Consider the following 284229-nt stretch of genomic DNA (forward strand, 5'->3'; position numbering starts at 1 on the left):
ACAAATGAACCATAAGGACAACTCTCCAAAATGGAAATAAAATATAAGGTTTGTTAAAGCCTAGAGAAAAACAGATGGTTACTTCATGTTTGCATTGCCCTACATCTCTTGATTACATTGCCACACCATCTCTGCTGATTAAGCTCATAAATTGAGGGTGTATTTTCTTCGGAGATAAGTTACCAATTTCATTCCTTTAGCTTATAACAGTGAAGTACTTTTTGTGTTGGCAAAAATGTCTCACTTGCAGACCTTCAGACCAAAGCCTTTCTTTCTTCTTACAGACTCATACAAGGCTTGTCCACTTATGCTCGCCCAGCACTGTGCATCAAAGTGCCCTGGGTCTGCCCCTGCTCTCATCACCCTTTCTCACCCCCTCAAATAGGGGCCCCAGATATTCATACTTTATGTGATGAACCTCGCATCGGGTAAGGATTAGCAAAGCTCAAGGACTCTCAGACCTGCACGACCAAAGCTAAATTTTAAATGCCATCACAAAAAAAACCCCACAAAACAATAACAAACAACGAACAAACCCCACCAACCCACAAGCCTTATGGAAAATTCTAGGCATTCTAGGCACAAAGGAGACAAATTTAAATAAAGTATAGAGTTTGCTTTTGCTGAATATGGGGTGTTTATGCACAAATACGAGAGGTTCTTTTTTTCTACTGAAACCTACACTGAGGCTGTCAGATAATAAATCAGTTAACTTTTGTTATCTTCCTGAAATAATTTAAGACAAATAATGAAAATAATCAGAAACAATGTAAGTAACAGGGCTTGTGATATAAAACAATACTGCAATTTCATGGCTTCTTTTGAAGCCTATATTTAGAAGGTATTGAATACACTTCAGATATATTTGCCCAGACCTTTTTATGTGATTCTGTTTTAATACCAAATTACTATTGCTTGAATCTAATACCCAGAGAAGACCATGACCCAGCATTTAAAAGTAGTTCATAAATATCTCTGCATATTTAATCTAGCATTTGTAATTAATAATACAGTAATTCTAAATTAACAGTCTGTCATGTAAACATGTGGACTAGTATGGTTGGCTAGAGCCACAGACTGGGAATGGAACATGGCTTTTCCTGTGGAAATCATCTGCTCATCACTGGCTCATTTTATAGGTATTTCCAATGTCCTTGAAACTTATCCAACATAAGTCAATAAGAGATTTATCATTAACTTCAGCAGAGCAGGATTTGCATTTTTATACTCTTCTTAGCCTATCTGGGAGAAACAGTCAGCATGAATAATGCAACTAGAACTGAGTATTTTACACAGATGGTCACACAGGGAGTATGTAATGGCACTGAAGTCTCCCTGGTTTCATATCTATTAATGTATTTATTTGGTTCTCTTAGCAGGTTGAAACTGTCCTTTAAAAACAAAAGTAAAATCAATGATAGCCTTATCACAGCATTTCTTTTTACTCTCTCCCTTGTCCTACACCATCACAATGCCACAGCACCAGCCAAAATATGATATAAATTTAATTGTTGACTTATAAACTTTCTAATTGCCTGGTGTGTATGTAATCTCTCAATGAATTCCCATGACAAAAGAATCTGGTGACGTGGAGCAGCAGGGAGTGTGGCAGGAGGCAGCAGCTAGGATGAAACTCTCCATGAAACCTGCCAAACAGCACACTTTCCCTTGTACCTTGGGGCTTTGGACATCAAACACAGTTGCCTGGCAGACTGATCAGTAACATCTGCCTCATAGCATAAGAGAGACAAAGAAAAGCTGTGTCATTGCACTGTAAATATGACAGTTACTGTTACTATAGATGTTCATGAGGGTGGAGAGAAGAAAAAGTAAATAAATGAGTCAGATGTGTAAAGGACAATATTTGATAGGCTTGCCACAAGGAAAAAAAAAACATATGTAAGTTTGTCCTTGTTGTTGCCTCTGCTTAAGGCATTGTTAGCCCTGAGGAATAGAAGAGACACAAATACCAGTCCATTCATAGTGTCCTGGCTGCAGAACACAGTTAAGCTCCCAAGGAGCCAAACAATTCCTTCCCAAGGTCCAACCTAGCAGTTTATAAATCCAAGAGGTTAACAGTGATACAAACCAGACAGCTACTCAAAAAAAAAACTTGTATATCTCTCTAGAGCACTCTCTCCACTATCTCAGTAACTTTTCTCCAACCATGAGCCAGCTCTCACACATCCAAGATTAGTCAATGAAGGATAAGTTCAGAAGTTCAGAAGACAAATAATGTGTTGGAGGCAAAAAGAAAGCTTTATGACTCCTGAAGGTGACTGCAGCTTTAACTAGAAATACTGGCTTACAACAGAACTACAGGTAATGGGAGCATCCTGAAAGCACAAGCAAATAACTCTGCCTTCCTCTGAAAGAGTGTCTCTCATGCATGGAGAATCAGAGCAAGAAATTCAAACACCAGCAATATCCTGCCTAAGGTAACCTCTCCTGACAATCCACAAAATATTTTTAAAGCACATCTTGTAGAACTATTTATTCTCCCTTAAAAGTTCTGAGATTTAATCACTGTCTAAGGAATAAGGTGCTAAAACCCAGCATCTGACATCCCCAGTGCAATTCTTTTTAGCTGTTGCTTCTAGGCATCAGCTACTGCTATAATCTTGGCAGAAAGGTAAAAAAGATCCTCAGTGTTACATATCTTCACTATGTGCAAGTGTCTATCCAAGAAGTCAGTTCTTCAGTGAACATCAGCTTCAGACCCTCATCTTTGTAATCCTAGCATGCTTAACAGCTCGTGGAGGTCTCCCCTTCAATCACTGTAGTTTATCACTTATTTTGGCTTCAGCAGCACAGGGATGATTCAGATTCAGATAGGCGGGCCTTGTATTTATTTGTCTGAAGAAAAAAATTCAGTTCCTCCCCAACATTACCTGTCCATATATTGTATAGATACAAAACATCAATATAGCTCTCTTTAGGCAATCTTATAGTCAGTGTTAGATTAGAAATACCACCTCAAATTAACTCACCAGAGAACTGTATCATTTGTTTTAGTGAAAAGTGACTTTCAGTGCCTGGTTCTACAGTACTTTAAAGCACTGTATTTCTTCTGCCCTAGGATTTACTGAATTATAAATTACTAGATATTATAGGGTGTATTTGCAACTGATAATCAGCACTGACTTCCTGATCTAAAACTAGTCTGAGAAGTTCTCTCTGTCTTCTGGAAAATTCAATGGTAGTCAGAGAATGAAAATTCCAGAAATCTCAGAAGAGCCAAAGACCTATGTGACAGTATCGAGTACCTGCAGTCAGTCAAACTGCTATTAGTAGTACTTAGTAACAATAGTCCTAATAAATCTGAAAATAACACAAACATGTTGTCAGCTTGTCTTCAATTTCTTTGGCACCAAAGACAGCCAAGGTAGCATTTTTCAAGCCACTAGTTTGTAAAGAGGCATGCATTGTGATACAATCATCTTATTTTGCAGATTAACATATTTTGACAGTGTCCTTCAAAATGGAATTTTTCCCTGAATATTTTGCTACAATTATTTCTCAATGTCATTTAATGACAATTGTTGCGATCAGCTTATGTTTTTCACAGTTGCACATTATTTTTTATTTTCTCCAGAGCCAGGAACTTTGACAGTACACAAGAATATGAGGTTCCATTAAAATAAAAGAGATACTGTAAGTCTCCAGCATTGCAGAACTGAGAAATGTGAAAAAGGGAGAGACAAAAAAAATCTGAAAATATTCTAAATAAAAATAACAGTAGATGCACTTATGTTCTTAATTCTCACTAACTCTGAAAACAAATTTCCTTGATTTCAGTGGCACAAAATCTATCATCTCTATGTTTTTGAATAAGCAAGGCTGTCAACATTGTTTGCATAAAATACAGAGTTTTTAATAAGAAATATGCATGAGACATTATATGTTGTATAGTTCATCATATTTAGCCAACAGGATAAATGCTGAAAAACATCGATGTTGTTTTCAAGTTCTAACCCCTATTACTAAGTCTGATTCCAAATTATATTGATTGTCTGGGACTTTACCAGCACCTATGCAGTCTTTAAAAAGATTCTAAAAATCAGATTGAAGAAAAATAAAATAGAAATGTTTCAGTTTCCCTTTTCTCAGTTTTGTTAGAAGTTGGAATCACAAATATGGTTACAGACAGAAAAGAAAAAAATACAGGACTGTAACATCTGTGTTTATTTAATGTCAGTAACTTAATGGTGTCAACTGGAGAACATAAAGATGTCTTCTTTAACTTTCAATATTAGAGACAGACCAGGGATATGAAATAATCTTTTCCCATATTTTAAATTATTTTTACAATACTTCTACTATCTAGGCTTAGAGGACAATAATGTAAATTATTATTAATATAGTTGTATAGTATACATATATAGCAGCTGTATACATAGATATAGTATTCATGTATAGAAGCTGCATAGCAGCTATATTGACTTTTCAGAACTGATCTTTTTTTCTTTCTCTTTTACTACGAAAGAACATTGAGAAAGATTTTGCAAACACTATCCTTTGGAACCAGCAACTGATAAGCAACAAGCCTATAAACCAACATAAAAACATGTGGGTCATGTGATGCATGATCCTGATAGTAGAGCACGATAATATAGCCATTCCCATGGGTTATTGAGAGTTCAGGTTCCTGCCATAATTTAGTTGCCGGCACAGATTAGAATGAAATTACACTGCAAAGCACTGACTGTTCTCACCAGAAGTTATCACTCTAGTAAGAGGAACACTACAGACAAGGATAAGGAAAGTGGAATTGCATCATATTACCAACAGCTTGGGTGGTGGCCCCATCTTCCTACTGATCTATTATGTTGCCACTACCAGAAGATGAAGCTAAATATGTGATGTGTCATAAACATCTAGCTCAATTAAGAAAGTCTTCTTCCTGTTAACTCTTTCCCAACGCATATATACATTTTGATGTGAATATTTTTTATCCACCTAACTTGTATACTACAAAAATAAATAGTAGGAAGTCTTTCCTATTAACTACTGTTTTCTTTCTCTAAAGGACTTTGCTTCCAGAGTGACAGGACACATTCACCTTTTCAGCGTACTGATTTGCCTCTTTTACACACTCAGCAGGATACATCTCTGTCAAGAGACAAATGTAAGCTATCCTTAATGGACAAACATCTGTTCTGCTTATCTTTACAAAGGTAAATGGCTTGAATGTGTAATAATTTATGTCCTGGATATATATTTCAGTTTTCTTAACCTCTTTCTATTAAACATTACACATGTTTATACTATGTGCCGGGATGGAGTTATGAGATATTCAAGCTAGTGCACACTTGATCCTGTAAATCCAGATGGCAGCGGAACATTGTGCAGTTATATAAGTACATGTCCTGGGTCAGTACAACTGTATTCTTTTGGACACAGCACCTGCAGTGATGTGGCTTTCTGGCTTGGATAAGTTTGTGCAGACACAGCTCACCATGCATTCCATTTTCAGTTCTATCACTGACTCATACTGGACCAGTGGATTCTCTTGCCTCCCCTCCTTTGGTTCTACATATATAAACTTCTAAAAACTTACCTAAATGTAATGCTAAAATCAAATACAAGAACAGCTTTTTTATTAAATTGACTGAATCTTGATGTCAGGTACATGCTGGAAATATCAGAAAAATTCTGAAGGTGCATTTTCCACAGACCCATAAAAATAACAGACATAAACATGAATGAAAACTAAAGTTTCCCCTTTCCAAATAAAGATAAAAATGATGAATTTTCATGTCACCATTTGGAGGTCTTTAACTGACACGACTTTTGTTTGCCTTCCTGAGCTGGGTAATAGAGACAGAACAAAAGCATTAAAGGTACACATGATCCATCAACTTACGTGTTTCGGCTTCTCTCATCATGGGTGGTCCAGCCAGGGTAGATCAAGACTCAGAAGTTGCTGGTGCCATGAAAAAAAAAGAAGCAAGTATTGTTCAAGTTCCTTGCTTAAAAGGAATCATTTCCCATTTTCTCATCTCAAGGGATTGCCTTTGTAGCTGTAGCAGGGGAGCATTTCATTGCTCTCACTTTTGTGTATCATTTATCTTGAGATGTCAGATGTTGTCAGGTGCATTTTCAAAGGCACAAGACACAGAACATGGTGAAGCATCATTACTGAAAGAACATGATCTTACCCAGATATTGTGGAAATTGAAGTACATGATTGTTGCTGATGCAAAGGTCATGTCCTAACCTCTTACTTTACTTTATATTATGATAAGGTTTTTTCCACTTCTTGCTTTTGCTTTCTTTCCCTTTTTAAAATTTCCTTCATCTCCTTTTCTTAGATCTCACTTTCCAGTCTCTGGTTTTTTATTTAAACACTCATTGCACCCTCTGATGATTACCTTGGTGTTTAGTCATGAATGCATGATTTCCCTTTTGCTGCCATTAGTGTGAGTAAATTCCCATTCTCCCAGCAATTCTGTGTGGAAATAAAATGATCATTAATAATTTTAGAGCTCCTAGGCTCAGGATAATGGCACTGCCTAAAAGAATAGTGGAGGTAAGAACTGCAGCAGTTTTCCAGTATTGTTCTAGAGTAGACAAACTTCTTGACTTGTCTTTAATTTATGAATTGTCATCTTAGTGTTTCAAATGAGGAAAAACTATAACATTTCCACCTACTTTGTATTGCATCTTCGTAAAAATTTCTACACCAGACATGCTAAAATATTTTGGTCAATTTGATGCTGCTATCACTTTTTATCACAGCTGACATTGTCATTCTTGTGCCCACAGCTAACCCACTGACACTGTGTATGTGTTAGCTCTTGGGCATTCCCCAGCTTTGGATCCACCACATACAAATTCAGGAGCCACGTGGAAATGGGAGAAACCAGTGGAGCAGCTAAGAGCTTTCTTTCATTTGAGTTAATATTTTAGCTGTATTTATGTTGATCCTTAGAACAACGGGGTCTTCTGAAAGAATCTGTTAAAAACCAGAAGAAAGCAATGTAGTAAAATTGAATTTTCAGTTACTTTTTCTTCAAAAAAAATAAAAGAATCTTACCTAATTGTACTATCTGCTTGACCACATGAAATCAAACCTCTGAAAGGGCAAATAATTTCAGAATTATTTATGGATATTAATTTTCTCCTGACAGAAATAATACCTTACGTAACAGAGAAGAGCTATAAAAGCAGACTAAATTACTAGCAAACATTCTTTATCACTTTGACTAAGTAATTAAAAATTAACTTATTGCAGAGAAATCCTTTGTGGGAGAGTGGAGTATCTGCCTTCCTTCTTTGTGGCCTGTGGTGTGAAAGCACATTCATCATCAAGGGACACTGTCACAGTGCTGTTCTGCTCCAGTGGTTTCTGGTTGCAGAGCAATCTCTCAGAGCTCCAAGCTGGGTGTATCATTCCTGGGTCAAGCCATCTTGAAGTGAGTGAGACACAGTAAATATGGAACCCACACTCTGAAGAAGCAGCACACAGTTCTTTACTGCTGGCCTGTATTAGAGATGATTGCAATCTGACAGGATATATTTATTCATACCAAAAACAAAAGCTGGGGGTTTTTTCCCGATAAAGGTAGAAATGCAGATACTTCATTAGTTCTGTCCATGGATATGGTTTTTTTTAGTTAGTTGAGTTGTCAGCAGTAGTGTAATGTTTTAGTCCTCTGCACTGACATTTCTAATCATAGAAGGTTGGAAAAGATCTCTATGGTCATTGAGTCCAGGCATCAACCTAACACTGCAGGTCTGTCAGTTCCCATGTCCCTAAGTGCCACATCTACTTGTCTTTTGAACACTCCAGGGATGGTGATTCGACCACTTCCCTGGAGAACCTGTTCCAATGCTTGACCATCCTTTCAGTGAAGAATTTTTTCCTAATGCTCAGTCTAAACCTCCAACAATATAACTTGAAGCTGTTTCCACTTGTCACTTGGGAGAAGAGACCAACCCTCACCTTGCTAAAACCCCCTTTCAGGTAACTGTAGAACGCAGTAAGATCTCACCTGAGTCTCCTTTACTCCAGGTTAAACAACTCCAGCTTCTTCAGCCACTCATCCTTACATTATTAATCTTATGAAAATATATTCTTTGATGTTTATCTTTGTATACTTTCAAGACTAATCAAAAAGATATTTAATCTGTGAAAAATCTCTTTTTAGCTAGGGAGCAGCTAACAAGCAAGCTCTAAGTGATGTCCAGGTTTTAGAGAGACAAATTAGTTGTTGGTAGAACTGCCTTGTCAAGGTTTAGGGCTTGACATATTTCAATGATCTCAGACCTATATGGAGGTTAACAAAGCTTGGGAATAAGGATGTACCACTGATAGTGGACAGAAGGAATGTAGAATTTATAGGCCACAAGGACATCTGGCAGAACCCCCAAGACAAGGAAGAAACTAATAAAGACAGCTCAGCGACTGTGCTGAACCAGCCCCAGCTGGGTACAAGGTAATTGGCAGTAAATTGTGACCACTGACTGATGGCCACTCACCCAAAAGATTATGTGGGCTAATCAGCATTAAAAGTGAGAGACTCATTAATCAATAGATGAAAGACTACTGATTATTAAGGGAACTATGTAATTTGTGGACAATGGACCTTAATGCCTTTGTTTGCTAAAATGGATAAACAATGAAAAGTTTTGGTAGTTGTCATGCTGGCTTTGTGCGCTTGCCACCCAGCACCCCCTTCTGTGCAGAACTGTAAATACATCAAAGACCTTGTGTGTGGACTGGCCTCTTGAACACCGGGTGAAAAAAAACCCTTTTTTGGGACAATTAGACTTTTGTTCCAAATCTCTCAGCAGCTTTGCCGCCCTCCTTTGGACAAGCTCCAGCCCCTCAACGTCGTTCTCGTCGTGAGGGGCTCAAAATTGGACACAGGGTTCGAGGTGTGGCCTCACGAGTGTACAGGGGCTGGCTACATTTTGTCTGACACGATGCCGTTGGCCTTCTTGGCCACCTGGACACGCTGGCTCGCTGTCAGCCAGCACCCCCGGGTCCTTTTCCACATGGCTGCTTTCCAGCCACTGTCCCAAATCCGTGGCATTGCTGCGACCCAAGTGCAGGACCCGGATGTTCAGGCCAGGGCCCAAAGGCGAGGAGAGGAAGTGCCACGGGCTTTGGGGGAGGAACCAGCGCGCTCCTCACTGAGGCGGCCTCCGCGGAGATCGCCGCCCGCCGAAGGGGAGGCGGAACCCTGGGGGCGGCGCCGGTCGTCAGCCGGCGCCCTTTCGCCGAGGCCTTCCGCCGTCCCGCCGTTACCCCGGCAACGGCGCCGCCGGCCCAACGTGAAGCCCGGGCCCGGCCGCAAGATGGTGAGGGATGGCGGGGCGGTGAGGGATGGTAGATGGTGAGGGATCGCAGGATGGTGAGGGGCGGGAAGGGATCGCGGGATGGTGAGGGGCGGTGGGGCGGTGAGGGATCGCAGGATGGTGAGGGGCAGTGGGGCGATGAGGGATCGCAGGATGATGAGGGGCGGCGGGCGGTGAGGGATCGCAGGATGATGAGGGGCGGCGGGGCGGTGAGGGATGGTAGGATGGTGAAGGATCGCAGGATGGTGAGGGGCGGCGGGGCGGTGAGGGATGGTAGGATGGCGAGGCGCGGCGGGACAGGGGACGCGGCGGAGAAGGCACCGCCGAGGGAGAGCCCGCTCTGAGCCGGCTCCTCTTTGCTCTCTGCTCAGATGCTCTCTCGGGCCAAGCCGGCCGTGGGGGGTACCCCGCCGCCGGGAGACAGACGGAGGAAGAAAGGGAAGGAGGTGCCACAGTTGGAAGAGCTCTTGTCCCAGAGGGACTTCACCGGCGCGATCGCCTTGCTGGAGGTGACGGGAGAGCGGTATCGTCGCTGTGCCCTCAGGGCTGCGGGGCGAGAGCATCCCTTCCCCTGCCTTGTGACCCTCTCGCCCCCTTGGGCCCTGCAGCGGCATCTGTTGCTCCCCGCTTCACAGAGCCGGGTTTGGCCTGTGAGGGCTGCCTGCTGCTGCCCTTGGAAATGTGAAAGCAGCTCCATCCCAGCAGCATCCACAGCTGTCAAACTGTCCGTGATATATGATAGCCTAGTATTGCTTTGGTTATCTGTGGGGCTTTAGAAACTCTGGCAGCTGACAAAATTCTTATATTCTTTATTCCCTGCAAAGTTTAAACAGCACGTAGCGGAGGAGGAGGAGGAGGATGGCAACCTTTGGATTGGATACTGTGCGTTTCATTTGGGTGACTACAAGAGAGCTCTGGAGGTAAGGTGGGGAAATCCTGCTTCCCGAGGTTGGAAACTGGGATGTTGTGATAAAATAAGGACAGCAGGAGGAAGATGGTCTGTAATAGGGAAAAGCCCTACTAGCCAGTTAAGGTACAAATGTACAGTAATGAGGCAGATGCTCTGGGAAGCAGTTTGGATTGGGGGAAAATATGGTATTTTGCCTATGAAAATAGAACTTGTTAAATATTATGTACTGACTTATTTCATACTAGGGTCAGTAGCCTAATTTGTTCTGTTGAATGTCATTGTTCATGTCCTAAATCCATCATTCCCTTTTTGCAGCTAGGTTTCCACAGTTTCATTTCTGAGGTTTAATAATATTTCTATCTTCATTGTGTAGCTTATCTGTGATAAGTATGAAAAAATTCTTTCTTTAGAGGTTGATGCCCCTGACTATTTAATGTACTTTATTGGTCTTCTTTGCATTTTCTTGTATTAGGTAATTCAATTAAATGAGGTGGTCTTTTTTTCTAAAAGCTTTACGTCACTAAAATATATGGTAATTGTTCAAATATGTACATTTTAATGTTTACCTCTTACAGTTCTGTTGTGTCCCTTCACTGTGAAGTGTAACCGAAGTATAGCTGGTTTTGCAGTCTGTGAACTTGCTTTCCCCAGAATCAATATTAAAAACAGATGTTAAAGTATTAACAAAAGATAATAAAAAGAAAAGAAATAGATTATAGAACAATGATGATATTTTCTCTCTTAGATAAATGGTCACATGCACAAGATGCATACATGAGCTGAAAACTCTAAAGCTTCTAAGTAAGAAAGGCACAAGGCACTCTGCCCTTTAAAAATTGATGAGAAAAACATCTGTTAGAGTTATTAGAAACGCTCAGTGAATCAAATGGATGGTAAACACAGTATAGAAGTAGTGCAGGACATCACAGTAAATTAATATTCATGTTTAGACTTGTGGAATTTAGATACTATGAATACAACAATCAGTAGCTGTAGTTAATTTACATCCATGTATTAGGTGTTAATAGGCAGTGCAAGTTTAAAAAAAGAAAAATGTTCATATACAGACGGAAAATAACTTGGAATTTCTTTGAAATAAGAAACAGTTTGAAAATAAATTTGAAATAAATTCTGTTTTTTAAATACCCAGTAGATGCTTTTATAGCCAGAGTAGATTTTACATGTTCCCTTCAACGAAAAGGCAGCTGCTTTTTTTTTTAAATTTTCCTAATTAGTTTTTGCATGTGGTGTTTGATTCACCACTAGGTGATGCTCTTGATTCGGTATTTTAAACACTGCAACATAGCCTTCTTTTTCCTGGTTATCTGCCCAAGAAGGGACAATAAAAGGTTTGTATGAGCGATTTGTAGTTTGATTGATTGTGTATGTTTTAAGTGAGAGATCACAGGGCTTGTCTTCCCGGATTTAATGATGGTTTTTTGCACAGTGATAAGTCCTGATAGCTTTGCAATTTTGTGGTGACATGTGGGAAATGAGCCTGTGCATCTCAACATAGTTTCTCTGGGGACAGAACACTCTAGTTTTAATTTCTAAGACTGTAGGTCTCATTCCACCGCGGAGGCTGAACTGCCTTTTAGTTATCAAATTCCATGTTGAAGTGTAAAATGCTGCTATCTCATCTGCTATGTTCCAGAGGTGTTGTTGCTGTATTCTCAAGGACAAATTCCTTGATAATCTACATCCTTGAGATCTTGGAGCACTCTTTGGGGAGTGCCAAAAGCACTGTAGATAAAATACTATGGGTCAAAGATTCTGCTGAATTATCCAGAATGACATTGCATATAACCTAAATGATTTACACTGCTATGTGTTCCTGCAAGTGACAACACTTAGTGTGTGTCACTGTATAGCAGTTCATGGTCCATGTACCTGATGAGGGTCTTCAGAAATCACACTGTTCCATGCTTTTATTAATGATGATACTTTCTTAGTGAGCCAGGCATGTTGGTTGCATAGCAACTTTTGGAGAAGCTTGGGAATTGTGATGAGGTGTCCATCATGCACCACCAGGAGAAACAGGGAATAAGTGAAAAACACACAGATGTCCATTCCAGCTCCAGGAATATCTTCAGAGAGAATGACAGCAAAATCTCTGTCACATTCATGTGAGAGAATTCACATTCTCTTATCACAGGCACACCAACAACCGTTAAGTGTCCTCTAGGTAGGGCACTAACCTCAGCCTCACTGGGGTCATACTTTCCCCTTCTTAACAGCAGATGCCTTTCTCAAAGGTTATGCCACTGCCACTGGTCTGGTAGGGATCATCCCTACTGCTGTAGCCCAGTTTACAAATGCTATTGCAATAGGCTTGACTCTTCAGCAGTGATGGTGCAGTTCTTCCTGAGGGACTGACTATCTTCCTTCATGGACAAACTTATTTTTTACTGAGTAGCTTGTGTCTTCCTGGCATCATATGGCAACCAGAGAATTCGTAGTATATGGTGACATCTAATTGGTTTTCTGGAATCTTCCATATCTAGTGTCCATAATGGGAAAAAAATCATCTGTCTTTCTGCAGCAGCTGCCATTTGTTCATGGCTCAAATCTTAAATCTTCTGAAAAATTTCCCAGTGTCACCCAGGTACCAGAACTAGAGCATCAGGCCAATTATTCTGTTTCTGAGCTGCCTGGTCTTATAAATTGAATCAGCCGGGGCCTTAAGAAAGTGATGGTTTACTAAATTTTTAAATATCTGTATCTACATCTATACCTATACGTATATTTAAAAAAATTTATGAGACAAATTGGCATGGGCAGGTGCTTTTCTTGGTTGGATTCAAGAACAAGTTTCACAGTTGCAGTCTGTACCCTCTGCTTCTAGGCACACATGGTGCAGCTGCTGGACATGCTAATGCCATTTTGGTTCATCGGTGCACACATGAGAGCAAAGAATGATCCCTGGGCCAAAGCCTTCAATGCATTGTTTCTGTCAAAATCCTACAACCAGCCAGCAACAGTCTCTCCAATCTGCCACCTGGCAGAGAAGTAGGAGCAGTTCCACCACTTTATTGATCAGGACCTCCTGCCAGCTTGGCTCAGAATAATTTTAGTCGAATCCTAAGTCATGGAAGGACCAGGGCTGTACTAGGGTAATTGTTCATCCATGGACAGTGTCTGGTCATGCTTGAGTAATTCTGTGAGAAGTGTGAGAATACAGGTACACTCCAGTTCCTGATAGCTGAAGACAAAGTAAAAACTGGGTTTTTTTAGCTCTGGGAGTTCTCTAGGCGTCTCTATGATGTCTGTAGCCAGGTTACAATAAGTATCTCTTTGACCACATGTCGAGCAGCCATATATGTTGGCTTGTTTATTGGCTCTTCAGCATCTGTGTTAATGGGCTTGAAGAATCCAGACATGTAATAAGGGCATTAAGCTGGCCCTCCACATGGTCAGTACATGTCCATAGTTGTGGACAATTGACCTGGCAGCCTGCTTTTGAGGAAAACTGCATGTGTCTAGTGATAGAGGTATGAGGAGGAGGACAGTAAAATAGCAAGGAGTTGTTAATGCTGCTGGATGGCAAAAGCATGCCACAGGTTGACTCTTAGGACAGGTTTGAGAGTATTTAGTTTGTTTGGGTTTGTTGGTTTATTTAGAAAGTAGGGGAGAAAGTTCTTGTGAAGTAGTCTTTGAGAGACTGATGTTGAATGGCTTTCAGTGAGAAAAGGGGCAACAGCACATAGTCCAGACACATGGCCCAGAACTACAGGGTAAGGAGCACTAATAGTCCTAATTTTTATTTTATATTTCCGTAGATTCACATTGGTACTGGTAGAACACTCTTTATATATTGCTTACTTTGAAGGGCCAGGCCATAACATGACTTGTGTTTGTGCACTTTGTCTTTTCTGATTAATCTGCCTGAAGCCCTAGTCAGGAGAGACCTTTGGGTGCATTTAATCTGAATGAATTTTGAAAGATTCCAGATGGTCCCAATAAACAGCAGTGGCCTATATCTCAGAGCTCCTTGACAGGCCAACATCAAGATTAAACTGGCCTCAGAAAAGTTGGCCTCTATGTAAATGTTTTATTTTTAAAAATATTAGTCATTATTATGATGATGTTTATGATATTTATATTTATTTATTGTAAATATTGTTGGACAGCTAGTCCCTGAAATACTAGCAAGACTGAGCTGGCTTTTAAGGTGCTCCTTACGAGTTTCTTCTCTGTTTCAGAGTGCAGTTTACTTTTATTTGGCAACAAAAAAAAATTAATTCTTTATGCTTGCAAGCTCAAAACTTTATTGTTATCAGCATGTTTGTGTTCCTGGGATTTTCTGTCCTTTGGGCATGGCTTATTTTATCTCATTATGTATATATATCTCTGTCCTTTTCCCCAGAGGTAAGAAGTCTCCCACCCACAGAGGCTCAATCTGCTAAACTCTCCCTAGGGAGAGGGAGCTTCCATTTCATGTTTGGGGAACAAGTAGAGAGTCAAGAGGCTGTTTTGCTGGGAGGGATGAGTGGCTTGCAGTGATCTGGAGTACATGGATGACATTCCTTCAGCAGGTCTGATGAGAACCTTGCATGACCATGCTTTGCCTTATGCTTCATGCCTCCATGGCTGGATGAAGAGTAGGAGCACCAGCAGCAGGCACTTCCGTTGGGATGGTCCTTCCTAGGAATCTATCAGAACAGTGACACAGGAAAAAAATGGCATTTAGGGAACTCCATGCCTCTGTTTTTAGTACCTGTTGTTACTCTGAGAAAAGATGCTTATCTTCAGGAGTATAATTGTTTAGTGGCTGCAAAGTTTTTTTTGTTTAAAAGAAGTAGATTGAAAGATTGATCTGTTAAGTTTTGCTGTTTCACAAATAAGAAGAAATGAAGAAGTTTGTGTGGCAGAATTAAAGGATGTGTAATCAATGTGGATGTGTAAGAAATATCAGAATATGCTATCAAGAGCCTTTCTATATCTGTTGGCTGTAAATCTTAAAATGGGAAATGGTAAAGTTAGCAACAGGTTATTAATATTTACTACAAATTACTAATCTTCATCCATAAGGAGATCTTGAATTTGCCCAATACCAATTTTTAGGCTTGCATTTTAATGCAGTGGTCTCCAAGCAATTTTGCTGTACCCCTATTAGTAAAAAAATTTTGAGTACACATCCCCAATGTATATACACACATCTATACATTTATAAATTATATACATGTACCAGTGTACTAATATGTAATTATAAAACATAGACAAAAATAGGAACTAAAAAAAGGATGTGATAAAATTAAATACAATTTAAAATACTTATTTTAGTTATTAGTAGTACAAAAAATTTTTCTTCCTGCACTTGATGTTATTATATTACATAACCTCAGACTTAACACACACTTCCACAGGTTTAATATACACTAAGACACTACCTACAGGTTTACAAAAACACATTTAACACTTGCACCAGTAAGTATTCACAAAGAGATTTCCCTGATGATTATGGCTCCCAGGCTTTGACTGGAGGAGAACTTAAGAAAGCAACAGAAGTTGATTATATTGATGCTTTTATAGCTTACTTATATTGGGGCTTATATATGTAAATAATATTTTTATTATAATATATTTACAATATAAATATGTTTTATATCTCTGTAACGTCAATATTGACAGAAATCTTGCTTATATGTGATGATTTATAGCACTGCTTGTCCCTGTGGTCCGTTATATTGTTGTAAACAAAAAGGTGGGGACATAGCTTAAAATAACAGTTTTGTTGTAAGGACTGCAGTGAACTTCAGAATAAATTGTTTAACGATACATTGTAAAATTGTGGAAGAAAGAATTATATTTAATACAAGTATGCGCTATTACACATTTTTTTAAAATCAGCCCTCTCTTCTGTTACAGGAATATGAGGCTTTAACCAAGCAAGCAACTTGCAAACCAGATGTTTGGGTGAACCTTGCCTGTACCTACTTCTTTCTGGGGATGTACACGCAAGCAGAACAAGCAGCCTTGAAAGGTGAGATGTGTTGCTCTGTTATTGGTTTGAACACTTAAAGTAATTTCCAGAAAAGGATGCAATCAAGGATACTTTAGAGCAAAGTTTTTTGGGTTTGGGGTTTTGTTTGGGGGTTACTTAATTTTAACTTTCATTTAATGGGAGAATTATGATGCAGTTTCCTTCCTAAAAATACCTTGGGCGTGTGGAGCAGCTGGAACTAAAGGAAGCATCTGGAAAATAATTTATCTTATTAATTTCTAAATGCAAAACCCAGCATATGCCAACCAGCAACAAAAGGTTACTTTTCTTTTGACTGATTCTGTGTCCCTGAGCCAGTGCAGATGAAACAAATTAAGCCTGTGAAATCATAAAAAAATAAGCATCTGAGAGAGCTAAGCATTCTCCCTGATGAAGACAAGAGGTCTGTTTATGTAGTTTGAGTGACTTAGTAGGTGGTCTCGTTGCCTTGTAAGTCTGATGTTTGGTATCTGGTTCTTCCAGGTACAGAGTTCAATAGTCACATTATTACAATTCTACTTAAATCTGAACATGCATGGGTTCATTTAAAGAGGAGGAATGAAAATTAGATTCCAGGGCAATTTTTACTGCCTAAAAATGTTTCTGTAGTTTCATTTTGTTGCCCATCACTTTTTATGTATCTTAGTGATTTAGATTGTTTTCTATAACCATAGTATCTCAGTGCTTTTTAAGTAAAATTAGTAGTAGTGATATCCCACTCAACTTCTGACCTGCCTTCTTAGGATAAAACTCTTATTGAAGGATGGGTTTTCTCTGTTCTTTCATTAGTCTTCTTGTCTTGGACTGCAAAATAGAGTAGGAAGAAAATAGTAGTGTACTTTCTTCTGCTGTGGAAGAATGTCTTCCAAAAGGATAGCTTTGGATCATTTAAAAAAAATAATTAGGTTCTCATATCCCTTTAAAATCCTTGAAAAGATCATGCTGAGCTTGAATCCCACAACTAGAAAAAAAAATGTTTTTTTTATTTTCAATTGTAAAAAAACCTCATGCAGAGCTTTGTGTTTTGCATTGTTCCAGAGGTGTGTAAATTTCTAATATTCACAAGTAATTTAATCTTTAATGTACCACAAATTTGAGCTTTGGAGATTGCAACCTAGAACTTGAAGTTAATCTAAAAGTAAATGGGCAATAGAGCTTTGAGGTGTCACTGTGACCTAAAGCATGGGGGAAGCAAGGAGCTGCATCCTGTACCAGTTGGAGCCATTGTCGTCCGCTTCACATCTTGTGAGTTACAGCAATCCGTTCTAGAGATGACATATACACAGCTGGCATGCACACTTATTAACTGTGAGCTGGAGGAGAGGGAAGGTTGGTGTCATGCCCCTTCAGATTAGTTAGTAAATAGAATGGTGAGTGGCAGAGCAAGGGGTGCAGTTAGTGGTACTTGGGTGCTGGAGGCAAGGGTGGGAATATTAAGAAAGCAAGAGCTGAGGGAGGGAACAGAAAATAATGGAGTGGTCACATTAGTTCAGTTCCTGATCAATTCTTGATTTTACATAATTGTTTAAGAAGGACAGCATGCCAGTTCTTATAATGAGGTGCCAGACCTTTGTTGTAGTACTGTAATCCTGGTGATTTCTGGCTACTTAAGCTTGGTGGGGAAGCAGTCACAGCTGAGGATTTGTAATACTTGTCCTTTCTCCACTTGTAAGCTTGTAAGTGTGGTATATTCCCCTTTCAATCTTTCTTATATTGAGTTTAAAGCTTTTTATTTTTAAGTCAGATCCTCTTTTAGGTTTTTTTAACAATTTGGGATTGCATCAGTGGTGGCTGTTTGCAATATAGTGTTGACAGCTGAGGCCATATTGTCTTGTGCTCTCTTCCACAGTTTTGCAAAGACCTTGAAGAAAAATAAAAATACTTCCTTTGAAGAGGAAAAGTCTTTAGAAGAACACCATTTATCTAATATTGCCTTGAATATCACTGAAAAAATGATAGGTAGTGTTAATATTAGACTCTTTACCATTGCTATTTTGGGATTATTTTGCCTGAATTCTTGTGTAGTGCGTGCTGTTTATTGCTGCAGTTATGCTAAACCCATGAAAGTAGCATACTGCTAAAACAAATTCAGGAGAACTAATTTAGTTTCAGCTATAGTTCTAAATTTCTACAGTGACAGAATATCTGTGTGAAAGGGAGTATAAATATCAGCTAGCTTTCTGGAATAGATTTTCCACACAAACATGTAAATATCCTGAAATCAAATCATGTTCGTTCTTGCCATATACTATTGTTGCTTAAGGAAATTGTTGTTAACCATCATTCCATTAACGAGGAAAAATTAGCAGGATACGTAAAATTTAGGAACAATCATTAAAAGCCATGAGGTAATTAATGTATTCATACAGATACATAGTCCACAATCTCTTGTGGAGCAAGGTTTTATCTTTATTTTATAATAGACATGAATTGATCTCTTAGCTTGTTGTTGTTTAATTCAAACTTCATGGAATAGAGGGGATGGGGAGGTCATTAAGGACAGCCAGCACAGCTTCACCAAGGGCAAGTTCTGCCTGACCAACTTAGTGGCTTTCTATGATGGAGTGACTCCATCAGTGGGCAAGGGAAGAGCTATTGATGTAATTTATCTGGACTTCCGTAAAGCTTTTGACACGGTTCTTCACAACATTCTTCTCTCACAATTGTATAGATAGGAATTTGATGGGTAGACTGTTAGGTGGATTAGGAATTGGTCAGACAGTCAGATCCAGAGGGTAGTAATCAACAGCTCAGAGTCCCAGTGGGCATTAGTGACCAGTGATGTCCCTCAGGGGTCTGCATTGGCACCAGAGTTATTTAATGTCTTCATTAATGACACAGGTGAAGGGATCAAGTGCACCTTCAGCAGGTTTGCAAATAACACCAAGCTGAGTGGTGCTCTTCACGCACCTGAAGGATGGGATGCCAGCCATAGGGATCTGGACAGGCTTGAGAGGTCGATCTGTGAGAACCTCAAGAAGTTCAGCACGACCGAGTGCAAGGTGCTGCACCTGGGTTGGGGCAACCCCTGGTATCAACACCAGCTGGGGCATGAAGGGATCAAGGGCAGCCTTGCCAAGAAGGATTTGGGAGTGCAGGTGGACGAGCAGCTGGACACGACTCAGCAATGGCACTCACAGCACAGAAAGCCAATTGTATCCTGGGCTGCATCCAAAGAGCATGGGCAGAGGATGAAGGAGGGGATTCTGCCCCTTTGCTCTGCCTGGGTGAGACCCCACCTGTAGTGCTGCATCCAGCTCTGGAGTCCCCAGCACAGGAATGACATGGACCTACTGGAGCAAGTCCAAAGTAGGCCACCAAAATGATGAGAAGGATGGAGCACCTTTCCTACAAGGAAAGGCAAAGAGAATTGGATTTTTCAGCTTGGAGAAGAAAAGAGTTCAGGGAGACCACATTGAGGCTTTCCAGTACCTAGACAGAACTTAAAAGAGAGCTGAATAAGGACCATTATTAACACAAGCATCTAGTGATAGGACAAGGAGGAATGGCTTTTATGAAATGAATGAAAGAGAGTAGGTTTAGATTAGATACAAGGAAGAAATTCTTTGCTGTGAAGGTCGTTGCCTAGAGAAGTTCTATCCCTGGAAATGTTCAAAGCCAAGCTGAACAAGGCCTTGAGCAAGGTGTTTATGGCTACAGCAGGGGTTGGAATTAGAAATCTTTAAGGTCCCTTCCATCTAAGCCATTCTATGATCCTCTCAGGAAAGAATAAGACTGAATGTAAAAAGTCATATAAAAAAGAATTACTGCAAATATAACCTAAGAAGTAGAACAAAAAGGCAATAAAGAAAAAACCCTCCTTGAAGGTTTTTCATTATAATTGTATTTTACCTCCTCTAGGCTTTCTTCCAAAATCCTTTCAGGTATTTCCAGCTTCTCCTTTTCCCCTGTTGTCTGCTCACATTGCAGTTACTAATGTTCCTAGTTCTGAGGTGAAGGTAGAGTTACTTCCAAGTCAGCTACTGTTATTTTGTAGTCATCCCATAGTGAAGCTGTCAAGTGATGCTTTGCTGCCTCCTTTTGCATCTGTGTTCTCATGCATTGGCTGAACATATGTTTTCTGTGCTCTGAGTAGTCAATCTTGTCTTGAGAGAATGAGGCTTAAACTATTGATCTTGATTAAGAATATAATAATAACAACAAATTATTACTTTTTCATTATACAAACTAATACTCTTATGTTGCATTTATAGTTCTTTGCTTTGCAAAGGCCCAAGAACAGAAACTCAGCCTGGCACACTTGGACTGTGATCCTCACAACTGATCCGAGTGTTTAGAAGTCAGCATATGCTTTCAGAAGCTGTTGGCTTGCACTAAGAAAGAAACTAAGAACTAAAGCATAAGAACTAAAATTGTTCTTTTAAACCACAAAATGTGCACATAAGTGGGGCTACAGTTAAGTTTGTTATGAAAAACAGTCTTTCAGGATAAATGGAATCTTAGAATTAAATTTAAGATTCATGCACAGACAGGGCTGTATTGCTGAACCATTCATTAAAGTTGGGGGTTTTTTTATCCCTTCCAATTTTTGGTGGGAAAAGCTTTGTAATTACTTTTCTTCTTCACATCTCTGCATGTGTCAGATCTGAATGTGGTTTAACTAAACAGAGAACTCATTTTACAGCCTATATTGAAACAAGCAATATTGTACAAAAGCCGAACAGAGATGGGTTAGTAAGAACAATGATCTTTTCCAAACCAGTTTTTCTTATTTGTGAAATAGTGTTTTTCAGGTGTGAAATAGTTATCACTAGTGAAAATGTTCAGTTACAAGCAGGCACAGAATAGTTCTGGGTTTTTCTTTTGTTATGATTGCATGTTCAGCTACATGATTTTCATCTGCTTTGTTGCTTGTACTCTCTGTCTTGAGAACAGTAGTTATTTTTGGTGCATTTTAGCTGAGGTTTTGAACCAACCATTTCATAAATGGAATTCCAAAGTGCACAAGTGAAAATATCACATGTTTAAACTCTAAAAGCTACTAACCTTATTTTCTTGGCTGGTTTTTTTAAGTATAGTGGAAGCTACAGCCCAGGAGTAATTAATTTGATTATCTTTAATTTACTTTGTGCTTAGTATAACTGAAATTAAATGTGTGTGTGTTGCAAGTAACTGAACATGGCTGAACTGCCATTTAAGTTTTGTAGGAATGGAAAAATTTCAGTGAATATCCTCCATAAATTTAATTCAAGAAAATTCTGAACAGTTGAGTTGTTCAAATGGGTGTAAATGTAAACCTCCCTGCTGGCCCATGTTTTTTTTTTTAACATTTTTCCCATTCCCTTTCATTTTCCCGCTCCACCAGTGAAGCTTTGGTTTTGAGACACAGGGGGCTTCATTCAGCTACTGTGTTCAGATGAGCAGAGTGTTGTTTCTCAGGGACAAGGAGAATAAGGTTTCCTCTGGTTGTATTTTCTGCTATCAGGATGGAGCCTTCTAAGCCCTGCTCCATTGCTACCAGCTCCTGCTAGGTGCGTTTAACATGTGTTCTGCACCTGTCGATGTGTGAAGGGCTGCTATAGAATATGCATTATGTGCTAGATGGGATTTGTTAATGCTGGATGCATGACCAGCAGTGCCTTGCACTCTTATGAGAGGAGACAAATTCCAGATTGTCCGTGACTCTATTTCATCATCTTTTTACTGCCTGGGACAGCAATATGGAACCCACAAAGATCTGAGCTGCCATTTCTAGTAAGTTTGACGTTTTGTTTAATAACTAGTGAAGACGTCTTCAACAATGTCTTCATTCTTACTGTAATTGCTTATTATTTAATACTTCAACAATGTCTTCTTACTGTAATTGCTTATTATATTTTAACAAATACTTCAGTAGGTGCATATCAGTGTTAGCACATAAAAATATACAGAACACTTAAGATCTATGACAGCTATGACGCAAGTGCCTGGAAAAAGAGCACCTGATCACGACAAAAATTCTGTCAAAGGAAGATCAATGCTTTTCCTAGGTGTAAAGAGATAAATCTCACCCAGCTACTTCAATGCTTGAGTACAAGGCCAATACTAGACCTGAAGCAGGGTCCAGTTTGTTGCCATGCAGCATTATCATCATGTACGTTATGATCCCAAGATTTCTTAGTACTGATTTAAAAAAAAAAAAAAAAAAAAAAGTCATTGTACATTGAAAAAGTACAATGTCATCTACATTGAAAAAGTAGAACAAGAAAAGGGGATTGTGCTTCCTTGTAATATTAATATATCAGTGACAATGAAATTCAGTAGCAATAGAGCATAATAAAAAGCAAACTAATGTCCTTTAAATGTCCCTTAAAAATCATTATCTCTGATGAGGCAGTTGTATCACTTCCTGCTCCAGTGATTGACAGCGTCTTTATCCAATATTCATGACCCCATTCTTTCTGAAAACTAATCTGACCTTGTTCATATGTTGCCTTGTCTTCCTTAAAGAATGCATTTGACACTGAGAGAAAAGAAACTGCTGATGTTGAATGTTTCCATATTTCTGCTTCTATATTGACAGGGCTATATTTGCATGGGATTTTAAGCAATTTATTTTAAAGACTATCAGATAGCTAGTATCATATAATACCTTATGAAGCAGGACACTTTTCCACCCTACATATATCCATGCACACCATCAAAACTCAGATTTCATCTTTCGCCTGTTTTTAAGTGTTAAATAATGTGGGCTAATGTTCCAGCTTTTGCCAAGAAGTAAATAACAATTTTGATGTCAGATCAGATGCCAGGTTTGCAAGGGTAGCCTGCACTCACTGGTTGACCAATGAAACAAAAATTCCGTGGTTTAGATTCTTGAAGTAATGCTTGCAAGTCACGATTTTCACTGTGAAATTAATGCTAAAACACACTCAAAAGGGGGAAAAAAAAAAAGGAAAACCTACTCAAAAAAGGAACATTGGTGTCTTTACCCATGGTTCTGTGGTTATACAATGTGTTATTTTCAGTATAAATCCCACAATATGTCCTGCTTGTATTTTTGGAGTCTTTGATGACCAAATGTTTTGAATGGTGAAGGATGGTTGTGATTGAAGCTTCTCACAAAAGCACATGTAGGGTTCATGTGCAGCCCTTCTAAACTTTGATATAGAAACCTATCAATTAATGCTGGGGAGCATGTAAGAGTAAAGAGCATGCATTTAAATTAAGGTACTCTTCACTTTCTAACTCGCTGGATGAAATATACATACTATCATGTCAGTTATACTACTACAGCTGCCTATGCAGTATTTATTGTAAACTAGAAATTTTCTGTTATTTAATAAATAGCCTAATTCCCACATATATCCTAGGCTGAAGACAATTTAGCTCCTCAGCTTGATGCTCTGTTAGAACTATCTTACAAGATGTTGTGGTCTTGTGAGAGTGCTTTCATACCACCTTTGTGTTTTGGTCTTCTATTCTAGTAGTTCGTTAAAAATACAATTAACTGTCCTAATTTTTCTAGAAACACAGTTGAATAACACAGCTTGCTAAGGAAAAAAGGGAAGAAATAGTTGCTGTACTTATAGAAGTAGGTGGGCAGCCTTGTGCTGGCAATTTTATCAGAATGGCCTGGGTTTTGGCACTGTCCACTGTGTTACAAAGTTTACCTACTATGTGGAGAAAGAATAAGAAACCTGGAAATCTCTCCCTAAATTGCTTAAAAAATAAATTCCATCTTCAGGGGGTGGTGGGGAAGAGGGATTGGTGGTTTGAGCCCTCTTTTATGGTTTAGGATGTCAAAAGAATTACAGCCTTGTGTTACAGGCTATTGCTGTGCTAACTCTGCACTTTTGTGGCCTTATAAACACAGTAAGTAATTCTGCTTTTTGTAAAGATTCCATGTACACCCCTTCTGTGGAACATGCTTTGCCAGCTGGTTGGTCTGAGCAAGAATGAGAGTGCTCATTAGGCTAGGAAAAGTACAGGAAACAAGGGAAGGCTTTTTGGAAGATTGCTTGCAAAAGGAATGAATAGCTCTGTTTGACCAGGACATGTGTAGCTCTTGGTGAAGCAAAAAGCTGTAGTGACTTAAAACTCTGCAGTTTACAATTTGTGTCATATGGAGTGAAATCAATGGAATTCCTAATCCTGCTGGAGCAAGAAATTTCATTCACTTTACTGGCTCTAGTAAGAAAATATCCCTCTTCAATCTCTTGCCATATCTTAGTTTGAATCTTATCTGCTCTGTCCCTAGAATTCTTTTCTGTGCCTCTCATTCCTAAGGACAGAAGAAATATTAGAGGTATCATGTAATGTGCGTACCTAACAAAATGGTAGCAGCACTGGGTTTTTCAATACACTAGAAGTTATCAAGATTCCTGGAATTATAAATCAAAACTTATTCCAAATGTGACACATATAAAAGGAGCCTTGAGTTTATCTGTTGCTGCTTTTTATTTTGAAAAAGTGTCACAAAAAAACCCCCAGAGAATGATTGAGAAATCGCTGTAGGGAAACAATAATGCAATTCATAGAAGTTTTAAGGCTTATTGAAGGTAAAGGCCAATGAAAAATTTTTTCAACAGGGATTTAAAAAGAAATAGTCAGGGAATGAAGATAGGAATGAGGAAGACCTCTAAACCACTCTAAAATTGGTAGAACCTCCCCCAAAGTATGATCTGCAAAGGACTTTCAGTGAAGATCTGTACTTGGGCTAGTTAATGAAAGAGTAGGGGTGCATTCATATCTATTGAGAAAGAAAGTTAAAAATATAAAGAGATACCCTGCGAGTAGTTCATTATAATAATCCTTACTGAATTTCCCTTTCAGCACCTAAGAGTGGTCTCCAGAACCGTTTACTCTTTCACCTGGCACATAAGGTATGATGTCTTTCCTTCACTCCTGCTTTGTTTGTTTTCTTTTCAATATACTAATGTGTAATTTATGCTGGCAGCCTGGCAGAATAATTAAAATGCCTGTGGTGGCAGAACAACAAACATCTTTCATAACCACCCTACTGTATTAAAATGTGGAGGAGAAAGCAAGTATGAAAACATGATCTCAGCATGTTTCTAAGGAAAGTATTACCAGTGCACTTCACATAAGTCATACAATAGAAATGTAGTGATATTTTTGATCATGAGGAGCCTGAACTTTAATAGAATCAGAAATGTAGAAGCCACTATTTTACTTTTTTTTTCTAAATGTACCAAGTTTTCCTAACTTGCAGCTCTCTTGTATGTAGCAATTTGACCAAAACGGTGTACATGCTGTTACTGGTCCTGGTTCAGTATCCAGGAAATCATATTGTTAATAGCATGAAATTTAATTTAATTTCAGCAACAATTAAGTGCTTATTTCACTTACTACACATAGCTATCTTCCTTTAAATTAGCTTTTGTACCATCCTGTACCAGAATACATAAGAAGCATTCTGCTACTAATGATACTGACTTAAAAGGAAGTATGAATCTTGAATGTTAGCTTTGATGTCAGATTCTCTTTACTTAGATATCTGTTAGTTTTAAGAGAGAAATCTTAAAGCCTTTTTTTCAGTGCCATTGGCACTTACAGACGCCTGTGATGAACTAGGAAATATGCAACTTCTCTTTATCTAGTTAGTTGCTGGAAGTAAACGGTTTTACCAAAGCTATGAAGCCCAATGCCTTCAGTTCTGTTAAGCAACTTATCTTGCCTTTAACTTTGTGATTGGCTCAAAGAGGGAGGAGAAGAATTTGAAGAAAACTAGCAGATAGGTGGAAAAAGAAATATATAATATTACAAATTGTGTCTAAGAGAAATTCATAATTACTGTTGAATCAGCAAAACCAGCAAAGGGAAGCAGTGGAATAAGTGATTTGAGCAGACCAATTGGTAAATAGCCTCAACCTCACTATTGTAATACAAATATAATGGGCACGTTTAACTCTGTTCCTTGTTTTTAGCCTTCTGTGTGTGTGTTATATGTGCTATTCAGCAATGCTTTTAAAAATAATTATTTACTTAAAGAAACTAGAAATTGGAGGCTGGTGACAGTGAACTTGTTAGTGCTGTTAAGAAGACTAGTAAAATTAGGGCTTGTGTGTTTGCAAGTCTTGTGTTTTTCTGCTATGCATGAGACATTAGATTTGGATCTACAAACAGCAAAATTTTTGCTGGCTTAAATAATTACAATGAAATTTTGTGTTGCAAAATTTTGTTTGTGAAATAATTAATTCAGCTCTTTCCCTCTTATCCATCAAAGCACATGACATGTAATTATATCTAAATCACACCTTAAAGGAAAATGTGTGCTTAGTTTTAGCCTAACATTTATTCAGTTTGAACTCATCTGCTTCTTTATGTTTGTCTTTCTCTTCTGGTCAAATTAACTTTAAAATAACAGCAGTTTTCCAGATATTTAATGGTGTTTACCAGCAAGGACAAAACTAACCTGTTTAATTAAAAAGCTTTTTTTGTTGAACTCTTCTGAGAATGTGTTCCACTCTTTTTAGTTCAGTGATGAAAAGAAACTGATGAGCTCTCACCAGAACCTGCAGGATGTTACAGAAGATCAGCTTAGCCTGGCATCCATCCACTACATGCGGTCCCACTACCAAGAAGCCATTGATATCTACAAGCGCATTCTGCTGGACAATCGGTGCGCATCTCTAATCCCTATTGAAGCATCTGTGTTATTGGTGGTATTTAAATTCCAAATGGTTGCTTGGTTTCTGAAAGTAGACATTTTTAACAACTTCTATGTCCCTTTCTCATCACAGCATGTGCACCAGTTGCAGCTCCTTAATTTTGTTCATTCAAAGTATCATTGAAAAGCCCACATTTAAAAAGAAATCTGCACTCTCTTGTTTTCTTTTTGTGAAATTGTTGGTTAATTCATTCTGATATCTTTTTTATTTTGTTACTTTTTTCTTCTGAAATGATATATGGTTATGTATCTGCTTTGTCTTTTTATTTTTTCCCCTCTGATGGCCAATCTTGGGACTTGAATTATTGACTTCTCCTTCACATCTTAGCCTTTCTTAGAAGGGTTCGGTTCTTGAATTTTATGTAGACTTCCTTGGAATCCTTTAAGTCTGAAATCCTTTCCTTCTCTGTTTATCTTCTGTGATACTTGTTGATGGGTTTTTCTGTCATGTTCTGCAAATTTTTAATTCAGAATTTAACAAGGAACAAATTTAATTCCTAAGTGGCTGGAAGTATTTTTAAGAAAATAGAAACTGCTGTCCCAGAATACTACTATATTTTGATCTATCTCCTCTTGAATGTTTCAGAGAAATTCATCATAATGCATGTATCATGTCATGCTTGGGAAAGAGATTTTAACCTCCAAGTCCTGCAGAAATAATCACTCAAAGCTAAATGAGTAACCTTCATAACAATTATCCTTTTCCTTAGAGTTTTCACAAATGCTTGTCTTTTTTCTGTCCAGTTCTTCTGGCTTGACTGCTTGTAATGACAAGGATTTTTTGAAATAATTGTACTTGGTACGAACTTTTATGTGCACATTAAATGTCTTTGAGTATATTGCTTAGAAAATCATGTTCTGCCAGGCCAATTATGATGCTCATGGTCTGCACGTTTCCTTGGTGTGAAGTTGCCACTGAAGTTTCCCAGACTTGCAAACCAGAAGTTTTGTTGATAATTTTTAAAAGCTGCAGTAGCTGCTGTGGAAAAAAATACTGTGAATGTGTCCTAGCTGACAAACTAGAGAAGCCCTAAGCATTTCTCAGAAGCCTCAGTTTTGATGTGTTTGTAAAATATGTATAGTTGTGAAAGCTTTCTTTTTATTTACTGATTTTAATGCACTGTAGTGGGGAAATGTTAAACTATCTGGTGGGATTTAAAGGTTCTCTTTAATCCTCTTTCCTGCAGGGAATACCTGGCTCTGAATGTATATGTGGCCCTGTGCTATTACAAACTGGATTACTATGATGTCTCACAGGAAGTGCTAGCTGTTTATCTTCAGCAAGTTCCTGACAGCACCATTGCTCTTAACCTTAAGGCTTGTAACCATTTCCGACTTTACAATGGAAAGGCTGCAGAGGTATCTATTGGACAGTCCTTCAACTCATCTTTATTTTAGTTTAAGATTCCATACATGTTTCTTTTCCTTTGTATTAATCAGTAATGTTGATAATGGTCTTTACCTTGTCACTCTGTTCTTATAGGAATGTCACCTATTTCAGTTTCCCTGACATTAACCCATCTGTCCACATATGTGCCCAGTGGTCTTACCATTTTCCCAGTACCCTTTTGGTTTTGTGTTTATATGTATTACCCAATTGCTAAAATAACTAGATAGAAGTGGAAAGGCAAAATCTTCTAGTTATCCAACACCAATGGAGATGTTTTGGTGTCAGCTTTGAAGCTCATTTGAAGCTCCACTTAGGCTTCTGTGCTTTTTTGGTTTTATGTTAAAATTTTGGAATGTATGTAATTCCAGGCAGAGCTCAAAAACTTGACAGACAGTGCCTCATCATCTTTTGAGTTTGGCAAGGAGCTCATTAAGCACAATCTGGTAAGTAATGCATTTCTGGGATTTAATATGAACTGCACTCACTTGTAGAGCTTTTCATTATGACTAATAAATTGGAATATTTTGAAAAATTGCAGACTTGATTGAGTCTCTGCTGCCATATAAGTCCCATTCCAGGAATCTTACCAGTATAATGAATGTGCTATCAAGTGTATTTACTTTTTTCCTGGAATTTCTCCCTGACAGTTTGAGACTGTGTCAAGAAAATAATAATACTACTGTTGCTTTTAGTCTTGAAGGCATAATAAAATAATGTATGTTGTGTAAGAGTACCTATAATAAAGACACTGTAGAAACAAGTCAGGATGACCCTGAACTCTATTTAGTACCAGAACAATTTGACTGGAATGAAGATAGCTCATGAAAATGGCCTTCATCCCAAAAGTACTAAGCAGGGAGTTCTAGGAAAAAAGATTCTCGTAAAAGCAAAATACTTTTGTGTTCTGCAGTAAAAGAGTCACTAAGAGTAACTAATGGTTAATTTTCCTTTCAGTGGTATTATTTTGCTGAACAACTGGTAACAGTAGATTGCTCGTCTTTAATGACAGGCAGTTACTTGTCATTTTTAAAACTGCTTTCAAACTGGACTTTTTTAAGTTAGTGTTGTTTATTTTGTACGTTGGTATTTTTGTTAGTGCTTTATTGAATAAGTACATTAGATCTTGTTGGAGGAACTGTCATGTGAAACTGGAGTATAACCAACTGCTCCTGATCATTTTAGGATCCTGTGTCACTCAATCCTGTGTCAATTAATGTGGAGTTGTTAGCCTAATTTTTTCATATGAAAACATCATAAGCAGTTTATAGTTTTGTATGTGTTCCCTTCACTCAGACTATGTTATTCTTTTAAATCTTTGATATATAATGTATCACTCTTTTGAGCTGCTAAAAGCTGAAATAAGATAATATTTACGTATGGATTAAATACTTATATTCTTCAGAGTAATGATTGTCACACTGCGTAATTCTACAGCTATATAAAAGCAGGAACTAAACTAATGCCAGAGCCACTGACCTTTTAGTACTGTTTATACAAGAATTTAAGGATTAATTTCCTTGAGTTAACTTATCATAGAGGAGATTCTGATGCATGATTATCAATATGCTGCTTTTCTCTTCAGGTGGTTTTCCGAGGAGGAGAAGGGGCTTTGCAAGTCCTGCCTCCTCTGGTTGATGTTATTCCTGAGGCAAGACTGAATCTTGTGATTTACTATCTCCAGCAAGGTAAATACACCTTCCTCTGGCTCTTTCATAGCTTCAGTCATGACATTAATTCATCTTATCTCAACTTATTCAATGTTTGTTTTTTTTTCTTTGCAGTAAAACGTAATTTATTTCACTTCCCTTCCAATTTATTTTCACTCTGTAAAATAGCAAAGTAAAAGTTCCCATGGTTTGCAGAGAAGGCTTTAATACTGTGCACTCCAAAAAAGCCTACTTCAGCAGAGTATTGGAGTTTTTGGGTTGCAGGAGATGGCTTTGGGGATGGTAGTGTTTATTTGTTTCTAGTGAGGGGACCTCTCCTCTGCCTGAATATGTGAGAATGGTAGGTGTGTGTCCTGTAAAGGCAAGGACAACCATTTCTGTAAATACAGCACAAACAAAATACGAACCAAAGTGACTGTGAACAAGATATTTCATTAAAATCGACTTTACAATTCCTAAAGAATGTAAGTAGGTAGCCAGAATCAGTTGGTAAGGATTTTCTGCTTGTATCTCTCCTGTGTTTGCCAGCTTCTTTGAATTATATCTGAGCTTTTCAGAGCTATTCCTATTCTCCCATTGTGTTCTTTTATTCAACAGTGGGTTGACCAGCTGTGTGATTCAAGGCAGGTCCAATTAGATAAAGCTTTGTCCAGACAAGCAGCCAGTTAGAACTTCCTCTGTTCTACCTTGAGTCCACTGCCTTTCTCTCACTCTTTGGAACCTGTTTACAGCTATTCTATATCCTCTATATCAGTTAATTGTAGACAGTGGGAAGATCTCCCCTGAGATCCTTTCTTCTGAAGGCTAAACAAACTCAGTTTTCTCAGTTTCTCCTCAGCCCTCTTCCTGCCATGGGAGCCCTCAGGTGGGCTCACTCCAGTGTTTCAAAGTCTGTGTGGATTGTCAGATCCCAAACCTGGACACAGTACTCATGTGTAACCTCACAAGTGCCAAATAAAGAATTCCTTCCCTTGCTGTGATGGCTCCATTCATGCTAATATGATCCAGTGTGCCTCCTTTGCTGCAAGGCTGCACTGTCTGCCAGACTGCTTTTTAGCCAGTTCACCTGCTCAGGCATGTTTCAAACCAAGCAAGATGCAAGGCTTGCATTTTGCCTCTACTGAACTTCATCAGATTTCTTTCAGCCCATTTTTTCAGCCTACTGAGCTGCTTCTCCATATCTGGGAGCGTTCTTCACAATCTTTCATCATTTGCAGACTTGCTTCGAGTACTCTATGCTATCATCTGGATCACTAATAAAAATCAGTTATTCAACAGTATCAGTCGCTGGGGGCTTTGATTAGTGATGAGCCACCTGCTGGATTTTGTACAACTGGTCACTTTTCTTAGGTAGTCCAGCCAGTTTTCCATCCCCTTATAGTTTTACTTAGCCAGTCCTATCTTTCAAGTTTGTATGAGGGATCATTTCAAAGACATTGCTAAAGTCAAGGTATACAGCATCAACCTTTATCTCCTTATTCACACAACCAGTCACACCTTGAGGACATTTTGGCGTTGGTAAATCCATGTCTGCTGTACCCAGCCACCTTTCTGTCCAGTATTATTGTTACCAGTGTCACTTATAGGCAATATTAGTACTATTACCAATTATCTTGCACAGCAATGTTGTTGATAATAACTTATGTGTCAAATTAAGTTCTACTTACATGGAAACAAAGTGCATCTCATGCATCAGTTAAAAATCAGTCTTGTTCACTCATATGCTGTTAACCTTGCAGTAATTTTCATTAGTTAGGTTCTTTTCTTTACTGTGATATACAAATGACACGTGTACTGATAAAGATCAAGGGGAATTTGGACTAAAACCTCTTTTCTGGTTTGTCTTAGTTTCCATTTTTAAGTCTTGCTAGGGTAGCAACTTAGGAAAGTGAGAAATCCTTACTTCTGGTGACTACAGCTGTCTCTCCAAAACTGAAAAGGTTTCTGATAAACGTAGGGTTGTGCTGATGATATATGCTCTGAACTGGAATGACTGAAGCACGAAAATGAATCCTGTTTTTTCAACTCTTCAGCATAGTGACTTCTAACAGGGTTTGAGGTCAGCTGGTATCCTGGTGTAATCTGCTGCCGTGAGATTTGCTAGTCGCTTCTGTTGGAGCCTGAAGAGCATAGTTCTGTGTTGATAGTCTACACTGGATTAATAAAAATAAGGGTTACTGTCTCTTTTTTTGGTTTGGTTTTTTTTTGTTTGTTTGTTTTTTTTGTTTTTGTGGTGGTGGTCTGAGCTAGCCAAAAATATATTAAAAAAAAAAAAGGGAAAAAAGAAAAGCAAAGGTAATGCTGCCTTACTATGTGAACTGTTCAAGGGAGTCAAGGGAGTAGATAAGAAAGCAGAGGTTATGGATGGGAGCCTGGCAGCTCCAGTGCATATTGCCTTAAATGGCTGCATGGATCATATGTTCTAGTGAAAAAAAAATTTGTTTGATAAGGCTTATTTGTATGGGCAGTTGGTGTAATGCTGTATTAACAAAATTTTGCCAGAAGCAGAGGATCTTCACTAGGTTGATTTACAAAGCCAACCATAGTGCCAACATATTTTTTAATTCAGGGAAAGTTTATGATCTATTCAGTTTATATAATTCTTGTGTGGAAATGAAGTAATTTATGGATTTTAAACTTCACATTTAAACTTCAATACTAGTAGTGCTTTTTCCTTTTTAATTAGGATCTGCTGGACAGATGCTGATATATTACTAAGGAAAAGATGAAGTTTTCCTACAGCATCATGTTACCTATTCTCTTTGTGGGCTAAATAAATATGAGAAAACAAAATAGAGGAAGATGATGGATTTATTATTTATTATTTTATAACCTTGTGCTGTTGAGAAGGCAGCCACTGCATTATGAACAAAGGGACCAAACCATCTCTGCTAGGAAAACTGTAGTAATAAAGAAGATATTACTCACTGTGGTTTTTATTTGAGTTCTAGAAAATTATCACCATTGTGATAGAAATGCACAATGATTTATCATTACCTTTCTCCTCCTGTCTAAGTGGTTTATTTCTTAGTCTATGACGATTAGGGACTGTAGATGGTGAGTGACTTGTTCTAATACAGTGTGCTATGGGTTGTCATGCACTCTAATGTCTGGCATTTCAGATGATGTGCAGGAGGCTTATAACCTGATTAAGGACCTGGAACCTACAGCTCCACAGGTAATTGGAAAATGATGTCATGACACATAAAGACAGAGGTTATAAACTAATATGAAATCTGCCACATACAAAACTGGTGTCCTGAGGACAGCTTGCCCCATTTCCACTCTTAAAACTCTTGTGTTTTCAGCCCTTCATTAACAATAAATTTAATGTGCATGCATAAAGTAGTATATATGTGCCTATATGAGTACTTTGGCCTGTTTATTACTGTACCACCTGGGTTTAGCTAAGAATACAGCTCTGTTGTGTGCAGCCTTGATTTTGGGAAATGGACCATTACTGCATAGGTAAAAGCCCCCTTACAAGTATAGCTGGTTGTCTGCCTGGTGTGGCTTTCATCCCTCAGATTTGCTAGCTCAGATGCTCATATAGGTTGTCCTGAAGCCATTTCAATTAAATGAGCTAGATTAGATGAAACAGTTTTAATAAATGGTATTTTCTAATCCCATCACACTTTAGCTGCCATGAGTGAAAGCTACAGTGTCCCTTGGCTGCTACTGTAATTTTCTTCTGTTGCTGTTCCAGCATCTTCAGTCTCTGATTTATTCCTCTTTGCTGTTTATTTTCCAAAGGTCACAAAGCTGGGCATAAAAGGGACCTTTCATGAGTCTATGTAAGGAATTAGATGGAGAGAGGGGGGGAAGGAGGGAGGGAAGTAAAAGGAAAACCTCAAAAACACAGATCTGGTGATTCTGTGCTGAGGAGTGAGGAGTGTCTTCTGATGTCGCTTTACACTTCTTGCACTTTTCAGTATAGCAAAACTTACTTGAATGGTTTTCTGCAGCTATTGTTCCTATTGTAGGATATTGTCCCAATATACTTGGCTTTTAATTCTCGATCATATTTTGAAATGAGAATTTTTGTGCTTTTTTTTTCCCATTTCTCACTCACACTTTTAAAGAACTCCCTGCTAACACTTGCAAAACTACTCATAAAACCTACTTGAGTACTTCTCAAATTTCTTCTTTGTCATGATGCCTGTAGATAATAATTTGGCATCTCTAAGGCAGTTGGTGTCCTAAAATGATTTCTTACTATCCTGGGTAGTACTCTCAGAATATTTCTTTACATTCTCTCATTGGTCTCTTGGTCTCCTGAAAGATGTCTCTTCTTCTGTGTTTACCTCTGTAACAGGGTCGTCCTGGTTTATCAGGAGTACCTACTAAAACAGATTTATAGATATAACTCTTAATTATAAGATTTGGGTAGGACAAAAGAGTCTGTTACACACTGAGAAAAATTTGTCAGAGAAGAATTAAACTATAGTTGTTTCTCCTACTAGAGGTTACAGGGTACTCAACTTCTGTTCCTAATTTCACTGGAGTAACATGACCACAGAGCACAAACCTCTTAACATATTTGCCCTGATGAGAAACACTATGAATTTTTCAGCAAGGATGTCAGTGGTTATGGTTAACCAATGTGCATATTTGAAAGGGGATCTGTGCTTTAGTATAACAATTATGCACTTCTTGGTGATATGATGATGAAGAGGGCATGAAAGGATGGTACCATGTTCCTCCTGGTGCATTATCTTTGACCATAAGACTTACCAGAAAACACAGTACCCCTTTGCATCTAACATATTTAGTAGAAGGGACTACCTAGCAAATAGAATGTATTTTGGGGGACTAAATTAGTACAGTGCTTAACCAATACCACACTAACCAGCTGCCTACCAAACCCAGTTGTGATAGAGTTGAATTAATGAAGAATAATGCACACGGAGGCTTTTATGTGTCTTCTGAAATCTTCACCATGTCTTCTCTGATCCCTTTAACTTTTTTTTTTCCAGGAGTACATCCTCAAAGGGGTGGTAAATGCAGCACTTGGACAAGAAATGGGCTCGGTGAGTAAAGCCCATGAGGTTCTCCAGCTTCTCCAACAACACAATGTGAACAGATCTGTAGAAACTGGAATGGAGTGAAAGAGGCAGTAATTTCTTATTTAGATTGCAAGATCTCTGAGTGTCTTAACCTCCTGTACAGTAATCAGTCCAGAATGAGTGAAATGCAAATTTCTGTTGCTGGTCTTGATAGTAGATCAAGATGAATTTGATTTCTCTGTTCTATTTCCAAAACCCCCGTTTGCTTTGTATGGTGTTCTTCTTTGTCTAGACACATAGAATGGCACATTTACCTTTTCTCTTTTTGCTTCAGCCCTGGTTTATTTGTTAGTTGCTCCCTAAGTGTTCCTCAGACCGTATTTTCACTGTGTATTGTAGCATCAACCCTGTAACTCATCTTGGATTTCTTTTTTATTCTTCTTCCAGAGAGATCATCTGAAAATTGCTCAACAGTTCTTCCAGTTGGTGGGGGAATCAGCCAGTGAATGTGGTATGTTTGAAATGTTCTTTTTCCATTAAGTAAGCAATCTTAAAATATCCAAGTATATACCATCATATCTGTGTCTAACTGCTGACCGTTAGCAGGAATATTGCTAGGCTTTTGTTTCTATAGGATGAGTTTCAAAAGGACTAAAACAAATTTGAAAGTTTAAATTAGAAGTCTCAATTCCAAACCTTACTGTATGACTTCCTCTGGAGAAGAGGCTGTACTGCAAACTGCAAGTCTTTGTGAGAGACTATGTGGCAGCTTGCCTTTGCCTAATAATCCCATTAGAGAAACAGAAGAAACCAGCCTAATTAATTAGATGAAGTGAGCAGCTGAAACCTCACAGGCAGAGATACACAGGTACAAATCTAGGACCACTAATGAAAGCCTGTTGAGTACATAGAGTCCTAGCATGGAGTGTGCTCTGAAACTGAGGGTCATAAAAATGTAAAGAGGACTTTGGCTACAGGGATAAATGGAAGCTCTGGGACTAACTTCTTGCTTGAATAAGAGAGAAAAAAAGGCATTATAACCCACCCACCACCATGCCCCAAAATCAGTATAGTTTCAATATTTATTTTTACTTATTCAATAATAGACCAAACCAAGTTCTTGTTTTCCCTTCTCTTTGCCAAAACCAAAATTCCCAAATTAAAAGAAGTCAGTAGTTGTAACATAGAAATACAGACTTAATGGGGCTTCCCAGTTTCCTTTGTAGGCATTGTCACTTAGTAATGTTTCCTTAGGTGGGTAACTTGTGCATGTTTATGGTGCAGACAGCTCATGGTCCTCAGAGAGTGAATGCTGTCTCCTGTGTCCATGGTGACTAAAGAGAAGGAGCTCCAGAGACAGAGTGGCATCACTGATTAAAGAAATACTCAGAAATACTGTTGAGCCATTCTATTCTGTTCCCCTTGCAGCACTGGTACTACTGAGGTCATACATCAGAGAATTTCATGTTGGAAGGCTGGAAGTGGTTCCATAGAGGAGATTTGCCTAACTCCTTCCTTTTGTATAGAAGCTATCTCTTTAGAGTTGGGATCCCAGAAAACAGAAGAAACAATATGAGCTATAGCAGTGGAGGACTCGGGGGAACATCTTAATGCCTGTAACAGTCATGCAGGTGTGATGAGTGACCAGAGCACAAATGGACAAAAATAATACAGAGATAGTCAGGGAAAAGATAGTCAGGGAAGGATTTCTTGCAAAGATATAGCCCAAAATTGAAATTGTTAGGAAGCCAAAAGTCTGAATTTTACTGTGAAATACTTTTAAACTCATATGCAAAATAAAGATAGAGAGGCTGAGACTTCAACCTTGCAATGGTAGGGGGAATGGCAGTAGAAATGTACTCTTAGGAAGGTGGATTACTTGGAAAAAACAAACCTATGGAAAGGATTGGTTCCAATCAGAGGTAAAAGGAAGGATCAGTACTGTAAGTATCTGACCCTTGTGGTACTTCCATATAAGAACTGTTTTCGCATCTTCTTAAAAGTTTGTGGGAGGAAATGCCATAAAGAAGACCACACAGTTCAGGGCAATTCCTTTAAAGGTAAAATAGTGTGAGGGGTTTTGTTTAACCTCAAATGAATAACAGATGGAGATCATCAAACTGTACATAGGAAATAGAAGAGGCAAACAGTTCTGTTTAGGTAGGATATAACAAAAAACCAAGCACATGAAGCCCATGTATGTAAGTGTTTTTATACAACTATTAGATGTTTTTAAAGAATTTGGATAAAGTGGAATGCCTGATTTTAGAAGAGGAAGCTAAAAACTAAATTTTTTTTTTTTATATTATAGGAGGAAAGTAACATGTAGGATATTAATGTATTTAATGTCTATGGGATGGGATTTAATGTACAATAGGGATTGTACATTAAATAAACGTAGGTTGTACATAAACATACATAAATATAGATAAGTAGGTTATGCCAGTGGAAAAATAGTTCTAAATATTATAGAAAACTTCTCTCAAAATAAATAACTTTTCTTTATCAGTTAGTAACATAATATTGTTTTCAATTATATGTTTAGATAGGCAACTCACCATATTGAAGCCAAATTATTCACCAGCCAGCCTGGATAGGAACAGTGAGTGGCATATTAAACAGATTACAGATTTTATATAGAAAGATAAATAATAGTTGGAGACTTTTGTTCTGCCCATATCAACCTAATAAATGCAATTACATGGCATAATAAACAGCATGAACTTTTTGTTTCTATCGTTCTTAGAGAAAGAACAAGTGAACAGGTAACTCTGGACCAATATTGAATTACATAGCACTTGAGTTGAAATTTTATTATGAAATTACAATTGTAGTACAGTCATTTGAGTATAATCAAATTCAAAATCTGCGTGTTATAAAATACCTCAAAAAATGTCCACAGTAGTAATCCTAAGAAGAGAAGCTACATAATAACCTTCCTCATTTCTAGCAGAAAATTAGAAAATTTATAGGGAAGAAAAGGATAAAATGCACCTGATTTGAACACTTGAAAGAACCTTTTGTTTCTCTAAAGAAAGGGCTTGTATTCATAATTAATGAGCTATAGGAGACAAATAATGACATGACTAGGTTTGCCAGTGGTACAAAATTACCCATAGTAGTACAAATAAAAGCTTCCACAATGATGAAAGATGTGAAAGACTATACAAGACTGGGTAATAATATGCAAATTAAATTTAGCAAAATTATCTGAAAAGTTGAGGAGGATCTTAAGAATTGATGAGGAAAGAGAAAACAAAAATAATTACTGTCATTGTATACAGTGTGATTCTTTTCCTTGAATACTGTCTACAGTTCTGGTTCTTACATTTCTTTAAAAAATGGTAGATCAAGAAAGGATGCAATAAATATAGCAAGGATGATCAAAGAAAGGGGATGGATTCTTGAAGTAGGAGAAAAGGAGAGATTAATAAAGCAGAATACATAGGCTGAAAATGATGACTGAGTTTGATTATGTACATCACAAATGACAAGGAAAAGAGGAATAGGGAAGAATATTTACTGTACAATACAAAAATCAAAGACCATTGACATATATTATCACTTAAGACAATTAAAATAAACAGCATTAATTACTTTTTCAGATAACACAACTTATTTGATAAACTTGTGAGAACCAGAATGTATAAAATGTATAAAAAAAGTTGTCAACCATTGGCTGTTTAACACAAAATTTTCAGAGGTGATTAAGAAGTCTTCAGTAGATTGTTGAAAGCTGGGATAAACTTCAGCAGAAGTGCCATTACATACCACAGTATGTATTATATGTGAAATTAGAATATCTTCTTTCTATAGCTGCATATTCTCAGCCAGCAAACTCTGAACTAGACAAACCTTGATCCAATATAATAGGTTTTATGTTTTTATGTAGCTTAGCATATTAGCCACTATGTTGAATACTTGTTATTTGTTTTGCTGGATTTAGAACAGAGAACAGAATTCTTCCTGTTTTTATACTTGGGCTTTTCCTAAGCAGCCAACCATGCTGTTAAAGCATGTACATCATGCTTCAGCACTTCCCATCCAGCTAGTCCTTCCAAGGACCTTTAAGGGCTTTATCAAGTTGCTTAGCTGCTTTGCAGATTTATAATACAGAAGCAGGTAGTTTTTTGCTAGAGTGAGGAAATCCATTGCTGTGTCTTTGCTTGCAACTGGGCCTATGTTCCAGTTTAGCCTGGGATAGAGTTACATTTCTTCTTAGAGAATGGTACAGTGCTGCATTTTGAATGTAGTATGAGAATAATGTTAATAACACAGTGATGTTTTAGTTGTTGCAAAGTCAAGGACTTTCCAGTTTCCCATGCTCTGCCAGGGAGAAGCTGCATGAGAAGTTGGAACGGAGCATGGGCAGGACATCTGATCTGAATGAGCTGAAGGGTTATTTCATACTGTAGAACACCATACCCAGTACATGAACCAGGGGGAGTTGGCTGGGAGGCGTGGGCTTACTGTGCTCTGGAGAGGGCCTGGGTTGGTGGTGAACAATTGTATTCTGGGTCATTTGTTTCTCCTGAGTTTTATTCCTCTCTCTCTCTCTCTGTCCCCTTTTCATTTCTATTATTACTATTATTATTAATAGTAATATTTTATTTCAATTATCAAACCATTCTTGTCTTAACCTACAAGCTTTACTTTTTTATTTTTTAGTGGAGGGGAGGATGGAGTGAACAAGCAGCTGAGTGATACTTAGTGTTGCCAGCTGTGGTTAAACTGCAACAGTCTACAAGGCTTCTTCTTTTAATGTGTGTTATCAAGAAATAATGGATTAAAATTAAGATGTGGAATATTTTTTCTGGCTTGCATTTGTTAACTGTAGAAATCCCATTGACTGCATTAAGAAAAGCAGTAACAGGAGTTTAGGAAAAACACAGTGTCATTTATTTGTAAAGTCATTTGTAGTCATCAATTAAGCCCTTTGCTTTTTTTAATTAGATCTCTGCCTTGGAAGTTCAAGGAACATGGAGCAAACTGAGTTAATGTGCAAGTCATTTCCATTAAATGTACAAGTTTTATCTCATCTTGGATGTTGTGCACTTCAACAGGGGGCAGACAAAACAAAAACTAAAAAGCATCCAAGTAGCCCTTAGAGTGTAGGAGTCAATATTCATTCTCTAGCAGCAGATATAACACCCAAACAGCAGCTTGGGGTTTTTTTCAGCTTGATAAAAATTCTTAATTCTAATGACATGAAATGACATTATGAAGGAGGATATAAGTAGAATTTTATAGCTAGTTCTCATTCTTTTCTGCTAGGGTATTGACTGGATGGTACATTAAACAGATCAGATTTCTTTTAAGGAGGAAATAGGGCAAGAGGAACATCAGTGAAAACAAATTAATATTCCCAATAAATGCAGTGTTTCTGGTGCTTAGCATAAGTCTTACAAACTACCCAAAACCAGTGCAAGTATAATGAAAAAGAGCACCCCATTTGTTTTCAGTGGTCTTCTTTTAGGACCAACTCAGGCATATTTGATGTTGGGTGAGAGGAATGAAACATTTCTTCTTAACTTCATGCAGTATTTTTCTTTAAGGTTCTCTTAGGTCACCCTAAGTAACTTTTTCAAGTGGTAATTTTTTCCTCTTTCTGCATGAGCCACATGAGGTGAATTAGAAAATTCTAGTTTTTCTGTCACTAGGTAGTGTTCATTGCTGAGTTGTATGAGATATACAGATGTTTTACTTGTTTGGTTTTTTAAACAGAATCTTTCAGTAAAATATATGGAGGATGGTGTGCTGGGATAATAATAAAACTTTCTGCCAAAATGTGGACATAAGAATAAATACTAAAATTTAGAAACACTTGAATCATTTATGGAAATATTGTGTTTCTAATATTTTGTTACTGTGATTGATTTTTACTAAAAATGCATCCTCAGTTGTAAGTCTTCTTTGCATGTTTTGCATTTTTAAAATTTTGTTCAAAACAAATTGTGATTTTATGAACTTCAGAAATCAAATTTCAGAGAAAAGGGGCATTTTGACTTATCTCTAGTCTTGTTAATCAATGTTTCTTTGCTCTTTTTTTATAAAACTGTTTCTGTTATTGTCTGTGAAAGGCATATATTTGTCATGAAAATAATACCTGCATGTAAAAAAGGACAAATAAATATACAGGCGAGTTTCTGCTCCCAAGTGAACACGTCATAAATAACCAAATAATCTTCCAAGGTTGGAGAACTGAATGATATGGTTCAGACACAGATAAGGATCGATTGTCTCCATATGGAAATGACAGGACATCCAAGCTCACTATATCCTAGTGCTGAAAGATAAAAAATGAGAATATTTTGCTTTTCTTTGAAATGTATTTTGACATCTTATATAGTGCTTTCCAGGAATAATTACTACCTACCATATTTAAGGGAGAATAATCTGTTTTCCAGTTGAATGCTCAATTTTGTATGGTGGTATGGAGTCAAAATATTGGTCTTTTGTTACATGAAATTTCTTTATACAGAGAAGTTATTTTAATTTTTTGATGTGAATGGATTGATATTAACCAACAGTCAGGAGCAGATTACGTCAGGGATATTGGTAGCCTTAGATCTTATCTTTTGTCACCTTTCCAAACTGCACAGAGCAGCATCCTCTCTAACGATCGCTTGATGTAGTGGAATAGTACTGATTTGATATCACTTCCATTTAGGCCTTCCCAGCTGCTACCTGGGTTCATCCATGTCTGCTAGCTGGGTCTTACAAAAATTAGTCCTAGTGAGCTCACTTCAGAATCTCTAAAAAAGCTTTGAGATAGTTTTCAGTGACACAGTTTGAATGTCAGAGTAGGTGACAGCATAAAATGGTTGCAGCAGAGTTTATGATGACATAGACAGCAGCAAAGTTGTGTGATGTTCATTCCAACTGATATGTCTAACTTATTTATGGCTTTACCTCTTGTGAGCAATGGGGTAATCCACATGCATGGACATTTATTTCCATACTGTCTGATATCACTTAGTATTTTACCTGTTCCTGTATTAATTCTTTTTTATAACAATATTTTCAGTATAGCAAGTTTACTCTCTAACTCAAACTAAAATTAAAATATGTAGAATTTCTTTGTCCAGGATAACTGAAAAGCATAATTTTGAAGAAAGAAGGCTAATGGTGTAAGAATAGCAAACCCAGGCTTTGTATAAAGGGTCATTTCCTACAAATAAGAATAATTCATGGTAAAATTATACTATGTAAATTGTGTCACAGGAAAGGCCTGTGGTAAAATTGTCATTTGTCTCTGTAGAGATTGCTGTTGAACAAAGTCTTGCAAAAGTTATTGGATACTGTAGAGAGAGTTGACAAGATGAACAAATGGTTTTTCCTAACCTCCAGTATGGTCCTTTGCCTGAAAAGGCAAGCTACACTATTTTTAGAAACTCGCTGCTTTCAGAGGTGCCAGCAATCTTGGCAGTGATTTCCATTACCATGTGTTTTTAAATTCTACAAATTTGCGTTTCTCTTTTGAATTTTAGATACCATTCCAGGGAGACAGTGCATGTCCTCCTGCTTCTTTCTTCTTAGACAATTTCCTAATGTCCTAATTTACCTCAACTCAATCAAGGTTAGTATTATTATTTAGTATTGGTAGTATTGTAATGTATGGAATCACTACTTTTAGACTGTACTATGTGAGACACAATGGAAACATAAAAAGATACAGAAACAAATCAGTGAAAATAAAACACAGGAGTGATAGCAGGACATAAGTGGTCAGTACAGTAAATGGATTAAAAGGTAAAGAAGCAATTTAGAAAGTACCATGCAGCATGGTGGGCATGATGGACTCATCACACTTGTGATAATCCAATCATTATCAGGCTTTCTGGGGGCATCACAGAAGGTAAGAAATATAATTAAAGGAAAACAATGAAAAAAAAAAAGTGTATATTTATGGGATGGGCAGCATGGAGGAAAAAACCCCAAATGTTTTCTGAAGACTTATCAAGTAAGTGATGGAGATTATTGTCACTGGTTAATAATTGGGGACAACATTTTAGTGAACAAGAGTGTGTAAGATAAGACATGAAGGACTCTGAAAGGAATAACATTTACATTTTACAGAGAAAGCAGTCACTGAAGGGCTAAAATAGGGCAGTATTACCAAAGCAGTAAGTTAGGAATGTTATTTTTGTGAAAGTTATCTGAGTACCCTGCAGGCAATGTTGCATTTTTCAAAATAAGAGAAGCTTGAAGTCAACATGCAGCATACCCATAGAATGGGTATAACTTACAGATACACACTTAAAGTCAGATGTGAGGAAAGAGGGAGGCTGGAGTGTAATTATGGATTAAATTATTGCAGTCTTGTTCCAGTGGTTTGAAAGTAGAGTTGAAACAACTCTCTGTGTCGTAGTGTTATAAATGATCAAATCATGACCCAATCTTATAAGAAAATTTAGCAAAGATTTATTAATTTGTCTGCGAGACCGAAGTTCGGTCGTCGAAACCATCACAGCCAAAGAGTCAGCATCGAGCCCAGGATTGGCGTTGGGTGAACATGGATCTGACCTCCGAGTGTCAGAGTCTCCCCAGTTCACGAATGCTGCCTCGCATAAAGAGTTTTTATTCAGTTTATTCTACCCGAGGCAGAGATGACCAAATGTTCTTTGTGTCTCTTCCCATGCATCGTCGTTGATTTACATGTGCAGAGGTGGACAAAGATCCAGTCCATGTGTCTTGCTGTTGTCAGTCAACCCCGGAGAAGCCATGTATTCACATGTATCAGGGTGGCGCCATTGGTTATCTCGACAGATGCAGTCGACAGGGTGATAATTGTTTTCAGGTGGGCCTGGCAACCCGGGGAAGCCGACGATTATTGACCTGGAAGCTTCTATTCTTACGTTAAAGCGTCTGTGTTTATCTTAACACGCGTCCGGGAACTAGATGTAATAAGACAACTGCTCCCAGCCAGGATGGTCAAAAGACATAGTTTAGATTTTACAATATTTTATACATTAATAGCATGAATTATCTCTACCATATACTACAATCCTTCCCCATTTATATCACCAATTTAATTCATGCTCCCAAATTGCTAAATTTCTTTCATTTCTACTTCTACCCACCACCATTAAGGGTCTTTCACAAACAGTAACCTTTTACACTATCCTGTATTCTCCTTGTGGAACACCCTGATATCCCATATTATTCACATTCGTTTCTGCTCGTTTCTCGAACTTTGCCAATACTTCGGCAGCATTGCTGGCATACTTTCTTTCTCCCAGTCTCATGATTTTAGATGTGTTGTCTCCGGAAGCCCCCTCCAGATCCATGGAAACTATTGCTATCTGCATTCCCTAGACCACAGAATGGATCAGTCTAATAAAACACAGAATTAGACAAGGCAGGAATAGGATTCCGGCTGCTGAACAGAGCACAAAAAACATCATTTTGTTCCACCAGGCCCCATCAAAAAGTTTGTCCCACCATGAAGATTGTAAAATCGAGTTCCACTTCTGAACAGGGACATGGGCCACCTTTTTGATTTCAGTCGCCAAACCTCTTATGGTTTCCCCATAATCATCGATTTCAATACAACATTCTGATTCATTGAATTTTCCACACACTCCCCCTTCCTCGGCCAGCAAATAGTCTAAAGCTATTCGATTCTGGTACACAAAGGCCCGTACCTGGGTGTTCTGCCAACTCAGTAAATCCAGGGCCTCAGAGGTGTGATTTGATACAATTTCCACCACTGCCTGCAGCTGAATCAGTCTGTTCAGTAGGTAAATCAGAGTCCTATACCCGTAGCTTCCATCCTGAGCCCACGTGGCCAGCCCATAATAATCAATTATTAGTGCCGCTGGCCACTCTTCCTCCCCCCAGGTTTGCTTACCACTTATCACAGGTATCATCTTTTTCAGGCTTCTCCTCTCCCTTCTCAGGGTCTCGTACAATGGAGCCCCTAATAGGTTACTTTTTGTTCTCGGGAGAGTAAAGAACACTGGCCGGATCATGCCTAAAGTGCATGATCCCTTCCACCTTGGGGGAACTCACTGTATGCCTTCTTTCCACAAATCAAATAAATTCCATCCAGGGCTTTCCATCTGATGTTTATTCTCCCTGGGTCTCCCCAGTATTCTCTCATGCCCTCCAAGGATTGGAAAGGATTTACTCCTGGATTTTTGACCCAACACAGTACCATTCTTTTGTTCCATTCACAATTTGTCTCATTCTTCCAGCTCCAGTACCCCGAAGGGGGTTCTGGCTGCCAGACCTTGCTTTTTGTGTTTGAGTTCACCATCAGGGTAGACACACATGAAGTGTATCCCACCATTTCAGTGTACTCCTTTCCTTCTCGACTGATGCAGATGGTTCCAATCACCCTCTGGTCCAAAATCCATCCCTCAGGTCTCTGTGCCAATTTTGAGACCCTCAGATTGTCCCATTTCAAAAGCTGTTCTGGAGCTGAACCTTCCCCTTTTCAAGGCCATTTTTCTGCTGACTTCAGCCCCCCACAAATCCAACAATTTGACAATCCTAATTCAGTTGCAATCTCTTGCATCAAGTCAATGAACAGGTTCCTGTCTGGGGAAGGTAGTTCCCCATCAGCATATTGTTTCTCCAGCATTTTTTACTGTTCTCCCAGTGTTTTCAATCTTTCCTGTTCAACTCTTTTTCTCCTCAATTCTGACTCCCTTCATCTCAGCTCCTGAGTTATCTCTCTCATTCTCCCCTCAGGATCCTCATCATTTTTGTTTCTCGTGAAACAGACAACCCGGTCATATTGCAGACACACCCTGTCATCATTTGCCTGTGCCAAATCCAATATGAGTGGGTCTCTGTTCAAGGTAAATTTGCTGTCAAACTTAGCATTTCTCACCATCCAGTACATTTTCCCGTTCATCATGCATATCCCCAGTCTCGCATTGTCATAACACAGTGGATTCACCTGGTGGTACGCGACAAAGATCGATTCTGTCTTTCCCCCAACCCACATGGTCCGGTTACATTGGTTACAAATGGGGATTGACATTGTTTCTACACTTTGTTTCCGTATTTGATGTTCCTGCTCATCTGACTGCCCGTTCCTTAGCCCTGCCTTGGGATTGATACACCAAATCCCTGTTTCCAATTCACACAATTTGACCTTCATGCCATTCTTCCAACAGTACCTGTCAGGTTCCCTGAGACATTCTTTTGGGGCTTGGTATGCTGAGTGTCCCCCGTCCCCTGCAACTGGGACCACCTGAGTGCACTTTCCGCACTCATCTGCGGAGCTCTTGTTTCCGCCTCTCATTGGGACCTCAGTGCACAGACTCTGCATCCCGCACACAGCTAGGCTCAGGCCAATCAGGATTCCCACCAGGCGTACTCCTCTTCCTTTGCCTCCACCCTCTGGCGTGCCACCAGACCTAGCCGCATACCTCCTCTTAAAGGCGCCCCACTGTAACACTCTGATGGCATCGGAACTGCACGGGACCCTGATGGATTTCCAGCACTCCACATCCAGAATCTCTGCTTTTGATCTAAGCTTTCCACGCACCCCGTTTTGAAAAATGTGAAACACCTCCTGTGAATCCAATTCAATGATACCTAAATTGGTGGCTAAGGTTAGGATAGGGTCAGTCAGCTCAAGCTCTTCCTTCAGACACTGAGTGCACAGCCCCTTCAGCCTCTGTCCCCTTCTGCAGTGAATAACAAAAACTCCTTGACAATATTCACACTTAAAGTGTACAAACAGATAGCATACACAATCTGACAGTATACAACCTATCCACTCGCCATTGGTCATTTACAAGGATGTTGGAGTCTGAGTTTCAAGTCCCCTGGGGAAGAAGTGACCCTCCACTGGGGCGCTTCCTCCTGATGTTTGACTTTTCTTCACCCTGGACGCGTGTGTCCAGCCTTTCTCTGCCGTCTGAATGGCTGTGTCTGTTGTCAGGAGAACAAGAAAGGGACTTCCCTTTGAGGAGAGAGGGGCACCTCCTTCCACACTTTCACCAGCACTCTGTCACTCGGTTGGATTTTGTGGATAGCAAATCCCAGAAGAGCACTCTGGGCCACTATCCCTTGTTTTCTGAGTTCTGCAAATTTTTGATTGCAACCAGATATCCTCAAACCTGGGGTGTTCCACCGGCATTCTATGTCTATATGGCATTCCATATAACATTTCAAATGGCGAGAGCCCCATCTCCGAATGAAGCATTGTCCGGATATTAAGCAGTGCCAAAGGCAGGCATTTCAACCAGGACATCCGAGTTTCTAAAATCAATTTAGATTACTGCGCCTTCAAGGTCTGATTCATCCTTTCCACTTGTCCTGAACTCTGGGGATGTCACGGAGTGTGGTATTCCCACCAAATGCCTAGCGCATCAGCCATCTGCTTAATAACCTTTGATGTGAAATGTGTCCCTTGATCCGAATCAATGCAATTCACCACCCCATATCGGGGTATAATTTCTTCCAACAATTTTCTGGACACTGTCTGAGCCATTGCCCGTAGGCTAGAAAAAGCCTCCACCCAATGAGTCAATTTGTCCACAATCACAAGCACGAATTTGAACCTCCCCACTTTTGGCAACTCTGTGAAATCAACTTGAATTCTTTCAAATGGTCAGTATGCAACGGGGCAGCTCCCCAGGGCAGCCTGTTTTGCCCTTGATTTGTTAACTTTCTGACAAATCAGGCACCCTTGTAACTCTTGTTTGGCCAATTCATAAATTCCCTTGTACCCGAAAAATTTCAAAAATTGTTCTGCCAGGGCCTATGCCCCACAATGTGTTCGCTGGTGCAATTTCCACAAAATCCTTCTGGTAAAACCTTTGGAAATTAATTCTCTCCTGTCAGGTAGTCTCCACTTACCTTATTTCAATTCTCCCCTGATCTTCTCATAACATTTGATCTCCTTTTGGGAGGGCTGAGGAGGATCATCGGGGACCTCAGCCCCTTCGATCTCCAGGGTACTCACCGTCATCAACGCCGCGGTTTTGGCTTCCTGGTCTGCCAAATTGTTTCCCCTGGTCCGGAACTGAAATCCTGCTTGGTGTCCCTTTACATGGACCACCGCAATTTCCTCCGGCCCCCTTGAAGCTTCTAAGATTTGCCAGATTAATTCTCTGTGCATCAGTCCCTTTCCCCTCATGTTGATCAGCCCCCTTTCCTCCCAAATTTTCCCAAACATGTGAACCACCCCAAAGGCATACCTAGAATCTGTAAAAATTGTTCCCTTTTTCCCTTTCAGTCCCTTCAGTGCCCTCAGAACTGTGTACAGTTTGCATGCCTGTGCTGACCAACTCGCACTCAGAGGACCTGCTTCAATCACCTTTCCCGTTCTCCCATCCATTACTGCGTATCCTGATTTCCTTTTTCCCTCAACTACTCTGCTTAATCCATCCACAAACCACTTTTCTCCCACATACAATTCTTCCTCTTCTAAATCCTCCCTGATCTTTGTTTGCAATTCAACCACCTCCATGCAATCACGAACCAGTTCCTCTGAAGCCTCCCCAAACAAAAATTGTGCATGGTTCTGCGCAGTTGTTGTTCTCAATTCCAAGTCTGCGAGTGAATCAAAATGGCCTCATACTTTAACAACCTTGCATCAGTGAGCCATTTGTCTGCCTTCTGCTGTAGTATGCCCTGCACGTTGTGCGGTGCAAATACTACCAACGGTGCGCCGAAGGTTACCTTCTTTGCCTCCTCCACCAGCAATGCTACAGCCACAATCACCTGCAAGCACATGAGCCAACCCCTGCTGACCGGGTCCAAAAGCCAGGACAAGTAACCCACAGGTTTCCTGACCCCCGCCCAGTCCTGCGTCAACACCCCGTGTGCCGTGTGACTGCTCACATCCACAAACAACTGAAAGGGTTTCCTCACGTCAGGGAGGCTCAGCACTGGTGCTGCCGTGAGTGCTTCCTTGACTCCCCTGAATTCCTCTTCGTCCGCCTTTGTCCATTTGATCCGGTCTGTGGTGAGTTTCTCATATAGAAACTTCACCTTTTCACTGTACCCTTCAATCCACTGCCAGCAATACCCCAACAACCCCAAAAGCTGTCTGACCTCCCTTTTTGTCCACGGGGGTGGTAAGGTGATAATCCTTGCCACCCTCTCTGGATCCAGTTTCTTTTTGCCCTTGGTTAACCAGTGTCCCAAGTACCTGACCTCAGGCTCTGTGAATTGCAACTTCAACTTTGACACTTTCAACCCCTTTTCCCCCAGAAAGTTCAAAAGTTCGATTGTGTTCACCCTTATGACCTCCTCCCTCGGACCTGCAACCAACAAATCGTCTACATATTGTAGCAGTTTTGTTCCCTCTGTTGGTACAAAATGACTTAAAACCTGCTCAAGTGCCTGCCCGAATAGATTCAGAGTCCACGAAGTCCTGAGGCAACAAAGTCCACCTAAGCTGCTGCTTTCTGTTCGTCTCTGGATCTTCCCACTGAAATGCAAAGTAATCTCTGCTGTCCTCGGCTAGAGGAGAAGTCCAGAAAGCATCCTTCAAGTCAATCACACTGTACCATGTTTCCTCAGGAGAAATATTATTTTAAAAAGTGTAAGGATTTGAGACCTTGGGGAACAAAGTCTTAGTTCTCTGATTCACCGCCCTTAAATCTTGCACCAGCCTGAAGCTGCCATCTGATTTTCTCACTGCCAGAATTGGGGTGTTGTGCCGAGACATGCACGGCTCCAACATTCCTTTCTTTATTAATTTGTCAATCACTGGCTTCAAACCCCTCCTCTCTACCATGGAGATGGGATATTGTTTGACCCGTATCGGGTCGTCTGGTCTCTCAATGTCAACACGAGATACCACACCCTCGGGTCTATCTTTTCTTCGCCTTGGACGGTGAGTTTGTACATCCTCACCTTGAGCCAGGATTTTTCCACTGCCAACCCAATCTCTAGAGCAACCATCATGTCCCGCCCCAGCAAATTGAAATCAGCATCCCATATTAGCAATATATTTCCTTTGCACTTTTTATTTTCCGTTTCTATTTCTACATCTTTTATGATTGGAACCTCGAAAGGTTCCCCCTTTGCCCCGATTACCATCATGGAATCGTCGCTCAGAGAGCACCCCTTCGGCAGCTGTTGCACCACTGTCCGTTCCGCCCCCGAGTCTTTCATAAACCACATCTCTTCCCTCTGGTGTCCAACTTTTAATTTTATCAAGGGCTCCCTCGGTGTTCCGGACCCCAAACTGAAAATCTCCTGACACCCCTAATCTTCTTGAAACATCGCCTGGTCCTTGGCTTTGTTGGGACAATTCCTTCGGATATGTCCCTTCTGTTTGCAGTAATAGCACTCAAAATCCCGCCTTTGATCGTTTGACCTTTTTCCCTGTAAGGACCCTGTTTCATTGCCAGCGCCTTTTTCACTGCGTCCTTACCTTGCTCCTGCTTTTGTGCTTCCCTTACTGCAGCCACCAATACCTTGGCTTGAATCTTTTGTTTCTCCTCATCCCATCTCATGTAGACTTTCTGGGCTTCCCGAAGCAGCTCCTGCAATCCCTGTACCTGCCACCCATCTATCTTTTCTAACTTTTTCCGAATGTCTTCCCAAGATTTCGCCACAAATTGCATTTTCAACAAAACCATCCCCACCAGAGAGTCAGGGTCCGTCCCCGAATACATTCTCAGACCCTTGCAGAGTCTCTCCAGCCATTCCGTGGGGGTCTCATCTTTCCCTTGGCACTCTCGGAGTACCTTGCTCATGTTCTGTCCCTTGGGTACCGCCTCCCAGATATCCTGAATTATCATATTTCTCAGATTTATCATTTTCTGCCTCCCCTCCTCCGTCTGGGCTTCCCAAGACAGTTTCTGACCTGGCCATCTCTCCTCCCCAACTCCCCCGTTAGGGTTCCTCTTTTCCCAATCTTTGATCAGGCTTGCCTGATCATGTCTCTTTCCTCATTGTTAAACAGCGATCTTAGAATTGCTTGGAGATCCTCATAGGTGTATATGCTAGTTCCCAGAAACTCATCCAACCTTTCTGCCACCCCCAAAGGATCATCCATTAATTTTCCCATCTCTTTCCTGAATGCCCTAACGTCATTCGTGTCGATCGGAGCATGTACAAAACCAATCACTCCCGGAGCCGTCGGCACTTCCCGTAAAGGGAAGATGCAGGCCTTCTCTTCCTCATGCCCACTGTCTCCCATGGTTGCCCTCCTTGTTCGCCGCCTTGTCCGATGGGCCAGGGGAGAGATGTCTCCAGAGACGGTTACCTGCTTCTTGTCAGGTTTGGGAGAGGTCTGCGGCAGCAGCTGCTCACATGGGAGCGGGTTTGCCGCCGCCGCTTGTCCATGTGGAAAGGAGAGCGTCGCAGCCTGCTCCGGTGGGAGCGGCGGCGCCGTGCCCTGACTCAGCAGGACCACTGCCTCGAGAGGCATCGCAGGCACCAGTTGTGCCTGCACAGGTTCGGGTTGTTGCGGAGGAACAAGGTAAGGGGGTGGAAGATTTTCCAAAGGTTCCCACTCCTTTCCCCTGTTTGCTGCGCGTCGGAGGGCTCATATCGGGTATAAACTCGTACAAGCATACCTCCACATCTCGGCATACTCAATTTCCTCAAAATCCTGTGGGCAGCGTTTAAACACGTGATCGTACAAGGACTCGCAAGTCCAAGCTTCAAAAGTGCCAAAAATCGGCCACACCACATATTTTCCGATCTCCTACCCTCCCCATTTTTCTATGCAAAAATGGATCATTTTCTCCTTGGATCTCCCCACTCTCCTTGGACTTTTGTCCCAATGTTCTAACATCCACCCCAACGGATTATCTCTTGGGATTTCTGGCAGAACTTTTCTGGGACCCTGGGGAGGTTTTTCCTGGGATTTTCTCTGAAACCCGCTCTTTCCCAACGCCATTTTTCCAAAGATTGCTGCAATTTTTCTTACCTTGTCTCCTCCGGCTGGGATATTCACCACAAGTCCCATTTCTTTGTCCAATGCTGTCTTTGCGGGTTTGCGAAAAGCCACCAGTCTCACTCAGTCAAGCAGAGAACTGTTCTGCTGACTTTTTGACTGATTCTTACCTGTTTCCTCTGGATGAGAAGGAAGACGGGTTCCTAGAATTTCTAGGATCCTCTCTTCTCCCTCCTGACCCCAACTGTGACTGATTTTCCCCCTCGAACTCCCTCCGAGCCTCAGGTCCCGCATGTGTTAAGCAAAAACGTTCTGCTTCCCCCCCAACCAACCACGTCCCTCGCGGGATAGTGGAACTGCGATGGTGGGGTCGGCACACGCCTCGTGACAGAGTCACATCTCACATACACATTCGGTCACACCCCACTCAACCACGTGATACTCACGATTCGTTTTCCCACGTGGATTTCTTCATGCACATCGATTTTTCCAAGTAAAAAAAACCCTCGGGCTCGGGGATCCCTCTGGATCATTCCGAGTTTTCCGAGAATTGGGCCCATTTTATCCCTCTTTGGCTGTGGCTCCGGTTTCAGTTCTTGTCAATTTGGCAATTTGATTGGTCTCACGGACTCCAATCCTGCTCAGACCGCTGTAATCAGCGGGGCGCCCTCCGGGTGGGAAAGGGGTCCCAAACCCCAATATCAAATCACGACAGGTTGTCACCAGATTGTTATAAATGATCAAATTGTGATACACCACCACCACCACTCCAAATTGGAGTATGTGTGTAATTGAAGAAAAGGAAATTAACAGTAAGAATTGCTTTGCCTTACTTGAGCCATCTAAAAGCTGGATTTCTAGTTAGAACCAGTCATCTGGTCTCAGTTTATTGCCAATGGGTATAGATGGTAATTTCCAGAGAATTAATTCTGTGTATTTCTTACATTTATTATGCAATTAACTACTCCACAGATAAGTTCAGCTCATTCCATTTCCTTGAAAAGGTTCTTAAACAACTAGTTCTAAACCGAAAAGGTCAAAGTTAAATGTGATTACAAACCACCTCCAAGGTATATGGGACAAAAATTTACTGCCTACTACAACTTTTCCTTCTTGTTCCTTTTGAAGTAATTGATCATTTTCATAATTTTGCAGCTGAGACTAGACATGCTTAGATTTACTTCAGTCATTTCTCTTCTTTATATGTCACAGGAATACAAAAATTATTTCTGTACCATGTTATAGGCAAGGTGTACGTGGATTTACTTTTGTGTTTCTTTCACAGGAATAAACTTCAGTTGAATCTCTGCAGCTCTTAAAATAGAGCTGCCCTCTCTGAGGATTATTTGCTTGGTATTCTCTCAAGAAATACCACTTTCATCCATGACAAATTAACACTGCTTTAGGCATCAGAAAGCCTCAGAGGACATAAATGTATTGCCAGCTGCCCCAAGGGTGACATTATAACACTGTCAGGGATTAACTGAGTAAAAAACAACCTGATTCAGGCTCTGCTGAGTTGTGGCCACAATGGGAATTCTTAATTTTTAAGCTGGGTATCTGAGTACGTTATTGAAGTGGATGTCACTCAGAGCACAGTGGGTTTTATGAAAACATTGAAGATCTTTAAAAAGACCACAAAAGAGTAAAGTCCAGTACATACAATATGGTTAAAAAATTTAAAAAATTTAAAAAAAAATAGCTGCTGTGTATGTATTATCAGCAGCACTTGTTAATTTCTCCTGGTTTTGGTTTTGCAGTAGGTCTGGTCTCTAACACTTATATGGCCAGGACAGAATGACACGTTTTTTAAGTTTGGTTTTTGAAAAAGGTTCTTCTCCATTTTAATTAAAAAATACAATGGGGTCTACTTGAACAGAAGAAGGCATTCATGCAGTAAAAGTAGCATCTGGCTCACCAGCTTTGCTTAACCTGGGACTTGTGCTAATTCACATGAAACTACTGGTGGGAAAGAATGCAGTAAAGTGTCATAATCCTCATATGGTGAAACCCATAGTTAGTTCACCATAAGGCACTGAAATATTTTCACAAACTGAGCTTAAGGTTCACCCCAATTGGTTCATCCTCATGCTGTCACACAGCTTGCTGTATTTGCTGGCTTGTGCATGCTACCGTAGACTGTTTGGGTGAAACCTGGACATCTGGCAAATAGTGGCAATCCCTCACCTTTCCTTTCAAGGCACTAGCTTGATGTGTGTGGGTGAACTAAATCAGTACCCTTTGTAGACTGCCTGTGACAGTGAAAGGAAGATGTTCTCTGTATCCCTACATCACGAAAGAAGATACTACTGGGAAAGGGATTTGTGCCTTGCTTCATTTACCTTTTGTACAGTTCCAACTATGCTTTTTACTTCCTTCTCACTCTGAAGAGGTGGAAAAACCCAAATTTTAGATCTACCTACACAAGTTCCATTTCCTTTATAAATATTGTAGAAGGAAAAACATTTCTCTTCCCTACACCTTGCTGTTATGCACACAGAGATGCTTCCTTGCAGTAACCATATTGGATAAACCACCTGTTTCTCCATGCTCTCTCATAAACACTGCACTGCTGCTGGGCAGGGATCCTCAATCCCATTCATGCTTGCATCTGGTATTGTGTTCTCTCTTATCTCTGCCACCTCTACTGGTCCAGCAGTGTGGGACAGTGCTGAATGTAGAACACAGCTGACTTTTGGTCATCTGAGTTATACTTCAGACTGACTGTGATCAGGTCAACCCCAAATACCAGCCTAACCTGTACCTTGAGTTACATTTCCTGCTTTGACCCATGAAGCTTTTCAGAGAAGATACAGCTAGTTGAATATGATGTGCCCTAAACCAGATGTTTCATATCTAGTGTTATGGGAGGGAAAAACTCAGTGTTGCACTTCAACTAGAGAGAAGGGTATCTTTAAGCAAGGCTTGCTTAAAGAAGTGCTGTTACCTGGTTTGCTGCCTGGTACAGCCCAATACTGTGGCTTCACCTCCAACATGAGATCCATTTTGTCAGATTAGCATCCATCACATAACCAGATGCACAGGATCTCTTGATAAACCTTGACAAGTCTTGGAAGAACAAACTATTTTGTTTTTCTTAAACTGCCTTTAAGACTCAAGGAAGTCACTTGCCTATTTACCCACCCTAGTGGTGAATAAGTGCTTGGGAAGTGAAAGAGGCCATGGCAGCACAGCATGTCTTCACATGCCCCAGGTGAAAATTATACCTACAAAAGCTGCCACTGCAATTTTAAGCTTGGAACATTTTCCTGATCTCTCATAGTTAATATTGTGGAATGTGTCAGCAGTGTTTGTAGTCATGACTGTAGGATGGAAAAGCTAGTCCATAATTTTTCTGCCCACTGTTTAAAAATACCATATGTTCCTAATGTGGGATTTTCTTTTCCTTCCCATTGTCTTCTTTATATGGTCTGACTGAGGCGGTGGGATGTATTTTTAATGTTGTTTTATCATGGGAGGAGGTGTTTTTTGTTGTATTTATTTGGGGTTTGTCCATATTTTTCAGAGTTACTTCTACAACAATGACACTTTTAACTTCAACTACGCCCAAGCCAAAGCTGCAATGGGCAATTTTAGTGAAGCTGAAGAGGTATGTATTTGTTTTATTTGAAAAAAAAGCAATGGAAACATTTCCCCCATATTCCCCTTTTTCCTTCCTTTTCTTCACCCAGATCTTCATGTTGGTTGAAAATAAGCAGGTTCTGTGGAACATCTTCTTCCCCTTCTCAGGGGAACTGAAACTCTCAGTGAGCACTATTCAGAAAAGATTATCTTGCTAATCTTGTAATGTGAGGTATACAGGGAGTCATGCTGCTTGTGGTGCATCACAAGAGTGCTTGCAGCTACCTCTAATTGATCAAAGAATGGCCTCTTAATCAGATTTTCTATGCTTTGTCTGAGATCCCAGGCACTCTTTCTGTTCAGACTGAGTAGGGCATGCTAAGTAAAAGACACTGAATGGTTAAGAGCTTCTAGGTGTCCCTAGAAATTTGTGGGTTTTTTTTAAAAAAATCTTCCTCTGGGATATGTGGGAGGAAAAGAGGAAGTGCTCCAGTATCTTATTCAGCAGCATTCATATGCAGCTGGAAGAGATTAACTTCTATACCCAGTACTTTTTTATGTCTGTGTGCAGCAGAAACTTAATTACAACTAAAATATGCAAAAGCAAATAGCTATTATGAAGGTGGAAACAACATTTTCCACAAGACCAAAAAAGAAGACAAGCCACAAAAAAAATCCTACAGCACATAGTCTAAAGTGAATCCTATAGGTTTGGTTGGTTTGGGGTTTATGTTTGGTTTTGTTTTTCCAGTCTTTCTAACTTTTTAACTATCCAGGTTTGTCAATAATAGAGCCCCCCTGGCTTTATAACTTGTCTCTCCCCCCCATACCTACCTTCCCATCCAGCACCCTCACCCCTTCATTTCTGTGACCCAAAATTGCATCTCCCTTTAAGAAAAGCATCCAAGACTGTAAGGAAGATGAATATCTATTTGAATTCAACAAGCTTTCAATTCACTTAGCATCATGAAAATCTTTCAAAACTATGCTAGCAGGCTATGCTCATTCCTGAAACTCCATAAAAATGATAATGCTCTAAGTTTTAGCAGCAACTACACAACAAAGAAACACAAAGTTATAAACTCCTGTTAATCTACATTTTTCCTCTTATGTTTTTTAGAAGCTGTTCTATAGAAACTTGTGTTATATAGGTGATGCATTTAAATACCAGAATTATATAATTACATTGATTCATCTGGCCTCATGTCTGATCTTGGGTCATGATGACAGTTCCATATAAAGCTCAGCCTTCCCCTGTGTCTCATAAACTTGTAAATCATCTACATATAGCACTTACGAAGTTATTTAAAAGCATACCTCCCTGGACATAATAAAATAAAACGTGATAAAGTGCTACTTACAGTGATAATACTGCTTTCTTTTCATTTCTTCCCCATTACTCCTTCTCCTCCCCCTCTAAATTAGGGGATCAGGAATGTTTAAGCAATACAAATGTCAGTAATTTGTATAACTCACTGTTCCAGTACATGCATCTATTTCTATAAAGGTATTTTGATTTTCATCAGTAGCATCCAGTATAGTTACAAATATACTTGAGAGAGGCATAAATCGTTTTTTTTTTTCCTTTGAACAAAGCCAGAGTACATTTTAAAATGTATAACTTCCCCCACATATCCCTTTTTATGCAGAATGTAACAAACCTGTATTTGTTCAGTAAGGTACAAAAGATGAATGCTTTTCCTGAGAATCTTACTGAAACCAAAATGGTTAGAAATGGCTTATTGCAGACCTGGAATGATCTGACATGTATGGAAGGAAAGTCTCATCTACATGTGAAACTTGTAGTATTTCAAGAAGATGCTAATACAATTGCTTGCATTGCTTTCTAAACAAACACATTCCAAATAGCTTTTCCCACAGGCCCAGTGTTCTTTTGTGCTGTTTGTGTTGCATGGCCGCCCACTGGCGCTTGTTCAGGGCAGGCCGCACCCTCTGCACAGCTTGGTGTTCTGAAGCTGCACAAGTCCCCTGACAAACAGGGCACTGTGTGAATCCTCCACCTACTCCACACAGAGGGATGCCCCCTGCACTGCAATTGCATACCCAAACTCTTCTCATGAGCAGTTGTTTGTGTGACTTAAACCTTATCTGTGTGTTGAAATGAGGAAGGTTTGCCTTCTGTTTGTTTAAAAGTACATGCGTGTATAATCTTTCCTTTTCCTTCTTCCTGCAGGTGTTCCTTTTGATCCAGAGTGAGAAGATAAAAAGTGATTTTGTTTACCTTAGCTGGCTGGCTCGCTGCTGTGAGTCACTTTACTTTCAGCATTGCGGAATACAGATCCTCCTCTATTGCGTCAGTCCTGGCAATCCACTCTCCTAATTGAATTTAATGTTGTAGGAGGATTCAGGACTATGAAAGTGAAAAGCTGATTGCACTAGTTATAGTGTGGGTGGTTATTGCACCTTTCATACCTCTGGCTTTTATAAGCAATTACTGCTTCAGTGCAATGCTGTTATAGTACTGTCAATGCAGCTTTGTCCTGACCAGTGACCCTTTTTCCTCTCAATTGTGTACTCAATTGCATGAGTGAAGACTTTCTGTCTTAAAACACTGAGTTACATCTCTAAAATGTTCCGAGTAAAATACAAAATAGAAGCATTCATACTGGGTCAGGCTCAAGGGTCTGTCTGCCTTCAAGGTTAGCCAGATGTCTAGGGAAGAGAAGAGTCAGGCAAGCATACATGGTATTTTTCTTCCTACCATGTTACTCTACATGTTGTCCAAACTGCTGTGCCTGAGGGATATCCTTATAATCTCCAGCATGTGTTTTTCTTTCAAAAACTTTTAGAAGAGTTCTTTCCTTGAATTTCATTGAATCAAGGAAACTTTTGCCGTGTTTAATATTCTATAACAAATCTTACTTACCAGTTTTTAAAACAGTGCAGAGTACACCTCAGTACAGAGACAGCTGCTGTGCCACATACAAAATAATATAGAAGTGGGCTTTTCTGAGGACTCAAGTCTGAGACTCCCTGGGCTAATTTGTTTTCCTTACAGTGCCTCAATATAAAAATGTTTTCTTATCAAACCATTTTCAGCAGTTGTACCTGGAATGTAAATATGTATGTTTTGGGATGTTATGCCATATTTTAGATGTAGTAAACATCTCCTAACATGATCTTTCCAGACAGGCACATCACACATAGGGATGCCTATCTATGACTCTGTTTTAGGATGTGCCAGTTTATTTCCTTTTTAATTAAGCTGCAGTACCAGATTGTGTTTATGAATGTTTTATTTGAATATTTTATGGGAATGATAAATATAGTTATCTTTTTGTGTCAAGTATGTAAATTACTAACAGATCACATTATAATGCATTAATGTCAGAGTATAATTAGGGATTGAGTATTAAACAATTCAATGCTGAAATATTTCCAAGGGGCAAAGTACAAGAGATGCATCCTTTTACATGACAGAATGTAATAATTGTTTAGTATGATAGTACTATTTATACCAAATTCTTCTTGAAGGGAAAGTCAAAAAACCATTGGATTAGCACAGAACTGCATTGCTCTAGGTAGATTGGTGTTGGAAATTGAGAACTGGCTGTTTACCACTGTATATGGTATTTGGAGCTGATGAGAGATAAATCCAATTTGATGTCTTGCTGCCTCCTAAATGAGAAGAATCTATAAATTCTGTGATTTGGTGTTATATGTTTGTTGTTGATTACCACCCATTCTACCTGCAATATAAGTATAGACGTAGTGGACACAGATAGAACAAGCTAAACAGTCTCTCTTTTGTAAAAACACAACAGTGATCCTTATGTGAATAGCCAGGTACTCTCAGAGCAGCTGTTAAAGCTTGAAAAATAAAGGAAAACTTACTTATATTTTCTTTTCTCCCAGTGTTTGAATAAACCTGGAATTATGAATACCAACCATAGATTCAAGAGAACGGCTTCTTATCACCAAGAAATAGAACTTTTGTGTTTAAACGCCCTAGTAGAATTTCTACTCATCAAGATAGAAGATTCAGATTCATTTATTTCTAACTGTGATGTTTAAAGACCAATGAAAAATTCTAGTCATATACACAAATTTAAAACCAGTGTGGGATCTAGGAATTTAGAAACATTTTTTTCTAGCAATGACAAGTTTTGTTATGCTTGGAGGGGCTTCAACCTCTGCCCTCTCCTTTTGATTTGTTATGAATTCATGGGAATTGAAGGTTTAGACTGACATGGGCACCAAGTATTAAAGACCTCAGTTTGGTGCCAATTAACTTTTTTTTGTCTGTAAGGACACATAATTCTAAATCTTATCATATAAATGGATTGCCATTTGTCCTGCATAAAAAACTTCTCTGATGCTTTCCATTCTATTCCTTAATCACATCTGAAATCATGAGAGTTGTCCTTGTTGCATATCTGTGAAATATAAATTAAGATGTAAACACTATAATTATTCCTTTTGACGCTGCTATTCTCTGCTGAATTGGCTGTTATCACTAGTAAGGCAGAAGATAAGGACGAGTTCCCCTTCCCAGCCTCATGCTCATGGCTGAGACATTTACATTAAACAAAGAAATACAGGAATATCTGTTCCACCTGCCACTGAATATTGTGCATAGCATATTCTTTTCACAATTCCAGCTTTTTCTTGTTGTTGCAGATATTATGAATAAGAAACCACAGCTAGCCTGGAAGCTCTATCTGAAGATGGAAACATCAGGGGACTCCTTTAACCTACTGCAGCTCATTGCAAATGATTGTTACAAAGTGAGTTTTCTCTTTAGAGCTTGGTGTATAACATGTTAATTCAGTGATTGTATCAACAGTCATTTTTTGATAGTTTTTATCATTGTCATCACTAGTGAATTTTCTGTTGTAATGGCAGGATGTCTAATAATGTGAATGAGTTGGCAAGGATTAGTCAGTATTTTAACCTACAGGCCTTCTTGGTAGAGAACCCATTGATTACACTGTTGGTAAATTACTGCATGCTTGAGCTATCAATAATAATAACACTTGCTTCTCCTACTAGGGATTCATTATGGGTAGAAAGGACAAAAAACCTTAAAGGAAAAAAATCTAGCATAGATTCAGCAAGATGCCTCATGCTTCATGCTGCTTGTTTTTTTTTTTCAGGACAGTATTGTGTTTTCCTTACAGTTTGCAATGGGAGATACTCTTTGTGATCTCAAAAGCAATATTCTAAAACTGAAAGAATTATCCCTTGTACTTCTTTCAACTACTCAGTTACCATCTCACCCTAAAAGTCTAGTTGCTCAAGCAAGTGACTATGCCTCTGGTGTTTCCCATAACTGCAATTTGTGAAAGCAGGTTGACAATCAGACCTCATGTAAAATCTCTCTCTAGATCATTTAAAGTCTCACTTAAATCAGTTGATTGCTTTGTCTAAATTCTTTTCAAAACCTTCTTGTCCTGAAGAGGAGAAGTAGCTTCATATTTTGGATTTATCTAGAGCTCTTAAAAGCTGCATATATAGAGCTAAATTTTTCAGCCTAATTATATGTCTACATATGGCCATAAATGACTGCTCCAAAATTGTTACTTTAGTAATATACTTTGTCTTTCTACACTAGCAGCCATTGTACCTCTTGAACTAAATAGCAAGGTCCATGTTGTTTGATTTTCTGTGGCATTTTTCGGTTGTTTCTGAAACATTACATTATATTGGAGATTCACAGACAGTGCCAGAGATGTGACTTAAGAAGGCAGTTGCATTAGGCTTTGTTCAATGGAAAACAGAATGAACATGAATGGAACAAGGTCAGCAGTGTCCTGAGAGGTGGTGTAGCTGGATGCCTGGTTGCTGTGCTGATAGAAATTGGTCAGTGAGGAAGTTGGCACACAGTATTTCGTGTTAATTTCTTGATGCTTTTTATGCAATAGTCCATCTTGTCCATATGGGGAACAGCACATGACTTGGGGTGAAGCATTTCCTAGATTTATGTCAGATAGAAGAAGAACATTAAACCTTGCTTAGTGGAACTAGATCAGATACTAATTTGGATAGATCAGTACTCTAATTTTTCTTCTTCTTTTGACGCATCTGGTAGTGTTTATACTCACTATCTTAACTTCCCATACATTGAAGTGTTTGTCAGTCACCAGTGGTTAAAATCAACATTTATGTGAAGAAATGAGAATTATTACTCATCCTGTAGTACCAGTGTTTCTCTGACTAAGGTTTCCAAATGTAGCTCCCACAGCCTGCACTTTTTTCTCTGCAGGCTTCCAGCTACCAAAGGACAGGAGGTTGTGCTCACTCTACCTTCTGTGATCTTTCATGGGAAAATTCTAGTCACAAACAACATTGTCCTTCAGGCTTGCTCAAGTGGAGAGCACTCATACAGCCCACATGAGATGTGCTATGCTGACTTCAAAAGCCACAGTTAATCTGGTCACTCCTTTTGCATTGACTGTTGCCAAGCAACTTGCTCCTGGTTCCCAATTACAAGTTGAGAACCTAAGGCAGAAAAAAGATAGGGTACACATAGGGATTTTCCTATGCTAAGGAAAATTTTGGATTATAGAGTCACTGAATCTTCTTTTGTACTGTATTGTAACAGTGAAGAAAAAAGATTAAGTTAAACTCAGAAGATAAACAAATATGTGGCCATGTCTACATGAGGAAATGTGGTTTCATCTTCAAATGTCTGGACTAGTTGGAGGTTGATATTCTGTCAAGGGTTTTGGTATAGTTGGTACGACACTAGATAAGGGCACCTCAAAAAAAGATGTTGTAATACCACCTCTTTCCCATTTCTTTAACTGCAGTGTCCCTGTTCTGTGTCACTTGCTGCCTGCAGAAAAACAGGGAAATGCACTTTGCTTCTACAGCTTATTGCTGATTTCAGAACACTGGGTTCTGTGTTTTTAATCCCCTTTTGAAAGGTGGTCAGGAATAATGTTTCACTTTCTGTGCAGATGCGTCAGTTTTACTATTCAGCCAAAGCCTTTGATATTCTGGAGAGACTGGATAATAATCCTGAATACTGGGAAGGCAAGAGAGGTGCTTGTGTGGGTGTATTTCAAATGATCTTAGCTGGACGAGAAGCAAAGTGAGTATTCTGTGTTGTATCTGAATTTATATTGCTCTTTTCCTATTTCAGCTAGCTGTAAACCAGAATTATAATCTCAGCTTTAGGACTACATATCACCTTCCAATCTTTTATTGAGCTTTCAGAGAATAGACATTCCATTCAGATGCTCCATATGCAGTCTTCAGCTGGAAGTCTATCTTCCACACCAACAATTATAGAATATATGGTAGAGAATAATTTATGAGCAAGTGCTGTGGACTATAAAATACCAAAATACTTTAGTCATCAGCACTAGGAAAAGCTAGGTTATAAGTGTAGTAGTATGTTCATGAACTGGGGAAAAACAACATCATTTCATCTTGATGGTGTAAGAATGGAAAACTATCACATGACATTTTAAAATGCATAGAACAGAACTAAGGGAACATTTACTCAGCACTGTAGGAAGGACATGATTTCTCTAAACAAAGAGTAGATGAGACTGTGCTTTCATTAAAATTTACCTTCTGAAAACACTGACCGTGTCACACAAATATACTTACTTGATGAAACCTTAAAGGAAATCATCTGTGTTACTGATAATTTTGTTTTCGGCCCATTTCACTGGATGGGGGAATGAGAGAGAGTAGTGAAGCTGTATTTAAGAACTGCTCCCTTGTGAATATTCTGCTGTGATGCCAGATGGCCATTGTCTTCTGGCCAAAGTTGCTGTTTCCTATATGACTGGTAGGTGTGTATCTTGGCTTCTACACCTTCCTTCTATTCACTTCTCTGCTGGAATAATCTCATTAACTACTATACCTTTCAAGTGTCCTTTTAACAATCACTGCAGCAGATGCAGTAAAATACACATAACTTGCCTGTTTTTCAAAGTATGCAATTAAGTTCTTATTGTAAACTAAATGGCAAGCTGCAGCAGGATTTATATAGGTTTAATAGTAATAGGTTTATTCTATTAGGAATGTTGATTTCCATGTTATTTGTGTTTATGTGTATTGTGTTATGTGTAAAGTGCTTTGGCAGCATTAAGCTAGATGTTGCCATACTAAAGACTAGCAAATAACATTAAAGAACTTTTTAAAGTTTGGTTTGTTCTGGGGAACAATTTTGCAAGAGTGAGGGTATGTATACAAATACACACATATGCAGACACTAAACTAATTACATTTTCATGATTTTATTTTTTAACTTATCATTTCTTTACAATTGTATACAAGACTGTTTTGTTGATCGCTTTTTTTGTCTCTGGGATCGCATCTATCGTGCATTTTAACCTATTCCAGCACTGCAGATGAATGGACCTCTCTGTCTCAGAGAACCTATGTTTTGTGAAATAGTTTGATGTGAGCAGTTTATTGTATCAGTTGGGTCTAACCCTCACTTAAATCTTTGCTTTTCACCCTTGTAGAGAGACTCTGCGGGAAGTTCTGCACCTTCTGAAGAGCACTGGTAATTCTCAAGTAGAGTACATTGTTCGCGTCATGAAAAAGTGGGCCAAGGAGAACAGAGTCCCTGTTTGAGTCAGTGTCACAAAATGAACCAGGTCAGTTGCTCCTGTATGTCTGGCTGGAAGACAAGGGTCTTGGTTTCTCCTGTGCATTCTGGGTATCTCCTTCCTTGCAGGACTTTAGGCATTCAAGCAGGTTGACCCAGCTGAGGAAGAACGTCCTGCACTGAGATTCAAAACATACAGCAACTTTATTGGCATGTTTTCTGTTGTACCACTCTATTCCTCAGAGATTTTTTAATAGCAGTTCCAACTGTCTAAAAAATCAAGGTGCACCTCAAATATTCCTCCACAAAAGTTACTGAACTGCATGGTGGGTTTTTTCCCCAGCAAGCCTTTTGGCCTCTGGAGAAGAACAATTTGTTACGTGACTCAGACAAACCTACTTTAGCAAGTGATGGAGTGAGGCAAATAGAGATGGTGACAGTGATACCATTAGGCACTGCTAGGGTATCAGATAATACAAAAGGCTTAACATAGAATCATATGATCATAAAATGGTTTGAGTTGGAAGGAACATTAAAGATCACCTAGTTGATGGGCTGCCATGGGCAGGTACCTGCCATGGGCAGGTACAGCTTTCAGACAGTTTTTTTTTACTCAGAGCTCAGGTTCCTCAATACTTTATCCATCCTGGCCTTGAACAGTTGAAGGGGTGGGCCATCTACAACTGCTCTGGGTAACTTGTTCCAGTGCCTCACCACCCTCATAGTAAAGAATTTCTTCCTGATACCTAAGCTAAACATAATCTCAGTTTGACACCGTTCCCTCTTATCCTGTCATTACATGCCCTTGTGAAAGGTCTTTCTTCTTTAGGACTTTCATAGATTACCTATCTGGGTATTCTGAGGAGTATCCTTTTCTGGATGAATTTCAATTCAATATATATATATATATTGAATTTCAATTCAATATATCTACCAATACCCTAATTTGTTTTTTTTTTTGTCTGTAAGGATTGTTTTCTCTCTTATCATCTTTTTCAGAGCATGGAGACTTATTTGACTGATGGTATTGTTCAATCTCACTTTGAAATTTAACACTCAGAACATTTCTTCATGTTAATATAGTTCACATGAGAACTTTATCAATCTGATGGATAAAAAGATCTTTTGAATTATTTTGTTCAGCATTTACCACTGTCATGAGCAATATATTCATTATACTTATGGATTTATTATACTGTCCTGTTTTTTTAAGGAGAACAGTTCAGGGAATACATAATTCTAAAAGAAGGCAACAGTTGTAACAAAATTGTCTTATACATTTGATAGTAAAAGCATTTGTATATTATTTGTAAAAGAAAACTTTACATTTTATAAATTTGTAAAATACTTAAGTATTTTTTTATCTTTTGAGGGGAATTGAGAATACCATATTCCCTACTGTCTGTGCATTGATTAAAGCTCTTATTTGAATCTACAGTTGAATGTCTGATTGGTCTGTGTTGCTTCACATTGCAGAAGTTGAAATAGCGTATTCATTTTGCTGTGGAAGAGGGCAGGTTTGTGGCTGATTGTTAAGTGCATGTTCATAATCAGTGAGAGGCAGGCCAATGGCCTTGGTCCTGATCTTATAGTAGTTTGCTGAAACTAAGGCAGCCAGATGTATGTGGAACATGCACACCTTTCTGCCATATAATGTGTCTGGTTTTACTGCTTTGAGCAAAAATGTGGGTATCATTGTTCAGGTGTCTAGAAGTACATTGATAGTTGTGGTTACTTGCACTTAAATCTAGAAACTGATCCATTGCACTAGCAACAATGAGCCTTTCAGCAGGGCCAATGTTACACTCATTCAAAAGAGGTGTGAAAGGAGCAGTATTTTCACTGAAAGTAGTTACAAAACACTTCACTCATGAACAGCATTTTTCTTTTCCATCTCAGTTTAATTAACTTGGAAACAGATTGGGAATACAATTATGAATCTTGGTACAAAGCTTCAAAAAATCATGTTGGTGACTTTGTAGCAGATGTTAAATGCATCTAATTACTCCCTTTATTGAAGCTTAACCTGCAGGAGAGCTGAAGAGCATCCAAATCCATTACAGACCATTTTACATGTTGGTTGAATCTTCTGAAATAAGTGTGATGGTTTTGCAGCATAAGGGCTTGGGGGCCAATTTTAATTTCTCTTGTCTGTGACAAGAAGTTTTAATGCAGAAGGGAAGAAGTTTGGTTTTTAAACTCACCTTTATTTACTGTAGCCATAATGTCATATTTGATATGCTAAATAACATGGGCTTTAGCACAGTGCATTTTATTGACTGGCAATAAAGCTTTTATCATTTAAGATAAAACAGGGGACTGCAGGGCTTTGCCTTGAGCAGTGATGAAATAAGGTATTTTACATCCTGTCTTAGCATTTTTAGGTCTCGGTAATAGAACAGATATGTAGGTACTAGTAAAATGCAGAACAAGAAAAGTACTGAAATACTGGTGTTTATAGAAATACTTCTAGAATGTGTCTTCCATTGTTTAATCTGAGGTCATATTCAAAGAACAGAGATGAGAAGTTGCCTTAGCTGATACAGAAATGAAAGGTAGTAAAGAATAGATAAAATTTTATCCCTGTCCATTTCTATATTTCCCTAAATTGTGGAAATTTAAGGAGTCGAGGTACTCTAAATAGGATGGCTAGGAGTGAAGGCAGATGACCTATTGAGCAAGCAGGCAGTGAAGAATGCATGTGCAGAGTCAGTGAAATGGGTAAATTTATTGGGTCAGGAGTAAGTGAATATAAAATTGAAACAGTGGCATTTCAGATAATGTAATGAAAGGAAGACTAAAGCAGAAAGAAATTGCTGCATCATTATAATTTCAAGGAAGAATATGGAAATTAGAGTTATACTCTGAATAAGCATCTGATTCTGGAAAAATAAGCTACAGAGAATGCACAGAAGCTGCTCTGCTAGCAATCATAGCATTAATAGTCACTAGTAGAGAAAGCCAAACCCCAAATAACATGTAACTGCTTTTAGTTGAGTGCTGACCCATTCCTGACGGATAAGAAAGTCAACCTTGAATTAAACTTGTTAATACCTGAACAGCAGCTATGACAGTAACACCTAAGTGAATTAAACTGGAGGTGACAAGTTCACTGTGAAAGAAAAGTCATGTCACATTATAGCTCTGGACTGTAGCAGGCATTTAGGTTTATGTGGTTCCCTCAGCTGCAAGCTGGCTCATTGATCTTCATAAGAAAGCTGTCTGAGTGTGAATGAGGAGCTTGGCTAGTAGGCAGTCAGACACAAAGTAAACAATTACCTAAATGGCTGCTGCTACTTGTAGCTTCACTATGTGGGAGCTATACATGCATTGAAGAAAACATCTAGATTTTGCCCACTGCTTTACTCTTTGACCATTTTTCCTCTGTATTATCTCCAGAAGTAACTTCCACTCACTCTTTTTGAAGTTTCATTTCCAAATTTCCCTCTTCCCTTCCAGTCTATGACATGGTGATTGAATAACCAGACAATGGCATGAAAGTGTTACCAATATCATTAAAATCAAGTCATTAGTCAAGTGATAGATAAGCTGGCCTAAGACTATGTAGTGCAAGATGGTAGATTTCACCAGTGTTGAATCCAATAACTAACTCGACTTACCATAAAATATTTGCCAGAAAAACTTAAGAGTGTTAATTTGAAGATGGACAATGAAAAATCCGTAGTTTTATTTTGAAATTTATTCAAATGGTTTAATCATATTTGCTTTTTTAGAAATTGTACCTTAATTCTAAATTCAACTTGTTTAGCCTTGTTTTCTCATATTCAGTTCTTCCAATGTTCATCATTGCTGTTAACCATTAAAGCCCGGCATTCTTTGGTTTGGTTTGGTTTTTTTTGTGGTTTTCTTTGGAGTTCTTTTTTGTCTTTTAAAGTGCAGCAAGTCAATTCTTGTTTGTATGAAAGACAGATTCCCCTGTAAAGGTGTCTTGCTGGCTGGAACATTGGCAGTTGGTTTGCCAACAGATTTTTTTTGAAAACATGGCTGCTTAGCACTGGACAAAATTTCTCTCTGTATGTAACATTAGAATATGCTTCTTCATAGAGCTGCTTGTTATTCTTCTGCAGAGGTACTCAAAGACTGCATTCACCCTTTTGGCCATATTATCACAGGGGAGCCTTGCACTAAACTGGTTCTTAGCTGGGACATGATAGCTAGGATTTTTCCAGAATTGGTATTTTCCAGAATACAGTCTATGCTTTGGAAGAGACAGCCTACCTTTTGTTCTACAAAAATACATTTTGTTCAAATTGGCTTAGTTTTCCACCTTACGCAGATCACTCTGCATGACTGCTTATCCCCACTAATTACTAGTTTGTTTCTCTGGAGCTATTTATTAGCACAGTTTTACAGCCATATCTGAGTCATCAAGGGGTTTGTTGGATCCTCCATACTTGCAGGATCCCCAAGACATTGTTATTGATGACTGATGGCTGCTTTTCATCATTTATCATTCTCAATTTATTTAACATGTACCTTTCAGATATGGTATTATGCTATTTTTTAAAATTAGGTATATGACATCAGAAATATATGCATTACACTTGCAGGAACTGCAGCACTGTTATATTCAGCTAAACTTGTAAAAGATCCATGTCATAGGAGATATTTCCCATTCATTCTTTATTAAATGAGCCTTTCAGCATCCCAGAGAGACTAATACAGTCCAGTTGCTCAAGTCCTTTTGCATAATTTGAAACAACTCTTTTTTTGGCCCTGCAATCACATTTAGGCACACACTAAAAGGTTACCTTTGACTTCGTAGAGTTTAAGCTTTCATTTGGAACAAATAAAGCAGGCATTTCACATCTCTGGGCAAGGGACAGCTCCTAAATTCCTGATAGGTCTTGCTTAATTGATGAATTACACTAGCATCTATTTATAGATTTAAAAACAAAAGTAATGTTTATATTTAGTAAGAGCTGTGACTTTTGATAAGACACAGCGACACAGTGTATTCTTCAAATAAAAAGAGAACTTCTGTTTCAATTCATGTTTACATGCTTGAATTGTGCTTAGTTGTTTCACATGGTATTATTCTTAGTAATTCTTGAGAAGAATTTAAAATAATGCAGTAAAATAAATAATGGTCTTTAATATGCTTTTACAATAGACCTTCAAGACTATGGGTCTCCAGTTATTTGAACAGGAAATATGCTGTCTCATAGTTTGTAGTGATTCTCAGATACAGCTAAATCAAACTAAAAAGTGGGATACTACGTATGCTGTTCCATGAACCCAGGAATTGCATTGAGTTTTTTGCAGTCCTTAAACCACACCTTAAGCTGGTCCTTAACTGGAGATGAGTAATAAGCCTTAGACTCCACCTTGATCACTGTAAGCAACTTCCATGTGGTCAGTTCTGTGGAAAAAACCACACACAACAGTTCAGAATTATAAAAGGTAACATTTTAAGAACACATGTAATAATGTTGACATGTTTACATCATGTAGTAAAGAACCATGCTCCAATTCCAACAGCTCCAATTCCAACATTATTGTAACAGCTACAATTTTCTTGGATGATTTTGTCCTTCTTAAGCATGATGGGATCATTATGCATGTCTACTCTAAAGCTATTTGTACTCTTTTTGTTGCCTTACATTAATGGGTGAGGCCATTATATGGGGAGCCATTATGTGACAAAACTCAGTGTCTTATTTTGCAGAGCTGTTGAATTTACTCAGATCACATGATGTCATTGTGTCTCATGAATCCATGTGTGAAAGCTGTCTCTAAGAAACTGTTACAAAAATTAAATTACAAAACCTGATAAACCAAGTCATAAACTGCCTGGTATATTCCCATATTGATCATTATCCTAACGTTTTCATTCTACCAGTTCAGTATTACTTTTGTCTGACTTATTCAGGATGCCACATGTGCTGAACTTAGTCATTACTGAACAAACTGAGAAGCTGTCTATATAAAATTGTGGTGGTTTTCCCCACCATTTAAAGGCATAAGAGCTATTTTCTGGTCACAGCAAAGTAATTTCTGAGGCAAGCTTTACAAGACTCCTGACTCAGTTTAGCCAGTTGTTCTCAAGCAGGTTTTATCACTTTTCATTCTGCACATCCTCGTTCCCTACTGAGTGTTTTCCCTTCCTGTCTCCCCATTAATGTGATGGCCTTACAGGACTACTGCACTACTGTAAAGTACTGATGCTTTCCACTTCTCTCTTCCTCCCCTTGCACCACCTCTGAGCATGATTTGCATCACTCCCAATTCACAGGCATTCAAGGCAAGATATTTTCAGATTTGTTAAAACGCTAAGTCCTGTTGTTAAAAACAAGAGCAGGCTCCTGGTACTAAAGTGATTTCAGCATTTATTATAAGAAAAAGAAAGGCCTGATGCTAGGGGGCCCGCGGGCCGAGCAGGAGCATTCCCGTCGAGGATGCTGCAACGCCGGTGCTGGGTCTTATTGAACAGCGATGTCCCCGATGGAGCGGCAAGCATTCAGTGGGTCAGATGCCCCTTTTTATCCTGTTTTTTGTCCCTTTGGATTGGTTTCTTTTTGGATCCTTCATTTGCATGGAGGTTTAAGGGGCTTGATTGGCCCATGACAATTCTGTCCAGGCTGGCTCGTTTCGCTTTGGGTGGGGCACTTTACTTAGGTGTATTATGGTACGTTGAGTAAGGTGTTTCTTATAACTACCCTTTTAAACCCCTTTTACCATAACCAAACTAACAGTACATGCTTAACAATCTATCAACTATTTTACAACAGTTTCTAACCTATTTTTAACACTGTGGAAGGCTAAAAGTCAACATGACACTAAGAATAACTCAGTCTCTTAAAACAGTGAGGAGGTGTTCAGATAAGAGTAGACTGTACTATTATTTACCAATGTCAGGGGTAATTCTTTTAAGGTCAGAAAAATGACATCTGAAATAGAAATGTTTTACAGAAAATGTAGTTTGTTTTCACAGGCATTTTGGGTATGTATCATCCAGTCTGTTCTTAAAATCATCACTTCTATTGCTGCTATTCTACACTTGTTTTAATATGCTTCAAAAACTTCACATCATGTCTTCTGAAAATCCAACTTGAGGTGGAAAAAAATTAGTTTTAAAGAATTTCATTTGTCTATTTAAATTATTCATGTATGAAAAGTCGTTTTTCATATGTAATTTTTCAGATGCTATTTTTAATACTGTGGCAAATCAAAAGCAGCTTTGTGTTGAATCTGCAAGTTTGGTATGTAGTTAATTCTCAGTGATAAATATGAGCTTTGCTTTTTTGAAGGCAGTTTGGCTTGGAAATAAAATCGTGGAAGTATGAAAATGCTGAACTGCACATGCAAAGTATGCTTCTGACTATTCTGATCATCAGCTTGTATGAATGTTAAAAATGTAGTAATTTGTTTATGCAATCACTCTCAGCTGTCTGTGATAATGTGCACTTACCTAGGTGTGGAACTTACATCAGTAAAAACAGTTTCCAAAGTGCTGAGAGGCATTGAAAAACTTGGGTAGGAAATTGGAGTTTTGGTAAAACCAGCTTGAAAATGAAAGGAGGAACAAAAAAGAAAAATATTTCTTCAAGGTCACAGCAAATATTATGTTGTATGTCTTAATAACTCTTAGAAGGTTGCTTTGCCATCTACATATATGCCATCTACATGAAATTCTCCCTTTTGGTAGGATGATCATTGCATGACAGGTGTTGCCTGAACAGTAACTATAATAATTTAAAATATATTACAGTATTTAATAAAAATAGGTTTCCTATAATTATCACAATATTTATATTTCACTAAAAACTAGGAAATAGCACCATGGCAAGTGACCAAGGCTCCTCTAGCCAGAACTCTGCCTGAGTCCACTCTAAAGGACACCAAGAGTGTTCGTCTTCTCCTAGGTCAGCACCCAGAAAAGAGACCCTGAGAAGGCAAATCTGTGGCACATTACCTTTTGTACTTCTGAGAATTACTTCCAGACCCTTTTAGTTCATTAAACAGCATTACTACTGGTTTAAGTGTAGAAATTGCAATTCACACTGAGAAGTCCCTACCTGGCTAGTCTTTCTTTCTCGTTTTACAGGTGGGTGGCACAGCTACAGGAAATCATGACTCATATTCTTGTGTGGCTTTCATTGCTATTGGGAGAAGAAAACCGGCAGACAACAATGCAGAGATAAGACAATAACCTGACTCCAAAGTTTCAGACAGCCTGTTAATCTTCGGCTGCCTCCAGGGGTGCTGGCCTGATGGAACAGGCTTTTCATGGGAGATAAGCATCCCATGCCACAAATATCTTTAAAGAAATAGTGCAAATGAGGAAAAAGTGGGGGAGAACTCCCCAGAGCACATAATCCCTCACAACCTCTGTAAACGTCTAGGTGTTTTTACACTTTCAAATGAGCAGGTGTGAATCATAAAAGAGCTACCATTAAAGAAGTCTATGCTTTTCAAAGACAGCTCCTCTTCTGTTTTAAATTCTGCTTAGGTACAGTTTAAGTGATTGTCACAATCAACATGTAACAGGCAGATGCTCCTCAGTTTAAGTTTCTTTGTCAGTTCATTGAAGTCTGCTGCCTTTCTATATGTTTGTATTTTTAAGGAAAGTGTGTGTGTGCCCACGCATATTACTGGGTACTCCTCTACAAAATCCCTTCTATGTTTATTTCTGATGAATTTTCTTGCTCTTCTTTCTATCTACAAAAAAAAAAAATCTAGGATTTCAACAAAAAGGTTATTTTAAAGACCTGTTGAATCGTTCAGGTTGAAAAATACAAGTTTAAGTTCATTGAATCCAACCATTTGCTCAGCAGTACCCTAGCCACCACTAAGCCATGTCCCTAAATGCCACATCTACATAGCCCTTAAATACCCCCAGGGAGTGTAAGCCAACCACTTCCCTGGGTGGCCTGTTCCATTGCTTGACAACCCTTTTGATTAAGAAATTTTTCCTAATATCCAATTGAAACCCCTTTTGGTGCAATTTGAGGTCAACTTTTTCTTGTCCTATTGCTTGTTATTTTTGTAATTCAGTGGCTTTAATTTTCTTGTGATGACTTAGAAGGTAACTAATTTTTTCCCCTGTTTTTTCTTCCTTCTTAGAAAAGTAAAGAATAAACCTGCAAAGAGGAATTTCCTAGGGATCCACTGCTTGGCAGAGAAAACATCTCAAGGGCTGACATCCCCAAATTAATGTCATTTAAGACAGGGTTCACACACCACCTGGAATCATTACTACTATAGAAGTTTACAGCTTATTTGTCATAACTCTAGTGAGCTCACCCTTAGCACTAGGACAAAAGTTGCATGCTTGCTCCAGCAAGAAATCTTGACACCAGAAGCAGAAACAATTATTAACAAGTAAAAAATAAGAAGTAACTGGAAAAGGGTTCTTATCTTGTTAGTTACAATTGATTTTGCTACTGTTACCCAAAGGAACAACTGACCCATATTCTGCTTGGTAAATGCACCTACTTAAGAGCTGATGTTTAATGTCTTAATATTTCATCTTCTCTCCAGGCTCAAAAGATATTCCCACAACAACTTCTCCAAGCAGCTTGCTCTTCCTTGACAAGGATGCAATTCTTCTTTCCTTTTTCTCTCTCCGCTTTTTCTTCCTAACTTGCAACTCCATCTAAATGAAGCTCCTGAGGCTTTGAATTTTCTCTGAAGTTTCTCTAAGTCAACAGTCTTATCCTATGCATTAGCTTAAAGAATGTTACAATGTTCTGTAGGCCATAAAAATCATCAGTCATTCAGAACTTGTGTCAGCTTTAAATTTCTCATTGAGAAAATTCTTCTGAACAGCAGGGATGATTACACCCTCACCTTTGGTTGAGGAGCTCACACTACCATGACACATCCCTTCCTGTAAATCCCTTGACTTCTTTCACTTGATGACTTGCCCTGATTTCTAGCTTAAGTGAGATAAAAGACAACATTTTTTTTCCATTAGCTACCTCTGAGATACACAGTCATGCCATTTATGTTGTTCTGGCACAAAACATGGTGTTGGAAGACCACTTGTCATCTCAGCAAGTGAGCAAAAGATGCACCTAAATCCACTTCTAGGGGTAAAAAGTGCTGTGCTTCCAGTTAGAGGAGCAATAACTACTTGTTGCATAAAAATTGTTACCATTTTTAAAACTTCCTACTGCCATTGAAACCTTGCACTTTTGTCAATTTGTTCAAAGCATTTCTTAAAGCTCTGGAGAGGTGTTCAGTGTCTCTTGGGCTCAAATTCTCCAGTAAGTGGGGCTTGAGCAATTCACAGGGAGCAAATAAAAACGTATGGGATAAAGTTCATTATCACAGTTCCTCTGCCTTGAAATTGTACAAATTAATACAAATTAATTGTGACAAATTTGCCCCATCAAAGGAGATCCTAATTACCTGAAGCTAATGCACACAGCCTTCCTAGAGTGACTTTGGCATTTCTCTACCTGCCTACAGTCCTTCCAAACAGTTTACTTCACTGAAAAGTGTACTTCAGACTTCTCAAGGATGTGGCAGTGCTGCTGATAACAGCTCTTAAATACACATTCCTGAGGAAAGAAAGCTAGAGGTATATTCTTCTGGAAACAGTATTTTTACTTAAAAGAACAACAATAATAAAAATATGAGGGGGCGGGATCCTGCAGATAAATCAGTTTTCTGAATGGTATGAAAGGCATTGGTGTTTCATTTTGGAAAAAAAGCAAGTGGTTTATTTCTTGATTCTGGGTCTAGCAGAGAGTAACTTAGTAAAGCTGTAAGAGAAAAGAGAAATTAAAAAAAAACCCCACACTTAGAGTTTAGAAATCCTCATTAAACAGTAAACCAGCAACCATATTGTTGGTGCAGTGGATTCTTGTGATGTAGCAGCAGTTCTAGTAAAAGCTACATAAACCTAACCCTAACCCTAACCCTAACCAACCACCTGCAGGCTGTATCATCTCCTGACACAGAAATAGAAGCTGCAGCTGCTGTGGCAGCAGTTCCAGTGAAAGGACCACAAGGATCAACAAGATGTGTGGTTGGACCATAAGAAATCAAGGATGTAGTGAGGAAGCAGCTCATGGTAAATGAGGATATTCTCTCTCTGTCTTGGAGACTTTTGAGCAGCGGAGATGTGACTGCCACTGTTATGAGCTGGCTGCCACTACAGCTGTTACCTCTAATGTAGATCCCAGTGCTCACCTTAAGGAAAGGAGAGAACAAACTGCCATCCCATGCCACCTAAGCTTATTATGTAGTAATAGCCTTTGAAGCTGAAAACAAGCTCCTTGGAGAAAGATATAATTGATGATAAGGACAGCTCTGCTTTCTGGTGGGACCCTGGGCCTGCTGCTGTGGGGTGTCCAGCCCAGAGGAAGCCAGAAAATGGCTTCCATGAGGTCCAGGAGAGCAGTGACCACTGGTCTGTAATGAAACAGGGTACAGCTCTGTACAGCTCTACCACAACCAACACAGCCCAAAAACATGAGAGTGCTGCAGACAGGGAAGCCAGTCCAAAGCAGAGCAGGAGGATCCAACCTGCACCAAAGTAGAGGCCTCTGCAGTTTGCTGGTCTGTCTCTGTTGTTTTCTGTATTTGAAACTTAAGTCAGGTCAACAAACTGCTGCTCACTGATGTGGCTGTAGCATCTGTAGTTCCAAGCATCCACTTTGTCTGATCTACTCATACTGGTTTTCACCAGTGAAACAAAAAGCTGTTTCAGTATCACCTCTCTTTGTGTAGTTGTTAAATTTTTTAAACTCTTAATGTGACTCTCTGTGTCCTTCATATAACATACAAAGGGAAGGAATCTGTATTCAATGTTGGACTATTTAACGTGGCCATATCCTGAGAGAAAGCAAAGTAACTGGCAGCACATCTCTAGTTACTTTTTAAAAATGATGCTTGTAAATTTGGTGTTGCACTGACAAGGGCAGCACATTATACTATGTACAGACAGTACCTGAGATGAAGCTTAATAACAAAGAACAAAACAGGTAGGAAAACAGAATAAAAAGTATGGATAAATTACAAATCTGACTCCTACTGAATGTGTTTGAAATGGTACAAGCCTGGAACTCTTATGGTGTATTTAAAACCAAATTCCTTGAGGTTATGATCTAGTGAATTTGGTTGTTTTCTTTTCCAAATGGTTCTAGTATGTCAGACCAAATGTAACATTAACATATTCCAGTAACTACTATGCTTGGCTCTGCTGCCAAGGTTCTTTTTGATTTAGTTCAGATACACAGAACAAACTGTCTTTAGTGACTTCACTTTAAATGCAAAGATCCAGAACTACTGTTTGTCCAGTTGCATAAACAAATACTAAGCCATATAAAAATGGTACGTGCACTCTAAGATGCTTAGAGATTAGATAATACAGAAATAGAGGGTTTACTTGTCTAATTAAAATCCTAGGAGAAAAGGGGGCATATGAATTACTATTTCATAGTAACCTTAGATGTGAAAGGCTGCTTCTAATATCAAGGTCTACAATCTCAGAACAAATGGCCACCTGAAACTATTTCCAAGAACTACTTCTGGTTTTCTCTGTAACCCTACTATGGGTTGAATGATGATTGTTCCTTTCCAGCTTTTTTTTCCCCCTACTTTAAAAGCATGTTAAAAATCTGACCAAGATGTGGTTCCAGGTCTACTCTACACTGGTCTTCCTTGTATCTACACTACAAGACAATATGAAGCACTGGATTCAGGTACTCATAAAACTGATTTTATTCTGGCATGCCCTACATTGATTACTTCCGAATATAGTCCCCTATATCTTAGTTAGGAGACTGAAAGACTGAATGGAGTTTTACATTAGATACTTAAAATACATAGTTTATCACTTTCCATGGATATATCCCAGTATTATCTGTCAAGAAACTACCTGTTGTATTCTTCTTGTACTTATTTCAAGGTCTAGTCACCCATCTGGTAATTGAAAAAAGAGTTCAGCAGAGCTGCAGAAGAGCCTGTGACTTCCACATAAGAGTTCTGTTTGATATGCAATAAACTGCTCTTTTTCTGAGGAAAGGCCCGTTTTTACCATCACAGGATTTAATGGCACAGATTACACAGAAACTTTGATGAGAATCAGAATCTTCCTGGCAGGGTCCAGAGGTCTGGAGCTTAGGGCTGCTCACTCAGTTTGAATCCAGAAATACATTTCCTATTTTGCGCATCAGCTGATAGCTGTATGAAATTCTCAACAGAGAACAAGTGCAACTACCAAATCATGTTGTTACGATGCTGAAAGCCGAAACATATTTGAGAAATACACCCACCTCTACTAAGCTTGCTAGTTGCACCACAACATGCAAGGCTTTAAGATAAAACAAGTCCCTTAGACTATAAAGCTCAACAAAGTTTCAAGCCTCAAAAGGAAAGTTTACATTTCTCAGATCGGGTCAGTCATTGCACTGACTTGCTGCTGCAAGCAGTATTCTGGAATGCCTTCCATTCCCCGTTATTGATGTTATAACTTTCAGTAATATTGTTCTAGTGTCACGGATCTTCTCTGGAGTCTAGATGAAATTAAAAAGTCAAGTCAAAAGGCTTCCTATGCAATGACAGGAAAACATCAAGCACAGTGATGGATGTAGTTTGAAAAGTGGAGTAATGTGATGCACAGAATAGTCTGTTATCATTATGCAAAATAATATATGTAAATTGCCTGCTTTGCATGAGTACATTTTTAAAAAAGAGAATAGACCCACTCCTACCTAGTATTTCTGAGACTAAAAAATGCCCCCAAAATGGTAATGTCTTTTTCTCTGCTCCAATGCAGCTAGAGGATACAATACTCATGATGTTCATAAGCTTCCTGAAACTTCACATTGCCTTGGTGGCATACCTCCATCTGGAAATACCAGCCATCAGTCTGTCAAAGTAGGTGGTGACAGACTGAAACACTTGCAGTATTTGCAGGCAGCTCCTGCTCATGAGGGAAGTCTCGCTGCTGCTCAAACCCTGCCTTCCTCGCGTCGTCCCCTCTCTCTCTCTCTGCCTCTCGCAGCTCTTTCCCAACAAGCCTCAACTGCTCCCTGCAGTCAGAGCGGGTGCCCTCCAGACCAGGCATGGCCACTGAACAAGCTCCGTGCCGCGGAGAGCAGACCGGCACCCCGGGCAGCGGCTGCTCTTCTGTAGGAACAAGCTGCGATCAACCCCGCCATACGGCATGGTTTTGTAAAACCCCGATGTCCTCAGCTGTTCCACTCAGCGTGGTCTGATGCTACCGAGACACGGCGCGTCCGCGCCGTTCTGGCTGGGAACGCCGCTCTCCCCACACGGGTGGCTTTTCTCTGGTGACTGACCCGCAGCCGCCGACTTTGGGGACCTCAGCGGGCCTTCCCCTCAGCAGGCCCGGTGCCCCAGGAGGATGAACGCTGCGCAGCCCCCGCGGCTGCAGGCGGCGGCAGCGGGCCCGGCGTGCGCATCGCCCCGGCAACCGGGGGCGGGCCTGGCGCCCGCGGCGTGTGGGCGGCGGCGGCCGCGCTGACGTCCGGGGGAAGCTGAGCAATAACAGCAGCGACGCGGGCCCGGCTGCGCCTGCGCGGGCTGCGGGGCTGCTCTATTTATGTGGGGGGGCGCCAAGATGGCGGGGGCGGCGAGGAGAACGTAGGGGTAGCTCCGACCGGGCGGCGGAGCGGGGAGGAGGGAGAAGGAGGAGCCGGGGCCGGTGGGAGGGAGCGCGGAGCGGTGTCACCGAACGTGTGAGGCGGGGGCCGGCGGACGGCGGGTGGGGGGGGGCGGCGGCGGAGGATGGCGGAGCCGCGCCGGGTGCCGTTCATTAGCCTGTCACCCGTGCGGCGCCGCGAGGGCGAGAGCCCGGCGCTGGAGCGAGAGCCGGCGGGCCGCGACCCGGAGCCGCCTCCGGCGGGCCGTGAGGCGCCACCGCCGGAGCCGCCGCCGCACGAGCCGCCCGGCGACAGCGCTGCCCGCCCGGAGCCGCCCCGCGACCCCGGCCGGCCCGAGCAGCCGCCGCAGCGGGAGCCCCCACGGCCCGAGCCACCGCCGCTGCCGCCACCGCCGCGCCAGAGCGGGCGGCAGGAGCCACCGCCGCCGCGGGAGGCGCTCCCGCTCCGCCAGACGGTCCGCCTGGAGGTGGTGCTGAAGGACCCCACCGAGGAGGGCTGCGTGGAGTTCAGCTACCCGGAGCTGCTGCTGTGCGGGGACTCGCGGGTACGGGACTTCCCCTTCTTCCCTCCCCTCCCGCCGGCACGGCCGCGCTTCCTCCTCCTCCTCTCGGCTGCCGGCGGCCCCGGCCTTGCCGATGGTGTTACCGGTTACCCCTTGCTGCTCGGGGGTGGTCCCGGTGCGGCGGGAGGGGCGGCGTCCTGGAGGGAAGTCCGGCTGCCTTGCCGTCGCTGCGCGCTCCTCCTGGTGCTGAGGCTGCGCCTGTGCCCGTGGGGGGAAGGGGAGGCTTCCCACTTGTCCCTGAGCTGGCCAAGGGCTCCTGGCTTCTCCTGCCGGCTGAGGCGGAGAAGCGCCACTGTCTTGTGTCCCGCTTACCCCGGCTCACCTCCCTGCCGCTCCCCTTCCCTACCCCGAGAGGTGTTGCATCCTCCCTTCCTGGGAGCCCTTTACCGGCAGCTGAGCGAAACTCTGACCACGCCGGTCTGTATTCCGGGTTGTCCCTAGGCTGTGTGCAGGTAAATAAAGAAAGCCCGGCTCTGCTATAAGCCTCGAGAAGCAGGGAAGTGATCATTAGCAGACTTGGAGAGGAGTTCTTGTAGTCTTGAAGGAGACAGGGATAAATGAGAGTTAATATTGAACTGGTAACCACACCTGTAAGTGTTGAGAACTTAATTCAAGGAAGAAAACTAAAGTGTTCTTCCTTTCTTGTTCCTCTCAAGCAGAAAGTGTTTGATACTTGAACTACTTTGTTTTTTTAAGGATAAAGCTTCTGCAGACTTTAGGAAGCAAGCAGTGTTAGCCAATCAACAGGGCCCACTGTTCCAAGTAGGAAGGAGAGACACATGTCCTTAAGCTGGTTACGCTTGAGCTGCTCATTCTTAATTGTACTTAGTTGAGTGAAGTTGTACTTGATTTAAATAGTTATGGCTTCTCTTTAATCCAGTGCACAGTTTTAGAGAAAGCTTGTCTCTTACTGGAAAAGGCAGAGGGCAAGTAACTACTACTTAGAAGGCTGTGGTAGATCTGGTGATAAAAGCAAGTATCAAATACCAGTACAGATACTACCATGGGATTTTTACATACAGGACAAACTTGAATATGGTTAAAACTTTTCTTCTGCACCAAAGTGTTTCTAGGAGATGACGGTGCTGTAGCTATACTTAGCAAGCTGCTCACTTTTTCTGCTGTAGGAGGAATATATACACATTGGATTGTGTTCAAGTGTGGAAGGCAGAAAAATCAGTGACTGATTTTAATCCCTCAGATCTTGTCATGCAAGTTAAAAGGTTCCTTCTGTTCATCCTGTCCTACAGCTGTTGTGGGCAAACAGTGCCAGTTATGACTCCTCAGAATTAGTGTAGCATAATCATGCTGCTCTCTGAAGTGCAATCTTTCTGAGCAGTTCTGTGAAGGTGAAAATTGTGTTAGTGTTTAGAAGTGGTTCAGTACTTGAAGGCTGACTTTTCCCTTTGGCAGTTCCCAGTTCCATAACTGCCTCTTATTCTGAAGGTTGCCAGTATCCTAATCACATACTCAGGGAAAACGGGCTCTTTCTCATGTAGTTCTGATGCAAATTCCATGTATTTTGGGGGTGGGAGAGCATTTATTTAGGGGATTTTGGTACAGCTGGGATCAGAAACTGCTTTTATGGTAGAGACAGTGATAGTAATGCTTTATAAGAAACTTCGTGTATTTTTCAGCTCCTTAGAGTCCAAATTAAAATGAATGGATCATAATGGCATTTCTGTTACTGGGTTGTGGAATAGTCAGCTGATTTACTATGAAAACAGTGTCATAAACTAGGATCCTTTTAAAGTGATTCTGAACTTTTACTCATGTTTAAAACCTGATGTATACTTGGCCCGTCAGTTTAATTTCTTGCTTATATGGTAGAACCTGGAAAAGCTACTCTAATATTAAGGAAGATTTAAAATCTTGAAATTTGCTTTTTCAAAGTAGGTAGTTACTAGTTGGTAGTTAATTTTGTGGTTTTAAATGGAGTTTTAGATTTCAAAATTTGTTGTTTTAATAATGTTTCAATTTAAAATTAACAGTTCATATACTTTACTATGCAAATTTTTTGTAGGGGTGAAGATTGATTTGGTTTTCTGGAAGCTATTGTTGACTCCTCCCTTATAAAAAGTTGCTCAACTTTTTTATAACATTTCCCATTAAAATTTAACTTTACAAAGTCAGGAGCTTCTCTTTCTATCTTGTAGTATTCTTGTAGGAACTGTAGCAACTAAGAAAAGCTCTCCAAAGGAAGGCAAGCCCTGGTGCATAGGCATAACTTCAAATATGGCTTTAATAGGCCATGATAGTAGTAGTTATATAATAATGAAGTGATAGAGAATCCCAAAACTGATTTGGCTGTGCAACTTCTGTCTTTTTTTAATTCCAAATTTAGGTTCCTATGCTGAATCAGAAGCTAATGGAAATGTTTATTTTAAAAACTTGTGCTGTCCTTGTCCTTTTTTGCCTTGATAAAGAGAACATCCTTTGATAGGGTTGTTTGTAGAGTTCATCTTCTGGGAGGAATTATGTAAAGTTTTGAATGTGAGTAATAAGTTGGTGTGGTTGAAGGGTTTATTTGCCTCTTAAATACTGGCAGGAGTGAAAGTGCGCTCCCATTTCTTTTGGGGTGACTGAGGCTTGGTACGTAAAACCCAAGTCAAAGTGGATGAGTCAGAAGCTCAAGCTGGCTTCTGTTGAACAGGCTCCAAAGGTGCTGAAGTAGTAATGTCTTAGTTCAAGAGCCATCCATCCCTTAGAAACAGTCAAAACTAAAATTTGCTTGAATTTCAGTTTTCAGTACTGCTTAACTAAATAAATTGCTAGTCAGCTTTGAGTGTTTGATGGAGAGAGGCAAGTTACACTTAAGTACTAAGTTTCATTGAACTTTAGGCTCAACCTTGTCTCCTTTCACAGTTAGAAAAAAGCCACATATGCCTAGCAGAAGATGAGGAATACCTTTTCCCAGCTAAAAGTAGAGGAAATGATGTTTCATGAATTGAGCAGTATTTTATATTTAATTATGCCTGCAGGAAATAAGTAAGTGGCTTTAATTTGTTTTAGGAGTAACTATAGCCTCTATTAATTTTTTCTCCAAATACTCAGTCTGGAAAATGTACTGTAATTATGTGGTGTTTGCAGTTTTGCTTAGCTTACCTTCCTCATTACATTGGTCTTGATGCTAATGAGCTGGTTTGGTCACCATTTAGTCAATATTCTGGCTTCTTAAACTATGGAGGAAAGATCTTGCTTTTCTTAACTTGTTTTTTTTATTCTTCATAAATCCTCATTAATTCATTGGTGAGTAGTCCATGTGCAGTAAAATCAGTTGCCATCCATAAAGTTCTGCAAAATGGAATTCCATTCCACCATATTTTAGCATCCTAGTACCTTCCTCCTTCTGGCAATTACTATAGTTCTGTGAACTCCAGTTTGAAGGAGGGCAGCCCTGTTTTTCTGCCATCACTTATTAAAAAAAACCAAAAGCACTGTGTATACTCTGTTCATTGACTTTGTCTCAGTGAAAACCTCTTTTCTAAAAAACACCAAAAAGTAAGGGGCTACTCCCTCCTTGTATGTATAGCTGGAATATTAAATCGTTTGTGGCTAACATAGTTACTATTACTGAAATTAACTCTTGCACTGTAATTTTTTTCTTTAGATAAAAGACTTACATTAATTATGGTTATAATTTACTGAGCTTTTTAGTCTTCTGGCTGCTTCCTTCCTGGTTAACACATCATGTACATCCTGTCTGTTATAGCTAGAAGAATCACAACAGCTGTTAGAGGGGCCAGTGAGTGGAAGAAGGAGGTAAAAAGGAGTTGTGATTAGAGAGAATTTTTTCTAAAAAAATAATAATTCTCTTATGCTTAGACTTAGAGTTGAGGTTGTTGTGGAATGCTTGGGAAAATACAAATCTGAGTATCTTAATTCTTCTGCTTTTGTTGTCATCAGAAGAAAAGTAGCTAGATGGTAATTCAAAGATCTAAGTGATTTTTAGAGATTAAGTATAAATTCTGACTACTTAATCATCAGAGCATTGTTTTCTGGCATTTAATAGGTTTTGAGATGCACTCTGTTTCTTATGGAATGAATGTGTAACTTTTGCATTTTTCAGAAGAAATCAGTTCATTTAGAGGATCCATATAATGATGAGCAACGTGAGCGACATGAAGTTGAAATGCTTGCCAAGAAGTTTGAGGCAAAATACGTGAGTTACTGCACTTTGTTAAAAAATACAAATATTTAATAGTGATAACAGATAATGTTGGTGGGTTTTTTTTCCTGAATAAGGTTGCTAATGTAGTGTCAAATGATTTCTGTACGTTTCAGCCATGACTGTCTCGCAGTATTTCATTTAAGTACCTTGAAGCTGCCACAAGCTTATCAGACAAGTCTGCTAAATAGATTTGTCTATAGATGTTATAGCTTGTGAAGCTATTCTTGGAAAAGAATAATCTTGGTAATCTTGGTAATAGATGCAGGTCAATATTCATGCTCTACACTGTGCTGGAGGAAAAAATTTTTATCTAATGCTGTTGTGTATTATTGAACAGGTCTTCTCTTTGGGCTAAATACTGATGAATCTTGATGTCCTGACTTAGTTTGGAATGTTTCCATAGGAAGTTATTTGTTAAATAGTAAATCATTGCTTGATAAATGTCTGGTAGCTGCCAACTGCCTGAAGATACTCTACTGGCTCTGCAAAGTGTAGTGTGAGTGACTTGAACAACACTAGCTAGCAACATAAAGAGCCTTTCACTAGTAAATGAAGGTAGAAATCAGAAAATGTTGACAAAAACCACGCCCAAACAGGTCTTTAAGAATTCATATGGGTAGGGTTGGGTGATTAAGTCTGAGCTGGCAATCAGAGCTCATCATCGTGCTGAGGCATGTTGATATTCTGGATTACGAATGGAACACCTCAGTAATAAAGAAGGGAAACAAGAGCAGTCATTTGTATCTTTTGCTATTAATATACATATTAAAATCTTTTTTGTCTGACTTACTTGGATTTTTTTTTCTGGCAAAGGCAGATTTTTCTAAGTGCTCAGTCTATATAGTCTGTCGAAGTAATTACTACTTCAAGGCATGCTAGCTGTGATACATAACAAAATCAGCTCTTAAACTGAAAAGAATTATTCTCATCTTTTGGAGAGATTGGGAGAACCCAATATGAATTGAGAAGGCTGTTCCAAAATGCTGTTTTAATTTGAATTATAAATAATTTTTTGAATGTGAGAGAAAAATGTTTCAGTCACACTTTTTTAGAAAACTCATTTCTGTTATTAAAGTGGTAAGGATTTTATAATGTCTGAAACAAGTTGCTTAACTACAGTTGATGAAAGTCAATGGAAGTATGTAAAGCAATGTATGTAGGAGGGAGTGGTAGTGGAAGTAATCTAATTTTACATATATGTTTATGCATCCATCAAAGCTGAACCTGTACATATATGGACAAAACATTTTATTAGACTTAAGAAAACCATGGTTCAGTGTTCAGTAGTCACAGAAAGGGATGAATAGGTGCTTTTAACCCTTAGAAAGCAGTAGGTAACAAAAAATTACAATTTTCAACAGTTTAAATTTGTGGTACACTTGCATCTTATTACTATTTGTACTTGTGATTCCTTGCCTTTCATTCTCTGACTTGCCTTTTGTCCCTTCCAACCCCTTGAAAGGGAATGTACTCTATATAAAGAAGCACTTGCTAGGTTAGAGCCACTAAGCATGAAGGGTGATGAGGGATTAACATTCCTTGTGTTAGAAACTCCCTGTCCTTTCTCTTCCAATGTAAGAGCCATCAGTCTCTTCTTGCCATCCATGCTCAGAGGAATTGTATCTCTGAACGCTGACCCAGTACGATTGCTCATGTTCTGACAGCATCCGGCCATCTTCTGCCTCTTGTGGTGAGACATTCACTGCATAGCTTCAGTTGGAGCAGGGATCCCATGTAGTAGATTCCCATTCTCCTCAAGTGAATGACCAGCTGCAGGATACTCTTCTGAGCTGGAGTTACGCTGTAACACTCCTTAACAGTGCTTTACTGTAAATGAAATCAGTAGTTGTATAAGAAAAAAAATAAAGGGTTTTTTTTTCAGGTTTGCAGAAGTGCTGTGTCCTCCTCTAATTAGGTATTACTTATCTAAGATATCTGTTTAAAATGGAGTCAAACATTGGTTTTAATCATAACATGTGACAGTACTTCTGGAAAATTTGATGCATGAAAAGCAGTCTGCCTTGAAGACTTTTTACTTCTTTTTAGATAAATTGCTGTACTCATAACCAAATCAGTACAAAAGCCTATGAAAAGTGTCTTTTTGTAAAACAAAATGCATGAAGTACCATTTTTTACCTGATTATTCAGAACTCTCCTGTAATTGTGCACATACTAAACATCAGCTTGAAAAATCTGCTCTGAAGGGTTCCCATTTTCATTGTTTTGATTGCTGTTACTCTCTAGATAAAATCAAACACTGTTGTGAACACATACTGAACCTTGGACAGTATTGTACATATGTAAGAGCTTTTCTTGGATCAAAATGAAGATCCATCTAATGGATGGTAGCCTAGTCTCTGACACTAGTGGAATCTCATACTTGAAAGTATAATAGAGCAAGTGTTCATTGATATTACTACACTGTGCCTGTCTGGCAGCCTGTGTTGTATCTTAATTTCTCTCAAAGCCAAAGGTCACATGTTTAATCTTTTTAAAGCTTTCTGCCAGAAATCTACCAGGTTGTGACCGTATTTCTGTGTTCCACAGCACTGGAGTATCATGGTGACTGTCCTATAAAAACATGCTGTGTTTAAACCTGATGAGATCTTGTAGTGCTCCGTAGTTTCTATATTGTAAGAAACAGAGAAACGCTTCCAGTTCTTCTGCACAATGCATGTGATTTTGATGTTATCATCTAAATCCAGCCCTTTAGTTCTCCAGCTGTAGTGTCTTAACATCGTTATTATATGGAAGTGGTGTTTTTTATCTTTAAACATCCTTGTTGGCTTACTGTTCTCTTTTTTGTTCTAATTGGTTTTTTTAAATGAAAGGATATTAATGGTATGATGCCCTGATATTTCAGTGTTATAATGATGACTTCTGGTTTGGTTCTCTGTTCCATTTTTTTTTATAAGTCCCAACTCATTTTTTTGATCATTCTTGATTAAGCAAATGTCTGAACTGTGCCTTGCAACTCCAGTGGTTCCTGAGCAGCATAACAAATTTGCAGCATGCTGTTTGTTTTGTTTAGGTTTTTTGCTTAGGTTGTACTTAGATTATGTGGCTTACCTTGCTCTATTGATGCTGAATTTAACTGCCTATTTATCATACTAAATTCAGAGCAACTGTAAGGTCTTTAGTGATTCTTCAGTTGTTTTCTTTTTCCTTTACTTTCCTCAGTAAATTGTCATCTTAGACCCCGTCCTTCCCAACTCTTCACCTGCTCTGTTGCTTCTAAAGGAATGAATGCATATTCCATAATAATTTTGCTGATAACTTTTGCCAAAATGAGATACCTATTCTTACCTTTTCTTTCCTAGTTGTAGATCAGACATCAGTTTAAGTGGACTTTCCTTATCTAGTGAGAGTTTCTTGTTTTTAAAGATGTTTGAAACACTTCTAAAGCATTCAAAATGCTTTCTTCTACCAGCATTTCTTCCTGCTCTGTATATTCTTGTGCCTGCTGGTTCTTTTGTTTATAGCTTTTATTAGTGTATCCACCTTAAAGACCAGGTTTACTGGTTTATAAATTCTTCTCTTCAAGATTCTTCAGGTATTGGCATTTTATTTACCACCTACCTTCTAGTCCTGTTGGGCAAAGTTTATTTAAATGCAAGGTTTAATGACACAGTTAATATCTTAAAGTCATCTTTGGCTTTTCTGAATACTTGTATGAGTAGTATTTGCAGCTTCGGGAGCCAGGCACCTTAATTTGCTCTAGTATTGTGACTACTTATGTTCTAAGACAAAAAGGTTGGAGGAAAGCTGCAGTCATAAAAGTTCCCTGAAGTGCTGCATGGTGGACACTGACACAGATAATCCCTTCATTCTTCTGCTGCACTCTTGCGTCCTTAACATCTTGATCATATGAAATCTCAACACAGATCCTTAAACAGAACTGGGTAGAGCCAAGCCTGAAGGAAAATCTCTTAATTATGCACACAGTGGTTCAGATATTTTCATATGTCTGAATGCAGGTTGTATTTTAAGACTGCTTTTGTTCATTCAGCTATTTTAAGACTTTTTTTGTTGCTACTTTGTTCTATATCTGGTTTTCTGACAGTCAGAATGTATTGGAAATTTAAATTTTTTTTTATTGCCCTTTATTATACTGAAATCATAGAATCATAGGATAACCATTGCTGCAAAAAGATTTTAGACTTGCAAACAAGGATGTTGATGGTTACTAGCAAGATCTATGTAGTACAGAGATGGATTGCATTACACATTAGTGAGTTCAGTACAGGTGAGGTATGGTTTATGAAGCATTCTTAGCCTGCTGGCACCTGAGTCAGAATCATGAATTATATAAGCTTTTGCACTGGAGTTTAATCAGAATTCTTAAGTGCTGCCTTTTTCTGACTTACTTTTTCTTCTCTCATCTATCTAATGTAAACTTTCTTTTTTAAAAAAAAAAAGTACTGCATGTTTTGGAACTGTGCAGTCATTCAGATGTTTTTCCAGATGAGCGATTGTAGGAGATGATAGGAATACTTAGCTTGGAATGTAATTTGGAAATGTGAATTAAAAGCTGAACTTACTTTTGAGGTTTTTCTCCTAGGACTATTGCATTTGTTTATTTAAGTATATGTGAGAGATACACTGTTTGCTTGCAAGAGCACATGCTTTACTTTGTGACAAACTTGCATGTTCTCAAAATCTTGTTAAAATGGAGGTGTTGAGATGCTTACACCACTCATAAACGTGCAGGGGTGAAACCACATTTGGGCAGTGGCTGCATTCTCATAGTAACCAATGGACTGTGATATTTGGATGTCACACCTAGAAAGACTGACTTCCTCTAAGAGTGCTCAGAGCTGTAGGGTGCAGGCAGAGAAGTTTCAGGAGCAAGTCTTGAATTCATGGGAGTTACCATTTAAATGAAGGGAGTGCTTTTTTGTGAATTTGATCTTTTAAGACTTTTATTGATTATTTTGACAATATATGTGAGCAAGATAACTAGGCCTTATATCCTAAGAAGATTTTTGTGTAACCTTAAGTTTTTAAGTTTAGATTTCCTGAATATTTGAGCTAGCTGTGAGTCTTTATTTGACTTAACAATGAAATTTCCACATGAAAAGAATACTTGCAGATTAAAATTAATTTCACTAGCTCCTGGAGCTAAGTTAATCCATCCATAGTTTGTGATGCAGCTTCTGGTTTTAATACTCAAGTAACATTTTATGTTTTTTAAAACTCAACTTTTTATGTGTAATAGAGAATTAATCCATCTTGTGTAGGGAAACACTTTAATGAACTCTAGGCTATCATTATTTTCCCTTGTAGTGACACTGTAATATGACACTGAAAAACTTAACACTTTCTAAATTATCCCAACCCTTCTATCATTAGCAGTCCAGTCACTATATACAATATACATAGGACAGGAAAACCTCTCTAAATAAGAAATGTGAGGAAGATTTTGGTCTTGCAGAAAAAGGTGGCTAGTGGCTGCCTTTCAGGGGTGATTCTGGTGAGGCACATTTGCCAGAATGCATCTGTGTGGAAGTTTTCATCAGCCATCTAGACCATCTTCAAGGAAGCATTCAAGAAAGCAAAACTGCTAATTCCTTGAATGACTATTCCTCCAATGCCTTATGCTTTGTAGGCTTTAGAACGCTGCTTTCATGTTTCCTAAGTGGTGTAACACTTGCTTTGTCTTCAGGGTGGCAAGCCCCACAAGCATCGGAAAGATCGCCTGCAGGATCTGATCGACATCGGTTACGGCTACGACGAGACAGACCCTTTCATTGATAACTCTGAAGCGGTAAGTAACCTTCACCATAGCACCAGGAAACCATGAGGCAGTGCTTTATCTTTTCAATACAGAGCAAAGGTAAGGGAAAATACTTTGTACCTGTTGTGAATGCAAAGGCCATACTACTTTGGGAGACTGAATTACTGTATTTGTAGTCTTACTCAAGATATTATGCACCAAAAAATTAAGATCAAATAATTTTCTAGCTTTAGAAATCAAATTTTTTTTATGTGCTTCATTTACTGTTGACTGAAATGACACTTGCTCTGTCTAGTTTCTTGTACTAGCTCTCTAGTTACTGAGGAAAGTAAAGGATTATTAGTGGGTTACTGGCATTAGATTTCCTGCTTTAGATCATGAAGCTATTCTCCTCTTAAAATCCAGTAAAAAGAGGATGGTTATTCTAAACATTGACTATGTCTGAAAAATTTGAGACAAAACAGGTTAAACAGCAGGATATTACTGCTTACTTTGTCTGAATATTTTTTTAGACATGAAAACACATCTTCAAGTAAAAGAAAAAGGTATTAGTTTGGTGCAGGCAGTATCAGGGATATCAGAAGGTTTAGAAGAGGGCATTTGAAGATAATCTTGGAGGTGATATATGAAATTACAAAAATGAGAAAAAAGCCTGGGGAAAAAAGTGGATTATCTAAAAGCTCAGAAACCTCCTATAATTCTTCCTTATTAAATGTCAGAAAGAAGTATGTGTACAGTTTAGTCAAGTAGAAAAAACCAAAAGTAAGAGCTGTCACTTGCCAGCCTTCAGTTTCCTCCAGTGCTGAGTGACACTGGACAAAACAGCAGTGATCTGCTGTGAGAAGGAGTGGGCTAGAATTGAGTGGGAGAGGAAAGATTATGAAAAGGAGTTGAGAGAAAAGAGTAAGAAAAGCACGTAAGTGCATTGCTTAGCATACATTATGTCAAGCCTTCATTTAAATTCAAAAACTTTACAGAAAAGAACTGTAAACTGAGCTGTGAAGTTTCTAGCACATAGATGTTGCAATGAGTGATCCTATGACCTGTGTGAGGTGCACAGAAAGTGTCTGCAGAGCTGATAACTTTTTCAGCAGAAATTGAGCAGTAAACCACAGTGCATAGCAGGCTGAGCTTATCTGTGTGCATTGGTAGTTTTTGAAGCAGGTCTGAAGCTGTGTGGAGAGAGCTTGCTGTAAAGTGCTTATTGTAACTTGTTAGTCATTTTTCATTGTCTAGAAACTTGAACCTGCCAATATTAAGCTGTTTTATCATTATCCCACAACTTCTGGTTGTACTGCTGGAACAGTATTGGGGTCTAAGCCTTCATATGTCTTTTCCAAAGGTCAGATTCAGCTCTCCAGCTTGGAAGGAACAGATGTGCTTCATTTCTGCTGAGAAACCACTTGAGCCTATAGGTTAATCTGGTTTCTCACTGTTGCTTAAGTTCATCATCTTCGCTTTTAAAATTTAATGGTACCCAGCCCAAGTTCTAGCTAGGTTTTCCTGGATTTACTGTGACCTATCACAGATCTGATGGGAGATTTGGAACACTGGCGGTACTCACAGCACAGGTCTCTGTCAAAGTATGAGTCTGGTGTATTAATACTTAGCATACTGTGCCTCCTTCCAGCACTGGTGGTGATACCAGCAGCAGATCTGGTAGATTTGCAGGAGCATTTACTTCTGTCTCTTGCCAGAGTCCTTGCAAAATGTACAAAAGGCAGTTGTTGGAGAACCAGATGGTTGCATCGTGTGCTAGCTGTGGAAGCTCTTGGGGAGAAATGGTGTATTCTCTAAAGATTGCTCTCCTCAATAAATCATTATGCCTCATGTCTGCCTTACGAATACAGACTAGTGAGAAACCATCTTTGTTTTGCCTTTGTCCCCATTTTTATATAGAAAAGAAGAAAAAATATAGTGAGCCAGCTGCAGTCCAGGTTGTTGTTGCAGAGCTTAAGGGTTCTGCAATGTAGGAGTTGAAGTTCAACAAAACCTCTAATTCCATCATTCTGCCTTGGATACAAGAGAAGTGTTCAGAAAGAAAATCTACATGTCTGGCATGCTCATCTTTTGTATGGCCAGCTATGAAATTGCTGTGTACCCTGAGATGTCTTAGAGCCAGGCCCTGGACTACTTCTTAGAAGACACACTTTCTTACACATAAAAAGCTATAATATCCTGGGGACAAACACTTGAAAAGTGAATATGAGTGCCTCTTTAATTGCTCCAGGATTAGCTTGTCTCTATCCCAGAAAAAAAATTTGAAAGCTTCCTCAGAATTTTAGTCCTTTTTTTTAATCATAGTTGTGAAAGAAATACTGAGCTCTTTGGCACCGAAACAGATTTATTCCATAGCTTTAGAGATACTTTCCTTTTAAAAACAGATTTTGAGGTAAATGCATTTGCAGGCAAGCAGGAAATCTATGCAAGCAGCTATTCTTGAGTTGAGCATTTTGACTGTAGTCAGTGGATTGTGATAATTCCAGTAAAAAAAGAAAATCACAAGTGACTTACTATTGTTTCTAACCCCTCTATAGGGGTTAGCCTGATGGCAAGTCCTAATCTTTGCTTATCTTAATAGACCTATACAAAATGTTCATAACCTGTGAAGAAAGCTGCCCCTCCTCAGTGTTTCCACTGCTTTGATGTTGAAAATAGGTTTTGCTGTAGTGTAAGCTGCCCAGAACTACATTCTTTATGAAGTGGAATTCCTGTAGAATTTTTCACCCACTCTATTTTTCCTGCACACACATGCATGTCCAGCCAGATCAGGTTGATTACTTGCTCTTGTGATGACCTCTGATTATTTGGTTGGTTGAATGTTTTCCTGGCAATGTAAGCTTTATATAGGTAGAGACTGCAAGGGAACACAGTGCTTTCTGAGCTTTCTGTTATGCTATACAGAAGAGGGAATTTAAAATAATGCATAGTGTTAATGAAAGTGTATGCTGTTTTCTCTTACTTGAAGGTAACGAGGCTTGGATATTCAAACCAAAGACTTCCCTCATTTCAAGTAGATGCATGTAGAAAAAGAACTGTTGACCTACAAATCTATAAGCAGTGTCTTTTGAAGCAGTGATACTAGATAGATATACTGGCAGGAATTGAAGCTAAATGTGAATGCCAAGAGCAGTGGGAAGCAGGCAGTTCAGTTCTTCAGACACCCAGGCCCCTGTGTAAATATTTGACCTAGTCTATTATATTCATAGTTCCATAGTAGCCTTCTAAACACTGCTGTAAAAAGTCCGGTGCTGGTCGCTGAAGAAAACCAGTGTATCAATGGTTTCTCATACATAGATTTTCATTCTCCAAAACAGGTACTTCAGCTAAAAGGAAGATCTTACTTTTTCCTTAGCTACATCTTGCCTCAAGAACTCAGATCATCTTTAAAGAAAACCCTTCAAAGGTTTTGTGTTGTTTTTAGTAATTCTGGACACACTGTTAAAAGCATTGCTCGGTTTCTATCTGGGTTCCCTAGAATACTTTCCATAATTTAAGGGCTTGGTCTCTGCAAAAATTCTGTGTCATGAAACACAGTTTTCACGTGTTTCTACAATAAATTTGTCCTCATCTTGTATTCTCCAAGCTTAAATAGATTTAATATCCTCTTCTCTCCTACCCTGGCTTTCCCCTAAAACCTGAAGCTAATGGGTTATCGGTAAGTTATCTTGGACAAAACTCTTGAATATCTTAGAAACTTTTTCCCAGCAAGAACAGTATCTCTTCAGGGAATAGCATCTCCGTGTTTTAATGGAAATTTTTACCATTTTTGTGAGGTTCTGGGCCAGATGTAGTTCCAGGCCAACTTGGTACTGTTCTCTCATTCTTCCTACTCTAAGGAGCTTGTTTTATGCTAACAATGGAAAGGAGTGTTGTTGTTTTAAAAAGATGACTGTCTCTTAAAAAATTCTAACAAAACAACCAAGCTATCAACCTGCAAATGTTAGAGGCATTTACAGAAAAACACTCCATAGGTTCCATTATTAAAAATTCTTTCATGGTGTATTGAGAGAAGTTGAACACTGTGGCATTTTTCATCTGGAAAAGGCTGCCTTTGTAGACCTCAGTCACAGACCTCATCCACACTGAATACAGGAGGGTGCATTAAAGCTTCTATTTTTAAGAGGTTCACTTGCCAAGTGTTTTATTGGCTCTGGATTGGTGTGTTTGTATTAGTACTGTCTTCCTTGTTCATTGTCACTTTGCCCAGGCTTGGAAGTTGTGTGTTTGGGGAATGGTGCTCCCTTAGCCGAGTGTGCGGTGTCACCTTTAATAACGCGCCGTGCACGCTTCCCGCCTGTCTTCAGGGGACACCTGCCAGCTAGCCCCTGACATATCCTGTGCCTTCAAGTGAGTACAAGGACAAGCTTCAATTTGGAGATTCTTTGCTTTTTATCCTCCTCACCCCAAAATACATCTAGGTATAAAGGGGAGTATCAAACCAGTAGATACAGATGCAAGAACTAAGCAGGTACAAGAACCAAAATGGCTAGAGGAACAAAGGTAGTTGAATTTGCAGAACACATCTGGTGTTTGTTAAAGCAGTAATAATGTTTTTGTGCTCCTTCTGCAAAAAGGCATACCCTTCTTTAGGAAGGAATGAACTGAATAAACCGAATGAACTGAAAATTCAGCACCTGCATAGGTTCTTGAAAACACGTGAGACTTGTATCTGGCCTGTGTAGTATCACTCTTTAAATTTGTAGGAGAAGGAAATTATAATGGTTGTAGCAGCATCCTGTATTTTGCTAGACTTATTTTTTTGAAGAGCACAAAATCAGTTTTCAAAGTAATCTGAGCTACTAGAGGAGTAGAACATAGCCTAGGATCAGCTATTTAAGTAGATGAATGTGTTTAAGCAGTACAGTGAACCTAAGTGTTTCCCAAAAAATACACAAACAATATGATTACTAATGTAATACAAAGGGAGGTTTATAACATGCCAGAATAACAGATCTTTGATAAGAGCATTTGTCTTAAGTGTCATATATGGAAAATCTGCTCTTCATGTTAAATGAGGGGAAAAGGAAAGTGTAACTTCTTTTCTGCAGAACCTTCTCGTAGTTCTGTAACATTAAACCTGGAGAGATTAAGGAATATGTTACATAATTATTTAACACTGAACTAGATTTTCATTGTGGGTCAGGTCAGAGCTCAAGCTCTGAAAGAATTGAGTTGCACAGATCAAAGTGGTCACATGGCTGGTCATACATTTTGTTACTTTGGCTGAAATGTTTTCAAGGTGAGAAGAATGTAATCTCTGTGAAGTGAAGGTCACTTAAGCTAATAGCATAGCTCTGATGGCTGGTGGAAAGGTATAAAAGGTGTTGGTTGAGATGGGAACAAAACAGGAGAGTAGATGTGTATTGGTACTTCTCTCAAGGTGCTCAGGTAGGCTGATGGATTATGATATCTTGACTACTAAACTAGGATACTCCTATGAGACTACCCTGGGCTAGATATTATATCTTTTATTATCTCTTACACTTTTTTTTCTTTTGTGCTCTGCCAGCTGTCCTTTTCCCCAGGGTTAAAAGGAAAACAAACCAACCTGCCAACTTACCTGTGCATTTTGGAAGAGAAACCTTCTTTATCACAGGAAAGCTCTTTGTGCTTGCTTTTTGATGTCTCCTTGGATTAGCAAAGCAATGCATTGCTTCCCCTTAACCTTGTTCAAGATTTCCTTGTAGGTTCTATTATACTGTAGTTTTTGGAAAGATAGTTACGTAGTTTTTTGAAAACTCAGCCTTAAAGGATGCTAAAGCCAAAGAGTGCATTTCAGTTCTTTGCATCTTGAAGAAGCATAGAGATCAATCAACTCTGTATTTTTGAAGTATCTGAAGTGTGTAGTGAAGTGTGTAGATGTTTAGTCCATTTCACTGGAGGAGCTGTATTTGACATCATTTCAGTAGCTTGGCCTCTATTCAGTGGGCTACTGATGATCAGTATCAATGAAACAGTTCCTTCCACCCCAAGCTGGTTAGACCTACCTCAAAAATAAACTTAGCAAGGTCCAGAAATTATCCCTGCTTATCTTTTAGCTAAGTATTATCTGTTGTACAACAAATAGCAAGCTACATTTGTTAAACCATTTGGACATGTTTGCACCAAATCTCATTTCTAAGACTTAGTACAGAGGTGTTTAAAAACTTTTTTACGTGTGTACTTTTGGAAGTTATTGTCCGGAAGGGAGGTGAATGAGAAGAAGAATCACAGTAGAATATCTGAGGATTGTGGTCAAAATACCTGGACTCAAGAGTAGACAATATAAGATACTGCTGTGGGTCTAGATTTCAGAACTAAATTGGTATAATCCATAAAAATTCACTGTTCTTGGTATAGTGATGAAATTAAAACCAGTTAACTTATTTTATAAAAAACTAAATTATTTTTCATACCAAACATTTAACTAGATTAATAGCACTAAAAGCATAGGAATGTAGCTCAAGGACCATAGTTTAAAATAACTTACATATGAACCTGCTTTTTAGATGGTCAGACAGTTATCAGTCTTTTTTTGTCATCTGCAGGATGATTCCATAATCAGTTGTAGGACAAACCTGTGTTCACAGGAGTCAGTCAAGTCCTGTCTCTGTAGGTCTGAGATATTTTGATTCTCGCCCTTGAAATGTGTAAGGAAGAGCAGAACACTGTAAAGGGCTTTAAACTTATTTTTGTTCATAAGATAAATGGTGTGATTTCATACACAGAAAAACTAGTTTAAAGCAAAGGTCTTGAAAACAGTAAGATTTAGAATTTTCAAGAGCCATGTTCCCTTTAACTGAGAGTTCTGGAAGCACTTGAAAATGAAGCTTAATCTCTGTTACTAATACTTTATGCATACATACTCATTTGCTGTTTAGGTAGGGCACTAGAAAATAGTAAGCTTAGCTCAAAGGGGGGTGTTCACTAGCTACACTTGGTCTGCAGGCCCCTATGTCTAAAATACAACATTGAGTTAAAAGTTATACCTGTTCAGTAGGTTCAGGGTAAAAACAGATTTTGATTAAAGAAAAATAGTCTTACTCAAGGGTTAAGAGGAACTGAATATCAGAAAGGTCTTTGAAGGTCTGATTAAATTCATAGTCCTAAACAGAAGCTGTTGTAACCTCAGCTGCTTAGTTATACATCCACATCTTGCTGATCTTACTTGCCTGTTGACTATTACAGAATACATTCACTCTGTATATTAAATGAATTCTGCCTTTCTTGTTGCCTTGTTCCAGTGGATCTGTGCCACACAGCATGTTGATCATCCAGATAATTTGCTGTGATTCATGTGATTCATGATTCCTCATTTGTGAACTCTCTTTAATCCTTACTTGTGTGTTACCTAGGCCTTCCTGTACTGCTCTGCATCTCAGTTTTTACTGTGTTGGCTTTTGCTTCCTATGATAATGGTCCCAGCTTTGCCTGTGTGCTTTTTCCTTCTAATTTGGCAACCACTGTGTTCTTCAGTTTTGATCGTTTGGCCCCACCCTTGCTAATTCAGTTCACACCCTCTCAGCTCAAATGGGAAATGTCTGCTGTGTCTATTAAGCACTGTGGATAATAATTGCTTTTCTCTGCTTTTATTTGCCTTGCACCTAATGAAGCTGGTTCTGAGAGCTGTGGAAAAAGCATGAATTTTCTCTGAAATTCCTACACAACCTCCACTCTCAAGTTTTCTCTGCATGGTCCTCCTGGTCTTTTAAGATGAATGTCAAGTCCACTATTAAGCCACTTCACTTTCATTTTGTTCCATTAATAGATTCTCTCACTTTCTTGTGCTAGCTTTTCAGATCATCTTAAGGTACTTTATAAATGCTGTCACCACTTTTTCTATTTTGTCTTTCTGTACTGCTTGTTAAGTTCTGTGTTCCAGGAAGATAAAAGGTGATGAGTCAGGGAAGTTACTACTTAACTACTTAATCAGATTAAATCCCTGGATAGGACTCCAGTTCAGGCTCTTTTTCCAGCTTCCTTGTTGAAGTACATATTTACTGTTATACTTTCCTGGATAACTCTTCTTCCTGTCTAAAAGTTTTTGGTAGCCTAGACTTCAGTTCTTAAACCATTTTATCTTCAGTATATTTAACATGGCATGGAGGTTGTTGGTTGCATGTAATAATAGAATTAATATTGTCATCCACTATACGGATTATTGACCACTTTTTCTATGTCTTTGGATTTTAGTATTTTTGAGATTCTGCTTTATGATTCTAACTTGGAAATTTCTTCATAAATACTAAATACTTTTCAAAATAAACTATTGATAATTTGAAACATGTTGTAATTTTAAAATTGTCTGAACAAAGTGAGAATGTTTGCCTTCAAATTAAAAAAGTCCTGGCATTGTGATATTTAAGAGGCGATGTTGTATTAAACATCTAAAATTGGAAATAAGGTAACAGATACTGTGGTAAAGTTTGTTATGTATGGGATAGCATTTTTAACAAAATAAGATTTCAGAGAACTTTTAAAAAGAATTAGGGTTTTGAGCAGGGCACTGTGGTGAGTTGCCTTGAGAAAGCAGCAGTTTTAATGCTGTAATGCTGCCTTTTGGTTAAGAAAAGAGCATTGTGTTGAAAGGATACTCTGTGTTATTAATGTTCTCTGCTTCAACCAGTTAATTTTCTGTAAAATTGCTCTCCTGTTTCTTTTCTAGCAAGCTGTGCTGTGAATTGGTATATATATTTTTATGTATAGGGACTGGTGAATGAAATACATGTTTAGTTTATTAAGAAATGCTGATAAGTTCATCTTCCTTTTCCTGCCCAGTATGATGAATTGGTTCCTGCATCCCTGACAACCAAATATGGAGGGTTTTATATCAACACTGGTACACTGCAGTTTCGCCAGGCATCTGAATCAGAGGATGAAGACTTTGCAGAAGACAAAAAGCATAGGCCACCTAAAGTGAGTGATTTTAATGAAGGCTTTTTTACAGAAACAGAAGCTAGGTGGACATTGGAAATATTTGATACACTTGGAATGGCTCAGATGGAGAGTCCAAAAGCAGAATGATGCGTGGTACTGTTTTTTATTGCATTTTGTTTTGTGGCTCATGTATTAGCATTCAGTAACTAACTCAGGATGTCCACAGGCTATTCAGTCTTGTAAGACTAAGCATCTGTTTAGGCAGCCTGACAAGTTGTGTCCACCCATCTTGAACTGACAGATGATTCTGTAATTTTGTAAGAATTTTATTATACAAGATGAGACCTTAAATTCATCAGTATTCTTCTTAATTTTTGCACAAAGTTTGCATGATATGAAATTGTTCCTAATATTGAGAATTTTAAACAAAGTTTAAACATATTTACCCATAAACCATATTTTAAACCAAAATACCCATTAAAATAAACTCAGTTAATAAGAATAGCTATATTAAAATTCTATACACAATCTTTCCAAACAGCATGCTGTTCTATAAACTTTGAAAAGTTACAGTCAATGCAAGCATAATTGCAATATGACATTTACAAGTTGCATGCTATTTCTGAGAACTTAGTGCTTCCTGGTGTCCTTTTCTGCTCTATAACACTTAATTTTAAGGTTCTTGTACTGACTCTCACTGTGATGCAGATAGTGTTCTTTCTAGCAGCCTGTATGATGGTTTTGATTTGTGACTAAAACAGTGTTGATGACTACACCAGAAGTTTGCCTGTTGCTGGCTGATGCTTGCACAGTCTGAAGGCTTTCAGTTTCCTTGCCCTGCACCTTCAGATAATCTTAAGGATGGGCAAGGGAGTGGAGACAGATGGTCTGTATTGACCAGCAAAGATATTTCAAAGTGGTCAGCTTCATAGTCAGCAATGGAACTTTGGTAGCAGAAGAAGGTGCAGGAATTCCATCTTCCAAGGTAGCCATTGGCCATACTGGCTGGGCAGCACTCTGCATGTACCTTAGAGTATTTATATTACTGAAAACGCTAAATTTCATAGCTGTTTAAAAATGATTAATGATTAACACTTGTCAGTAACTGAAACTGCTGCTAGGAATCCATGGTACTATTTGCCTTTACACACATTAAGGTTTTTTTCCTGGCTCTGAATTGGAAAGTGTAAAGAAAACTGAATGTTTCTTGCTGTAGAAGTCCTTTAGGGTGGAAGAATCATTGTCCTTTATTTGATCTCTTTTCTAGATAGCAAAGTTGAAAGAAAGTGAAGATCGTGGAATGAAGAAACGCAAGCGAAAAGATGAAGGGACAGAGAAGGAGAAGAAGCCTCGGAAAATGAAAGTTCCTAAGCAGTTGGGGTGTGTTTCTATTTCTTTATAAGAACCCTTCAATTATATTTGAGGTTTGGCTTTGAGACTTTTGATTATTGTACTTTTAAACTGTAATTAATAGCTTATAGATTTTGTTTCAGAATTTCTGTGGGGTTTTTATATTACTCAGTCCTACAGGCTAAACTTTTGTCCCCTGAAACTTTGCACCAGGAATAAGGAAAGACAAATCACAGAAAATAAATTTTGAGTATTATGAATAGGAATGCACTAGGAATTGCATCTTCTATTGAAAAATAATGTTTTTCCTAACTCTTTGTTTCTCATCTGTAAAGCTGTAAATACAGTTTAATTATTCTTCTATGTATTTCTTACTGACTTTGTGCTTTCCTCAGTTCTGAGGCTAGCATAGAAAGATTAAGGTGGTGGCACTAGATTAGGTGGCTGCTAGAAAGCTATTGCTGAGTGGATGGAGGCTGTCTTACTGTGAATATTCTCATTGAATACTGAAAATTTATTGACTTAATTTTTCATCAAGGTGAAAAATTGGTGGAATGTTCTCAGTTTAAAAAAATATATAGATTTTGAGCCTGCATTTAAAAATTTTTAGCAATGAAAAGAATTTTTTTAAAATATATGCTGTACAGGCTACCTGCTACCATTCAGCAGTATTGAGAGGCAAATTTAAGTATTTTAGTATTGTAAATCTGCTGTGAGTTTTAACACTTGTGCCAACTTCTCCATAATTAAATTGAGAAGTCAAAATGAAGTAACCTTTGCCTAAATGTGTATAAAATGTAACAGATCAATTGGAGAACATGTAATCACATGACCACCTAAGGTTTATGGTAATTGATAAAATGGTCTGAAGATGGAAGCAGGAAGAACTTCTTCCCCCTGATAAATTTTAATTGTACTAAACTTTGAGTTGTCTTGTTAAACGTTACTAAGGCCTCAGAAATCACATGCTAATGAAAGGTTTCTTTCCTCTACAGAGTAATGGCCTTAAATTCACACAAGTCTGAGAAGAAGAAAAAGAAATTGTATAAAGACTCACTCTCTCTGGCTGCCATGATCCGTAAATTTCAAAAGGAGAAGGAAGCCATGAGGAAGAAGGAACCTAGTCCAAAACCTCCAGTGACTGTTGCAACCTCTACCCCTAGTAAAATTCCTTCCTCCTCTCTCAGTGCAGGAAATGATATCTCTGACTTGAATCTTAGGATCAATGATCCTGTCCTCTCCATTTTTGGTAGCACAAATGAACCTGAGCTCCTGCAAGAAACTGAAAGTGCCCTGGAGATGTTGGGGGACATTGACTTTGACAAGTTGCTTGATGGCACTTCTGATGGCAGCCCAGTCTCTGAGCTGTCAGGAGAGAATGGAAATGTCACTCAGGCAACCTACACCTCTCAGGTCATGACACCCAAGCAGGTGCCTGCCCTCCCTGAAGGTCTGCCTGTGCTACTTGAAAAGCGCATTGGAGACCTTCGAACAGTAAGTATGAATTCGCTGGTAGTGGATTGCATTCAAGAATCTGAGAGAACAAGGAAGAACAATGAGGACCTTGAGTGTCATCCTTGAATTGCTGGCTGAAACTTTAGAAATGAAGAATAATGTTATTGGCAATCTTAAAGGCTGTGTTTATACTCAGATGAAAACAGGCAGAGATGATGCAGGTCAATTGTTTTAGCAGTGTTTGTTTCACATTGGAAACAGGGTTTTCTAAATCTTTTATGTGCAATAACTTGTAATTTTCATTTATTTATGGGTTTTTCTCCATAATGGAAATACCAGTGTTATTTTAACTTGAATTATTATTTGATAAAATTGAATGAATGGGTGTTTTCTTACTTTGGAGGAGGTTACCTGACATATGACTGCAGCTTACAAATCCATGTATTTTGGATCCAGGTTTTTTGGCTTTCACTTGCCAGTTAAAAAAAAAAACAAAACAACCGAAAACAAAAAAAAAAAAAAAAAAAAAAAAAAAAACAACCCAAGTAAAAAAAGCCACCAAAACCAGAAACCACCACCCAACAACAAACCAACCAACCACAAAACTGAACTTTTTCTTCTGGGAGGTTAGAATGGAATCTGAACTTCTCAAAAATGGGATGAAAGATGTTAAATTAACAAGTTACAAATATTCCAGTAAGTTATTGAAAGGGATCAGAAGTATTAAGGTATTACATACTCCTTGTTTCAATTATGGATGTTGTCCTAAGTTGAGAATAAATTTGTTGCTTGTTCAAATTATTATATTAAAGCTTTTCCTTACTTAGAATAAAGTGCAGCTTTTCCATATTTAGTATAAAGTGCAGCTTTTCTTTACTCATAGTTAACTGCTTTTTCAAAACATACTTCCTTTTTTGGACAAAAAATAATTTAAACAATTCCAGAGTTTGCTTTGCTCTTACGTCTATAGAAATGTCTTCTAGTTTTCTTATTTATTTTTAAACATACCAAGCTAAATACAGCCAAGGAATTAATATTAACTGAAGTGAAGGAGCTTCTGTCTACCTTTCAGTATGCAGGTTAATTTTGCTATGAATCAACAATAAGCTTCTAGCAAAAGTGCAGAAATGGATTAGGCCAAAATTCAGGAAGTGTTAGTGACCTACCCCAAGTTAATTCATGTTGCTTCTCTGTATTACAATCTCAAACCAGTTGGGAGGCATCTTTAATTCAGTGGCTCTTAGAAAACATAACTCCTCATAGAATCATAAAATGGTTTGGGTTGGAAGGGCCCTTTAAGATCATCCACTCCAATCCCCCTGCTGTGAGCAGGGGCACCTTCCTCTAGACCAGCTGGGAACTCTTCCATTTTTGACAGTGTCTTCTGAAAGATTCCTGGCTAAGCAGAGGAAGTTTAAGTTTATACTTGGGGAACAGCTAGACTGTATGTTGACTTAAAGATTGCGACTTCCATACCTCCTGTAAATTGCAATCAGACCTCTAAAAAGCACTAAAAATGAAAGTCTTGTCAAATATTTACCAGACTCTTGCAGCTTTAGATCTCTTTAGCACAAAGAAAAGTTTCTAAAGCTGTAGGAAGAAGCCTATGCTCCATGGATGGGGTACAATATATCAAAATTAAAAAAATAATAAGATTGGAAAGCCACTGTCTACAGGCAATAAAAACTTCCTGACTTCCTTTGGTAGATTCATGTGTAATAGTTCCCCGAGTGGGTTATTCTATACTACCCTGATGGAAGGCAATATTGTAAACAAGCAGGAAAGTAAATAAATGAGGTTTTTCCTCTGTCTTTAAGGTCACTGTCAAGATAATCACTCTGGAAATAAACCCCAACCATAGTTAGTAATAGTGATGAAGTTTTTGAATCTGCCGGTGTTGCTCTCTTTAAAAGCCAGCAGTGCTGTCCAGCATAATAGTATAATGCTGGAATTGCCTTTCAAGGTCTAGCTGAGACTAAAATGTCAAAGCTTTTTCCTTCTGCTTTATATAAACCAGATGACTCTAATGTGTCAATTAACGTGTCTTGTGTTAATTAAGCATAAAGGTCCTGGATTTAAGACTTTCTGACTTGTCTTTTTGGTACCCTATCACTTGAAGGCATCCATAACCTTTCTAATTTTTTTAGCAGGACAAATGCTTCAGTGTTCTTAAACAGATAGTACCATCCCCTCAGCAGCTGTATTTATGGTAGGAAGCAATGAGTGAAATGCAGTCCTTGCAGGAACTTAAACTCCAGTATCAGTGTTCATGACTGAAGTGATAAAGCATTCAGACAATGGGCTACCTTACAGCTTTGAGCGTCACACTCTTTTCCTGTGCAGTTCACACAGGAAGAGAGGTAGAGTTCACAATTTTTAGAAAACACTTTTCTTTCAAATTTAAATGGGCCAGTTAAAAAGAGCAAGAAGAGTAAGTATTTAATAGTAATAAATTAATTTAATCATGTTAACACTTGGACTTATTTGTAGTTTTTAGCTACGTTGTTGCAAGTCACTACTCTATGGGATTTTTTAAGGGCTCTTTTTTCTCAGCTTCTGAATTTCTGCAGAGTAGATGTACACTAGAGAAAGGTTCTTACTGATTTTTGTAAAATGGTACAGGGAATTGGCTTTGTCCTATAAGCTGTCATTCCTTGTGGAGAAAAAAAATGTATCTAGGTGATAAGAACAAAGATAAAGGGATTCTGCATGGGAATTGCTGGGAGATCAGTAAACACTTCTGATAAAAAGAACAAAAATACCAGACAAAACACTAAAGGTACAGTCTAAGGATGGCAAGAATGCTGGACAGCAACAGAAAAGAGGGATGAGGTATTCCTCTAGCAAATATAATCCTGTTGTAGAAATTGCAGTGAAGGTTTGAGAGAGCTCTAAGCTGGAAAGGTGCAACTGGATGAGGCACATAACAGGTAGAAAAAGATGGAGTAGAAATGTGTTAGTTAATGCTGTTGCCTTCTTGACCTGTCAAACAATGCTTCTCTTTTTAGAACAGAGATAGTAGAATGTTGGTGGTGTTGATGGTGATAAAGCATCTACAATTTTCTTAATGGTTATTCAAAAGATGAATGTGTTAACATCAGTGATCCAGGCAGATCCTAAACAGAATGATTGCCTGCCCTAGAGCAAGGTGTGTATATTGAATATAACAGTAACAATCCTCAGTTTTTTCTAAACAGCTGAGAATAGCTTGGTTTTCGTTATTCTTTTCCAAGTAACCTTTTCTGGGAAATAAGAATATGATGTGGCTGTAAAAGTAAAGATACAAAGATTGTTGGTTCAAAATACTCTATGAGCTTGAATGCCTTTTTTTTTTTTTTTTTGTATTTTTAGGCTGCCAAGATGTTTGATGAAGAAGGCAGGAAGAAGTTTTTCACACAAGACATGAATAATATCCTTCTGGAGTAAGTGCTTATCTGTAGAACCTTCCCTTTTTGGAAAGGGGGTGAAAGGAAAAGTACAGAAGAGGAAGTATTATTGAGGTTGTTCCAACAAATCCCTTAAAAGTCAATGAAGGTAGATCAGTCTAAGCTAGTTATTAGCTAAAGAGACTTATGTATGTGTACAATTCCTGTCATGCCTGTCTGTCTTTATCCAGTGTAAAATGTTTTGTAGTGCCCTGGTCCTTGACTTCATGTGTAAACTTCAACAAAATTGCCTTTATTTACTCCTGTCTCCCACTTTTGTTACTCAAAGGACCTTCAGCTTTCATGTGGGCAAACACCAGATTTTTTTTTTTCTCTGTAATCTTCAATTAAGGGTTTAATATAGAAAGTTCTGTGTTCATAATCTAGGAAACAAAAGTAATCTCTAGAAGACTATCACAAAGTCTCTCAATTTTGATTCACAGTGGTTGGTGTAAACTAAATTTGAATTATTTGAATTTTTTTAATGTTTTTGAATGTTCAACATTGCTGGACAACTATGTGAATGGTTTCTTGCCATTGATTAGGACTTCTTCCTTTTATAAAAAAGCTTATCTGAAAATATCTCAAGCTGCTATTTTTAATATGCATAGCTAGAATATGCTATGCTTCCCAAGCTTCCTTAGGTTTTTGTTCAGAAGTCATCTTTACCTTGGAGTGTGTCTGACTGTCTCCTGTTGTTTGTCAGTATTGAGCTGCAGCTGCAGGAGGTGAATCCTGCCATCCGCAATGGAGTCTACTCACACCTGGAGGCTTTCGTGCCGTGCAATAAGGACACGCTCATAAAGCGCCTGAAGAAGTTACACCTCAATGTCCAGGTAAGGATGGGGAGAGCAGCTCCAGCAGGAGGCAATTATATGACAGTCAGTTCTCCTTGCTGCAGCAGAGTAGAGCAGTAGCCACACAGCCTCAAATCAAGAAAAATGTTTTGGGTCAGTTGCTAGATAAGTTTAAAAGCTTCCTTCCATATACATGATATTGTCACTAGGTTAGGAACAAATATTTTAAGTATTTCAGAGTCTTTAGTTGAGAAGGAAGTGCTTTCATCTTGAAAGCTGGATACAGGCTATTAAGGAGTGTTTCTGCTGTCATCCCTAAGTATTACTGTAGTCTTAGGGTACATATCAAAGCAGCAGAATTAGAAAGCCACAGTAATAATGGTCATGATAGGCTAAAAATACGTACTTTGGTTTTCACTTTTCTGTCAAGAAAAAAGGAAGGCAATGTGGATAATAGATGACCCAGCCTGTATTATTTGTTCAAATTTCCTTTTGTGGCTAGGTCTTACAAATACTTTGTATGCCATTTTCAGTTACTTTTCTTTTGAAGATTATTTTCCTGTTGAACAGAAAAGTTATCTGTGGTCTGAAGTCCCCTGACCAGATTCTTTAGATAAAATCCAGGACTAAATCTTGCAGAGGATCTGAAAATGAATGCTGAGATCTCAGTGCTTGCTAACAAGGCAAACAGATTCAAATGCTATTATTTCTAAGCAGATAAACATAAAAGAATATTCTAGTTCTTTTCAATAAGCAATTAAAATTAATAATGTAAAGTCAGAAGATGTAGAAAGTGAATTTAAAACATGTAGCGAAGTGTATAGTATATTACCTTAATGTTTGAAATTCTTAGTATTTGGAGACCATTCTAAATACATAGTCCTTACCTTTCAGGCACATAAATTGCATGTCATAACAATCTACCACTTGGATAATATAATACATATTCATATTTTATTCATTACCTAGGATGTTTTTATACCACAGTTTTTGGAGACCTGATTAATAGGCTATTTATTTGCAAATGCTGAGATATTGATTGGTCAGTTTATTTTACTTTTTCCCCCTTAAGTTTTTTTCCCTTCCCTATTTTAATTTAAAAGCATTATTTAAAGAGATAATGCCATAAGGTTTTGGGATGTTCATGACACATTTATTTGTGACTATTTTTTGTTGTTTCTCATCTGAGACTTACATGCATTTATATAATGCTGTTGCACCTAACAGGATTCAAGTGCCATGTAGAAGTATGTCTCTCACAGTCCATAAGTAGTACTGGGAATGTTACCTTGGGAGTAATCCAGAAATTTTCATGAGACTGTCTGAAATGGTCTTTATTTTACATGTAATAGGATTATTTTGGTACTCCTCTTTTCACAGGATGACCGCTTGAGAGAGCCATTGCAGAAGCTGAAACTGGCTGTCAGTAACGTCATGCCTGAACAGTTATGCAAGTATCAAGAGGACTGTCAGGCCCGCAATCAAGCCAAGAATGCCAAGTAGGTTACTCGGGAGGCTGTGCAAGCCTATTTAGAACCCAGCTGGAAGTTTGTATCCATGTTGTTTACTTCCTTAGCTTAGAAAATCACTCAGCTCCAGTTTAAGGGGGTCTTTCTTTAATTGTACAAATTACTTAATTTTGTGTGTTATTGTCTAATGTCAGAGAGAAATTCCATTAACTGAGTGAGATAGGTCTTGATAGAAAAAATAATCTGAAGGATTACTGGTTGATTACCTAACATGGTGGATTAATGGAGGAGGATGGTGTGTTGAGGTTGATATACTTTATCTTTGTTCATTGTAATTGTTTTGATCATAGTTAAGTAAATTTAGACTTGGAGAGGTATTAATAGTTTGATAAGTACCCTGCCAGTTCCCAGTAGAGGCATTGCTTGCTTTCACTGATGCTATAAGCTTCATCTGTAGAGTGTGTCCTTTTCACTTCTCTGAGAACTATAAAGCAGTGGGGAGAGGGAGGTATCACAGTGTAATCACTGTTTATCTTATAAGGAAATGTAGCAAAAATCTGAAAATAGGTCCTCTGTGGGTTGTTTTTCCCCCCAACCCTTGAGTGACACTCCTTTTTAATGAAATATTTTGTTTGTATAGTGTAGTTCTAAATAAAATAATTGTTCCAACTGTAGGTTGCAAGCAGAAGATGAACGAGAGAAAAATGGATCAGAGGAAGACGATGATGAGAAACCTGGAAAGAGGGTTGTTGGACCCAGAAAGAAGTTTCACTGGGATGACACAGTGAGGTAAAACCAAGAATTTTCACTGACTTTATAAAGGGATCTCCAAGAGGATTTTATTACATGATACGGTTGAATAAATAATTTTCCCCAGAATTACACCTTGGAGGAGTTCTGAAGAGTGTTGGTGCTAAATAGGCAAACTGGAATTCTGTTATGGTGAAACATCTTCATCTTTAACTCAAAAGGAAAATAATCCTGTGTCCAACCCTTTCACGTTTCACTGCTTGTTTTTTTTGCTTTATCCAAATACATGAGAATTTTCGGACTCCAGGACTTTGAGCTTCTTTAGTCAAAGAACAGGTGTGTAAGCAGTGTTATAGCTGCTTCTCACCTTTCTAGAATACATTACAAAACACCAATGAGCACTAGAGATGTCTGCCACAGGAGGACAGGCCATCAAGATTGGTGATATTGATTTGGCAAGCCTCCGAATCCAACAACAACTAGAAAAATGTATTAATCTTAACCCCTTCTGTTCCCTCTGAACAGAAATTCTTTATATCTCAAGAGCAGCACAGATTCTTATCTGAAATGATCAGATACTAGAGTTTGGTTTCCTAGAACAGATTTTTCTGAAAAACTGAGATGACTATTATTTAAGTAATCTAGACTTTTAAGCAAGCACATATTTCTGAATTAGTAATTTCTCACGCAAGATCTAAGATAATTTTAGTACAAGTGTGTATGCGTGTGTATATATATATATGTATGTATTACTAAAAGGGGCTGATGGACTTCTCTCAACGAGTCTTTTTGGTATGTGAAGACAACAGGGAAGAAAGCTTCATAAAATATGTACTACCAATATAGCTTGGACTGACCTGGAGGGGAGAGATACTTAAATCTGTTGCTTTTTTTGTTCAAGAGTCTCTAAAAGGATGATGTTACTTAACTGTGTGTACTTTTAGATTTTTAAGATCAAAAGATAAAATCCCTATCAGAAAGAATCCTCTGAAGTACTCAGTGTAGGATGGATTTCAATGGTAGAGCATACGAGTTTGTAATAGCAATACTTTGTGCAGTATAAACTTCCAAAAAACACAGTTGGAACTGAGCACTTCCTACAACTATCAGTAGACAGCAGCTTCAATTTCTTAGACTCTGCTGAGCTTTTGAAAGGACTGTGTCTTTCAATATATTTATTTTGTTTCTTTTTGCAGGTCTCTGTTGTGTAATCTTGTCAAGATCAAGCTGGGATGTTATGAGCTAGAGCCAAATAGAAGTCAGTCTGCTGAAGATTACCTCAAAACCTTTATGGAAACAGAAGTGAAACCACTTTGGCCTAAAGGCTGGATGCAGGCAAGGTAAGATAACTGCTTTAGGTATCTACTCATTATGGTGTTAATGATTTCTTCAGTTCCTATTTATTGTCTTACATTGACTCAACTATGTACTATTGATATTGGTTGGAACTTAGGAGTATGTTTGTGAAGCTGGAATAGTTTAGAAGAACAAATATTTTTTTAGAATTAATTTTCTGTGTTGTTTGTAAGCCTGAGAGTGAAAAAACCCACTGTTTTCCTTGGACAGCTATTTGCTTTTATCATCTCCTAGAAACTGAATTTGCCACTGCTTCTAACACAGCATGAAGCTTCATTTGAGGAGAAGTATGAGGTGGGAGGGTAACAGCTTGGAAAGTTCTTTGTGATATAGGAACTGATAATGATCTGGAAATCAGTTTGCCTGTATGTTGGAACACTGCATTATCAGACTGCTCACACGGGCTTTAAAATTATAAGCTAGAATTTTGATAGCAATGTTCACAACAGATTTAAGGTTCTTGCTCTCTATGTCTTGTTTGCAGTTGGGATGCTTTGTTTTACAGCAGTTAAAAACACACCGGTTTCTAGACTTGCTTCTTACAGATGTAAGAAGAAGGAACCACACAAAAGAGAGAGAGAAATAAAATGGGAGCAATAGTCAACTGTTTTGAAACACAGGTTTGGCAGAGATTTCTAATGGTTTGGGGTGAAAGAGGAGCAAGTATGGTTTGGCCTGAGTTCTTTCTTTCTGTAGCACCCACTGCAGAAGATAATTTCATCAAACCTCAACCTGATTGTAAAAGCAAAATGGTACAACTACTTAACTTGCTCATTAATACCTTGATTTTAGTTTAGTCAAGTCTGTTTCAAGCTGTAAAAATAACTGTACTGAGATATTTCTAAGATTGGTCAGTGTGGAAATAGCCAGTTAAATAGTAACAAAAAGAACAAATGAAGTTTTGCACTTCCTGGCATACAGCTGACTTATTTTGGTTCAATTATTTAGTTTTTTGTGTAAGTAGACTAACGACTTTGATGTTATCTGTTACGAAGATTTTATTGAATTAGATGAGACAGAGAATCCCAGTTTTTTTTAAGAATGGAAGATAGGACAGAAAGATCACTGATGATAGTGGAGAAATAGTCAAGAGATAGTGAGGTGATTCAAGAATACATAGAAGTGAAGCATGTTTAAACTTTGAATTGGAAAGCTATAAAATATACGGTTCTCTCCATTGGATAAGTCTGCTGAAAATTTCCATGAGCTTTTAAACTATCCATACAATTGGATTCAACAACAAAAGACAAAAACTAAACAAAAAACCAGAATGCCCCCCAAAACAAACCAAAACCACCAACAGACCAAACAAACCCCAACAGGTGACAGATCATAACTTCCTGTTGACCACCAACACTTCATTTACTAACTGGGTGGTTTTAGTACCATAATGACTTACAAATTGTCCTGTATCTACTGGGTGGCACTTTTTTGCTTTCTGTTAAAGAAAGTTATGGATTATAATTTGTAGGCAAACAGGTTTGCATGGAAAGAGGAAAAGAAAGTATTTCCTGGAGTCTGGCAGTGGTAATTCCTAATAGACTACATAGTTTGTATTCTGAATGCTCATTTTGTTGGGATGTTATGTTAGGGATTATGCTGAAGGCTTATAATTTTTTCATTTTTATATGTGGCCTCAAGTGAGAAGGAACTATATAAACTTGAAAAAAAATTAGGTATTTAATGCTAAAACTGATCTATTGACCATGTATTTTTTAAGGAATTCTTACTGATCAGGATAGGTCTATGGTACCAGAACTTTGTGGGTTCAGCTTAGGAGAAAAATTTCTTGCACTTTCAAAGTTAACTGTATTTAATGTTTCTTATAGCTATATAGGGAAGGAAGAGGGAAGGTATTGATCATAACTGGGAATTACAGAATGTTAAGGGTGGAAGGGACTTCATATACTGCTCTGTCTTTTCTTTGTACCATGTCTGATTTCTGTCCTTTTATAATACCTAAAATTGTGTCTTTAACCTTGAAGGATGATGCTACAAATTACTGGGGCCTGTGATTAGTTCTGAATTTTTATTTCCAAATTGAAAAGATTAAGGAATGGATAAAGCACCAAGAAGGAGGTGGGAAGGGAAATATTCTGAAGAAGCTGCATATGTCAGGAGGTGGCACGTTAAACATGTAACAACGAATGTTGGTTTTGCCCCATGATGTTCTTCATAGGTGTTTAGTAGTCTCTGATGGAACAATGCAATACAGATTTGGAGGTTAGTTTGGTGAAGAAAATGTGAAAATGGAGCTGGAAATAGAATCTGAGAAGTAAGGCATTGAACTGTAGTGAGAGGATCAGTGTTTTCTTACTAGATGACATGAGATTTTTGGATACTCAGATTTTTTGTAATTATTGCAGCTCTGCAGGTTATATTATCAGTGGTGAAAAGCTCTTGTTTAGACAGCTGTTCATGGTGTGGTCAGTGTCAATGTGATGGCAGTGCTGTAAGAAAATATTGCCTTTCCTAGTTTGCCTATCTGGAAACAAGGAAGGGGACCAAGTGTTCATTGTCTATTCATAGCTGCATTTGAATAGTAAGCTGTAGGATAGATACAGGTCAGCAATCATTTTCACTTTCCACTTGGCAACTAAGGAGCTGAAAACATTGAATAAAAGCATGGCAAGTATTGAGATGTGTCATACTGGCTCCTGCCATTCCTTGGCTCTGTAGCAATATGTATGTGTCAGTCCAGTGTAACTGAAGTCAGAGAAATTATACACAATAGCTTCAAGTTTTTCTTTTACTAAACTTTCAAAAACTTTTACTAAAGTTTATTCAGTACTAAAAGTACTGAAGAAAACTAGAAACAAGCTTGGCTACTGTGTTCTTTTATCTTCTGTGCTTTAAAAAAACCCCACAAGAGATTAATAACCACAAACCCAAGACTATGGATCAGTTTGTTGGACTGTAGTGTGAAGAGTTTACAATAATCTTTTATTTTATATTTGAACTATTTCATTAGTCTTTGAGGAGTGAGCATTCAAAGTGTATTTCTTCTGTCCAGTTGAAGCAAGTAATATTCTCTTATGTTGATTTTTGCTTGGCCATTTACTGAGGTATTTTGAGCATAAACGCAAAGTATTATAATTTCTTTAGATCTTCTGTTTATGGATGCCAAGACCTATACCATGACAGCACTGCAGAGTAATCATTAGTTCCCTTGGGGACAGATAATCAAAGGCTGGTTCTGAAAACCAAAGGATATTTGGGTATTTGGTGGTCAGAGGCTGTTTGTCGCTGTAGAATCATTTCATGTTTCTTTTCTCACCACTCTTTTAGGATGCTTTTTAAGGAAAGCCGAAGTGTTCACAATCACCTCACTTCTGCTCCGTGAGTATAATAGGACAATTTGCTTTACAAGATCTTTAGGTTGTGCAGAGCATCTTTTCTCATCTTCCTGCTACCTGTTTTAGACAGAGGGAAGGAAAGGGAGGTACTTTGGGATTTGTTTGAAGATACTTACATGATGCTTATAATCTTCTTTAATGCTTTAATTTAGGTATATAACTGTAACGTTCTTGTGGCATTATATTTTAACTCACTTGTGAAGTGGCTAGATAACTCCAGGGGTATTAATTCTTGAATTAATACCTTTTACTCAAAGCACTGCGCACTGCCTAAATTTTGGCATTCAACCTATTAAACTGAACTCAGAGTGCAGTACTTCCTGCTTTTTTCTTTTCCTCAAAAATATCTCTAATCACAGAAGTCTGTGTATCTTAGTGGGATTTTATCATCTTCATTTTCAGACAACGCTGTGTGCCTCTCTGGAGCTGTCCACATTCAGTCAGAATTCAAATAGATTGTTATGACTTTAAATAACACTGCAATTGCAACTTTTGTGATAAATATGATTAACATAGGGTATTTTTCTACATAACATCAAAACTGAGTCATGGTCCACCTACATTAAAGTCTTTTTTTAACCAGGTATTTCTAGTTGCTTAGGAAAGGATCAAAAATTGCCTCCAAGATATAAATCTGTTGATTGCCCTTGAAGAAATAAAGTGTGAAATGCTGAACCTCTAAGTTGAAGCCGATAACTAATAATCCCTAATGCTGTCCTTGCTTGCATAACTACAGTTTGTGTATGTTGCAGAAGAAAATCTGACAGTTTGCTAAATTACTTCTTGCAACAAACAAATTAGATACAACTGTTTTAATAGTTGATAAGCAACAAACCACTTTTGTAGGGGGAAGAAACAGCTGATTTTATCCAGTTTGAAATAAATGAGAATAGGAGGCATCTTCCTCAGGGACAAAAACATCAATGTAAAAAGTGAAATTCTATTGCTATTCTAGAAGACTTCTGTGTAGACAAAGCAAACTGATAATATTGAGAGGCTGAAATTAACTGATATTTTGATGTTCCTCTAAATCAGAAAAATAAAACCAGCTCTCTGCATATACCCTGATCTATATGTCAGGCTATATCATCAATTCAGTTGATTTTGCAACTAATTTACATTGAGATACATGACCAGGAAAATGAATTGATAGTGTGCTATTTTTCTTTCCCCCTATATTTTAAACCATTTTTCATTTCAAGGATGTTTTATTATTTAAGCTGGATTCCTGTAGCCATCATTCTAGTTTATTGGTGTATAATCAAGGTAACACTTAAAATGAAAGTTACTTGCCTTTTGTTTTGGTCTTCTGATGCACATTTATCCCTTCTGTTTCAGGGCAAAGAAGAAGGTGATTCTGGCCCCTAAACCCAAAGTGAAGGTAAAAGTCTATTAAAATATCTGAATACCACTTAATGGTCCAGTGTGACCATTTGATACAACCTGTTTCTGCCTCTGAATCTGAAAAATTCTTGCAGAAAGTTTTTCAGGCAGTCCTTATTGGCTTGATGGTGCATTACTTCAAAGAATGTAGTACAAAATACCTCTGTGTAACTTTGCCACTTTAGGCTATATTGTTTTTTTGAAAATTGACTATGAAGAGGTACTAGTTGCAGTGATGTTTCACATTTTTGAATGTGTGCTTTGTGTGTTTTAAGTTTAACATAAACTTAGCATCACTGGAAAACAGTGTGGTTGGAAGGATACCATATATAGTATAGAGGTCCTCATTTGACATGACCAGGTGTTGTCTTAATTCAGTAGCAGTTTTAGTAAGTGATCAGAATAGTTACCCTATTCTTCACAATATTGGTTGTTCTTCACTGTATGGACACTTTTAGTTATGTGGAGCAACAACACTAGATTTTTAAATCCAAATATTGAATTAGCGCACAGGGCTCCAGCACCTAGACATCCTAAGTATCTTAATATGAAAATTTCAGTAGTAGATCTTTGGTTTGTCTGAATTTACTGAAATAAAAGTATTACAGTCTTTTTTTAAGTATTAAAAATCTGCATAAAAGTATTACACTGAAGATTACCTTAAATCAATTTCAGGAAGACTATTTTACCTGATGTTTCTTATCCTTTCATTTTCAGGACTCCAGTCCAAAAAAAGAACAGAAAACCTGTATGTCTTCAGTCAATTCAAGTTGTGCTCCTGTACTGAGTTCCAGTGCAGCTGTGTGCACCCCAGCCAGCTCTAGCTGCACAGCAGCTCCAGAGACCATCTGCTTGGATGACTCACTGGATGAAGACCTCTCTTTCCACCCACCCTCGCTGGACTCTGTTTCTGATGCTCTGGCAGTTATCAATAATGGTGCCAAGGGATCACCTCTTGGGTCCACCATAGACACACCAACATCCAGACCTCGCCCTGGGCTGAGGGAAGAGAAACTAGCAAGCATTATGAGTAAGTTGCCTCTGGCAACTTCAAAGAAAGTAGAGCCCACTCAAACATCCCATTCATCAAGTCTTATTGCTGGTCACACAGGGCCAGTACCAAAGAAACCCCAGGACTTAGTTCACACTGGTATCTCTTCAGGCCTTATTGCTGGATCTTCAATTCAAAATCCCAAGGTTTCCTTAGAGCCTTTGCCAGCCAAACTACTTCAACAAGGACTACAGAGGTCAAGTCAGATCCAAGCTGCTTCCTCCTCTTCTCAGACTCATGTTTCTTCCTCTAAGACTCAAGCAGCTATTTCCACCTCCTCTCAAAGAACTAAGGACATCTTGGTATCATCTGCTGAGGCTCAAGGTGGTACTTCCTCAACATCACAAGTGACAAAGGTGCACCAGCATTCAGCTGTACAACAGAAATACGTATCTCCCTTACAAGCAACTATTAGTAAATCACAGACCAATCCTGTGGTGAAATTGAGTAGTAATCCCAAACTCTCTTGCTCATCACCAGTGATCAAGGCTCAAGATAAGTCTGTAGTGTATCGCCTGCCTTTGTCTAATCCCTCATCGGAAGTGGCTCTCAAGTGTCTCACCCACTGGTTTCTCGGACAACATCCAGCACCTCTACCTCTAGTAACTATTTAGCCAAGGCTATGGTGTCACAAGTTTCTTCCCAGGGTTTCAAGCCTCCCTTCTCCATGGCTGCCTCTCCCAAACCTGCTGCCTCTCCCAAGCCCACTTCATCTAAGCCCTCTGTGACACCCAAGCCCAATGCATCACCTAAATTTTCATCCAAGTCCACCTCATCCCCCAGGCCTGCAACAACACCCAGTTCTTCCAGTTCAAGTGCACTAGTTTCCCAGAGTAGTCACTCCAGCAACAACCCCCTTCATAAACAGACCAGTGGTGTAAATATCAGCAGGCAGTCTCCCACAGTGAATTTGCTGTCCTCTAATCGCACCTCAGGCCTTCAGCCTGCAAAAAACCCTCAGGCTTCTTCAAAATTGCCCAACTCTTCCTTCTGGAACTGTTGGTAAAAATAATCTGGGTGGAGTTGGAATGAATGTACCTGCCAGCAGAGGCAGTAACCTTAACTCAAGTGGAGCTAGTAGGACTAGTCTGTCTGGGGGAGCAGGAAGTGGAACACAGGGTGCTACTAAACAATTGTCAACTCCACACAGACCATCTTCTGCCTCAGGGTCTCCAGTTGTAGCAGCCAGCGTGCAGGTATGCATCAAACAAGTTTACATTTGAGCTGTACATTAATGTTTATCACATTTATTTTGTAAACATTCTTAGGATTTTTTACCTTGATTTGTAAATGTCATAAATTTAATTTTTTGCCTTTCTAAGCATAATGCTGATACTGATGAAACTGTTTCACACTAAAGAATATGTATTTCCAGCTGATGTGAAATGCAAGGATCAGTGTGGAACAAATCCTCACTGTAAACTGTTTGTCAGTCTATACTGTGGAAAAGAATTCACTTTTTTTTCTTTTGACAGCGCTAGAAAAGGTAAGCTTTGTGTGACCATATTTTCAGGGGATGTGGTATGTACTTGCATTATTTGATTTGTGCATTCTCTCATATTTACATATTTATAAGGATGGTGGTCATGTAAAAGGTATCTTCGTACATTTGTTGTCAGACTTCATGATTACTACAAAACTAGAGTTCAGTTGCCCGTGGTTGAGTGTAATTCAAGACTTGTAATTAACACTTGCAAGGGCTTTTCTTTTGTATTGTGACTGTATTTTATTTTGTAGGATCTAGTCAAACTGAATGAGACACCCCATTATTATATAAATACCCTAGAAACTGAAAGCTTATACTATCACTAGAGACAAGACAAATCAAACAAAACAAATATTTTGAAAATACTGTTGTTCTTAAACTTATAAACCTATTATTTACTCAGAAGACAACCTGCTTTCCTAGGTTGTGTTCTTACTGGGAACTGAGATGATTTGATGTTTTCCTCTTTCTAGTGCTCTCTATGCTGAAGTCATCAATACTTACAAAAAAGTAGTATTGCTTTAAATTATATTCTTGGTGTACAGCAAATCAAAAACTTAGTATTATTCTAAATAGTGAAACATTTTGAAACATTTCTGTTGCATGGGAGTGATGTATACTTGACTTCTGGCAATATTTTATAATCTTTTAGTTTGCCATCAAATTCTTCTTAATGCAGCTGAATAACAGGAGGAAGATGATTTTTACAAGACACTTCTATGGTCTTTCATCCTACTGTACCGAAACAGTCAGCAGTAAATGTCTGGCAGGCTCTGACACAGCGTTCACTTACTCTGGGTGCTTTGAATGGCAAAGAGATCCACAGCCTGTAAGCTGTGTACAGGCCACAGAGGGTCTGCAGAAGAGCTGAGCCAAGTACAGTGCAGTTTGAGTACTCTTGAAGGTGCCTGGAGGAGACAAAAAGAGCTACAATGAATGGATTGGGAAGAGGGTTGTTTCTTCCTGGTGCAGTCAGCAGAATTCAGTGGATGCAATGGCTGTGATGTAGAACAAAATGTGAAATGGGTGTGGTAGTGCTTTAACATGACTGAGAAGGGAAGTAAGCAGTGCTGTGCTGGATGAGATGAATTCTGGCAAACCCTCCTGTAGCTAAAGGCAAGTAATTTTTTTGTTAGAAACACTGGTCACCCAAGTAATGAAATGCATTTTGGCCACAGTCCTACTGAAGAATTGTGGCACTGAATTGTGGGGGTGTGTGGTGTATAATAAGTAACATGAGTCCGTAGTATAATACAGCAAAATAAGGTGTGTTGGTATATAGAAAGGGGTAAATCAGCTAAAGGTACTGAGCAGCATACGGTATCACTAAAATAATTATTGAGACCTTTCATGTGGGCTTTCTAACACTTCAGAAATTACTTTCATAAAAATGGTTCAATCAAAGAAGATAAACCATGGAATAAGGCTGTTGCTGCTGTGCACTGTGAAGCTTAGTCAGTGGAGTACATTCAAGGAAAGATGGGAATTAAATTATCTCCCAGTTCAAGTACACTAAAAGGGAAGAGATTTGTGATAACAGAGGTTTTATTTAGCTATAAATAAATGCCTAATGGCTGGCTGCTGAGCCAACATCACTTCCAGGCTAGTTTTTAGGAACCATGTACTAAGGACTAAGTTACTCTTCTTACAACTTCACATAAGACTGAAAGTGAATCTCCTTTCTTTTAAGGTCTTAGGGATTTAATTCCTATTTGAGATGCTGTTAGAAGATGAGAATGGTACCTGCATTGCTCATTACAATATTCTGGTCTGCTTACATGAAAGATTATTTCATGTGATAATAAAGGTGTTCTTAACTAGGAAGCTTCCAAGAAGTGTTTGCCTCCTTTCCACTTCTGATTTACACCATTATTTACCAGAATACAAGTTTATACTTGCTGAAGCCTCACAGAAAGTTACATCTTAAGGACACAAAGCCAAAGAGTACATATGTGATTTCCTTAAAAAGCTCTAGCTACCATTAGTACTTTTGAGCAGAATCTAGCTTAGACTTCTAAGGATCTTAATGACTCAGATCTACATGACCAGGATGAACCCTTTTAAGAACTATTGTACATGAGTTAAATAGAACCATCTGATCTGCGGTTCCTTTAGGGTGTGCTCTGTACCTCTTTTCTTCACTGTATTTCTCTCTTCTTTTTGAGGGAGTAAGCAAGATCTTGGCAGAGCACTTTACAAAAGTTTGTTTTGAGGCATTTTTTCAACAAATTCACAGTTGCAAAACATTACTGTATTGCTTTTATTTTGTTGCCCTTTACTAGATTACATAGACAATGAACAGTTGTCAATTTTTTGTACATAAGCTTATTGTGAAATTAGTACTTTTAAAGGCAAAAGAAAATGATAGTGTGTTGATACTTTTCATTCTTTTTTTTTCTACTTGTGGGATAGAGTATGTTGTAGAAGTTGGTACCTTTAAGATGACCAACATAAACACTTGCTAGGAACATCACCTGTAGGTAAATGCCTAGGTAAATGCCCTTTACAGGGCCACTGTTCTAAAATACTGTGTTTTCTCATGAGAAGAAACTGTCCTTCCTTTAGCTGCTTTCATTGGAACATCTTAAGACCAAAACTGGTAATAAAAATTTATCCATGCTAGGAGATTTCATCACTTTGCTTTTTCTGTAAGTTGTTATTACAGAACTCAGTGAAATGTCATTTTCATTTTAAGCTCATGTGTTCATTAAAATGATTCTAAATTTTGGGTTTAGTTGAGGCTTACTTGTAAAAATGCAGATTTGTAATCCTATTCCGTCTGAGTCTTTTAATTCAAATAACTACAATATCTGAGTTGGAGTCTGATTCAAAGTGCTTTCTATACTAAGTGTTTTGTAGTAGATAATTAGAGAACTGAACATCAGCATATGAAATTACTGTATATGCAATGAAGGCATGATTGTTAAACAAGAATAAGCTGATCTAATATTAGGGGAATTAATGTGATTTGGGAGCTGTTGTAGCTAAAATGTTCTGGCTAATCTTGCATTTTTATTTTAAAGCTGCAGTGAATTTAACTTCATTTTGACATTTAGCGTGGAGAGATTATTTTCCTTTGTCTTTTCCTCTGACATGTGCATACACACCTCTACATATGTATGTATGCATTTTGCTAACCTGACTTCTTAAGTTTGGGGATTCTTACATATGAATCTTAATTTTCAGAATTCATTGTTTCTCTGCAACCTCTTTAGAAATAATGTTCTGTTAAGACCCAGATTTGCAAAGGGGAGAGGTGTAACACTGTACTTCTGAAGAACTTCAGATCTGCATTGGATAATTTCATATTACTAATCTAATAGAAGATATTGCATTACGTTGTGACTGTAGGCCCAGTGCATAATAAGAAAGGAGATCAAGGAAATTAGCTGTAAGGCTGATGAGAAAAACATTATAGATGAACCATATTTTTATGTCTGAATCTGCAATATAATTGTGCTTGCTTAGCAAATGAGCACTGGGAAGACTTCCTAGGTGGATAACTGGATATTCATTAATAGTTTAATATACTTCTCAACAGAGCAACACTTAACAGGGAATAGTTGATTTTTATACCCTTAAAGAATACAATTCAGATCTTTAAAAATCTTGAAGTACTGCTTCTTTTTTTTTTTTTTTTTTGCATAGTCAACAGCAGGAGCATCACTACTGGCTAATGCCTCACCTCTGACTCTCATGGCATCACCCCTGTCTGTGACCAGTCAGAACGTGACGTCTGCACCATTAACTCCTTTTGGGATGCTGGGTGGCCTTGTTCCTGTGACTGTGCCCTTCCAGTTTCCCTTGGAGCTGCTTGGCTTTGGGACGGACACAGCTGGAGTGACAACCACCTCGGGATCTACCTCAGCGGCTTTCCACCACAGCCTAACTCAGAGTGAGTGGAATTATGACACTGTGCTAAAGGGAAAGATGCATCCTTAAAATGGAAATTGAGTAGTGAAGCAATAAAGTCCTCAGACACATAAAAATCCCTACAGGAGAGTAAATGGGATTTCTTCACTGGTGAAAACTTTCTTTACATAATACCTATATGTTATAAATCACCTTTGAAAAGCTTAACTTCATTGTTATATTCATGGTATATGTTTAGTTTTGAACATACTTTTTTGGGTTAACTTCTAATACCTTATTTTTAGAAAGGAGTTTAAAAGTCTTCAAATGTCACAGTTCAAATAAGAGACTTAAGGTGATTCCTCAAAGTAGCTTTAACTCAATAACCTCAGATATCAAACAGCTCTCTTACAAAGAACTGTCAACCACAATGGCATTTACTTTTTCATGCTTATAAGGAAGCTATTTATGTCCTTAAGCTATATGAAATGTTGGTCTTTCTGCCAAACCAAATTACATGAAGAGTTGCATCCCAATAGCAAGGCATGGTCCTTGCTCTGACATTTGACTAACTGTATTTGAATAGGTTTGTCTTTGTTGACGTATTCCAACCATCAGAATGCTATCAGGTATTTATTCTTTGTTGTGGAGATAAGCTACTACTGCTAGACTATAAAAACAAAAACTTTATTTCACAGAGACTGCCTCTCTCCTCAAGATTTATTTTTTATCTTTGTTCTCCCTTTTTTCCCTCCAGACTTACTGAAGGGTTTACAGCCAGGTGCTCAGCATGCAGCAACGCTGTCTCACTCACCTCTGCCTGCTCACTTGCAGCAAGCTTACACAGGTAAAGACATGATATATTTCTTATTTTTAACTTATTTTAACTTAAAAGTCAGATTTCTGCCTTAGACTGAAATATAATGTACATCAGTACTTAGTTTAGAGAAGACACAACACAGGACGAACATTGGGAGCAGCTGGCAGAACGTACTCTATTGTAGCAGTATTTTTTGGAACCTGAATGATTTTGTTTTCCCCTACTACTCTTCAATATCAGGAACAAAAAAAACCCAAAAATTCCAGTACTTTACTGCAACAATTCTAGAAACTGAAGTGTACAAATTCAGCTAGTGGGGAAAAAAGGAATAGTACTTACTGGACAGTAACATGATTGTTTATAGGCTGCATAAAATTTTTTCCCACTAAAAATTTTCATTTCCCCTTTGAAGGAGAAACTGACCTTCCGGCTAAAAGCTTTTTCCATTGTTGAAGACTATATTCACATGTAAATGGTGGGATGGTTTCTTAATGGAATGTCTGCTTTCCTTAGGAATTTTATGCTTGATAGAAGATATTTTTATTGAGAAGAGAAACTTGAAGCAGAGCATTTTATTTTTCTGTTTGTAAGGCTTAGAGCAGGAAAATTTTCAGAAAGCTTTAGAGGGTGCATTTTAGAGTGTACACCTTTCTTTGTCACCTGTATGTGTTTTCTGGGGGCCAGGAGAAGGAATGGGAAGGGTGGCAGCTTGGTGGGCATTCTTCATTCTTTATTTGAGAGGTTCTCAGTACCAAAAAAAAACTGGGCAGTGTTTTGGTATGAAGCTTGATATATAAATAATGCTATTTCTAATAAATGACCTACAAAAAAGAAGCAAAGTCTTCCACTCAGTAAAGACCATGTACTTTTTGGTGATGCTAAAGCTGAACCTGCCAAATTCCTGTCTCTCCTACTGCAAGTTACAAAAACAAAAGTTCACTCATGCTTTTATTCTTCCCTTTTGTTTCTGTCTCTCAACTACAGATGGAGGCCAAAGTAAAGGGGACACTAAGTTACAGCGGAAAAACCAGTGACTTCTGGACAAGCAAGGGAGCTGACGCAGTTCTGGTTGGCTGACAGAATCTGCCCAGTTGGGAAAGTGCTTATTGTCACAGGGCTGCTGTTTCTGTCAATGTTTACATATTCTGATCCTAAGCACTGTGGTGAGAGGAAGAAGAAAAATAAAACAATACTTGATCAAAGAGAGAAGGAAAAGGAGGACTGGTCCTCCTGGTCATGCAGACTGGTCATAGTTTGATATTGCCTAAAGAAACAACCTTTTTTTATCTGCTCTGATTGGCTCTTAAAAGAAATTGATCGTCAAACCCACAGCAGCACCAACATTTTGTTTCTGGGTGAAGTCCAATGAAAAGTGGAAATGGTGAAAGGTGCTAGAATAGGTTTCTCCATTCAAGGTGGAATCATCCACTTCCTTAGTGCCCAAAGTGCCCAGTATAAGATTATGTGTAGGTCCTGAGTGTACTACATGGTTGTGGACCAAAGGTTATGTAGAATAGAGATGGTGCTGGGATACTTTGCATTATAATTAAACCTTTAGACAAAAGCAGTTTCTGATAATGGGCATTTATCCAGCTTTAGAAGGCTGTTTGGCTTTAGGGAGCCTACAGATGTATGCAGTCTCAGTAGAGAATTGTCTTCAAAAACAGATCTGGTACATCAATATGTGAGACACAGACTATTTGATTTATTTTCAGGGTTTTTTTAATACAAAAGTTCTTATTTAAGGGAGGAAGGGGATGGAAATTCATTTACATGAAAAGAAACACACATTTTATTGGTCAGACTAGCATTTCTTTCCCACATTTTTTTTTAATCACACTAATATTTCAGTATTTTCATTTATTAAACTTTCTTTTACCTTGTGCTTATTTGCTACTGGAAAGATGCTCTATTCATGTCTTTCATGAACCAGAACCAGTTCTTTTCTCATTCTCAGGCTTCATCCTTTATCTAACTCCTCCCAGAAGCCATGCATTATATTGATTTGCTAGTTAAAGAAAGCTGATTGTGACCTATTCCAGAGTCAGATTAATACTGCTTCAGGCGTTAGCCAAAGAGGAGTCGTTCAAAAGCGACCAGAGGTGCCTTCTCTTCTGGGGGCTGAATGGGTTGTCTCCAGCATTTCCAGCCCCTGCTGGCCTGGGGAGTTTGACCTGAACTCTTTCTTACATGGTAGCACAAGACTGCAGAGCTGGCTTTGTTGTTTGCTTTTGTTTTGTTTTGTTTTTTTTTTCTTTGATAGCAATACATCAACCAGTTCACATGTAAGATTAGGAAGCATCCAGCACGTGTTGCACTTTCGACACTAGGACAGAACTTTGCTGTTGAGTCCCTTGAGCTGTCAGATAAAAGGTGAGAATGGCAGAAACTAAAATAAGTCATAGGGAAAAGGAGCAAATAAATCAGTATGACGCCCTTCTCCTTCAACCCTGGAACATTCCTTTGACCAGAGATGCTGAAATTTTTAGTAGATAGTTCTTCTGGTAGTTTGACTCGGAGACTGAACCAGACACTGCTGGTTATCTCACACCTTTAGAGAGACTTTGACCCCTGAATAATGACTCTTCAATATATTTTGCTAGATTACTTAGAGCTTGCAGGTTTCTTTTACATGTGATTTATTTTTCTTAGATCAGACAACAATTTCTTTTCTATTTAGAGCTCATTTTAATTTTATATAAATATATATGCATAAATTTAAAATAATATATATTGTGTATTTAGTATAAAAATGTTGGGTTGAGCTCAGCAATAAATGTTTTTGCACAACACTTCTGTGAAAGACAGATTGAATTAAGATGCATTAGTTCATTAGTTTCACTCCACAGCATCTGCCAATTAAATGCTTTTGAGCTGGCACTAATGTTTTGTATGTGGTGTGTTGATCAGACAAGCTTGCATCTCCATCGAGGTTTAGAGTTGAAACACAAACACTGTGTAGACCCTGGCATTAATACTGCACAAATTCTGTCAAAATACCATAAACTATTTAGAGTGCAAGCTTCATCTGATATTTTTTTTCTTTTCTCCAGGAAGGGTTGAAGGAAGCCAACTTTGTTTTTTAAAGCCCAACAGTTCTGACAGGATGTTAATTCTCTGAACTGTGGCAAACCTGAGAACTTAAACAATGCATGTAGCTAAGGGAGTTGTGGCAGTGAGCCATTGGGCAGCAATATAAAGGACCCCGTCCTAAGAGAGTTCTACCTCTTCTGTGTTTTCCTCATCAAGGCATCCCATTCAAATTGTCATCTTTTGTCTTCATACTTACTGAAATTTTAGACTGGGAGACTTGGAGCCCTTTATAACTACAGCACAAATTCCCTTTCAACATTCCTTTCTTTCTGGAAATATGCTTCATCTTCGGTTGAAGAGTATCCTCTCTAAATCTTGAGGGCAGGAGTAGTCCTACCTCTGTGTCCTATTGAGCTTCTCAGTCTTGGGAAACAAGTAAACTAAAACTTATTGTGGAAATAGATACTAGGGTGATGAAAATAAAGATGACCATACATTGTTTGTGACATCAGTTCAAACAACCTACAGCAGGTAAATCTTTTCAGTCATTATACTCCTGTTATTCATTATGCTTCTGAGTGTCTTTTGAATGAACAACACTGGAGATGGGGACCCTGTACTTGCTGTTTTCTATTCTGCTTGGTTAAACCTAGCAAGGCCAAATCAAAGGAAGTAATAGGGTGGTTCCCAGAGACCTTTGCAGGTGGCATAGACAGAACAGGAAAGATAACTGCAACAACTGCAACGTTTGAATGCAAAATTAGGTTAATGTTTTACTATCTTCTGCACAGCAGCTCTTCTGAAGACATTTCCCCCCCCCCCCCCGCCAGGTTTTTACTACTTTTTAAGGGCCTTTGTTAATAAATAAACTGTAGTTGTACATACTAAATAAACCCTCAGTATTCACAAGCAATAAGAAAGCCAAGTAGAGCTGTCTTTTCCGGCAGTAGGGCTGAACTTGGTTTGGGGATTGTGTATGAGCTAACGTGTCAAGCTCTCTGAAAGCCCCAAACAAATGCAAGCAATAACTTCAAACATAGGTTTTAGATGTTGAAACTGTCTGGGTAGTATTCCCTGCTACATGATCCAAAGTCCCAAAAACCATGGTAGCTATGTGAAATCATTAGAGACTCTTGCAAAGAAAGAAGGCAGGCTAGATGAAAAACAGGCTGCAGAGTTTCCTGATACCTTGGACTATAACTGCAGTGTTCTCCCATTCCAAGACACAAATGGCCTAAGTCACTTTGTCCAGCCTTCTCTGTTGATTAGAGAAACATGTCTAAATACTGATCAACTGAGTCACAAGTGCGGATGCTGTGGGTTTCACATCTGTTTTCTGCTAATCAGAAGAAACTTTTAATTACCTGGGTTCTGCTTTGTGTTTGAATCTGATCAAAGTTGTCTGATGCATGGATTTAAGGGTGGGACAGGTGCTAAAAGCCTGTTCCTTCCTGCAGTCCCATCACCTGACCCTTCCTCCACACTCCTTCTCCACTTGGTGCAAGACCCTTGAGGACATGAAAACAGAGAAATCTGCAACTCTCCCAAGCTGCCATCAGTTGTGCGAACCAGTAACCCTCTGGGAGTCACCTTGGACTCCGACTAACTTTATCACATTTGCTGCTACATTCATAAAATGAACTTTTGCCTGTATTTATTAGCAAATTTTAATCTAGTTTACAGGGGTTTTTGTTTTCTTTTGATTAGTTTTTGCCCACAGTTGGATTAGAAGCGTTCGGGTGTTTGGGTTGATGGGTTTTTTGTTTTGAGTTTTTTGTTTGTTTGTTTTTGAGTGAATTGGTGAAAGCACAGTGGTCCCTCTTCAGCTTTTGTTCTGGATTTTTTTTGAAGATGGCATTGCAGGGAAAACCTACAGCCAAGCCAAACTGTGGAAGGCTTTCTCCCACACCTAACTTTCATCTTTTGCTGAACTGGGGGGAAAATCATTAAAGGGACACTTGGTTTTTTGTTTGGGCTTGTTAGTTGTTTTGGTTTTGTTTGGTTTTTTTTTCATAAAATGAACCAGAAAGTTAAAGCATTAGGCAAACAACTGATTCATTAACACTTTATGCAATTTTAATTTTATAGAAATTTTTAAAAAGGTTGGTAGACTTTGATTGGTCCAAGCTCTGGTGAAATGGCTGTTACCCTTCATGACTTACTTGATTCAGGCCTTTGTCCTTTGTTTAAGTGCCTTTTTTTGTTTTTTTGTTTTAATTTTATTTCCCTACCTTCTTTAAACTTTTCTCAGCGATCCTGAAGTGCTGGAAAGCATTTTGGAGGAAAATCTTAAGCTTGCCAAGCTGGCTTTATGCTGTTAAACTGGGGTTTTTTTCCCTTTTGTAAAGAAAAAAAAACCAAGTGTGTAATGTGTGTAACTTCATAGCTGCTGTACTGTGGCATTGGTTCTATGTGCTTGTGCATTCTCTCTCACACGTGCACACACACACACACACACATAATACTCCTGAAACCTGTTCATCTTTCTCCATTCTCCTGGCTCTGTTAAATGCTACTTCAAGATTGAACATTTGTGCAAAGATGACAGTACAATAAAAGAGTGTGTGCATGAGTGTGTGTAAATGTGCACGAGAGAAAGGAAGTGGCTAACGGGAATGAAACTTGTTGCATTTTTCTCTGAAGAAATTGAATTTATTGAATTTATTTCTTAATTAGGTCATAAGTAAAATGTTATAGGCCCTTATTAATTACTGGACTGCTTCACACAATCACTGAGTCTGAGGCAGAGATGTGTGGCTGACAGCCAAGGAGCTGGGGGGTAAATAAAGTTAAAATAGCAGCTTGCAACATATTTGAATTGAGATTAACTGCAAGAATCTTGTGTGCAGCTGGTCATATCTGCTTGACAAAAGTTACTGCAAGGATTTTCATAATTACCAAAGTTGTCACTTTCTACCATGCATCCTGTGTAAGAATGAATTTGGTAAAACCTGCAAGAGTGCAGCTGCTAATTGAGTTTAAAGCTAGCTATGCTTCACATGCTGCCTAAGTCACTTGTCATGTTGTACTTTTAGAGTTGTACTTTTCAATTTGTTGAGATTTCATTAGTGGTTTCTTCTCTTACTGTAATGAACAGTAAGTTCATGTGTTCTTAGCTGCAGATAAACCCTCATAATAGTATCTGTGCTTGTTTCCTTCTTCTCAGACAAAATTAGCTATCTGCAATAGATGATCTAGTGATTTTAACAGCTTTGTGCTGAGGATCTATCTAACTTATGATTATTATAAACATGAATACCTGAAATTAGCACTTCATTTGTGGACCAAGTGCTAAACTTAAGGTAACATGCATATGCATCACTAGACTGTTCTAGTTCTGTGATGTGCTTCCCCTAGGGAAGATATAATTTTGAGTTGCAATATGAAAAGGAGGCATTTATTTTACAGAGTTGGAATGGAATGATGAGTCCTTCATGGGTGGAGAACCAGTGTGAAAAGCAGAAAATATGGTACCAAATATGTTCCTGTGGCAGAGAAACGCTTAACTCAGTTCTTGGCTTGTCTTCACATGTTCGAGTTAACCCGTTAGGCAAACTATGCCATAAGTGGATTTCTCCTACCAATCTAATGGTGCCAGTCAAAGATAGGACTATTGCTGGTAGCTCAGCCAGTTGGAATGGTAGTTTAAGGTGCTTCTTAATCTGTCTTAGGTGCATCAGTGAAGTTACTTCAGTGAAGTTTACCATATTCACCAATTACATTGTTTAATTCCTTTTGAACACATGCTCTTCATCCTGGGCTGATCTGTGGGATGAGGAATCTACAGCTGGTGATGATGGCTGACTGTTGCAGTCTTTAACAAATGGCGCTGTTGTAAAAATCTGTGTCTGTCTACTGCTTAAGAAATCACTGCCAAAATAAGCAGCCAGAAGTATGCTTACTGGGCCACTGGAAAAATAACTGTTGTGTAGGGGAATGCTTTGTTTGTGGAAACTTCTGGTGAGGCTTCATTGTCCTTTTTCTATGATGCAGTGATCCCTTGCTGCTGTAATAGCCTTTTGGGGCTCTAGAAAGCCCTGGTGCTGCTGTGAGTTATGCTGAGAGATCAACATGGCCTGGAACTGGCCCAGAACTGGGGAAGTACAAAAATTCCCTGCTACTGTTTTTGCACACTCCTAAGTAAAACTGCTAATCTTGTCAGTAGTCAAGGATATAGTCCTGTCTTTTGTAGCCATTTTTGACAGCTGTAGTTCTACCCCAACCACCACCATGTTTTGTATCTAGAAGTGTGTGTCAGTCTCTTCCATTGCTGTCATCTCCTGCTTAAACAATAACCATTAGCTACTAAGATTTTCTTTATTGTGAAGTAATCCCAACCAAGCATGTACACTATGTTTGGCTCCTATCATGTGCAACACTTCAAAGGGTTTTTTGTTTCTTCCTAGCAGTGTGTGCAGATGTGTTTTATCAATAAATAGTCATATTTGCTATTGTCTAGTACCAAGAGAAAAAGAGTGGGAGAGAATAAACCAAAACCAGTCAGAAGATGCCACTATCATAGGCCAAACTGAACAGTTGCTGAGGTAGACAGAGCTTCATTGAGACTTAGCAGATTTCACCAGAGTGGGGGAAGAAACTTTTTTGTGTTCTCAGCTTTTTCCAGCTAAGGCCTTAGTTTGATTAGTAGTCACTAATATCAACTATGCAGATAAGTATTTACGTGTTTCAGTGTTACATGCATCCCTTTCCCCAGCTACCCCTCTTAACACATATTGAAATTTTACCCAAAGAAAATGGAGTATTTTTGAATGTCTGTAATGCAGAACTTTTTGCTAACATGAAAAAAAAAAATGTATTTTAAAAAAGAAACCCTTTCACTGGTGCAACACGTAGTGTCAAGTGTCATGAAGTTGCTTGAGAGGGAAGCTAAAATCACTTCTTGTGACAGGTTTTGGTCTGAGAGTTTTGTAGAATAGTCAGCTCTCACAATTGGATTAAGAAGCTGCAGAAATGTTTTTTAATGTACAGATTGGATTTGGGAAGAAACTCATGAGACATCCCAGGTTTCTTTCCAGCATCAGAAGTGAATTAAAGTAAATTCTCATTGAAATGAAGTTGCTTCTAAACAAGGGGAGTTACCAGCTAAATTAAAACTAAATCCCAGTCCCCAGGTATTTCTCACTGGTCTTTTAGTCTTGTTGTATGTACCTACAGATAACAATTTAGCTCAGAGGTGAGAATTGTAGTATGTGTTTTATTGCAGGTGATTCCATCATGTAGCAATTAGTAACATGTTCTTGCATAGTTATCAAGATCTGTACTAGAAATAGATGGAGAAATTTTATTTTTGGACTACTGTAAAAAAAAGAAAACCAACAAAATTAACTACTACTTTTTATCCCCCAAAAGTCTACTGAGGAGCACTATATTTTAGCAGTTAAATTAGTATCCTTGTTAATGTGATTTGTCTCTTGTAGTCTTTTACTGAGAGTTAGAAGCATTTAATGAGTAATCCTTAAAAAGTTGCCATTCTCTAGCTTAAGATCAGGTGCTTATAATAAAAGGGCATCTGTGATGATAACTTCTGATGATACAAAATCTCTATGTTCATTGGGGGAAAAAAAACAGGTGAGGGTACAAGTCCCTGTAGGCCTGCCTGTTAAAAGAGGGTCAGTGAAGAGAGTGCCCTGCACAGCTAATGGCAGTGGGGAACATCCCCTCAACAGCAGTTTGGCCTCCGTATCCTTTGTTTGGTGTAACTTCTAATCTATATATATATATATATTTTAGCAAGTTTGGATACAGTTTAATTCTACCTGACTTGCTGTGATCCCCTAGACAACGAAGGGCTGAGAAACTATTTTGCCTTCAACTGGGGAGCTCAGAATAAAAAGCTGGAGGAATTTTTTTTTTGTTATTAACACATGTTAAATCACAGCTAGAATTCTTTGCATTCCTCGGCTTCAAACAAAGGAGCGCACAGTTACTGGGAGATGGCAAACCTGTTTGAGTTGGCGATTCCTGTGATGCTTTCCTCAGTCCAACATGAATTTGTACAAGGTCACCTTCCTCCTTTTAACACTTGAGATCATAGGGCTTAGCAATGGAGAGAGGATCCCAACAGCCTTGTGCTTACCTGATGAGCTCTCCAGGGAAACTGCCCCATTAAATGCTCCCCTCTTGTGACAACAAGCCTGAACAACCAAATGCAGCTACATTTGGGTGGTAAGCACCACTTTCACTTGGATTTTTTAGGGAGGTGTGTTCCAATAACTTCAAGGGATACTGTGTTTTCAATGTGTGGTTTCTTTCCTCTCTCCTTATAAAACTGGACCTGAACACAAGTTTTGAGTTGTTGGGGTTTGTTTTTGTTTTGGTTTGGTTTTTTTGTAATAATCTCAGGACCTGAAAGATTGTAGCATTTAGTGTGTCTTAAAAATGATGTACTGTACCAGCCATGGATTTTGTAAATACACCTGTCTCCCTTTTTTGTATTTTAATTTTTTAAAAGTGTGTAAGGCTCTTTGCCAGAGGAACTGGTGCCTGCTTTATCTCCATCCTGAACTGAAGCAGGAAAAGGAAGAAGCTGCTGCCTCAAAAGCCCGCGTCAGTTCCAACGCGTTATAATATTGTTCTGGTCAGTTTAATGGCTGTTAGTCTTTTGTTAGTTGGGAAGCTGGTTAGTTCCTTGCACATTCCCAGTTGTGGCTAGCAGAGCCCTGTCAGGGAGGCTAATTTTAACTCTCTTCTGTGTGACTACTTGACGTTTTCACTCCTTCCAGGTACTCAGGTTTCCTATCCCTGAGCAGTCCAATGCTTTCAGAGGTCAGGACTATTGGCCCTCTGTGAGAATAACTGGAGAGCACTTATCAGTGCTCTGATCCAAACACAGTCATGGGGTTCGTATCCTGCAAACGTTGCAGGGAACGCTGCCTTCACCTGTTCCGGAAGGGACTTGCCCTTTTCTGCTTTCCTGAAAGGAGCACAAGCTTTTTTAGGCAGCAGACTTTGCTCTGGGATCCACCCTTGCCGGCAGACCCCTGTTCTGCAGTAGGAGCCTTACTCAATTTGGCGTAGCTGTTCCCTGTCCCTGACTGCGACAGGCTTTTTCATGAGTGTACTTTTCTGTTTTTCTATGTGTCACGTGTCTGTGCTGTATTAAATAAAGAGGAATGTACATATTAGCCCTGTTTCTGTGATTTCTCACAAAAATAAAAATGGGGAAAGGTTTCACTTGAAGGGTTGGCCCTCTTGGGGCTTTTTGTCGGGTTTTTCTGTTTGGGGGTGGGGGCCCTCCTTCGGTCAGGGCAACCAGCCGAGCAAGGGTAACACTGTGTGCCAGGACCAGCGCTTAGAAACCGCAAAAGGTTCGTTGGGGAAGGAAGCCCTTCCCTGTGGGAACACAGTGTTTTACGGAGCTGCAGCCAAACGCCGTTGAGGGACCGCGCCCCCGCCTCGGCCCCGGCTCCCAGGGGGCCGCGCGCAGCCGCGTTGGGCGGCGCTGCCCAATCACTGGCCTCCGATACATGCCATAAAAGGAGAAGGGGCGGGGACAGTGGATAACTAAGTGCATAGACACCCTCCTCCTGCGGCAGCCCCAGTGGCCTAATGGATAAGGCATTGGCCTCCTAAGCCAGGGATTGTGGGTTCGAGTCCCATCTGGGGTGGGTATTTTTTTCGCATTCGAGACGTGCAGCCTCTCCTCACGTCTCTGAGCTGCTCGCTGTCTCGAGTCTGCAGCTCCTGAGCTTCCCTCCCGGGCGTCCCCTTCGGGTACAGCGGGACCCGAAGCGTCTTTTAAACGGAGACCCCAGAAACTGGCGGGGACGCGCCCGCGGCCAAAGCGGGTTTCCTGCCGTGTGATGCGCCTCTTGGACGGCTCCCGGTGCTCCCGCTGCGTTACCACAGGCCCGTTACGAGGCGTGGACCGGGCACGCCCCAGCCTCGGCGCTCGAACCCCAGCACTTCACCAGCGCCGATTGCAACGGCGCGAGAGGGCGGCAGAGAGTAGGAGGAGGCGATCGCTCGCTCGGCGTTCGACTGCCCGCACTGCCGGGGCGCGAGGGCGAGGCCCGGCGGCGGCGCTCGATTGGCCGGCGCGCCGCGCGCGGCTCGGAAGATGGCGGCGCTGGGAGCCCCGCTGCGCACCCTGCGCGCGCTCCTGCGCGAGCTGCGCCACGCCGCCGGCCGCTCCTATCGCGACAGCCCCGCCTATCGGCACGTGCTCGCGGCCTTCCGCGCGCACCGGGTATGCGCCGCCTTCCCCTCCCCGCTCCTGTCCCCCCGGCAGCTCCCGGGGCTCGGCGAGGCCTCGGGGCCGCCCTGACCGCCGCTCCCCGCAGGTGACCAGCGAGAAGCTGTGCCGGGCCCAGCAGGAGCTGCACTTCCAGGCCGCCACCTACCTGTGCCTGCTGCGCAGCGTCCGAGAGCACGAGGCCCTGCACCGCGAGTACCACGGCAGGGGAGAGCGCTCGCCACAGGAGGTCGCCGGGCTGGTGGGCTTCAGACTGCCTCAGCAGCCGGGAGGGAAGGGCTGAGGCGGGACTGCTGTGCTCAATGTTTATTCCTCAATAAATAAATATATATCCGAGCTACTGGAATGGCCTGGGGTCTCTAGCAGGTGCCTTTTGTCAAGTTTAGGTTATGGCGTGAAAGCCGTAACTGGAGACAACCAACCCCTTCTGCCTTCATCAGGCCTCCCAGATGCCCACCCCGACCTTGTGAACGTGTGTCCTGACCCGTCCAAGGGTTGACAGAGAGGTGGTTTGTAGTGGAAAAACATGTCAGCCTTCATGATGAACTGACGAACTGCTTGTCTGAGGGGTTGCAGGCGTTCGTGGTTCCCCCACGTGATTCAAATGCGGTAGGTGAGAGAATTTGTCCAGTGTTTACTGAGGCATTTCCCAGCCATATTCTGCGTATGTGGAATTCCCTACTCTCCCAAGAACAAAGGTCTCTTCTGTGGAGCGTCTGTGGGTTCTGGTGAGCACTGCAGTAGCACAAACCTCTTCCACCTTAAAGATTTTTTTGAGTTTTACCATGGCGGTGAGTGAGCAGTAGCGATTCAGAGAGATGAATTCTTAATGAGCTACATGTTTCTCCCTGTCCCTGAGAAGTGACTGCCAGCTTCCTGTGCTTCCCTCTCCCTCTGAATCTCAGAAAACCTGAAGGGAACTGACTCTAGGCAGTCACAGGAGGTGCACAAATGGGACTCACCTCACAAATCTGGAGCAGTGAGTTTCTTTTTATAAAAGGCCTTGAGATGTTGCTGTTCACAAGAGAGTGTTGTATTGTGTGCAAGATATGTAAGAAATCTATAACAAGAAGGACTTTAAATGGCTAAAAATGTGAGGTTTATCTGGGGAGAAGCTTGAGGCAACTCCAAGAAAATTAGAGTGTGTTTGTTGGGGGTTTTTTACTGCCAGGGAAAACAAAGTGTTTTGTCAGAAAAGCATTGCAAAGAGAATCAGTTCATCTGAGTCTGTTTCTTCCTTCCCTTGTATTAAACCCTTGGGAATGGTTTAATCCCCACAGTATAGTGGATAGGCACAACAGATCCTTAAAACAGGGAAAATTTGGGCTGCTTAGGTAAGGCAAGGAGATGTGAACTACAAGTTTTAGAGTTCTGTTGACCAGAATTCCAGTTTGCAAGTCTCACAAGTTAAATGGTGTTTTTTTTCCAAAAGCCTTGATATAATGGGTGGAAAAGTATCAACCTATTTTCAGCTCAGTAGATAAAGTTGTGGGATGTCACCACACACTGAGAATGGCTGTGACACACTGCTTGTTCAGCATTATTTAATGAAAACCGCTGCATTCTGTAGTATATTGCTTGAGAAGGGAAATTAAAAAATAAAATTAGAAAAAAGAAAAAAGTGATCATTTGGCCAGACACAGATGCTCTTTAAAGAGTAGAAGGAGCTAAAGTATGTATGGTGTTGGTGTAAATAATCACTAAAAATTCTAAATTTCCCCTAAGCATACCAAGGTACCTAAACAGCCACTTCTAACAAGCATTGGTGTCTCTTCCATTTACTTCCCCTTCAATCCAACGTGATGACTAACAAAAGTAAATTTAGATTTTAAAGAAAAAGCAAAGCCGGGACATAGTCTAATTAGCTGAAGAGCACTGGGTAGAGAATCTTTTCCTGAATGAGTTACAGAAGAACATCTTCTCTACAAGTCCTTCTGAAATACAGATAATTGGGGTGAGGGGGGTTATTATTAGGGGAGGTTGCGTGTGGCCCTTTTTCACTCGTGTGGAGCTAACCTTGAACACGACAACGCCTGGGGACGATTACAACTGATCTTTGTGACGGGTTTGGGCACTAGATGGCAACACGACGGTTGACAAAGAGTCACAAAATGCAGGCGTTAGAATGGGAAAAATTAGTTTGTTTTTTTTTTTTTTAATGGACCTTGGTGCCCTGTAAGTCGAATTATCAGCCAAATAGCCTCAGTTTTAAGGAGGTTCTCCAATTAGCGGGGTATCAGAGTAACTTATCTCACCACGACTGTACCCATACTTGAGGGAGGCAGGGGCCGTGGCAGTGTTGCTGCACGCCAATCCAAGAGGGAATTGTCCCCAGACGGGAGCTGTCCCCACGCTGCGCTCCGGGGCCGCCCGGGACCCCAGCCGCGCCCGGCGCCGCCGCTGACCCGGAGACCGTGACGTCACACCGGCCACGCGGCCTTTCTGGCCAATCAGCACGCCCCAAGGGCCCAGACCGGCGGCCCAATCAGGAGCTTCGGGGCTTGGTGCGTCACTGGCCGAGCGGCGCAGGACGTGGCCAATGTGCGAGCGCCAAGGCCCGTCCGTGCTGACGTCGCGGAGCGGACGAAGGAGCGCAAGGCGCGTGCGCGTGGGTTTCCGTTCCCGCCGGCACGCGCGCGTGGCGGGCGCGGGAGGGAGCGGGAGTGAGGGAGCGTGTGGGGGCGCGAGGCGGCGGCACCGGCACGAAGCGAGTTTCCCGCTCCGCTTCCCACCGGGAAAGCCGGGCGGGGGCAGCGCCCGCTCCCTCCCTCCCTCCGCGGCGGCGGGGGAGCGGCCCCGCCTGTGACGCGAGGGGCAGGGCCGAGCGCCCGCCGCGCCTCGGGCCTTGTAGGCCGCTGTCGGCGTGACTCGGCCGGGCCGCGCCGGCCCCCCCCGCGCTCAAGATGTCGGCGCAGGCCCAGATGCGCGCCATGCTGGACCAGCTCATGGGCACGTCCCGGGACGGTAAGTGCTTCCCCGGCCGCGGTGGGGCGGGGAGGAGGGGGCGGAGCCGCCGCCGCCCCGGAGGTCACGGTGGTACCGGCCGGGCCGGGCGGTGTTCGCCGTGATTGGCAGGCCCGAGACCCGCTGCCCGCACCCCCCGCGGGGCGGGGCTGTCAGGACCGTCGGCGGCGGGGTGGGGGGAGCCGGGCGCCGCCTCCCCCCGCGGAGCTGCCGGCGCCGGCTGCTGTCCGGGCGGCCGCAGTGGCGGTGCCGCTGTTATTGGAGATCCGCTCCTGGCGGTGTCCGCGGCGCGCACCCTTTCCGCCCGGTCACCATACAGGGGCACACACGCTTGAGAGACTCTGATCATCGAGGGGAGGACCAAAAAAATCCCCCCAGACCAACAGCCCCTTCAGGAGAGCAGGGTGGGGTTTTGTGTCGTTACAGAGTTGTCTAAATTGTGGCCCGAACCATCGTGTTAGCCAGCAGGCGGGTATGGCTGTTGCTTTCTGAAAGGCAATGGGAGATTGACCTAAGTGGACAAACTGTAAAAAAAATAGCGCCCTAAACAGCCAAGTAAAAGCTTAACGTCCGGAGGCAGTCATTCTCAGAGAGAGATAGGAGATGTACGGTCAGGTTTCAGGTCGCTCTGCGATCATACAGTGGAGAGTATTGCTGCGTAAAGCTTTCTGCAGTTTTTGTCGGAGTGCATGGCGATCAGCTTGAAAGTCTGAACCGGCGCTCGCCCATAAATCCAGGTAGTTGGGGGAGCTGCTAGAGAAGAGCAGTTCCGCTTAGGCTGTGCAGTTCTTAACTTGCAAACAAGAGAATTCTGCACCCGAGGGTAGGCAGCAATTAGAGGTAATTTAAATGTTCTGCATGTGGTACTCATACTCTGTACTCACTCTTGCAGATGTGTTATGTTTGTGGAATTAACTTGTTAAATTAATGGTTACCTGTTCCCCCGTGCGCTGACTAGGATGTGGAAGTGGGACGTACCTTGTATGTCCTGGTCATCTCTGGGTACTGGGCTCATGTGAAATGACAGCTTCTTTTAGTATAATCTAGAATTTTGAAAAATGTAACTGGTTTATGCATACTCCTTGTATCGTGAATGCTTTCTGCAGAGTTCTAAATTACTGTTCTGTGAAAATTGTCTTCCAGAGTAAGGCTGTTTAGTGAGTTGTCATCATACAGGATCTAATTTGGGGTGGTTTTGTCTTGCTTCAGAAGATTTTCCAATACTTCCTGTTGTGGCTGCATATGTCTGAGTGCTTGGCAAAGTAACATTGTGCTTATGGAACTCAAGTCTTCCCAGTGTTGGCACCTACATCGCTGTCTCAGTGCTACCCTAACATTACACAGAAGTTTTCAGGCGGGTGGAGGAGCCGTTTCAGTTTCTGAAAGTTTCTGTTGGATGATGGGAGAAGAGTGTCATTTACTTGAGACAGCTGCCCAAAAATGTTAAGTGACTAAAATCTAAACCAAGAATAGCCATTTCAGGCTATATTTTCTCTGGCTTTGTAAGAAGGCAGTTATTGTATTGATAATTGTATTCCCCCCCTCCTGCTCACCCTGTAATTCCTAAACCACATGTGCTGAACTGTTCACAAACTAACTGGCTAGAAAGGAAGCATTTAAACAAAATGGGCAGGATGGGGAAGGATAAGGAGAAAAGATGATTTGTAAAGCTGGTTTCCATGATTGGATTGAGGATCTCTGTGTAACACCATTCTAGTTACAAAAAAAAAAAAAGTCCAGTGGAGCTGGAGCATCAGCATCATTTGTACTGAATTGTACACAGGGATTGAAAATGAACCTTTTTTTGCAGAGCTGGTATGTAATAAATCCAAGGCCAGGCTCAAGGTCATTGAAACATTGCTAAGCTTGAGAATAGTGGGGTTTGTGGTCGTTAGGTTTTTTTATATTCCTGTTACCTTTGACAAATAGTCTATTTCTGTTAACATGCAAATTGCAGCTTTTCATTAGAATGTGTCAATTTTTTAATTTCTTGGTAGGTCAGAACTTTATTTTCACCACTTATCCCCATTGCCTTTGATTTTGCTCTCCCTGGCAACACATTAGAGTTTAAAATGCAATAGAGTTTCTGAAAAAATAATCTTTCTTGGGCAATGTTTTTGTTTTATAATATTCAATATTACAAACGTGCTTTTTAGTTTTATACTTTACAAAGTCTGGCAGGTCTTTTTGTCTTGGTCGAGGTTTTTTTGAGAAGACTAGAATATGAAGGCTTAAAAATCTTACCTGTTTTAGAAAAAGTAGATCAAACATTTGATCTCGTCGGTGGGAATAGAAAAAACTCAGAGGTAAATTTAAAACCAGCAGTCGTGCCTGAATATGTGTAGCGGTTTTTTTCCCTTTTAGGTTTTAGTATCATTTGTAGAAAATATGAACATGCTCTGAAAATGATTTTGAAAATTCCACAATCAGATGCTCAAACATGGTTTTAGGAGATGAGCTGTATGCTGTAATTTGTGGGACAATGTGCATACTCATTATGACTGGTGTCCCTAGGGCCAGAAAGGAAAAGCCTGGAAGGTGTAGTGATTAAGTGTTTTTATAGATTTGCTGTTAAGCTCTGAGAACACCTGGAAAGCACAGTTCCTATTGATCACAGCGATTCAGAAAATACCCACAAGGCTGTAAGAATATTAATGAAAAATCATCTGTGCTAGAGAGGAGACTTCTCTGTCAAACGGGGCTGCCGAGCATGTGGCCACCCAGAAGCGGGTGTGCTGCCCCTGCCCCTGGCTGTGCCCTTTCCCAGAGGGCCCTGTGCTTGTGGGCAGGGACAGCTGAGAGCTTCCCCAATTCCTTGGCAGCCTGCTGCCTCCCTTGGCTGAGTTTGGGCAGCAGGATGGATGCACTTGCAGTCACAGGGCATCGCTGGCTGATACCTGCCAGGATGTGGGGCTCGGCAGCCTCTTGGCAGCTGCCAGGCCCAGTGCTCCCTGCTCCGTGCCTGCCTTTGCTCATGTGACAGACACCTGACAGAGAGTGGAACTGAGGGGACTTGGCCGGTGCTTCTCAGGACTTGTCAGTGAGTTGCTGTTCTTAGAATACAGCTGGGTTAACTGAAAAGCAGTTGGGTTGGTGATGTCAATGCAAAGAAATGTCTGAATGGCAGGAGTGGTTCTTTTACACACCTGAGAAAAACACATATTAATTATTATTTAAAAGCACGTGAGTTTTTTAAAATACATTGCATATTACCTAGGTTAATCTTCTCTTGCACACTTCTCTGACAAGTGGAAAGCTGAATTGGATGTGGACTGTGCCAAAATTAAAAAAAAAAAATAAAAGTATCTTTGATTTCGATGCTAGTAAAAAGCTGGACTTTTTTTAATATAGTCATGACGGCAGGCTGAAAAAAAATCTCTGAAATGGCATTCCAAGTACTGATAACCTGCCATACCTAGAGAGGCTTTAAAAATAAATTACTGAATATATAATCTGGGTTTTCCAAATATTACAAAATAAGTAGTGCTGAAATCCAGGTGCTAATCTTATGTGCTTATATATTAATATTTTTGGGTTTTGTTTTTTTTTTCTGTTATCACTTGAACTAAAAGAGAAGAGTTTTTATTCTATATATCAATAGTTAAAAGGTTAGTTCAAGTTGATTTTTTTGTTGTTTATCGGAGCTGCAGAAACTTGTCATTTAGGAGTACATAGCACATAGAAAAGTATTACTTTTATTTTTTAAAATGCTGGTTTTGAACTGTAAAGTTGAGTAAGCTTTTTTTAATAGTACGCTTAGGTAAACCCTGCTTTTGCCATCCCTGTTCTCCAGAAAACAGGAGTGAACCTTACAGATAGGATCATAACTATAAATTGAGTCATTTGCAAATTGAGGGAAATGTTAACAATTGATGTTAGTATCCCCAGGATTGGGTCTTCTTCCATAATACAGTTTAAATGGGCAAAGATTGAAAAAACTTTTCTGTAAAAGGCCTTATGGGGAGGATCCCATTTGATCTTGAATCAGTTTATCTTGCGCAAGTGTTTCATTTTCCACCAGGTCAGTCATGTGCTGTGCCTTGCTGCAGGAGTGAATGCTGGAGTCAGCCTGAGGAACTGGTTGGAAGCAGAGGCTGAAGCAGGATCATTACTTGTGACAGTAGTGCAGACACAGCAGATCCCAATGGCTCTGGTGCCACAGAACATCTTGGAGCTGCTAAGACTTGGCTGTTGCAAAGAAATGTGATGGTGGTTTGAGTTTTTAAAATAATTGCCACCATTTCAAAATTAGACCACAATCTAGAAATATGAAAATCTAGCAAAGTTAATTAAATTCTTGTCTTGGTTTGGAAAGACAGGTGCTTGCTGAGGAAGGCAGGAGCCTCCCCTGAAATGGAAAATGTAAAACACCCCCCCCTCCGCTCCGAATTGCTATAAATTTTAAATTAAGGGGCTCTCAGGCAAAAAAAATGCGGGCACAGGCAATAACAGTTCTTTAATAGGGAAGAAAATAAAATGATAACATAAACAATGCTGCAAACTAAAACAACACTGACAGAGTCAGAACACAACCTGACACCCTCTGGGTCAGGGTGTTAGTAGCAGTCGAATTGGAATTGTGGCTGCAGTCCTCCTGAAGTGTCAGATGTGGTTCTCTTGAGGCAGGGATCCTGTAGAAAGGTGTATTCTTCCTCTGAAGATCCAGTGGAAGAAGAGGCAGCTGCTGTTCCTCTGGGGAATCCAGTGGAGAAGCCGTGCTGGTGTCTCAGAATCTCCAGATTATATCTGGGTAGGAATGCTTGGCTCCTCCCTCTGGGCAGAGCATCTCACAATGGGATGCTGTAGTTCTTACCAGTCATGCAGTGACATTCAATAGTCTGTTATCAGCAGATGTCCCCCGGAGGGAGGAGTGGTTGTGGAAGAGATAAGGAAAACTGCCCGCTTAACAGAAGACAGCTGCCATACAGATGGCAAATAGAATACATCTTGCCTTGCAATCTGGGACAGTTCTCTTTAAAAACAGGTGAATTTGTGCATGCTTCTGAGACTGTGGTCATGAAAAGGTTCTCCCAAGCATCTTAACAAATACTGTGCTATGTGACTAGCAGAAAAATCTCCAGAGCCTTTAGACAGAAGCAGTATGTATAAAGTGCCAGTCAGCACCTCCTTTTGCTTCACCTGCCAGCTTTTTGAGCTGAGCTGTGTTTGAAGTCTTCAACTCAGTTCTTCAGCTGTTACTAGCAAACACACTTTTCTTGTTGTAGATCCTTTTTGCATCTGTTCACATCCTAACTGGTTTTTCTGGGTTATGCTTCAGTTATCCTTAGTAGTGGTCAGTAATCCTGTCCTGTTGTTTGGAAGGAATTGAAGTGACACTCCTGTGCTTATTTTATTCATCCTGTGTTTGGTGGCACACTTTATATGGTAACAGAGGTGTAATCTAGAACTTGTAACCTATTTTGTAATTTCTTTGTTTTAGTATGGGATTAATGAAGAGATTCTGTGTCCTTAACAATGGGTGGAGTGTTTATGTTGGTATTTGCAGGGTTAGGTAGATTTTGGTTTCCACTTTGCTTCATGCTTGGAGGTAGAAGGTGGTATGTGTGTTTAAACTTTGATAGATCATTGCTGAGGATTTTGTAGCCATTTTGGGTAGCTCCAGGCTGAGAGCCAGGCTAGGGTGCCAAGAGTCTCTTCCAAGAGCTCTGCTTTCAAATACAGAGCAGCAGCAAAGGTAGAGAAAATATCTCATATACAGGAATTTCTGCAAAACCTCCCCAGAATGTTGAACTGAAATCAGCTCAGAAATCTGAAAGTAGCAGAACACATGAACTTCATGAAAAGGTGCTTTAATTGTGTCCAGGACAAGTCGTCAATCAGGAGTGGTCAGGTTTGAAGAGCAATGACTGTGTTTAGGGAATTGTCTGTATTTTCTGGCTTTGTCATAAAGTTCTGATAGTTCAAACCTTAAAAATTATGGGAACAGTGAAGAATTTGAGGAATTGTTCTCTACTTGGGATGCTCTCTAAAATGGCATTTATGAAGAAGCAAATGGGCATATTCATACCTCAAGGAAGACCATTCCTCTATTTGTTCGACTTGTAATGCATTGGCTACAGGATGGTCTCATTATAGTCTGAATTAATTAGTGTTGCTTCAGTCATGGTGTAAAACAGAAGCAGTCCTGGTTAGAAATATGTATTATTCTAAAAGTGTTAGGATCAGGACATGAGCAGTGTTTAGTGAGAAGAGGATCAGAACTAGCTCCCCGTTCACTGTGCAGCAGGAACAGGATCTTCTGTGCCTGCATAAGCCTCAGTTAAATAATGGTGTTGGATACTGGTTAGACAGGGCTTGCTTTGCGGGTGGAATTTGATACACAGTTTTTAAACACATACTCCACCCTGTTAGTAGCTCTTGAATAAAGCTTTCAGAGTCCTTTGCCAACATGTTGGGACTCATGCTTAAAAATTTGAGTGGAAAGCTAACCATTTTTTGTTGCTGTATCTTAGTTCAGGAAGTGAACGACATGAAAATGAAAATTCACTTGGTTTCCTTTGCATGGATTGCACCACTGGTTTACAATTAGAGGTTACAGTTGGATTATAAAGGGTTATTCTCACTAGTGCTTTGGGATTGTTGACAGTAGTGTATTAGGGTACATCAGAATAGTAAGAGATCCTGGATGAAAGAAGTCATTGTCATGAGTGTGTTACTATGCTAAGCATTGTTGACGCATTAGTGCTCGTTCTGCTCCTTGTGATTAGAGGATACTGAACAGGAATGACATTGTGGTGGCCTGCTAATAGATTAGACTTGGGAGTTCAAAGTGAATTGTGTAGTACAAGTGCACATTGTAAGCTTAACCTCTGGATGTTCTTTAATCAGCAGTATGCACTGGTTTTAAATATTGATGTTAATTTTGTAGTCAGTATGTTTTATGCAAAATAGAAAACTTCCTTTAGAAAGTTTACATTACTGCCATAATCTCTTGAATACTCGTTTATCTTGTGTGCAGCTTCCTTATGCTTGTAAAAGATAAGGAATGTGCAAGTATAGAAGTTTCCTTGGTGTTTTGCTTTTTTTCTTTTCAGTTCTGTTTCAAAGTTCTCTGTTTACTGGGAAAGTAGTTTCTTAGAGAAATGTGGTTTGGGACAGGTACTTTCAGTAAAATTAAAGCTGATGCTTCTTGGGGAAAATTTAATTTATCTTTTCTCCATATAAATTTTATCAACTATACTATTTTTCTTTTAGTGGAAAAAAATCTAATTGGAAACACAGGGATGGCTTACAGTAATAGATGTTGACTCCTGTAATGCCCTGGTAAATTACTTTCATTTCTGTAATGAGCATAAGTCTTAAGATCAAGTAGTTGAATATTGTGCTATTCTTCAGAGGCAGGGTTAAATAAACTGCTATTCTGAGCTGATTTAATTATTTACCTATTAAAATAGAATTTGTAATAAGGTCTGAAATATCAGTGATTGTGTCCTCTTTATAGATGTTCAAGAGTACTTCTGAAACTTAGGTGACTGCAGCCACTTGGTGCCTGGGTGTATTACTTTCTTATTACACAATACATAAAATATATTTTTTAAAAAATATATTTTTGATATTCATTATTTAGATTTAGTATTCACTTGTTTGTTTGACCATACAGAGAAGGCATCAACTTCCCTATAGTTTGACAAGCAGAAGTAGCATTTTGGTTACCTGCTGTACTGCAGAAGTCCTTGTCTTAAGAACACATCTGTTTGTGTTGTTTTAGTTCTTAGAAGGCATCTGCATAAATCTCATTTGCTCTTGTAGGCAGAATATCAGGTGCATAGTGGATCCACAGATTTTATTCTTCCCTCCCCCCCCTCAGCAACCTATGTAGATCCCAGGCCAATACACTCTCAGGATGATTCATGTGTAGGTCAGCAGCAGAATAAATCCTCTGTCTTTGCCAAGAGGTGTGCGCTATTTAGGAATATTGGAGCTCACAAAATTCATGAAGGAATAAAAACATTTTCTTCTGAGGCTATCAGACTTGCAAATGAGCTGCCAGAGGGACACAACAGTCAGTCACTGTTAGAATGTGATATACAACACCTTTTTTTTAAATAAACTTTTCCTTCTGAAACAGCATATATTAAAAAGAAATGCAAATGTATAAAATTGCTTTTTGTAGAAAAGAAAATGTAAATACCCCAATCATATTTGTAAGGGAACCTTTCTAAAAGTTTTTTAAATGCTTAAATAAAGGCACAGTGCAGAAAGAATAGAAGTTTAAAATACAAATACAAATGTCTAAAGTATTCTTTAGGTTGTTGTTGATCAGTTTCTGCCACTTTTTTTTTTCCCTATGCTGTCTTCCTCTGGTTGGTAATTGTGATTATCATTCTAGTCACTTTGATGAAAAGGGACTGTATTTCAGCTGTAGTATCAGTACCTAGTTGTGATAGAGGTGTGAAAAAGGTAATTGGAGGTAATGTCTGTGAAAATACTATTTGCCAACATTACTTAAGGAACATGAGTCTTTCAGCAATTTTCTGGTCTTGGTAACTCCTTGACTCCTATGGCTATTAGGCCATCAGCTTTGGGGTTTTTTTAAAATACTTTATTTTGTTGATGTGTCTTTATATAGAAGAATCTTTACAGTCAACATGTATTTCTAGATGCTGTGTTAAAATTGCTGGCAGAGTCTATTTTTCTATACAAACTGAACAATCTGGCCCCTTGTTTTATTTATAAAGGTTCAATGTATCTTTGCCTGCCTACATCAATCTGCAAGGGAGTGTCAGAAAGGCCCCGCATTCGCCGAGCCGTGAGTTATCAATAACTTTTCAGATGTGTTAATGAATGTGGAACAAACGCAGTTATGTGTTTAAAAAAATAAAGATCCACCTCCTAAAAAGAAAAAAAAATAAGAAGAGCAAAACTCTTTACTGCAGTAGTAGGCATGATTATAAAGGGATTACTCTGAATTTTTGGTACTGTAAGTATAACCAAGCAGTAAGGTTGCCCTCTAGAAAACCTATTGTTGAACTGCTTTGAAGCTCTTTGATGTGTGGGTTACAGGTTTTACCTGTTGTATCCTGCAGGCAAATTAAGCTTGTGTTGTTTATGAAAGTTTTTGTTTACTTAATAATCTGAAACATGGCCCATCTGAAAATGCTATATATTAGCATCCTACACATAGAATGAATATTTTTAAATCTGATTACATAATAAGAAAGGTTTGACTAAAATTATACAGGCTTTTTATTCCTCTCTCTTGTAGTTAACCTCAGTAGCGAATATGGCTTCTTGAATTGTTTAAGAGTTTCAAATCTAGAAGTTTAGAGTTTCAAATCATGAAGCCATTAAAGAAAACTTGAATAACTGCAAAATGTATCTACACTCTAAAATATTTGATGAAATGGAAGAGGCTGCTATCTGAGCTCACTGTATGTCCCTTTTTCTCCCAGCAGCTCTTTCTGCTTCAGTAATTCACCAGTAGGTTTTCAATTAAAAGAGATCATCTCAAATTATGTTAAAAAAAAAAGGCTGCATCCTTAGAGAGATCGAGGTGTTTTATCATGCCTGTGTCTTAACAAGAAGAGAGCCATTGCAGTGATCTCTCTTCTGAATTTCAAACAGTGACAATTATTTTACTCAAAGGGAGACATGTTCAGCCCTCATCCCCAGAATACCAGCTGGTTACTTTGTTCTGAAGACTTCAGGTCTTGCTCCGGGAAGGGATTATTTAACCTTGCAATTGAACTTCAGTGTCTGGGCATGTTGATGCTTCTGCTGATGCGGGAGCTGCAACCTGCCACAATGAGATATAATTATGATGTTCCAGCCCAACAAACAGCACATAGAAGAAAAAAGAAAAAAGGTTTATCATATGGAGATATGCAAACACCTCTAAAATATTTTGCATATAGGCTATGCCCGTATGTTTGATTTTTTTTCAGGTTTGTAAGCATTTAAAATCATTCTTCTGCCAACTCTTTATGCTACTCCCATCAAATGTTAAAGGGTGCATTGCATCCAAGAGCAAAATCATAAAACGAGTATCAGGTGGGATTTGGTGAAGACTCTATGTGTTTCATTTTGTGTTTATGAGGCTGCTTTGATATGCTAATTCTTGCATAGAAATACGTCACTATTTCATGCAAAGTCTGAACAGAGAATTATATAGCTCATTTAACAAATGCTATTGTATCAAAGTGTTTTTAAGCTAATACTGACTTTCTGGTTTCAAGCACTTTTCCTGCTGCATTTTTGAAGGGGAAGTGTGAGAGGATTTTTAAATAGCATTATAGAGCATTAAAACACACATTTGTGGTTTTGGTGTTGTTTGCCAAAGAAGCATAGCGTGTTTTGAGTTCTAGTTTCCATAGACCTTCAGTATGTGACAGGGCACTGTTAACGCTTTGCATGTAATTTGCAGGACATGTCTGACTGCCACAGGTTTCTGACCTGGAACGTGCTGATTTCTATATTGCAGGTGACACCACCCGTCAGCGAATCAAATTCAGTGATGACCGAGTGTGCAAGAGCCACCTTCTCAACTGCTGCCCTCATGATGTGCTCTCTGGAACTGTATGTAGCTAAATTTCATGTTTTATTTAGATAAGTGCAGAAATTGAATTCTATTTGTTCTTTGTAGTATTTCCTTAAATTTCATGGGTTTCAGGGACTATCTAGCACTCTCTGGTAGTTTAGAGTAACTTTCAGGAACAATTAATTTATGGGTTTTGAAGTTAATTTTTAGAATTCTTCTGTTCTATGTGCTAATTATTACCTAAATTTCATTGTTTATATGAAAAGCCACATAAGGTTACAGACGTGAGTTGTGCTATAGCAGAGTGGCCTTACAGTGGTACAGTTGCAAGTAATAGAAAGAAATAAAATATACTGTATGTATAAATGATGAAGTTACTTTCTTAAAAATGGATGTTATAGTGGGAGAGTATTCCACAGATCTATTTGTATAGAGAAGTACAGAGATTTTTCTCTCTTCAGAAGTATTTTAATGAAAATAATTGAGAGTTCAAATCGTTAAATTTCTAAACATTTAGATATGTTTAATATGATAATGACACTTACTGTACATTATACAGTTACTGTGCCATTGTCATAAATTCTAAAGCAATTTTTAAATCTCAATTTATGGCATATTAATAACTTGTTTGACTTGGACATTTGTGCACTCTGTAGTAGAAATTCCACTACATGAGGATAGGAAGCAAGGGGCTCTGACACAGGCCAGTAGCTTTTCTTTGTCAATGTGCTTGTGCTTTACCTTGTGATCCATATTTAAGGTAGCTTATTATTTTGTGAAAGGCAGGTGAGTAATATTTCATTGATTATTTGATCTAATGTTTGATGACTAGAATAATTAGTAGTAGAGAGATAAAGTATGATGATACAGAGTCCCACGTGCCTACTGTTCTTAATGCTGCTAGGGTAACTTTTTTCACTCATGTTGGCACATTTTGTTATCCTTTGGCATCAGGGAAAATAAGTAGTGAAAAATCTGTCTCAGGGATTATTTGAAGTAGTATTGTGTAGTCTTGATGTATATATAGTTTTATTTTGAACTGTTTTGTGCACTACTGTCCAAACAAAATGGGGGAAGGGGAGAACAGTGTGTTTCTTTTCACCATCAACCCATCTGTTAGGTTGGATGGTGCTTTGGTTATGTGGTGAGCAAAACACCTCCTGCTTGGGACATACTGGTATGCTACCAAAACATACAAAGGCATTGGTCATAATCCACAGGAAGAAACTTGTCAGAGATTTGTTTGACAGCTTTTCATTGTGATCCAGTTTCTATAAACAAACATTTCTTTAACAGCTGTAAATGAAGAAGTGTTCATTTTCAGAACTATAAAAGTCATAGGTATCATGCAGTAGCACCTCTTACACTGCAGGTTAGTCACGTTGGCTGGGGCAGCTGACACAGTTTCAGTCCTCAATGGAAGTTTTCTTCAGCCTCATACCAGATTTTGCTGCAGCAGCTCTTGGAATACTAAATGAAACTGCTTCTTTAGAGAATATCAGTCTTTTCCTTCCTCGTGCAATTAGTCATCATACCAGAAAAGTGTAAATCTGGATGCAGAAAAGCAGTGACTAGTTTAATCCTTTTAGTGGGAGTAGTAGAAAGGGGACTCAAAAGAGACAGGCTTTACCTAGGCTGTGTGATGTTCTGCTGTTTACCTGGTCGTAGATCTACAGGAATGGACCTTCTCTCTCACCAGCAGTTTTTAAAAGGGCAGGAAGCATGGAGTCTTACTGAGCAGTTTGTCACTGATTTAGAAAATGGAGTTTTGTTAGGAAGATCTTGATGCATCTTTGCATTCAAGACCTATAGTAGCAAAATTTGAGTGACTTCTTTTTTTTTAATTCAAGTCTCTGAATGCTCCCGAAAGAGTAAGTTCTCTGGGGACATTTTATGAGGTTAAGTCTCTATATTGACTAGATTATCAGTAAAATACTGGATATGAACTGCCTTTTTTTGGTGTGTCACAAGATGATCTACAATTCCTAGATACTGTTTATTACTGTTCCTCACTGCAAAATGCAGACTTCTATACATCTCTAGGCCACCCACTCTTTCAAACCACTCAAGGAGGACATTCACAGATAACACAAGACAAACAAAGTGACTCATATGAGTAGGCCCTGTTATTTTGGTGTGTTCTTTCCCTTAATGGCCAAATTCCCAAAACTCTGCAAAGGCTTTGATTTCCCTAGACAGTAAAAACCCATGTTCCTCAGGTTGCAGTATGTGTTGGTAAAGGTGTAGTGTGTTTATACATTTTTTTAGGGATTATTTTATGGATATGTTTTTGTGCTACTAAGATGCTGGGTTTTAGACTGGGAAATTTCAAATCAAGCAGTCAGAAGTATCTCTGCCTGGTGAAGGTGTTTTTGCGTTAATGATCACTTGGACACCAGTTATATATAAAAGTCAGTGGTTTACGAGCTTGTGCATTCAGTTTGGACTGAAAATTTTACAGTAAGAAATTAGTAAGACTTTATAAACCCTGGATGATGAGACAGTGAATAATTTTCCTACTTGCAGCTACGAATTTCTTTTTTGTGGATTTTTTGTTTGGTTTTTTGGTTGGTTGGGTTTTGTTGTTAGGATTTTTATTTGTTTGTTTTTTGCCTTACAGGGTTAACACTTTTACCCTTAATGATTGCAGTCTTATTGTTGTTTTAGTTTGGGGTGGGTTTTTGTTTGTGGGTGTTTGGGGTTTTTCTGTACAAAAAAGTTTGTTAATCCATATTCTGATATTGGGGACTGAAGCTGCATGTGTAGGAGTCAGATGACTCCCCCATAATGGTACAAACCTGTTAAGCAGTTCTCTGGATGTAAAGAATAAGATGTCTGTGTTTCTCTATCTTTGTATGTATGTTCCTGAATGAATAGCAGAGTAGTAATGAAAATGACAAGGTGGGAAGATTTAAAACTAACACCTTTAATAAGGCTATTAGTAAGTAGCAATGTCCTGAATAGTTGTAACCCAGTAGCTGTCTTTGAAAATCCCAACACTTCTGCATTAATCTGGCTTTCTTACCAACTTGATGGTGCTTGCCTGATGAAAAAAGTTTCACAAATACTATACGTGGTCTTGCAAATGATGGTTCTGCAACTCTTATCTGCTCAATGAATTAACTTAGTATTTATGTGTATTTATTGAGGAAAAAATATATTTCTTGCATTTTATTTATTACAGACCTGAAGATAGGCTCTGTTGGCTCATCCTGCAGTTATGCATATCTTTAGATGCTCCTAAATTTATTGCGTGGAGCTCTTCGGGGCTCTTACTGACTAAACACCACATTAATCAAGACCCTGGTTTAGCAATATACCTGACTACATTGCTAACTTTAATCTTATTAGGAGTGGAATTCAGCTCCAGATTAAGACATCTAAATTTAGATTTCAGCTGAGGAGCTGGGTGTTGAAGCTTGCACTGAAGCTAGAAGGTTTCTAGGCAGTGGAGCCTAGAAAAAGATGGAGTTCACCTGCCCATGGGTATCCTTCTCACGGTGGGCTGAATCCATTTAGGCTCGCTTGAATGTACTGTGTGCATCTCCTTTTACTGTATAAGAGAAGTTTGGATAGTTCACACATGTGCAAATAGATGTTAGTAAGGAGTTTTAATCTGCAGTTGATTTATTTGCCAGTAGTCTCACTGGCTCTGGAGCTATTTGTACGCTTAAAACTTGTGGTTTGGGGCGTGACTGTGATTTTATGCTGTACTTCTAGAAAAAGCATTAGAAGCTGTTAAAAGGCATTGTGTCCGAGGGTATCAGCTTTTCAGTTCAGGACTGATTTGATCATGTGAACTGTTTCAGCTTGGCAAATCACATTAAATTAGGCTTGCATAAGCTACCTCAGTTTGAAGCCTTCAACCCAGTGGCGATGAATTGTGAAGTGCACTGCTGTCCTCTCAAGTGATCATGTCAGTCTCCTGAAATGTATTCTTAGCTTCTTTGGTCAGCACCAGGAAGGTGAACTGAGTGTGCCACATTCCATTTTAATGGGCTTAATTTATTGAGAAGGGGAGGGGGGGTTGTTACTTTCTGCATGGTTATCATTAATGTGTTAATATATTTTATAGTCAGGCTAGAAGAGCAAATACTATGTAAACAGTGAACTATCTCATTTGATAAGAAGAAAAGAACAAATCATCACTACCAAAACTAGCAGCAGTCTAATTTGAAGTCTTTAGAAATGAGAGTATGGTTACATGGAGCAATTTCTTTTAAAAAGTATTGTACTTCAGAAGATACCTGGAATTCAGTGGTTGCTAAAGACTTCAACTTAATAATTTCTGCATCTTTTTTACTCAGCATTTCTTTCCTGCTAGTGAAGTCCTACAAAAGTTAAAACTGTTAGTGGAGTCAGAGAACTTAAATCCCCTTCTAAATATGTGTTGCCTACAAGAAAGGATGGGTTTTATCACAAGTCTAGAAATCTGATCAAAATAAAATTGGTAGTGCAGCTGAAGAATGTGTTCCATAATAAGGAAGATTTCAGCGGAGAGTCTGTTTTCAGCTTCTTTTTATCAGTAGTAAGTGTTCTCATACAGACCCTGGTAGTGCCTTGACAGTTTGATAAAGGAAGAGATCTGGTTCCTCCAATATCAATTTTTCAGCAATGTCAGATCTTTCTAAGCAAGCAAACAAAAAATTCTTCTCTTGCTGAATGTGAACTGCTTTGGTATCTTTATATCTAAAAAGAAATATCTACACAAACACTGCCCAGAGTATTTTCTTTCAAAAACCTGTCAAAGATACCTGCTGGTTTTAAAAGTAGTTGATAGTTTGTGCTCCTGTGTCACTTGCCTCAACATCAGCCCTTTGTGTTTTAAGTACCTTCAGCTTTTCTGTGCTCTTTCTGCAGTCTGTATAGAGTATATTCAGTAATCAAATTTCTGCTCAAGTCAAAGGAACTTGTAGCAGTTGTAGAAGTGCTAAAATGAGAATTTTGCTGTAGGTAGGTAGCTCAAGAGCTAAAAAGGGGCAGAAAAACCCCACCTTAATTTCATGTTCCAGAAACAGCATCACATGAGAGTTTAGTTTCCTATTCAGTTATTTGTCAGCTACTCAGAGTGCAGATTTATTTTGCAAATAAACTCTACAGATGCTCTACTGCCAGATTCTTGGCCAGCTCTTCCTTGTTAACTTGTAATTAATTCATGTGGTAATTTTTTTTACCTGATTTGATTGAAGTAGCACTATGCAAACAAAAAGTAATCCATATTTCTTTGTTATGCCAAAGAGATTCTATTTTGTGGATGGGATGACAAATTATTACTAAATAATTTCAATACAATGGTTTTTTTTTAATGAAAGACCAGTTTTTTAAACCTCAGCTCTGGGAAGTCAGTCAACTTTTATTGCCCATCTAACACTAAGAAATAAAAAAAATATTGTAGAAAGTGCTCAGCAAGTACTACAATGCACTAGTTTCTTAAGTAGAACTCAGGAATAACAAAAGGATTCCTGATACTCTGCTTTATATGTGGTTATGTAGACTAATCTTTATCAATAACTTTCATGTGAAATAAAGAGTCTCCAAATATATATAGGCTTTACTTCAGATTTTAATCTCAGTGCGGAAAGCCCGAAGCATGGCTTAGCTCACTCAATGAACTTCACTTATGTCTAGCCTGGGAACTTGGATGATTTCACCTTTCTTTGTGTTGTTCATCTGAACTGCTCTGTAAATCACTTTTTGGTAGTGTAATTCTGTCTGAAAGTCAGTGTATTGATAGTGAAAAACAGTGTGTGTTCTTTTTAAGCCTTCCATTAACTCAGTGTCTGAGCATGAGTCTCCCTCTTAGCCATCTTCTGTTTCAAATGTGATTGATCTTTAAATGGCAGACTTCCAATGTTTATTCTTTGCCTCTGGGGGAAGAGCATGTCTTGACACCAAATTGCAAGGTGGACTTGTGGAAAAGGAAAATAATGTGTCTTATTGTATCTTCTGTCCACTTTCATCTGCTGTGCATCTACTTTGCAGCTACCCATGCAAGCCAGATAATACTGCAAGCTGCTCTGTGCTTGTTAAGGTTCTTGGCGGTCATGACCCAGCATAGACTTTTGACAGTAATGAATCATCCCCAAGATAAGTTGTCTTTGCCTGATGTTGCATAACTTGCACCAGCAGAAGTGCTTTTTAGCCTGTTTTTGCATTTAATGTGCAAACTTACTAAAGAGTTTTAAATGTGGTGGGTTTTTTTAGATCTCTTTACATTGGAGTTTGCTAAAGGAACTTTTATGAAAGACATTTTGTAGTAATATTTCTGTGAAGACTTAAAAAGGATTACCCAGGACTAGTATAGGCTGTGTTGAGGAGCAGTTCCAACAATGATGTAATTTCTTCAGCAGCAAAACTAGTGATAAAGAATCCTTTTCTCTTGTACCTGCTTCTTCTTGCTCCCTGTTGGGTCAAAAGGGGGAAGGGGAGCCAAAATTTCTTATGTTGTGATTGAGGCATCTAACAAAAAGGAATCATAACATACTTCTTGTCTCCCAAAATTTCCACTAACATTACTGAGGTTTTCAACAGTTTTTGAATTTGCCATCTTAATACTGTAAGAGACCCCAGCTTCTTAAGTTCATTCACTACTGTGTTGTCCCCTACATACCCTCAGCACATCGTTTGTATGGCTGCCCAACAAGTTGGACAAAGGTATGCTGATGAAAAATTTGCCTCTCTGTTTGGTTTGCTAAGATGTTTTTTACCCTGTCACTACCCAGATTGTGTTCAACTGCACAGGCAGATGTGCCAGCATGGAAGTGGCACAGCACAGGGAGAAGGGGAGGACAGAATGTTTCTCTGTAGTAATGCTGGCTCAGACTAATTAGCATCCTTTCAGGCTTTGGATTTACAATTCCCAGTAAGAGGCAAAGAAATCAGAAAATGTACTGTTTTGTGGAGGTTGAATCCAACCTAAATAGAGAGAAAGAAGTATAAAACGCATGTAAAGTGAACAGCAAGTCATGGTAGTGTTACGTGAATTATGAGGGTTTTTAGTGGGTGATGCAATTTTATTTTATGCATTTATTCAAAGTGTATGCAGATTGCATGTTAGTATAGCGGGAAGGTTGTGTGTGGTGGATGTGTTTTTGTCACTATATTCAGACCTATTGAAGTGTGTCACTAACCTTATCTATGCATTTATAACTTCAGAATTCTCCTTGAGTTTTACAGTTTTAGCCTTAAAGACCTTATTCAGTACAAGAGATGAATCGGCATAAAGTCACTCTTCTCACAATTTTAGGATAATTTTCAAGTGTCTAATTTTCAGATAATTTTTTTAAGGTTCTTTTACATTGCTCTCCTAGTATTGAAGTACTTTCCTGAAAAAATGCTTCAGTTTAAATAATGTCAGCATGGCTTGGAAAGAGACCTCTATAATACATTGCTCAGCTTCAAGGTCTTTGTGGATTTGCATCAGTTAACAAAATTGCTGAGGTCCTGTATAGTTGCAAAAGGAAAAGCTAATCTTTTCCTTTATCATTGCAGTCAGATGTTCCCTATTGCAATCAAATGTTTTCCGGAAAACAGATTTATGGTAGCTGAAGGGGATTTAAATAACTGCAGTTTATAAAAAACCTTTTCAACTTTAAAATTCTTTATTTTACCAATGTTGGCTTTTTTCTCCATCTGAAACTTCTGTATGAAATAAACCAACAGCTTCCATAAAAATTACTTTAATGGTTTCATTGGAAATCCAAGTAAAAATTTGAAAGACTAAAATAATTGGGGTTTGTTTATTTCACTGTACTTATGAGGCTTTGATTGTTTACTTAAATCCAAGTATTTTATTAAAAACAAGCAAACAAAAACTCAACAAAACCCTCACTCATTCGGCTTGCAGCATATTCTGAGTTAACATTCATCTTCTATTTACAAAACTCACAATGCAAGTTATTAATTATTTTAGGTTTGGATTTTAAATTGTTAGTTAACTACAACAGTAACAGCTTTTTCTATCAGAGTTCAATTTTTGTCATGTGCTTTCAATGTTAAGAAAGGATTAATTCTTCTTAATATTGAGTGCTGCCTTAAGAGCAGACTTAACTGAAACTGCTGGTTTTAAGTGCTGTAAATAACAATCACTTCCAATGATTCTATATCAGCCTGTGCTGTTGCACAGAGGCTGCTTTGGGTTCATTCAGTTTTGTTTCCATTACAGATTGTTTGGGGGTGGTGGTTTGGGGTTTTTTCATGGTTGTTTGTGGGTGGAGTTTTTTGGTTTGGTTTTTGTAAAGTGCACGTTGCCCTGTCACCAGACCTGTCGTGACCAGACTGAATTAGAATTTCTTATGCTGTCTCCTATGCATAATTCAATTTAAAAACAGTAGTCGTTACCCAGTAAGATTCTGGCACTCTCCTCAGTGGCATTGTATGCAAGATAAGTGATGCAGCCTACTTACTTTTTACATCCATGCTTCCTTCCTGCCCCTTCTAGAATGGTTTTAGATTACAAGTGAAGTTTTTTCTTCCCTGGTTCTTGAACATCGTCCAACATTCAGCTCATCTTCCCTCATTTGCAAAATGTTTTGCAGGGATTTGATTTTTGGTTGTGCTACTTGAAATGCTTCAAGAATGTTTTTTAAGCAGCACTTACAATGGTGCTGTGGTTGTAGCTCTTTGAGGTGATGAATATAATGGTAACACATTATCATGGACTGTGCAGACAGGTTCAGGTCAAGAATTTGACCATTTAATTACCAGTTATTTTCATGGAACTTGGCTCTACTAAACTGTTTAAGTTCCATACATGATGTTCCACTTCAGTCACTTTTTTGAACTTCTAGTAAAACAGCATTTTTGCAGGACATCAATGATACTTAGTAATGCAAACAGCCATCATGATAAGATAAGCTCTTCATTCACTCTGCTGTTATTATTTCTTGATTCATGCATGTCTATCAAAGACCTGGTATAATCTTATAGCTTTGTTAAACTCTCATTACCACAGGGGAGATAACTTGCTTCAGAATATTTGACAGTTAAAGAAAATCATGCTACCCTTATTCCTTGTAACACACCTGAAAAGTTAAATCGCATTGCCTTTGTCTTTTCAGAGAATGGACCTTGGAGAATGCCTGAAAGTGCATGACCTGGCATTAAGGGCAGACTATGAAATAGCATCCAAAGATCAAGATTTCTTCTTTGAGCTTGATGTATGTATTTTGTCTTAATGCTGGAGAGAAAGCATTAGTTTGTGTACTTGGGTGGATAAATTGAGCAACAGATTTTGTGTTACAGACTGAAGGAAGGCTTTTGGAAAGCAATTTTATAAAGAGGCAGAGAAACTCTTGTCACAGTTATATGAAAGATACTTGCCTCTTCATTATAATATGCTAATTTGGTAGTCATCTCTAGGAGAACTGTTAACAGCCTCCCAGAGTATGATAAACCTGAGTGCTGTCTTAGTGTTGTCAAATAGCAAGCATATGTTAAAACTGTGTATACATGCTTTGAATGGAGTTTTAAATTCTACACTTAACAAAGAAAGTAATTTGATATTGCAGATAACAAATCATATACTGTGTCTCCATAGACTGTAGTTTGTTTTGAACTCCCAGCTAGGAAGTTAGCCTTTGCTAGGACAAAAGGGTTTGGGGTTTTTAATTGTTATTTGGAAGGATGGTTAATATACCTACTTAAACCCTAGCAAAAAAAGTTTCAGTATTGAATGTCACGGCTGGATTAAGTGATCCTGAATAGCCTTCCAAGAATTTTAATGCCACTAGAAATACTCACTGCTACTCCTTCTTCTTCTTCTTCTGTCTTAAGACAGATTCACTTCCAAAATTCTGCAAATACTTAGAAACTATGGCAATGTGTAGATTGTAATTTTTTAACCATGTCTATGAATATGTGTGATTAGTCAGCATAAACCAGTAGATTATTGTTTCACTAATCACTCATAAAAACTTGTGAAAGTGAAGCCTTAATAAACTGAAGAAGCCTTACAGCTAATTTATTTATGTTCTTGACAGCATTGATCCTTGTTCTTACTGATGTTTTAGGCAATGGACCACCTGCAGTCATTTATTGCAGACTGCGACCGGCGGACAGAAGTGGCTAAGAAAAGACTAGCAGAAACCCAGGAAGAGATCAGTGCTGAAGTTGCAGCTAAAGTAAGCATGGCAGACAAGTTAATGCTATTTTTTTGGAGGCCATTTTTTCTAAGGAGACAGTTTCAAGTTTTGAAAATATATCAAATCTGAGAATTCCTACTGAAGAGGGGGAAAAAGTAATACATTTTTTCTGTCCTTCCTAAAATTGCCTTTTAAGGCACAGAAGAGAACAGAGGGAAGAGACCTCTCTGATATTTTTGACCTCAGGAAACTTGGTTCTGAATCCATGCTGTAGAAATGTTAGTAATTCTTTCACTTTTTGATCCAACCTTCATCTATAAAGTAAACAAAATCCATGTCTTTTTCTTAATATCTTTTTTGAATGAAAAATCGATAATGTTTCTGCACATATATGCAAATGCTAGGAGAAATGGTTGTACAAATATTAATCTTTCAAGACTGTTAATGGATAAGTGTGAATTATTTGCAGTTTTCTGAACAAAATCCTTTTTCTGGAACTTTACATAGACTTGGTAACTTAGCCTTTTTCTGTGTTCTTTGCAGAGAGGCATTTTCTGTTTTAGTTCTAACTGGAGAAGTTCTCTCTGTGTGTTTCTTTTAGTTCTGTCCTTCTAATTTTGCATATCATAACTCAGTAGTAGTTCAGATTGTTCTCCATAATTAAAAGTATTTCCTGTGTTAAGCCTTTTCTTGTCTTTCAAGGCTGAAAGAGTTCATGAATTGAATGAAGAAATTGGGAAACTGTTGGCCAAAGTAGAACAGCTCGGAGCTGATGGGAATGTGGAAGAATCTCAAAAAGTAATGGATGAAGTGGAGAAGGCTCGGGTAAAGAAAAGAGAAGCAGAAGTAAGTTGATTGTGTAAGGATTGGGGGATGGAGAGGGCAGGGTCAAATATTAAATTGCTTGGCCTCTGTGTAGTGCAAGACATCTTATTTCTGTCAATTCCTTAGCTAATTGCTACATATAAAACTAAAGAAATTGCTTTGTGGCAACCAGTTAAAGTTTCTACCCTTTAATATACTCCTATACCATTAAAATTGTACTTCTTCCACAAATGATGCATTTATTTTAGTTGGGCTGTGTTGGTCAGTTGTATCTGTGAACGCTACCTTTGTGGCTGTGATGGTTGCACCTGGTTTGGTCTCATGGCTCTTGCTATGGCAACCCTGTTGTAACCTCATGCTGGAAAGCTTCAGTGGAGTGATCCATTGTCTTCACTAAAAGAGAGTTCATGTCTTGTGTATCAGGAAAGTCAAAATGATCCTGGTAATGTTCAGGTGACAGAATTCACCAGGAGCTTTTCCATATCGTATTAGACAAAGATACTGAAATTTCTAGAAACCAGTATCTGCAGCTGTTTCAATAGTACCAGAAGGATTGCTGGCAGTCTTGCTGATCTATCATCTGAATGTCTTTAGGTAAATTTTGCTCAGGTAATGTGTTTAATTAGTGTCTAAAAAGCAGGTAAATTTCTCAGGAAACTAATACTGTTTTAAATGGGATTCAGAATTAAAACTAGTGTCATTTTCATAATACATCAATATAGTAATTGTAGTGTTACTGTTTATTCATTGCTGTACATGAAAAAGTACATCATCCTTCTATATAATACAATCTTAAGGTAGTAATTACCCAACTTTTTTTTTTTAATTTGCAAAAACAGTTGATGCCCTGCTTTTAAATGTGTTCAGTTTTCAAAATAAGGAAACATGCCCTATATCTTAGTGATACACTTGAAGTATGAATAGTGTGAATTAACTAAAGGGTGTTCTGGTGTATTTTGAATTTGGTTATTTGTAGTGTATCTTCAGTAAAGTGTCATCCTTGTGTTTATGTGCATTTTGAAGTAACAGCAAATGTTTTTCTTTTCTAGGAAGTATACAGGAATTCTATGCCTGCCTCCAGCTTTCAGCAGCAGAAGCTACGGGTTTGTGAAGTGTGCTCGGCTTATCTTGGTCTTCATGATAATGACCGACGACTTGCTGATCACTTTGGAGGAAAACTACATTTGGGATTTATTGAAATAAGAGAGAAGCTTGAGGAACTCAGGGTAAATCATTCTTACATTTTTTGTGTGTGCTCCTACTTAATTATTTGCCAGGCACCCTTAATGGAATATTTCTTTCTCTGTGTGTGATTTTTTTTTCATATCACTTTAAACTTTGGGAGTTCGTTAGCCTAAAAACACGAAACATTCTAATTTAGCATCAATTACCTGGATAGATTTGTAAGATGACCTCTTTTGCACTGAGGAAGATTAAAACACACATTCAAAGTAATGCATCTTGGAAGCTAAGAACTTGAATCTCCTTTTAAAATGGAGAACTGTATTTTGAGTGAACAACAGCAATGTTGAAACATACTTAGCAGTTATAGGAGATAGCCAAAGGAACTTTGCTTTTAGCCAGATGATTGACTAAAAGTAATAAGGAGACTCTTGACAAGAGCATTTAGTAAAGAGGATGGAAAAGTTGGAAAAGTTTTGGAAAAGTTTTCAAAAAATGTAAAGAAATGCTTGGAACTCAACCTGCTGTATAATGAATGACTAAAACTCAAATTGTTCATTTTACCTGGAGAAAGATTAGGAAATTATTTTGAATAGAATCCAACAACTCAAGGCTGTAGCTATCCAAAATGGGAACACCAAATTATGTATATCTTGAAGTCAGAAATAATTGCTATGGGGAGGTTGCATGTTCTCTGTAGCTTGAACATTTGAAATCCAGTTGGAATATTATAACCTATCTTGACCAGAAATCATATGCTGGGAGAAAGACTTACTGGAATGATATTCTGGACCTCTGGTTTTCAAGAGGATGGATTTGAACACTGATGCCATTTATGACCTTAATTTATGACAAATTATGGAGTTCACAGTTCAGTTAAGCAATTTAACTGTAGCAATCACCAAAGACAGTAGCTAAATTGGTTGAATTCCTAAGAGCAGAAATTGCTGCTACTGGATTTGAATAAATGGACTGGTTTATGTTCTGTAATATTCCAGCTGTCTTGCATGGATACTGTGACTTGCCCTTCGGAGAGCTAACTCTTCCTGTTGATGTTGCCAACTCAGGCTCCTAACTATAGCTGGTGTAACTTAAATCTTAGATGCCTAGAACAGGTCATGTGTACTTCCTCTCATCCCTCCATGAAATTATGCAAAGAGTCACTTGAACAAGAAACCTTGCTTGTAGTTAAATTGCTGATGTTGTACAAGGAAATAGAGATATAATTTGACAAAAAGGGTTGAAATAACTAATTATTTACATCATTTGGAACAAAATATGCATGGATAACTATTTCACATTCCCAAAGCATCAATAAATTAATCTTTCAAAGTGCTTTGCTGATAAAGAAAGAAAACAATAACTATCCCCTCCTTCCTCAGAGCTCTCCTCAGAGATCTAATCAAGATGCTGCTGGGGCAATTCCACCTCTCAGAAGAAGGTCTTTACAAAGAGTTGAATTTCTTGCATCATGTCCAGAAGGTGGCAAGACTTGGGTTTGGCCAGATCTCCAGTTGTGAGTTGCACACCTGAGGGCCCTCTACTGAGCGTGCCTTGTCCCCAGTAGTAGTGAGTTCACCCTGGGGGCTATCAGCTGAAGCATCTGCTCTAACTTTATCCCACACTCATAATACAGATACAAGTAGCCTCAAAACTTAGGTGTTGGCCCAACCAAGTCCTTTAAGAAACAATTAACTCTCCCAGTTCTGATTGCTTTCTGCCTTTCCCCAGTGTCCAAAATATGATAGGATTGGCATGGAAACTCTCACATTAAAGGCATGACTTACTGTTCTGAATTCCCCTTTATTAAAAACTTAATATTTAATTGCATATTTCAGGTCTTCATGTAACACCCATGTGCAGCTCTTCTGCAATAACTTCTGTTTCTTCAAGAAAAAAAATAAAATATATGTATATATCCTGAGGAAGAGAGTGGGAATAATATACACAAGGGAAAGGGGATATGCCTAAGGGAGAGAACTGAATGTTAACTGTCTAGATTATTTTTATAGCACCTTCATGTGAAAAATTTTTTAATATAACTTAATATATTCTTTTACTTTCAGAGGATTGTGGCTGATAAACAGGAGAAACGAAATCAGGAACGTCTGAAACGTAGAGAGGAGAGGGAAAGAGAAGAAAGGGAGAAACTAAGGAGGTAGGGATCTGTTTTAATTGCATGTACATTATGACCTATTTATGTTTAATAATAAAACTGATACAGTTCATACACATTTCTAAATATGCAGAATTACAATAGTTTGCATTTCTTGGAAACTTAGAAGGACTGAGATGGAATTTCATTCTAAATCTTAAAACATGGAATTGTTCTCATAAAAAGCATTTATAAAAACTGCTGATAGTATTGTCTCTAGATATTTCAACAAAGGGCCTCTGGGATAATTTTCAGGCATGTACCTTGTTTTGAGACCTGACAGATGTGAGCTTACATGCATATGATCGCCTTACATTTCTTAACAATTTCCTTCAGAGATGTTAGAAATTTTTCTTACTGGAAGCAGTTCAGTGTATGATTAAGGAAAGCAGTTCCCTGTTCTTCTGTGGAATAGTAGCTTCCAGGCCTGGTGGGGCTGGAGTGGAATGGAACCTGAGTTGCAGTTCTCTTGACACGTTAAGTTTCAGAGGTTAACAGTGAATTTCTGAAATCTGTTGCAGTTTGGTACTATTTGCCTATCAGGAAATCTGGGAATACTGACATCCCCTGGAAACTTTTTCTGTGGGAGGGATGTAAGTTAAAAAGTTGGTTAGATATTCTTCTGGGCTTCTAGTAGAGTTGTCTCAAAAATAAATTTTAAAAGACCCAACCAACATGAAATAGGGATGTGTTTCCTGATAAACGTGTTACAAAGATGTTGACATCAATTAAAAGGCCTTTAAATACTTGCTGCTAAAGCAAGAAGTACAATAACAGGTCAGCTAGTCTGGTTTATTATTACTAAATTGCACTTTATTTGATAGTGAGATTCTCTTAAGAAAAATTACTATTTTCCATTTATTTCAGGTCCAGATCCCACAGCAAGCATGCCAAAAGGTATAAAAATCTGCAGACAAGGAATACCAGCGGTGAAGTTAGCCTTTCACAAGCTGGAACATTTTAAGACTGTCTAGCACTGTTAGTTTAAGATGACCATCTTTACAAACAAAGCTTTCTGTTACATAGTCATCTCTCTGTGTGTTTGTACACTATTTATCACCATGCTACTCAGTTTATACATCTACATCTATTTTGTGGCTATTACAATGCAGCTTCATGTCCCAAATAACACTTAAAACACAGAGAATTGCTTTTTCTTTGCAAAAGCTTCTGGCTAATATCTTTTGGTGAAAGCCCATGTTTTCAAAATCCCTAAGAACCAGGTTAACTCATCAGATCACCCATGAATAGTAAGAGTGTAGTTTCAAATCTACACAGTTGAAGGTCACCAGTGAGGTATGATTGCAAAGTGATTTGGAGGGGGGAAAAAATAAGAAAATGCCAGATTTGTGTAGTGTTTAGAACCTTCCAGATTAGTTTTGTTGTTGTAGCTATGGGGAACAATATAGTCCAGTTTTTAAAGAACATCATAACACACAGATTCTGGCAGATGATCCCTGTCACTGCATCATTAAGTTCTTCTTTCCCTGATACAGATACTAGTTTAAAATGTAAAAAGTAGATTTTTTTTTTTTTTTCATATTTTTATTTGCTTTCAGGAGCCTGAATTTGCTATGCTGTAGCCATACAGTCACGAATTAACTATAAAATTGTCTGCATTAGTCAAAAAGGAGTTTGTAGGCTTTCTAATGTTGCTTTCCCCTGTCTGTTTGCCTGTGAATCAGACACTGCAATGGTTCTGAACACTGCAGGCCATTCATTCTCTGTACAGATGTGCTCACACATAGAGTGTGTAATGTTCACAGCACTCTGGTGAGAGTGGCTGGGTGAGAGCAGTGTGTGCTGTAAGCCCTCTCTGTTCCTAGGTCTAGGTCCCGGGACCGCCGCAGACACCGCTCTCGCTCAGCCTCGCGGGAACGCAAGAGACGGACTCGATCCAAATCCCGTGAGAAACGGCACCGCCACAGGTCCTGCTCCGCCAGCCGCAGCCGGAGCCGCAGCCACCATAGAAGCAGGCACAGCTCCAGGGAGAGGAGCCGAGAGCGCAGCTCCAAAAAGAGGTGAATGTTGCCCTAGAAATAAATGGCTTTTCCCAACACACAATGAGAATGTTCACACTAAATTAAGTTTATGCTTACCACTTAGTAATTTCAACACATTTTGAGTCTGTCTCAGATTTCAGTTACAACTTCAGCATATTTATGATTTGACACATCAGAGTGCTTTATTCTCTTTTTTTTTAATATATCAATAACAGAGTTATATATTACTTCTGTTTTGGATGAGTGCTACAGAGTATTGGTGTCAAGTTGATACCAGTTTCATGCACCATAGAAAGTGAAAAAGCTGATTTTCATTTGAACCCAGGGATATCAGCAGTTATCTTACTGTCAGTGCATTCAGGTTTTTCCTCGGGCTGTCGTTCCCAACACTCATCTGTTGTGAACTGCACCAGATGAAAGTAGGTTTAGGTATGTCTGAAAGTAAACTTTTTACACTGCAGCTGAAGATTGTGCTTTGCAAGGATCTCTCGTGGAAAGATACTGCAGGGGGCAGGCTGGGGCTGTTGCTTTTGAATGATTCAGTTGCTGTCTGCTCCTGAGGATTGGCTGACTTGTTTACACAAATGAGGAGAGCACAGCTTAAAAGACTTGGGATTGCACAATGAGGCATTTGGTAGGGAGGTCTTCTCATAAACAGAATTCCTGTCTTGTATAGGTTACCCACTGTGGCATACTTCAAGAGCAGTACAGTGAAAGGGTGCTCAGTCTTAAAACCCTGAGACTCTTCACCTACAAGAACATAAAAGGTCAGGTTTTGAAGTGGCCACACATGCAGGGCTTATAGTTCAAATTATTTCAGGAGTTAAATCATAGTTACTCCTGCAGGGGACTTGGGCACAAGGTACTTGATGAACAAGTTGAACTAGATCCAGGATGAAGCATGTAGTTTCTCTTCTTCTGTGACATGTAGTTTGTGGAATAGGGTAATGCCTGTGGATCCCAGTGTTTTTTGCAAGTACTAAGTCTTGCAAAACACTACATTGTAGCTAAAGTAATTTTTTCAGATGAGCAACTGATGTGAAAGTTCACTTCTTTGTAAGCTTACAAAAGGAAATTAGTAAAAGATTTTCGAGACCTTAGTTTTGAAGCTTGGAGGTTAAGTGACAGTTACTTTCTGTAAGTGGAGAGAGTACAGTCTCATGGTCCAGAGTACCAAATTTTTTGACTAGGAATTGATTGGCTAGCTGTTAAAATTTTTCTGTAAAAATCTGTATTAGAACATTTTCTGATTGCAGTATATGGTAAAATACAGATGGAATGTTTTTCAAAAACAGACCTAAGTGCATCTGTAAGGGAATATAGAGGAGGATGTCTATTCCATTTTTCTCCCATACAGGTAGCTAATTTAGTTTAAAACTACCTAGTTCATTTAACAAAACAGGTCTTTTCTGTCTCCATCATAAAGGTTTTGAAAATGCCTATTTATCTATATCTAAAAAGAACACTACCCCAACCTTTCAAAGTCACACAAGGGTTAATTCTTATAACAAAATATGGTCGTAGAACAGATTCCAGATTTGTTTTGTGTTTGTCATTTAGAGCCTCCCTCCCAGAATTATGCAAGTTTATTTCCTGCTACTTTTAAGCAAACTCCTGTTTTTAAATGTGTTTTTTAAGTTTGTAATTTATAGTCTTAGAAAGGCTGTTCTTAAACTGTTCTTAAACTAGAGACTGCAGATGAGAAATTTCCACTCAACTCCAGTTAATGTAAACTTGGAGGTGGAAGCTGAAAGTAAGAGATGTAGTGAAGCACATTGAACTTAATCTGTGTAGATAGAAGACAAGTACTTTGAGGTAGGATTTAAAGTAGGAAAGGGAGAAGGGTAGAATGATTTGGTGTCTTACATAAACAGAAGTCTATGAGAAATCTAAAGCTGGGCTGGAAAAAGAAGAAAAATATAAAACCTAAGTGCTGATTGATAGCTCATGTCTAACTTGAATTCTCAAATGCACTGCACTTTTCAGATCCTCTAAAGAAAGATCTTCCAGAGACAAAGAGCGTTCAAGAGATCGTGATCGAACATCCCGTGACAAAGACAGAAGCTCGAGGGAGAGGTCGCCGCGGGATTTCAAAGACAAGAAACGCTCGTACGAAAGCGCTAACGGCCGATCGGAAGAGCCGAGGAGCTCGGAGGAGCGTGAAGCAGGGGAGATATAACTGGCTGTATATTCACCTGATCTCTAGCTTCCTATGGAGTTGCATACTTTGGTTTAGTTTACAGTTGTTCAAAGGGACATCAGTGAGCAGTTCCAACACTGATACAACTAGGGTAGATGTACAGTATATAAAAGTGGTTATAACAAAGTCAGAATTAAACCCCATGAATTAGTGGTGCCTAAAGCTGGGTCCTGGACTTCCACCAAGTTGTAAAACTTTTCTGAAAGATTTCTCTCTATTCAGGACAACAGTTTTATGTACCAAGATGCAGATCTCAATGTTTTTAATCTCCTTTCCAATACAAGTTAGTGAACAAATTACATTGTACTACTTGCCTTGGGTGCTTTTGAACCTTTATAAATTCTCCAATTCTGCTCCAGTCAAAACAGCAGCATTGAAAGGTTGTATTTGGGGGGATTTTTTTTTGTTTGCTTTTTTGTAAGAGGGTGGGTGGATGGATATTAACTTTTACTCTAAGATTATGTTCCCAGTGTTGGGTTTTATTTTTGTTTGGGATCCTAGGAGTTTATTACAGTGGGAGCATTTAGACAGGAATGTGTGCTGGAGAAAGCGGAAATGTCTTTTTACAGTGCCTACTTAGACTTGGAAATTGAACAGCTGTTGCATTACATCTTTTTTATTTCTACTTAAATTTTGAAATCAAAGCCAGTCCCATATCTGTACCATTTGATTGGTATGTGTTCAATATATTTGTTTTTTTCCAGAAGGACTCTTTCTGCTTTTTCTTGTGGAGTACATCTTTAATTGTATTAAAACAAACAAAAGAACCAGCAACAACAAACAAAAATTAAGAACAAAAGAAATAAAAAAATTTAAAAGAAACCATATTGTCCAATAACTTAACAGGGATATACTGGTCTGTTAAGGTGGTTAACTAGCAGTTCAGTCATTTTAAAAATACCTGATTATTAGTTTTTAACATACAGATGTGCTCTAGGAGAAGCAGTCATTCCTCTTACAATCCTGATTATTCCAGAATCTTCAAAAGCAGAAACATGTGGATTCAGAATCATAGAGCAGTTTGGGCTGGAAGAGACCTTAAACATCATCCAGTTCCAACCCTCTTGCTGTGGTCAGAGACACCTTTCTCTAGTCCAGGTTGCTCAGAACCCCATCCAGCCTGGCTTTGAACAGTTCCAAGGATGGGGCATCCACAAGTTCTGTGGGCAACCCCTCACTACCCTCACTGCAAAGAATTGATTCCTAATATCCAGTCTAAATCTACCTTCTTTCAGTTTAAAGCCATTCCCCCTTGTCCTGACACTACATGCCCTTTGTAAAAAGTCCCCCTCCATTTGTAGGCTCCCTTTAGGTACTGGAACATTCTGTAAGATCTCTCCAGAGCCTTTTCTTCAGGCTGAACAACCTTAATTGTCAGGAGTGGTGCTTAATCCCTGTGATCATCTTTGTGGCCTGCTGTGGGCCCACTCCAATAGGTCCATGTCCTTCCTGTGCTGAGGATCCCAGAGCTGGATGCAGCATTGCAGGTGGGGTTGGTGGGGATCCCACCAGGGCAAAGCAGAGGGGCAGAATCCCTCCTCTGACCTTGTTGCCCACACTGCTTTGGGTGCAGTCTAGGACACGTTTGGCTTTCTGGGCTGTGAGTGCACGTTGCTGGGTTGTGCCTAGCCCCACATTCCCCCCAAGTCCTTTTCAGCAGGGCTGCTCTCCATCTGTTCATCCTTCAGCTTGGATTTGTGCTTGGGATTGCCCTGGCCCAGGTGCATCACCTTGCACTTGGCCTTGTTGAACTTCTTGAGCTTTGCACACACCCACCCCTCAAGCCTGTTGAGGTCCCTGTGGATGGTATCCCTTTCCTCCAGTGTGTTGACTGCACCAACTTGCTGAGGGTGCCCTTGATCCGAAGGGGTTGCTGTCCATTCTGTTGGATTTAAAGTGCTTTGGGGTATTTAAGCTACTCAGATATGCCCTACTCCCACACAGAAGAATTTAGATGTTGGTAAGTTTTCCTCATTGTGATCACACCACTGAGTTACCTGATAGTGATGCTTAAGAGCAGTGTTTGTAATGATCTATTGGCATTTCCAGCAGGTTCTGCAGCCTGTCTCTCCCTAATGCAAGTGCCCATGACCGCCTGCTAACATCCTTGTGTAATACCATTCACTCTGTGCATCCCTCCTCAGTGTCATGTCTGTAGCATCTTCGGCATGGTCAGAGCACACGGGTGATAATTCTAACACTGAAGATAATTTAGCAGTGTATTGACTGGCAGTGAAAGCTAGAACAGGACATTTACACCTCTGCAAGGACTTGGATCCAGCACTGCACATTCCACTTTGAATTCACATCATTTTAAGCTGCCAAAGTGATGATGACTAACTACTTAACCATTTATTTATTTATCCATTTGAATTCTGAGCATGAGTTTCCTTCCTGGGACTGTTTCTTGATTTCCTGGATGGCCCAGGTGGTTGATGAAGGGAAGTTACCAGTGTTTGTCCATCTGCTACAGACAGAGTCTAAGTGCTTGAAAACATCTATCATCACACAGTTGTTAATGGAATTCTAGTGGGGTGACAAAAGGTGACCAGTCATTTCTAGATATATCTTACATAGCACAAGTGCCAGTGATTCCTTTGGAATTCCTTTCTGGATTATATTCCAGAAATACTCAGGACCTGTCTCTGCCTGCAGCCAGCAACTACAAATTTTGTATTGTAAAAAGGGGGAGGAAGGGAGGGTGGGTGAAACTTGCATACTGTGACAAAACAGTGCCTAGACTCCACACTAGCAAATTCTGGATAATATGCTATCCATTTTACAAATGGCTTTTAAATTGAAATTGCAGAAGGGAGATTGGGTTTGGGCCTTCCCTTATGTAGAGGAAGTACCACGCTAAATGTTAAGCAAGAAGGTATCTCTGATTCCCTCATAAAATAATCTGAATTACTTGTGAAAATACAGGACTGAAGTGCAGTTGGGAAGAAAAAATTAGAATGACTGATGAAACACACTTAGGATGCAAAAGATTTGAAGCATCTATCAGAGGAGGAGAGTTGTGCCTAAATACAGATCTTCCACTCATCAGAACCCAGTGACCTTAATTTCCAGGACTGAAAAACTGAGGTATTCATCCCCTGTAAATTTCCTGCTGGACAGCTGAAGTGTGGTAAGGACTGACCTTAGTCTTCATGGTTAAATAGATTGCGAAATGGAGCTCTTGAGAGAACCTAGGGGTGCTGTAGATGAGCATCAGCTTTTGAGATCTTGGAAATTTTGCTAATGCAGTTGTAGCTCTATAGCAGTTTTTCTCAAACTGAAGATGTACAAAATGAGCAGAAAAAGTAAATAACTGATATAAAGTGTTTGAACTACAGTGAACTTGCAAGCATCCTTCCCATATCTCATAATCAGTCCGAATTAGTCAAGGGAGTGCAAAACAAAAAGGTTAAGATGCTAAGGAGCTGGAGAATGGCACATTACCAGAAATGAGATCCTCTCCTGAACATGGAATGGTAGAATTGGTTACTTTGAAAAAGCCCATCAAGAACATCAGATCCACCCATTAACCCAGCACTGCCCGGCCCACCACTAAACCATGTCCCCAAGTGCCACATCTTCCTGCCTTCTGAGTACCCCCATGGATGGCAACTCAGCCACCTCCCTGGGCAGTCAGGCTCAGTGCCACCACAGCCTGTGTTGCTTTTCCCACTGCAGCAGGAGGAACCACACAGTAAAATGGTGACATTTCCAAGCAGAAGCTTGGCCTAGTGCCACTGTATCCCATTACCCAACATAAGGCTTGCCAGTGGAGCTGCCACAGGAGGCTGTTCCTCTGTCCCCATGCCTTCCATCAGCTGTTGAATCTGGGAGTTACCATCCCATTACTTCAATGCTAGCCCTGCCCTGGAGCCCCTTTCCCTGTCCAGCCTATCTTGCACCACCCATCCCCAGGGGGAATGGGAGAAAATAGGTAAACCAGCTCTCTAAGCCAGTGCAAAGTGATGACTGAGCAAATGTTAAATAGCCCTCAAGCAGGGATCATCTATGTAGCTGAAGAGAGAATGGTAGCAAGACTTCACCCCTGGGGCCAGTGCAAGGCAGCCAAGGGCATGGGTGGCTACATCCAAACAGGTTAAGCTGTACAGACAGAGAAGTCGGGGGCTGTAGTCAACATTAAACCAAGTATAAATGCAGACTGAGACACAGTTCAGAGGCATTGGCAGTGTGCAGTGTTGTGTAGGGGCGTGCAGCACCTGATAACCCCTCCAGTTTACTGTTCTCTGTCCCACATTTCACATGCCACCTTCCTCAGTATCATTTTCCTTTATTCCAAGGCAGTAGAGATTAGTTTCTTCTGATATAGGGGCTTATAGAAAAGGTTAATGCACTCTTCATCCAGTCCTGCATGAAAGTTCTTTCTCTTTAGTTTTATGCTTTGATCAATTTTATCCACTTGCTTAATAAATTCATGCCCTGTTACTCATGTGATTATTACTTTTCAGTAAGAACTGAAATCTGTCTTTCCCTGCAATTTGCAAAACAGGGAATCAGAATCCTGCACAATGCGGAATTTCAGGAGCCAGCTGGCCACTCCAGGCCACAGGACCCCGAACACCAACACCAGCCCTTTTCCCTGGCAAACAAAACTCACCAGGCCAGGTTCCTGATGGCAGATTGCAGGAGCCACTTGGCACTGTCAAACCAGCCCCAGGTGCAAGTGGTGCCAGCTTGGGTCTGGGAGGCATCCTGCACAATGAGGAATTTCAGGAGCCGGCTGGCCACGCTGGATAAGGCTGATTCCAATGAAATGGCTTTGGAGGAAGCCATGTTGTGGCAGTTTTGTGTTGCCCTTGGGATGCCTTTTGCAGCTGCAGTGTGCCTGGAGCTCTGGGCTCTGTGGTTTCAAAACCCCAACCCTAGCTGGAACCCTAACCCCAGGTAGTAAATGTAGGCTTAGGCTAAGGCTAAGCCTAAAATGTCCTAAGAAACCCTCAAGAATCCCCTATATATCCTTAGAAGGTGTGGAAAAGTCCTGAAAAAAACCTGCTCAACCTCCAAGCCCCACCTGTTTCTCTAACCCTCAGATGTCTTCCCCACCTTTTTTGCAGTGGATCTTGTCCTCTGAGGGTTCTCTCATTGTCCTGGTGTGAGGGTTGCTGTCCTGTCCCATCGGGAGGGTTCCGCTCTGGTCTCGCTCTTAGGGTTGCTGTGTTGTGCTGCTGTTGGGGGAACAGGCTGTTGTTAGGGGGGCTGGTTAGGCCAAGGTTAGGGCTGGGCTGAGGGGTGCTGCACCTCTACCCTACCTTGCCTCCAAAGCTGCACCCTGTAGCAGCCCTGATCTCCACTGCACTGTCCAGTCCTTAAAGCCCTCTCCCTTTACCCCTCAAGCCCTCCCTCTGCCCCTCAGGCTCTGTCACCCTCAAGCCCCCCCTATGCCCCTCAAGCCCCCTCTCAGCTGCCCCTCAGCTCCTGTGTGTCACCCTTGACCCCTCTCCTTTGCACCTCAGCCCCCAGCTTCTCGGTGTCACCCTCCAGCTGCCCCTGCCACCCTCAGCATCTCTGTGTGTCACCCACTGTCCCCTCTCCCTACTCCTCCCTCAGCTCCCAGCCTCTGCCACCCTCAAGCCCCCACAATACCCCTCAAGCTGCCCCTCAGCCTCTGTCATGCCCTGAAAAAACCCTAAAAAACCCTATCAATTCCCTAAAAAGCCCTAGTTTTCAAAGTGTCCTAAACACCCCACAAAAACCGAAAAATAGCCTCAGAATACACTAAAAATACTCTACTTTTAAAAAGCCTCTAAAACACCCCTAAAAATCCCCAAAGAACCTCTAGAAAATCTCTAAATAGTCCTAAAAGAGCTCTAAGAATATCCCTAAAATCTTTAAAATGCCCTGATAAGACCCTAAAAAAGCCTAAAAAATTCCTTTAAAAACCCTAGAAATACCCTAGTCCTAAAAAAGTTCTCCATATACCCTCAATACTCCTCAAAAAGCCCTAAAAACTTTTAAGCAGTCCTAAAAAAGCTCCAAGAATACCCAAAAACACCCCTAACAATTCCAATTAGTAGTAAGCCCTTAAAACACCCTAAAAAATTCTTTTTAAAGACCTGAAAAAGCCCTAAAGGTATCCTAAACAATCCCAGAGAATTCCTAAAAAACTCCTGAAAAAAAAAAAACCCCTAAACCCCTAAAATATCCTTAAAAATCCCTGACAAAAAAACTAAAAAACCCCTTAAAGACAGTTTAACTCCTACCTGTAACTCTGTGGCCTCCAAACATCATCTCTACCTTCTAATTGGGGTAATTGCCTGCACCTGCTGGGAGGGTTCTGGGGCTGTCCCACCATTCAGGTTCACCTGTACCCTAACCCTACCTGGTACCCTGAGTCCTTTGCACCCCTAACCCTCAGTGTCAGCTCTCCACCTCTCAAGCCCCCCCCTCTTTGCCCCTCAGCCCACAATGTCTGTGTATCTCCCAAAGCCCATGTTCGGGATCCCACGTGCTGCTGCAGGGAGTCACCGCTGGGTGGTGGGGGAAGTGAGGGATGGGGCGACCTGCATTGAAGAACCCCAGCAGAGGGCCAGCCACTCAGCACCAGAGGACCCTGAACACCAACACCAGCCCTTTTCCCTGGCAAACAAAACTCACCAGGCCAGGTTCCTGATGGCAGATTGCAGGAGCCACTTGGCACTGTCAAACCAGCCCCAGATGGCACTGGTGCCAGCTTGGGTCTGGGAGGCATCCTGCACAATGCTGACTTTCAGCAGCCAGCTAGGCCAGGCTGGGCCACAGGCCCCCAAACACCAACACCAGCCCCTTTTCCCTGGCAAACAAATGTTGTATCAGCAGCTGGAAATACAAGGAAAGAGGAAGAAATGTTTGCTTCTAGCCCTGGCTTTCCCTGCTTTCCCCTCTGTGGGCATGTAATGGAGTCAGCAGGCAATTAGAAAGTTCTCTCATGACCTACCTCTCCTGGCTCTGGCTTTTCAGTTCTTATTGCTGGGCAAACTGCAGTCCCAAATCCCTTTCCCTAGGCTCAGTGGTGCTGCCAGACCACTGCAGGCAATCAGAGTTATAGGAGATGCTCCATCAGAAAAGCAGGATTAACTAGCAGCAAAGTAGGGCTGGACACCAGCAAGGTCACAAAGGGCCTGAGAGCAGCAGGAGCTGCCGTGGCTGTACAGCCCTGATGCCGAATTTTGCCCCAAAAGGCGAGAATAAGCTGCCCAGAGACTGGATTTGAGGTCTATAGGCAGGAGGTATTTATTGGCAACGCGTTGGAGAAATCGCTGAATGGATTTCCAAATTATGTACAGCAAAAGCAGGTTTTTATACAATTTTGAAAAAGGATTACATCATTATTACATGCATATTCATAGGTAGGCAGGAGTACAGTCGGAGTCTTCCAGGAATTCTTGGTCTTCCTTAGTTAAATTTTAAGCTTTTCCTAATTTGGGCAGTTTCCTGTTATTCTTGGTATGTCTTTCCATGGCTTGGCAGAAGTTATTGTTGTATTTGGCTTGATTCTAACGGCTTGGCAGGTCACTTTAACTTATTGGCTTCCATTTCTGCTTTTCTCTTCAAATATTCTAATTCCAATGTTTCCTCTTCAAATATTCTAATTCCAAAGTTTCTTCTGTGTGTGTTTTTTGGTTAACTTATCTAGATATCTGATCAAAGTCAGGGCTCCCTAACAGTGTATTTTAGGTTATTTATTAAGTTATCTAAATATCTGATCAAAGTTCTTCCTAATAGTGTATTTTAGGTTATTTGTTAACTTCTGCGATTCCCTTGATATACTTTTAAGTGTCTTTTAATTCTTTTATTTCTCAAAAACTATTGTTCAATATAATAAATGGCTTCAGCCCTTTCCCACTTTCCCAGGCTGAAACTATCTGACAAGTGCTGACTGTGGTAAAGTATTGATGGTGATGCTCATTTAAGTGCACAAGGGTTAGAAATCGTTCCAGGTGCTGGCTCAGAGGGGCTGAAAAGAAGGCTCTTTTACAGCACTGGCCCTCAGGCACCTTCAGCCCGGCTGGAACCTCTGTCTCCATCTCTGGAAGGTGGTAAATGGGTGGGGACTTTGCACTGGAACCACTGTAACTTTTCTAATGGCTGCCTTCAAATCCTCCGAAGCTCAAACTGGTTTGCAGCAGAGCAATGGGAGTAAGGAACTGCCACCACCTCTTTTCTGAGCTTTAACTACTTGTACTCCTTCAGAGGGATTTGAGACTATAAATAGTTTTTTACACATATTGTTCTTGTTTTACAGTTTTTGCCAATTCTGTGCGATATTGCTTCTCTTTCTCCCCAAGCTGAACAGAAAACTGAAGCAAATAAAGCAGCCTGCCCCATCTTCCCCTCTGGCTAGAGTTCCTCTTCTGGACTTTGGGATGTAGCATCCTTTGCCAAATGCACTGGGTGATGAAAGCTACATGTTAAATGAAGAAACCTCTGCATTTTTACTTGTTTACAAAACTGTTGCATCATGGTTAAGTGGAATCCATAAGAAGCCTGACTGCCACAAGTGTGATGAGTGCCTGGGTGGGAGCTTGAGGTGGTTTTCAAAATCCCCCAGTACCACCGGTAAATGTGCACTGAAACCAGCTGCCACTGCTGCACATCACCTTTTCTGTGAAGCAAATGAGAGGGCACATCTGCTTTCTCTGTGTTTATTGCATTACACTGAAGCAAACCAGCATGTGGTTATTTGCAGTTATTAACTGATTATTTCACCAAGTCTAAGGAATACCAAGAAAAGCAATTAAATAGTTCAGGACCCAGTTAACACTGAAGGGAGGCTCAGGCTGTGTGACTGGACAGAACGAGTCCCGTGCCAGGCTGAGGCCCCTGTGCTGTCCCCACAGCAAGGCAGCAGTCTCCATCAGCTGGGTGCATTCTGAGTGCACAAGAGCCAGTGAGCTCTACTCTTGCTTCATGGGGGAACTCAACCCAAGTAATTTCCTGGGAGTAACACAGTGAAATCCACACCCTGGAGACGTTCATCCCTGCCCAGAGGGGTCCAGTGGTGACCACACTCAGTGTTGTCATCCCTTGTGCTGAAAGCTGCTCTGAGAAACCAAGGTTGGGTGAATCTCCTGGCTCATGCAAAACGGGCCTTTCCTCATGTCTCTCCCAGATGCTGGTCATTCCCATACAGCACTTCCCCCTTGTTTAAGTTCAAACACAAAACAAAACTCAGGCCTCTTAAATAATGACCTCTACAAAGATTCTAGAGATGCTCCAAAATGTCCTGTCATTCATGAGGATAGAGAGGTGGTAGGTGAGCCAAAGAGCTGCTGGTGCTGCTGGCAGGAGTAAGTCTTTCTTTTAGGAATAGAAAGCTTAAAGTCACCATCTTAAAATGCAGTCTTCAAGGACAGTGGCCAGAGGAACCCACCTGAAACAAACTGCAAAGCAAATCAGGATTTGTTGGTTGACTTTGATGTGTCTGCAGGTTTTGTTTAGCTGTAGAAACTCAGTTTGCTAAGGAAATTATTGACATTGATATTCTATATTGTATAAGCCTTTTTTCTTGCTTTTTTAATTTTTAAATTTTAATTTTTCCAGCTGTGGCTGGGGGCCCATAAGCAGCAAATCGGTGCTGGCAAGTTGTTTGAAGAGCCTGGAGGGTGCACAGCCTCACCAACCCTCCTCTTTGTAGATATTGTTCAGGTGGGTACAGATTTCATTGGTGACCTTCTCAAAGGAAGTTTTGCAGTCTCCGCCAAATTTCTCCTCCATCAGTTGTAAGATAATGTCACAGATAATCTAAACAAGGAGAAGGGAAGAAACAACCAGGGTGAACTTTGCTCCATATTAGAGGCATAAGAACTTATATATCTTTAGCTGGGATTCTTGGAGGGCAGAAAGGGGTACAAGAACAATTCAGAGCACATGACCTGCAGAGCTTGTAACAGGGCATGGAAAATAAGCTGCATTAAAGAATTCACAATAAAACTGCTGCTGCTGTTTTTAACTACCCCAGTTAATACTGACTGCACCTATCACTTAAGGATAGCTGTATAGGACTGATGTGCTTCATCCATCCACTGCAATCCTTCTCCAGGCAGGGGACTGTCCCAAATATTTAGAGGCCATGATGAGCCCTCTGTTGGACACCTATGGAAAACATACATGGCTTGGGGGCTAAGTTTTTCCCTGACCTTTCCTGCTCGTTAGCTATCCAGCACGCTGTAGCAGAGTTCTTGTAGGTGGTATACTTTGAAATGCCAACTCCTTTCCTCTACAACATTTATTGTTTTATGTGCATTTTTACCCTGAAAAAGTATTTTCAGCCATAAATCATCACTTATTTTCCCACTCATTGAAAATTGGGCCCACTGCTTTTGAAATCACCTTCATTTGGAAATAATCTTTGCCAGAAGGTGCCTCTTTTTGCTGTGTAAGGCAGACAAAATAGTTATAAATGCACTCTGCTAGTGACCTTAGGTGGATCTGGGCAAGTAATTTGATCCTGTATTTATTATTTGAGTTTTTTTAATTATGACAATGCCGTTGTCATTGTTGCTCAATAACAGCTGGTTCAGTTGTCCTGGAAAATCTCAGCTCCTGTTACAAGATAAAAAATACATCAGGGACTGAAGTCCAGTGTTAAAGTCCTTTTCTGTATCTTGTTATTAAATGGCAGGTGTGGGAATCGTATTGCTCTGAGAAAACCCTCTACAACTCATGGGCAGCTGTGCAGCTCCCACCACATCACCTGCCTGCACCACATCTGCTGTCCAGCCATCTTCCCCACCAATGCCAGATCTCTCACTCCTGCCATCTTCCACCACCAACCTCCTCACCTTCCACCACCTCCATTCTCTGAGGTATATATATGTATTCCCACATACAAAGCCTATGTTCCTCAGTTCTACCCCTCAAAGAGGAAAACATGCTCTCCTCACAATTACACCCTTTGGGAAGAGGGCTGCTCACTCACCCTAAAGTTTTTGGGGTCAATCTTCAGCTGGGTGGCATGTTTCTTGCCAAGTGGGGTCACTATCCCAAGAAAAGCCTCAGAGTTGTCCAGGTGTTGCACCATGTCATTGATGGCACTGAAAACCTTCTTGCCATGGCCCCTGACTTGATCTGACTGTTTCATCTCTTCAGCAGAGTCCATGCCTTTGAAATGTGTGAAGTAGGACTTGGTGTCTGGGTGCTCAGTAAACATCCTGTTGAGGAATGAGAGACATCCTGACTTGTGAACCAAGGTATTAATGCAGATATAGCCACACATTCCAGGCCCTGCCTTCCACATTTATGTCTCTTTTTCCCCTTCTCTTTATTAGAACAGACACTTCTGCATTCCTTGTTTCTCCTTTGCCTTTTGCACCTGTGCATAACCCCCAGGCACATAGCAGCCAGTCCTCTCTCCCTTGCGTCTCCAGGGCATTTCCTTTGCTCATTCCACCTTAAAACCTATAATGAGCTTATTCCACTCCTTCTAAAGATAATATATTCTCTGTGTTACTTTCACAAAGAAGTGGCAGCACATTCACATGACTGTGACAGTTTAATATTCCCAAAGATGTTCTGGACAACAGATATGACCACTGTGATACTGGTGGGTGTTTTCATAGAGAAACCCTACTATTGGTTTTGTTAATTAATTCCTTCCTAGAGTCCAGTGCAAAACTTTCTTACTGCCTGTGACAGACTGTTGTCTGAGTATGGGGTACTGCTCATTCCATTTATTCAAAAGTAACACAATTCAGTGTGTTTGAAATTACCTTTGATCAATTACAGTCATCTTGGCCAAACTCTTTTTAAAAAAGCAGTTTACTCCTTTGGATAAACTGGTTATCCACCTGAAATATCTATAGCAAATTCCACACTGCATTTCACAAAAAAGAGTCACAAAATGGTTGGGCTTGAAGGAACCTCTGGAGGTCATCTGGGTCAATACCACCAATCAAGCCAGTTGCCCAGGACCATGGTCAGATGGCTTTTGAGTATCTCTGTGTATGGAGACTCAACAACTTCTTTGGGCAATTTGTGCCAGTGCTCAGTTGCACTCAGAAGTAAAAAAGGAAAAAAAAAGTTTCCTGATGTTGAAGGGAACATCCTGTGTGTCAGTTTGGGCCTATTGACTCTGGTCCTGTCTCGTGGCTCCACTGAGACGAGCCTGGCTCTGCCTTCTTTGCACTGTCCCTTCAGGTTTTTATGTACACATTGACAAGATTCCCCTGAGTTCTCTCTTCTCCAGGCTGAGCAGTCATAGCTTTCTCTGCCTTTCTTTATTGGAGAGATACTACAGTCCCCTCATCATCTTCCTGGCCCTTTGTTGGATTCTTTCCATTACGGCCGCGTCTCTCTTGTCCTGGGAAGCCCTGACCTTCTCTATAGGCAGGCCTGGGGCTGTAGGACACTAAAGCAACACCTTCTAGAGTAAATTAGCCCAGGGAGGCAAGCTACTGGATGCTACTAACATTTTATGGCTGCATTTCTGACCCTAACTGTGCTCAGATTGTGCCACCTGCAGAAGGAAAGAGCAGCATGTAAGGCTTTGTGAGGGTAATCCAGGCACAAGGTGTGACATACAAGGAAGCTGGAGGGAGGGGTAAATGTCTGATAACTAGAAATAGTATTTTAACTGATCCATGCTTATGGAAGTGATGTAAGTCCCAGATGAGAGTAGAGTATGTGAAAGGTGAACAGAAGAGAGGGAAACAGGATGGAAATTAAGAGAGGAAAGTCCACAGAAAGGTTATAATACAGTGGAACGGATGGACTGAGGCTGAAGGAGAATCAGAAGTGAAATACCGAGTTTTTAAAAAGCATTAAAAGAGTTTAGAGGTAAAGAGGAAAATAACGCCCATGTTTTGTTCCCATTCTCTTTCATATCACATTTTCTTTTCTTTACCTTACATGGGTGAAGATACTGTTCTTGTCTCTTCTTCTTTTCCCATCCCCTTACCCCTTTGTTTTTATTTTTCCTTGTGTGGATTGCTCCTCTTCCCAGCAAGGGCTGCATGAAAAACACCATGACATGCTCCTAGGCAGTAACTCCATCCTTGCTGTTCCTCCTTCACCCCTCCAGGGCAGCAGTTGGATGGGCTCTTTCCTTACCTGACCAGCACAGCTGTCCCATTGTCCTCAGCATCCACATATATCTTCTCCCAGGCACCACGAGCACTTTGCACCTCTGCTTCAGAAAGCGACATGGTGGAGGAGATGTTGGCAACAGAGGGTGCAGCAGGAGGGAGAAGCACAGGGAGGTCCTGCAGTGTCCTTCTGCTCCAGGTCTCTCCTCAGGGCTCTCTAAATACTGCCCTGGGGATTTAAGAGATCTTGAAGGGTCTCTTTGTCTCTGTTACCCTCAGTAACATTTCTGCAGGTTTTAGAGCTACCTAATCACTTTTAATCAGGAAAGAAACCAACCACATGAGGAAGAGGACTAGCCCTGTAGCCATAGGTCAGGTGCCAAAGCAAAGGTCTCACTGTCTGAGGACAGAAGGGAAAAAAGGCAGTTTTCAGTGGGGGAAAAAAAGATAAATTCTCTTCCCCTCTCTCCCCTGCCAAAGCCAGTGCTTGGCTCCTTTTCCTGAAGGTGATCCTTGCCTGAGCACTAATTTTCCTGGTTTTCTCCCAAGAGTGCTGCTGTGCTGAGGTCACTGTGGTGCCCTGCCATCCCCTCTCCCTGGTACTCTTTGGTCTTTCAGTCAAAGATCCTGTTTCTAGTCCAGCAATTCTCTCCAGTCCTGCCTTCATGCCACAGTCTCTGCTTTCCCCACAGCTCTCTGGTTTTACAGGGGCTCACCCCACAGCTGCTCCCAGCCTTGGTCCCATGAGGGTGGGAGGCTTCACCAGCCCAAAATGACAGCATTGCAGGGATGGTGATGGCAGCGTGGCACAGCATCCACAGCCATAGTGCCCTGCAAAGCCACTTCCTTTTAGCACTGGAGGCAAAGGGTGCACAGGAGCAGAGGCATTTCACTTTCCTAACCCTCTTGGCTGGCAGCTGGGATCTCTGTCCTGTCTCTGACCTCTGACTGCCTGGGAGAGAGAGAAGGGGTGGAAGGGCCAGAGTGGAGCTGCAGACAGAATCTCTGGACTTGTTACAGTCACAGTCACTTGGAACTGGAGGCAAAAAGTTTTCACGGATTATCCATGCAATGCCTGGGCTTAACCTCTGGCAGGAATGTTCTGGTTAAGTCCAGAGCATGCACACAAAATAAGGGCTAAGGGGCTTGAGAAACTGCTGCTGGATGCTGAGGGCAGACAAAACTTCATATTGTTTGGGATGGTTTAGAGGAGGGAAGGAACAGGTGTGAGGGGAAAATATGCAGCATGTCAAGAAAAACCAGCCTGATACCCCAGGGCAGAAGGAAAGTGCTGGATGCAAACTCACAGAGACTGACTGGTCTTGGTGATGGTTGTGTCCCACTGCTGCTGAGGGAGGCCTCAAATGATCTCACTGAAATCTGTCCCCTCTTGCCTCCCTCTCCCTTTTTACCACACAGCAAACAAAGAGCAGTCTGGTAGAAAGCTGCAAAGCATCTGTGGGTGCCCCATCCCTGGAAGAGTTCAAGGCCAGGCTAGAGGGGACTTTGAGCTACTTGGTCTAGTGGAAGGTGTCCCTGCCCATGGCAGGGGGCTGGAACTGGATGATCTTTAAAGTCCCTTCCAATCCAAAACATTCTATGATTCCCTAGTAGACTTCTCCTCTGCTCTCCCCCATTCTCCTCTGGGACACTGCAGTATGAACATGCTCCATCCCTTGATATATAGTCAGACATCCTGTCATGGGCCAAAAATACCTATTTTGAGTTGAGAAATTTCAATCCAATTGCCTTATTGCCAAGTAACAAAAACAGCCAACAACACTTAGATGCCTCACTTCCCCCTGTCCTGTTTCCCCACCCCATGCTGCAGGTTACAACCAGACCTTTTGGTGAGGCCATGGGTGGTGCAGGAGCTGGGATTGGTGTGTGGGACTCCCTTGCTCTTGCTGCTCCTTGTGTCCTACTCAAGAGCCCTGCTCCAGCATGGGCTCTTCCACTGGTCATCATCCTGTTGGATACTGTACCTGCCCTGAACTTTTCTCTCCCTTTTCAGTGCTCCCTGCCCTTTCTTAAACACATGTCCATGGAGGCACATTTATCTTACTTGGTGGGCCCAGTTCTGGGGCCAGGGTGACAATTTTATCTGTGACCAAGCAGGTGTCAGCAGCACAGGGCAATCCCTGACCAGACAAAGCAATGACATCTTCCCTCAAGCACATCACCATGCTCTCTCTGTGACATGCTTTTCTATTCTTCCATCCTCTGGTGTTACTTTTACTGTTTTGGAAAATTATCTTCTGTTTTCCCCTTGCATGATTTGCCAAGTCCTTGTACGATGAATACAATAATCCCTCATAAAGTTTTGATATCTCTAACAGGGCTATATACATTTATTCAACATCTCAGCAATCTCTAGCAATTGAAACAAAAAAGCTTCAGAAACCCATTTATTTTGGCCTGGAAATGGAAAAGCTATGGAAAATGTGCTGTTTAATCATGAAGTCATTGCTGATACCTCCCCACATGTGAGCAAGAGGATGAGTGCTTGGTTTATTTCTTTTTCCTCTCATGTGGTTTGTTTTGTTTATTATGCCAAGGGAAGTGAATCCTCTCAAGCACAATTTCTATTGCATGAAGAGACATATTTTCTAACAGGGGTGAAGGTCCTCTGGATGCTGTCCCTAGAGAAAGGAATCTTTGTGTGCAAGAGCAAAACAACACATTGAGTCAAAATATGATTTTATTACAAATCTGAAGAACAGGGGGCCAGGCCAGGCCTTTTACAACCTTTTGGGAAACAAGCAGAGTCCTTTTTACAAAAAGGTAACCAAAACCAATTCATATAGAAACAGGAGATTGGTCACTCATGTTTGTGTAACAAAATTGTTGATGTGCATGTGCTGATCTCAGTCCAGTTCATTATCCTATCATTTCCACATACAAATTCCCCTGGAGATGTGTTCTTTAACATTATAATTATCTAAGGTAACTTGAGGTTGTCTTTACATCCTATCACCTGTTGCTAAGTTAATTTTATTTTGTTAAACCTCTGTTGCAGTTTCTGCTTGAATCTATTTAAACCATTACTTGTCAAGGACATAAGGATTTATAGCATTCTGTTCCTAGGGTCTCGTCATGGTTCCATTCATCCAGCACCCCACTGTCATGGTTTCAAGGCTAACTTATAGTTACTGCGAACTTGTTGTGAATCTTTAATTTCCTCTGACATCCAGCAAGCAGGGTGAGCCAGACGGCGCTGGGAAATCTGGAGCAGAAAGCACAGCCACGGTGTTTGGGCTGTGACAAAGCTGCTCCTCTTTCTGTCCCCAGCAGGGGGAGAAGGGGATGTGCCTCTCACCTCGCTGCCAGAAGTGGTGTCAGTACTGCAGCAGGGGGGGTTGCTTTCTCTCAGTTTCCAAGAAATCACGTGTTTTAGGCAGAAGGCAGCTGGCAAGATCCAGCCACGGAAATGGGCGGCACCTTTACTCACCCAGCTATTTAGGATCCAGCAGCCATCACAACTCTAGAGCTCATTGATGTCCTGGTTGGAGGCACTGCAAACCTCAGTGTCTTTTCTTATCCTTGAAACTTGGGCATCTGTGATTCCGTTTATTTTTTTAGCATAAACACCCTATTTGTTGTTCAGCAGGGTTGATTCCCAGCTCAGCAGACACACCGGTTTCAGAGGATGGCTGCCAGGGGCTCAGCAGCTGTAACTCTTATTTTCCCAACTCCCATGGTGGTGTCAGGCTCAGGGTGGAGGCCCCCACATTGCCAGGTTTCAGGGACGCTTAGCCCAAGACCCTGACACTCAGTGCTGCTTTCACAGAAAGGACAAACACCTGCATCTGCTCATGCTCAGTGTCTGAGGTTATCAACATGATCAGCTCATCAAAACAAGCAAAACTAGGAGCTGCAGTCACAACTGTTGGTGTTGTTATAAATGATCAAATCGGTAGCCAAATTTATTAAAAATTTAACAAAGATTTATTGGATCCATAACAAAAAAAATAGAATTTTGGAAGAGAACCACCACAGCCAAGACAGCGTCAGCCCCGGGTGCAGCCTCTGGGTGAACCAGGGTCCACTGACAAAGTGACAGTGTGTCCCCAGGAGTTCACCCCGAGTGCTTCCAGCGGCCAGCTTATATACAGTTTATTCTGCCTGAGGCAGGGATGACCACATATTTCTTTGTGTCTCTTCACATGTAGAGTTGGATCCATACATGTGCAGGAAGAGACGGAGACGGATCCGGAGACTCAGACAAATGATGAGTATCCAGGCAGAAGCTGCATTCACAGGTATTCGAATGATACCAGTTCCTGAGTACTGCAGATGTAATCATGCCCAGGTGCAGGTCTTGTGAGCTCCTTGAGACATTCCATTAATCATGGTCCAGGAAGGTCCAGATGCTATCTCCCAGGTGTAGATGCCAGGGGAAATCATCTATGACGGTCTGGGACTGTCCAATTCATACAGTTGTTGGATCGGCGGGAGAAATGCGGCACACAATATGAGTGAGCAGAAAGTCTCAAACTTTATTGATAGTTGCACATATTTATATTGGTGTTAATGAAGCTCATACATATTGCAAAGAAGAGCTCATTACTGGTTAGTTACTTATCAGCCAACTACACCTACTTCTGCATTCTTATGGTTATTCTGTTACTACTTCTACATTCTTGTGATTGTTCTGCTGAAACTATCTTCATATTTTTGGCAAAAGATCCTCTTCCCTATCCTGTTGTTGCACCAAGGGCACAATGTCCTTGTCAGTGGTTGGACACTGACTGCTGACTCCTGGACTTGTCTCCTTCTTGCTTAACCAGCGGTATTATGTAGACGTGACCTTTCTCAGCTAGCCAACTGTCCACAAAGCTCTCCACATTTCCCCTGTTTTTCTGTTGAACAAGCATGGTCCGATTAAATGCAGCAGATATCATCTTTTGCACCATGTTCTGTAGGCACATGCAAAAACATGGCAAAATTAATACTACTAACAAAGCTATGATGCTTACTATAATGATAACCTTAACAATCGAGCGTAACCATGATCCCAGGCCTAAAGATTTGAGCCATTCATCAATACCAAAACTCAATTCTACCTGCAGGTTTCCAGTTAACTTCCGCAATTCAGAGAGTTGGGAGTGGATGGACTGTGAATGGTCAGAAAGGTTCATGCAACACATGCCTTCAAATTCTTCACAACCATGGCCTTGTGCAAGTAAAAGAAAATCTATTGCAGCTCTATTTTAAAGCGTTGCATGGCGAATAGAATCAACATCAAGCAAAAGGCTAGAAAGTGCCAAAGAGGTGGTATTGGTTTGCTTAGCAAGCCAACATCCCAACTTATTTAAAATGGCATGGGCACCTGCTGCCGATACCCCTGGAGCCAAGAAAGATGCTGCAACTGGCCTCTGGGGACCAAAATTTTACATCGTCCTTGCAGTCTACAGCAAAATTTTACATCGTCCTTGCAGTCTGCAGTCTACAGTCTCCACATACGGTAATGGATCTGATATTATCTTAACGCTGTCCGGGAACTGGTTACAATGAGAATAGAACTCTGCTCCCAGCCAGAGTGGTCAAAGGCATAACTTTGGACATTCACAATATTTTATACATACATATATCTATCTATATAGCATGAATTATCTATACCATATATTACAGTGTCAATGTCTGAATCCCAAAGCCCACCTAGCACATGGGTGGGAAAGGCTTTCCCCACTGCCACTGTCCCAGACCATACTTCTCTTCCCATTCCAGGGCCTTGGTGAGCTTGGGTGGAGCTGTGTTGGGCTTTCCACTGGTGAAAACACCAAATGCAAAGAGTAACAAAAAGCAGGATTACTCAGCTTCTTGGGACCTCACCCCCAGAATAGCTCTTATGAAGTGTTCTGAGTGGTACCACCTGACATGGTAGAAATGCACATAGGTGTCTGTTATGAATATTTTTATTGCATGCATAACATTTTAAATGTGAAAGGTAATAATTTCAACATCATTTCACTTTTCTATATCATAGGGCATAGCAAATATGCAGGTTAGTCCTCTGAATGCTGCTCTCATGATTAACAATATTCAACACATGGCCAGCAGTGACTCCAACATGATCATTCAACTAATAAGGATGACAGGGCAGAGTTTTCTTGCACTGTATCCAGCTAACCAAGAATTTGCATTGGTGGAGGCTGGTGTTCAGCAGAGAAACTTTACATCCTTGGTAAAGGGGAAGAAAGCCAACTCCACAAACCCCAGCCCACCCCAAACCATCAGTGTGCTATCAGCATCATTCTGGACCCAAACCACACACCATCATAACGGTTGCTATGAAGAAAGTTCACTGCACCTCAACCAGACACAGCACACTGCAGGACTGCATCCTTTTTGTGGACAAATTCAGGCTCATGAAGCCTTCACACCGCTCAATTTTGCACAGGTGCTGCAGGCAGGAGGAAAGATATCAGCTTTTACAGATATAGAAAATATCATGCCCAAATCAGAGATACAGAGTACCAGGGCTGGACAGAGGCATCAGGCAGCAGCATATGCACTATTCATATCTGTAGTGTTACAACTGGCCCAATTGATGAGATTGAACCACCCCATCATTTAATGGAAACAGACTCCCACAGGTTTTGGACACAAGCCCCTAGACTGGTTCACTCAACTCCTTGTCTGGGACACTGGAGCTTTAATTACATAGAGTTTATATAAATCATATTCTGAAGAAAACAGAAATCCACTAAATATCACCCCCAGCAGAATTAAACGTGGACTCCAGATAAAGTGACCTGATGTCGGAGAAACAGAAGGTGTAGCTGCAAGAAGACATCAGGCTAAAATAAACAGCTATGGGCTGCTTTATGTGGAAGTTAGACACCAGTCCAGAGACCTTTCCATCAAATACAGGTATGTCACAGATGACTCTCTTGATGGTATGGACTATTGTGTTCAGAGATGCAAGCTAAAAGGGCATGAGATAAAGCAGCAGGAAAACCTGCTGTCAGATACAAGAGAAAACGAGGTGTTGAACTGTAGGGGAAGGGTGGTTGGTGAGGAATGGAAGGAACCATAGAATCAGACTAGTACTTTTCCTGCGTAAAAAGAAAGTTGAATGATGAACTTACTGTCCAATTGTCTCCTCTATGGTAAAAGTCATAGAATTGTTAGAATCATAATGGTTGGAAAAGACATCTAAGATCTGTTCAATATGATGAGTAATAATTATAAGATAAAAAATCTATTATAATTGTCCGACTTTCTTGGGAAGTAACATCAGTACATGTGGCTTTAAATTCAGTGAGCCCAAACTGAATCTCCACTTTCAGCCTGCGATTTAACCCCAGCCATGTGGCTGGCGATGGCACTACACAGGAGCCAAGCATTTCCATCCCTTCCTCATCCACATACTGAGCATCCTGGTTTTTTGTACAATAGAAAGCAAAGGTTACCTTTGTTTGATCTGGTTCTATTGGAAAGAAATCGTAGTGGGCAGCTTTGTGTATGTTCACTGACTCCCCAATTTCCACCAGTTTCCGGAAGAGTCCTGTGCAATAAATAAAGTCACCAGCTTTTGAGACTCTCCGTTTACGGATGTCATGGATAGCATCATCAAATTTCTCACATACACTTAAGCCATATGTCCTACAGCTGATTCTTGAGGTAATGATGTGTGGATTAACTCCAAATAAAACAGCCCCTTTTGCAATGGCTGCCTGGGCCTCCATGGGACAAAGGATATGATACTTGCTGCTAAAGGCCTGCCTGACTGCATCTCGCAGGATGATGCTGCATGCAAAGCCTCCCACAAGTAAAATGTACTGGACTTTCTCCATCTCAGGTTTGCAAAGAATTTCCCTCAAAGCAAAAATTATATTGTTGACACTGTAGTCAAACAAGCTCTTCATTTTCTCATATGTAATCATGATTGTCCCATCACACCACACAGCTCCTACTGCATTTTCAAAGAACTTGGAGATGTCCTTCTTGGACTCTGCCACTCTGGTCAGGTTGTAGTAGCAGCGTATGTAGACTGCCTCCCTGCTAGCAGAGCATTTCTGTAAGCTGAAGTTGTACATCATATTTTGTAATTCAGTAGGGTGCTTCTTCACATATTCATCCCATACGCCATCACTGAATATTTCCTTGAGGAAATTGGTGAAGTTTTCATCCACTCTGTTGCCTCCCCATCCACCTCCACTTGCCTTATGTAGCTCCTTTAGGCAATGGTTTTCTTGGATCTCGTGTACTGTGATGTCTATGGTGCCACCTACACGTGCAAACACACACACAGAGACTCAAATTAATTGTGCTGTTTGCTTTAAAGTGCACAAGTTTCCACGGAATTCAGTCTTATCTTCTGAATTCCCAATTCACAGATGTGCTTTTCTCTTGCTTTCTTTCCTCATCCTCCCTCTTCTGCTATTGCCTGTACTTCTCTAGATTTCTTAAATTTCTGCACTTCTGTTTAAAAGCCTGGTCTCATGAGGCTCCTACAGTTATTTCTGATAAGAGCTGGATGCTCCAGCTTGCTCACTGAACAAGCCAATCTCCTGTCTGATCACAAAGCGAGCCTGGCCTCCTCACATAGGTGGTTGACTCCTGAGCAGTGGTGAGAAGACTCTCAGGAACTTGTGGTCCTCTTCATGCCTTTCTGTTGCAGTGTGACGCCCTTTCATTTTTCACCTATCCCAACCCCCCAGGTGTGCCAACCTCTCCTTTCCCCTCCCCCTTTGCCCTCCTGCTGAGAGCTGTCCATAAATCTTAACATTCCAGCAGGGTTGTGGTGTGGTTGGCAGAAGTTCAAAAGATGCCCCTCAGGTCCGGGCTCATTGGCCTGTCCCAGTGTCTTTATCCCTTGAGCCTTCCCCTCCTCCCACCTGGTTGGTGCCTCACCTGTCCCTTCCCTCCCCCTGTCCCCGGGCTTAAAAGGAGATGGGACCGTGCGGTCTGGATTCTGTTGGGAGCTGTTACAAGATTCAGAGGTCTGTCATCCTGGAATAAACTCTGGATTAAAACTCTACAGCAGAATCCTCTCCTTTTTCTCTTCACTGTCACCTGAACCTTTTCCACCAGAGGTAAATTGAGTTTCCACTATGCCTGGATTTGTTCCGAGTGCCCAGCTGCAGCATCCCAGCCGGCCAAAGGTATCTCTGGGGTGAAACACCACAGCTGCTGCCTTTGGCCCAGCAGCAAGGGTCAGACGAGGCCAGGCACGTCCCACCAGGTAATATTGGGATTAATATTCCATACCTTTCTGTATTTGTTCACAACCACCAAACTGCTCTTGGCAGAAAATTCACATCACTCCAAAAAACCTCAGGAATCTAGAGAATTTACTGCAAAGTGCTTCATCAAATATTCTTAATGATTTACTCTCCAGTGCCTGCTAGCTCTTCTCTTTGGTCGCTTCACTGGGCACTAACTACAGCTGCTTCTGGAGAGGAGGCTGTGAGCTCAGGCTACACAAGAGCCAGTGGCTGATGCTGGGACACTGTGCCAGCTGATCTGGTGTGAGGGCAGGGCCTCGTGTTGTGACTGTCTGGCCTGAAGAGCACTGCAGTGTGAGACACAACCCTGTTCTTCCCTCCTATTTTTCTGCCTGCTCACAGGATCTCATTAGGTGAGAAATAACATTTAAAAATCCATGACAAGCACAGCAGTGGAGTCCAAGCTCTGGGACCTTCACTACTGGGAAACAGGCATGCACCATGCTCAGCAAAGATGGTACCTGTTGAACAGGGAAAATTTTACCTCCACAGTCAACGACAATATACTGGATCCCAGGAGAGTCTTCAAACTTCTTCTTGTCACTGCTATCTGTCATAAACCCTTCCTGTGGAAGCTGCTTGCACCACAGCGATGCAGCTTCTGGCTCCAAGGCAATGATCAGGTTCCTAGAGAGCATGCTAGAGATAATTCCTGCCTAAAATCACAAAAGAGAGGAGTCAGGTCAAGAAAAAGGAGTGAGATTACTGCTGCATGAACACCACCTCCTAGGGAGTCTGTTCTCACCCTAGCGGCTCATGCAAGAGTGGTGGTTCTTGCACTGCTGATCTCTGTGGGGCTCATTTCTACCTGGCAGGTGGGGAGAGAGGGCAGAGCTGTTATACTGCCATTTGGGGACATCCTCTCCCTCACCACCCTCAATGTGGAAGATTTCTCTGCCCAATGGGCTGAAATTTGAAATACAGGTTGTTTACATATTGAGGAGTTCCTACGGTTCAATTGGGCAAAGAAACCTCCAAAGGTAATTTGTGGAAAGGGGGTAACCTCTGCTTTTACCTCTTTTGCTGCCAGGCGCGTGAACTGCTTGGCAGCAGCGCTCCATATGGCTGGGACAGTAATGACCCAGGTGATCTCCTCCGGGTCATAGACAGTTTGGGAAGAGGCCTCCTTGATGGTGTTCAAAGCATGTTCCTTCATGAAGCGCAGGCTTTCGGAAAAGACTGTCAAGGCAGGAAGGAGCTTTCCATTGGTGGCTTTCAGCTTCATGGCAGCTGTGACGTTCTACCAAAAAAAAGGCCCAGGGTCACATGGTGCAGTGTCAGTATGAGACCTGCCCCCTTCACACCAACACTGCACTACATGAGGCACCCAGACACCCCTATCTCCAAACCAAACTCCCAGCACTGGCTTCACTACTGTGGCTGAGTCTAAGTGGCACAGGTCAGCTACCAAACTGCTCACCCACCACACCTGTGATTCAGAAGGCAACATGTCAATGTGGTTGATAATTCAGCTGTTTCTCCTAGGCCAAATTTTGTAAAGACCCTGTAGATCCTATAGATTCCTTAAGAGCCAGTGGGGAGTGATTCTGTAATGAAATTTTTCTTCACCATTTGCTCCTCAGATGCAGAGGACTAAACTAAAACCTCTCTCCAGCCCCTGCTGAAAGTGAATGAGAACCAACCACTCCAGAGGTGACCTTGTGACAGACCATGTCATTCCCAGCTGTCCTGGGGAGGAAAATCTTCTAAGAGGCCTCCCATCCACCAAAGAGAGGACCTGAGGCTTTTGCTGGGACTGGCCTTGTGCTCTGGCTTATTCTATGCTTGAGAGGCCCTGTGGGACCCAGGAACCCTAGGGTAGTCTGGTGTTTGGCTGAACAAGCAAACAAAGATAAAGCTGTGAACTATTCTAAACCAACACAGAGCCTTCAGAGAGAAATTTGATAAAGCCACTGGAGGCTTCAAGGACAGCTGGACATCTTTATATTAGCCTCAGCATCACATTTCAAGGGAGGAAGAGACAAGCTAGGGGGAGCTGTATATAACATGGGATGAGATTTTAGGCAATCCCAAAACTGCCCATCTCATTTGAATTACAGGAAATTTCACGTGATCCCTGTTTCTTGTTGAGGACTAAGGTAGGGAGTCCCAGAGGGAGACCAGTTTCTCTGTCAAGCTCGGAAACAGGGCAGCTTTTTATTAGGAACCGATATTTGTCTTCACCCATGTATACAGTCACGTTTTATTGTCTTTAGACAAAAAACAACATAAAGGAAGCGCCTGGGAAGCTTTTGGAATTAAAAAAAAAATTCTTCTTCATCAAAATACTCTCTGACTTGCATTTATTCATTCTCATCAACCAGACTTACTCAGCCTAACCCCCACCCCTCAAACAAATTAATAGCTCCAATCCCCATTAGTAGCAGATCTTCCACCTACCGTGTTGTACAGCTGCATCTTGAAGTTCTGGAAGAAGTACCAGCTGTCAGCTTGGCTGGAGGGCAGGCTCTTGTACTTCATCACAGCATCATAACCAAAATATTCAAACTCCTGCTTATGGTTGAACAAGATGCTCGTAGGTGTCTTTGGGGTCTTTAACCCGTGCTCTGCTCCCCAGTAAACCTGGCGGATTTGATCTGTACCTGAAGCAAGACAAAAACAGTACCCGCTGTAGGATGTGCCAAAATCTATAGCAATGACAAAGACTGACTCGCTGGCCATGGCCACGGCAGTGCAGAGGCGTGCAGCTCTGGGAGCAGAGAGGCATAAACAGGGACTGGACTGAAACGAAACTGAAACGGACTGATATTGCAGAGGGAGGGGCAATTTCCCCTGATTTTATTGGCTGGAGACAGATCTAACTCTAGACATCCTGTAAATTGTATGTTTTCCCGTAAACCAGGGGGGAAAAAAAAAAGAAAAAAGCAGGGCTTTTTATAGCAGCAAAGTGCCTTTGTTGGGGAACTGTCTTATCAGGAGCTTTCTGCACTCCCAGCAGCATCAACAGTCCTCAGCACTGCCCACACATTTCAACAAACATTTTTTGCTTCTGCGTGAACAGACACAAGGTTTCTGGCTCCAGCAAAAGAAAAATGTGGAGTACTGGCAGTCTTTTTGGTGACAGAAAAGCAGAAGTGCCAGATACACCTGATATTTCTGGCTCCAGCAAAAGACATGTGTGGCATACACTCAGTGGTTCTGGCTCCAGCAGACAAGTGTGGTGTACATCCAACATTTCTGGCTCCAGAGGAAAAGAATCATGGTATGCAAAAAAAGGAAGAGCGGTATTGGAAAGAAAGTGTGAAGATACTGACCCCATAAAGACAACTGCAGAAGGCAGCAGGTGGGTTATACAAGGGGGATATCTCTGGATAATCTTATTTAATTTTTCTAGGTCTGAGCATTTCTACAAAGTTTCTTGGAGAGTTGCATGAGGGTTGCTGAATTGCAAACATTTTCTGACTGTGAAATATTCAGTAAGAGCTCTGTTTTCTACTTCCTAACTTTTCCAGCCATCACAGAGATGGTTACTATCCCCAAATTCTGCTCAAGTTCAACTCGACAGTGGGAGGCAGATCTTAAATTGGTGCAAGAGGAAGAGAAACTAGAAGTATCAGTATAAAGAGTGTGACAAGATCTGGGATTTCATGGCTCTGACTCTGAGCTTATCAATTTTGCAGGGAAAGGTGGACTAAAATGTAAATTTTTTACTGGATTGCTTAGCTTAAAGAAAAAGGTTGTGTCTTCAGTGAAAGACTGAAAATGAAGTGATTTAACTGGGAAGGAATCAATCCAAGTAAACAAAAGCAAAATGTGCTTCAGTGGGAAGGAGTAATGCTGAGAGGGGCAGCAGGTTTTTTGGCATAAACCAAAGGTAAAGCCTCATGCTAAGGCTTGCTCTGGCATCTGGTTGTGGGGATGAGCTTGCTCTCTGTTCTACCTGGATCCAGGCTGCAGGGGAATCTTAATCTGGGACTGTTTCTCTAATAATAGCTGATATTTGGGATCCTCGTGAGGAAACAGGACACAGCAGTTGTATAAATAAAAAATTACCTTGAGAACACAGAGCTTTGTACTCCTGTGTTAAAAAAAACATACATTGCAAAGTTGGTTTTAGCAGAACAATCACCTGCATTTGCTGTTCTCACACTCTCTGCAGGTCTGGGTTGAATTTGTTTCTCAGGAGCTGTCCTTGTATCTTGCTCACTTTATCCAGACCTAACGATTAGTCAAACCCTCCTGGTTTTGGCATACCTTGGTGTGGGAAATAGTTAAAGTAAGATTTCTAGAAAGCCTTAAAAGCAGGCCTTAGAAACAGGAAGAAGAGAAAACTTAGAGCTAGCTGCAGCTGCAAAGTCTGAAAGTAGAAAAACAATAAGACAGCAAGCAAGGACATGAAACAATAGCTTGAGTTTTAGGCTTGGCTAAGATAGACAGCCTGTGGAGTCCTCTGAGCTGTACCAGGCATTATCTGGGAGAGTGCTAACTCACTTGTGCCACACCTGCACCCGTGTGCCCTTTGTCCTGGCTCTGATCCTTTTGCCGGCATGGACATAGCCATGAAGCCTCTGCTCGCAATTATAAAGTACTTTTTTTGAGGATGTGTTCTTACCCCACTTCATTATAAGAATTCCTTTTCTTTTTTTTCCTCAGACATATATCTGACACCTCACAGCAGCCATCAGCCTATGGAGACCAGACTTCTAACATGAAGGAAATGTTTGAAATTATGAAAGAGATGTACAAGAACACAAAGGAAGTATTTGAAATGATGACAAAGATGGACAACAAAATAATGTGAGAGTCCAGTGATCAAAAATGACACTGTTTAGTGTGGCATCTGACAATGAACTGTAGCTGGTGCACACTAGGATGGGTGGGACAGAAAATGAGCCAGACACAGGGAGGGCTCTGCATTAGCAACAAATTTTGCCCAGGCTATACTGGGAACCCAGAGCCAATTTACAGAAGTTGTTGGATTTGCACCATGTAATGTGCAGGTCTTACACTTTGGGTATTTCATTTGAACTGTTGGTATTGACTCACAGAGTCACATACTGTGCACCTGGCAAAGAACAGCCTTGACAAGTTTTGGTCTCTAAATTTCTTTTCCCTATGGGCTGATCAGAAATTGTAGGGGAGAAGTTTAGCTTCTGCATTTTTTAAGACTTTATTGCATACTTGCCCACTGATTGCAATGTGGTTTATTGTTTCTTTCTTTCCCTTATGGATGGATGGACAATGAGAACAGAAATTTGTCTGACACTGTTGATACTCTATATCACCTTCTGGACAGTCACATGAGGTAATGGTGATTCTCTACATTAATAATCAGTGTAAGAGGGCAAAACCATTATGATCCCCACAACCACACCTCTATTTCCTGTGATGTAAACAGCTTCCCACTTGATTTGAGCATAAATTCTGGGTGGGAGCTTTTAGGGGAGGTGTTCAGCTCCCCTGGAGTTTTCCTGGATGCTCTTGCACTTTCCCACCTCAGAGCTTTTTTCCTTGAACTCAGATTATTCAACAGGGGCATGTCCACTGTTGTGCCAGTGTCCAAGGACAAATAAAGAGATTTCCCAAATCTGTTTCAGAGAACTTCCTGAAAAGGTAATTAAAATACTGCATAAGGCGAATGAAGAAAAGGAGATGCTGAAAGAGAAGAACAAAAAGCTAGAGGAAAGGTAAGGCATTTATTCATATTTCAGACATTGTGTGTGTTTCTACACTGAAAAGCCACATGCTTCTTGCTTCCTCCAGTCCTTGGGGACTCTATTTCTGACCAGACATCCATGACACCTTCTCTCCAGACTTTCAACCTGCCAGCATCTCTTTGTAACTGACTCTGGAAGATGGTTTGGGTTGTTCTGCAAAGGGAAGAAGACATTCTGCAAAGAGAAGAAGACAGTTGGGGTAGCCAGTTAAATAAAGAGTAAAAGAAACCAGTCTACAATGACATAGTCAAGATGCCACTCTGATCAGATTCTACAATGATCATGCAAAACTAAGCTGAGAAAGCACTATTTTACACAAAAAAACTGCTTGCCAGCTATATAATATAAATGAGAAGTGCATCATAGAAAACATGGGATTCATTAAACAGCTTCATAAGTAAAATATTTACATTTGCTCATTATTTCATCTTGACTTAGATATGTTTATGTATATCCCCCTTGACCTAGAATCCAAAAGCTGTTGGCTAAAGCAATGGCCATGCACCAGCACTCTGAGGACATCAATGACCCCTCACGTTTGTCTGCTGTGCTGGAGAGATACGAGATTCTCCGGCTGCAGGAATGGGAGAAAGTCAGGTGCTCCATGCCCCACCGCTGGACCTATGAAGAAGGCAGTGACGCCATCAAGGTTTGTTCAAGTCCATTTTCTCCATCTGATCCTTATCACATCAATTATGGTGTAGCCATATAGCAGCCTTTGAGTATTTGTATTTCTGTACCAGACAGGGTTTGGGCTAAGTTTGGGTCTCTGATTTTCCAGCCCAGCAGGGCCTGTGGAATGCTGTGGAGATCAAAATGACAGTGACCTTCTTCCTCCTGCCTTTCAGAAGGGCACACTCAAATACTAGTCCCATCTCTCACTGGTGTTAAGCACAAGTGGGAAAACAATCCACTTTCCTTATGTTAGTGCTTGAACTGATAGCTGGGAGACCTCATTTTGATGTCTGACTCACTGCTGTGATGCTGCTGGAGACATCTAAAGGAAAATACCAAAGTGGTATTACCTTAAAGGACAAGACTGAGATGAGGCCATTATTAGCATTGATTGTGATGATAAGGCCCCACAGATGCTGAAGAATGGGCTCCAATATGCAAGCAGCTTGATGAAACAGTTTGTTTCACAGCTATTGAAGACATGTTTCAATCAATTAGCAGCCCTACAATTTACTCTAATCCAGTTGTTTTCTCAGCTTTGCACACTACACCTGTGGTTTCACTGTGATTGATGCTGTAATCAGTTGTTTTTGCACTGCAGAAGGTGTTTGATGCCTGTGAAAAAGATATACAACAGAGAAGAGAGGACATACTTAAAGTTCTTTACATTCCACCTTCGAATAAGGTAAAAATATCTTTGACCAAGGTATCTTATATTTCTGTAAAAGGCCTGTAAAAGGGCCTTTTATGGCCTGTAAAAGGGCCATTGGCACCTGCCATTTCATTTAGAACTTTGTATCTGCTAAGGACGCTGCTCAAGATATGTCAGCAGTGATACTGGGGATACCTTCTGAGCTGAGAGGTCTGAGGCCAAGCTCTAGCAATCCTAGGTATGAGAGCAGCGCTGGATAAAAACCAGGTCTTTCTCTCTAAGAGTTAAGCTATTCCATGGAGAAGCAGGGAGCTGGAGTTGAGGATCCTTGTGGGAGCCTTCCAAAATTAAATTATTCTCTGTCCCATGACACACAGGCATACACTGCATATCTGAATTGTCCAGCTGGATGAAGCACATATATGAGTGCAGAAAGCATTTTCCAGCCCTGCGTTGCTTTTATGGGACCTTCCTCCAAAGCCTGAAATGAGTGACTTCCCCATTACTGATTGACCCAATATGAGAAACAAAAATTCCCAGTGTTTGCCTTACCACATGGTAACAGCCTGCTTTGTGCTATGATTGTTCTGTAGGTGATGATGCACGACATAATGAAGCTGTTCAGGCAACACTATCACCAAAACTGGAGTGTTTACAACCAGATTGTTCAAGTGAGTAAAGATACAGCCCAGGAACCGGGGCAATGGTTCAATTGTCTGTGCAGCTTGTTATTTAAAACATGAGAGGTCTCCCTTCTGAATGAGGTTGTTTTCCACTTGAGGCCAGGTTGTTCTAGTCCATATACTCCCAAAATATTCTCAAGTACACATAACCTTGTAAGGGGAGTACAGCAGGATGGGCAGGGTCGCGCCCCTACCAACAAAGGCACAGCCCTACTGGACCCAAGCAAGGAGCAAAGAGCAAAGGGCCAGTGGTGGTGATCAGGGTCAGCCACAAGCCAGTGACCATTGGGCAAGCTCAGCCAGGTCAAGACCAAGCTGTGAAGTTGGTCTCTGGGTCAGGACCAGCAAGACTGGGCACAGGCATCCCAACACCACAGCTCAGTCAAGCACCCAGCCACCACTCAGCTCCTGGGTCAACTGGTGGCCAGTTTGTGGGTGAAGATGAGGCTTCTCATAACTCCTTCTCACACCACCCTTTCTGCCAGCTTGGCTGTTATTGCAGGAGTTGCATACAATTTCATATGGTCGTGCTAAATCTGAGCTGACCTTGAACACAAACAGCCAAACCCCTGCTTGTGAAGGGGAAGGCAGAGGAAAGTGTGCAGAGGCTGTTGATGAGCACAGAGCCCTGACACCTGCTATCCACATGGACAGGTCTCTAGTGGGCTTTTTTTTTGTGGAAGATATGACATATATATCACAGATATATGAAACTTCCAAAGAGGAGCTTCCTCCTTTTGCAGCTTTCTGGGTTTTTCCAAGAGCTTGGTCTTACCAAACTCCTTGCAGATCTCTCTATGAGGAAATAGAGACAGGGGCTGGACAGTGGCACAATCCAGAAGTCAGGACTTGGTAAATAAAAGAACTTTTAAAGTGGCCCTGGAACCCCTGCATGTCCCACTCAAACAGCACCAGCAGCTTTGACCAGTGAAGTTCTTGAGTGCTTAGTTCCTGTGGAGCAGCTGCACAGAATGAGAGCGGGGAGGCAATGTAACAATACATCAGCATAATATTACAAAGCTTTGAAAACTGTTCTTATTTGATTTTCAGGAAGCTGGCATTCACGTAAGAACTGAAAATGAAACACAGTTCCTGCTGCAGTGCTGCCAAATTTATTGTTTGCTGCTTCTTCAGGATCCACCAGTTAAAGCTGAGTGGAGCATAAACAGCAACCATGTAGAGCATGTGGACAAGAAAGATGTAGTGTACTGGCAAAATGCATCATTTCTGTGGCCCATAATGAAATGTGGGGAAGAAATTATTGTGAAAGGTGTAGTCTGGGACTAAAGGAAAATGACTTGAGAGTCAGGCTAATTACTTACTTAGCCATAAGATGAAACAGCTGCTATATAGTACTCTGCTTTTCTTTCTCCCATGAATTGCCTACTTTTCAGAGCCAGTAAGTTAGACATCCCCCACTTGGGACACCTAGGATAAATCATCATTACAAACCTGTATTAAAAATTGAAGCTATTCCAATTGTCTCCTCACAAAGACCATCTGTCTGTTAGCACTCCTCTGCTTCCTCACATCTTTACAATTTACCTCTCCCAAAGTCCTTCAGCTACACATGTGCCACAGCTCTGGACTGAAGAACTCCAGAAGTTGTATTCTGTGGCATAATGGGCATGCAATGAGGCAAATGTATGTTTATGTGATTTGGTGTGATACAGTATTCTGTGAGCAACTTGAGAATTACCAAATAAAAAAGACTTTAAATTCTGCTGTGTGCCTGCTGTTAGAATGCATGGAATAGAAGCTTCTCTGAGTCCCTCAGAGAGAGAAAGGAATATAGGAACTGAATTGGAACCTTTAGAGAAACTAAAATATATTAAACCACACAGACATGAAGTAGGAGTGTAAGTTTTAATTTTAAGTAAGGAGAAATATATCTTAAGTGCCTTAAGAAACTGTATTAGCTAGTAAAAAACCCTAAAGCCTAGTTTAAAGTTCAGTAGTGTTATCTTTCACAAAACTAACTTAGCTCCAGACATAACAAAACCATAGCAGAACATTGCTTACATTCCTAAATAGAACAGATAGAACTGTTTGTGTGAACAGATAGAACTGTATGTGTAGATTTTGTGTAAAAACTAACACTACTTTCACACATTAGAATTAAGCTTGGATAGGTGTAGAAAGAATGTTTTAGAATCGTGTTTTTAGCTGATTCGATTATTTATGAATAAATTTCCCCTATATTGGGATACAAAAAAGCTGCTAATTGCTTCTACTAACTACTACTACTTCTACTGCTTCTACTCAAAACATCAAGACTCCATACCAGAAAGCTTTTAGCACAAACTTTAATACTGTAAACTCTTCACCTTCAGTACTGATGTATTCATACAATAAACAACTTTACAGCAACAAACAACTACTCCTGTCTCTTTGAAGACCCAATACCCACTCAAGACTGAACACCTGCCAAGTCCTTTTCTCCAGTTTTCCTTTCAAATCCATCAGTTTCCTTGGCTGCACAAACTCCCTGGGATTTTCTCAATGGGCCCCCAGAAAGAAAGGCAAATTTCTGTGCAGCTCTCTGCAAGCAAATTGCTCTGCTTCTCTCAGGAATTCAGTATTCCCTAAGCATATTGCAGGTCACTGACAACATGAGCTGGGATACAGGTGTGTTCCTTTATTGGAAATATCTATTATGGAATAGAACAGGTGAATGAGGTGAATTGTACCATATTTCCTACAATTTTCACAAAAAGAAAGAACTACCATTGTTGGTTTTTCATGCTTTTTAAAATGTTGCAGACTCAGATGAACACTGCAATAATATTTCATTTTTCCAGGCCGTAGAAGGTAAATGAGAGGTAAGTTTTCCAGTACAGGCACTTGATGTGACGTGAAGTAGAAGTTTCAGCATGACCCTGAGCCAAATGCCATGTGATTATACAGGTATAATACTACACATATGGCAAGCTGCCGTGCCCTCTTTGTTACCTGCTTAGAAAATTTTTAGCCTATTTTTTTTGGTAGCTCCCTGAGTCTGTCTGGATCCTATGATGTGCATCAGTTTTATCTCTGAAGCTCATCACTTCTGTATCTCCTCAGGTGTGTCCTCTCCTTTGATTTTTCTCTCCTTAATATCATTTTTGCTAGGTAAAAATACTCATCTTTCAAGGCCTTATATTTCAAAGACTGATTTAAAAGTCTTCAGAAGGCTAAAAGGCCTAGGGTTCAGTAATCCTGAAAAAGAGAACAAACTGCTAAAATCAGAGGATTTTTAACCTCTCACTACAAAACAGGTACTTCTGCCACTGTCGCCACATTTCTCTTCACAGACAAAAGCAAGGCACAATTCTTCCCAAGGATATTCTGGGATTCACATTTCCTGAACCTCAGAGAAAGGGAAGACAATTCTTATCTCATTTGCTGTGCCTGTGTTTGTGCCAAAGTAGAATGCAATATGGAGATTGTTCACCCAGAGTGATGGGGTTTTGTTTCCTTGGCCTATCAGGGCCAAGCGTGTGTGTGTGTCAGTCACGAGATGCTGTGCAGTTGAGTGCTTGGCAGATTCAGTTTAGATGTAATGTAATATAGTATAGAATAATATAGTATAACAAAGTAATTATTTAGCTTTCTGATATCCATGGAGTCCTCCTCATCATTCCTTCCTTCGTTGGGGGTGCCCTGCTTTTCCAATAATATTTTACACGAAATTGGTGCGAGATGGTCTCCTCTGGTCTGACTTCCATGCTGTGGGGATCCCAGAAGATTCAGGATAGGGAATCTGCCTCTGGAAAACAAGGGCAGGCCTGAAAGTTTTCCAGCACACTGGGACAAGGAGCCCTTTGTAGAGATCCCTACACTCAGGGAGATCTCTTTGTTGCTGCTTACACATTTATCCCTTTCCCAGCCACAAGGAAGGAAGCAGGGGCCCAGGCCCTTCCTGGAACAAATACTCGACTTCCTATACACAGCTCAGAGAAGAAACCATGAAAAAAACTGAGCTACAGCTTGTGTCTAACAGGAAGAGCAAAACAGTCAGAAAAAGGAAGAGAGAGGACAATCTTGATGTTTAAACCCTTCCTTTCTTGCAACACCATGACTCATGCCCCCCAGTCAGCCTCCCACAGAGACTTAACATGGGAAGGTGGAAGCCTGCAGAGGGAAGGGAGCTTCACCTTCACCCGTAGGAATGTCTGAGCAGGCCTGGAATTCTTCACCTGGACAAAAGAGGATTTCAGGGATCACAGGTGGAAGAGAGGGTGGGTGGCAGGTACACACACCCTCTTCAGCTTCAGTTGCAAGAACTAGGCTGATGGAAGTAAAACAAACAGGAGGATGAAGAAGAAGCAGAGACTGGAAGTACTGCCTGAAGGAATCATGGCTGCACAAAGAGCACTAAGGTTGGTGGCGTGTCTGGAAGCCACCTGCACAAGAGTCCTTGCAGGCTGGAAACAGGATACTGGCTAGGTGGCCCTCTAGTCTGGAACCACTTGGGCTGCTCTTAAAAGTCAAATGAATTTGCTTAAACAAACATTGCCTGTTGGTTTTGCAACAGCAAAACAAATATCACACATTACCCACCCCATTGCCTCAGTTTGATCAAGTACCTCAACAGCTGCAGAAAGGTAGCACAAAAAGGGCTGTATTTTATGTATTCCTTTGTAGCACTGCAGCCGTGTGCCACCCTGGAGCTGGATCAAGCACCAGTGCACAACCAAGCAGGGACCTGGCATCACCGCTGGTATGGCTTCAGGCTCACAAAGGCCTCCTGAGAGGAAATCAGTGCTGTGGGGGCCTGAGCCTGTGTGGCTGTGAGCAGCTGAATCAGCTGCGTACATCTCCTCTGTGATGGTCCCCAGCCCTCCCTGGCAGCTCCCGCACTGTTGGAGTCCAGGAGCTTCCCCCTGGATCTCATGGAATGTGTTTGGGCCGCAAGTTCCACAGCAACACGATGGGTGCTGCAGCACGCACGGCAAAGCCCCAGGGCTACTGCAGCTCAGGATTCCGTGCTGGGTAAAGGGCAGAACGGGAACAGCGGGCAGGAGAAGGGGTCACAAGTGAACCTCGTGACAGAGCTGCGGGCGGGAGCAAAGCTGCGTTTTGGAGCATCTATGGCTGTGACGTGCTGCAAAAGGGCGTTTTGAGGGAGGACCAGCAGCACTAGGGCCCGCAGCGAAACCCAGAGCCGCAGTCGCGCAGGTTATGACAGGGCAGGACCCCGGGAGCTCAGCGCTGCCCGAGCTGCACAAGGCACCATTTCCCTTTCACTCTTAGCTTGATTTTAAACGGTGTAATTGCTCCCTCAGAAGGACAGAAAAGGAATTGCTTCCTGCAGACACATGAAGTATTTATTAGGCTGGGTTGGTGGTTTATTGTATTAAGCCTCGTGGAGACCCTTAAGGCACCTCAGCGAACAGAGCGACAAAAGAACAGCGCAAGTTAACCCATTTCTGTTCTTCAGGCCGGTTGGAATTTCTGAGTGCGATGCGCCCTCGTGAGGCGCTGGCGCTGTCCCGCCACCCGAGGCACCCCAGGTCGCGGCAATTCTATCCTTGGCACGAGCGCCATGGAGGTCGGGCAGATCACGGCACCCGGGCATCCCGCGAAGTAAGCGGGGCACCCAGGGGCGACCTGTACCCGCGCAAAAATTCCTCTCACATTCGGAGTGAGGACCCGGGCGTCACCCCGGGTCGTTATTTTCCTTACTCATAAGTTTAAGGCATGACCAAAGTCTCGCCGCGCCGCTGGGACAGTGCTCTGCACTAACTCCACAGGTCAGGGCGAGCGCCGCCCGACGTGGCTTCTGGGTGGCCTGTAGTGCCCTCAACACTGCGCTCGGTTCTTGTCCCCTTGCGCGCCGCGGAACCACTGCCGCGGGCCGAACCGAGCCGCGACGTGCCGCGCCGTATGCAAATGACAGACTCGGCGGCCGCGGGGAGTTGTGGGGCGCCCCGGCGCAGCGGGCGGAGCCCGGCAGCGCCCGCCGTACTTCTGGGGGCGGGGCGAGGAGCGGAAGTCGTGCGGTGTCACTTCCGGGACTCGCTCGCTGCGTCTCATCGTTGGGGCCACGACAAGATGGCGGACTTGTCTCTGGACGAGCTCATACGGAAACGCGGTGTGACGGTGAAGGGGAGGTGAGAGGTTGGCACGGCGACGCAGCGCCTCGGGCCGGCGGCCCCCGGCCGCTCTTCGAGTGTCCTTTCGGATGGCTCCGCTCCGGGGGCTACGGGCCGCAGCTGTCTTGGCGCGGCCCGGCCCTGCTCCCGCCCTCGCGTTCCCATTGGCTGAGCTGCGGGCCTGCGGGACCGCTCTGCCATGCGATTGGCGGCGGCGGCCGTCACTCAGGGCCGAGGCGGGGGTCGGGCCCCCATCTCGGCCCCTGTGCCTGGCGCTGCCCCGGTGGGGCAGGAGCGCTCAGCGGCCCATCCCCTCTCGGTCTTTTTGGGACTCCTGGCGCCGTCCCTTGTCTCACTGAACCTTCCGACTTGCCTTTTGCTTGTCCCCGTCGATTAACCCAGCGCTGCTCCCTGTAACGGGGTGGGCGCCCCGAACCCCGCCGGTAGTCGGGCCGCAGGTGTTACCCAGGCGGTGCCCGCGGTGCCCGGTGCCCTCGCGCTCCCGGGCGCGGCTCGGTGCTTTGTGGGAGAGCCGTGGGAGGGCTGCTGCTGATTGGGGAGCCGTAACCGACCGGAGCCGCCGGGCACCCGCGCGGGCGGGGCTGCTGGGCTCGGGCCGCAGCGCTGCCCGGCTCTCGGAAGGTGCCGTCCCTCCAGCGTAGTTAGTGGGGCTCCGACCGATTGCTTGCAGTGGCTGAGAGGACGTGGAGCATGTTGCAGATCGGAGCTGCAAGGTCAGGTTATTTCTTTGCATGGAAGATGTCTCCAGTGTAGGCTGGGCCATTTACTTCCACAGTTGGCAGTTCTTACTTGGGTTCTCCTTCGGTAGCTTTTCATTTTCCCTTTTGCCATAGTCTCTTAATGCTTCTGAAGAACTTGTCCCCCATCTCTGTTAGCTCAATGTGCTCTTGTTGTGTTGGTTTGTTCCCTTCTGTTTTTTGTTTTGTTTTTTTTTAATTTATTAGTCTTCGTTTTTGACTCTGAATGTGTATACATTTACATGTCTAGAGTAATATTCCGAAAGTTATCTTCTAACATATACTACCAAAACATTCAAACATATTTAAATCCTAGTCTAGACAAAGCCTTGGCTTTGCACTTTCATTCGTGTTATCCTGCATATTTGGAAGAGTCTTAGTCTGCTGACTATGCCCCAAGTACCTCCTTTATCCCTTTTCAAATCCCTCCTTAACTCTCATTTCTTTCAGGAATTTTTCCTGCTTTTTTTTTTTTGCTGAGCAATAATCCCTCTGCAGCACTGTAAGAATTGTTGTGCCCCACACTCTTCTTGTATGTTGTGTTGAGCTCACTTTATAAATTCCTGAGGTAGCAAACTTGGCTTTGTGAGGTCTGGATAAACTGAATAAAGTTAAATCATTACATCCATGCTATTCAGTAGTCTAGATGAAATAAAAGAAAAAATTTCACTAATAAAATGTGCTGGTCCATAACATATTCCAGCCAGAGCTTGGTATCCTGGAAAGTGAATTAGATTTTTGAGATCCGCTTTTATTTCAGGTGCTGTGGCACAAATAGCTAAGCAGTTAATGCTCTTGTAGGGTAAGCAGTTACCTGTGAAAGAGAGTTGCTTATTAGGGTAAAGACACCAGAAATGGTGTAATCTTCAGTTCAGTTTCTTAACCTATTTCGTTGGGTTTTGTTATCAACAGTCTTAACTAATTCTAGTTTAAATGTTGACACATACATTTCTGGTTTTACTCTGGCCTCTCTCATGAACCACTCATCCAGCCCTTTGCAGCACTCCAGCTGAATGCTTCCAACATGGCTAAATAAATGTTTTTTAAAATTGCAAGGAAAGTCTTGCTCTGTCTCTGTTGCTTTATGGTATTGTTACGTTCTTGTGTTCTGGGTTTATTTTCATAGATGGTCTTAATAATCCTCCTGTTTCTTCTAGCTGTTTTGCTTTGGCTGTAGGAGAGAGCAGCTATAGGACTCTTAGGTAATAAAATGGGATTCCAGTCCCAGCTTTCCAGACATTTAGACACAAGAATGAAAGAGGCAGAAGCAGAGGTTAAGTCTTTCATCTCTCAGTTGGTTGGGGTTTTTTTTAAAGATCTCTCCATTGAAAATACATGGCTGTAAATAATGTGAAGGTTGTGGAGTTAGATCAGGAAATACTAATATAAGGGTGCATGAAGAATTGAAATAGCATCATAATTTGGTTTTGTGATACTAACCTTTTGATTATGACAACAAATTCCAGGTATCTACTTTTAGACTTTGTAATTCTGGACAACACATTTCTGAAAGCAGATTAACTTTGTAGCCCTATATTTTGACTTTTAAAAAGTCAACAGCAGGAATATTTTTTCTCTCTCTTTCTACTTTGTCTCTTTTTTTTTAATATGAAGAAACCCAGTGAAAAAGAAAAAACTTTAAAAATACTCATCAGAGGAACTCCATTAAGAAATTAGATAAAATTTTTTTTGTTCTTTTGGCAGGTTTTGAAAAAGTATATCAGACCTGTAACAAGAAGGTAGTTCTAGCTTTCATCCTGTATTGTGCTGCTTTTTAGGAATACTTGTCTACAAGTACAAATGCTGTCATTTTTGTGGGCTGTTGTCTTTCTGTGCTCAGTATTGTAATAATGATATGCTTAAAAAGTAAAGGCCATAAGTGCAGTAGTTCTTTTATTAGATTAAAGAAGAGGCAGTCATGTTAAAAAGTAATTTGACTAACGACTATTCTTGCTGGAAGCTAATCAACCTTGAAACTGGTGGCTTTGAACTAAGATTGTTACTGGTGCTTGTACATACTAAAATTTGAGTTGCTGTGCTCCCACAAATCTGAACTTGCTGCCCAGAATTCTTGAATGCATGTGTAGTTGCATGTTTCCTTCATATCAGGATGTATTAGTGAATTACGGAAGATGCTTTAGCAGACCTGTTCACTCCTAAAGCTGGAAAGTCTGTTCCTGTTCCTCTTTGTCTTCAAAGGTTGCCCCAAAGTATCTGAGTTGTTGAATTTTTTGTAAATGTAGTATGTACTTAGCACAGCTGAAGTCAGACCCTTTAGTTTGTAAATGTGAGCTGAAGGATGGATTTTGGAAATAAGTTCCTTAGCTGATTATGTAGGAAAAAAAATCCAGCATAAAAGAGCTTAGGAGTTCTACTGTTGTATTTGGATGTCCAACTGGAGTGGATTTTTGTGCAGTAATAACGAACTTTTGTTTGCAGCAACACAAATACTTTCATTGACACTGTATTGACACATAATGCCTGAAACTTTCTTTTTTTTTTCTTTTTTTTCCCCCCCTCAGACTTAACACAAGGCCAGTGTTTGGAGGTGTAAGATCTCGCATTGGGATCCAGCAAAATCTTCTGAATAGACCATCACCAGCTGTGAGCTTCCAGCAGACTTTTGATGCCCGACAGAAGATAGGACTCACTGATGCCAGGCACAAACTGGGGATGAAAGATGCCCGAGAAAAACTGGTTCAAAAGGACGCTCGCTTCAAAATCAAAGGGAAGGTTCAGGATGCTCGGGAGATGTTGAATTCCCGTAAGCAGCAAAGTGTCGCTGCTGAAAAGGTGACGAAAGTGGTGGATGCCAGAGAAAAGATCAGCTTAAAAAGGAGCACTCCAGCTGCTATCAGCCCAGCTATGGGGACAGTAAATCCAGCCGTGAAAATCACCAAAACTATTCAAGTAGGTGAATGAGTCACCTCTGAGCCCCTCAGTTACTCTACAGCAGTGCAGTAGACATGATAATACTTCAGTATGTTCATATGGTTACAATAGAAGCAAGGATGATACAGTTCATTCCAGCCCATGGGGTGGGATTCTGATCCTTTTGTGTGTCCTTGCAGCTGCTTGGGACTTTTTGTAGAATCACACCTCTCATTTAAATTTTCGTTTTAATTTTGGGCCCAAAAAGACTAAGGGAGAGCTCCTGTCAGCATTAAAAGAGATGTCTTGAATGGTTAAGTAGTCTCTTTCCTGCCTGAATGCAAACAAAATGATGCAGATTTTTTGTCATTCTTATACTGCCCCTCTTTGCAAGTCTGATGTTGTGGATTGTCCTGTATAGATAACTGGTTTATCCTAGGGGTGGAATAGCAGTTTAGAATATGCAGCTGTGTTTGTATCTAAGAAAATTTAAAATTCAATGAGCCGTTTTACAATTTTCTCTTTTTGTACTTGTCTGGTTTCCAGGGATTTGCCTGATCACATGAAGCATTCCTGCTGAGGTTCAAGATTTATTTCAATTGTATTATAATCAGTTGATCACCCTGACCTGCTGATTTCCTGGGCCAGTTTTCTGATTTCACTTTGCTGTGTGCGTGGCAACTTGATTCTTAGCCAGCTTCTCTGAGAAACTACTGCTGTTGAGCTGTGTCTGTTAGATACAATGTGTAGAGTCAGAAGAGAAATTTCCAGACTGTTGGGATTGTTGTTTGAGTGGTTTTGCTCCTTACCTCTACAAGCATGTAACTGAAGTTCCTAGTCTACCTCTTTCATTTTCAGTTTCCCAAAAATCAGCAGTGTGCTCACTCATACCCAGGAATCTATTGTCACCACTTTGGAAGCCTAGATGAGTCTGCTTTCTGTTCAGCTGTGGGTTTTGCTGAAGAGAAACGTCAAACATGTTACTTTTGCAAATGGGCCTAGGAATTTTCCCACTAGTCTGCAGGTTTCCTGCCAGGCTGATGTAAGAAGGAGAAAGGGCTCTTCAGACAGTAAGAAGGGCTAATGGCAGAGCAATAGAGCAATCTGTTCAGCAGTTGTTAATTAGGAGGGTGATCAGTACTCTTGCTGTCCTTCTCAGCCAAATCACCAGCATCAGCCATGAGGAATTGAACATCTTCTACAAAGTTTCTAGGAGTTAAAGTAGTTTCTACTACTTTAACTTGGTGCAGTAGCTGTTTGTTCTGACCTGGTGTTTTGTGGGTTTTTGTTTGATTTGTTTTGACCAATAGTATTTTCTGTTTGCTAGACAACATAGTGCAAGGGAACATATATATTTATACATAGGGTATCATGGTGATTCAGAGTGTAGACAGAACCTTGCACATAAGCAATTATCTAAAAGATTTTTTAAATATTTGTACTGAAATTCCAAATTGCCCCTGAGCCTCCTATCTTCCCAAACGTGGAAGTGGAATCAAACTAGTGTGTCTTGATTGAAGGTACAGCACACAGCTCTAAATGTGCTGTCCTGAGGTCTTGTTTATCATGAAGCAAGGAAAAATCTTTGAAACCAAAAAAATTACAGTAGGTCTGCTGGTGTTTCTGTAGGATGGCTATCCTTGTTTCTTTGATTAGCAGATTGAAACATGAGGTGCTATACTATAAGTTGCAGTCTAGAGAAAATGCTAATCTGAAGATTTTATTACCTGTGTGGACTATTTTTTCCCTGTTTCATGGTCTAATGGGCTGCACACTACCCTGTGCAGCATTTTATTCCACTACAGCTTATTCCAGCTTTAGTGCTAAGTGACAGTGAATACTTCTCCTTTTGCTTGATGGAGATATGCATGTTTAATTACCTATAGCATGAAAGAAGACACAATTCCTTTCTGACTTAGCCCATTCATGCTTTTGTATTGGCAGAAATGTAGATCTAATAGTCCTGATAGGACTGAAGTTAACTTCCCTTCCCAGCAATCTTGGACTAAACCCTAACTAATTTGAATCCATTTCTTCATGTGGTCTTAGATTTTAATTTAAGTGAAGCCATCTCATATTGAACATATCACAGGAAATACAGGTGTTACCCAGGAGCATGTTGTGGTAATATATTTCAAAGCAGGGAAGGTAAGTTTTATATAAGTGATCTCAGGGTATTCAGCTAAAGCTTTGATCTTCTGAACCTGATGGACTGTAATGCTTAATGCTTTGGTTCTTTATCTCTAACTGTAGCAGAAGGCTCCAGTTCCTGGACACTCTCATCCAGCAGGAATGAGGATCAATGTGGTGAACAACCATACACATAAACAGGTGTGTACCTGCTCTGTACTCTTTGTTACCTTTAACAGGGAAGAAAATCTGTCCATAAACATTGGCAGGTGCAAAGAAAACTCCTAAGTAGGAGAGACGAACATTTGAAAGTTCTCCATCAGCTTAGCTTCCGTGTCTTGTGTGGTTAGAATAGTTTCATGGTAATTGAGGTTTTCATTTAGTATCATTTCTCTTGATTCCTAGTGTTTTATCTGAATGAGATACAGGAATGAGAAGTAGATATTCCCAGTTTTATCTCTATGCAAGTGGTATATTTTTTCCCTAGAGGCTGACCTCTAGCTCTGATATTTTTGTATAAATTTCTTATGACATCACATCAGATCAAGTTGTTGGCTGTTTTGATTCACCATGCTGCCAGCCTCTTCAGAGAGAGGATGTGACTGTACATGGTCAGATGTGCTGCAGTGAGGTGGGAAGGGCCACTGCTGGAATCCTGATAGGGAGTGATGTTACCTAGTATTCTGATGTACTTCCAGAGTTCCCATAGCCCTTATCAAGCAGATTTTGAGAAAGACCTTAGGGTATTGTCTTTCTGGGATCAGTTTTAATGGATTTTGCCACAGCCCCCAGCCATTCAGCCACCCTACTACCTTGGGTGCTTTCAGAGAGGACTTGGATATTTTTATTACTTATATTATTGTGTGTGTATACACAAAGTATTGCATGAAATACCGGAAAACTGATATTTACAATATCATGTCAGGTGACTTTTTTGCCATGATTATCATAATTTTAGCTATTTGTGTATGTTACCTGTATGTTACCTTTATGCTGGCCTGCTACCATCACCTATCCCAGATGCTGTTGTTTAAGGAAGTGTCTTCATTATTCTGACCTTATCACTGTAAACGTGGAATCCATTTCATTTTGTCTCAAGCTCAAGTCCATTGTCCTGCTCCCTAGTGTTTTTTCCAGCTCTTTTATTTTCTGCACAATTCTCCTCTGTTCTCTGGCCATTTTCAGGTTTTATTCCTTCATAGCATTTCTGTCACTGGAACAACTTCCTTGTTTGTAAACCAGAATCTTGCTGACTAAGGACAACCCCACTGATTTTGCAAGCTCTCATTGCTAATCCCTCCAGTTTTCTTTACCTTTTTAGTGAATTAATGGGAAGCTGTTTGCAGTTGTGATTTCTTATGTTTTGGGCACTCCTATTTGTGTCTAGACTTTTTCTTAACGTTATTTAGAGTCAATGAAAAAAATGCTTGTGTAGGAGCTCACCTCAGTATTTTATGGCAAGGCTATGAGTGTTAAGCTGAACTGGAAAATGAATTATTCATTCAGTAAAGCTCTTAGTGCAGTGTTTTCTAGGGCCAGATGGATATGTCCTGTGGTAAGGAAAGCAGGTTATTGAAAAGGAATGTTCTGTTTAGATGTATTCAGCAGGCACTTGTTTAGTTGAAAAAAAAAATGAAAAACCCCAAACAAACAAAAAGAAACTCCACCTCACACCCCCCAACTAATTTAAAAATCACATGCATGGGTGTCAACTGTAAAGGTAGGAGGGTGCTAAAATATAAGACACTGAGGCTCTATTCCAATAATGTAGCTTCAACAGTCCTAATGAGGTCCAGGAGAAGAGGGATCTGTATGTGATTTCAGTATATCTAGGGAAACAGTTTTACTGTGATGTTTTTGGAAAGAAAGTCCCATAGTTTTCATGCTGATGTTTTGACATGGACTTGTATACCTGAAACTAAAATGCAGTGTGAATGTTTATTAGCTGAAGATGGTTGAAGGCAGGAGAGAACTCCCTATTTTTGAAATGTCTCAATGAAGTCTGCCTGCATGTAAACTATTGCCTTCTTCACTTCAGGGTCTGTATGACACAGAAGATGATGAGGAAAGTGTCTCTCCCCTTCCTAGCAAACAGATGAAAATCACCACCACAAACAGTTTCCTGCACAACTCGGTAAGGGGTCATCTGGGCAGTCTCCACCATGCCGTGCTCACATTGCATGGACACAGAGACTGTGTCTTTACAGGACTTGCTTATCAGACAGTTCTTTTAAAGTCTGTAAATGAAGTTTTCTCCTCAAATATTTGGTCTTCACCCCACCCTTCCTTTGTGCCAATGCTTCTACTGTTATTTTTGGAACAAGAGTTCTTTTAGGGTAACTGGTTTTATGGGCTCTCAGCAGCTAGAATGTGTGTTTTCTGCCCTGCTGGCAGATTGTTGTATCCTGGCTCTTTCTTGTTGAGGAAGTGCATCGAACCGGTTTTGTTACTGTTTGAGTAAACCAGCAAAGGAAGCTTTCTGCTGCTGGAGACTGGGCATCAAAGCAGGAAATCTCTTGCCGTGCAAAAATCGTAGTAGGCATCTTGTTGGGGAGGACTGTTGCTCTAGAGAAGATGGAATTTCAGTACAGACAAATGTAAGGTCCTGCTTTTGGCATGGAATGGCCCTCTGCTGCTTAAACTGAGAACTGACTGGTGAAAGCAGCAGCAGCTCTGTAGGAAGGAGCCTAGGGGTTCTCCTGTGTGATCTGCTAAGAATGAGTGAGTGGTGCATCCTTCCAGAAACAAAGGCCAACTTTAGATAATTAATCAAGGAAGATAATTATTCCTGTTTGACATTTTGAGAATGTATCCAGAATTCTGCGCCTGTCTTGGGGCTCTGCAATACAAGAAAGACTTGACTGGAACCAGTTAACAGGGTGGTCAGAGGGCTGCACCATTTTATGCATGAGGAGAGTGTGAGAGAGTAGTGTCTCAAGTCTGAGAAGGCTATAGCAAGATCTACAGTGAGAGTGAGTCCACTCTCACTGCCTGGAAAAGTCAAAACCCAGGTTCTTTTCAGGAGTGATCACAGAGAGGACAAACCATTAAATCTGCTGCAGCAAAAGAAATTTTATTTGGTGAAATTCTCACAGTATTGATCAGCATCTGGCACAGGGACCAAGAGAGGTTGTGCAGTCATCATTCTTGAATATTCAGTGCTTAGCTGGATAAGGTCCTTGCCAGCCCTAATGTGTGCTTGAAGTTAACCCTGCTTCAGACGTGGGAGTTGGGCACAGGTTTGGGCTAAGTTATTCTCTGGTCTTGGAAAAGCAAATTCATGTCGTTTTACCATCATGCAGGCATTGTAGTACAGTGATTACCCCAGGAATTTATTTCCTTGTGTGGGTATTCAGAATGGAGCTTCTGGCTATTTGTGATTCTCAGATAATCTTATTAAGGTTTTTTGAGTGGGTTTGGTTTTTTTCAGGGGTAAATTTTTTCTTTCCAGTGTTCACAGCAGCTTCCAAGCACAAGTTTTAGTCTGGCTTTAAATTCAGATATTTCAGCCTAAGTTCCATGTGTTTGTGTGCTCTACCTTGGTGATTCTGAGGAATTACTGCTGTTTGTTCTGTGGATTCTCAGTCTTACTGTTAATGAGCAATCTTTGTGAACTCTTTATAAAAGTACTTGAAAGTCTGTGGATGAAAGGAGCTTTTCAAATTCAGATCACATTGTTAAAGTTTGTTTATGAAAAGTATGAAACCAAAAAGTGCTTATAAGGGAAGTGCTCTTTCTGGATAAGCATACCTTTTTATGTTTATGCCCAGAAACCTGCACTGATTTTTTTTCTCTGAGCCTTTTGAAAGTCTCCAGCACTGTGTAGTGGTTTTGACACTGGGAAGGACATGCAGTGCATACTATTAATACTCTGGTGGTGGTGCTTGAAGAAAAGTGATGGGTTTTGTAGGCTGTAGCTCTGAGATACTTTTTTTTCTTCCTGTAGACTGGTCTGAGCAGCAATAAATTCTCTCTGTCCAAGACTGTTCCCCTGACTAAAGTGGTCCAGAATGACACATACACAGCTCCACCTGCAAATCTCCCTCCTATGCGGACAAAGGCCTTGGCAAACATGTCCCGGACCTTAGTGACAAAGGAAGTGCCTCCAAAAGAGCCAGCACCTGTTGAGGTGAGCTCAGGGAAGGGGAAAATGCTCTTTATAGAAGTCTCTGAAACATCTGAAACTTGTTCATTGGACATGTGAGCAGCTCATTTGTGCCTGCCTTTCATCATTAGTTCTGGGATGTCATCAAGGTTATTCTGATAACTGCAGTCCGTGTCCCAAGAATTTGAAACCTGTGTAAACATCCTTTCCCTGCACATGATCCTGGAGGAATCCTTATTATAGGGAGGTGTTAGTTGTTGTTTTATACACTCCTGGGTGGCTTTCATGTCCCTAGGAGTAGTGTTTTAACACTGTTTGATACATTGTATGTTGCATGTCCACTCCAGCTAGCAAGGAGAAAAAAGAGTTATTCCAAATGTACACGTTTTCATGTACACATGAGACCTCCCAGGCAATTTGTAGACAGCCTGCCTGGAATTGCTTTGCCAAACTGCCTGATGTTGGGTACAAGTAACCCACCAGGTGTTCCTAGGTGTGCTGAGTTCAGCATGCTCTTGAGAGGCTGGAGCTGTGTATTGGGCTTTGCTGGCTGGTGTAGAGTACAACAGAGACAGGCTATTAAAAGTGTGGGCATGATCAGAGTACCGTGTATGCTGATTAAGTTAATGTTATTCTTGAGAATAAGAGTGAAAAGTTATTTCAGAGAAAAACTAGCATGGAAAAGAAGTTCCTTTTCGCTGTCAGATGAGCTGGGCTTTAGTAAACATTGATATTTCCCATTACTAGCTTTAGCTTTCTCCTTTGTGTGTGTACAGACATTCCCAGACATATCCTTAGAGACTTTTCATTGCTTTCTCTGCTGTGCTGTATTTTGTGCCATATTTCCGTGATGCATTTGTTTGTGTTGGCAGCTGGCGTTCAGTCCTTTGGAAGGCACAAAGATGACCGTAAATAATCTGCATCCTCGAGTCACAGAAGAAGATATTGTTGTGAGTGTTGCTTACTGCCAGACTGTGCATGAGTGACACTTCCTTTCTGTGTCCTACCTCTTCTGACAAATCACTTGATCTATGGTGAATGCAGTGAAGAGGGGTGTGATGTGGGTTTGCTGTCCATGCAAAAACTTTGAGGGTTCCTGATTGTTTGGGACACTTTTTTTTTACAAAAAGTTTGTTTACACTTTTTTTTAAAAGTGTGTGCTTAACAACATGGGACAAAATCCCACAGAGTATTTTGAGATACCTGACATCACGTAGAAGAAGAGTTCACACCAAATGATTCTTCTACCCAAATTTATGCCCCTATCCAAATTATCTAGGGGCTTCCATTCTCACCGGGCTGAGAATGAATCTGGTCTTTGTGCCTGAAAAACATTACTGGGTACTGGCCTTGAACTTCCCTGCTCGTGTGCTCTCTATTACTAGTGCCAAGTACTTATACCATAACAAACACAGTAAGACAAGTGTCCAGATCCTGTCAGGTATTGAATAAGCAGGATGGGTGGTGTGATGAAGCAAGTAAACCCTTCCCATGCGGTGCCTTTGATGTGACTATGGTCGTGACTGACTCTCTGCCCTCAGGAGTTATTCTGTGTGTGTGGCGCTCTGAAGCGAGCCCGGCTGGTGCACCCTGGCGTGGCTGAGGTAGTATTTGTGAAGAAAGAAGATGCTATCACAGCATATAAGAAATACAACAACAGGTGTTTAGATGGTAAGTTTGATGCCAGAGTTGCATGTAGGATAAATAAATCAAGAATGGCTTTTCCACTTGAGTGGAAGGTTTAAAAGTATCTTAGATGTTAATATGCTAGCAAGAGAGAAATACCAGAAAATCAGTTCAAGAGCTAGAGAAGACAATTATTGCTGTGTAACTAGCTGAATATATGCACAGTTTATTTAAATGCAATTAAAAACCCCACCCACATTTTCCTAGAAAAAGAAGGTTGAGAACTGGAGGCAGGGTCCTGCTCTAACTTTCAGATGAAATTCCTTGTGTTTCTGATTTGGTACCAAGAGCTGGAAAGTTGTTGCAGTTGAGACAGACAATTCAAAGCAACACACTCCATTTTCAGAAGACTTCAAACTGTTTTTTATTATAGCATCCATGCTTTTTACACATTCTTACAAAACTCATAAGTTTACACTTTACTCATTGGTCACAAGAGGCAAATGCTTATTGGAATAGGCAGTTGCAGGTTTCTCTTATTTATCCTTCTTTCTTTCTTGGTTTCTATGTCAATGACCTTGGTAGAAAATTCTTTCAGGGGTAAACATGGATCCTCTTATCAAACATCTCTCTGGCTCACAGAAGTCGCTGTAAAATCTCTTCCACAGAAAGTCCTTAGGAAGGCTTTACCTGCTTACAGAGCTGCTTGCAAAGTACAAGTAAAACTAGTATTTGCAGTAGTTTCAGGGTATACTCAGAAACATTTGAGTTGGACTTGTAAAATAGTATCAGATTCTCCACAAACTTTGAATAATGCAATTTTATATTTTAACCATGTTAAACTGAAATTATTGTTGAACTGTTAATTTTTAGCTGGAAATAGGTGCTTTTTCTTTCTTTAGGTGAATGACGTGTTATGGATGTCAGATGGGGAGCAGACAGCTAAGAATGGGAGATCCACTTGTGTCCCTGCTAAGGGCTTCATACTTGTGTCCCTGCTAAGGGCTTCATACTTGTGTCCCTGCTAAGGGCTTCATACTACTGTGTAACTTGTTAATTAGTATGATCCTTCATATGGTACTGAGTATTACAGTGGCTCTTCTGTTGCTCTGATTCTGCAACAAAAGATTATCAGCTGTTTTTTCTCATGTTTTCCCAGCATGTTGAACTCTGTTGCTTGCACTGTTGTGTGATGTTTCAAGGATCTTGCCTTACCCCACTTCTGATAGAATGAATTTTGTGTTTTGTTTTTATATAGGTCAACCAATGAAATGCAATCTTCATATGAATGGGAATGTCATCACCTCAGACCAGCCTATATTGCTGTAAGTGTCCTTCAGTGGGGAAAAGGTCCAAATGCTTTTGGAGGTTCTATTTTGAGAATTATTGTCCCTTGAATTTTCTTTCTCTCTCCTTCTGTGGCACAATGTGTTGAGTGGAGTGCAATGTAGCTTGACTACATAGTGTTCTCAGCCTTGAGGCTCAAAAATAATCTAAGATGAGGATATTTTCTTGTGAGAAAAGCATATTTAAAACCTTTATCTCTGATGTTGGTAAGGGGGAAGCACTGATAACAGTAAATGCAGACACAGTGTTAAAATTTATTTCTCATAAAGAGAGGTTAAATACTGCCTTTTAAATTCTTTTTTTTTAATCCTCCAGCCGATTGAGTGATACCCCTTCAGTGAAGAAGGAAGGGGAACCACGCCGGTCGAGTGCAAGCGCGTCCTCAAATCCCCCAGCTGAAGTGGACCCTGAAACTATCTTGAAGGCACTCTTCAAATCCTCAGGGGTCTCTGCCTCTGTGCAGCCCACAGAATTCAAAATTAAACTCTGAGAGGGGGGGAGCAAGCAGTGGACTGGAAAACTCATATAAGCTGAGGGATGAGGAAAGTGCAGGAGTGCAGATGTTGTTTGCATTTGCCTGTCCTGAAATTTTTTGTTTTCTATGATCGCTACCTTACTGTACAATAGTGTTTCCTCTTGTGTGTGTACTTTCTGTTTTCATAGTTGGAGTTTTCTTCCATGATTTTTTTTCCCAAGAGAATAACCTTTCCCTTCTGCCAGTTATGTATTACCAAGCATATACCATGTAACTCCATCCTTTACTCCAAAGCCCCCAGTGGCCATTAAAAGTGCACATAGACTTTGAGGGAAGGAGTGGTGATCTCCTTCTGTTTTCTTCTGACTGACCTTTAACTCAAGGGTGCATCCCCTTGATTGTCCACAGGCAAAACACCACATTGTTTCTGAAGTTGCTGCGCTGGGTACAAAGGCAGGCTGGGCTCCCTCCAGAAAGGACTTGTGTGCATTTGGTGGCATAACAACCATTCCTTCTGGCTGTTGGACGCTTTCCTGCTCAGCAGCTGGGACGTTGAGAAGGAGCAGGAGAAGCTGAGCTGCCCACAGTGTGCCAGCAGAGACATCAGGCAGGAGGGACGTGTGTGCGGGAGCGCCGGCCATTGTGCTGTGGGCAGGGCTGTTTCAACCCTGGTAGTGCTGGAGGGTTGTTCTGGCATTTGTACAAGGAATATATTTGCTCTGGAGAGTCAGGCTCAGTTGCTCTGCTCTTTCTGGACTTAAAAATTAAGAACCAGTTGTGTTCAGAGCTAGAAGAAACCCAGTTGTTTGACTCCCATTAGATTGTATTGCCTCCTCCTGCTGATGCACAGACATGAGTTTCTTCCTTGCCTTCTAACTCAGCCAGTCTCCTATAGAAAGGAATACCTGAGACCCTTTTCAGATCCTAATACACACAAAGTCGTGTGTCTGAGAACTTTGAGAGATGCTATTTGGGCATTGTTTGGCTGCTGTGCGGTTATGCTGCTGGATTTGGAGGACGATGGCTGCAGTGTGTGGCCTCAGGGAGAGGTTTAGGAGCAGCGGGCAGTTAGCGCTGTGTAAGGAGCACCGGAGAGCAGTGGCAAGTCCCGTGCAGGGCGGCGAGGACGTGGCGTGGGCCGGCGAGTGCGTGTGACAGGCCACTAGGTGGCACTTCCAGTTCTTCCCGTTGTTTGTACCGCATTGGCGCCTTGGGTGTTGAAAGTCCCAGTAGCTCCACTCGTTTGTGTTTGTTCAGACTGTATTGGAAGAGAGGAAAGCTGAGAGCAACTTCCAGAACTGGGTTGGGGTTTGAACTTGATCCTACTAGCTGGGAGACTAACCTAATCCATTCTGTTCAGCTCTGCTGAGTAGCTCCTGTAAGTCCAGATTCTGTTTCTTGGACAACCCCATGTTTCTTTTGCTTTCTTGTTCTGTATGAACTACTTCTTCTATCTATCTTGTGCAGACCATTCCTTAATCTCACTGTGTCCCTTTTAGCCATGGAAATAATAAGGACTTGGCAGGACTTGTTTTTCTGGAGTACTCTCTTTGGTTTGAAGGGCAGTGACACCTTGATTTATGGGGTGCTTCATGTGAACAGCAGATGTTGGTAGGGGAGGGGACCTAAGACAGCTATTGTTCTCCTTTTTTAGATTGCCCACCAAATACATGTGTTTCAATTAAAAAAAAAAAGGGGAGGGAGGGGGAGGAAACATTAGGGATTGGAGAAGATAATGTATTACCTGTTTCTGAATAAAGGTTTGTTATACAGAGAGTGGATTCTAAGCCTTTTTAGATGCTGTGAAGCAACTAAAGATAAGTGGTGGTGTTCCAGTATTGAGTCAATCGCTCTTTCTAAGTGAACGTGGAAATTTCAAAACTGATAATGTGATGAAGAGCAAGAGGAGCTTATGGGTAAGAGAGCTGTTACTCATCCACCTTTTAGTCTGGATCATACAAATTAGCAGCTGACTCCTGCTAGTAAATTGAAGCCGTTTGTGTGCATGTAATTCCAATTCTCTTTTTACAGGAAAAAAAAAGTAGCCTTTGTTACTGACAGCCTAGTAATTTAAAAAGTAATTTTATAGCAAAAACAGCTCTGAGATCAAGGTGCCTGTTCTACGTGAAGTGGATGCTTTCATTACCAGCTAGACAGCTGTGTAAATGTGAAACATGTATTGGGAGTGCATCTCTTGCCTCTTGTGAAAGAATGGGGAGACTCAAGGATTTTTTAGATTAATAGATTCGTGTCCGTCTGAAAAGCCAAGTAACAAGATGCATTTTAACTTGCTGTTAAACTCTGCCTTGTGTTTAGGTTATCTGAGAGTTTATGATGACATTGACATACTTCCTTGGAAGAAATACTGTCTGCTCTGTTCCAAAGCTCTGTGATCTATGGCACCATCTTCTTATTTTTTACAAATCAGTGAATTAAGTGGGTGTCCAAACACAATGTCTTGGTGTACATTGGTGTTCTGGTCTTGGTCAGCTCTTTAATGCACCATTGCATGGCTGCTTCCGCTGGGCACTGAAACAAGAGTAACTGTTCATTCCCGGTTCTTATCTGGCTATTCCCAGTCCTTTTCAGGTAGTTCACCTTGGTTCTCTAATTTCTCCTGGATATCCTGCAATTGTCATGCTAATCATGATTTCGAACCTACCACCTTCTGTCTAGACTTACCATCATGCAACATGGTTATATTTTTGTGTTGTTTTGGTTTTTTTTTCCCTTCTGGGCTGGCAGAAATTATAAACTTGCATTTGAAATACTAATTGCCTGCACTCTGAATTCATGTGCATTGATTTAGACATTAAATTAAATGGCTGGCCAGGACAGGTGGTAGGTAATTTGTAATGGTGTTTCTTTTGTTTATTTTGGGTTTCTTTCTTTTATTTAAAAAATGTGAGGACTTCTGAAGTGATGCCACAATGTGCAAGTTTGGTATATTTTCATGGCTTTTGCATGTACCTTCCAATGATGATCACTAACTTGATATTTGGTTGGATCAATTCTCCATATCATGTCATATTTTGTCACCTCCTACATTAGCCTTGCTTCAGTATTTTTAAAATGGTTCTGTCTTCCATTACAAGTTCGTCTGCAAAGGTTTTTTGAGTTATTTTAATTAACAAGAGTCTTTAAAAACAATTCCCTTTGAATGTTTCTTCATCTCTTTAATATTTACTTGCCTCTCTCAGATTACAGACACTGCGTGAGTTTTACACTCAACCTCGCGGCTGCGGCGAGTCCAGCCGCCGCCATTAGCAGGGCCGCGCCGTGCCCGGGGAACTACAGCTCCCGGCGGCCCCTGCGCCGCCGCGCGCAGACAAGATGGCGGCCGCCACGGGGCGTGCGGCGGGAGCGGTGCCGGCGGGATACACGGGTGAGGGGCAGCGCGGGGCACCGGGGGGCACCGGGAGCGGCGCCGGCGGGATACGCGGGTGAGGGGCAGCGCGGGGCACCGGGGGGCACCGGGAGCGGCGCCGGCGGGATACGCGGGTGAGGGGCAGCGCGGGAACGGGGCCGGGGCGTCTCAGAGCGGTGCGTCCTTCGCAGCTCTGGCGGTGAAGTTCGCGGAGCGGCAGCGCTCGTACCACTGCCTGTTGGTGAAGGAGCACCAGGTGCGGGAAGGGGCCGACACCGCGCACCCGCCTCGCCGCACCCTCTTCGTCCTCAACGTGCCCCCGTACTGCGGCCCGGTGAGTGGGGGCGGCTGGGGGCCGAGGGCAGGGCTTGGGGGCCCGGGGGCCCAGGAGCCGGCGTGTGCCTCGGGGCTGCTGCGGGCGGAGGGCCGGGCTGGGGCCGGGGAGCCGCCCGGAGAGCTGTGCGGGCTGTTCGAAGGAGGCATCGCTCCTGCTTTACTGAACCGCGTGTTTTCTCTTACTCTCCCTTTTAAGGACTCTTTGTCTAGGCTGTTCTCCCGCTGCGGGCATGTGCAGTCTGTGGACATCTGTGACAAGCCAGGGCCAGGAGAGAAAAAAGATAAACTGGCATCGAAATTCTTTGACCACAAAACTCTAAAGGTAAAGCTTGGGCGGGGGAGAGGAATACTGATAGTTCAGTGGGAAAAGATGGCAAGTACTGAATGGTTCTCTTCAGAACACGAGGCACAGGAAACCATATGGGGCATTGGGTGCATGATTACTTCCTTACGTTTACACTGTCCTTTTTTTGCTATCCTACTGCCCCTTGTGGTTTGTTTTTTAAGTTATTTGTACTGCAGTTCCTTGCTCTATTGCTAATTTCTCTTACATAATCTGACTCACCTGGGTGGTTTTTTTTCTTTTAGGGATTTCAAGTAGCATATGTGGTGTTCAGGAAACCAGCAGCTGTCCAGGCAGCCAAGGCTCTATCACAGGAAGGTCCCTTGCTAATATCAACAGAGAGCCACCCTGTGAAAACCGGCATTAGCAGTATGTCAGCTCTGGCTATCTTTCTGTGGGCTAATGCTGGGCAAGAACTATACTCATTGCTTGCTGAATTCTACCCTGCATGTCCCATTTTGTTCTAAGCTGGGGGATGTTCAGTATTTTGTGTTCTTTTATTATTCACTGGGTAGCAATCTTTTTGAAGTCTGGTCCAGTGACCCTATGAGAGAGTGGGGACACTTGGAAGGGTCCTTTTTCCTGACATTTTTTCATGTCCCTATTGCATGGATTCAGAGATGCTGTCTGAATCTTGTCCTCAAAATGGAGACCAGACTCCTACAACAGGCCCGAGATGTCTGTCAAGTTGACAGCACTTCACATGTAATCAGCTTGATAGAAGCACACCCCTGAATTTTGTGCCCCTTAGGCTTAAGGCTAGCCCACTTCTGCCTGGGCAAGTTGCAAGCTCTTCCCATGGCATATTGATTGTGCTCACAGCCAAGTCTGTTTGAGCTGTAGCAGGGGGGAAGTTGAACACAAATGGGAATAGTATGTCCTTCCCCCATGCTAGAGTTCCCTCTAGAGCTGCCCAAAAGCACCAGACTAGCCTGCTTCTAACAGCAGCTGCTGCTGTCTTGTGCCCTCTCTGTCTCAGAGTGGATCGCCAGCTATGAGGCCTCCATCGTGGATCCAAAGGAGCTGAAGGCTGAGGTGGATGCCTACATGCAAGACTATGATAAAAAGGTGGCAGAGGTGAGGCCAGGCTAGGGAGGGAACCCAGCTAAGCAGATTTCTTGGGACAGAGGGAAAGAAGAGAGATTTCTCAGTGTTCCAGCCATAGTAGAAAGGGCTGAGGGTCTCTCTGTTTGGCAGAGGTTTTTTTACTCCCAGTTGCTGGTGGGCAGTCAGACCCAGGCTTGGTCTGCAAGACCTCACCCTTTCCCTAGGGCTTACAACAGATACCCACAAATAAATTGGTTTGTGGCTGACGAGCTGAGAGCTGAATGCTTGCAGCCCTGATCCCATGCCTTCCTTTAAATCTTGTGTGGAAGCAGGAGCTGTAACTTTGCCTGTGTTTTAAGGGAGGGCTGTGGGGAGCTGTGCATTAGGCTGTGCATCTGCACTGGGCTGCCTCACCCTCCTGTCCTTACAGGAAGAAGCCAAAGCAGCCATGGAGGAGGGTGTTCCGGATGAGGAGGGCTGGGTGAAGGTGACGCGGAAGGGCCGGAAGCCTGGCCTGCCCCGGACAGAGGCTGCCAACCTGCGCGTGCTGGAGAAGGAGAAACAGAAAAGGGCCCGCAAAGAACTGCTCAACTTCTATGCCTGGCAGCATCGCGAGACCAAGAGAGAGCGTGAGTGTGCAAGTCTCCTAGCCCTGCCTGGGCCTTGTCTCTCACACCATGGCCCGAAGAGCATCTTTCTGCCTTCAGGGGAGGTGACATCCAGCTGCCACTAAGCAACTGGCTGGCTGGATCTGAATGGCCCCTTGCCACCACCTGTCCTAGCAAGGGCTACTGGAATATTTTGTGGGAGGGTGTGGTTTTCCAAGAGGTGCTTATTCAGTCTGCACAAAGGCAGCGATTGAAGGGGGAAACTAGCCAATTCCTCCCCAAGAGGGAGCTGCAGCACCACCGGAGATGAACAGCTGAGCCCCAGCTTGGCACTCAGCTGAGGTTTTAAAGGACCTGCTCCGGGAAGTGGATGGGACTGTTGGGACTGAGCCCCTCCAGTGTGTGGAAGTGAAGCTCCCAGGAGAAGGAGATCTGCTGCTCTCGTGTGACCTGTTCTTTCTCTTTTTCTATGTTTTAGACATTGCCCAGTTGAGGAAGAAATTTGAGGAGGACAAGCAGAGGATTGCACTGATGCGAGCCCAGCGCAAGTTTCGGCCATACTAGGTTGTGCTGAGCTGTTCTTTGGGTGCCTGTGCTGGAGAGAGTAGGAGAGATGCCTACTGACTCCATTTGTCAAAGGATTTTGAGGAATTAAGGCAGCTTTGGGTTGCCTCTACCTTTGGATCTGAAACGGGAGGTCCCAGCAACTGCTGCTGGAGGAGAGTTCCCTTTACTCGCACCAGTATCTTCCTGCTCTTTTGTCATTCAGCCCCATGGCACCACTTCTCAGGGTGCTCAGGTCAAGGGGCTGAGGCACATCCTGTGACAACCTGTATCTCCCTGCCACCCAAAACTACACCTCCTAAAAGTTGGTGAAAACTGGGATTGATCTAGCACAGCCTCTGCAGGGGCAGGGAATGGCTGAAGAACTGTAAATAAACTGTTGCTACTGTTTTCAGAACATGGGAATGCTTCTCTTTCCCCTCTGGTCTCCTGTGGGAAACAGCTTCCTGTGTGCTGGGTTGGGTAAAAATCCTGGCTTGTAACCTGGTGCTCCTTTGCACATTTTATTGAAGGAATGAGGAGGGAAGTGACTTTAGGAAAAACCTAACTGTGACTTGTCACAAGGAAAGATCAGTGGTTTGGTAGAGAGCCCTACCCCTTCTCTTGGTGATTCCCTCCGTGGCCAAGTGTTGCAGTGCCTAGTCATCCAGATGTGCATGGAGCTCTGCAGCCATGTCTAGGCCATGGGAATTTCCTAATACCCAGCACTGTTGCAAGAACAAATGCCACTTTGAGCAGCAGGTTTGGAAGGAAAAACCAGACTCTCCACACCCTGTTTCCACTTAACCTGTCCCCAGCCCACAGAAGGCAGGTAAGGATGGCACCAGGCATGTTTAGGTGTGGGGCAGTGGTTTTGTGCTGCTCCTATAGCATTTGTGCAGCTCTGGAATAGTGGGAGGTCTGTGATCAAAGTAACCCACCCAGTCCCAGGCTTTTACACATTTATTTTCCAATCTGCAGCCTCACTAGAGATGTGACCATGAATGTAAGGTGGAAACGGTGGTAAATTCCAGAGAGCTGAGATAAAATGTATTTACCCTCTCCTAAAAAACTGACTGCAAATACAGTTTGCATTGCTTGCAGAGATGACAGGCCTGCCTGCTTCAGTGGGATTTTGCATCAATTTAACTGGGTGGCAGATCCTTAATAAGGCCTACCTAAGGCAGACAGTGTGTAAAAATGCTGCCTCCCAAGATGCATTTTAGCTGCCTGGGTGAGCGGCCTGAAAGAGAAAGGAGGTTTGTTCTCCTATAGAGTCAAGAAGATGGACTTAACATTGGAATATTAATCTTTATTTAGGACAGAAATTGTCTCTGCCAACTTTTCCATAATTCGTAGTTCTCCCAGCTGCTTCAGATAGAGGATTAAGGATTCTCTAACATTCATTAAAATGGCCTTCTCTGCACAGGTGAGCTCTTATTTAAGCTGATTCTTAAACAGTAGTTCTCACAATGGAACAGAGACACTGAGGCCCTCTAAGCTCAGGCATCTATGGAAGTTAGCAGAGAAACAGAACACTTTCCTTGTTTTTCAGCAGGTTAAATCCTGGGAGCAGCCTGTCTGCACCATCCTCAGGTAGGAGGCAAGATGAGCCACCTCTATTGCAGTGCCAAAGCTGGGGAGCTGCTGCTGTCACAGATGATGCCTCTGCCTTGTGTTCTGCTCTGTTTCAGGGTACACGTTTGGAGTAAGCCATGGGGAAGGCCACTCTGGGCCTCTATCCCTGTACTCACAGAGCTGGAAGTAGAGCAAGAATTCCTTCTCCCTGTGGCAAATGAGATATTTTGCTCAGCTCTCCTTCAGAGTACCCCTGGCAGACCTGCTTCCACCCTGCAGTGAGCTAAGCATAGGAAAGATTATCACAATCTAATGCTGGATGTGAAGTAGGAATGGTGACAATTCTGGAGCTTGCTTGTTAGCTCCCAGTTCTCCTGGACTGCTGCAGCTGTGAGGGCTTCCTAGAGTCTGGCCCTGGTGTTCTGTGCTGTCAGGAAGTTGCTGATGATCCCAGATACCACCTCAGGCTCATTCAGGTGCACAAAATGACTCCCAGGCACTTCTGCTAGCTGGATATGCTGGAAGGAAAGAATACAAGAAGATGTTAAGATGTGGACCAGGAAAGTGTTCCCTGAAGCACACACTGCTGTGTGACACTCGTAGGAAGCGACAGAGCAAGTGAGGCAGGACGGAGATGGGAGGACCAGGGAAGAGCTGGATCCAGAGGGCAGTACTAACTTGGGACTTTGGCAGCAGTAACAAAGTTGACTTCCTCCCCTGACTGCACACACTCCCCCACCCCCTTCCCCATGTGAGGGCTGTGCTGTTCAGGACAAATCACCTCGTGGAGGGTGTCCACCAAGGTCAGCTGCTTCCCAGCTGCTGCTCCCAGGTTGGTGGCCAATCGAGGTGCAAGCATGACATTTACTCTCACCTCTTTGAGGTTGGACTCGAATGCCTCCTGCAGGGCTTTCACAAAGTGATTTCTGCTCGGTAGGTTGTGTGGTACCAAGAGTCCATCTTGTGATCTGAAAACAACAGTGAGGCTCAGTTCAGCACCCAGTGTGCCTCCATTTGTCTTTGTGGCTGTCCTGGGCAGAATCCGTGTTCCCAAGACAGTAGGGTGACAAACCCAGCTGTTCTTTCCAGGCTGCTCATAAGCAGCAGGCGACAGGGCCATACATAGTAGTCAGAGTGCACTACACAGCTTGGCTAAGCAGCCATTTTACATCAAACTAAAAGGTGTAAAACCTTGGGTGACTGCCTAGTGGTATCAGAGTGGGGACTGGCTAAATATTGGCCTCCCAGGGCTGGCTCTGTAACTGGTCTGAAAACATCATTCCCATGCTCTGCCTTCTGCTCTTAACTTCTTCCTTCCTTAGAGTTTCCACATCTCCCTCAGTCCATTCTGCCTCTCTTTGCTGCTTATTTAACCAAGTTATGCCCTGCTCAGAGAGGGAGGTACCAGGGCAATTGCCCTGGAGAAGTCAGCATTACATCTCCTGCAGAGCTAAGATCGTGCTGTCTCCTACTGTGCTGGTCATGGGACAAGCAGACATCTCAGGCTCAGTGGCATCTCTGTGGCACAGAGGACTTGACCTCAGCACAATATTACATTTCTGGACAAGCAGGAATAACCTGAAGCAGTTAGGATATTAAAACAGATCAGGGAAGTCAAAACTGTACCTCTTTTCTCAACTGCTAGCACTTCTTGTTTTCTAGACAATCTTCTAACAGCACCCCACCAGCCAAGGTAGCCAGAGCCCTGCACACCTTGCCCTCGAAGGAGATGGGAAAAGGCAGAGGACGACTCGCAGAACAAGCTGCGCACCCAGACAGCTTAACAACTTCGCAAGCCACTGGCCCTGTCCCCAGAGCTGCTCGCCCCAGGTGCCACAGGAGAGAGCTTGCAGGAGCTTAGTCAGACCGGGGGCTTCAGGAGCAGCTGGAGGAGATGGAGACTGCTGTAGTTCCACCTGTTTGCTCAGGCAAGAGGTTTTGAGGCCTGAAGAAGGGGGCAGGCTGGGTTCCTGACTGGGGTAGAGTCAGGTCAGGAGGACAGCAAGCAGGTGTGGTGCTGTGGAGGGTCATGTATTTGCCAGGGTGGCCCCTTGCTGCAGTGCCAAGGAATGGAAAGTTGTGAGGTGGGATTGTGAAGCCAAGAGCATGGGGAAGATGGGGCAGGACTAACATTTCCTCAGTCAGCCTTGCACCAGAGAGTCCCAGCCTGAAAGCAGAGTGCCAGGCTGGGAGGATGTTCCAGTTGCTGTCTGCCTTCTCCAGGAGCCTACCCAGCCGAGGGCAGTGGTGGGGAACTGGGAAATACTTTTCACATGTGAAGCTGTACTGTTACACCAGCTGGCCAAAAGCCTGGATGACTAGTGTAAAGTAAGGGGTAGTGGAGGACTCCTTCCTAGCCTTCATTCCTTCCACTGAGGGAGACAGCAAGGGTTGGTACGGTTTGCGCCTCACTCACATAATGATGAGAACACGGTCCTGGATCTTCTGCAGGAGCTTCACACACTGCTCCACTGTGAAGAACTCTCGACTCTGCTGCAGGTGCAAAGAGAGGGAAAGCTCAGGGACAGCAGCTGGGGGCAGAGGGTGTCCCCAAGCTCTCCTGCACAAGTAGCTCTGAAGGTGGAAGTAACTGTGGCCCTGAAGCTTCCATGCTGGGACATGACAAGGATCCAGGCTGCACACAGGAGTAGATGGCTCTGCAAAGGCTCCTTCTGTCCAGCTGTGTTTCAGGGCTGCCAACATTGCCTGCTGGGCTGCAGCACATATGGGAATGATCTCATAGAGAAAAGCTTTAAAAATCATTTTACTAAAAAAGAGAGAGTACATTACCCTGGCTTCCATATCCTGGCAGTAGCACAGATGGAGGAAGCCCTAATTGCTTAAAAGTGGCACAAAACTATCAAAATAGCAAACCTAAGGACTTTGTTCCACTCTCCTTCTTATTCAGGTCACCTGACAAGCTGACAGAAAGCATCCATCCATCCATCTGCTGCCTGAAGAGTTATAACAGTAGGAAAATGTGGCCAGGAGGCCTTGGGGCAGAGGAACTTCTAAAAAAACAAACACTAACATTTTCCAGTGACTCTGTAAGCTGAATCAATGATCAAGTGCAGCCTCTTTTAAAAGCAGCATTTAAAGGACATGTGGGAATTTGGGAAGCAGAAAGTAAGCAGCTGGGTGGAGGCAGGGCCTAGCTCAGTGAGCAGACATCCTCTGTATGAGTGTTCTGTAAGCTCAGGGCTCCGAAGTAGCAGGGGGCATGTCAGAAGAGCAGTGCTCACCGTACGGACTCTCATGTCTCTGTTATACACCAGTCCTGGAAAGAAAAAAACAGAAGGTTTTCTTAGGAGCAGGAGTTGTTCGGTTTTAACTCACTTTTGGGGTCTGCCCAAGACTTTCTGAGATAGGAAGAACAGGATTAATTCAAATTTCTTCTTTTTTAAAAATTTCTTTTCTTTAGCTGTTTTAGGATTTGAGCACCAAACCCAGCTGCGGGGAATGGAGAACTGTGCCTCCAGACTTAATTGATCCCATCCAGGCTGTGTAAATCTGTTGCTAGGGCACCCTGTACCCTGCAGAAGACAATGGCTGTTGGCACCAGTCCCTTCCCACACCCAGCAGTGGCCCAGCACCACACAGCCCCTTACCAGCGGGTGTCTCAGTTGCTCCTCGCTGCAGCAGGATTGCCCCACCCTCTGCTGTCAGATGGCTGTTTGCTTCTAAAAGCCTGAGGGAGACATGGCAGAGAGATTGTGACACTGGAAAAAGGGATGAAGTGAAGCAAAAATGCCATGACAAGGTGACAGTGAGCTCTCAGGCTGCTTCAGAAAGGAGCAGGAAGAAGCAGCAGCTTCTGGCAGCAGAAGCAAAAGGTCATGCTGGGATTCCAGAAAAGAACTTGAAATGTGAAATGCAGGGATGGTTTTCCTTTCTCATTTGTGCAGCTGTAACTCTGTCAAGGTGAGGGCAGGCAGTAAATGAAGAGGATGGATGGGAACCCACCTCTGCAACGCTGCTTCGGGGCTCCGTGCTTTGGGAGTTTGCTGCTTTGCCTCCAGACTCAGTAGTCTGTCAATCACCCTCCTTTTTGATTTCAGCCATCCCTCAGTGTCCTGAAACACAGAGAGGTAGGGAAGAGGAGTAACCCCTTTCTTCTGAGTGATTTTACCCCTTATTGGAGAGGGGAAGAGAGAATTTCACTCTTCAACATCCCTCAGAACTGGTATCAGTTATGGGTATCTTATTAAAAATAACTCCCATAATTTCTGGGAGATAGTCCATTTTAAATAAATACAGCAATACTGCTGTAATTAACTTATTAACCTTTTATCCTTGCCATCTTTTCTTCCTACCTCACTTCTGAGTTGAGGACAACTCTCCAAAGTCTGGTATTTTTTGTCTCTCTGAACTAGTTTTGTCTCTGTGAACCACTATTGCCAGCGAAAGCTCCAACATCTGGTAGCAATGATGGCAAGTTGGGAATGTAGCTTTAGGAACAGAAAAAAATCTACCAGTCTTGTACCCAGGTCACCCAACGTGCTGTTGGCAAAAAGATAACCTCAGCTGGCAGTTGCCTGGACAGAGGTTCCAGTTTCCTTTGTTCAAGGGCTTGGCACAGACAAGAAAATTTCAGTGCTAAGGGACTGCAGGATGTGGAGCTCTAGCAAGTGTTCCCCAAGGGCCACCCTAAGGATAGACTTCAGTCTGTGCAACAAGGAGCAGATCAGTGCCTGCCAAAAGGAAGAGCCCTAGGACTTGTGTGACCTGCCAGGAAGTGGTCACATCAGTGCTTTCTCTGAACAAGTGAGGAAAAGAAAAAAAACATATATTTTTGTATTTTAAAAAAGTGAAGGGAAGGACACGTGAGCTCTAACCTCTGGAGCTAGAAGAAAGCCAAGACTTTCCAGCAGGATCAGCTTGTCCACCATCTCAGGATAAAGGAAACAGAACTGAGGAGAGATGAAACAATAAGAAAATGAAAAGCTGAGCACTGAGTGATGTCTATCCTGCTGCATGGGAGAGGGGTCAGGGAAGGGCCTCTCCTCCCCTGAGATCCAGGTCTGCCCTTTCATTTCTGTCCTATTTGTTTTGCAGCTGCAGAAATCAACCCCATGAAGAAATGATGCTTTACTCACCATTCCTGCCACAGCCCCACCTGCAAAGAAGAAAAGGGTGCTCAGTAATGCATAGAACAGCCCCTGGTAACAGAAATTCACCTTCTTCACAGCAGGAGCCACCTCAGAAATAAAAATGTGCATTGTACCATGGGACAAAACCCCAGTACAGAGGAGAGCTCTCCCAGCCCACAACATGCAGGCAGAGACCAGGGCTGTTGACCTGCTGTGTTCCCCATCTTGTGCCTCATTTCCACCTCCCTCAGACAGCAAAGGCCAAGGAGGAGTTACTGTTTAAAATGTTTTGGTGTGCAGGTCCTGTTAGCTGTGACCACAGCAGCCCTGGGAAGCAAACTCCAAATTGTGGCAAAATCAAATAATATTCCAAGCTCAAAGGAATGGATCCTGGAGTCCAGTTCCCCTCATGCAGCTTTACAGCCCACCAAATGGGCTGTCTGTTCCCAGGCTTTGTGGGGACCAGGCAGGAAGGCCTGCTGTGAATTCTCCTGCGTAGACCACCCCCCTGTGCCAATCACTGTTCTGTCCTGTGAGTGGGGGAAATGCTCACAGCAAGAGTTACCACTGTCTGTACTGCAGGGTCTTGAAAACAGGCATTTCAAACACAGGCAGAGATTTCTGAATCACTCAAGCAGGAACCTTGTACTTGGCATAATATAATAAATATTCCAACCCAGCTCCTAGCAGCATGTCTTGGAAGTTAATTATCTACTGCTTTCTATTAATCTCACAGTTTACAAGGACTAGAGCCACTTACCCATACTGTGACCCATCAGGGTGAACCGTCTCCACTGCAAGGCTAAATGGCAAAAGAGAAAAACAGACAGTGCTGCATTAGAAACCAGAGCAGCAACATCTTGCTGCTTCTCTACTGACATGGGCCCTTTCTCCCAGGAGGGCTTCTGCACTACCGCATTTGCTTCTTAATCCAGAAACTAAGCAGCTAAGTAGGCCGGTTTTGAAGAAAAAGAGCATTTACCACCTCATTTTCATGGTAGTTAAGTCATACAGCTCTCAAGTTCTCTCTATATGTCAAACAAACTCCAGGAAAGTCCCATTCACGGCCAGATACGAGACTGGCAAGAAGCAGAGGAGCCTGACTGGGTAGCATCTGGTGGAAGAGAGAAACCTTTACAGAGCATCCTGCTGCAGGGCATTCTGCAAGACATGTGAGGACACAGAGCCAGGTATGCTGCATTGAGGGCAGTATGATTCCAAGTGAAAGCTTTCTGCACCATTTAGCACATCAGGCACTTCAGTCCATTTTCAGGGCACTCTGGGAGGCTTATAGGAAAATACAGCTTTATCAGTGCTGCCCATCTGAAATATACCTCACTGAAAGATGGGATTTACCCTCTGAGAGCTTCTAGAGGCTCTTTTGTGTACTGAATGCAGAATCTAAAATCACACATGCCAAATATGCAGATGGGCGGTTACAGCAGGAATTATTAGGAGTACAAGACACTTTGACTTTCAGATTTCTTTGCATGATACTAAAGCAAGTAGTAGACTGCCATCAGGGAGAACCAGAAGTTTCCAATTTACACCTAATACTGGTTAGGGGTCACTGCTTAAAAAAAGCCAGTCTGGCAAAACCATTTAGTTGCATCCACCACTTCACCACTACAGCTTTTTTAGTACAGAAACACACTAGCAGCAGGGGGGGAAGGAGGGGGAACTGAAAGTGCTGCTTGCTTGTTGGAAAGAGCAGGACCAATACAGCAGCCCCTCTACAAGCACCCTTAGAGGGTTCCTTCCAGTACTCACCTGCTGCCACCCGGCGCACATCGATCACATAATCTAGGAAATGGTAGGGGCAGCCTGCAGGTCGGTGGGAGGACAAACCATGGCCAGAAAAATCCATTGCCACATAATAACAACCTGAAAGAGAAAGAGGATCAGATGTGCAGCCCAGTCACACAACACAATCCATCCTGACGAGCCACACCTACCTCTGGGGAGCAGTGGAATGAGCTTGTCAAAGGTGTTGGCATTGTCCAACCAGCCATGCAAACACAGCACAGGGTGTCCCTCTGAGGGTCCCCAGGCCTTGGCTGCCACATGTCCCCAGGGCACAGGGAACTTCAACTCTGAGAACATGCCCAAAACAGGGTGATGTTCTTGGAGAGTCACGTACTCTGAGAAGGTCCCAGGGGTCTTGTTAATGGTCTAGAGCTCTGAAAAGAGTAATACAGGTCTTTAGTAACTCACCAGTCTCCTGTGGTCTTAATTAGCAGCTTGATGATTTATAGCTCCCCATTCAACATCCCAAGCTGCCGTTCCTGACTGTCTGTTTGGGGAATCCTCCTCCCAGCACGTACTAGCTATGCTCCTAGGAAGAAATAAGCTTTCCCTGTGCAGGAGGAGAAAGCCTTCTCTGTGTCTCTGCAGCAGCTGCAGCCTGACCAGAAGGCATAGGAGATCTGGCAAGAGGGAACCATGCAGAATTCCCCCAGCTAGCTGCAGTCAGCCAGGCACCTGTCCTGAGCCAAGAAGACAGTTTGGGGAATAAGGATGCTGCCTCCAACATTAGATTGTTACCACTTTGCCCTCTTTTACCTTGGTGCTTCTCTTTCGCTCCACTGCTTGGTAATTTGGCTAGAGCAGCTGGCTCCATGCTGCACAGCAGGTCACTGCTGCCACTTGCCTGTGCACCCCTCAGGGCCAGGGATTTTGCATGGGAAATGGGTCCACAACCTGCCAGGCAGTTGCTCAATCTCAAACCATCTCATTTACCTGGCAATTACTGACCCTTGCTCAAGTACCAGCTCCTGAGCGAACCCAGCCTCTGGCGACCTTCCAATGGTGGTTTAAACATTTCCCTTTCACCCACAAGCCACAGGCAACCTGACTATCTCCAAGTCTTTCATGTCATATCCCCTTCCAAGTGACTTGTCTTGCGTATCTGCTCCCTTAATTAGCCCTCTGAGACTATACAGCAATTAAATCACTCTACAGCAAGTCCCCCCGGAGCCCATGCCTCTCTAAGGAGTGAGGATAGAGGGGGTCGGCTGCTGTCAGGGCTCTGATGGTCCCAATGAGCCAAGCCTGGGGCTCCCCATGAATGTGTTTAAGCTCGGCCCAGGACCAGCCGCAGCAGTGCTGCAGCAGTGCCGGTGTCCATCAGCAACGCCCTCGCCGCAGGAACCGTGGCCCAGCCTGCTGATCACGGGGCTGTGTCTGATCCCAGCTGCCCTCGCCGGGCCAGATCCTGACAAACAACCGTGGGCTGACTTCCCATAGTGTGACCATGGACCTGCCCTGTCCTGAGGGCCCGGGCTCCTGGCAGAGCCTGATGGCCCTCCCAGGCAGTCCTGTCTGGGCCCAGCGGGGCTCCGGCCCTGGGATCCCCCCGGCCCCGGGCTAAGGCCTCCCTGGGCGGGCAGGAGGCGCCGCTAGACCCGGGCCTTCGCCTCGGGGCGCCCTGGAGCGCCGGCTCCCGGTCCTGCTCCCGGCCCCGGGGAAGGGCTGCCCGGGGACCGACCTCCGGCCGGCGCCGAGAGCAGACCCCGGAACGCCACGGCCGACCCGGCCCCCTCTCCCCTCGCCGCCCTCCCGCGACGCCCCGGCCCCCTCCTACCGCTCCGCGAGGCCGGGCCGGCTGAGCAGAGGCGGCGGCAGGGCCGGGCAGGGCCGGGCCGGGCCGGCTGCACCGCCCCACTGCCCGCCTCCCTGGGGCGCCCCGGCCTCCGCCTCTGACTGCGTCGGGCTCGGAAAGAGGAACGGGAACCTAACGATGGCTGTGGGGTCTGGAGCTGCGAACAACCTCCTGGGCGTGATGGGAATCTCTGAGGAGTCGAAATCAAGGAAGTATGGCTGCATCCTTGACTACCTCCAGGACACATTACTGACGATGGAAACTGCCTGTACTGTGGTGACGCAGTGTGAGATGTTTTAACTGTGACCCAGGAGCTTCATATTGACATCAAACGGGCCCAGTGCTTGACACTGACACTGAACTTCTGTCACTCTCTGATAGAGAGACTCTTCTGAACTCCTAACGCTTGCCGGAATCGTGTTGCTTCAGGGACAAGAGTCACCCTCCCATACTGTGACCCATTGCAGTGAACTGACTCTACTACAGGGCCAAGCTGCCACAGATGCACAGGAGACAGCACTGCCTCAGCCACTCCACTCCTCTTCTGCAAAACCAGAAAAAAACCAGACCCCTCTCAGATGGAGAGGTTTTTATATGGTTTGCCTCATTAATTGCCCAAAAAGGTGATGTCTGCATAGACCAAGTTTCAAGGAAGCCAATACCCAAGTATGGCTACTTGCTGGTGCCTCTCATTCATCCAGCAGGCAGTCTGCTAAGCCTAATGCAGACCACAACCATTCCTCTTCAGTCAAGGACTCTGCGGTCAAAGTAAGCAAAGTCAAATCGCACTGTGAGCAGTGGGACCCCTTGCTGGAACAGTTGAGGGAAGCAGAATTAATGTATGTTCTTAGGGAATCATTTTTATATTGGTAACTGGAAGCCCTATACTCAGTTCAGCACATCAGTCTCCTAAATTACACAATATATTTTCAGAATAGCCTAAAAAGCTTGAAAGAAACCAGTGTAGAAGCTTAGAGCCCTATTTCTCCTGCCTACCTCTAACTCATCCTGGCAAAATGGGCTCTGCACCACAGCAGTTGAAACATAACCTTGGGGATCCATCACTGAGAAGAAACAAGAGCACTATGTAGCTCACAGCCTGCTCTCCGTGTGAGCCATTAGAAAGGAAATCAGAACATGAATTTTTACAGGTTTGCAACATGAATTTTTACAGGTCCAGTGCCTTGCTTTTTCTTAAGCCTCCATACTGAAGGAGCAAGGAAAGCAGACTACAAGGGCTGGGGAGCCTTGCAGAAGGAGAGAGGCCACAGTAACTTCTACAGCTTCTTTCCTACAACTTTCAGAGGTGGGTGGCTGATTACAAAAGGTGAAAAGCAAGAGACAGCTTGGCAGAACAGATTTGTAAAATGCACTCAATAATAATGAACAATAATCAAATAGCAGCTGTGGCTAATAGAGGGCAGGGCCCTCCTGTGAATTCCTGGAATTCCTCCTAAAGAAGCCACCAGACGGCAGTGTAATTGTTAGGCAATGTAATTGTTAGGCAGTAGCTGCTGCTAGGCTTGTGGTTCTGCAGTCTATGGCATGACTGATAAGGAAGAGGACCTGCATCATGAGAAGTTATGTGGACTGTTGGCACACACTCCAGTGGTTGGTGGGACAATGGGTCATGGCCAGGAAAATCCATTGCCACTCATGAGCCAGACTCACTTCTGGGGAGCAGTGAAATGAGCCCACTGAAGGTGGTGGCATTGTCCAGCCAGCCATGCAAGCACAGCACAGATTGTCCCCAGGCCTGGGCTACCACCTGTGCTTGGGGCATGGGGAACTTCACCTCCAAGAACTTGTACCCACAAGGAACATCCCCTGACAGCTACATGCTGGAGCTCTACCTGACCTCTACCTAATACCAGTTTTTGGGCACAAGCCTTGTTTGGGAGAATCCGGGGATTCTGCTGTAAATGCTTGCCCTGGCAGTATATGCATCACCACCCACAGGTCTTGGACCACCACACTGGGCTCTCTCCCCCATTCCAGCAGCCAGTAGGATCCGGGCTCTCGTTGCTTTGGGTCACAGAGATTATTCTGGGACTCAGGTGGGAATAATGCACTCTCTAGTGACACTGGACTCCTGTGACCTGCATCCTAAATCGCTTCTAGTAGGAGGCTTCATCAGCAACCGCCTGATGGGAAAGGAAGCATTCCTCACAGAAATGATCAGGAGCAGTTGATTTCAGATAGAGCTCCTAGTGGAGAAGATTGCACTGGGATGTGCTCTGTGCCCTCCCCTCAGTGGCAAGACTGTCACCCTATCAGCCAAAGCCATATTGTTGAGCTATCCTCCAGGTCCCTCATACCTTCTCTAGTGATGCTACTCACCCCTCTAAAACAGCAGCCCAACATCCTACAAGACTGTGCATCTCCCCCAGCACAGCCTGGAAAACCTCCCAGGGGGAGGGCCCTATGCAGGATGCACAGCAGAATTTGGATGGCTCAGTGAATTCATTTTGCTGTCTCTACTTCTAGTAAGTGCCACAGGCCACTGCAGTGGAATTGCTGCTCGTGGAGGACCAAACTGGATTCCACCTGGAAAGGTGCTGAGGTGTTGGCTGGGCTAACTGGATTGGAGGTAAGAAAGGCTGGTTTTGAGTAAAGAACTGTGAGTTAGTGTGAGATATCCCATGTGCTTAGCAAAGGGTAATTTAACCTCTGTGTCCTTGCAAAGGAGCAGGGTACCTGCAAGGGTGAACTCTGAGACGTGCAAAACTGTTAGGCTCCACTGACTTGGAACAGCATTGATCAGTTTGTGCTAGCTGCAGATCTGGTGAGGAAACTTTAAGTACAGCAGATTGATTGCTACCAGGGGACAAATTCCCCATAGCTGGTTGGATTCGAGCACTGAAGTACTGACATATTGATCTATTTATGTTGATTTATTAGTCATAGTCCTGTACCCCAATTTCTCTTGTGTGGTTATACAAATAAAAAAAAATAAAAAAAAGCATGCTATTGCTAGCTTAACTGATTTCTTTCAAAGGATATATAGAGGACACACCTCTATATAAAGCTTCATGTTGTGAGCATATGCTGCAATCTATAGTGGACAGGAAAATTAAAGTGATCACAGGCAAGCATGTTATCATGCAAGCAGCTCTAACATGCTGGCTCACAGGCTTTAGTTTGAGCTCCAGCTACAAATCTTGCTTGCCTTGGAGATAGTCCCAGGAAGTCTCAAGAGTTTAAATGAGCTCCCCAGGTAGGAAGAGATGGGGTAGGATATCATTCCATGATCTGTGGGCTCTGCTCAACAGCAACAGACTCATCCAGGTACCTTTTGTGGTGTACTTTTTCTTTGGTTTTCCCTAATTTCTTGTAGAATTTCATTTATGTGAATTTCTGATTGAAAAAGTTGCTTACATATTAAGTGCAAAACAAATGCTGTGATGGCTTAGATTGGTTTCTCCCCCTTGCTTCAGATCTGTTGTGTTCCTTGTTTATTGGCATCATGCTGTAACCAACTGAGCTAAACTAAATTTTTCCAGAGCTCTCCAGCTGTGCAGAAGGTGGGAGAGACAAAGAGATGCTGGCTCTTTACCCACCACAGTCTGAGGCCAATATGATAATTTAAATGGAAATCTTTGTTTTAAGCCAAGCAATGAGTGGTTGAAAAAGTGAAGTGCATCTACTTCAGGGATTCACCTGCAGCATAATTTGGGTAGTGGGGCTGCTGGGGTGTTAAATCATTCCCACATGAACCACTACCATTCAGCTGGAAGCAGCCCCAGGCACACACCATGCATCAGGTCCAAGTGGTGCACATTTATATCACTTTATTTGCAGCTAATGAAATGGCTAGAAACATTTATTGCATATAAATTATATATGAGCACCCATCATATAAATAAACTCTTTCCAGTCTCTGCTTTCCATTTCCTCCTTAATCAGAAAGTCTATTATATTTGGGACAGATTCAGGAGTCTCTGCTGGTTCCCATCCCCTGGGCCTGTTTAGATTAACTTGAGAGGTGAGCTACTCTCCAGATCTCTACAAAACCCATACTCACCTTTAGAGCATGCACCTATTTTAATGTATGAAGTGGCAGGGGAAGAAGAGAAGTTTCTCTCCAGCTCTTGTCTAGATTTAACCATCTTTCACATGGAAAATCTGGCAGATTCCCCATAGGCTGAGATTAAATAATAGTGAAAACCATAAGTAATCTGACACTTGTAATTACAGGCCTACCAGCTCCTTATTGACCTCAGACAGAATAAGGAAATAGCAGGTACTAGGATCATTTAAAAACAAGGGAAAAGTTCTAGTTAACACTAAGTCTCATGTGTTTATGGAAAAGAATCTATAAAACTGCTTGGGAAGTTTTGGAGATATAAGTTACAGATTTGGGTTATGGATTTGGCTGACAAAAGTAAAAACTGTTGAAGTAATAGCTCTCCAACAAGGAAATGGATACAATCTTACACTGTGTTTTGATTTTTAAAACACTGGAATGATACCAAATTAACACATTTTGTAGTAATCGGACTAAGAATGGACTAGGCAGCAAGTGTCAAAATATTAAAGTTGATACAAGCATGTAAGAGGGGATTTTGAAACAGTCCAATGGTAAGTTATTCCACCCGGGCCACACTTTTGATCTGGCCATGCTGTTTGTGGAAGAAGTGACTCTGGTGAAGGGCTGACTCAGAGCAGAGCAGCAGCTGAGTGTGAGCCCCCAGTGCAGTCTGACAGGCTCATTCCATTCCCTGATGTACAAGCAGGGAATGAGGAACAGGTGTAATGAGATTATATTGCAGGAGATTATATTGTGTGTGCTAATTCCACGGAGGTGATTACTGGTGTGAAAGAACTCCCAGTTTTGACAGCTATGATTCAATGAGGAAGGGAACAAGTTGGAGAGGCTTCCTGGCAGAGCTTTAAGGCCTGTTAAGGAGTTGGAAGACATTTTATGAGAGAAAAGCATTTAGGACCAACATGATCAATGCCTTGGTATACCTATGTAGCATTGCATTTTTGCTCCTCCAATTGTCACACTGCCTAACAATGGCACAAGAAAAAAACAGTCTAGAGACAAGTTATACATTCGATAATGGAGAGAGGAGTTAAATACTTGAGGGGTTTACTTAGGGTGCTGGCAGCTTTCCAACCATTGGCAGTTTTTTAATGAAGATGGGATGTTTAACAAAACAACAATGATTAATGTGACAGAGTTCTCTGTCCTGTGATCAACTGGAAAGCAGAGTGGTCTGGAAGTTAGTTTACTGCAATAGACACTGCTGTCAGATGGTACCAACCTGCAATGCTTTTGCTACAACTACTCCCAAAATTATAGTCCATAGCTATACTCCTTGCATTTTACATTGTTTTACTTCATTTAGAGGCTTGGTTTCCTCAGCTGAGGAAGCCCCTGTTTCTAGGTCCAACAGTGACTCAGGACCTTTCTGCTATGGAGTCTCTGTCTCGGACTGCTCCCTGCAAACAGCCTCTCCTGGCTGTTTTTGTCTGTTTTGGAGAAAAACCTGAAGTGAGTGAACTTGGTGCCTGTGTCCTGTGAGTGGGATTCAGCATCACCACATGGCTCAGTGTGGGGGGGCAAATCTGGGAAAGCATGGGCAGGACTGAGGCTACATGTTCCAACTGAAGGATTCTGAGCAAAGGGATTTGGGCAAGATCCACCCATTTCGGCTTCCAGTAACATGTCCTGAAAAGGTGGGATAACAAGGAGAGGCATTAGACCTCAAGGATACAATGAAATCCTTAACTGAGGATTTCACCTCCATGTCTGTTGGGCAGCAATGTTGGGAGAAGTCACCTGGGGTGGTCATGGATTTATGTGGCCACAAAGCCTCAAGGAGCTCACACCTGAGTCCAGTGGTGTGGTAGGCTGGTACCTCGTTTCCCCTGTCCCAGATTGTCCTCTACTGCTCCAGGGTGTTTGGCATGTAGGCAAGATTCAGAGGTGAGGGAGTGGTTTGCTATACAGTTATAAAAGACTGCAGCTATTTAAATCTGGCCTAAATACCTTCCAGATTATACAGCCTGATCTTTGTTTGAAAACGCAGAAGTCGCTGTGTGCTGGGTCTTCCTCCCTCAAGTGACCCAGGGGCGTGGACTGGCAACGAGTGAGAGAACTCGCGCTCTGCGGCGGCCGTGGGGGAAAGCCGTGGGGGAAAGCCGTGGGGGGCAGCAGAGGGTGTTGCAGACTGGCACGAAGGCGCGCTGGCCGCGGTGCTCGCCGTGCCCCCTGCGCGGCTGGCTCCGGCTGCCCTGGCTCCATCCGTGCTCCGGGACACGGGGCACGGCCGGGCACGGCAGCGCCGCCGCTCCGTGCCGGGGCTGGCAGCCCGCAAGCCGCGGCACCCGGCTCCCGCAGCCGCGCTGGGTCACCGCGCTCCGGGCAGCCCCTGTACCTTCGCTTTCCTGGAAAGCAGTTTCTCTTCGTTACTGAGAAGAGCCCTGCTCTGGTAGAGGAAGGAGGGGCCTTGCCACCGCTTCATGCAAAGGGGACACTAGTTGTACTAATTTTTCTCATAAGAATGGAACAAAACCAGCCTCTGCTCGCTCTAAACCACTGAAGGTGTTTGTTTCTGTTTGGTTGGGGTTTTTTTGGGTTGTTGTGTTTGTTTTTTCTTTTTTTTTTTTCTTTTTTTTTTTTTTTTCTGGAAGAGCAGAGGAACAGGGCTGGGGATTTTTGTGTGTTGGTTTAGTCCTCCTGGCTCTCTCTTTTTGTGGTATTGGGTTTTTTCCCCTTCTTCTTAATGCTTTGCTGTTAGCACCTCCTAAAAGGAGGCTTTTAGCAAGTTAAAAGAGAGATCATCTCAAAAGGGGAGGAGAGGTCAAAAGGGAAAAACTACCTAAGACTGAATGCGATCAAACATTGTGCATTTTGTATTCTTTGCAGGTTGGACTTGCAGCACATCAGGAGATGGCGGCAGTCATTTCCTACCCACCCCACAAGCATCCTTCCATCCTCCTATCTGTACAAAATCTCAGGCACTGCCCACATCACCTCTCAACCCAGGGTACCCAGGCCTTCCCGTTGCTTTCTTCTCTCCCTTTCTTTACCATTTAACCACCTGGCAGGAACCCCCCAGCTTGGGGCCCCATGTCTGGGCCACTTGATCAGCTACATTGTCAGGGCAGTTTCATATCCTACTCACATCCCATCCAGAAAGTCAGTGTCCTCATCAGTGGGCAACAGCATGTTTGGGTCGTTGGAGCCCAGTAAGGCACTGAGATCCTAAGTAATTGGTCACCTGTGATGTGGAATTGGTGTTCCAGCCCCAGCTGAGCTTCCACACACAGGTCTGCAAAGCTGAAGGGCAAGTCAGTACTGGGTGATCTAATGTGTTCACTCATCTTCCCTCCTCTCTGCCCTCCATGTTCTTCTCCTTTGGTCTTTTGGTATCTTTTTTCCTTTCTTCTGCAGATTTTCAATGTTTCATTATCTCCAGTTCTTTCCCCTCATCATATTATCCTCTCCCTTCCTCTGAGGCAATGTTTGCCTTTTGCTTTCCCAGAAAACCATCTTTATTCAGTAGTTTGCAATGACCTGCCCCAAAATACTGTTCTTTTTCCCACACCTCCCAAAGTGACAGGAGTAAATAGGCAGACTGTGGCTCCTTCTACCTTATGCAAGATGTAAGGAATCTGCATGCTGAGAAGGAGTGAAGATGTTGGGGTGCTACTTACCAAAGACTTGGAGATTGCTGAAGAACAAGCAGAGAAACACCATAAAGTAGAACTATGATCCAAAGGTAGAATGAATTCAGACCTACTGCTCTCAGCAGCAGGACTTCAGAAAAAAACTCTCTGGAAACGGTTAATTCTGTCAGCAGCTCTATCAATTAATGCTTTCATGTTTAATGTGGTTTAAAGGGGATAGTGAGGGTATATGTATCATATGCAGGGAAAAATTGAGGGGTAGGATAAAACTTATAAATCCTAAGAACAAATCCTGGCACCTTCTTGGGAGCTATTCCTTGTCACACTGTCATCAGCATCCTGGGCATCTCAAAAACTGTTTTTAGGAGGGATCCTGCTTTCTCCAGAGATGCAGCAGTGGGCAGTGTTCAAATTAGCCTGCCTGTATTCTCACTGTCATTACACAAAGCCTTTCAGCTGATTGCCTTCTCCTCCTTCACTGCACCGGACATAAGCTATTTCAGCATTCTTGTGTTTTCCACCTATAATGAAGCCATCTCAGAGGTACCTTGATCCTGAAGACATTTTGGACCCTGTGGTTTAGATTTGAGCTTTGGAAAGCTGCAGTCAGTGGTGCCATTGTGACATGTCCCACTGGCTTTTATGGCTGAAGACGATTGCTGAAATACACTTCAGCTGTAACTGCTGCCGGGTCACAGTTTCAAGTGGATGAGAGAAGTATGAGCAAGACCCACAGACAATCTCAGAGCAGTGAGGCTGGATGTTAACTTTTCACAGGCAAAGATGAAGAAGAAGAATAAAAGGTAGAATTAGACTAGGCCATTTAACATTAAGGCAAGGTGGCTGGAAGAGTCTATGAAGTCACCCAATAAATGTTATAAATATCCACAGAGGGAAACAGACTCCCGACTAGGCAACTGTAAAGCAAACCACAGGATATTTTTGAAGCTGCCATCCAAAAATACAAAGAAAAGTGTGACAAGCCTACTTAAAAACCAAAAATGGAACAGATGAGCATTTCATCCCTGCTGTGATTTAGAGCTCCAGTGGCAGGTCCTCCCACTGAAGCCGCTCTGAAAAATAATGAAGTGCTTTGCCCAGATTCTTATGGAAGTTCAGAAATTCTTCTGTGGTCAGCAACATCTTCATGTTGGTTGAAAGAAAAAACAAGAACTGATGTCTCAACACTCAGTGGAACTTCTGGCAAGGCTGAGGATCAGATTCAGCAGCGTTTCTGACTGCTTTATGCTTCCCGGCAATGCCAAGCTGCTGTAAAGCTTTTAGTCTGCTGCTCAAGCTGGAATTACAGCTGCTTTGCATCACTAGGCTAGTACAGAGCAGCCAGAGCACATCTGCGTTGGGTGTTTGTATAGAGCTTCTTCAACAGGGCAGTTCACCTGGTATGCACACACTAGGGAATGTGTGCAGCATCTAAAGAAAGTATGTAGGTGAAAAGAAAGTATGTAGGTGAATGAGAGCTCTGATGACATGATCAAATCATAGCTTCATTACAGGCTAGGCCTTTAAACTGTGAGGTTTGTACTCCAAAGTTTGAATTCCAAAGTTTATCTTTTCTTCTATTACATCTATTATCTCTGAGCAGCAATATGCTAATATATTTCATATCATAACGTTTCTCTGCATTTGTAATTTTTTACGTGATTTCCAATATTTTAATTTGACCTACCAAGGCAACAGCGTACGTTTCGCGGCACGCTCCTCCAATGCGTATTACCCTGCCACACACGCTGGGCTTCCAGGGTGCCCGGTGTTCTGAGAGCTCCTGCAGTGTCCGAGAGGAGCTGGGAGAACTCTGGCAGGGAAGGTCGGGGCTCTCTGTTTTCCGCTGGTGTAAGAGCCCTCTGCGCCCCCCTCCCCGCCCCCATCGGCCCTGGACATTGCCCCTTCCCCGGCGCTTGGAGCCCCGCTGCCCCAGCCCCGCGCTGCAGGGCAGGGGATGGGGGCTGGGAGGAGGGGCAGAGCCCCGGACGGGCCGCCGCCTCCCCGGGCCGACACGTGGCTCCGGCGGGTCCTGGGGCTGGCGGATGCTGCGGTGCCGGCCCGGTGGGGTTCCTCTGCCACTCTGCGGCGGAGGGGCTTTCACGGCATCCTTTTTCTTCCTTTCCTTTTTTCCTTTCTCTTCCCCCCCCCCCCCCCCCCCCGCATCCGTCCAAGTTTTCTTTTACAAAAACCCAAACTTTTTTCTTCTTTACTTTTTTTTTTTTTCTTTTTTTCCCCTTGCAAGAGCCACGCCGTGGAAAGACGGCGTGGTGGAGGGAGAAACCCCTCCCCTTCCCCTCCCCCCGTGGCTCCTTCCTCGGAAAAGAAACATTTTGGGGGTTTCCTCCCCTCCTACCTCTCCCCTCCCTTCTGTGCCGCTCCGCTCCCCCGAGCCGAAGCCGCCGCCGCGGCGCCCGCCCGCCCCGCGGCCGAGGAGGGCCCGGCGGGGCAGCCTCGCCGCCCCCGGTAAGCCGCGCACCGGCCCCTTTGTGAGCAGAGGGGCCGGGGGGGGATGCGGGGAGCGGGGCCGCCTCCGTTTGGCTTCGGGGCGGGAGAGCGGCGGGGGCCGGGCCAGGCAGCGCCGCTGTTGCCCCGGCGCTGAGCGCTCGCTCGCACCGGAGGCAGCGCCGCCCGCCCGTGGCCCCGGAGGTGCCGAGAGTAAGTTGTGCTGCGTTAACTGGAAGCGGCCTTTTTGGGGGGGGGCTGCGAGGAGTCTGTCTGTCTGTCCGTCTGCTCCGATCTCCCCTTGGCTTGCGAGGGGGTGCAGCCCCCACTGATTTGGCTCCTGGGGGTGTTGGGGCCTGCTCTTGGCTGGGAAGAAGAAGCGTGTTGGAGCTTGGGGGGGCTTTTCCCGAGGAGTCGAGGGAGATTTGGGGTGCCGGGATCTCACTGCCGGTCTTGAAGGGAGCCATGTGCTGTATTGGGGTGGCGGCGGGGTGCTGGGAGTAGCCTGGGAGGCTCCACGGGGACTGTCCTGCTGTCAAGGTGTTCTTCACGGCGTCAGGACAGGGAGCTCTTTCTTTTAAAGTGAAACCTGCAAATTATGTAATGTCTTAGATGGGTCTGTAGGGAAGCAGCCGCACAGGTCTGGGTAACTTGGTCTTCACAGCACTTCTTTCACATAAAGCACTGGAGAAGCGATGCTCAGAGTGTTGTTACACTTCGTCTTAGCTGGCAAAGGGAGTGAAGGCGTTACAGGGAAGAGGGGTAACTGTGAACCGGGGGTGCACATGCCCGGTTGGGGTTGCCTTGAAGGGCGGAGAAACTCGCCGTCCTCCAGACCTGGCACAGTCAGAACGCAGCCTCACACCTGCTGTTTCTCAGAAGATCAGTGCTGCGCGCCCATGAAAAGCCTCATCGCAAAGGTTATCGCTAAATCCTCCTTCTTTATGCAATCTGAGTCATGGTGCTCACAGCCATGCAGGATCCGCTACTCACTTTTTCCCACAAACACACGCGCTGTTACTGAGAATTTTGGAATGGTTACCGCGTAAAACCTCAGCTCATGCTACTCTTAGGTTTCTTTTTCTTTTTTTTTTTTTTAATTTAGTTTAAGTGTATATTACTTCTTGCTAAAACAGGCTGGGAAACAGGATCTGGATGAATCCCAGAGGTAGCTGAGAAGAACTCAAGAATGCTAAGTTAATGTTCCTGGCTTTTTTCTTCTCCTACATGGTGAAGAAGGGAGATGTGGCTTGACCATTGTTCTGGAAAGTTGAGGGTAAAGAGTATTGTTAGCAAGCTGCTATTTAGGACTGTGTGGTCCAGACAGTGCCATTTACTAGTTCTAGTCCTTGCAGCTCTCAGAGAATTTAAATGAAAAACCCAGTCACATGTTGACCATACTCAACTCTGTAAAATGGGGGAATCGGAAATAACTAGTTTCCTGATGTTTCATTCTCTATTGACTGTGTCCTTAGGAAGGTATGCAAGCATATCTTCTTTCTCCAAACAACTGCAACTGCAATTCAGATTCTGTGCGAGTGTCAAATGGCCCATTCAGTCACAGCGGGGCAATGGTCATGTGCTTTAAAATCATGCACATGCACAGAAGTTTGTGAGACTGAGGCTGTATTATCACATAATGTTGCTTTTAGTTGAATCAAGTTACGATGAAATGTGGCCAGTCGATGAATGTGGCCAGTCGCTGCAGATGAAGCCAAGCTTTGTTTCTGTGTTCATGAGTGATTCTGCTGGGTATGTGATTTAAAACATAGTTGTTGAAGTATGGATTCTTGTTCCCTTCAGAGGGGACGGCTCTTGGGCACAAACCCGCAGGATTACTGGGATGCCAACCTCCCACACAAGTTCCCATCTTTTCCTGAGTTAAACTGGGATCTGGGCCTTTGTTATTTCTGTGTTCCTTGTTAATATTCTGTATGTTGCATGTCCTTTAATAACCTGTCTTATCACTTACTTAAAAGTGGGGTTGAGTGGCAACACAGGGGTTTTCTGTAAGATTGTGTTGGAAGGCACAGGTAAACTGTGCTTGGGTCCCCAAAATGGGCATAGAGGAGCACTAGGGAGAGGCTGAGCTTCTTCAGATCTTTCCAGGTGTGTGTCTCTGTCCTCAGTGTGTCTGCTCAGAGAAGGCCAAATTCAGTTTCCAGATGACAGCTTCAGACATGCAGCCAGTGCCTCTTGCCCTCCTCAGTCCAGCTGGGATTTCTGTGAAGTTGGTGGTCGGTTTGTGCAAGGATAGAGCTGGGGCTGGGTGGTGTAAATTCTTAATTGCTGTCACTAATACTGTGGTTGCATTGCTGAGAAACAAAGGAGAAAATGTGCCTTTAGAGCTGTATTTTTTCCCTTGTTTCTCTTTTTCTCTGTCCCCACTGGGAATGTTTTGCTCTTTTCTCCTAGTTTTTCCCTGCAGCTCCTTGCCACCCGCTCTCCTCTTGCCACCCACAGGCTTCTCTGTCCTGATTTCTCCAGCCTTGGTTTGGTCAGCAATAAAGAGATAGTGCCAATACTTAAATATGACATCATTTTGTTCGGGTTGATACTGTGGTTAGATTAATAAAAGCTGTGGGGAGGTGGTGTGTTCCTGAGTTGTTATTCCAGGCCACTGCAGACCTCAGCTAGTGCTGCTTGCCAGAAGCTCACAAGATGGGAGAGGAAGGCACATGCATCTCTGTAACTTAAGATGTGGATGGTGTGAGAGCTGAGTAAGCCATACAGGAGCCATATATTTTAGAGAGTAAAGGTGTTAAGCGTGTATGTCATTAGGAGGCATATTTATTTAAAATAATGCAACTAAATGCTACATTAATTAGATCCTTGGTTACGTGTAAGTAGAGGCAGAGGCAGGTATGATAGCAACTTATCCCCTTTATCCTGTCAGTCTACTTCATTACAACCTACTCTTCTGGTTTGCATTTGTGCATATCCTGCATCCTTCTGCCTCAGTAAGGTATTTATTAGCTCACCATTTTGCTGAAATCTGTCTCAACTTTTTAAAAAAAAGGTGCAGTGCTGTTTGATGTAGTAGGATTTGGTGACTTTGTGTTAGTGAGTGATCAAAATGATGAGTAGAATTCTTCCCCCTCTCCCCTCACCAAGTGTCAGGTTTCAAGTTAAGATTTAGAAGTGAGAGGTGTAGAAAATCCTACTTTTTAAACTTCTGGAACTCAATGCTTCTGTTCAATCGGTATTTAATAGTGTAAAAATGTAAATTCCGTTTTAGTAGAATGGCTAAATGCTGGTTTGTGTTGTCTTTGGAGACTTCAGAGCTGCCCCTTATTTTCATCCTCTTCAGTGGAGAAATGAAAAGGCCTGTGTGCACTTCACAGGAAATGAGTGTCTGATACAGGCTCGCAGGCTGCACATTTCCAAGAACTGCTCTCAAGGTATTTTGATAATGCACATTCTCTCTGCCTTCTCCCTTCCTGCTCCTCCTGCACTTTGTGTACTTCTGCTTGTTCGCAAACACATGCAGAGTTGAGGGGAAGAATCAAACGGTGCCACTGTTAAGTTTGCAGATGGGCTCCTTTAGCTTTGTACTGGAGCAGGGGCTGGGAAAATTGGGACAAGCTGGCAGCATTCGGTTGCCCTTGTTGCAGAGGGTTTTTGTCCTTCCCCTCACTCCCTGCAAATGCTGAAAAAAAATTTGACTTCAGAATGTGACTTGTGCAACGAAGGAGTTTTTGCATGTATGTGATTCTGCAGTTGAGAAACAGTTTGGATCTACTTTCGTACTTCCTCAGTAGCAAAGTTTATTTGAAAACTTAGGCTAAAGCTAAGAAAATGAGTGTGGCTGTTAGCAGTTGGAAAATGCCAGAGATCTGCAATCTGTACTGTGTAGCTGGGCTTCTGCACATCCTGCTGAAGGCCCCTTGCTGAAGCTAAGGGGATTCAGCATAAGTTTGCCTCGGTTCGCACACCAGTGATGATAGCACAGGTTTGATTGTGCAGGAATGGATTGTTTGTGCTTTTTGACAGATCACCAGTGTTGTTCTTTATCCATATTTTAGTTCTACCTTGTATTCTGGTGAGATTTTGTGGTGTGGAAGGAGAGAAGTTGGAGCAGGAGAAACATTTACCGCTTTAGCAGTAAAGACTGAAATCTGCTGTTTGTGTAGGGTGCATGCCGATTTTCACGTAAGCAGATCCAAAGAAGAGGTGCTGTTCTTTTTAGTCATCAAAGAAAGAGGAAAACATGGACAGAGCTATTTTAACTCTGCAGCAGGTCCATCGTTGATTCCTCATATTGACTTCATATGCCCTTGTTTACTACTTCAGTTTTGCACAAAGGACATTTATGCCTTGTGCTGGGCTCCCCTTAGTGTTATGTCAGGTTTGAATGGTTAAGAGATGTCTTAAAAAGGTGTTGCTCAAAACCCCAGCCCTTTGCTGCTGGATTCCTCTGCCTAAGGTCTGCTAAAGCATGATGTGGTGGGTACAGCATAGAAACAAAGCAAAGACATTTGAGAGGAAGAGAAATGAGACTTCTCAGATCAGCTCTCTCACTTTCCCCAGTCTACATGATTGGAGTTTTTCCTTTTATGAGTTTTCAAATTAGTTACTTTTCAATCTTGGTCACCTTTGAACTTCCTCTCATCTGGTTTTCTGAAAGAATACAAAAAGAATGTCCTGATTGTACTGTATCTTTCTCTAGCATCCTCTTGTATATATATCTGCTCTCTAAACTGAGCAAGAAATTTCTCCAGTCTCTCTCTGTACAATTACGTGTTGCTTCTTATTACCCATCTTCAGGCCTACCCTCTTTGTTTCAGCTCTGTATGTTTTTATTTCAGGTAACTAGAACTCTCTCAGTATTCTCTCAGGTGGTGACATTACTGTTACATTCCCATCCATTTTGCACCCTCCCAGTCCCACTTGCCTCTTGGTTGTTAAATGACTGCTTTTGCATTCGGAGCTGGAGCTTTCCTTAATGAACCCTCAGCATTGTTACTTGGCTCATTGGTCAGCTGCACCACTTAATTAATTGCTCTTGAAAAGATAGACCCAGCTGGTTTTTCTACAAGCCTGCGTGCATTTGTGTGTGTCAGGACAGAGTCCTGCCTGACCTCCTGCTGCCTTCCTGCTGATGAATTTTTAATGACCTCTGACTTCTCTGTCCTGCAGGGAGTGAAGTGATTTTGTCACTGTTTACCCTGGGAAGGCAATGGAGAGGGCTCGCTACATTTTGAGTTGGATTTAAGTAACATGAGGCTGTGAGCTGCCTGCTGGGGAGCAAGGTTAGCCTCGGGGGTGTTGTGGGTACTGACAGCTTGAAGATGGAGAGACAATTCTAGGAAGAGACCTGGGTCAGCCTGTGAGTTTGCACAGTCACGGGGGAGGGAGCTGCTTGCATAAAAGATGGGGGAGCCTTTGGGCTGCTTGTACCCACCAGCCTGTTGAGGAGTGAGGTGGGCTGCTCTGCAAAGTGGGCTGAGTCAAACCAGGGGGAAGATGCAGTGGCTGGGAGAGTGGCAGAGAGGTGACCAGATGTGCAGGGGCTGAAGTCCCTTGGTTTCCTCCGGCCACCCCTCTTCTACCTCCCATTCACCCTGTGGCATGACTGCCCCATGTCTTCTGCCCATCTGCTTTACAGGTCCTGGCATCTTGCTGGCTCTTTAGCTTGTGTTCCATGTCTTGCTTTTTGACTTGCTTTGAGGAAGCACAAAGTGTGTCCTGTCATCTGTTGTTTCTTCAGGTGCCATCTGCCTGATGGGGAACTCTCCCAGGGGGTTGGCTCTCCCCCCACACCAGGTAGCCTTGTGCTGCTCCTGCTTTAGCAGCACATGTCAAAAAAAGTTCCTTCCAATACTTGCAGCCCTCTGGCAATTGCTAGTGCAGCTGATTTGCTTGAGAGAACACTTGCTTGAGAGATGGTCTCTTTGTATCTCAGCCATCCATTTCCAATTCCAAATCTCCAGGTATAGTCCACCGTGCCCAGCTGGCTTTCTGCTTTAATGTCACTTTTCCCTGTCTCTTCTGATAGAGCCCCCTCATTTTTCCTTTCAGGTTAATCAGCATTAAATACTGGGAAATCTCAACATCCTGTGCAAGAAAAAAATACCTGCTTGCTTGTGTAACTTTTCTGCAGTGTTCCTGTCCCCACTAGCTGGTATCCCACTCAACTAAATTATTCCCCCTGAGGTTTTCTGTTTTTGATAAACTGAAAATGCCATATGTTTTCTGGGTTTTGTTTTGTTTGTCTTGGCCACCTACTGTCCCAGTTTCCTAACAGCCATCCTCATATAAATTTGTTCCCTACTGTCAATAATTTATATTCCTTTATATTGGCTCCTCCAGGATGATTTTTTCATCTTCTGAAGGATTATTGAGGTTGTAGAGAGATTTGAATAGGGACTGTGGTTTTGTAGTGTATGTGTGTTTGATGTCTCTGATCCACAGCAGAAACTCTTGCCAGCTGTTGCACCTACAGTGATACCTGCAGTGTGATCCATATTGTCCCCCAAGCCTGTCTTCTTAGCCAGGCAGCATCTCTGCTGTCATTTGTGGGAGGCCTGCACACTCTGTCACTTAAGATTTCCTAAATAACCTTTCATGACTTAATTTTTTTTTTAATTCTTTTTACTTTTAACTCTCAGGACTAGTTTCTTTATTTTGTGTGTTGGAAATCCCCCACTATAAAACTTAGTGTTGTGGTGTGTCTGTGCTTTCTGACCCTTGCTCTTTGCTCTGAAGGCACAGTAACTGGTGCTGCATAATGGCCCCTCACATCTTTTGAAGCTGGTCCTCCTGAAGAGCCAAGGCAGGGTGTTTCCCTTGTCCCCCTGTGGTCCTGTTGGTTAATCATCTGGGACTCTTCTAGCAGCATAGTTCTGGTAAGGATTCTGAGCCAGCTTTAGCTGCAGACACTGCTAATTCCTCAGAGTTAGCTGCTTCTTTGAATTCCTTTCCGGCTCAGTGTGATGGTTTTGATAAAAAGCCGGACCACTGATGGCTTTTGTGTCTCAGGATTTACTCATTTCCTCAAACAGGGTTTTGGAACAAAGTCAGTTTAGTAGAGAGAGGCAGAGGAAATGTACCTGTGCTGCTGGTCTGGGGGTGGGGGAAGCTGGTAATGCTGAGGAGCCATGATGGCTTGGAGGCAGCCCTGGGCATCGCTACCCCCTTCCCACTGATCCCTCTCTCAGCAGGGAGATGGGATGGAGCATTTCAAGTAGGGAGACACGAGGGACTGCTGTTATCTTGGCATCTTTCTTCTTCCTCCTTGTGTCCTCTCCCTGTCCCCTTGTTTCTGCCCCCAAGGTGGGGAGAGCTCCAGCCACCTTTCCAGAGGGCTGCTTCCTGAGCTGGTATGTGGTGTGGAGGGAGGGATGGCAAGGCAGCAGCCCAGATTCTGTGTTCCCTGGCCAAGCACAGGGCTGAGGTTTTGTGTAGCTGTGCAGCACTGACATTGACAGGAATGGCTGCTCGCTGTGAAACTGCAAAGGTCAGGAGCAACGCCACTGGGCTTCCCTCACTTACCAAAAATGCTGTTGGCCAGAGGCAAGCAACAACTCTCTGCTTAAGCCAAAGCAGGATAGGCTCAGCTGCAGCTTTGGAACTTAGTAGTAACTCCTCCTGATTTCCTTTTTCTATTTTTTTTTTCTTCTTGTTTCCCCAGTTACAGGAGAAGGCAGAAATAATTTAGTCTTCAGTAGAAGATATCTTTGGCAGAAGTCAGATGGTAGTTTTGGTAGTTTTACTTGCTGTGGAATAAGCTGTAGTTGCTTGTGGCTACTGCAGAGCAGCCTCTGAGACCAGGGAAGTGATGAGACTTCTCTGTTCTGAAATGGCAGGATTACAGTTTCACATTGGGCTATTTAGATGAGGAGTAGGCTCTTGTATTTGAACAAGTTTCTGAAAGTGCATAGTATTTCCAAGGCTTGAAAAGGGGACCCTAAAAATGGATGTCTTTCTTCTAGCTCCTTCAATTAGCTCAGTCAAGACAATTGGTTTTTCCTTTAAACTGCCACCTTGTTGGGTTTTTATTAACATGTGTCATGGAGAAACCAAAGTGCTCGCAGACTTCCCTCCCTTGAAGAATATTTGTCAGAGATCACACTGTCTTGTGGGTTTTCTTGGAGTAAAAACCTTTCAGCCCCTATCAGCAAAGTGCCATATTAATTCAGAAAACATGTGTCATAGAAAAATATGTTAAGAAGTACCAAACATTAATATCAGATCCATGCAAAGTTATTTGTGGGTTTTGAAGTATGTTCTCCAGACCCAAATGTCAGGAAGTGTTTGATAAGACAAGTGTTCTCGCAAGGTGTCCAACTGCTGATTCCCAGAGCCTGCATGCAGGATCTTCCTGCACTGTGTCTCTGCTGTGCGAAATAGGAGCTGCCACAGTGTGTGTGCTGCCTCAGCTTTTTTTTTAAATATTGCATCCTTGGATGCTGGTTGTATAGGGAAATGCAGTTTTGGTTTGGGGTATGTATTGTGGTGTGGTTTGGTTTTTTTCCCACATATTCTCTCATGTGTCAGACATAATGGCACCCTCACATCAAACTGCCATGGCATAAAAGATAGAGGGAACTGCAATGTCTCCAAGGCCTGCTTTGTGCTGGAGAAATTGGCTGTGATTAACACTGGTCCTCTTGGCTGAGCTGGGCCACATTCTTCCTCTAACCACAGCTCCCTCTGTTCTCTTTGGCATGTCTGTCTGTGCATCTCCTTTCCCTTCCCCCTCCATGATCCTTTCTGGATCAGCCCTGGTCTCCTTGGCTGTGGCAGGGTGCTCATTGGTGTGACCGTGCACCGTGGCGGTGACGGCGTGGTTCAAACCTGTGCCAGTGTGTGGCAGGCGGTGGCGGCCTGAGAGCCAGCCTGGCCTACCATTAAACCCAGAGCTGCGTGCTTGGCTCTTACCAGGGAGTTTTCTTCCAGCCCTTTGCTCAAGCTTTCCTTTGAAACAGCCTTCCCAGCCACAAATCAGTGGGCAGCACATTTCTGTGGGATGCAGACGTGCAAACAAGCGATGTCTGCTCCGGCACTGCTGCCTGGAGTAGGGACGCTGTCGCAAGGCCTTGCAGGGTACGTTAGGGAGAGCTTTTCCTAATCCCAGCCTCCATCTAACTGCTCTGGGAACTGCAGGGTTGATATCTGGGAGATGTCAAAGCCAAATGGAGCAGGAATGGAAAAGTGTAATAATGGGATGGCAATAATGTGTAATAATGGGATTTTGCTAGTGGCAAGTCAGTGTAGCTTGTGGGGTGTGTGCCCAGTTTGGACTGGGCTGGGGAGGATGTGGAGAAGCGATGTTACATGGGTACAAGTGAAGCTGTGCAGGGCCTGCCTCTGAAAGGCCTGCAGAAAGCTGGGATTGTTTTTTCAGCTTGCTGATGGATCCACTGACAGACACGTGACTGCACACATGGTGGTCTGCAGCTCCACCAGGTCAGTGGGTTTACTTTTCCATCTGAGAGGTGAGGAGGAAAAGTCTTGAGAGCTAGGGAAGCAGGGCAGAAGAGTGTGGGCCAGAACAGATTGGGTCACAGTGAATGGATACCTATGTGGTATCAAATTAGATACTCTAAATGTTGTGTTTTGTATTCAGAACAAGTTGGGACTTTGCTGTTCTGAATCCTTAGGTTTATTTTTGTCGCCATCATCTCTTAATATTAGAGTGTTATGGTTCCTGCTTTTGGAAGATGATGGCAACTTTATGGTCTTTCCACTTGTCCTTGGGCCACTGTGAGCTGCCTGGACCTACTCAGCTCATGGCTTTGTAAATAGCAATAATAACTACAACAGCAACAATCTGCTGTCTCTGTTGCTATCTGAAGTGCTGTATACGTGTTTCTACAGTAACACAGATCAAAGAGATAGAGACAAACAACCTGTCCCCAGATTTGTTGTATTTTAGATCCACATTACAGCAAACTAATGGGCTTAGTCACCTGCTTGATGGATGTCTTTTTCTTTTCAAAGGATGGATTTGCTCTTAAGTAAAGCTGTGCAGAAACTGGGAAGTGCCGCATCAGAGCTTTTGAATTTGGACCACTTGCAGTCCTGACATTCAGAAACTCATCCCTATGGGTGGCAAAGACAAAGAGGTAAGCTTTTTCAAGTGTCCTAGAAGAAGAGTTCGAGGATGCATCATGGCTGAGTACTTGAGGCTGATGTTGAACATGCCAGATTTGTCAAGCCCCAGGGTGCAGGGCTGGCTTGGCTGACACCACACGCTGTGCACAGTCCCCTGGTTTACTAGAATTGTCTCCTTATATAAAACACCCTGCCTTGCCTGGGTCGTGAGTGAGGAGGAAAGCAGAATGCCCTGTGTCAAGAGCACTTATTTTGAAAAGCTCTTGAACTTGCAGTAAATCAGAAAGTCTGGGGAAACTTATCCAGCCTTTTAATTCAGCAGGACACCAGCTTTTTAGGATATGTTGCTTTGGCTGCAAGCATTGTTCTGACTTGCAGTAGAGAGGTAGTAACTTGTTTGGGCGTTGGGGTTTTTTGGGGTTTTTTGGAGGGGAAAAGAGGGAAAGCAAATCATGGTGTGACAAGTCAGCAGAACTAATTATGCATGTGTGTTTTATTACACCCCTGGCTTATTCCTAATCCTGGGTCTGCACATCCTCTGTGATGTGGAGGCTGTGTACGCCTAGGACCTGTTGAGCCATTAAAAGTGAACCTTAAAGGTAGTATCAGGAAGCACTTTTAGGGCTAATATTACTGTAACTAATGCTGTGCTGCAGGCCAGGCACTTAGCTCTTGGAAATGGGTCAGTGAAGCTAAACAAATTCCCCCCATCTCAGGCTCTGACCTATATGTAGATTTCAAACTAAATGAACAAATTGTCAAGGTGCTATTTTTGCATTTACTTTGAATTTGAAATTATGACAGTCTCAGTTCTTAGTCAGCCAGATTTCTAGTAGCAGTGGATTTTTCTTAAAGGACTTGGGTGAATGACTAAAGGTTGAAAACTGGGAGAAAACCAGTTTGGGTTTATCTTCTGTCAAATAGAATCTGCAGCCCTATACAAATTATATATTTGTTGTTATTTTTAAAACTAGCCTGGAATTGAAAGACAGCTGCCTGCTTCTGTTTTTTTGGTTGAATTAAATTTCCAACCTCGACCCGTGAAATTGGCAAAATTTCCATTTGGACCCAAGAGAAATTGCTGTTTAGGAAGGTTCTTTATCACTCCTTTTGAAGCTACAGCTACAGCCCTGGAGGCACCTAGCAGATGACCTCTGTTTCCTATAGGAGCTGATGTCAGAGGGCCCTGTAGCTTCCTCACCAGCAGAGAGAAGAAGGAGAGGAGCAGTGATGCTACAACTCCTTGTGGTGCCTTCGATGCTGAGTTTTCAGTGGTGATAGATGGCCCTTGTTGCTGTAGTGGTGACTGTGTGTGTTTGCATCCTGCTCACTAAATCACCTTCACCTAAGATTTATTCTGACTTGCTGAATAGTCTAAGCAGCTTTCAACTGCTGGTTTTTTTTTTCTTTCTTTCTTTTTAAATGGAAAAGAAAAACCCAACTTGATTAACTCCTTCCCACCCCTCCCACCTTTCTCTAAGCATGGAATTTCCCTCCTACTATGAAACTATGTAGAGGGCAGGATCAACAGCACTCAGAACAGTACCAGGGACATTAGCAGCTTGTGGACTGCAAATCACAGGGCGATAAGCTGGATAAGCTTCCTAGGCTGCTCTTGGAAAGGATGCTTAGGGCTCCATATATGAAACGTGCCTGGCAGCTACATTATTCATATTACTGTTAAGTATTGAGAGAGATGTTAGACTAGAAAAGGTATCTGTGGTAAGGCACTGCCAGGCACATGCCTGCTCTCCCTAACTACTGTGCCCCTGTGAAGGAAAGATGTGTGTCCTCCCCTGGGGTGCAGTGGCCACCAGCATAGCCACCCCGCTGGCACGAGCACCAAAAGGAATGTGAGGCTTTTGAATAGCTGGCAAAGGGGAACCTTGCAAGGAGCTAAGCTTAATTAGAAGCTCTCCCTGCAGAGCAGGCCCAGCACAGGTCCCTGCACATTCCCTGGGGGGCTGCCTGCCTGCCTGATACAAGCCCTGAGCCCCAGTGCTCTGGCAAGTCTGTGGTGGCAGGGGGGGGGGATTGCTGGAGATGAAGTGCGTCTTCCTCTGCTGCAGGCTGTGCCAGCACTCTGTTCTGCTCCAAGCATGGCTGTGCTGTGAGTGAGTATGACTGGGTTAATGGAGTATGTCAAGGGAGCGAGGGCAGCATTTGGCAGCGAGCTACTGACTTGTCAGGCCTGGGGAAGTGGTATGTTACAGCTCAGCTTCTCACACAGAATGAGCCTCTCTGGCTTAGGGCTGTGGTTTTTTTATTTGTGTCTATACAGACACACACATTTAGAATATATATATTTTTTAATATAATTGAAGTGACTTGGATGGCTGATGGCAACAGTGGGTTCAGAAATGCAAAACAGCCTGGTGATAACACAAGGTGCAGGAGATGAGCAGGGTCATGACAGTACATTAGAGGACGGTGACTGGGAGCGGGCAGCATTGTCTGCAGGCAGGGGGAGTTGTCCTTCTGGGAGAAACAGAAGTTAAGAGTCTGGAAGGGCATCAGCAGTGCCTGGTACCAGTGTTAAGTGAACTCATTCAAGGTAGTTTCAGCCTTGAAGTTGATGTAACATTTCTTGAGTGGTCTTGATCTGAGACCTTTGCTTTCTCCTGACATAGTGAAACAGGCATGTCTTGGGACAAGGGAGTGGTTCCTGGGATTTGGTGAGAAAGGCTCATACCTGTCTTCTGCTTTTGCTAAGTCCCATTGTCAATCTTTTTGCCAGAGAAGGGGTTGGAGAAGTGTGAGGAAACCTTTCTACCTTTCACTGAATGACAAAGTAAATTATACTTTCCTCCTTTAGGAAATCTTTCCCTTTTCATTTGTGGTGTCATTTCACCTCTCCAATCTCAAGGCCACTCTGAAGAGTCCCGAATGTCTATCAGAGGGAAATCTTGAAATGTTGAGATCTGCTGGGTTCAAACTAGCCTGCTGGAGGGTGTGTAGGAGCCCTTGGCTGTGAATCACAGAAACCCAATGGATGCCAAGCTCTGTAAAGTGCCACCTTGTGCTGGTGGGGATCCAGCTGGAGCCCTTTCTGCACATATATCCTTGGTTTTCCCCACAGCTGGGGGTTGGTGACATGCAATAGCTCCTTGATACCCTCTTTGGTACTCGTGCTGGACTTTCTCCCACGGGAAGTGTCTTGCCCAGGTTGAAGAAGGTACTGGGTTTGCCTCACTCTCCTTCTGTCCCACAGGCTGGATGCAAAGGAGGAAGCATGGTAAAGGCAGCATCTGTCCAGGATTCATGGGCTCTTTGAGAGATGATCAGAGGGAGGCCAGATGACCTGCACAACACACAGAGCACCGTTTCTCCTCTGCAAAGGCAGCATCGGAGCGTTCTCCCCAGCCCCGTGCCGCCCGGCTTGCCCGATCGTTTCCGGATGTTTCGTAGCTGCGAGTGGGAAGTCCTGGAGCGATCCCTCAATATCCTCCAGGCCAGTGACTTCTACTGGGGCCCCTTGTCTGTGGGGGAGGCTCACGCCAAGCTCCAGCGGGAGCCTGTAGGCACCTACTTGGTGCGGGACAGCTCGCAGGGGAACTGCTTGTTCAGCCTGAGCGTGCGGATGCCCACGGGGCCCGTCAGCCTTCGGATCTCTTTCCAGGAGGGCTATTTCCGCCTCAAGAACTGGTTTTCAGACTGCGTAGTCCGGCTGCTGGAGCTGGTGGTGGCGGGGACCCGGAACAACCCCTTGCACTTTGATGAGATGGGGGGAACTCCCCTGGTCTTCTCTGAGCCCTTGTGCCGGAGCCGCCGGGCAGTGCCCACGCTGCGGGAATTGTGTCGCCAGAGCCTCCCTGCTGGTGCCGCAACAGAGGACAGAGCAGGGCTGGGGGGCTCCTTGGGAATGTGTCTGAGGGAAGAGGTGTTCTCACCCCTGGATAGAAGGGGAGGGTCAGAGGGGAGCGTTGGCCCCAGCCCCTCTCTGTCCTGGGCTAGGAGATGATGGATGCATATGGGAGATGAAAGGAGATGCCTCTTTTATGGCTGTGCTGGTGGGATGTGTGCCACACCAGTGATGCTGGACTGGCTGCTGGGAGAGGAAGGGGGAGGGCAGAGGGAGCAGAGCTTGAACCCAGTGGCTGTGACAGATGTGTCCTCATACATACATAGTGAGTGTGACTTTCCCAGATGTGCCTGGGGTAAAGCCAGACCTAAAGAGCAGACATTGCCACTGCCACAAAGTCCTCCTCTTTGCTCCATTTATAACTTAAAAGCTTCAGAAAAAGGTGAGCTGCTCGTCTTCCCAGGTCCACCCTGTGTTCTCTTCTACCCCAAAGTGCTTGAGCTCATTCCTGCCTCAAATCTGCCCTGGTGGAGTGCAGCTGAGTCCAGTCCCACAGCAGTGCAGCTTGGACATTGATGGGCGTGACCCTTGTGCTGACCCACGAAGCTATGGTGGAGCAAGAGCACGTTTCACTCCCTGCAGCACAAATGTGATGCCTGTTACTTCAGAGGCCGGTGTTTCCACCAAGTGAAACCATTGCAGCCATGTACAATACATGCAGCTTCACTGGCTTTTGCATTGCTTTATTTGATTGGATTTTGGAGAGTGAAGATGGGTTATGCTGTACTTAAGGGCATGGCATTCCTGCAGAGATAACCCTGGTCTGGAGAGTTGTATCTGCCCTGGGAGGGTGTGAAGAGATGGGATCCTGCACCCTTTCTTAAGCTCATGTGATAGTGTGCTGCTGCCATCTGTCGAGCATCAGAAGATGTTTTGGTTTTGCCTCTGAAAGGCAAGGAATTTTTTATATAAAACTTCTAAAATTTTAATAAAATTTTTATATTGATTTTTAAAAGTCAGTGAATACTTGGTGATAACTTCACTCCCTTCTAATGTTAGAAGCCCAGTTAGTTTAGTGCCCAGCCTTGGCAATCAAACTGAAACTGACTTAAGTGAATTTCTCATAAAGAACACAAGCAGAGCATAAATGAGTGGTCCTAGCTGGGAACATTAAACTTAAATTCATCTTGTAGTGTAATGTAGTGAAGAATTTTCTAAACAGAGAATACTTCTGAAAATCTCAGCCCTACATTTTTAGGAAGTTTTTTTAGTACCTCAAAATTTGTACTGAGTGTTTGAAAAAAAATAAGTAATTCAAGATCTTAGAACAGGGCACAGCATCAGTGAACTTGAACTGGTGAGTATGAGTACACATGAGAGGAACACAGTTGGCTTAAATAGGGTCATGGTTCATTTCAGGGATAATCGGTATGATGTCTTCAAAATAAGTGATTGAAAACAGCTACATGAAAGAAGAAATTCAGATACTCTAAAATTTGAGCCAAACTATTTTATAGGCTGCTAAGCATCCATGGCTGGGCAGACAGCCTGCTTTGCTCATGCTGACTTTCCTCTTCAGACCTGTATGGAAGAAAAAAGCTGAACAGAGAAAGAGAGCACACTGAATTTGCTCTATTGTCTTCAGCTGTTTTATCTGAGGAACTAAAGTGTGTGGTCAGCACAGAGAGAGATACAGGCTGTGATTCATCACAGGAGCCTAACTTAGACACTCTGAATTATTCTCTGTAGGGCTTTGTTGCCCTGCTGGCAGTGAGGTGCCTGGCTGCCTGTCTCAGGGCATTGGCTTATCAACCAAGGTAGTTAGATTAAGTGTCAGGGAAGTGGTAATCTTGTCCTTGCTGCGTGCTCCTTCCAGCTGCCGGAGGCCAGAGGCAGCTCGGTGGCCCTGCAGCTACTGTGTCTCAGCCCAGTGCAAAAGCAGGAGCTGGGATTGTTCATTTCTGCAGGGTGTGTGCCCTGGGGTGGCTGACATGTGGGCATAGTGTTGCTTGCTGCCAGCATCTGAGGTGGCTCTGGGCACCTCTGGGACCGTTCCTGGGCTCTTGGGTGAAGGCCCTGCCTCAGCAGGGTCAGACACACAGCTGCTCTCCCTCTCTGCCATGGAAGAGTGGGACTGGATCTGCTGGCCCAGGCATTATGTCCACCCCTCGATCCTTTGCTTTCTTGAAGGTGTCTGCTGAGGTGCCTTGGCTCCCTTCCTGCCTTCCCTTCAGAAAGTAAGGGGGTGGAGGAGCAGTATAATTTCTTCCGTGTTTAGAACTGAGCACAGGAATGCTTCTGTTTTCTGGCCATGGTTATACCTCACTGAGGGAAGAGCTTTCTGACAGTATTGCTCTGACCTGGCTGTGAACTGCTCTCATTTGGCCACAAATGAGCATCTTGGGTTGTGCAGCTGGGGGCTGCAGAGGAGCCCTATTTGCAGCCTGGATTGCACTTTAGGAAAATCACACCATAGGAGAAGGAAATAGTTTGTATTTTAATAAAGTCTACTTTATTTTGTTCCCTTTTTTTTTTTTTTTTTTTTTGTTTAATTGCGCAGCAAGCACTTGTCTCAGTCTTACAAGTAAGTCAATTCCATGCAGGGCTGCAGCGAATTGATTTGAGATCTGTGGATGAAAAGCAGTGAATTACTGCCAAGCATTGTTATATTGTGGAAGTTGAAAGCACATCATGTGTGAGTATCCTCATTATTCCCAAGGAGAGGTCACTCTGCAGATCAGGATTGGTGCAAGAAAGGAAATCAATGTAGAAAGAACAGGAAAGTGAAAAGTGCATTGGCTGAGGCAAGCATTAGAATCCTTCATTCTCTGCTTGGATGTTGGAGGAGAAACGTTTTTTTTCAGCTCTTGAGAAAAAAGATGTACAAAGCAAAAGGGTAAGAATTTACTTCCATGGGGTAACACTATCCTGCTGTGTTCATTAGAGTGGGAGATGTTCACTTTAATGACGCTGCCTCTGAATGGGTCCCTCTGTCACGTAGGAGTAGCTCCTGGTGGTCTGTATCCAAATGTTTCTTTTGGTGGCTCCTAAGGGGACTTAAAAAGAAATTGCAAACTTCCTCACAACCTCTTGAGCACCATTTGGGGAATAGAAGAAAATTGTTTGCATTTTTATATGTTATGTTATACATTTCTCCAGCTGACTCATTTCACTTTGTCGAGGAAACTTACACAGGCTTTGCAGATGGTTTTTTTCAAGTGTTCTTCCTAACAGCAGAAGTTGAAAAGTTTAGTGCTTGCGAGAGGGGCTTCCTCTACCATGCTGTGAAGGGCCTGGATCTCAGTCCCAATATGCTGCAGGCATCCAGCAGGAAACTGCTCTTTGTCTGCTCCCAGCTAGCTGTCTGTTGGTAGTGCTCTGGGACCCCAAGGGTTAATTTCCAAAAATTCTTCACTGGAACTTGCTAATAACTTCCATATGTACCCATGTGTGTGCTCAGGAGGGGCCCCACAGCCATCAGCTCTTGTAATAATACTTGATTACCTCTGACATAAAGGTCTGTATGTTGTTAGGGATCAGGATTCACAAAAATTCACAAAAAGACACAAGTTTGTGCAAAACCACTTTAAAAGTGTATTAACATTTGGTCATCCTCAGTGATTTCTTAGGTAGTCAAGCTTCAAAATCAAGTCTGTGTACGCACAGGATTGTGTGTAAGGTCTCAGTTTTGACCCTTACCCTGATGTCCCTCTAAAAATGTGTATTTAGTCTTATGTGTCATTAGTCTCTAAGTGTGCAAAACCCCTTAATTTACAACACACCTTGGCTAGGGAAATGTGATGGGTTTGTCTGATGGAGTTTGTTTTGCCCCAGTTCCTCAGATGTTTGGCATCTGTACAGTTAAAACTGCACGCACTGGAGCTTTCTGCCTGCCCTGTGCCATTCCCGGGTGCAAAGGCCAGGCAGATGAGGGCAGCCTTCAGAGAGAAAGCAGGTGTCAGAGGGAGAGGGAGATGTGGCAGAGTTGCTCTGAAACTCCTGATGCCTCCCTGCAGAGCTGCCTGGGTCTTGGCAGGCTCCTGCTGCCTTCTGATCTCAGCTGGGGCTGGCGGAGCTGAGGTTTTGATTCAGGCAAAGCAAAGTACTTCCAAACGTTTCCTATGCAAGGGCTGGCTCAATAGTAGGACTCTTCAGCCAGAAAAGAGATGGCTGAGGTCTGTGGCAGAGATCTATAAAGCCTAAATGCTATGGAGTATGGACCTATAAAGCCTAAATGCTATGGACCATGTGTTTTCTTAAAAATCCAGGGAGGCGTCTGACGAAATACTTCAAGACTCAAAAGGAGACATTTCTTCATGTGACGTATAGTAGCTTAAGCTCTGGAAATCCCTGCCACAGGCCACCTGCAAGGCTAACCTCTATGTGGGTACAAAAAGGGATTAATGGTGATTGATGGAGCACCTCTGGAGGAAGAAAAGCAGAGTTGGAAAACAGGGGAGAGGCAGGATCCAGGTGGAGCTTTTGAGTTCTGTGCCTTGTGGAGCAGACCTCTGCTATGGCAGGAATGTGGGAACAAGGCCGCCTAGGCTCAGCCTGAGGCTCAGCAGCACAGGGGGCAGCCCAGGCTAATTGAGCCAGTGGCTTGGTGAGGGACAGCTGTGCTGAGCTCCCAGAACTGTGCTGGGCCTCTTGAGACACAGGGGTCTGCACCTGGCAGACCTGTACACCCTCCCTGCAGTGCAGTTGCGTGCCCCAGAGTTTGATGGCAGCCCCAAAGGGAGCAGCCCTCCGGCGCTTCTTCCCAGCTTTCACAAGCAGAAAAATTGGGACACCCATCTGATGCCTGGAGGCAAGCATCAGCACAGGCTGAGGATAAAAACATCACCATCATTCAGAATGAGTGAAGGAGTCTCAATTGTCAGCTGGGGGCACTGGGGAGGCCAGCATCAGCCTGAGGTGACGGCTGGTGGGGACAGAGCTGGGGGCTCCCAGCCTGACTAACTGCATGTCAGAAAGGAGCTGCAGAGCTTTGAGAAACAAAGCACTAGGCAGGCTGCTAGGTTCATCCATCCCAGAGCAAATGACTTGCATACACTTTTAAATATTTTTGCCTCCTGAGCTACCTGCTTTCCCAAGACACCACCCTTGGGAGGGTGGTGTCTTGGGAACAAGACAGCAAAGATTGAACAAGAGGGTGGTGTCTTGGGAACAAGACAACAAAGATTGAGAGCTCTCAATCTTTGAGCTGGTCCCAGATGCCACTGAAATCAATGACCAGATTATTGTTCCTCTCTGAAGATTTTGGATTAGGCCTCCCTGTTTTGTCAGGCTGATGTAAGCAAAAAGTGGGTTTTCCACACTAAACGTAATCAAAACAAACCCTGCTCCCACTGGTTTGTGCAACAAATCATGCTGGGGGAATTGCTGGCATTCGGCATGATTAGCCCTAGTGCAGATGCCTTCCAGCTTGTAAACAATAGCCTAAAGGATTGGAGAGGATCACAAACAAAGCACTTACAGAGAAGACAGCATTTTCAAAAGGGACTTGAGAGCTTATGTCCATTGGGGGTTTGTCTTTTAAAAATAAACTAGAAGTAAACAAATTGACAGAGACGGCTCTGAAGGATGTAGGAGAATGAAAGTGAGGAGACTGGATATAATACACCAAAATTAAGTAGGGGAAAACTAGACAGGGCTAATGGGTCCTCTTAAACTCTTCAACAAGATGTCCCACAGCCTTAGGGATGGGCAGACATTAGAAACCTCATCTGTCCTTGTGAATGAAGCCGGTTGGGATATGTAAGGGATGCAGGAGAAAACCCTTCTTCAGTTCACAGGACAAAAAAATATCCCTAAAAAGTGGTGAGAGGAACAAAAGGATCAGGCAACTTGTGCTTGTTTTATAGTAGTTCAGTCTGAAAGGGACATTCCCTCCTCGAACTGCAAACTAGTGACAAATTGCTGTGATTTTCAGACTGAAAACTGTCCAAGTCACGTAAACCATAGTTTTTGTATTGTGCTTTTAACTATTTTTTCTTAATCTCATTTTTATATAGGGTTTTTAAGTATGGGCTGATTATTTTCAATTTCTCATTTCTCCTGGCCCTGGTAGAGTGAAGCAGCAAGTGCCCAGCTTCACACTCAAGAGCTCCTGCAAGGGGACAAGATTCGTGGCACTGATGGTCACTCATTTAATGACATGGTGAATGGCAGTTGCAGCCAGAGCGCAGCAGTGTCTCTGTAACCGAGATGTTGTTTCAAGGAGTGCTAAATCCAGAAAGATGTGAGCACCCTCACGCTTTCCCTGTTTCTGTGTGTGCTGGAAACATGCAGTTAATCCCTTTGTTTAAAAGGTTCAGGTAGCAGCTATGCTGATCACAGAGCATGAGGTGTTTGCCAGGTCCTTGCTGCCAGACTTTCAGTGCATCTTGAGTCGTTTTGGAATCCATGGAATCTCAAGCCTAGAGTAATACAGGTGCAAATCCAGGCGTTCCTGGTAGTATCCAGACTCCATGTTCTAAGTGCTTCAGTACTGCAGTTGTACCTTCTGCAGTACTGAGTTAGGAAGGACTGATGGTTCCTTTTATCCTTGGTCTTCTGTAAGGAGCTCTCCTAGGCATTGGGATGGGAGAATGGGGTGGTGGAGAACATGAGCTGCAGATCTTTTCCTGCTCTTCCAGACTGTGCAAGGAATCAACCAGATAGGAAGGCAAGTCTAATGCATGTGCTGAGATACCTAAAATAAGCCATGCAAACAAATCAGTCGTATGTTATCCAGATGGGACTGTTCAAATCCAATAATAGCAGTAAAGTGCTCCTGAACTCTGCAGAGAGAAAGATTATAGAAGGATCAGGTATAATTAGTGCCTTATTATTACCCTTCTCATCATTCTTTCTAACAAAGCTTTTCAATAGGATGGAAAAACTTCTTGCAGGAGATCCTAATGTGTTTGCTGGCACAAACATATAAGGAAGGATTTTTTCATTCTTCCTTCTAAGGCTGTTCAAGTCAGCCCCTGTAAGTGGCATTACTAAATATCATAATGATCTATACTATCTTTCAGATGAAACCTTCTTCAGCATCTCCTTATGGCCTTGACTGCAGCAAACCCTTTTCCAGAAACACCTCACTGTTGCTACCTCTAATAAAAGCACCAGCAAAAATTCCCCTGTAATGCTCTGATACTTGCTTTGATACAAGCCCTTCCAAGCAGGGTTAAGTAATACCCTTGAAATATTAGTGTCTGCAAGTGGCTTGTCTGTGTACTGCTCCATGTATTCCACCTGGAATTATGGGTGGAATCATTCAGCAAAGATTCTCTACTTTGGAGAAGGTCATAGAGCTGGAGGTATATATCTGCAAGGTGTTCTCCCCCGCCCGAGTCCCATCTCCTCTGAATACCAGCAGTGCTTGTTAGAAAAGTCCAGGGTTATCAGAATCAGACCACAGGCAAAATGGGTGAGGGAAACACACATCCATGCCTGCAGGTTGGTCTGTGGGCAGGCACCACTCAAGAGAAGGAAAAAAAAAACCCCTGGCATTTATTCAGCAGTATCCCTTCCCAGATCACTGCAGATCCCTGGAAATACTGCTGTAAGAGGAGCCTAACAGTGCAAGGGAGCCAACTCACCTTGGAGGCACAGCCAAACAGTAGCTCTGAAACCCAGTGTGGACTTCCCAGGGAGGGGATTTTTCACAGGAGGGAAGTCCCAGGCAGCACTTCCACTTCTGCAGCTCCCCCAGCCTAGGCAGCATCCTGCTATGGGGAAAAGCTGTCGGTGAGCATGTGGATGGTAAAAACTACCAACTCACCTTGTTCTTAATCTGCAGCACACCCTGCATTGCCATCCTCATGGCCCTGATTTAGTGAATCCCTTGCACCTCTCTCAGCTTGGGGACGTGCCTGTACCTGTGCCAAGTGTTGCAGTGCAGGACAGCATCTCTCCTAGGCTCCATAGCTTTATGCCCTGCTCACCTGCAAGTCCTGGGCAAACCAGGAGGAGAGGCAATGTGGTTTGAAAAGATGCAGCAGGTTTGGAAAGGGCGCATTAGGTTTATTTCTTGGGCTGGGAGGAAGGGGTGATTTGCTGAAATGGGTCTTCTCATCTCCCCTGAGCACCTTGTCAGAGCCTTGCTCTCAACTCAATGAAAGTAGGGCAGAGTCTAACCACATTTCAAGCTGTCTGTGTTTTTGGATTCTGGGTAACTGTGATCTTTATCTGTTCCTAGAAGAGATTTAAACAACTTATAAACCACAACTGGGCAGAGATAATAAAGGAAGCAGTACTGGGGTGGGGAAGGATTTCCCCAGAGTGTACAGTGGCAGAGGGTCTCAGAATGGTGGGACACAGAGGGGGTGCCTTAGGGAAACCTCAGCAGTATTAGTAGCTAGGTATAAAATGTGGGTACATGTATATACATGCACATATATATATATGTATATGTATAAAGAGCAGGTGGAGATACAATTAGTCACAGATGTCTGAACCCTGCTATGGTATTTATATAGTCTCAACTCCATGCACTTGCTCCTGTTGAGGTTTGTGTCTCCATGCAGGCAGGATATGCTTCCTCTTATACTCCAGGGTTTTTTGCATTTCTCATTCCCGTGGGACTCACATCTGTCATCATGCAGTTCTCTAGGGAAAGGAGACCTCCTTCCATTGGAAGGGTTGGAGGGGGTTCAGGCTCAGTGCCTTACCTCCAGGCCCACAGGGAGGTTCACAAAACCCGTCCCAGTCTCCCCATGGCCTGCAGCAGCCTTGGATGCTCCCAGTGCACTCAGCAGTAGTCTGTAAGGGTTTGAAAAACAAAACCCAATGATGTTTCTCTTGCATAAGGTCAAAACTACAAATCCTTGTCCTGTAGTTCTGTCAGCCAGGAATGTAGACAGCAGGTGGGAAATTCAGGGGTAGGGAGGAAAACAGAATGAAACACATTTCTGTATTGGCAAAAATCCTAGCAGAGATGTGGTTCTTCCAGCACATGTTTTTGCCAGGATCCTTTATTTAGTTTTCATAGCCAGAATAGGGCCTGGTGGCAAAATTATGTTTTTCTACCCTAGGAGGGTGTGCTATTACAGCTGTATCAGCCTGCATATTCTCCACAGTCCACAATCAAAGCAAAGTTGAGGAATTAATAGAAAGAAAAAACAATATATTCACTTGCCAATAAGATACTTAGCTACTTAATCCTTTCCCAGCTTTCCTCCTGGGAGCTGGCAGAAGCCTGGAGTGCATAAGGAAACCTGTGCCAATCTAAAGTGGGGTGTGAGTGCACTCCAGTGTCTGCTGTGGGGGTCCATGCTGGTTCCCAGGGTCACTGCCGCTGTGCTGCCTGTTCTACTTCCCAATGTCCTGAGCTGAAAAGCTCCTGCAGGCTGAAGAAAAGGTCCCAAAAAGATACCAAAAAAGGGGAAGACATTAAAAGGAAAAAGAAAAAAAAAACAAAAGCCAGAAAAAGGGAGAGAAAGAGCAGGCAAGGGAATGAGGTGGTTTGAGTGAAAGGGAGTGCAGGGATTTCTTGAACAAGCTCGGGGGAAGGAGCTTAGATTCAGAGTCAGCTGTGGGGCAGGCTTGGGTACCTGGGGGCAGTCAGAAACTGTTGCCAGGCTGCAGGGAGCTGTGGTTGGCACAACTGGCTGGCTCCAAGCAGGGCTGAAGCCCAAGGAGTTTTCCTGCACAGACAAGACCAGAAGGGCCATCTGGCGAGGCCATTGCTGGCAGGAGCCAGTCCTGTGGCTGCCTTGCAACTGCTGCCATCTTGTCCAACATGATCCTCCCTGTGTGTGCCCTGCACAGCATATCCAGCACCTGCCAACCTTCCTGCCTGCCCCCCTTCACCCCCAGCAGGGAGGATGCACAGCCCTTCACTCAGGACAGTTTCAGAGCCAGATGTGCACACCTGAAGGCATGCAGCTGGTGAGCAGGGGCTCAGGGGCTCCTGTTTTAGGAGAGCACTGCTGGCAGCATGCCCTGCTCTTCCCAGCATCCCACCCCAGTATTTTTGCTGCTAATAGGAGAAAGTTTGGGCTGACCTGGTTGTGGCATTGAAGGGCTGGTGACACATCCTGTGACCGTGGGAGGGCTGTGTGCCTGCTACGCCTGTACTCATGCTCCCATGGGGGCTGTCAAGGTGTGTGAGTCTGTGGCTGTTTGTGGGGACACTCCTTTGAGCCTGCCCCTGCTGAGACGGACACAGCAAGCTGAACACCATTACCAGTACCTTGACAAGTGCAGCATCACTGGTCACTGGGATGAAATAGGTACTTGGGCTTTGCTTGTGGTGGGAAGCATCCACGCGTGGTGCCAAGAGGCCTCTGCAAGCTGAGAACTGTCATTCATAATAAAACTGTGCTCCTCACTAGCCCAGGCAGGAGTTTCCAGAGCACCCTCGGAATAGAAGGGACGGCTGTGAGTGCGGAGGCGGTGCCAGGGCTGGAGGCAATGCTGCCGGCAGCTCCCTGTGCTTTGCCCCCCCGACTGGGGCTGCTGCCCCCCAGAAGGGCTCAGCAGAAGTGGCTCGGCTGCCGCCGCCAGAGAGGGCTGCGAGGGGAGGGTCCGGCGGTGGGGCAAGAGAAGTGTGGGGGATGACTGGGCTGGGCTGCTGCGGGCGGGGACAGTGACTTGTGGCGCAGAGAGCGGCGACGAGGGCAGGACACAGCGGGGACGGGATACACCCGCGGCACAGCTGTTCAGTTTCCTTTTCCACACCCGTCTTCTGCTGCTCCTGCCTGACGGGCGAACTGCGACTGCAGTATCTACAGCTTGCCGAGTAAAAGTTGTTCCTCGAGCTGTTGATTACGGTTAATTAGCATTAATTTTGCCTTAAATGGATCCTAGTTGTGCTCGTTTTCTCTAGGGTTGCAACTCCTCCGGTCCCCCGGTGCCCTGGGCCCGTGGTGGGTGGGCGGGCGCGGGAAGGAGGGAGGGGGCGGCCGGGGCGGCGGCGCCATCTTGTGGGCGAGGGCGCGGGTCGGCGGGAGCGGCCACCGCCCGCCCCTGTCCGCCCCACCACCGCGGCACGGCCGCACGGCCTCCGTGTGCGCGGCTCGGCCTCCCGCAGGGGCCGGGGGGGGCTGTCCCTCGGCATGATTTAACCCCCTGGATCAGGCGGACCTAACATGGCCCGCTCCGCCCTGGCCTCGCGTCAGCCCTAGGCCCGGCCAGGTAGATGTTCTTCTGGAAGGTGTCACCCTGAGTAGGCACAGCTCTCCCACCAGGCTGGGAATTCCCGCTGGCCACACAAAGAGCCAGTGAAGGAGAACGGGTGGGATTCGCCGCGAGGCTGAGGCACGGCCCCGAGTGTTCGTCAGGCCTGTGGTGGTAACTTAGTTCCTGGGAATCCTTCCAGCAGGTGAGCAGAGGAAAAGCAGGAGTGGGTGATTTCTAAGGCAGACTTGTTTTGCTGGTGAAAGGGAATTAGAGAACTGTCCCCTCCCTTCCCCATGGTGGTGTCAACACCTCTAATTTTCTGTTTTCCCATCAAGTCACTGATCATTCCCTACAGCATTTCAGTGGGTTAAAACGTAGTGAGGGCATTGGCAGCTTTTACCTCAGCATCATCCAGCCCTGCTGAGAGGCACTCGACACACAACAGTGGTAAAAATGCTGGCAGGGGTACGGTCCTGCTCATGCTGGCTCCGCTATCGCTCCTGCTGCCAGACAGAGGGAAACTCTATGCCCTGGAGTCTGGGGTTAGATGAGTCAAAGAGATTGTGAATCCTCAGAGGTGCACATATTGCCACTGGCTGGCTTTCCAGCGATGAGGGTTTGAGCTGGTCTCTGACAAGGCAGCAAACCCAGAGCTGCCGTGCTGGGGAATGCTCTGAAGCGCTCTGTGCAATCAGGCTCGCTGAGCTGCTGCAGCTTTTCTGTGTGCCAAGCGGTGTTTCTCTTTTGGATGGTTGTGGTGTTAAACGCTTCAGCAATAAAGAGGCTTTGTTGTGGTCTCTGCAGCATTGCTTTTGCCTTGGCTAGCAGCAACCTTTTTGTTTGAATTAATGCTTTCCCTGGAGTTGGCTGTGGGGGCATGTGTGGGCTCGTGTGTGTGCCTTGACTTGTGGGTGTACATTGGACACAGCTGTGAACAGGCACTTCTGGTAGGTGCAGCACTTGCCCAAACTTGTTGTTCATGCATGCTGGAACAATGTGCTTTTCCTCTTGGTTGGGAATGCTGGCTACTATTGTGGGCTTTTTAAAGTGCTTCAGTGAAATTAATATCCGCTTTTCAGCTATAGGCAGAAACTGGCTTGAATCTACCCCAATCCCGTATTTAATTTCAGGAAGTGTCAGCATTTGCTGCATCAAAGGAAGGACCAAGCCGTACAGGTCCTGGCCAGTCAGTGCTGTGGCGGGTTTACAGCTGGCCAGGCTGTTCTCTCCTCATCGTGCTGTAGAGACTGGCTCACATGCACCCATGTACTGTATAATACATGACCTGTTCCTTTGGAGCTTTTTAATTTATTTCCTTTGGCACAGGTATCTTGGTTAGTTCCACGTAAGTTTTGGGGCGATCAGTTCAGTCCTGCTACTGGCTGGTAACAGCAACTCCCCAGCTTTTCCTCATCTTCCTTCCATTTATGTCTCCAGGGTTAAAACTCAGTTCAGAATCCCCAGACCAAATTGAATTAGAATTTAACATTCAAAGATTCAGGCTCCCTTTAGGCTCTAAGGAACAGAATGTCATCCTGTCTCGCAGTTAATAGCTGCTGGGTAGTCGTTTCAAAGCCATTTCTTTTCAGTGAGCTCTACCATAGCAAATCCCAGCAGTGAATGTATTTCTGGCCTGGCTGTGCCTTTAATCCCACAGCTGAGTCTTATGTGTGATCTCTTTTGAAATGCTAGATTTTTTTTTTTAAATTCCAGACAGGGATATTTCTAGGACTTGGCATTTCGAGTGGCACCAGGATTGTTTATAGGAAGAGAACAGAAAGGACAGAAGGATGATGTTGACCTAGCAGCCCTACAAACCTACCTCACTTAATCCACTTATCACCCTGAATTCCTGAAGCAGATAAATGCTGATAACAGTTAAAACACATCACTGGCAGGAGCAGCATGTTCTGTCCTCTAGAAATACATCAATACTGGAAATTACAAAGCTGCGTGCTACCGTGGGATGAGCATGATATAATAGTGAGCCGAGGAAGCCCTCACTATTCAGTGGAGTTCTTCCACAGGAAGGTAGTGAACCTCTGTTTCCTTCTCTCTCCCTGCCCCAACTACCTTGAGATGCTGTTCAGGCCTGTTGTGACCCCAGAGCCACAGCTGCCTGATCTGTGCCTCCATATCTGAAATACCAAGTGGGCCCCAAGTGTCTTGTTACTGCTTTTGATTGTCCTTGCTGCTCAGCATTAAGACCTGTGAGGAGTGATTTCCAGCTGAGACCAGCCCTGTGCAGCTCACATCAGCATGTCTTGGGGAGAGGAGTTGGTTTTGGCTAATCTGAGCTAAACCTTCCCTGGAGGAGTGCAGCTGCTGCACCAGCCACACAAAGCCACGTTCTCCTCTCCCCATCTGTCAGGGTTCTCAGAGAGGTACTGGAGCCGTCCCTGGGCATCATGCAGCACATGCCTCCCCCTGTGTCAAGACCCCTTCCTCCAGGGGACCTGTCCCAGGCTGAACAGGAGGAACAATGCTGTAAACCAAAGGTTTTTTGGAGTAAACTTTGTTCCTACAAAGTCTGGAGGCATAAAACAACTGATAGCGCTTTTGAATACACGACGCCTACAGGCTCATCTGCTGCCTTAGGTCTTTCCCCACGTGACCGTCCCCCACCAGTCTCTGCAGCACAGCACCCCATGTGAATGGGCACCCTTGAAGTTGCAGCAAGTCCTTTCTTGTGGACACTGCAATTGTCCACAAGAAGTGTGAAAGGAGGAAGCTGCCTAAAGAGAAGTGAAGACCTCTCAGCCACAGGAGTTTTTATGAGTCAGATGCTGCTCAGCTGTTGTATTGCAGATGTCTTAGCTAAAAACAAGCGTTCATTGAAAATCAAAGACTCTTCGTGAGTATAGGCGGCAGGAGCCTCCCACAAAACGTGGTTTTTCTTCTTCAAAGGGCTCTCCTTAGATTTGCCTACAATAGATTACTTAAAGCTTGCCTGCACTATGAAGCTGGTTCAGAGCCAGCATGGTGTGGATCTGAAATGGTCCAGCTGTTCGGGACGAATTCGCCGTCTGGTTGTCCTCACTCTGTGAATGTGAGTGCCTTCCTCTGGAGGGACCTAGTGGAGAAGTTGGCTGTGGAGGGCCATTTTATGGAGTCAGGGGTACAGTAGAGCCTTTGCTCTGTACTGACTACTCGTGAACTACTGGTTTTCTGTGTTGAAGGCAGAACAGGTGATCCCCCACTTTGTGGAGGGTGACAAAGTTTGTTGTAAATGCAAGCGATATTTTACAGCCATCAGGAAGCAAAGCTCTGTGGGTTAAAGTGCTTGTGGTCTAGTCTTTGGACACCCACTAGTAGGTCTAACACCATCGTAGTACAGAGAAGTCAGCCCTGGTGTAGGGTGGAGTCTGACCAAAAAGCAGAAGAGCTTGCATCTGCCAGGAACTGCTTGCCAAATGCAGTGTGTGTACATCTCGCCTGTCCCTTTGCAAACAGGAGGGGATCAACCAGCTGCCCTGGCATGAAAATACCTGACAAACCCCCAGCTCCTTTGCCTTTTGGATCTTTGTGTCTGGGTGCATGCTTACAGCCTTTGACCTCCCCGTCATGATCCCAAATCTAAAAGACATCTTCCTGTTTCTTTGGTTGCTTCAGTGTGGAGGTAAACAAATATTTTCTTTTTAATTCCTTTTGTTTACTCTCATGTTTTTTGTATTAGAGCAGTTCCAGCTGCTATCTTTTGCTAATTTCCAGAGATCCCCTCTAGGAATTTGCACGCTGCTGCTATTTCTGTCTTTTAAGCATTTCAAAGCTAAGAGAGTGAATCCTCAAGAACGAGGGAACATGGGAGAAGGGTTAGATAACCTAAATAAAATGGTTTGGCTTTTTCCTTGGTATGTTCTTTTCAACCTAGTGGCTTCTGGGATAATATGAGAAGATGGATCTCTCCTCTCTTTTGTTACAGTAGTGCTTAGCTGTGTCTTATGTAGAAACAGTATTCATGTGTGTCTTCTGCTGTATAGAGAAGAGGAGAAGGATGACGAATCATTTTGAAAAATATGGCCCAGAATAAGCTACTTGGGTTATCACTCCCAGTGTCTGCAGGATTTTGTTACCACCTTTCCATAATATTATTGTAACTAGTGTACACAGGACTGAGCATGTCCCTGAGGACTGTACTGTATCTCAGTTGCTTTTACAGCCAAGAACCTTTCTCTGGTGTTGTAACCTAAGCTCTTCCTTACTGTCAGGCTGTTGTCCCTGGCTATGTGATGTGTAGAGAATTTTCCTTAACATATGGTACTTCCCAGCAGTCCTTCTGGGGCAGTAGCTGTGCCCTCTCTCCATTGTTGTCCCCCACCACGAATCCTCAGTGCTCAGCATTCAGCAGTGCTAAGTCTGAGTTGCCTTTTCCAATGCCAGCTCCTGCTGTGCTGAGGTGACACTGCTGTTGTGATGCAGCGTTAGTCCATGGTGACAGAAAAGCAAGCCTGGCTGTGCTCTGGGACAGCTTTAATACCTTGTTATGAGCCTGCTCATAGATGCAGAACTCCAGGGAATCCCATCAAAAGCATAAATGGAAAAGCCTGCCCATCCCCTACTTTCTCTCTCTACCCTTTTTTCTCTCTTCTCATTTCATGTCTCTGAAAGAATCCTTCATTTTGTGAGAAGACTTGCAAGTTTCCAGTTTCCTTTCTCAAAGAGCCTCGTCTTAAGTTGCCTTATATGTGGTTTTATATCAGTTGACAAATAAATAGATCCAGAGACTGCCTGATACTGAACCCAGATTTGGCTGGGAACCAAAGAAGTCCTGTACCCCAGTCTCCTTACTAGCCAGTGGCTCACTCTTAGGTTATTTTCCTTTTCATTAAATAAAACAGGGAGTGAACTGTGGTGTGGTTCCCCATCTTATTCGTCCTTTCTTTTAACTTCTGACATCATTGTCTACTGAGTTGCAGTGATAGATCACTTTAAACTGCCTTGTGTGTATTAGGAGGAAGCATGAGAAGGGCATGCTCTCATCTCTGCCTAAGATACTGTCACATATAAATACTTAAGATCTGCAGTCATCTGCAGATAGTTCCATAGCTAACACTGAGGCTTGTGCTTTGCTCCCGTTTTAGAGCAGCAAAGGTTTGGAGTGATTAAGCTGTGGCTTATTTCTCATGGTGCTGGTGCTGGCTCCTATACAGAACATGCAATCTCCTTCCTCACTTGCTATTCAGAAATACACAGCCCCACTGATAACACCTGCTTGCGTACAACACCTTCTCTGCCACAGAGCCATCACACAGCCACACGTAGATTCCCGAGGGTGGTTTATACATCAGGACACGTCCAGCTAGCGTTTATCTTGGAAAATTGCTTTCTATTCACCTGCTGTAAATACGTTCAAACACCACTGCAAAATCAGTTCACTTCCTGCTTAATTTCCTGTCTTTCTGCGTACTGCTGTTGTATGGAGGAGCTCACAAGAGAAAAGGGGAAGCCTGTGAATGCAGGAGGCTATCGTGGATCACACAGCAATTACCCAAGAGATGTGACAGATCACACAGGGCACATGCTCTGAATCAGTCAGCCTCTGACAAGGGCCAACACTGCCTGCTATTGGTGTGCTTCCTGGTGTATGGTTATTTTCAGAGTGATCCTGTCTTTGGGACAGCTATCCTCTCCTCACTAAAAGTGAGATTAGGTGACTGCTACCAATTATTACTCTTACAGGAGGAAATGTCGATGTACAGCAGAAACCTCCAATCCAGGTTGCCTTGCTCAAGGAAGAAATATCCATCCCCTGTAAAGTCATCTTCCCTTACATGCCGAAATACACCAAATTTTCAATCTCCTATTACTGGATTAATTCACTGGATCAGAAGACATTTATCTATAGTAGGGTGGAAAATGTAGCCATTCCTTCTGGAGAAGAGAATAAGACTGCTGCCTTATCTTATGACCACAGAATCATGCCACTTGAAAACACCTCCTCTACTGGCACGTACTACTGCGAGGTCAAATGGAATGGTATCCAAAAAATAGGAAAGGGAGTGTTTGTCCTTATTAGAGGTAAGTGAAAAACCAGAAAGTAAGGGCAGGAGGTTAAAAATCAGCTGTATCTGGCTATGGAAACCTGATCTTTGCTCTTCTTTTTCGCTATCCACACATGCTGTGAAGTCAGGTATGAATAATGCTTTATGCCCAATACTAATTGCCATCAGAGTAGAAATGCACTTAGCACAGGTTCTGCTGTTCCCAATGCATAGATAGGGACATGAAGAGACAGTAATTTATACCTGCCCTGCCAGATGGGAATCAGGATCTATCTAGGGACCCTGAGCACTGGATCAGACAGTGCTTTTAGGTGTCAGTGTTCAGAAGACAGTGTGGTTTGTTCTTCAGCAGTGTGACAGAGGCAGCTGATAAGGTCACTCATTAGGGTGCTTGCTGTTACCACATTCAGCATGCTCAGTTTTAGGGACTCATGAACAGGTTATGGCCTCACCAACATGCCTCCCTCTTTTCCATTTGGTACAGCGAGTTGGTTGGTCACTTAATGAGCACGCTGGAAAGCAGTGGAAAGCTTGATGCAACATAAGAGGAATGTTAAGAAAAGTGATAAGGAAGTGCATGCTGCTGACTGGCTGGATGTGCATTAATGACTGTTGGATATGAAGAACTTGTTAATGTAAATGCAAAGAGCTGTGGTGAAGTAGCTTTGCTATACTGGTCAGAGGATACCTGCAGTACCCATCCTCCCAGTTCATGTGGCCTGTGTGCATTCCACCATCTGTCTTTCTGCTCCTATCACAAAAAGACCTTTGCCAACCTCTATCTACCAAATTTCTTGTCTCATATCACCTCCCTCTGTGAAGTAGAGCTGCTTATACCCTGCATCTTCTATGTGATTCTGCAGCTGCACCCTGCTGTCTGTTCAGTCAGAGTATGTTTTGAAGGGTGTGTGCATTTCTGCCACTATATTCTGCACTCCTGCATTTTAGTTTTCTCAAGGCTCTTGCCAGGGTTAAAAATACAGCAGGGTTCCACTCTCACTGTGAACCTTTTACCTTCTTTCTTACAGATACAGGATACATAAATATCTTTTACAGCTGGGAAATCCTCATTACGCTTACTGTTCTTCTGGCTGTATTGAGCATCACTGCAACAGCTCTGCTTCTGTGGAAAAGAAAGGCAAGTAATAACCAAATACAAAACAATACCTGATGCACTCTAGGAATTAATTCCATTTTTTTCTAACTTGGCTGAATTGGAAGTCCCTATGCTGAAATTTTCCATGCTGAGTGTCTGATCCAGTTTATTTTTTAAGTTTTTCTGAGAAGAAAAGATTACAGGAAAGACAAAATAAGTAAGTGATTTACCCATTAAAGAAATTCTGGCAATCATTTTGACTACAGTATGCTCTGCTTTAGAGCAAGGATTTGACACAGGGCAAGAAGGCACACTAGCAGTGTACTGGCTGTGAGAACATTCAAGGAGATGTAGCCTTGTGATGGGATTTTGGAAGATTGCAGTTTGTGCATACTCAGTCATGGCTTTTGTCAGTTTACCAGTTCAGTTGCCTAAAACCTCTGTGAAGAGGCCAGTTAGACAAGTAATGTCCTGTGCACCCGAGCAAATCTGTTACAACCCTTATGGCAGGACTTTCCCTATTTCTAATCCTCTTTCAAGATGGAGGTTACTCTTTCAAGGAGACTGCAGCTGCATTCCTGAGCTCGGGCACCATAGCGGATGGGGACCAAAGCCTTGGGCATCTGTTTGGCAAAGAAAACACTAAGAGACAGAGTGAGAAGGGAAGCATCAGGGCAAGGATCCCAAGGAAGCTTGTGTGAAAATTACAAATAACTGTGGGGAAAAAAAAAAAAAGGGACGAGGATCAGACTATACAATCTCCAGGGACACCTTCCATTAGCAGTGATTCTGTGAGGCTGGAATAATGAGCCTCAGGGGGGAAACTGGGACTGGAATCTGGAGTGAGGAAGCACTAGGAGGGTCTTAAGAGAACCTCTTGGGTGACCAGACTAGTGTCCCAGGTTGGGACCAGATTCCAAGGAAGTGGAATCTGGGAAGCTGAGAGCAAAGGGGAGATACCAGGAGTGGGGAAGAAAGGATTTGAAGAGTGGGAGAAGAAAAGCCAAAAGCAGAGCTAGAAGATCTGCATGAGATGGACCCTGTGGAAAAACCATCTGGAGTCATGATATTGGAATCCCTGTTGTTTGCGGAAAACCTACTGCTTCTAGTACTGCCACCCTCAGGTGTTCCAATAGCATCATCTGGATTCTTCCAGAAATCTCAAGCCTGGCCTAAAAATACCCTTACATCCTCTAGAATGGAATATGGGACTGTTGGTTTCTAGGTAGAGTGTGCCCTGTAACTCCCAGAAGCTGCTCTCTGCCACCGCAACAGCAGACTCTGCATGCTCTTTTATGTGGAAGCTGTGCTGTGTATACAGTCCTTTGACTCAAAGGAACATCAGGTTTCAGCACACACAATCAGAGATCACCAGGCTGAAAACAGAATGGCAGCAGTTGGCAGCCCAGCTAATCTCGTGAGACTTACCTTGCAGGCAGTCTGACGTGGGGGAAGAGTGTAAGAGGCAAAGGGAGTCAGCTGGAGATGGGCCCCCATCTCTGTTTGCCTAGAGAGTGTCTCTGTGGGGATGAGGAGGGGAGGCACTGTCACTACTCACCAATTGGCATCTCTGGGTTTTGAGGTGGGCCAGTGAATCTCAGACTTATGGCCTCTCCTTGGGGTCTGAAGAGATTGTGCAGTCATTACATTTGCCCTCCTGCAGAACACAGCCCATATTTCTCACCACAGCTTGCTCAGACCTGCTGGTTTAAAAATGTTTATCTTTAAGAGAAGCTATTTAGCATCCTCCTTAGTTACTAATGGACTGGAAAGCAGTTTGTCGTTTTCATGTGATGTGAATATAATCATCCCACTTCTTTCTGAATTAGAACAGAGATACTTAGCAAAGCCTTCTGCCTTTTCTGCCTCTTCTCTTGCTTGCTGAGCAGAGCTAACCCTTCTCTGTGTGTGCATGGAATGTGTTCAAGGAGAACTCATCTGATGCAAGAAACATTCAGACAAAGGGTCCTTCTTCCTTCAACTCCATGCTGGACTTGTGCATCCATGTATCACTGACTAGATGTCACCATTAATGATTATCTAGTGCTCTTCTGTAGACTCTTTGTATTAGGAAAAGCTTCCTTGCCAAATCCTGATAAAAGTAATTGCATTTTGCCTCTCTGAAATTCCTTTCTGCACTATGACCAGTGCCCTGCTTTTTTCCCTGTCCTATAGCATTGTTTCGTGCTGCTCAATACTTACACCCTTCAGCCAGTAAGGTTTTGGTGGTGAAAGTGCTTTATATGTACACACAGAGCCAGTTCTCCTTTCCACTGCTCCAGTGTAAGTCACTGGATTCTACACTTAACCATGCAGTGAGGAAAGTTACCAGCACATGTACAGACACTGCCAACACTCTTCCTTGTGGAAACATTCAGGAGGTGTGCAAACAGCTGGCTTTGATATTGCATTGGTATTCATTTTAGCTTTGGGGACATGTGGTTTTCTCCAAATGTGTCATTTGGTGTCTTGTCCTGAGCAGGTGTTGTTCCCTAGAAGGAACCAGCCAAATATCCTGAGACAGAAGGTAGAAACTCAGCTCCCTTCAGCCAGCCCCACCACTACCACCTCCTGTCTATGATGTGAGTACCAGAATCACCCTTCATCTCTTCTGTCCACAGCATGGTACAACCCTTCCTTTCCCTGCCATGCTACAGACAATGCCGGTGTCATGATGTGAAACAGAAGCAATACCTCCATACCTGCCTGCTCTTGGTGACCTTGCTCTGCTTAGCTTCTCTCAGGACTGGGTGTGTCTCCACCCTAGTCCCGGTCATGGCCTCCCCAGTGCCCAAACCTTGCCCCATACCCTGCTGAGCAGCACCTTTCCCTCTGCCAGCAGCACAGAGCAGCAAGTGTGGGGCCAGGAAGGGTTCCTGGTGGAAGAGGTAGAAGAATCTCCAAAAGTCAGGAAGGAAGAGGGACTCTCAGCCCCACTTTGTACTGCAGTTTCACGAGGGCATGGCCTTCCTAGCTGGAGAATGATGCCTCAGGAAAGGGGCAGAGACATGATACCCTGACCAGCCCCCAGCTGTTTTGGGTCTCTGCTGGGGCACCTTCACTGGTGTCAGTGTCACAGACCGCTGCAGTCCTGAGCAGAACAACTAGATAGCAGGGGGAAATGGGCAAGGAGAATGTCAAGGGAGGCTTTTTTTAAAGCATTTCCCTTTTCATTGTATAGGATCTCCTTTTCCATTTCCCAAACTGTTCCCACTCCTTGAGGGCAGTAGCCGCAGTGTCATAGGTAGTAGGATTGAAGTGGTTCCCCTGAAATGTCAGGCTAGACCTCGGCTACCTCAAGTAACCATGACTCCTAATCCCATTTACAACCTATCCAGCTCCATTTTATATGGATTCCCTTTTCTCCTTTTACTCCCATGGGATGGCTGCTCCACTAAGAAGGAAAGGGTTTGTTGTTTTTTTTTTCTTGTGAACTGTGGGACCAACAAGGAGGAATAAAATGAAAGTGAGTAGAGAAGGATGTTGCCTGCATATTAGGAAACCTTTCTGTCTGTGAGGTCTATAAGGGCTGGAAAAGTCTCTCAAGGAAAACCTGTGAGTTCTGCTGCATTAATCATTTAAACTAAACAAAGCGAAGCTCTGGAGAATGTACTACAGAGAGGAGCAAAGATCTGCCAGGGAGGCAGGAGACCTGATCAGGGGCAGATACCTTCAAGAGGATGGGCCTGCCCCTTCTCATTCTCACTCTGTGGGGGGAGGGGGGGCACTATTTTGTGGCCCTTTAATTTTTGGAGTAGCAGTTTAAAAGAGAGCACTATGTATTGTATGTCATGTGTTTATTCTGGGCAAAAGGCAATGCTTTGGGTAAAGGGGGTTGCAGGTTTTAAACCTTTTCATTTGTATCAAGTAATTTCTTTTTAATTCAGGCTTATAAAAATCCGAATGGGTAGTTTCCTGCTGAAGTGGATGATTTCTGCAAGGAGACAAAAAAAAAAATCAAATCCATTTCTCGCTCAGTCGGCCTCGTCATGCATCCTTAGCTCCATCTTAATTACATGTTTCATCATGTTATTCTGTTCAGGCTCCACTAAGGCTAATATAGCAAGCCAGCAGAGCCAGCCTTAGGCACAGGCAATCCCAGGAGCTGGCTGAGCCCCTGTGCTTGCAGGAGCCCTATGGACCTGGCCCAAGCAGCCTTCCTGTGAAGCCTGTTAACCACACACCAGCTGTTCAGGGCTCCTGCCAGCCCAGTGTGCAGGGCAGGTGGCTTGGCCCTCTTTGGCAGGGCTGCAAGCAGCCTGGGACCACCTCCTGCATGCTGGGGGTACGAGTCTGCCCACGGGAGTTTCCTGCTGTGGAGCAACTGCTGCAGTAGGGGGGCTTGAAGCAGCAACTCCTGCTCCAGACAAGGCACAGGCTGAGAGCAGGGCTGTGATGTGGAGAGCAGCAAGCACGACCCTGCATGGCATAATGGGCAGGGGGGGAGGGAGGGTGAGAGCCCTGGGATGGAAACCTGCATTGGATGGGCCCTCAGGACAGATGAAGGGAATAGAAAGTTGACAAATCTTATTTCCTTTGAATGATAACTCTGGTGCTCCACGGTTAAATTTTACTGGGGCTCTGCATGGTGTAAACTCAGCCCTGCAAACTCTGTTTGAAACTAGGTGAGTTGTGAAAATCTATTGGTGGGTGTTGAACTCAATACTTAATTCATGGGGAAGGGAAAAATCTGTGATCAGCATTGGGGTAATCTAAGGCAAGGAAAAAAAGGAAGGACAAGTGAGAAGTAGCTCTCAGTGATGAGATAAAGAAGGAGGTCAGAGATCAGGGGCTGGACAGGAGACCAGCACATGCTAGCTATGTTGTCTGTGTGGGAAAGCAAGAGGTTGGAGTTTGGAGGAAGGTAAGGCCAGGGAAGCACAATGTCCTCCCTCCCTGAAGCTGGGAGCAGAAGCAAGAGGAGCCAGCACTGGACATCAAAGTAACAGATGCTGTTGGAACTACATGGCATAGCTCATTAAATGCTCTGTGTTATCCTACATGGCAGCAAGGCTCATCCCTGGTGTGGGAAGGGTCCTAATACACCTTCTGCAAAGCTGTCCTGCTGAACATTCCTGGGAGAAAATACCTTCCTCAGTGGCTCTTCTAGGTGCCACTATGTATTTTGTGGTCCTTGGGGGTGGCTGTATGCAGTGAAAAGCATACAAGGTAGAAAAAGCCTGGTAATAAGGGGGCAGCTGGGAACCCAGTTTGTTCTCTCTATACTGCCTTCCTTGACCTCTCTGTCCTCCTGCAGCTGTAGAGTAGCTCTACCTCACTGCACTGGCCAGAACCAGACCTCTATATCCTCTGACTTCCAGCTTAGCTGCTCAGTTAATGAGCAGCTTGGAAATAACAGTCTGAGGTACTTGCTTCATCTGCTTTACCTTCAAACAAGCTTTTTTGAGCAGCAAACAGAACTCCTGCAGTGCAGATGCAGTCAGGTTCCAGAGCACAGGAGCTTTTCCAGGTGTGAGGGAGACCGGAGGCTGTTCAGGGATAGGAAGGCATCTGTCAGCAGGGAGGAGAGTGGCCTGTGTGCCTTCACTGTGACAGTAGCATGATCAGTGATCAAGTAAAAGTAATTAACTTGCAAATGGTGGTTGGAGACACCAGCTCTCCAACTGACCTGAAAAGGACCAGCATTGTAACAGCCTGCATGGGAAGAAGGCATGTGGAGGGAAGGGAATCATTTCTGGTAGTTAAACACCTTGCTTGCAAGTAGCTTCAGACTGGAGTAGAGAAGGAGGCTGCCTGTCCTGCCAAGGGGACATGGAGCCAGGCTTCTGGAAGCTCAGCACACAAGACGAGGTCCTCACTGTGAGCATCACAAGGAGAATTGAAAATGAGTGTGGGGAAATAGAATTTTCTGTGTGCACATGTGCATGTGCAAATGGTGGGGATGTCTGAGTAGGCAAAGCAGGTTTTGGGGAGCAGGAAGCAGACAGGTGAAATAATTTGACTGTTTCCAGGGTAGCAGTGGGAATGTGAGAGCCATGTGGTGCCCCATTCACTGTGGCCAGCTCATGTTTTAGTGCCTGTTTATTCAGAGGCTCATTCCCCAGTGCTGCTTCTGTATACTCTGGCCCTGTTCAAAGCACTGTCCTGCTGGCCATAATCCTTAAAGATGCTGAGTGTTTGCAACTCTGCATGAAATTATGAGGGTTCAAGTGATTGGCAGCCCCCAATGAAACCTCCATGTTTTACTCATCCTTCTCACTGCATTACAGGGTGCCTGGCTCTCTCCACTAATACCATCTGCCCCTCTTGCAGCCAGAGCTCCTCCCATCTTCCTGTTGCCAGAGAAACAGCCACCTTGGCAACCTGCTGTCATCCTTGAAACACACATGGAAAAGTCCTCATGATTGTTATGTTTGATCCTTCAGGCAGATCTGGAATATCACTCAAACTGACATGCACCTCCTGTGACACAATTACCTGGGGGACAACGGGTGCATATGCATGCAGGGCGTGTGTGTGTGTTTCTCTGTGTAGCTGAGTGGGACCATGGTAATATTTGAGGGCCTGGGAGCATATGGATTTTTTTATTATTCTTTGCTCACTCAGAGAAGAAAGGAGAGTTCTGGCTTGGAAAAAAAAACCAAAACAACAGGCAATAAACAGAAATTGTATTAATTTTCTGCAGGTTCTGTGCTTCAGGGCCCCCACCCTCTCCCATTTTGTCACTTTTGTGTCCCTAGAATAAACATGAACAAGAACTTGTGGTTGTCAGGCACCTAAACAGTCTTGGGTGGTGCAGAGCACTGCTTCTTACCTGTGGTCCCCCTGGTGCACAACTTTGCATTCTGGGACAATTTTGAAGCAGAGCGAGGCAGAGGCATTGGCATTCTTCTCCACTGCATTACAGAGGGTAGGCAACATCAAAGCCTGTCTCTGTAAGCCTGGAAAAAAGAAGATGATGCAGCTGCACTGTAGGGATTTCAGGGGAAAAGGATTTTCTGTTTGCCCAAGTTAAGGTCGGGTACTTCAAAATTTTGGAGGTGGCAGGGGTCCCTAAAAAATGTCCGGCATGATATGGGGAGCAACCCAGTGGGTAATTAGTTATCTTAAACCTAAGTATTTTATTTGACACCTACTTTCTTTTCTCTTCTCTGTGCAGAGCCTGGATGTGCAGCAAGTTGATGTCTATTCTAGCCTCGAGAACAACACAAACAACCCATCACACAGAAAGAATCCTCCAGGGAAGGTAAGGGCCAGGGCCATGTTCTTGGAAAGTTCCCATATGCCCTGGGCATCTGGGGGAAGAAACCCCACACAATCTCATGACCTAGCAGTCAGTAAATGTGTCTGCAGTCCCACCAAAAGAGGAAAATGAGATGTGACATGCACTCACCAGCTGGGCTGCACATGTAGCCTCTCTTCCCTCTTCCAGCAGAACCCTGGCTCCTGCAGCTCTACCAGTTCTGGCACTCATGGTTTTGTGCAGATGCTTTTCTGTGTGACGTGTGCTGAAAGGCACCGAGGGGTTTGGTATTGCTGCTCCCTCTGAACAAGACAGGCATTCATGAAGAGTTGGGCAGGTGCTGGTCCTGTTATTGCCCTTTCCAGATTATTTAGGCAGCTGAGACATCCTCTGGGCTGAAGGAATCTGTGCACCAGCAGCAGACCCTGACACAACTTTCCTCTTGCCAGCATTAAGGACCTGAGAGCCATTTCATGGTAGCAGAAGCTAAGATGGTTTGAGCAGAGACTGGGCTTACACAGTCTATGCTGTCAGCCCTTGTGCTCAGGAAAAGGCAGTGTGGATATGTTTTGGACTTGGATCTTGTTGGGCTGAGAATTATGAGTGAGAGACAAGGAACTAAATTCACTCCCAGTGAAAATAGAGGCAACTAGGAATATGCAGGTGTAAATCAGTTGAGGGGGCCACATGAAGCAGACCAGAGGCCCACACAGCCTTCTACCCTGCCTTTGGCAGGCATCAGCTGTTTCATATGGACAAAACTTGCATCAGGCACCCCAGGGAGCATTTCCTTCCTGTCCTCAGAACCTAATTTTTCTTTTCTTCTCCAGACCTCTTATCTGCTTAAAAAAATATATCCTCTTCCAGTGCTAGAAAATGTTCCTGGAAAACATCTGCTGCTCTCTCCCATTAAAGCTCTTTTGGGGAGAGTTGCCTTGGTTGTACCAGCCCTCTCTTTCATTAAGGACATGTGTCTAAGACATTTTCCCAACTCCCACCTTTTAGGAAAAGGTGGTCTAAAATCAAGCAGCCCCCTTTGTCTCAGAGCTACTTTCTGTGTGGTCTGGTGCCATGGCCACTGGCCTCCTGCAGTTACTGCTGTGACACCACCATGGGGGTGATAGCAAAAGCAGTGGCAGGCTCCTGGTTATTGAGGAGATGGATGGGTTGTTCTATATGGGCTTGTCTTATCTGATGCACTGGAAAAGACAGCATCCCTGCATTTGTGTTTTGCTGCATTTTGAATTATTTGGATAGGGGCCCTGTTTCTGATCCCGTTTATTCTTCTGTATACCTTTACCAGCTGCTCCCTCTGAAATGATTCAGTCTGGATGGTAAGATGAAGTATGTGTGGGGTTTCTCCCTACCAGGGAGCTGTCTAGGCTGTGCTGAGTTGCTTGTGTGTGGCCCACACCATTCAGCCGTTGCTTGGAGGGACAGAGGGTCTGTAAAACAGAGCAGCAGCAAAGCAACAGCAGAGGAGCATCTGTGTGTGAGTGGGTCTGGCACTGGCAGCCTCAGCCAGGGTGGGGTAGAGGTCAAAGCAGAGATGGGAGAAAGAGAGGAGAAAGCAGAGAGGGGATGGGATGAACTCTCACATTGAGAGCAGACAACTCCAAGTGTCCTCAGTTCTTGTGCTGCTCTGGAGGAAGGGAAGTGTGAGTGGCAGGATCCCATTAGCTCAGCACGGGAGAGTTTGCACTATCCACTATGGTTGCAAGCACTTTGATCAGCTTCTCTTAGTTATCCTGGGCTGTGACCACTTGAGACACTTGTCCTCCAGCTGTCTTTGCCAGAGCATAGGAGGGTGTTTTCCCTAAGAGTGAGACTTGTGGGTCAGTGGGTTTGGCCTGTGAGTGGGAGCTGCGATTGCTGAACAGTGGCTCACTCTGCTTCAGAGGGTCCAGCCCAACCCTTGCTGCAGGAGGCTGCACAACTGAGGGGGATCTGTAAAGGGAAGCAGGGCAGAAAGCCTCTGTAAAGAGCATTTGCATGCTGTCACTCTGGACCGGTGGCCAGTTTGGATAGCAAGGGGTTAATCCTGCATGCTTTGGAGTGCCTTCACTCAGCACTTTTGTAGTGTTTCCCTTTGGTGGTGGCAACAGAGAAAATGCCTAGTGTAGGTAGGGCTTAGTTCAGCCGGTGGCGTTTTAGCTGCTTGCTGTGTAACCTTGCTTACGCAGGCCTGTGCCACACAGCACTTAAAATATCAGTCTGTCAGCGCCTTGTCTACACAAGGAACGGTCGTGAGGAATAGACTCAACTGTTGAAGAAACAGGATTGAGGAGGTCAGGGAATTCCTCCTTCACAGAATCCAAAGTGATTTATTTTCTTACTGAGTCCAATTTTCCCTCCCCTCCCTGTCTGACAGTTTTTTTGGGGAAGAGTGACTAGTAAAGGAGGCATCTTTATCCCTTGGGCTGGATTAGTCACGTTCGTCTCTGGTGGAGCAGCATTTCTCACTGTAGTGGCTTCTGTTTCAGCCGATCACTTATAGCCATTTCTAACAGAACAAATGTCAGTGTCTGCTTATTAAGAATTAATTCATCATCTTTTGAATAATTTTCCTCCATTTCTTTTTTCTCCTTTTCATCATTCTGCAGACACCTAAGAAGCAAGAAACTCTAGAAGAATCCTCTGATACATTGTATGAGAATATTTAACAGGGAAGATACCTGACCCTATGTGGACAAGACATCTCTCTGTATAGCAGAACCACTCTCTTACATCCCTGATGAGACGCAGATACATGGAGAGATCCACACTGACTTCAGAGCACAACCACGAGGGAATTGTGAACCCCTTGCCCCTTCTAAACTGCCCTTCATTAACAACAGAATGTATCTGTTGAAATCCCTCGGGGCTCGGTCTGCATTGATGCAGCAAAGCTATTTTGCAGCAAAGCTGTTTGCTGCAAAAGAAAAGCTGCTTTTGTCAAGCACTTATCTTGGGAATGGGCCATCTGTGAAGGTTTCTCTCACCTGCCCCGGCTGAAATACTTAACTGTTGATCCTCTGCAAGTGGTAGGACAATCCGGAGATTTCCCTGCGTGCTGGCTTGATGCTCCGATCCCGACCTGCAGCCGCCCATCTGATCCTGTGCTTGTGGCTTTGCTGAAATAGCCATCAGGACTTCATGCATAGTTTAATCAGATCCAAGCATCCACCTGCCCATTTCCCTTTCTCAGGAACCCCACAGCAAACAGCTTTCTCATAATCTGCTAATCCCATCAAGTAGTCACAGATGCCTGCTGCGACCTTACTGGGGCGACTCAAATCAGTGCCTCTAAGAAAATGCTTCCCCTTCAGCAATATCAGCAGTGAGGGCTGGATGCACTGATGGAGATAAAGGTGGAGAAAAGGAACACAGAGAAATATCCCTTCCTGACAACATGTCTCAGTGACAGTGCTCATTCCAGAACAAGAAAGAGGAACAAGGAGGTGGGAACGTGAAGAAACTCCCTTGCTGGGGCTGCATAAGCCAGACGGGTCTGGGGCCAGGTTCCAGCCTGCAGAAGTCCTAGGGGAACTCCCCAGTTTCCTTTTCTTCTTGGCAGTGGGCATTGTTATCTCTTGGGTTTTTGAGCCTCTGTGGGAGCAGGCATGGTACCTCTGCCCCACCAAAACCAATCGGTTGGCCTTTGTTTTAGCTGGCTGTTGTAGAGAGTGTAAAGCTCCTTTACCCCTCCACCATACATTATTGGCCAGGGAGATCAGTTCTGAAACTTAGAACGACTGGAAGAAGGAGGAGGGAGGCCTTAGAAGTGAATTTGCTGTCCAAGTTCTTTCTCCCCTGTCAGCTGGAACTTGCCTACCGTTTGTGTTGATGCATATTCTGGTTCTGATAGGGAAGGAGTTACATTAAATAGCTGTATAACATGATCAAACCAGCAGATTAAAAAGCTGAGGCTGTTTTATCTCATATTAAAAAACAACAACGAAATAACAACCAAACAAAACCAACCCAAAATAAGAATATGCAGCATAACTTGGGAGGAATTGTAGAAACCTCTTTAAAGAAGAAGATCAAATTAAAATTGAGCTCCAGGGTCATAGGACCCTCTCTAGCTGAAGATAATGTTGCTATGTATCAGAGATAGAGGCTGTGGAAAATATCTCCGGGGCCTCCAACCTTCCTATACCATGTTTAAAGAGATAATCCGCTTATTGCTTTGCTCTTTTTATTAGAAAAGATTTCAAATATGCAATTTGGACTTTCTTTAACCACAGAAAAATGTTTTTTCTCTTCCCAGCGCTGAGGAATTCATTTCAGAAAAGGCAACGAATGGACAGCATGTCTTATTAGATCCATTTATAATTTGTTAAGTGATCACAACAATTATAAATATTTTTGAAGTAAAACGTTTTACATTTTACTAATATGACCAGGAAATATTTGTGTTCGCAGAAGAATTTACAGAGGATTGTACAGGTATAACAATTCCTTTCCTTAACAAATTTGAAGAAATGATGAGATGAATTATAAATATGTTGCAGTATGGCAATAAAATATTCAGCAGATGCTGGTGGATTAGATGAAAAGTAAAAAACTTTCAAAATAATGATGGTTAGGTTTTGTGTTTTGTTTTTTAAATTTTATAAATGTTAAAAATACTGGATGCTACTGGAAATTTCCTGGCAAAGATCTCTCTTTGCTGTGAGTTGATTTGTCTTGTGTTTCTGTTACCTTTTAAAGTAGCATGTTTCTTACATTTATGCCTGAACAATTCTATATTAAAAAGCTGAAGCTGTTTAAAATAAAACATAAGAGAAAGAGCAGTATTTGGAATGGAAAATGCTATTCTAGAACAGTGAGTGCTACAGTACTGGAAGAATCATACCAGATTCTGATCAATTAAGTGAAAAATTAAAAATTCCTAAGAAATTTGGCACTGGCAAATGTGAGGATTTGGGCTGTGTGTCAAACTTTGTCAGAATCAGGGTGGGGGTTGCTGTGTTGATTTCAATGGCTTTTGGGTTGGCCCTGTGAGGAAGGCTAAAAGGCTGCTGCATGAGAAAAAGGAAGTTAAAAGCTATGAAGCCACAATCTAAAATCACTTCTTTTAGTATTATGCACCATGGGCAGCCACAGCACCAACAGCTTGTGTGAGAGAGAAAAGCATAAAGCAGAAGTCTGTGAGAGCAGGGATGTTTTTAAATGGTATGGAGTTTTCCAAGGTGGTATGAGGAAATGCCTGAAGGCACAGGTAGGAGAGACTATGAAATATGATTTATATAATATTGGTATAACTACTTTGTGGCAGAGATTTGTTCAGGGAAAAGGCAGTCACTTGATCTTTTTGTTGTCATTTAGTCTTTTTGTCTTACCTGGCTCTGTGGCCCATGAGGATAGGTGCAAAAAATGAGTGCTACTAGCAAGAGGAAATGTATTCATTTCTAAGTGTTAGGCAATTGGGAAAAAAAAAAAAAAAAGGAAATTATGGCTCAGTTTCCCCAGCTCCACAAATGGGAGAAGCAGTGACTGGCTTATTGTGTTCACCCTATACATTTTGCTTTAAACTGAATGCTGAGAAGGGATTCCTGTTA

General features: G+C 42.2%; 12 protein-coding genes and 2 non-coding genes across 30 annotated transcripts; 10 read left to right on the forward strand and 4 right to left on the reverse strand.

Annotated features, from left to right (window-relative positions):
- The first annotated feature begins 9226 nt into the window (after window positions 1-9226).
- Window positions 9227-73988, forward strand: IFT56 (intraflagellar transport 56). Of its 10 annotated transcripts, none has more exons than XM_036400747.2 (19): window positions 9227-9309; window positions 9678-9815; window positions 10131-10226; window positions 16085-16199; window positions 24975-25024; window positions 26639-26784; window positions 28020-28191; window positions 28591-28665; window positions 29805-29907; window positions 33012-33067; window positions 34866-34919; window positions 35343-35406; window positions 42386-42474; window positions 55247-55330; window positions 57497-57566; window positions 59944-60050; window positions 62226-62359; window positions 63750-63884; window positions 73340-73988. In XM_036400747.2, exons 1-18 carry the CDS (start codon window positions 9307-9309, stop codon window positions 63859-63861), a joined length of 1668 nt encoding a protein of 555 aa, XP_036256640.1. In that variant the 5' UTR covers window positions 9227-9306; the 3' UTR covers window positions 63862-63884; window positions 73340-73988. The 10 variants fall into 10 exon arrangements, 9 of the variants coding, with proteins under 9 accessions (XP_036256640.1, XP_036256641.1, XP_036256639.1 ...); XM_036400748.2 differs by lacking the exon at window positions 73340-73988 and adding an exon at window positions 72923-73295; XM_036400746.2 differs by lacking the exon at window positions 73340-73988 and adding an exon at window positions 71904-72279.
- Window positions 73989-78562: 4574 nt separating this feature from the next.
- Window positions 78563-130495, forward strand: UBN2 (ubinuclein 2). Its single transcript, XM_036400503.1, is given in 19 exon segments — window positions 78563-78982; window positions 83070-83162; window positions 88837-88938; window positions 97669-97806; window positions 99035-99147; window positions 100113-100611; window positions 103924-103994; window positions 104704-104833; window positions 106175-106293; window positions 106939-107052; window positions 108210-108353; window positions 111658-111708; window positions 113064-113106; window positions 113826-114693; window positions 114696-115143; window positions 115145-115355; window positions 119294-119540; window positions 120255-120344; window positions 121302-130495. Coding segments are annotated over 19 exon segments (3951 nt in total). The 3' UTR covers window positions 121352-130495.
- Window positions 130496-130905: 410 nt separating this feature from the next.
- TRNAR-CCU (transfer RNA arginine (anticodon CCU)) lies at window positions 130906-130978 on the forward strand. The gene has a single exon. It is a non-coding gene; the product is annotated as a tRNA-Arg (tRNA).
- A 408-nt stretch (window positions 130979-131386) lies between these two features.
- On the forward strand, window positions 131387-131902 carry FMC1 (formation of mitochondrial complex V assembly factor 1 homolog). The gene is made up of 2 exons (XM_036400769.2): window positions 131387-131559; window positions 131654-131902. Exons 1-2 carry the CDS (start codon window positions 131431-131433, stop codon window positions 131846-131848), a joined length of 324 nt encoding a protein of 107 aa, XP_036256662.1. The 5' UTR covers window positions 131387-131430; the 3' UTR covers window positions 131849-131902.
- A 2317-nt stretch (window positions 131903-134219) lies between these two features.
- On the forward strand, window positions 134220-164180 carry LUC7L2 (LUC7 like 2, pre-mRNA splicing factor). 3 transcript variants are annotated; one of them, XM_036400764.2, is made up of 10 exons: window positions 134220-134529; window positions 144971-145065; window positions 154087-154185; window positions 155038-155148; window positions 155812-155955; window positions 156984-157160; window positions 159183-159274; window positions 160139-160168; window positions 161098-161292; window positions 163261-164180. In XM_036400764.2, exons 1-10 carry the CDS (start codon window positions 134469-134471, stop codon window positions 163451-163453), a joined length of 1197 nt encoding a protein of 398 aa, XP_036256657.1. In that variant the 5' UTR covers window positions 134220-134468; the 3' UTR covers window positions 163454-164180. The 3 variants fall into 3 exon arrangements, with proteins under 3 accessions (XP_036256657.1, XP_036256659.1, XP_036256661.1); XM_036400768.2 differs by lacking the exon at window positions 134220-134529 and adding an exon at window positions 143261-143299; XM_036400766.2 differs by lacking the exon at window positions 160139-160168.
- An 8903-nt stretch (window positions 164181-173083) lies between these two features.
- LOC118698450 (cytoglobin-1-like) lies at window positions 173084-176613 on the reverse strand. Its single transcript, XM_036401759.1, has 3 exons — window positions 176519-176613; window positions 174390-174621; window positions 173084-173212 (listed from the first exon to the last, which is right to left on the reverse strand). Exons 1-3 carry the CDS (start codon window positions 176611-176613, stop codon window positions 173084-173086), a joined length of 456 nt encoding a protein of 151 aa, XP_036257652.1.
- A 3805-nt stretch (window positions 176614-180418) lies between these two features.
- LOC118698411 (heat shock 70 kDa protein 12A-like) lies at window positions 180419-188443 on the reverse strand. Of its 2 annotated transcripts, XM_036401666.1 has the most exons (5): window positions 188130-188443; window positions 186745-186969; window positions 186214-186385; window positions 183912-184729; window positions 180419-181412 (listed from the first exon to the last, which is right to left on the reverse strand). In XM_036401666.1, the coding sequence occupies exons 1-5, from the start codon at window positions 188409-188411 to the stop codon at window positions 181227-181229; spliced, it is 1683 nt and encodes a 560-aa protein (XP_036257559.1). In that variant the 5' UTR covers window positions 188412-188443; the 3' UTR covers window positions 180419-181226. The 2 variants fall into 2 exon arrangements, with proteins under 2 accessions (XP_036257559.1, XP_036257558.1); XM_036401665.1 differs by lacking the exon at window positions 180419-181412 and having other exon boundaries at window positions 182396-184729.
- A 201-nt stretch (window positions 188444-188644) lies between these two features.
- LOC118698475 (uncharacterized) lies at window positions 188645-195140 on the forward strand. Its single transcript, XM_036401805.2, has 8 exons — window positions 188645-189033; window positions 190344-190487; window positions 190942-190995; window positions 191288-191377; window positions 191876-192056; window positions 192684-192767; window positions 193328-193405; window positions 194468-195140. Exons 1-8 carry the CDS (start codon window positions 188783-188785, stop codon window positions 194702-194704), a joined length of 1119 nt encoding a protein of 372 aa, XP_036257698.1. The 5' UTR covers window positions 188645-188782; the 3' UTR covers window positions 194705-195140.
- Window positions 195141-198952: 3812 nt separating this feature from the next.
- Window positions 198953-199101, reverse strand: LOC118698491 (U12 minor spliceosomal RNA). Its single transcript, XR_004981892.1, has one exon. It is a non-coding gene; the product is annotated as a U12 minor spliceosomal RNA (small nuclear RNA).
- Window positions 199102-199388: 287 nt separating this feature from the next.
- POLDIP3 (DNA polymerase delta interacting protein 3) lies at window positions 199389-213136 on the forward strand. 3 transcript variants are annotated; one of them, XM_036400190.1, is made up of 9 exons: window positions 199389-199512; window positions 202775-203162; window positions 205377-205454; window positions 207292-207387; window positions 209200-209382; window positions 210231-210308; window positions 210900-211029; window positions 212243-212309; window positions 212647-213136. In XM_036400190.1, the coding sequence occupies exons 1-9, from the start codon at window positions 199454-199456 to the stop codon at window positions 212819-212821; spliced, it is 1254 nt and encodes a 417-aa protein (XP_036256083.1). In that variant the 5' UTR covers window positions 199389-199453; the 3' UTR covers window positions 212822-213136. The 3 variants fall into 3 exon arrangements, with proteins under 3 accessions (XP_036256083.1, XP_036256084.1, XP_036256085.1); XM_036400191.1 differs by having other exon boundaries at window positions 205380-205454; XM_036400192.2 differs by lacking the exon at window positions 199389-199512 and adding an exon at window positions 199803-200228.
- A 2926-nt stretch (window positions 213137-216062) lies between these two features.
- Window positions 216063-219468, forward strand: RRP7A (ribosomal RNA processing 7 homolog A). The gene is made up of 7 exons (XM_036400197.2): window positions 216063-216191; window positions 216365-216507; window positions 216706-216831; window positions 217098-217221; window positions 217832-217929; window positions 218330-218528; window positions 218986-219468. The coding sequence occupies exons 1-7, from the start codon at window positions 216140-216142 to the stop codon at window positions 219069-219071; spliced, it is 828 nt and encodes a 275-aa protein (XP_036256090.1). The 5' UTR covers window positions 216063-216139; the 3' UTR covers window positions 219072-219468.
- Window positions 219469-220341: 873 nt separating this feature from the next.
- Window positions 220342-229509, reverse strand: SERHL2 (serine hydrolase like 2). Of its 2 annotated transcripts, none has more exons than XM_036400196.2 (12): window positions 229302-229509; window positions 227674-227898; window positions 227489-227602; window positions 226479-226520; window positions 225725-225744; window positions 225464-225538; window positions 224592-224701; window positions 224237-224316; window positions 223871-223905; window positions 223045-223118; window positions 221503-221596; window positions 220342-221146 (listed from the first exon to the last, which is right to left on the reverse strand). In XM_036400196.2, exons 2-12 carry the CDS (start codon window positions 227819-227821, stop codon window positions 221030-221032), a joined length of 909 nt encoding a protein of 302 aa, XP_036256089.1. In that variant the 5' UTR covers window positions 227822-227898; window positions 229302-229509; the 3' UTR covers window positions 220342-221029. The 2 variants fall into 2 exon arrangements, with proteins under 2 accessions (XP_036256089.1, XP_036256088.1); XM_036400195.1 differs by having other exon boundaries at window positions 223045-223121; window positions 229302-229507.
- A 9845-nt stretch (window positions 229510-239354) lies between these two features.
- LOC118698395 (suppressor of cytokine signaling 1-like) lies at window positions 239355-254281 on the forward strand. Of its 2 annotated transcripts, none has more exons than XM_036401637.2 (3): window positions 239355-239426; window positions 249351-249475; window positions 252676-254281. In XM_036401637.2, exon 3 carries the CDS (start codon window positions 252742-252744, stop codon window positions 253423-253425), a length of 684 nt encoding a protein of 227 aa, XP_036257530.1. In that variant the 5' UTR covers window positions 239355-239426; window positions 249351-249475; window positions 252676-252741; the 3' UTR covers window positions 253426-254281. The 2 variants fall into 2 exon arrangements, with proteins under 2 accessions (XP_036257530.1, XP_036257531.1); XM_036401638.2 differs by lacking the exon at window positions 239355-239426 and adding an exon at window positions 239555-239618.
- A 13329-nt stretch (window positions 254282-267610) lies between these two features.
- On the forward strand, window positions 267611-283464 carry NFAM1 (NFAT activating protein with ITAM motif 1). The gene is given in 8 exon segments (XM_036401636.2): window positions 267611-267937; window positions 267940-268000; window positions 270061-270399; window positions 271412-271521; window positions 273962-274033; window positions 274035-274061; window positions 278600-278686; window positions 281287-283464. Coding segments are annotated over 8 exon segments (1083 nt in total). The 3' UTR covers window positions 281347-283464.
- The last annotated feature ends 765 nt before the right edge of the window (window positions 283465-284229 follow it).

Source organism: Molothrus ater, chromosome 5 (assembly GCF_012460135.2).
Source record: "Molothrus ater isolate BHLD 08-10-18 breed brown headed cowbird chromosome 5, BPBGC_Mater_1.1, whole genome shotgun sequence".
NCBI classification, from domain to species: domain Eukaryota; kingdom Metazoa; phylum Chordata; class Aves; order Passeriformes; family Icteridae; genus Molothrus; species Molothrus ater.

Bases quoted from the DNA above. Each gene is read 5' to 3' on its own strand.
- IFT56 (XM_036400747.2), top strand. The intron at 25,025-26,638 runs GTATGATGTCTT...CACTCTTTTTAG, and splicing joins TCTTTCACCTGGCACATAAG to TTCAGTGATGAAAAGAAACT. The intron at 60,051-62,225 runs GTGAGTTTTCTC...CTTTCTGTGCAG, and splicing joins TTGCAAATGATTGTTACAAA to ATGCGTCAGTTTTACTATTC.
- FMC1 (XM_036400769.2), top strand. From the start codon at position 131,431: ATGGCGGCGCTGGGAGCCCCGCTGCGCACCCTGCGCGCGCTCCTGCGC. The intron at 131,560-131,653 runs GTATGCGCCGCC...CGCTCCCCGCAG, and splicing joins CGGCCTTCCGCGCGCACCGG to GTGACCAGCGAGAAGCTGTG.
- LUC7L2 (XM_036400764.2), top strand. From the start codon at position 134,469: ATGTCGGCGCAGGCCCAGATGCGCGCCATGCTGGACCAGCTCATGGGC. The intron at 134,530-144,970 runs GTAAGTGCTTCC...TCTATATTGCAG, and splicing joins CATGGGCACGTCCCGGGACG to GTGACACCACCCGTCAGCGA. The intron at 160,169-161,097 runs GTATAAAAATCT...CTCTGTTCCTAG, and splicing joins CACAGCAAGCATGCCAAAAG to GTCTAGGTCCCGGGACCGCC.
- LOC118698450 (XM_036401759.1), bottom strand. From the start codon at position 176,613: ATGTCGCTTTCTGAAGCAGAGGTGCAAAGTGCTCGTGGTGCCTGGGAG. The intron at 174,622-176,518 runs GTAAGGAAAGAG...ATTCCTCAACAG, and splicing joins GGGACAGCTGTGCTGGTCAG to GATGTTTACTGAGCACCCAG. The intron at 173,213-174,389 runs GTGAGTGAGCAG...CTCCTTGTTTAG, and splicing joins TTGACCCCAAAAACTTTAGG to ATTATCTGTGACATTATCTT.
- LOC118698411 (XM_036401665.1), bottom strand. From the start codon at position 188,411: ATGGCCAGCGAGTCAGTCTTTGTCATTGCTATAGATTTTGGCACATCC. The intron at 186,386-186,744 runs GTAAAAGCAGAG...TTGTGATTTTAG, and splicing joins CGCGCCTGGCAGCAAAAGAG to GCAGGAATTATCTCTAGCAT. The intron at 184,730-186,213 runs GTAAAATTTTCC...TTGCACGTGTAG, and splicing joins TATTGTCGTTGACTGTGGAG to GTGGCACCATAGACATCACA.
- LOC118698475 (XM_036401805.2), top strand. From the start codon at position 188,783: ATGTGGAGTACTGGCAGTCTTTTTGGTGACAGAAAAGCAGAAGTGCCA. The intron at 190,488-190,941 runs GTGAGAGTCCAG...CAATGAGAACAG, and splicing joins AAGATGGACAACAAAATAAT to AAATTTGTCTGACACTGTTG. The intron at 192,057-192,683 runs GTTTGTTCAAGT...TTTGCACTGCAG, and splicing joins AAGGCAGTGACGCCATCAAG to AAGGTGTTTGATGCCTGTGA.
- POLDIP3 (XM_036400190.1), top strand. From the start codon at position 199,454: ATGGCGGACTTGTCTCTGGACGAGCTCATACGGAAACGCGGTGTGACG. The intron at 207,388-209,199 runs GTAAGGGGTCAT...TTCTTCCTGTAG, and splicing joins ACAGTTTCCTGCACAACTCG to ACTGGTCTGAGCAGCAATAA. The intron at 211,030-212,242 runs GTAAGTTTGATG...GTTTTTATATAG, and splicing joins CAACAACAGGTGTTTAGATG to GTCAACCAATGAAATGCAAT.
- RRP7A (XM_036400197.2), top strand. From the start codon at position 216,140: ATGGCGGCCGCCACGGGGCGTGCGGCGGGAGCGGTGCCGGCGGGATAC. The intron at 217,930-218,329 runs GTGAGGCCAGGC...CTGTCCTTACAG, and splicing joins ATGATAAAAAGGTGGCAGAG to GAAGAAGCCAAAGCAGCCAT. The intron at 218,529-218,985 runs GTGAGTGTGCAA...TCTATGTTTTAG, and splicing joins TCGCGAGACCAAGAGAGAGC to ACATTGCCCAGTTGAGGAAG.
- SERHL2 (XM_036400195.1), bottom strand. From the start codon at position 227,821: ATGTTCTCAGAGTTGAAGTTCCCTGTGCCCTGGGGACATGTGGCAGCC. The intron at 226,521-227,488 runs GTGAGTACTGGA...TTTGCCATTTAG, and splicing joins TGTGCGCCGGGTGGCAGCAG to CCTTGCAGTGGAGACGGTTC. The intron at 224,702-225,463 runs GTTAGAGCTCAC...TCTGTGTTTCAG, and splicing joins GCTTTCTTCTAGCTCCAGAG to GACACTGAGGGATGGCTGAA.
- LOC118698395 (XM_036401637.2), top strand. From the start codon at position 252,742: ATGATCAGAGGGAGGCCAGATGACCTGCACAACACACAGAGCACCGTT.